This window comes from Telopea speciosissima, chromosome 11, assembly GCF_018873765.1.
Source record: "Telopea speciosissima isolate NSW1024214 ecotype Mountain lineage chromosome 11, Tspe_v1, whole genome shotgun sequence".
NCBI classification, from domain to species: Eukaryota; Viridiplantae; Streptophyta; class Magnoliopsida; order Proteales; family Proteaceae; genus Telopea; species Telopea speciosissima.
The window spans coordinates 17068402-17356759 of NC_057926.1; the positions used below are offsets into that span (position 1 = coordinate 17068402).

The 288358-nt window shown below is 41.1% G+C and overlaps 4 protein-coding genes and 3 long non-coding RNA genes across 11 annotated transcripts; 4 read left to right on the forward strand and 3 right to left on the reverse strand.

Moving 5' to 3' along the window:
* The first annotated feature begins 13660 nt into the window (after positions 1 to 13660).
* LOC122646545 lies at positions 13661 to 32741 on the forward strand. The gene is made up of 3 exons (XR_006330644.1): positions 13661 to 13672; positions 14407 to 14409; positions 32402 to 32741. It is a non-coding gene; the product is annotated as an uncharacterized LOC122646545 (long non-coding RNA).
* Positions 32742 to 44519: 11778 nt separating this feature from the next.
* LOC122646173 lies at positions 44520 to 63185 on the forward strand. Its single transcript, XR_006330569.1, has 3 exons — positions 44520 to 44838; positions 47383 to 47391; positions 63174 to 63185. It is a non-coding gene; the product is annotated as an uncharacterized LOC122646173 (long non-coding RNA).
* On the reverse strand, positions 55228 to 64415 carry LOC122646171. 5 transcript variants are annotated; one of them, XM_043839665.1, is made up of 10 exons: positions 64167 to 64415; positions 63495 to 63653; positions 62950 to 63105; positions 62341 to 62499; positions 57660 to 58000; positions 57362 to 57579; positions 56880 to 57249; positions 56571 to 56780; positions 56074 to 56415; positions 55228 to 55992 (listed from the first exon to the last, which is right to left on the reverse strand). In XM_043839665.1, exons 1-10 carry the CDS (start codon positions 64381 to 64383, stop codon positions 55411 to 55413), a joined length of 2754 nt encoding a protein of 917 aa, XP_043695600.1. In that variant the 5' UTR covers positions 64384 to 64415; the 3' UTR covers positions 55228 to 55410. The 5 variants fall into 5 exon arrangements, with proteins under 5 accessions (XP_043695600.1, XP_043695597.1, XP_043695598.1 ...); XM_043839662.1 differs by having other exon boundaries at positions 56074 to 56425; positions 56566 to 56780; XM_043839663.1 differs by having other exon boundaries at positions 56074 to 56425; positions 56566 to 56780; positions 56880 to 57234; positions 64167 to 64414.
* LOC122646172 lies at positions 64289 to 99797 on the forward strand. Its single transcript, XR_006330568.1, has 3 exons — positions 64289 to 64399; positions 81587 to 81589; positions 99731 to 99797. It is a non-coding gene; the product is annotated as an uncharacterized LOC122646172 (long non-coding RNA).
* A 5335-nt stretch (positions 99798 to 105132) lies between these two features.
* Positions 105133 to 182242, forward strand: LOC122646885. The gene is made up of 9 exons (XM_043840518.1): positions 105133 to 105224; positions 120119 to 120266; positions 139635 to 139703; positions 141539 to 141568; positions 155326 to 155358; positions 166670 to 166740; positions 181415 to 181496; positions 181783 to 181875; positions 181989 to 182242. The coding sequence occupies exons 2-9, from the start codon at positions 120159 to 120161 to the stop codon at positions 182025 to 182027; spliced, it is 525 nt and encodes a 174-aa protein (XP_043696453.1). The 5' UTR covers positions 105133 to 105224; positions 120119 to 120158; the 3' UTR covers positions 182028 to 182242.
* Positions 182243 to 196098: 13856 nt separating this feature from the next.
* Positions 196099 to 197893, reverse strand: LOC122644832 (protein FAR-RED ELONGATED HYPOCOTYL 3-like). The gene is made up of 4 exons (XM_043838212.1): positions 197608 to 197893; positions 196695 to 197411; positions 196286 to 196389; positions 196099 to 196197 (listed from the first exon to the last, which is right to left on the reverse strand). The coding sequence occupies exons 1-4, from the start codon at positions 197891 to 197893 to the stop codon at positions 196099 to 196101; spliced, it is 1206 nt and encodes a 401-aa protein (XP_043694147.1).
* Positions 197894 to 202264: 4371 nt separating this feature from the next.
* On the reverse strand, positions 202265 to 226400 carry LOC122645978 (uncharacterized protein At1g51745-like). The gene is made up of 4 exons (XM_043839420.1): positions 226267 to 226400; positions 225892 to 226123; positions 205495 to 206474; positions 202265 to 204093 (listed from the first exon to the last, which is right to left on the reverse strand). The coding sequence occupies exons 2-4, from the start codon at positions 226104 to 226106 to the stop codon at positions 202790 to 202792; spliced, it is 2499 nt and encodes an 832-aa protein (XP_043695355.1). The 5' UTR covers positions 226107 to 226123; positions 226267 to 226400; the 3' UTR covers positions 202265 to 202789.
* Positions 226401 to 288358: the final 61958 nt, after the last annotated feature.

Consider the following 288358-nt stretch of genomic DNA (forward strand, 5'->3'; position numbering starts at 1 on the left):
AAAATACAGAAGGAAAATTCTTAACCTTTTTTGTACTTTCCTTATTCGTTGAAGCTTTTGGCGGGAGATTGGTTATCTAAATTGACTATCTCAATTTAGCAAATAGAAACTGTTATCTGTCTGGCAACATTTAAAGAATGTTTTTTTAATATATAAATTTGGAACAGAACATGTATGTGACGTCCAATCTATTTTATATTTATTTTTTTAATAAGTGAAAAACAGACATCTGTTAGAAATTTTATGAGAAACTGTTTTGGGAAAGCGTTTGGTAAATGGTGTTTCATAAAACATGTTTTTGGGAACATAAATAAAATTTATATGCTATAAAAGACTTTTGCCAGCACAAATTGGACATGTTCTGTTGTTTCTGCTCACAATGACAAACTTGTGTCTGATAAAAACTCCAAAATCACTTCACCATACTCACACCTCTCACCTCTCAATTCTCACCTGACAGTTTGGGAGAAGCTGCAACGGTCCTACGATCTGCAACGCTCCTTCAACCTACAACTCTATCTTGGAGGTAAGGTCAAACTCGTTCTCTGTGTGTGTGTGTGTGTGTGTGTGTGTGCGATATGGTTCACAGAAACTCTAAGAACCACAGCGTCTATGTTTATCCATTGGAGTGAACTGAAAGCCGTGGTTCTTAGGGTTTCCCACCTAAATGTTGTTTCCTCCATCGTTCCCCTCTATTTGAGAACTCGATTACCGATGCTTGATCCCTTCTTCATCCTCCCTATCCCAAGAATCAAACCTCATAAATTGATTCCCACCAACACGACCACCCTCTCCTCTGTTTTCTTTTTTTCTTTTTTTCTTTTTTTCTTTTTTTCTTTTTGATACATCCAATATTCACCGGGCCAATCAGCGGCCACCACGTGTTACAGGGCGACCCGCTCCAAAACCAAGGGGAACGAACCAGGGTCCCAGCACCCAGGAGCGGCCTCACCCAGGCGCAGCCTCCACTCGGGAGCGGCCTCACCTAGGCGCAGCCACACCCAGGAGGCCTCTCACCCAGGCGCGGCCACACCCAGGCGCGGCCACACCTAGGCGCGGCCTCACCCAGGCGCGGCCTCACCTAGGCGCGGCCACATCCAGGCGCGGCCTCTCACCCAAGCGCGGCCACACCTAGGCGCGGCCACCACTCAGGCGCGACCTCACCTAGGCGTGGCTGACCCAGGCACGGCCTCTCACCCAGGCACGGCCTCTCACCCAGGCGCGGCCTCTCACCCAGGCACGGCCACCACTCAAGCGCGACCTCACCTAGGCGCGACCACACATCCGGGCACGGCCTCACCCAGGCGCTGCCACCACTCAGGCGCGGCCTCACCTAGGCTCGGCCACACATCCAGGCGCGGCCTCACCCAGGCGCGGCCTCACCAAGGGGTGGCCACACCCAGGCGCGGCCTGCACCCAGGCACAGCATCGTGGGCACAAACGTGAGGTGGGGGCCACTCATCTATGACCCGATCGTATCGCTACAGACTCATGTCACCACCATGACTCTAGGCCACCGCTTAGAAGTCACGTCATCCAGACGGATTCAAGCACCAAGGACGTTATCACCACACGCGGGTATCTATCCACCAAGGATCTTGATACCACTAGGACACTCCCTCCAGCGGGGAGATGATCAATCAGGATAGAGCCCCGTCACCTAGGGCCTCTATCCACTCAACGGCACAATCGCCATCAAACTGGGACTCTCCATACCGCCATACGCTACTATAAAAGGCAAGGTACACAACCCCATCAGGGGACATCTAAACTCATACTGAATAATCACTATTCATCTATTTGCGCCAGGAGATCTAACTTTGGCATCGGAGAGCCTAGGCCCGAACCACACCGGTTCTCTCTGTTGACCCCTTGGTCCACTTGCAGGTGACGGCACTCGCAGGACCGCTCGACGATTTCTTGATGCAACAGATTGGCGCCGTCTGTGGGAACGACGCTAGCCATTATAGCTACTAGCTCGCTTCCATACTCATTCAATGGCACGAAGGAAGACTACCGCCACCAACAACGGAGCAATGAATGGATCACCACCCCCAGAGTGCTCTCATCACAGAGCCAACGACCAGGACCATGTCCCTCTGGAGGAAATGATCCGCCTTAATGACCAGTTTGTGGTCGCCGAGCCCAACCATGATGAGGCAGACGATGTGGTGGCGGAGGTGATACCTGACCCCAATGCTCCAGCCACTGTGGGTCAGATTAACGACCTGCAACGACAGATCCTCGATGAGCAACGACTCTTTTGAGAATACTTGACGCAGCGTGGGACGTCTCACTGTCGAATGACTTCACCATCAGCAAGGGTGGAGTCCGTACCTCGACAAGAGCCGAACCCTAGGAGATCATCTCCCAGGGGCGTGAGATCAGAGAGACTTGTGCAACGAGCAACCCCCACTCCGCAGCGGGGGGAGCCTTCCCAGTAACCCAGGAGAACAAGAGACCTCTCGCCACGGTCAGAACGTGGGAGGACGCCAACACCCAGGGCCAGGGCGTCTAGCCCGCAGAGATCGGTCCGGAGGTCTGTGTTTGATGGACGACTTGAAGAAGGTCACATACCACGATGAAGCCGGACCTACAGAGAAGAAAGCCCCTCACCTTCACGACAGGGTTCATCACGGCGTGACCATTCACCATCCCGCCAACACTCAAGGCGGGAGGGGACAGACACGGGACGAGGAGCTCGATCAAAGACTCCATGACCTAGATGAGAAGCTAGAAGGGTTGAAGAAGCAGACCAAAGGCGAGACACATTCCATACCTGGACAACACCCATTCTCGGCAGAGATCATGTCAGCCACACTACCTTCCAGGTTTTGACTACCCACATTTGAACTCTACAGTGGTACCACTGACCCTAATGACCGCATCAACTACTTTAATGGCATGATGATGCTGTATGGTGGGTCGGACGTGGTCTCCTGTCGGGCATTCCCTGCATCCCTCAAGGGAGCAGCCACATCATGGTTCTCTAGGCTACAACCGAGATCTATATGCTCGTTCGCAGAGCTATGCGAGCAGTTCGTCACCCGTTTCCAAAGCAGCGTCAAGCAGAAGAAGACCACCGTCAATCTACTGAACGTGGTACAGAACCCTGGGGAATCTCTCAGGGAATACATTAGCAGGTTCACCAAGGAGTCCCTGGAGGTTCGAGACTTGGATGACCAGACACAGCATGCAGCCCTAGCAGGAGGTATTAGGGACTTGGACTTGATCAAGGACTTGGCACGTCATGAGACCAGGACTATGAAAGAGCTCCTGGAGCGATGCAACGAGTTTGTAAATATGGCCGAGGTATTACAAGCTAGAACGAAAATAATAGAGGCCAAGCCACAGGACAACAAAAGGTCAGCACCTGATGATCGCAAAGAGGGTAAGAGGTCGAGGACAGAGCGTCGACAAGAGAAGAGCGATTGCCCATCTAGGAGGACAGACCGCCGCCCAGAGAGAAGTGAGAGGGCAAGCACCCCTGACTTCACACCACTGAACACCACCAGGTCCCAGATACTCATGCAGATCCAGGATCGTGACCTACTCCATTGGCCACGACCCATGCTAGCAGGACCAGAGAAGCGAAACCCTAACAAATATTGTCTCTTCCACAAAGAGAATGGGCACGACATAGAGGAGTGCTATCAATTGAAGAGAGAGATAGAGCAACTGGTAAGAGCAGGAAACTTGAACAAGTATGTGAAGGGGAGACGTGACAACCGCTCAGGCCAAGGAGATAGAGGTCGCGACGGAGACAGAGTGGAACCGAGATGAGAAGAAAGAAGAACAGATTGAGAGAGAGACCGCCCAGAAGAGCGGAGAGATGCAATAGAACCTAGTGGCACCAAGGGACCTCCTACCCTCACCATACTTGGAGGACCAGGGCAAGAGTCCACCAGAAAAGCTAAAGCTCATGCCAGGTTCATGGGAGTGGCAGAGAAGCCAAGCAAGATAGCCAGGACCGAGGCGGTGATCTCCTTCTCGGATGAAGACCTGGAAGGACTAAACTTCCTGCATGAAGATGCCCTGGTAGTACAGGTGGAGGTAGCCAACCGGCCTGTACACAGGGTACTGATAGACACAGGGGCATCTGTTGATGTACTCTCCTTGGACGCCTATCGACAGTTCGGGTTCGGGGACGACTAGCTCAAACCAGAGCCCACTTATCTCCATGGATTCTCAGGTGCCACTGCCTCCATCAGAGGTACCATAGAGATACCCGACACCTTCGGGGTACACCCTTAACAAGTAACCATCATGGTGAATTTCATGGTAGTCAAGTCCGTGGTGTCCTTCAACGGCCTCTTAGGGCGACCATCACTGACAGCCCTTAGAGGAGTCATATCGCCACTTCAACTGAAGATGAAGTTCTCCACCGAGAATGGGGTAGGCGAAGTCCGACGAGATCAGAAGAAAGCAAGGGAGTGCTACGCCACCTTCATGAAAAAGAACAATGGTAACAACCGTGGAATAGCACTCTGTCTAGAGAGCATGGTCAGTGACCAGAGAGATGAACCGACAGAGAGAAGGGGAAGGCCAGTAGAAGACCTCATCCCATGGCCCCTCAGTCGGGACGACCCCTCCAAGGTTGTTCAGGTCGGGTCGCTGCTAAGCAAGGAACAGAAAGAAGGGCTTGGACACCTCCTCCGAGCGAACATGGATGTCTTTGCATGGTCGACCTCCGACAGCGGGGAATACCACGTTCTATAGTGGAACACCAACTACATGTCGACTCAACCAGGAAGCCAGTTCAACAGAAGTGGCGTAACTTCGCCCTCGATCGACAGGCAGCAATCAAGGAGGAGGTCGAGAAGTTAAACCGATCAGGGTTCATCAGAAAGGAGAAGTTCCCAACCTGGCTCGCCAACGTGGTCATGGTAACCCCTCCAAGGTTGTTCAGGTCGGCTCGCTGCTAAGCAAGGAACAGAAAGAAGGGCTTGGACACCTCCTCCAAGTGAATATGGATGTCTTCGCATGGTCGACCTCTGACAGCAGGGAATACCATGTTCCATAGCGGAACACCGACTACATGTTGACCCAACCAGGAAGCCGGTTCAACAAAAGTGGCGTAACTTCGCCCTCGATCGACAGGCAGCAATCAAGGAGGAGGTCGAGAAGTTAAGCCGATCAGGGTTCATCAGAAAGGAGAAGTTCCCAACCTGGCTCGCCAACCTTTCTGTACTTTTCTTTTCTGTTCTTTGTTGAGACTTATGAGCACACAACCGAAGACTATCTGCGAAGTGATAGATCGCTGAGGGTTACCCCCTTTGAGTTTTGCGAAGGTCGTTTTATCGATCTAGAGTTCCGGTTAGCACACACAAGCTGGTTTATTTGTGTTTATTTCTTTGCTTTTATCTTGTGATTTCCACGGCCATATATTTGCATAGGAGATTGATGTCCTGAGGAACACCAGGTTGGAAGAACCGTACGTGTTTAGGACCCTTGTCTCTCCCAGTATTGCAAACGGGTTTAGCCCCCAGGAAATTATCTTTTTAATTGCTTAGGTAATTCATGGCTTCTTTTCCTCCTTGTTTCTGTGATGACCCACTCATCCCTTATGACCACAGTATTCACGCACAGCACGATCGCACTAGCACTAGTGGTGCACTTAATTTTTTGATAGATCTCACTTTAGAACATAATGAAAAAATATCAAAAAAATTAGATACTACTCTCACTCTCTTGTCAGATCTGGTTGGTACCCAACCAGAAACACCCCCTGAGTGCCCTCCCCGGGCTACTTTTCTTGTTATAAGCACTCTCCATGAGGATTCTTCTTCTGAACCTCCTCCTCCTGATGATAATTATATTTATCATAAGGAAATTATGGATCATTGGAAAGATCGGTATAAAGACTCCACCGATGAGTCTGAAAAAACCCGTCTTCTCTCCATGATGCAACAATTCTATGTTGAGAACCAACAGAGTTTTGTCGCACATAATTTCGTGCTTTTCTCTGACGATGATGACGACGACGAAATTCTCAACGAATCGTCCTCTGACTCATCCTCCTCTGACTCTGACTCTGACTTTGAGTCACCCTCCGAGTCTATCCTTGACTCACCTCCTGTTCCCCACCGTACTCCTACTGTCGGTGAACCTTCCTCTAAATGCACGGTAGGTCCAACAGACCATCTTGATACTGATGCGGACTTTCAACCCCACACCGGGGCCCGCACTTCTTTCGGTACTGACGAAGTCTTTACTACCAACCCTGAGGTTCCCATCCTTACCCGAAAGGACGACCTCCATAAATATGGGTTAGCTTCCTATGGCACATATTTGGATCTTACCAATATAGCCATTAAGGATTATGATAAGGCAATCACAGAATGGGCTCAAACCTTTTCTTTGTTGATTACCAATAATAAGACCACATGGAAAGTAGAACAATTCCTAGAATACTTTTGTGGTTCCCTGCAAGGTGATGTCTTGCAATTTATTAAAAAGTTTGACCAAACTGAAGATGGGAAAGTTGCCAAAACAACCCTTCTGACCTATGTCTCAAACCCTGAGAAGGTCTTGGTCGAATTCACGAAGCTCTTAAAATCTGAGTTTTGTGGTTACCATCACCCTGACAAGCTTGCAGAAGATGTCAGTTTCAACCTCACCAAGATTAAGCTCAATAATTTAAATGAATTTGAGGCTTTTTCTAAAAAATATATGTATCTTTTTCAATTATTAGATCCCACAAAATCTGATTATTGGAAGGAACAATTCTTTCCTAAACTCCCTCCTCCTTGGGATGAATTATGTCATTCGACATACCCTGGTTTCATCAACGATTCCAAATCCGTTGATACCCTTGGCAACCGAATTAATTTCGTGTTTCGCCACATCTTAGATCACTGTTTAAAGGCACGTGCGGCCAAACAGTTAAAACAGAAGGTCTCCCCCGGCCTCTGTAAAGATCTTCTTCAAAACGAATTTGAGTTTGGTACCAAGCCATCTCATTTCTCAAAATCCAAGTCTTTCAAATCCTTTCCTTTTCGTTCCAAGAAAAAAAGGTATCATTGGAAGAAATTCCATAAAAAAGACTTTCCATCTAAGGACTATTCTTCGTCCAAGAACAAATGTTTCACCAACAAACGTTTTGTTTCCAAACGTACCCCTTACACTGGTAAAAAGGACAAATCTCAATGTACCTGCTACCTCTGTAATGAAAAGGGCCATTTTGCAAATGAATGCCCTAACAAATCCAAGAATGCCCGTAAAATGATTCGTTACCTCGACGAATGTAATTACGAGATTCTTTTCTTCTCCGAAGTTTCTGACCCCACAGAACTTCTCTATGAAGTCTTCTCTGAAACAGATTACTCTGGTTCTGATGACGACTCCTCTGATTTCATCTTTATGGAAGACGAGTCTACTACCGATTCGACTCCTATTGAAATCCAACCGATTCCTTCTTCTGAAAATGACTCGGTTTCTCTTAATCATCTTATTCGTGAAGATGTCTCTTTTGACCCTAATCTCTTCACTAAGCTTAAATCCATTAAGCATGACGAGGTTTACAAGCTTTCCAAGCTTAACCTCTGGTCTCGACGTTTCTTTGACCAAGCCAGTGGCAATTCCACTGCTCAGTCTATAGATGACGCGTCTCTTGAAATCTCCCTGTTCAATCCGGCTCAAATCCAACGATTAGTAGCCAAACATCCTCGTTTGAGATACATTCATATTGGTCTCATTCAGATTGAACTCACTGCTCTCTTTCGTCAAGGCATAGATACTCCTGTTATCATTGCTGTCTTTGACAAAAGATTCCTTTCTGACCCAATCAATGCCTTAATTGGTGGAATTGAGTCCAACCTTATTCACGGTTCGGTCTGGTTCAAACTTCGACCCAACTTCTTCCTCTCTGTCCAGGATCCCAACCTTTGTGATTCAGTGGTTCTTAAAATTAAGACCCAATGGACTGGCATGAAGGCCGACAGCCATAACATCGCTGTTAGCTGGAAATGTTTGCACGAATTAACAAACGTTACTTCAACCAAACTATTGCCCCTTCCGGATAAACGGTTCGTCGAACTCTTCGAACCAAAACCTTTCGAACACGAGATTCAACCTCGTTTACTCGATTGGCATGATATCCAACTACCCCAGGAATGGATGCTCTCCGATATTCTTGATACCCCTCAAAATATCACTGCTCCTTCTCCTCCTACCTTTGAACTACAGGCTTCTGGAAATAACATATATTTCCGCCGACGTTCTACTGGTTCTCCTTCTCCTGCTCGAACTTCGAGTACTCCTTCTCTTAGATCCGCCATACCTGGCTCATCTAATACCTCGATTGGCTCTTCTTCTCGCCATTCAGTTTCTTCTTATGTTCCACGCAATATGCCTGGAATTAACCCGCAGAACTGGATACCCCCTTCTGCTCGAGCATTCAAAGCTCCCCTTCGTAAAGATTTTTCTGACACCGATTCTACTGCTGTCATTAATATCTTTCATCGGTATGTCACAGCCGACACCGATATTTTCTTTCAATCTAATCAAAACCCCAAAAACTATACCTATGTTAAGGGCCATTTTGATTTCTCTGGTTTTAAACCATATACTCTCGATGTCCTCATGGATACCGGTGCTACCGGATGCATTTGTAAATCAACTGCACTTCCTGGCCATCTTTGGGAAAAATTGGAACAACCCACGTATATTAGTGGTGTTTCGGGTCCCACAACGACCCTTGAGTATAGAGCTCACAATATCCCAATCTTCTTCCAAAACAAGCGATTTATAATTCCAAAAATTACTTGTTTTCCTACGATGCATGGTGATTTCATCCTTGGTACGAACTTTATGCATAAGTATCTACCATTCATCCTGCATTCTGATTCTGTTCAAATACACCATCCTACTGGTGCTATTTCTCTTCCCTTATCTCACAAATCTGTTTGTGATGATTTTAGTTTTATCCCCCAACGGATTTCTTCTTCCGTTCTTCAACAGACTCTCTGTTGATTGGTCACAGTCTGTCAACTCCGCCATTTCTCATTGGCTCCTTGACAAACTCTCTGCTCACTTTACTAACCAACCCCTTCTTCATTGGGAAAAAAGCCCACGTTGGTGTTCTATCCAACTGACTAATCTTAACACGATTATTCGGGTAAAACCCATCCTCTACATCAAAGCCGATATCGAAGAATTCGATAAACAGATCTCCGAATTATTGGCTCTCCGACTTATTGAACCTTCAACAAGTCCTCACTCTTGCCCAGCTTTTATGGTACGCAATCATGCGGAAATAAAACGTGGCAAAGCCCGTATGGTTATAAACTATAAACGTTTAAACCAACACATTGTCTTCGACGGATATTTCATTCCGCGAAAAGACGTTCTTATCCACCGTGCCAAACAGGCTAAGATTTACAGTAAGTTTGACTTAAAATCTGGCTTCTGGCAAATTAAGCTCACTGAGGAATCCAAACCTCTCACAGCTTTCTCCACTCCTTTTAATCGCCATTACCAATGGACGGTTATGCCCTTCGGATTATGTACTGCCCCTCAGGTTTTCCAACGTTGGATTGACTCCATCTTTGGTTCCCTCTCTTTTTGTGTGGCGTATATAGACGACATCCTCGTCTTCTCCGATTCCCCTACTGAACATACGAAACACCTTCGTATCATCAGTGATTTATTCCTCCAACATGGAATAATCCTTTCTCCCACGAAAATCGAACTCGAAAAAACTCGAATCGAATTTCTTGGTCTTATTCTCAGTGATCAAGGCCTCCAACTCCAAGATCACATCCTGATTAAAATTAAGGATTTTCCCTCTGTCCTCCGTGACAAACAGCATCTCCAACAGTTCCTAGGTATCTTGAACTATGGACGCAATTACATAAAAGACCTCTCAACTAAAGAAAAAAGTCTTTTATTAAAATTGAAAAAAGATGTTGACTTTTCTTGGACCCCATCTGACACACAGATCGTCCTTGACATACAGACCGAGATTACCCAATCTTGCCCGTCTGTTTATTTCCCTCTTGCTGGTGATCTCTTGATCTTAGAAACAGATGCTAGCAATGACCATTGGAGATGTGTCCTGAAAGCACGACCCCTCAAAAACCCTTCTGATGAGCAAATTTGCGGATACAACTCTGGCAAGTTTACCCCGGCTCAACAGAATTATAATATTGATGAAAAAGAAATTCTTGCCATTGTAAATGCTATTCAACGATTTAGAATTTATCTTTTACCTGAGAAGTTTCTTATTAGAACTGATAATCAAGCGGTTCGTGATTTTCTTAAAACCAAAATCAAAGAAACTAATTCTCGCCGTATTAATTGGGCCAATCTGATTAATCAATATCAGTATGAAATTGTACATGTTAAAGGCACTGACAATTTTTTGGCTGATTACCTTAGCAGGCCGCCGACATCATGAATCCTCGGCAACCCCCTGATAAGGGTAAAGGTAAAGCTCACGCGACACCACATCGCAAGAGCAAAAAGAAAGCCTCTTCTCTTGGCTTACTCCCTACCCCCGTGGTGGTATTCTCATTAGAGAACCCCAAGTAACAATGCAGTACCTACCCAATGGACTCCCCGGTTACACTCAAGTTCCCGCCACAACAATGAATTCTCTCCTTCCCCTTCTCACCATTTAGTCCCTATTTCTTCCCGGAAATAGTCAAGAACAGATACCAGATCCCTTTTATTTGTGGAATATACCCCACCACCTACTCCCATTGTACAACAACAATCAGCGGCTAATATTCCGCCTTCAATATTTGGTCACGGTCTCCAACACCACGATTTCTTTCATCACGATGGCATACCTACCAAGTGGTACCATCATTGAATACTTTGTGGAAGACGAGGTTGCCGGCCGAAAAGCCGTTTCAGATCGCTCTTACCGCCTTCTCCAAGGCTCTTGGATCTTTCTATGCCAAGCAGCTTAGCCTTCACCTATTGTACTCGACTCAATTAGACACACCGATTGGGACGATGTTACTTCCCCGAGAAAGTACACATGCCTTTCTTCGATTGCAGATTGTATCAAGATCATTTAAAAGATGCTCTCTTCCATAAAGCATACAAAATCGCTTATATTTAAAAGCTAAAGAAATCCTTCCCGAAATATTTCCAATGATTCAACGTCATTGTGATCATGCCCAATACCAAGCTTATCAAGATTTTATGCCGAATTTCCCAAAAATATAATACGGATCTGAACAACATAATCAAGCACCGCTCATCTTCTACCCTGGCTCGAACCATGGAGTATTGTCGCTGTTGAATGGGGACTAGTAGGCCAACTGGTCTTCTCTAGTGATAATATCGCTGCCCCTCGACCAATTGCCCATGATGATCCGAACTATGGTCTCCCATGCCGTCGCCAATTGGAGATTCTCTGGTGGACTTGACTTCACCATCTACAGCACCCTCGGCTGGTGTGAACGCGAACGCTTCTTCCAGCCCTATCAGCTCTGGCATCTCCGCCCAGCCTCTTGCTACGCCTTCACCAACCCCACCTTGGTTACAGATGAAGCAGAAGCCCTGCATATTGCTAATTTGCAGATTCATGCGGAAAGCTCGTACAAACAGTCCTTGATCGCCTTACACAAAGAAGCTCTTGGACTCACTCATCCCAACGGTTGTCCACGATACGCTACCTTGTCTCGCACGGAAGACGACTCTTCGTCACCAGTTCATGATGGATTACGAAATCCCCGATGAAGTTGTCGCGATACATTCCAACCGATCGACCACCTCCGACACTCTCTCCGATCCTCGACATCCCGGCACTCTCCTTGCCGATGTTGCCGAAGCCGTTGAAACCATGGCCGCCGCCGATGCCGCAGAACTTGTCGCTCAAGAAGCGCCGCCGCTCTCCTCAACGAGCCCAATCCTCTCTTTGCGGCCACGACGAAGATGACATCAACCTCGGATCGACTAACGTCATCCCCGACGTCATCACCATGGTCCTACATGAACAAAGGCCGCCGCCCTACGCCACCCAACGCCTTACAAACAAAGGACGCCCCACGTCACCCATGACGTCATCTGGACCCATGAACAAGGTTGAATAGTACCACCGCCCTACGTCAAGACACGCGGTAGTTATGTTCCGAATTGAAATAAAATTTTGGAATGTGAATCGACCTTTTCTTCTATAAAAGGCAGCTCATTTCTTCGTAGAAAGCAGACCTAGCTCCGCCAGCTCTTGAGTTCCGCCTCTCGCCTCTCTCTAACCTCTCCATCTCTTATGTAATCCCCCGTGTTTGTAAATTGGTATCAGAGCTTTAGTACGCTCTTTTTCTTTTCTCTTTGTAACTGCACCTGACCAAACAGGTATACAATTTGTTAATGATCTCTAGATAGTATCGAGGATCTACAAAGGATCGTCAATCCTATCTTCAGATCTGCAACAGAGTGAAAGAGGCAGACTTATTGCCGACCTAAACAAGGCATGCCCAAAAGATGAGTACCCACTGCCTAGGATCGACCTACTGATCGACGCCACCGCCGGCCATGAGATGCTGAGTTTCATGGACGCCTACTCCGGATACAACCAGATCCTCATGTATGTGGATGATGAGTCTTACACCGCATTCCGGACGAACAAAGAGAACTACTGCTACAACGTCATGCCGTTCGGGTTAAAGAATGCAGGGGCCACCTATCAGAGGATGGTCAACAAGATGTTCGAGGAGCAGATCGGGCGCAACATGGAGGTATATGTGGATGACATGCTCGTGAAAAGCATCCACGTCAACCAACACCTGACCGACCTAGAGGAGGCATTCGCAGTACTGAGGAGGAACCAGATGAAGCTAAACCCTGCAAAGTGTGCCTTCGGCGTAACGTCAGGAAAATTCCTGGGGTTCATGGTCTCAGTCCGTGAAATAGAAGCCAACCCATCCAAGATCAAGGCCATCCAAGAGATGGCACCTCCTTGAACGATCAGGGAAGTGCAGAGGTTGAATGGAAGGGTAGCCGCCCTTTCCAGGTTCGTGTCACGATCAGGTGATAAGTACTTACCATTCTTTAAAACGTTGAAGAACCTCCAAAGCCCTAAAGATTTCACATGGACGGAAGAGTGCCAGAAGGCGTTCGGAGAATTGAAGGAGTACCTAGAGAGCCCACCACCGCTTGGGCGACCAGAACCTAACGAAGAGTTGTAGCTCTACCTGGCCGCCACCCCTGTCGCGGTCAAGACAAGATCGCTAAAGGAAGAAGATAAAGTCCGAGGCCCATCTACTACGTCACCATGTTCGATCGATGCAGAGACCAGGTACGCTAGGATCGAGAAGGTAGCCTATGCATTGGTAATTGCAGCCAGGAAGCTACGACCATACTTCCAAGCCCATACCATCATAGTCCTCACAGACCTACCCCTGAAGAAGATACTGCACAAGCCGGACGTCTCCAGGCGATTGATAGCATGGGCGGTGGAGTTAAGTGAGCATGACATCAGGTTCCAACCCAGGACTGCCATCAAAGGCCAAGCCTTGGCAGACTTCGTCGTTGAATGCACCTTACCAGAGATAGAGCCAGAAAAAAAACAAAAAAGAGAGAGAGGCTAAGTGGCCACGGCCAAAGGGCCATGGTCGTCATAAATGGACGTCACCTATCAAGAAAAAAAAAATTCATGAATGGGTGCCATCCATCAAGGGCCACCGTCCAAAAGCAAAAAAAAAGAGAGAGAGGCCAAGTGGCTACAGCCAAGAGGTCATGGCCAAAAGACCACGACCAAGGGGCCACGGCCAAAGGGCTATGGTTGTCATCAATGGACTTCACCTATCAAAAGAGAGAGGCCAAGTGGCTACGGCCAAGAGGCCATGGCCAAAAGACCATGACCAAGAGGCCAGGGCCAAAGGGCTATGGTCGTCATCAAGGGATGTCACCTATCAAGAGAAAAAATAAAAAAATTTTATGAATGGGTGCCATCCGTCAAAGGCCGCTGCCCAAAAGCAAAGAAGAAGAGAGAGAAGAAAGAAAAATAAAAAGGGGGTCTTTAGCCATGGCCAAGGACTATGATCGACAAACCATGGTAGAAGTTCGAGGTTCGAGGTTCGAGGTCCGAGGTCAGGAAGTTCGAGATGGTTCGAGTTCTAAGGATCGAGAATGCAACTGTTGATGCACTGTCCAGGCTAGCCAATGATGAACTCAGAAACCTGGCCAATGCAGTGTACGTGGAAATATTACATGAGCTAATATTTCGGGAAAAGCAAGTTAATGAGATTGAGGAGGGGCCTAGCTAGATGGACCCTATACTCAACTACCTACAGGACGACGTCTTACCAGAAGACAAGGCCGAGGCAAGGAAGATCAGGATGAGAGCTACAAAGTACACCGTCCTAGACGGGGTACTATACAAGCGGGGGGCAACAGCACCACTACTCCGGTGCCTAAGACCCAAGGGGGCAGAGTACGCCCTAGCAGAAGTCTGTGAGGGGATATGTGGAAGCCACATGGGAGGACGAGCCCTAGCCTACAAAATCCTCCTCCAGGGACTAGACTGACCACGAATGCAAGAGGAGGCCATCCAATATGCCAAGAAGTGTGAGCAATGTCACTTGTTCGCCCCAGTACCCCATCTATCCACCACCAAGCTAACATCAATCCTCAACCCCATACCTTTTGCCATGTGGGGACTGGACATCTTAGGCAACTTCACCGGAGCACCGGGAAATAGAAAGTACCTGGTCATCGCGATTGACTACTTCACCAAGCGGGTCGAAGCTAAACCCTTGGCCAAGATAACAGAGACAGAGATGGAGAAGTTCGTCTGCGACGACGTCATCTATAGGTTCGAGGTACCACAGATCCTCGTCTCAGAAAACGGCAAACAATTTAACAACCCCAAATTCCAAGCATTCTGTCACAGCTACAACATCGACTATCGGCCTGCGTCGATAGCATACCCACAGGCCAATGGTCAGGTGGAGGTCACCAATAGAACACTACTGGAAGGAGTCAAGAAAAGGCTAGAGGGAGCCAAAGCAAAGTGGGTCGAAGAGCTACCAAGCGTCCTGTGGGCATACCGAACTACAGTACGGACACCCACAGGAGAGAGCCCCTTCCGCCTAGCATATGGCACTGACGCATTGGCGCCAGTAGAGGTCTGTGCCATGTCCCATAGGGTTCTGCACTTCAATGAACGTACCTATCTCGACGGACTACGGGCGAACCTAGACTTTATAGATGAGGTCCGTGAGAGAGCACTATTAAGGAACGTCTCCTACTAGCAACGTACTGCCAGGTACTATAATGCCAGGGTCAAGGAAAGGCGATTCCACCAGGGAGATCTAGTCCTACGGAGGGCAAGTGCATCACAGCCACTGAAGGCAGAGAAGCTGTCAGCCAACTGGGAAGGACCCTACATAGTCTCCAAGTAGATACGTCCAAGGACCTACCGCTTGAAGACTCCAGGGGGCAAGAAGGTAGACCGTACCTGGAACTCACTATACTTGAAGAAGTACTATCAGCAGAAGTAACAACAGCAGAGTTTGGCACCACCAACAGTAGTAGTAGATGGCATTACAGTTTCAAGGATGAATTGAAAAAAAATTCGGGAATACTCGGCTTCTTCTACTACTCAACTGAGGCTTTATGCCTAAGGCAACATGCCAACACTGAGGCTTCATGCCTAAAGCAACATGCCACCACTGAGGCTTCAGGCCTAAGGCGTCATGCCACCACTGAGGCTTTATGCCTAAGGCAACATGCCAACACTGAGGCTTTATGCCTAAGGCAACATGCCACCACTGAGGCTTTATGCCTAAGGCAACATGCCAACACCGAGGCTTCATGCCTAAGGCGTCATGCCACCACTGAGGCTTTATGCCTAATGCAACATGCCAACACTGAGGCTCCATGCCTAAGGCGTCATGCCACCACTGAGGCTTCATGCCTAAGGCGTTATGCCACCACTGAGGCTTCAGGCCTAAGGCGTCATGCCACCACTGAGGCTTCATGCCTAAGGTGTCATGCCACCACTGAGGCTTCATGCCTAAGGCAACATGCCACCACTGAGGCTTCATGCCTAAGGCGACATGCCACCATTGAGGCTTCATGCCTAAGGTGTCATGCCACCACTGAGGCTTCATGCCTAAGGCGTCATGCCACCACTGAGGCTTCAGGCCTAAGGTGTCATGCCACTACTGAGGCTTCATGCCTAAGGCGCCATGCCATCGTTGAGGCTTCATGCCCAAGGCGACATGCCACCCCTGAGGCTTCATGCCTAAGGCTTCATGCCACCACTGAGGCTTCATGCCTAAAGCTTTATGTCACCACTGAAGTTCTGTGCTTAAGGCGTTATGCCACCATTGAGGCTTCATGCCTAAGGCATTATGCCACCATTGAGGCTTCATGCCTAAGGCTTTATGCCACCATTGAGGCTTCATGCCTAAGGCTTTATGCCACCATTGAGGCTTTATGCCTAAGGCGTTATGCCACCACCGAGGCTTTATGCCCAAAGCGTTATGCCACCACTGAGGCGTCATGCCACTAAGGTCCAGGGACCACCGAGACAAGGCATCCCTATGGACCGCCAACTACATGAGATTGCATAGATCAATATCAAAGCGACAAGGATCAAATCATATCAACATCTAAAGAAAGAGTCAAGTACATACAAAAGCAAGCATCACAATCCGAAAGTTATCATCCAAAAAGTCAACATCTAGAAAGAACATCTATAAAATCAGGGGGCATCTAGTGGAGGAGCAGCCTCTGATCCAGAAGGAGACATCATATCAGCTTCAGCCGGACGAGCAACACTCTCCTCTGGTAAGACCGCACCCTCCTCTGTCACCACAACATCATCCTCAGGAGAGACACGAGCCACTATAGCAGTCTCAGGTAGCAGCATAGTAACCTCAGGGAACCTTGAGAAGTCATAATCACGGGTCTTCTCCAGAATGCGAACCGCCAAGTCCGAAGAAGTCAAGACGCTAGGAATGAAAGCCAACTTACTCCTAAGGTCACCAACAGAAATAGACGCTCTGGAGACTCTACGACCCCTACTAGGGGTGGAATCTCCAAAAACCTCCTCCTCCCCTTCACTAGCAACAGGGGAAGGCAAAGAAGAAAAAGTATCCGCGGGGGAAGAAGACTCCTCAAGGGATCCAACCACGATCGCAGTCGGATCAGAGTCATTAGGTGATGACATGGATAAATAATGAAGCAGACTAGCTACTTGCTCAGAGCAACGATCTCCCAGACAAGAAGCTAGCAAGAAAAATGAAATGAAGACCACCTGCAAAGTATAAACAACTGATCCATCACAAACAAGAAGAAGGAGAGTGGACAAGCATGAGGGTCCATCACACCCACGCCATAGCCACCATAGGCGCGGCCTCACACCCACAGGCACAGCCATCTCAGGCGCAGCCTCACACCCACAGGCGGCGGCCACCTAGGCGCGGCCTCACGCAGGCTCGGCGACCCAGCGGCCTCACGCCCACAGGTGCGGCCACCCCAGGCGCGGCCTCAAGCCCCATAAGCCTGGTGACCCAGGCGTGGCCTCACGCCCCACAGGTGCGGCCTCGCTCCCACAGGCTCGGCCACCCTAGGCGCGGCCTCACCTAGGCGTAGCCCTGCATAAAAAAAAAAAAAAAGGAAAAAGAAAGAGAAGGGGTCGAACTTACCTCAAGGGGAAGGCGATCACACGGGGAGGCAGGCACACGACGACGCTGCCACACCACTGGCATGATCAAGTGACAGAGACCACCAGAGGCAAGGCACTCAAGCCAAGCACCACTAAAGCCCTCCCAGCAAACAAGACACCAAGTGAGCACAAAGCAAACACAAGGACCCGAAATCAAGCAAAAATGGATGCTAGGCTAGGTGACCCAAAGACAAACACATGGTGGGCACCAAAAAGAGGACAAAAAATAAGAAAGAGGAATAAGAAGTGAAAGAAGAGAAAGTGAAGGAGAAGGACATATGTGTACAAAAAACAAAAGATGAAAAAGTGCAGGAGGAAAGGTTTGAACCCCCAACCTCTCCTACCTCATTACTAGATTTACAGGTAAGCCCCGCAAGGAAAGTCTATCCGCAGCGGACCCCTCAATATATAAAGGCATCTACTCTCTTGGACATCCTATCCCAAGAGAGTGGGGGGCAAATGATACATCCAATATTCATCGGGCCAATCAGCGGCCGCCACATGTCACAGGGCGACCCGCTCCAGAACCAAGGGGAACGAACCAGGGTCCCAGCACCCGGGCGCGCCCAGCACCCAAGCGCAGCCAGCACCCAGGCGCGGCCTCACCCAGGCCCGGCCTCCACTCGGGCGCTGCCTCACCTAGGCGCGGCCACACCCAGGAGGCCTCTCACCCAGGCGCGGCCCCACCCAGGCGCGGCCACACCCAGGCGTGGCCTGCACCAGGCGCGGCCACACCCAGGCGCGGCCTCACCCAGGTGCGGCCTCACCCAGGCGCAGCCTCACCTAGGCGCGGCCACATCCAGGCGCGGCCTCTCACCCAGGCGCGGCCACACCCAGGTGCGGCCTCACCCAGGGGTGGCCTCACCCAGGCGCGGCCACCACTCAGGCGCGACCTCACCTAGGCGTGGCTACACCCAGGTGCAGCCTCTCACCCAGGCGTGGCCTCACCCAGGCGCAGCCACTACTCAGGCGCGGCCACATCCAGGAGCGGCCTCTCACCCAGGCGCGGCCTCACCCAGGCACGGCCACCACTCACGCGTGACCTCACCTAGGCGCGACCACACATCCGCGCGGCCACACATCCAGGCGCGACCTCACCAAGGGGTGGCCACACCCAGGCGCGGCCTGCACCCAAGCATAGCATCGTGGGCACAAACGTGAGGTGGGGGCCACTCACTTATGACCCGATCGTATCGCTACAGACTCATGTCACCACCAGGACTCTAGCCACCGCTTAGAAGTCACGTCATCCAGACGGATTCAAGCACCAAGGACGTTATCACCACACGCGGGTATCTATCCACCAAGGATCTTGATACCACTAGGACACTCCCCCCCACGGGGAGATGATCAATCAGGATAGAGCCCCGTCACTCAGGGCCTCTATCTACTCAATGGTACAATCGCCATCAAACTGGGACTCTCCACACCGCCATACGCTACTATAAAAGGCAAGGTACACAACCCCATCAGGGGACATCTAAACTCATACTGAATAATCACTATTCATCTATTTGCAGTGGATTGATGTTTCTTTTGATCTTCAATCAATGTAATTGAGATATTATGATGTGTTTATATAGAGATAGAACAAACAAAGTTTGTTATTTCTCTACTGCAGACCCAAATGCATCGGCTTTGGCCTTGTTTACCTTATGCCACACAAATATTATTAAGCTTCTAACACACATGTTAATTGTGAAGTAAGACCCAATGTAGAATGGTACTACCATGGCCATTGGGTAAGGGATATACTGAGCACACTTCTTTCCTACTGAATCTCTGATTGAATTTATGAAAATTGATATAAAAAATAACCCATAACAAAGTTGAAGGCAATGGGTTGGTAGAGCTGAGAACCCTTCAACCCCAAGCATAGCCATGCTTTGGAATACAGTTGCATAACCACAAGGGTATTGTGAACCAGATATAGAACCATGGGCTGCCCCTTATTGGTCCAGTTTTAGAACCATGGGCTGCCCCTTATTGGTCCAGATTTAGAACCGGGGGCTGTCCTTTATACCAATATTTTTTTTTTAAAGAAGGAAAATGCCCCCTATATGATTGATGAATAAACTATGGACTAACAATAAGACCTTGTTTTGTGCAATTGTGGTTGGCTTCTTATCCTTGTTGTGTGTTATTTATAAAGGATGCAACTTGCATATGGTGATAACCATCTATTCTAATTGCTTTCAATTAGGTTTTCAAATGGCATCTAGTTCAAACCCTACTCCAATGATTATCAACTAGAGTGCAGTTAAGATCGATAAATTCATTAACCTAATGGTTGATAATGTGAGGAATGGTCAAAAGACTACCACAACCTTTACTAAGGTTGGTTGGATTAACATCAAAACTGGACTAGAAAATGCTTTTCAACATTCTTTTACTAAGGAACAACTCCACAATAAGCTGTACAAATTACTGGGTGATTATGATAGCTTTAAGAAACTGCTAGAGACAATTCGATTTGGTTGGGAGTCACAGACTAGGAGTGCTACTGCAGAGGATTCTATTTGGGATCAAACTATACAGGTAATAATCAAAGTTTCAACTATTATATGATATCTATATTATTAAAGTTTATAAAGAATGTGTACTAAATCCATGGTTTTTTACCAACAGCCAAATCCTACTTGATCCAAATTTCGAAGGAGTGGTCTTCCATGGTGGCTTGAGTTGGAAGAGATTTATTCGGAACATCGTGCTCGGGGAGATAGAGGAGTGAGTCAAATTATAGTCGACATTCCTCCTAAGGTCATCAATAAGCCTGAAGATGAATTACCTCATACCCAAGGATCCCCCCGCTATGTAGGTTTGGATGATATATAAAAAACTGATTGAGATGAAGAAGTGACTCGAACTGCAGACAAACGGAGGAGGCTAGATAGAACACCTCAAGATCATAGGAAGAAGGGTACTGGAAAAACATTGGCTGTTCCTGCGTCAGAATTAAGCAGTTATCTTAATTGAAAAATGGACTGAGCAGGCAGTATCACTCCCACTTTGTCCAACCAACTAGTAGCATGTATTAGTACTGTCATTCCTACTGGCCCTCTAATAGATGGACCCTACAGTATGAAGAATTATCAAGCTATGTTGGACTCAATACCAGACATTACAGAAGAGATGTATGTGAAGACTCAGAAGAAAATTCACACTCACCCTGGTTGGTAACTGTCATTTGTAAAAGTGATTCTTGAACGAAGGACATGAATGTTGCGGGCGTTGCTTAGGGAGTAACAAAACTTGTAGTCTTTTCAACTGTTTGTGTGTGTTTTTATAAACTATTTTTGATGTTTGAATGAATCATTATAATATATGGGATACTTTTGAAAATGTGTGATTTTATGAACTATTTTAATTAGTGTAACATTTGGTTGAAATTGTTTTTTTAACCTTATATTATGTTTGTGACAACTTTTATTTTGATTAAATAGTTTTTTGCTAAATGGATTTTTATGAATATTGATATCTATATGTATATACAGATATGTCAATGAACAATGATGACCATGATGATTCATCAACTGATGAGAATATAATGATGATACTAGAACTTCAAAGTCAAATAAATCATTATCGGAATAGAGAACCATTAATAGATAGTAGTTACACAGGAGCTGCTAGGGTAGTAGAGAAATCGAATGGTCATTCAAATCACTGCTACACTCATTTCAGGATGGAAAGATATATTTTTCTCAACCTACGTGATAAGATGGTACGTAATGATTGGTTGACAGATAATTGGTATATTCGAGTTGATGAACAGTTTACAATATTTATCACTACAGTAGCGCATGGTAAGGCTAGTAGACAGGTATGTACAAAATTTCAGCGCTCCGTCCAAACGATTAGTTCTGTCTTCCATACAGTGCTGAAGGCTATGCTCAAATTAGCGAAGGAAACAATCACGCCGCCTTCTTTTGATGAGATCCCTAATGAGATTCGTTACAACAAAAAGTTCTACCCATATTTTAAGGTAGTCTCAAAATTTTAATCTTGAACTACATAATATTGTTTAGTTATTCATACATATGATTACCTAATTTTATAGTAACTTTGCTTGGTTGTATGTTCCATATAAGATTGCATTGGTGCAATAGACGGTATTCATATTAGTGCCGTTGTCAAACCTTCAGAGCGAACCCGATATACGAATAAAAAATGATTAATCACACAGAATGTCATGTGTGTATGTTCCTTCAATATGCGTTTCACATTTGTGTATGTGGGTTGGGAAGGAAATGCACATGATGCTCGGGTATTTGAAGCAGCAAAATTAGATCCCAACATAGGTTTCTCTCATCCACTTCTAGGTAAAAACTATTCCTCTAATTTTAAGCTTATACAAATTATAATTGAATGTTAACACTAACATATTAATTTACAATGTCCATAATACTTCAAAACAAGTATTATGTTGTTGACTCAGGTTATGCAAATCAACTAAGATACATAACACCTTATCGAGGTGAAAGATATCACTTGTCAGATTTTCAAGGGGATAGAGGGCATGCAACAACAACGAAAGAGTTGTTCAACCACAAGCATTCTTCTCAGCAGAATGTTATTGAAAGGTCCTTCGGCCTATTGAAAAATAGGTTTCAAATTTTGAGGTCAATGAAATCTTATAAAAGTTAGGATCAAGCCAAAATTATAGTAGCATGTTGTGGACTGCACAACTACATCGATGTTCAAAGACGAGATGAGTTATTTGAAGAGTATGGTTGTGAACAAACAGTAGAAGATGAATTAAATCCAAGTCATCAATCTTTTGAGCATACTGCTGCAACTACTAGTCAAAGGATAGGGGCAAGACTTATGAATGAAATTCGGATAATTATTGCAAATCGTTTGGCTAGAAAAAGGAGGACCTCAGATTCTAATGCAACAGTGATAGTATTTTGTTATGTTTGAACTATTTTCAGTTGTTCTACTGTTTAATGTTTGAATTAATACTTTTGTTAACTTTAATTTGACTCTAATTTTAGTGTATTTGATTATGCTACATCTTGCAAAGTCCACATTATGTTACTGTTTCAAGCTCTTATCTTCCATAACCGTTATTATATATATTTTTTTCAGTATTAAATAGATGACTTGCAATGAGATTTTGGTTACCGTTGCAAGATGCAAAATCTGTCAAACATTGTGTAAAGTTTATACAACAAAAAATGGTCCAAATAGTGGTAGAGACTACTTCAAATGTCCAAATCATAATACATTTTTTATGTGGGTGGATGAATTTCGATTATGTGAATGTAGGGTAGGACAATGTAAAGTTCGAGTAGCAAAATCACAAGCAAACCTAGGCCGACAATTTTGGTGTTGCCCGCAATCTACAGGGGTATGACTACCGACTTCTACATTTAATTGAAATGTTGTCATTGTTTCTTTTTTAACCCAATAATGGTCTCTTAATATGGAACAATGTATTTGGAATACAGGTTGAAAACTGTGGTTATAGATTTTTCAAATGGGTTGATGATGAAATCAATTGCTCTACTACTAAAGATAATCCACTCACAAGTGATTTTGTGGGACCGCCCACGTTTGCTCCTTCGCCTGACACTCCCCCTTCATCTGATTATGTCAAGGGATATATACAAAGAGCAATCCATGGCGAGGGGGAAAAAAAAGAATGTTAACTGGAGCATTGCAAGACGCAGAGGAAAGGTCAAGGATATTTAAAGATATCCTTGATGTTGTTCAGAAGCTTGATTTAAACAAAGGAGGAACCCCATTTGAGCATATTTGGCATCTATATTTGTTGTATACTTTTATTGGACTATAAAACTAGTACTTACGATGTTTATTTTAACTTTTATTAGCTAAAGTACATTAAATTTTCTAAATATTGGTAACAGTACATGTTCCAAAAACAGATTTTATCAAGCACCAGTGGTGTTCCAATTGTCTTCTGAAAACGTTTCCAAAATAGGTTTACCAAGCAGGTCAAAAGCAGTTTCTCAGCACAGTACCGGAAAAAACTATTCTACTATTTTTCAGCATAGTTTCAGCACAAAAATAGCAGTAAGGTTATCAAGCGGGCCCTTTCAGTACCTGTTTCAAGCATCTCTAATAGACATCGGTTATGATTATGCCTCAAGATTGGAGCTATTAGTACTTTAGTAGGGAAATTTTTCGTATACAAAGAAGGAAGAAAAAACAACTAGTTGTACCCATGATGTATTCCATGTGTTCATGCTTAGGAAATATATGACCGATATATCGCAAGTACTGGACTACGAATCACTCCATTTAAAGAAGGACCTATCATATGAAGAGGGGCCCATTCGGATAGTAGACTATAAGACACATAAACTTTAGAACCAGACAATTTCATTTATAAAAGTACAAAGGAGGAATCACCCTAGCAAATAAGCAACTTGGGAGCGATAGTTGGAAATGCGTTGTAAATTATAACCATCCATAGTTGTTTGACAACTGGGTAAGTAGTTCTATTTTAAATTTCGGAGCCAAAATTTTTTATAAGGGAGAAGGAATGTAATATCCCTAAATTTTTGTTATAAAATTTTGATTTTTATAGGAAATGAAAAATTTTAAAGATTATTCATTTGTGATAGCCATACGAGGTTTGATGTCAAACCCTACTCCTGACTGGCTGAAATTTTGACTAAAGAATAGGAACCCCTGACCAGGCAACCAAGAACACTATGGAGTATCACTCTAGTGATTTGGATTGATGAAGAAACCCTGTGTGGATCATCCTACATGCCTATCAGTATATGGATCACTGACCCTTGCTGCTGTACAGCTCACAGCATTATGTATGGCCTGGACTACAGGTAATCTGTCTCCTCTCCATAATTGTGGTACCCACCCCTAGAAAAGTGTGTAAAAACCTCTAAATGACATGTGGGGACAATGCCCTAACCATGGGTCAAACCCCTGTGCAAGCCCCACTGAGATTCAGCCTTGCTGAAATCTCTGGGCGATGCAGACAAGGCCCAGAGACATCGCCCAGTGTGCAAAACAGCTGATTAAATTGATTTTAAATTATGGGGACCACTCATAATGGATATGGGCGCCCTCCATAGATAGAGGGGAGTCTGAGGGACCACCTCATACCTCTGGTTCACTGTGGACCACACCAGTGTGCCCAAAATCACTAAGAATCAGTTTAAAAACTCATTTTCAAAAGGGGCCTTAGCAGCCAAACATACCCTAGTAGGGGTTGGGCCTATAAATAGATGAAGCATGGGCTCATTTTAAGCCTTTGCTACTGCTCATTTCATGGGGGAGAAAAGAAGAGAGAAAAGAGAGAAAGAAGAAGGAAGGGAAGGAGGGGCTGCCACCCATCCAAGGCTGAAACCGAGCATCCAAACACCTGTACAGGTATATAATCCCTGCTCACACCTGTTGGTTTTTTTGTTGATGCTTGTGTTGATGTGTTCTTGCCCTTTGGCAGCCCAGAATAGCTGGGAAATGCTATGGATGGCCTCAGATCTGCCATGCAAACCTGATGCATGGAAGATCTGAGTGTTTTATGATGTATTATACATCTGTACACATATCTAGAACCGATACTAGTTGTGCATGGCTGCACTGCCCTGATTCACTGTTTGCTAGTTGTTTAGAACCCTGGATGCAAGCCCTAGCCGCATGGGACCTAACCTTAGGTTGTAGCAGCCTTGAATCACCAATTTACATTTGTTTCCAGCTTAACATATAGCTAAAACTGAGATTCATACCTGAAGAAAACCCTATGATACTATTCACTGGGCTGTCTGGGCAGCCTCTGGCAGCCAAGTGGTGGGCCCAGTGGAAAATTCACTTGGACCAAAAGGAAGATCACCCCAGGGGTCACCCGGCACCCTAACATGCATGGGGAGATGATTTGGGCACTGCCCATAATCAACAACCTAGGAATCTCAGCCAGATGTCGATTTGAAGACTTTGGGCGATGCACCCAACGCCCAGAGCCATCACCCAGTGAGTGAAACACTATTGTTTTGGCATTCTGACTTGGGGGACCTCACCCGTTGGTCATGGTACTATGTGGGAGGGTGGAAAATGATCTAAAAGCCCCTCTCCACATCTGTCCATAGGAAGGGAATGCTTGGGAACCCAAGTGGGCCTCGCAGGACTTGGAAACCCTGCCTGTGCTTAGTCCTGCATCACTGTAAGCTTATTATGACCTAGGGTCAGGTACTAACACTAAGAATGACCATTTTACACCTAGACCGCCATCTCTGGATGATACACCGGGACATAGACCTAAGGCCCAGTGCAAGGCCCAGAGAATTCCAAGTGAAGACTAACTAAACACCGAGTCAACCTAGTGAGCTTAGGTTAACCCTAGGATCACCAGAGATAGGTTATAAAATTTAAAATGACAATTTCTGATTTATATCTAGGAGTTGATCCCGCGCTCGAGGCCTACAACCAGACTGCGGTTTGAACTGAATTTGAGACCGAATTCCTAGAACCAAACCCAGGTGAGTGAAGTCTTATCATATATGCATGTGTAACTGTATGCCGACAAATAAATTCATAAATTTTAAATGTTGTGTTATTTAATTCTGTTCAATTACTCAAATTACTACACAATGATTGTCTGTCGATCAACACTGTGAATATTATCTAATGATTGTGAATGTTAGACTAGATGCCGTAGTCGGCTTGGAAATGAGGCCTGTGGTAGCCCGTAGAATGGGATGCAGTTGACACCACCTGACTCATACGATGCCATATAAACATGGGGTTAGAGTTTCATCACCCGTGCTACGCACCCTTGCCAACAGGGGTTAAGGTGTTGGATGCCTATGAGGGTGACCATATGTGTATATGAGAAAAGAAATGAAATGAAAAAGAAATGTGTTTGCACCGGAATGGTGATTATGGGCTATAAGCCAGAAATGAAAGGAAAAGAGAAATGTGATGAATTGCCCTACAGGTTAATCACGAAGGGCTGGTCGGGCTGACCTTGGTGAACTAATGCGGGAGCTAGCTGGTCCTCTCCGACAACTCAATGGGTGTATCACAGGAAGGGGTAACCAAGCCCGCACCAGGGATACATGTATTGGGGATTGTAGTAGCACTGACCTGACTTAGTTGTATTGCTAGGTGGCTAATAAATAATCTAGACTTGCGTATCATGTAGGATCATGTGGATTGTGGTTGCATGTGCATGCATGATGATATGTTTTGCTCACGAGCTCAGTGGGGTTCACACTCTGTTGTACATTGGTTTTCTTTAGATGATTTTGCAGATCGATGCCACTGTGGCATCGAGGCTCATTACGAGAAGGAGAGCTCTGGTTATTATGATGATATTGGTGTGGACCCCGACAGAGGTCGTGCCGATGATGCGTACATTCTCGGTGGTCATTGATGAAGACCGTTGAGGAGGGCACTTGATGCTTTTTGTCTTGGGGACTCGTTTTTGCTTTTGTTAGGAGTTTATCCCCGTTCTGTTTGTGGTTCTACAGTAGTTTCTCTTACTTTCTTTTTGGGGTTGAGTCAGCTCACCCTGTATATATATATATATATATATATGTATGTATTCCCTTTGGTTTTGTTTCTTTTCAGCTTTACATTCCAGTTTGTGGGTAGTTAGGGAATGTGTCAGAACAATCATATGTATGTAAATATTATCATCATTTCCCGTATCGCTACGCTTTCTTTTGTTATATTAATTGTAGTTTATCTGCAGCACTCTGATCTTACCTGTAGTAATGTGATGAATGTGGAACCGTGAATGTTTTAACTGCTTTTAGATCCGTGGGATTTGGCGGATTGCCATTACGCAATTCGGGTCACCTACCTAATCCTCTCAGGGGGTGGTTTGGGGTGTGACACTTGAGGGGCCTCAAAGTCAAGGTAAGTTGTAACCTAAATTATAGTTGAGGTTCAAGTGTATGCTAATGTTTGTGTTAATATTTTAATCATAATTGTTTCATGTTCTGTTATGTAGGCTAAATTATACATGATTATAGTGTTATGATCCATGATATAAATGAGTTTGATAATGTATGAGATATTATTTATTAATTATGGTATAGGCCTTACTAATAATAGTTTTAATAATAAATAATATATACTATAGTCACATGGGTAGATTTAGAATACATGCACGCACAATGAGAGTAGTGACATTAAGTTAGGATCATAAGGTTGATTTTTTTTTTTTTTTTTTTTTTGGTTGAAATAAGGTTGAATTAATGTGTTAGTGAGGTGAACCATAGGACTGGGTCACTTGGGGTGGACTATGTGTTCAATCAATTAGGTCCAACATGGGTTAAATAAGAAGTGTATGGAAGGGAACATATTGGGTTCATGGTGAACCATGGGTTGAACCATATGCTACAACCACATCCTAACTTGTGCTACTCTAAACCTTGCATGTAGGACCGACAGCAGAGTGATTGGACCTCATGCCAAAGCTGCTTCTGAAAGTTTAGAGGTAAATGTCTGACCATGACCAAATTGGATGAATTATACTTTGCAACATATGCATTTAGGTCATCTAAGGCATCTAGACAAAGTCCCCTTACATGTACGAAGACCCCGGAGAAAACCCTGAGTCAATCAAAGTCAAATTCAGCAAGTTATGGTTTGTGCGGACCATTACTAAGGACCCTGCGGACTGTGCAGACACAGACCGCACAAACTTATTTTTCCCAAAAATGGAATCCTTATGTGTGGACCCCACATGGTTGCTCCTGGGACTTAACACCTGATGTTCCTAGGGGCCTTGGGGCCTAATTGAATTATCCAAGTCATTGGGACACCAAACCTATTGTCCACCTAAGCCCAGTTATTGTTTAAACACTTCTAAAGGCCAATAAACAGTCCCAGCCAAACAACCCCTATGTACCTTATTCTATAATTGGTAAACCCTAGCCTTCACTCTCATTTCTCACATTTCTAGCAAGGAAGAGAGGAGAGAAAGGAAGAAGAAGAAAGAAGAAGAAGAAAAGAAGAGGAAGAAGAAGGAAAAAAAACCCCATTTGTTGTCCCATTGTGAGGACAATGACATGGCAAGGGATCGCCATGTGTCCTCCACCTCATCCCTCTTTGGGGAGAAGAGAGAGGGGTGAAATGAAGACATAATATATTGGGAGTAGCCACCTAGAGGAGGGTCTAGGACCTATAATGTAAATGTAATGACTCTCATGTAATGCTCTTCTGGGGACAAATAATCCGTTGGTCTAGGTACGGGTCAAGTTATGGTCCGGAGAAGGTATTAGGCACCGCAGTCCGTTCGGACTTGCCGGTTTTTCTATTGCTAGACATTATGGAATAAAAAACATACTTTGACAGTATATAAAACGTAAATAAAATGCAGGAAAATAAAATACAAGGAGAGTGAAGGGAATACATACCCGAAGGTTCGGCTGCAAGACAAGGGTTAGTACACTGAAATATATAATAAAGGACTCATAAACCTAAATAACCTAAACATGGCTGACTCTAGGCTAAGTATAATGGCATGATACATGCATGTAACAAAGATGTCAATTTAATAAATATGCATGAAAAAGCATGAGAATGAAGCAAGAAGAAAGAGAAGTATGCCAATAGTGCATGAGGGAATCTTAAATTACGGGGGATTGGGATCATGGAAATGCATGTATGAGAGAGATATAATGTCTATGAAAATGAAAAAGAGAAGAAATAATAGGGTGCGATCACCGTCTAGGAAGACGGGATCACACTCCTTCTGGAGATGTAAAATGTAATAATATATGAAAACAATGAAAATTGAATGAGATGAAAGATTGAAGGCCTACCTACTGAAAGGAGATCAAAATATGAGTATGGAGGTTTCTCTTATATTACTCAGAGGATTCGTATCTCGAGCAAGTATCGCCGCTTGTTGTAGCTTCTCTTGTCTCTTGTATTTGAATGCTTTGTTGTTGATCGGGGCTTAATTATGCGTCATAAGTGTTACATAATTTGAGTTTTTAATTGACTATGTATGAATAAATTAATACACTTTATTTATTTTGATCACAGGATTCCAGGATTAAAGCCAGCTATTTGAGAAGGATTAGAGTCAATTGTGCATAGTACAGTATCGTGGGACTCAGAGGAATTTTGGTTCTCTATAGCCAGCACATAGAGGAGAGTGTTTAGAGGGCAATAATGAAAATTCATCTAGAAGGATGGAAGATGGGTAGAGTTGGAATTTCACAAAGAGAAGGATTGATTCCCAAGCTAATCATTTTCAAGCCAAAGAATCGTATTTAATTCCAATTGGAGGTTGATCCCATCCCATAATCTCTCTCTTTTCCCTTCTTCATGTGGAGAGCTCTCTTGCTTTATTTCTCACTTATCTCTTTCTCCTAAATTCTCTCCATTTAGAACCCCTCACCAATCACATCTCTCCCATCTCCTAAACTCTCTCTTTTCTCTCTCATCTCTCCACGGCTTTCCCAACTCCCATTTAATTCTCCCACATGCTACCCACGATTCCTAAATCCTCTCCTCTCTATCCCCATCTCTCTCACGGTTCTAAGTCTTACCTCTCCCCAAAAATCTCTATCCCATCTCACCATGATTTTCACTCTCCCATCGATTATTCTATTTTTCACCCATGATCTCCTATCTCTAAGGGAATCCCTCATTTTTCATTTATTTTTGAGGATCTGGAACCAGCAGCCATCCACGATCCAACATAGCCCCCTTCCATCATCCCACCAATATTCTTCTCTCTCGGTCTCTCCTTCTCTCACATTTTATCTTGGGGAGCAGCCTTGCTCTTACGTGGTAGTAGTCTCGTCTTCACTGCATAGCAGCCCTATCACGAACCAGTAGCTTCATCCACCATTGAAGTCGCTCTAGCTCTCTACCTGCATATCACATTCCATGGAAGATCACTGTAGTTGGCCCCTATCAATTAGCACCATGAGTGGCTAAGTATCTTCTATCTTTAGGTGCAGATGAACCTTTAACAATTGTTATTAAATTTCTGGTTTAAGCATACTTGATTGTTTGATGTTGAGACTCTATCCCTTTGGGGATGATTTTAATTGAATTATTTAGTTTAGAGAATGTGCTTCTGTGATTTATATTTTCTATTCAAACAATAGTTTTTATTGAAATTTTGGTTGCACCAATGATAGCTTATAACTGACCGAACTAAGCGTGCTAAGCATATCTGAAAGATGATAGTGATCGACAAAATAGGTTATAACTAGGATGAACTAAAATTATCATTGTGTGGTTGCATTAGGTTTGTAGCTATAATGGACCGAGGTATGTGCCAGAGTTAAATAATCATGTCAATGGGGATTTGAAACGTAAAGGCTATTTTTCTCATTAATTCTCATTTTTGTTAATTAATCGTTAATTTAATTTTAAATTTTGCAAATTGCTTTTCAAAATCACTTTCACATCATCTTAGTAGATTTAACCTTCCAGTTCCTCGTGGATTCGATCCCTTCTTACCACTATCCTAGCAGTAATTTAGGATTTATTTTCTATCTCTTAACGACACAATCAAATTTTGATGCCGCTGCCGGGGAACCGAAGCACGGTTGCTAAGATTGATTTAATTGTTTCATTCTAATTTGTTTTAGTTTTAATTTTAGAAATTTTCTTTTTATTTATTTATTTATTTATTTATAGTTTAATTTTAGTTCAGCCTAAGTTGATTTTATTTTGTTTTGCAGGTAGCCCAATTTGCAGAGCAAGGACGAGTGCACCATTTTCAGCCCCACTTGTTGAACTTGCATTCACCCCCCTTGCACATTTTTTTTCAATTCTTTATTTTGTTCTCATCATTGTTAAAACATAATTTTATTCCCCCTTCCCGTTAAGATCATATGTGTAATTTTATTTTTTTGTAATTGGTTCTTCGTTCTTGGATGCGGCAAAGTTCAAGTGAGGATCTATCTTCATTAGAGCTAGGCGTTTCAGGTATATACCCTATCTCTTCTATTTGATTTGCTTAGTTTAATTTTATGATGTCTTCCCATCTTGGTTGTGAGTCTTCTTGTCATTAGTTTTCTTTCTTTTTGTAGTTTTTAGTGTAGTTGATGCATGGTCGTCGTTCTTGTCAACCTAAATTGATTGATCTTAACCCGGAAATTGAAAGAACTTTAATTCTAATTCAAAAAAATAAAAGGATGGTAGAAGAACATCCAGTGAGCATTTTATCCCCTCAACCAACATGTCAGCCTCATGTATTAGGGTTCCTGCTGTTCAGGCAACCCAATATGAGATTAAGTCTTGTGTTATTCAGAAGCTCCCATCTTTTTATGGACTTAACAATGAGGAACCGTATAAGCATCTGGATGAATTTTTAGAAGTATGCTCAACTGTTAAAATCCAGAATTTTTCTGAAGATGCTCTTAGATTGACCTTGTTCCCTTTTTCCCTCAAGGATAAAGCCAAACAATGGCTCAATTCTTTGGATACTGTAGTGATTACTACTTGGGAACAACAAGAGTTTCTGAAAAAGTATTTCTCCATAGATGAGATCAATCAAATTCGGCGGGCCATCACTAGTTTTTCGCAAGTTGATAGTGAGCAATTCCATGAGACTTGGGAAAGACTTGAGGATCTACTTAGAAAGTGTCCCCATCATGCTGTACCCAAGTGGCAGTTGGTCCAATGCTTCTACGATGGACTAATAGATAAGGCAGATGGTTGATGCTTCCTGTGTAGGCACTTTTATGCAAAAAAGTGAGAATGATGTATGAAAACTATTTGAGACTTTGAGTGAGAATTCCTTACATCATGTGTCAGCCTCTAAGACTGAAGCCCCCACCAAAGGATCCCAAAAGAGAGGTGGCCTCTATGAGGTAGTCCAATCTGTGGCCATAAACACCAGAGTGGACATGCTTTCTGAAAAGCTTGACCGCTTATTGCCCACGAGACAGAACTTTAGGCAATCTACCCTAACTCCCACTTATTAGGATGTGTACGCTCTAGGTGCCTGTCCTGCACATTATGTGGGTGATTGCCCTTAAGCGGTGTAATTCCCTGAATATGTTCAAGAACATGCATAGGCTGCCCAGAGTTTCTCCAAATCGGGTAATGACCCATACTCCCAGACCTATAATCCTGGTTGGAGGAACCACCCCAATTTTGGATGGAAACAACCCAATAGTTTCCAAAATCTGGCATATAGGCAGGATTTTTCCAATCAGCAAAATGCCTATAAAGACCCGCAACAACCACTTCCTCAACCTCAATTTAATTCCACATTAGAGGAGAAAGTGTTGCGAGCTCTAAATGGGTTGGACCAAAACACTAAACTTTTACACTCCCATACTCAATCTGTCACACCCCAAACCACCCCTAGGAGGTTTGAGCATGTGACCCAGATATTTCACGATATCCACTAATTCACCAGGATCTAGAAGCAGTACTTACATGTCGCAAAACCACAAGGATAGATATATAACAAAAGTATATCAGATGCAACAGAAGATAAAAATTACCCAAAGATAGGTTATATTAATTATAGTAAAATCCCAAGTACCTATGTTATACCAAATACATATCCATTTATGTTCAAAAGTACAATACACAAGAAGATTACGCTTCCGAAAGGATGGAAGCAATAAAAATACAAGATCTTCACAGGGCAGCAAAGTATGGAAGTTCTACAGCTTCATCACACATTAGTAAGTGAATTGATACCTGCAAAATCATCTAAAAGAAACAATCCATGAGGGATGAGCTCCACCGAGCCCAACAAATGAATAATAACTCATACAAGCAGGTACAACCATCATCATCAATCTACATGCTGGGTTCAATTTTATTACTCTAGTCCACCTAATAACACAACTAAGTCACTAGGTATATGCTACTTGCAATGACTCGGGCGACAACCTCAGTCACTTCTCGTCTGTTCTTCGGTTGCTACCTCAATCACTGCGGGTGGAACCCGTGCTGGGATCAGGAGCACCGACTCCCTCCCTTGGCAGACCCCAAGATAACCATGACAACCTATCCCAGATTCTACAACTCCTCGGCTTTCAGGAGGCCATGATCACCCAACAGATGCACCCCTGTTGGTAAGGGATGTAGCATAATGGCATGTTCACCTAGCACAATGATCTACATGATAAGTATGAGTTGAGTGGTGTCAATCATATGTCATTCTACGGGTTACCACAAACTTCATTTCCATGTATGAAATGTACGGTGCTCCCACAACCCATACTACGGCTCACCATACCTTTCATCTCCAAGCCGTCTATTACGGCATCTAATCTAACAGTTCACATAGCATGCATTTTAGTCATCAATCATTTTATCACATCTTTAATTTTAATATAAGTAATTTGTTATCTTTAAAGTGTTCACATGGTCACACCTATAAGGATGATCCATATCCACTCACCTTGACTATACTCCGCTTGTTCCGAAGACTGCCGGTCCACAAAAGTGCTCGGATACTCGTCACTAGGCAAATAGTCAAAGCTTAGGTAAATAAATTAGAAAATTATATTAAAACACACCAAATTACCCTAGGAGACTAGGGATAACTTTGGTCTAGCTTCTAAACCAAAGCAGGACTCAAAACTGCCATAACAGCAGCAGTGGTCGATTGGCACTGGTCTATCCAATGGACCAATAGCAATGGACCAGTAGAGCTGTTGTGGCCAAACTCAAAAAGGGTTTATGGATTTAGACCAAAAAGGTGCCTAGGTATTATTCTGAATAGATCTCAGATGCTAGAATCATGTTCTTCATTCATGGTTTGCATTGGTTGATTGGACTAGTCTATCCAATGGACCAATAGAAATCAACACATTGCTCAAAGTGTAAGAACAGGGTTGAATTAATGGGTTTTATGTTAGAGTTTATACCAAAGGCTCTAAAAAGGGTGTTTTGGACCTTGGGGTAGGTCTGAGATAGCACAGGGTTAGGTTTCCTACAGTGATTGATTGGTACTGGTCCACCAGTAGCAATGGACCAGTAGGGCCACAATTGCTTAAAGTGCAGGGGCGTCCAGGGTGATGGTTATGGCTTCATATAAGAGGCACCTAGATGTTATTTCAGTGGTACCAATATAGGTTCTTGGCCTTGGTCCCATTTAAACAAGGTTTTGGTTGCCAAAACATGTCTCGGGATGTTAGACTGACTCCAAATAGAAGGTATAGAGTTGGGATGACTGGGGTTCCATCACAAAAGGCCTTTCTTAGTGTTACATAGGCCATGGGCTGATCAGGCTTGAAATTGGACAAGGTCTCTGGTAGTGGTCAATTGGTACTAGTCCATCCAATGGACCAGTAGCAATGGACCAGTGCAAGTACAACTCAAAATTCTAAGAGCCAATACTGTTTTGGCTTAGATCATTGGATCAGTAGCATGCATAGATGATCAGGGGTTACAGTAGGGTTCCATGCATGACATCCAACATATACATGGTGATAAATCTAACATGCATGGGGTTCTTGGGAGTTTGGGTATCTATGCTAGCATGCAAGGCTTGTACACCAGATCAACAGATTTTTAAACATATAGAGTGGTCTTTCTCAGTTCTGTATCAACTCTGTTTCAGGAAATAAGGCATGGATTCATCATGCATTTAGGTATTGAGGCTCCTACACCTATATGGACCATTCAAGGCTAGTAATCGGCATGAGAATCAATTATTCAAGCTGGTAATGCCAGTTACAACATGTAAAAATCATGAGAAAAGTAGATAACAGGTCAACCTTAGTAGATTGATGCATGCATGTACGAATCCTAGTATCTAAGGCTAGTAAGACATGATTCCTACCACAGAAATTATGGAAGAATGGTTGTATAGCAAGATCTAAAAACTACAGCATGGTTGCAGCCATGAAAAAGGTAGATAAGCAGCATGGAGTTGTTGGGTTTGGGTTTACCTTGAAGGATCCAAGCACAAGGGGGGGCTTCCAAATATTTCTCCTTCCCTTCCTCTTCTTCTTTCTCTTTCTCCTCTTTCTCCCTTCCAACGAACTGAATAGGGGAGGTTTTTGGGTTGGAGATCTGTTTATATAGGCCCAACCACTAAGGCTTGTTTGCCTAATGTTGTTTTATGAAAAATGCATTCTTGAAATTCATTCTTCAATGCAATTGGCTTCAAATTGGGCCCCACATGATCACATTGTTAGGGTAACATCCCCACAAGTCATCCTAGGTATGGGGAGGTGATCCGGGGTACGAGACACTGGGTCCCACACATCTGAGATGAATTCTGTGCAGTACAGCAGCACTGGTTGATCCAACTAGTTGATGCAATTGACCAGTAGAGATGGACCATGAGGTAAATCCCTGCTGTTTTTGCATTTGGGTCCCACAAAGCCCTGTGCCATGCCTGAGGCATTATTCTTGTATAATTTGTGCCCATCAAACAATGTTTAATCATTTAAAAATAATTTAAAACCCAATTTAGTTAAGTAGGAGCTCTATCTTAGGTTGTACATCATCTGATGCACAGAACAGCTATATAGGTCTGGTGGTTGCCTCTGGACTGGTAGGCATGACATTATCGGAGTTTCCCCTTCAAAAATGATCACCAGGTCAATGCACCACAGGTTGCTAGTGGGTAAGGCCTTGGATCCATCGGGTTCCGAACCTACATTCGAAGCTTGGGTCAAAGTTCGGGTACAGATGTAACACAATCTTTCACTAAGCTAGAAACACAGTTAGGTCAGTTAGCTGATGACATAAGTAGGAGAGAAGAAGGTCAACTACCAAGTCAAGTGGTAGGAAATCCTAACAGTCAACCAAGTAACCGAGTTTTCCATGAACAAGCTAAGACAGTCATGACTTTAAGGAGTGGCCGAGTATTGGGAACCCTTGAACAAAGTTCCCCTACAAAGAATTCTGAGAAAGAGGTGAGTCCAGAACCTAGTTCTAAAGCTTCCCAAGCTTCCCAAGGACCATGAGATTGAACAAGTTGGGGAGGGTAACAACCCTGATGTTTACATGCCTAGAGCCCCTTTCGTTTAGAATCTCCATCTTCTTCTGCATTTGGCAAGAAGGGTGCAAGAATGGAAGAGATGATGGAATTGTTCAAACAAGTCCAGATCAACCTCCCCCTCCTAGATCCCATCAAGCAAGTTCCAGCTTATGTTAAGTTCTTGAAAGACTTATGCACCCAAAAGCGTAAGCTGAAGACCCACATTCCTAAGACTATCCATCTTACTGAGCAGGTTAGTACAATCCTGTCTAATCAACTCCCCCCTAAGCTTAAAGATCCAGGAACCCCTCTTATATCTTGCACCATTGGCAACCTTTTTTTTTTTTATAAGTAATTTGTGAATGTATAGAAGAAGAAAAGAAAGATACAAGAGAAGGGAACCTACTGACACCCCTTAGACAGACCTAAGGAGGAAAGAGGCCACACCTCGAGGACAAACCCTGGATATTCAAGGAGAACCACCCAAACCCAATTATGGAGGCCTAAAGGCCTTACCAACGAATCATCATGAATCAGCCGCATTAGGTCCTCATGAAACCATTGGCAACCTTGCCATTGAGCGAGCACTTCTTGATCTATGGGTAAGTGTTAATATTTTACCTAGCTCAATTTATGATCATTTTAGGTTTGGAGAATTAAAGCCTACACAGATTATTCTCCAACTTGCTGACCGTTCCATTAAAGTGCCTAGAGGTTTTATTGAGGATGCGTTGGTTAAAGTAGATGAGCTCTATTTTCCTGTGGAATTCCTAGTCCTTGACATGAAAACACAAACTAATAGGAAACCATAGTCGATTATCTTAGGACGTCCATTCTTGGTTACTGCCAATGCTTGCATCAACTGTAGATCAGATGTAATGGATATTTCCTTTGGTAATAAGAAGTTCTGATTACACATCTTTAATGCTTCTTTAGGGCCCCAACATGAGGAAGCGTGCTTCTCCATTAATGTTTTATAAGATACTAGCAGAGTGCACACCGGTAATGTTAGCAGATGTTACACCCGTGCCTAGATTTATTATTTAATAATGTTTTCTCTCGTGTAACGTGTAGATTCTGCTGCCGTGTATGGTGGCGAGTTATTTTCACTTGTGGTCAAATCTAGTCACAAGATCGTTGACCACATCACAGGTCTGCCTGTGGAAAAGAGGTTCCTAAATCGGCAATGGGGAAGATTTATCGATGGTGATTTCATCGATCATCCTCCCAGCACGAGCCTACAAAGTGAGGAGTATCGAAAGGCTTACCCTGTGTCCCCGCAATTAGATACCTTCTTTGGAGATGAGCTTAGTATTGCGATCAGGAAGTTCTTCGGGATCACGAAGGGCATGTCGTGACGGTCCAGGGGTAAGATTTAATCTTGTGCATGATACTGAGTCTCTAGTTGACCCCGAAGCATGGGTCAAAGCCCGACCCTTTTTCCCTTGTGTTTCTGCCCTTACAGCAGCAGCGAACGCACGAGCGGACTCATCAGCACTACATCCGTCCGTTAGTCCGCCCGTGCTGTCTTTGGGTTTTATGTAATTTCCTTGTGTGGGACCTACACCTCATGCTTCAGACACTATAGTTCTGTCTCTTAAACGAGGATGGCTTCATCCTTGTCTTTCCTTGGGTTATGGGTTGCCTTTGGGTGGACCCATTGGCTAAGTAAGCCTTTTTAATGAGTTTTAGGTCAATAAGTTCCAGGCCAAACAGACCCTAGGAGGGAGACTTGTTTTAATACCTAAGACTTAACTCTCAAAACCCATTCACTTCTCTACCTACCCAAATCGTGGAGCTGTGGGAGCATTGAAGGCTTAAAGAAGAAGGGGCTTGAGAGGCTGTGGAGGTGGAGGACATTGATTGACTCAACCTTGAGGTAATGACCTCACCTACCTCTTCCTCTCTTCCATCTCTGGGTTTGGAAATCTTATGAAGATCGATTCCAAGCATGAGGGTTCTCTTGAGAGCTTTTGGAACCTCATTGAATTCTTCCTTTTGAACTTCTACTCCTCCTCTTTAGTGCATTTATGACTTTTGAATGACCCTTTGCTGTTCAAGCATTCTAAACCTAGCTTGGGTTTGAAAGAAACCTTGGGAATGGATCTAAATCCATAAAACCCTAGGTGATTCTTGTTGGGCTTCGTGCGGTAGACCTCCAACAAAGGTCTGAGCTCACCTTCTCTACCCCAAAACCCTATTGGATCCATAAATGAAGGGCTAGAGGTGATGCTCTTCTCTGCTGTTCAAAAGAGGAGCAGCGGATGAACGACCAGACTCATTGTCGTATATCCGTTCGTCAGTCTGCTCTGCCTTTTATGGCTTTCCTCCGGAGCGGAGTTACGAGCGGACCTACTTAAGATGAATCTGCTCGAAACCCAGAATCCTAAATTGTTCTTGGGCGTGTCGCAGGGTTGGGACGGATCTACGAGCGGACTCATGTTTCGCATCCGCCCGTGAGTCCGTTTCGTATATTTTCTAGACATGACCTGGGCGGATCCACGACCGGATTCACCCGTCTGGCTCCGTTCCTTCATCCATTCCTGCTGTCTCGGCCCAAATCACATTCTTTTGTTGGGATCTTTTGTGGAACCCATCTATACACTCCTAACACTATTTTCACACATTCTCAGACATTGGATTATATACGGGGTTACGTGCACTTGACCAAACTTCACCAAACAACAATCAAACAATCGGTGAGTAGGCTTTAGGTGATGATTGGGTTTGATGAATATAGTAATAGGGGTACATTAGTTAGAAATATATATTGATTTTCGTGTTTACATTCTTTCTTGCCATGTTACATGTTGCATTTGAAACTTGTGGATATGATTTGATGGGATGTGAGCATGATGCTATGTATTTCAATATTGGGTTACGGTGTCGGTTACACTGGTACTGGAACCCCATGATTCTTATAAATATGATAATTACTTGCTTGTCATTCTGGTCTGTATGCGCCGTGTCGTGCTGGTACCCGGGTACTAGATGGAATGGGACATTGATGCACCCGAAATACCTCTCGAGATGATAGAAATGCATGTAGTATATCTGTGGTTAGGATCTACTGTACCCTATGCTACGACTCTTGCCAACAGGGGTTTAGGTGTTGGATAGTCTGAGCACCTGTGGTCTGTGGAGTTGGGAGAGGCCAGGATAGAGATAGTGAGGGCTATCGGGGTTTGCCACTGGGTGGTCATGATGGCTTCTACTGGCGCAGGTCCCTTGTGATAATTGAGGTTTCACTGGGGCGATAGGATAAGTGACCCTCAGTGTATCCCGAGTTATCACAGTAGCATAAGCCATGACTTAAATTGCTTGCTTGGTGGAAAAATATGAATTTAACATTTCATGCATCATGGACTATTTGTGATTGTATGTATGTGCACTCCCCTTTCCCCTCACTGGCTCAGTGGAGCTAACCCCCTTTGTACACAACTTTGTAGACTTTGATGCAGGTAGTGGTTATTTAGCTGGCCTGGATATACAGCCTACAGACTATGATGGCATTGGTACAGAGGAACCTGGTTATGTGTCAGAGGAACACGGCGATGGTTGCCCCTACGATGATTGTGCCTATGGGTACTGATACTTTCAGGGATAACTCCCTAACTTTTGATTCTTTTGGGGCATCAAGCCCGTTATGAACTTTTGTAATAACTTATTATATTTTTGAGTAGTTATGTCATGGTCAGCCGGCGTCAGTACTATTATTATATTACCACTTAGATGGCTAAACATATTGTAATTACTTATGTAATTAATGCTTCCGCTCATTATGACTCTGAAAGATATTTAAATTATATTTTTCTTTTATCTAATGAAATTATTGGGTAGGGCCTTGGGTGTTTATCAGGCGCCAGGACACTTTGTCATTGATCTTGGTAGGTTTGAGGTGACGTGTGCATCCCAACCACCCTCTTGACTGTGCTTGTGGCATAAGCTTGGGATAGGGGCGTGACAGCAGATGACCTATTGTAGTAGTGTCTAGCCTTCTCTGGAGGTGATGATTTTGATATTGATGTGTATACTGCTGAGGTCAATGCATTATTAGATGCCCCTACTCCTCCAGACCGTCCTTCGTGGACTGTCAAGTATAAGTTACTTCCTCCCCTGGCTGAGAAGCCACTATTGAGTTCTATTGAGTCCCCACCAGTGTTAGAGCTTAAACCATTGCCAGCCTCTTTGAAGTATTCTTTCTTGGGATCAAATGAGAAATTACCTGTCATCATTGGCTCTAGCTTGACATCTGATCAAGAAAGCAAACTATTAGGTGTTCTCAAAGAACATAAGGCTACCATCGAGTGGTCCGTGGCTGATCTGAAGGGTATTAGCTAATTGATTTGTATGCATCGTATCTACTGTGATGATGGGGCTAAACCTTTCTGGGATGCGCAAAGGAGATTGAATCCTAACATGTACGAAGTTGTCAAGAAAGAGGTGGTGAAATGATTAGATGCAGACATTATTTACCCCATCTCTGATAGCAAGTTGGTGGGTTCCACTCAAGTTGTGCCTAAAAAATTGGGCATCACTGTCGTTGAGAACGACCAGGGTGACAAGGTCCCTACTCATACAACCACAGGTTGGCGGGTATGTATTGATTATAGGAAATTGAATGCTGTCCCCTACAAGGACCACTTCACTGTCCCTTTCATAGACCAAATACTTGAGCAATTAGCAGGCCAAAGCCATTACTATTTCCTAGATGGCTATTCAGGTTATAATCAGGTGTTTGTGTGCCCAGAGGACCAAGAAAAAACCACTTTCACATGCCACTATTGTACATTCGCTTTTAGGCGAATGCCCTTTGGTTTGTTTAATGCACCCGTTACTTTCCAGAGATGCATGGTATCTATCTTTTCTGACATGGTAGTGGAGTTTCTCGAAGTCTTCATGGATGATTTCTTTGTATTTGGCTCCTCCTTTGATGACTGTCTCCCCAAGTTGACTAGAGTTTTGAAACGTTGCATGGAGACAAATCTGGTTTTAAGTTGGGAAAAGAGCCACTTCATGGTTCAACAATGGATTGTGTTTGGTCACATTGTGTCTCAACGTGGGATAGAGGTTGATAGGGCTAAAGTTGATTTGATTGCCAACCTCCCACCCCCCACTTCTGTTCGGCAGGTCCGTTTCTTTCTAGGCCATGCAGGCTTTTTTAGGCGGTTCATTAAGGACTTCAACCATATATTGAGACTCTTGTGCAATCTGCTTGCCAAGGATGCACAGTTTTTCTTTGATGATGCCTGCCTCCAAGCCTTCAATACCCTTAGAGCTTCATTGTCTACAGTGCTCATAATCCAGCCCCCGGATTGGTCGCTACCATTTGATATTATGTGTGATGCATCTGACTATGCGGTTGGAGCTGCGTTAGGACAAATAGTCGACAAGAAACCCATTGTCATTTATTATGCTAGCAAGACATTCTTAGAAGCCTAATTGAATTCTACTACCACGGAGAAAGAGCTATTAGTTGTAGTGTTTGCTCTCGATAAATTTCGGTCTTATCTCTTAGGATCCAAGGTTGTGGTGTATTCTGATCATGCTGCTCTTAGGCATTTACTTGCCAAGAAAGACACCGAACCTAGATTGATTAGATGGATTCTTTTGCTGCAAGAGTTTGATTTAGAAATTCAGGACCAAAAAGGTTCCAAAAATGTGGTAGCAGATCATCTATCTAGGATCTTAGTTGAGTCTCCCTCCACCACTGAGTTGGTTAGAGAATCCTTCCCTGATGAGCAATTGTTTGCGATTTCTCATACTCCTCCTTAGTTTGCACATATTGTGAACTACTTAGCTGTTGGAAAGATTCCTACTGGTTGGTCTAAGCAAGAGAAAGACCGCTTCATCTCACAACTTAAAGTTCCTATTATTGGGAGGATCCAGAGTTGTTCAGATATTGTCCTAACCAGGTTGTCTTTCGTTGTGTCCCAGACAGTGAGTTTACTAGTATCCTTACCTTTTGTCACACTCTTACATGTGGAGGGCATTTTAGTGGCAAGAAAACTGCTGCCAAGGTTTTACAGAGTGGTTTCTTTTGGCCTACTATCATTAGAGATGCCCATGAGTTTTGCTGCGATTGTGTCCAATGTCAGAAAGTCGAAAATATGTCTCGTAGAGACATGATGCCCCTTAATCCTATTCTGGTTGTTGAGATCTTTGATGTGTGGGGTATAGATTTCATAGGACCTTTTCCTTCGTCTTTCGGCTTTGAGTATATTTTGGTTACGGTAGACTATGTGTCTAAGTGGGTTGAGGCAATGGCCACTCGAACCAATGATCACAAGGTGGTGGTTAAGTTTGTACAAAGCCATATTTTCAATCGCTTTGGATTTCCACGTGCCATCATTAGTGATGGTGGCTCCCATTTTAAGCATTGGATTTTGGGCTTTACTGCGGAAGTATTCTATTACTCTTAAGGTTTTCATGCCTTATCATCCGCAGACCAGTGGTCAAGTAGAGGTGTCCAATAGGGAGATCAAGCGCATTCTTGAGAAAACGGTTAGGCCGGATAGGAAAGAGTGGTCGTTGAGACTCGATGACACATTGTGGGCCTACTGTACTACTTACAAGACTCCCATTGGCATGTCCCCATACCGATTGGTATTTGGGAAAGCTTGTCACGTACCTATTGAGTTGGATCACCGTGCTTTGTGGGCCATTAAGCAGTTTAATTTTGATATGGTCAAAGTTGGTTCCACCCGTCGTTTTCAACTCTTAGAGTTGGAAGAGATTAGCAATGATGCATATGAGAGCGCACATATTTATAAGTCTTGGACAAAGGCTTTTCATGATAAATATATATTTTTTTTGTGAATACATGATAAACATATTATCCGTAAGTCTTTTGAGGTTAACCAAAAAGTTTGGCTTTTCAATTCCAAATTACGCCTCTTTCCTGGTAAGCTTTGTTCTCGATGGGATGGTCCCTTTGTTGTCACCCAAGTGTCACCCCATGGTGCTATTACCATTCAAAATCCGCAAACGGGGCATACTTTCGAGGTTAATGGGCAGCGTCTGAAGCCCTATATGGATGGTATTACAGATGGGCAGGTCATTGAGTCTATTGATTTGATTGACCCGATTTATGAGTTTTCTTGAGCCCACACTCTTTGTCTGGCTGAAGACAGTGAAGTTAGCGCTTGTTGGAGGCAACCCGCCATTTTACTTCGGTTTTTGTTTTTCTTAGTTTTTCAGGTAGACAGTAGACAGCCATGGCAGGTGTAGGTTGATTGTCATAGCGCTCCACTTCACAAGGTTGTATTGCTCCTTCCCTTTGTTTTTATTTGTTTCCCATTGTTTTATATCTTCATATTCTTTTGCATGCCATTGGGGACACTGTCATTTAAGTTGGGGAGGGAGAACAATGAGAACAACTCTGAATTTTGCGAATTCATGCTGAAAATTTTCCTATCTAGAGCATTCAATGTCGTTATCAGGAGTTATAGCAGCAGATTCTAGAGTTTGTTGATGTTTTTACCAGTTATTTAAACTTAGAACATTATTTCTCTTCTGTTTTTGGTTAAATTTTTGCTTTAGATATGGATTTTCATCTTTAGTGAATGTTTATGATGATTCACGTGTAACTATGCAAGCCTTTGTGGTGGAGAATTTTCCAAAATCATGCATTTATGACTTCCTCCTTAGTAATCGGGCCTCTTTGTCACAAGCATTGAGCTTTGCGTCAAACAGTTGGAATGTCTATAAAAAATATATATAAAAAAAAAAAACCAAACTTCCTACTCAGTAACCGGGCTTCTTTGTCATAAGCATTGAGCTTCATGTAAAACGGTTGGAAAGTTGAAAAAAAAAAGTTTGACTCTTTAATCTAGTCTTGACTTGTAGCCTATTTGGGTTGAGTAAGTAAGTCTGAGGGGTGTTTTTACACCTAATTCCTTAAAGCCCTCTAGCTTGAGAGTAATTGACCCAAAGCTCGCTACATGATCCATCTAGAAGGCTTAAGGGGTCAAGACATTACACGGATTGAAGAAGTTATAAAAAATATATATATAATAAAAAACATAAAGCATGATAATGAATAGTGGGCTTGTGTAACACTTGGACATTATGACATAGCTTCAGATGAGTGATTTTGAATGCATGAGTAGGAGTTGGCTAACTTTGAAGAGTTTCTTGTTCTTTGTTTAGATTTCTGTTGGATTTTATTGACATGCTTAAGGGTCCTTGTTATTGATTCATTGATGAGGATTTTACTTGCTTCTGAGTGGTTAAATTAAGCAGATGGAGTGATAAGCAGAGTAGTTTTTGTTCTCTTTCACTCGAGGACGAGCAAAAGTGTAAGTTGGGGAGTGTGATCGGGGCTTAATTATGTGTCATAAGTGTTACATAATTTGAGTTTTTAATTGACTTTGTATGAATAAATTAATACACTTTTGTTATTTATTTTGATCACAGGATTCTAGGATTAAAGCCAGCGATTTGAGAAGAATTAGAGTCAATTGCGCATAGCACAGTACCATGGGACCTAGAGGAATTTTGGTTCTCCATAGCCAGCAAACAGAGGAGAGCGTTTAGAGGGCAATAATAAAAATTCATCTAGAAGGATGGAAGAGGGGTAGAGTTGGAATTTCACAAAGAGAAGGAGACTCCCAAGCTAATCGTTTTCTAGCTAAAGAATCTTATTTAATTCCTAATTGGAGGTTGACCCCATCCCATAATCTCTCTCTTTTCCCTTCTTCACGTGGAGAGCTCTTTTTCTCTTTTTCTCTTTTTCTCACTTATCTCTCTCTCCTAAATTCACTCCTTTTAGAATCCCTCACCAATCATTATCTCTCCCATCTCCTAAACTCTCTCTTTTCTCTCTCATCTCCCCACGGCTTTTCCAACTCCCATCTTATTCTCCCACATGCTACCCACGGTTCCTAAATCCTCTCCTTTCTATCCCCATCTCCCTCATGGTTCTAAGTCTTATCTCTCCCCAAAAATATCTATCCCATCTCTCCACGATTTCTCTCTCCCATCAATTTTTCTATTTTTCACCCTCGATCTCCTATCTCTAAGGGAATCCTTCGTTTTCCTTTTATTTTTGGGGATCTGGAACCAGCAGCCATCCACGATCCAACATAGCCCTCGTCCGTCATCCCACCATTATTCTTCTCTCTCGGTCTCTCCTTCTCTCATGTTTTATCTTGGGGAGCATCCTTGCTCTTATGTGGTAGCAGCCTCGTCTTCACCACACAGCAGCCCTATCACGAACCAGCAACTTCATCCACCATTGAAGTTGCATGGAAGGTCACGGTTGCTGCCCCTGTCAATTAGCACCATGAGTGGCTAAGTATCTTCTATCTTTAGGTGTAGATGAACCTTTGACAATTATTATTTACTTTTTGGTTTAAGTATACTTGATTTTTTATGTTGAGACTCCATCCCTTTGTGGATGATTTTAATTGAATTATTTAGTTTAGGTAATGTACTTCTGTGATTCATATTTTCTGTTCAAATAATAGTTTTTATCAAAATTTTGGTTGCACCAATGATAGCCTATAACTGATCGAACTAAGCGTACTAAACATAGCGAAAGACGATAGTGATCAACAAGATAGGTTATAACTAGGATGAACTAAAATTATCATTGTGTGGTTGCATTAGGCTTGTAGCTATAATGAACTGAAGTATGTGCCAGAGTTAAATAATCATGTCAATGGGGATTTGAACCTAAAGGTTGTTTTTCTCTCAATTCTCACTTTTGTTAATTAGTCATTAATTTAGTTTTAAATTTTGCATATTACTTTTCATAATCACTTTCACATCATCTAAGTAGATTTAGCCTTCCAGTTCCCCGTGGAATCAATCCCTTCTTACCACTGTCCTAGCAGTAATTTAGGATTTATTTTTTATCTCTTAATGACACGATCAGTTGTCAAGCCGAGATTTTTGGATTGGTGTCTTGAAGTCTTGATGTTGGGGGCCTTGGATTAAGGGGTTGTGTTGAAGGTAATGGTAGAATGTAGGCTAAGTATGGGTGGAAGGATTGCTGTCTTTGAACTAGGGGTTAAGCAAAGCTCATAGGGGGAGGTTGTGTAGCTAAGAGAAGGCAAGTCTAAGACCATGTAAAGTGCATGTAACCCACCTCAACGTGAGAGGAGGTGTATTTATAGATGTAGAGGGGTGTGTACACTCCCAAATTCGTGTAGGGTTGGTGGAGTTAATCTGGATCGTCCAAGGTGACTGTCTTTGCATCGATGGTGGGTGTAAAGTCAAGGTAAGGACCAATGGATGAGAGGAAAGTATTTAGTTGCCTTAGCGAAGGGTTTCTTGGGGCCTAAAGGAGCCAAGATTGAGATCCAAAATACCAAAAATAGGCTGGGACGTGAAAAAAATCGCAATTGGAACAAAATATGGAAGGTTTGGGCTTCTCGGATTAGCAATTATTCGACAGTGAAAGTGCCAGATTTGACATCGAAGTAGGCTACAGTCGACATCGAGTGGCTATCGATGAACAGGACTCAACATCGAAGGTTGGCATTTGAGTGTTGATTTCCATTAGCTGAATGTCGAAGTGAGATAGATAGTCAAAAGGTACTATTCCACAGTGAGAGGGTGTGGCTCGATGTCGATGGTGGGTATGCTCGGTGTCGACTCGGGGCCTTTGGGTGTCGATCTAGGTTCCAGTATCGATCGGTGGATTGGGCCAAGTTTTGGGCTAGGCCAGGCTGGTTCCAAGGGGTTTGGGTCAGGGCTAGCCTTTCCAGGGGTTCTTGGAGGGCTTGGAGGCTTTGGTTCGGGCTTCGGCAAAGGGAAAGGATGATCAGTGAACGAATTCGGTCAGTGCACACTGACGCTTCATCCACAGATACACCGGCTCTAGGCCTTGGAGGGTACTTATCATCGTTATGGGAAACCTCCGGGGGGAAAGACGAAATGAGTTGTCTACAAAATGCCTCTCTTTGATTGAGACTGTGCACAATTGTATGTCAAAGGAGTGATCTTGAGGATACTTCGTCTCGTTGGATTGAGCGAAAATCGCCAGTGCCTTGCTCATGGACACTAGAGTGTGGGGGATAGAGGCATACTTGTGCAGGTGGGTCCATCAGTTGAACTGTAATAATGCTCGGGCTGCCAATAGTTTCGGCTGCGCTGGCTAGGGTGACGAGACTAGCCGATTGTACGGGCTCTTTCGTCATGATTGTAAACAATATTTGCTATGGTACGGGCATTCTGAGAATATTGACGTTGATAGGGCAAGGGTGCTTGTAAGGATCGCCAATAGTTCGGGTGCTCTGGTGAGTAATTCACCGTTGATAGGGCGTGGTGTACTTATAAAGGGGTGCCGATAGTTCAGGCACTCTTGGGGATTAATCGTCGTTGATAGGGCAAGATGCATGGGTAATTCCATGATCATCGCAGATGGCTGTGTAGTTCTGCCATTGCAGGGCATTGGTAATTTTGCCAATGTAGGGGCGTGCATGATACGTTGATCAAGATCCCAAGTTGGTAATCGCCGATTGTGTGGGCTTGATTGGAGATTGGGAATCTTGCTTGATTGCGTACGCGGGCTATGTGTAAGGTGAGCATTGGTGTGCTAGGGGTGCCAAGTCACCGTGGGGTTGGCCCACTTGCTCAAATTCAAAATTTGGCGGCAAATTGTGTAATTCGACATTGAAAAAGGGTTCTTCGACAGGCTACCCTATTCGATGTCGATTCTGTGCGAAAAATCCTGTTTTATAAAGATGAAGAATCACTTTCCAATTTAATTTCTAACTCTTCCCATTCCTGATTTTTAGGGCTTGCTAAAAGATTTTCCACCAATTTAGGCCGTGTGACCTTATTTGTGGATCTAATCCTTCGATTTCAAGTTCAAAACGATTGGTTCTATCTTGTCTCTGCTTCTATCCGAGTGAAATTTTGAGAAAGCCCAAGCTTCTTGTGGATTTTTTTTTCGTGTTCTCCTTATGTTCTTTGCCATGTCCTGTTCTCCTTGTGTTCTTTGCCATGTCCGAGAGAGACAAAGGTAAGAGATTGATGGGGGTCTGACGGCACACCTCCTCCCCCTAAGGGGCCGAGGAGTTTGGGTGTCGTGATTCGGGAGCGGGCTGATTCAGCTCACCATTTGGAGTACAATCCTGATGAAGACTGTTAGAAATCAGAACTAGCTAACCAGCAAAAGAAAAAGAAGAAGAGAACAGAAAAAGGAGCACACTGCCGTGAGAAGGAAGCAGCAGCCTGCGATAGAAGATTGATTCTATCGCAAGCCTTAGGTTCTATTTATAATTAAGTCAGACTAAAATAGGTAAGTTGGTTAGGGGTTTATTAGGAAATTACCCCTAAGCCCTTACCTATTACAATTTAACAAATAAAGACTCAAAACATAGAAAATTACATAGAATCCCAAAAACCCAAAATAGTAATGATAAAACTACCCCTAATTCTCAATACTCCCCCTCAAGCTGGAGCATAGGTCTCCCATCAGCTTGTTACAACAGGTGTGAAAATGAGAGCAAACAAGGATTTGGTGAAGACATCAGCTAGCTTATTCGTAGACGAAACAAACGGAGTCTCAACAAGCTTTTTCAAAACGGCATCGCGAACAAAGTGACAATCTACTTGAATATGTTTAGTCCGCTCATTATAAACAGGGTTACTAGCAATGTATATAGCTGTCTGGTTGTCACAATACATCTTCATCGGTGTAGGCACAGGAAACCCCATCTCAAGTGGAAGAGACCTGAGCCACATCAACTCAGCTGTAGTGTGGGCCATAGCCCAATACTTTGCCTCTACACTCGATCGTGCAATAGTAGTTTACTTCTTACTACGCCACGAGACAAGATTACCCCCAACAAAAGTACAATAACCTGTAGTGTAACGACGATCACTTGCCTATCCTGCCCAGTCTGCATCAGAATACGCAACCAAATCCATATGCCGATTAGGACGATAAATTAGCCCTCTACAAGGAGCACCTTTCAAATAACGAAGAATACGAATGGAAGCATCCTAATGAGCTTTCTGAGGAGTTTGCATAAACTGGCTTAGAACACCAACAACAAAAGAGATGTCAGGTCTCGTGACAGTAAGATAAATCAACTTTTCAACTAAACTCTTGTATTGATGTACATCCTTGAGAGGATCGCCATCATCTACCCCAAACTTCTAATGAGGATCCATGGGAACATCCACTGGCTTGGATGCAAGCATTCCAATATCAGACAAAAGATCTAACACATATTTCCTCTGGGAAAGACTAATACCCTTCTTACTTCTTACAACCTCAATGTCAAGAAATAGTGAAGATCCCCTTAATCCTTGGTTTGAAAATTCTGTTGCAAGTAAGCTTTTACCTCAGCAATGCCTGACACATCATCACCAGAAACAATAATATCATCAACGTACACAACCAAAACCACCAACTTGCCACTACAACGACGAACAAACACAGAATGATCAGAATACCATTGTGAAAAATCACACGATACAACTATGGCACTAAACTTCTCAAATCATACTCTGGGTGATTGTTTGAGGCCATAGATTGCTTTCTGCAATTTGCATACCCGCGTACTAGTCTCCCCCTGAGCAACATACCCAGGAGGTTGCTCCATATACACCTCCTCATGAAGATCACCCTACAAGAAGGCATTTTTAATATCCAACTGAAACAAGGGTCAATCAAAATTAACTGCCATAGAAATAACTAGGCGAGCAAAATTCAGCCTAGCAACAGGAGAGAATGTCTCAAAGTAGTCCACACCATAAATCTGTGTATACCTCTTGGCAACCAGACGGGCTTTAAGCCGCTCAACAGAACCATCCGGAAGGTATTTGATTGTGTAAACCCAGTGATACTTAACAAGTTCCTTTCTAAGAGGTAGATCTACCAAACTCCAAGTGTGCCGAGATAAGAGAGCATCCATGGCCTTCTTCCAACCAGGAAGATGAAGAGCCTTAGTATGATTTTTGGGAATACGGTTGGAAGACAAGGACAAGGCAAAAGTATGAATAGAAGAGGGTAAGTGAGAAAGGGACACATACTTATCAATAGAATATAAAGTAGTAGACTTTTGAGTGCAAGAGCGAGTACCTTTACGCAAGGCAATAGGTAAGTCATCAGTTGAAGAAAAAGGTGGAGCTTCACTCGACGAAGAAGCTGGCAGAGATGGTGAAATAACTGGAGCCGTTGGAACCTCTTCCTGTGGTACTATCCTGTCATGTCGCTGATAAACCTGCAATGGTGGTGTAGGCAATGGGACAAGAGCAAGGATAGGAGGAGGAGTATCAACATGCCACTCATCCTCAGAGATAAAAGAGGAGGAAGAAAAATAAGAACGATCCTCAAAGAAAATAACATCAGCACTAACAAAATACCTATGGGTGATAGGGTCATAACACTTGTACCCTTTCTGGGTACAAGAATATCCAAGAAAAATACACTTAGTGGACCAGGGAGATAGTTTGTCAGAATGAGCATGTAGATTATGAACAAAAACAAATACACCCAAAAACACGAGGAGGTAAATGAAAAATGGACTGACCAGGAAAAACAATGGAAAAGAGGGACTTGTCGACAAAAATAGAAGAAGGCATTTGATTAATCAGGTAACAGGCAGTAAGCACCCCTTCACACTAAAATTGCTTTGGAACATGCATATGGAACATGATAGTGCGGGCAACCTCAAGTAAATGTTTATTTTTACATTTTGCCACCCCATTTTGTTGTGGAGTGTAGGAATAACTAGTTTAGTGAATCATTCCATGAGAAACACAAAAAGCAGAAGTATCACGCGGAACATACTCCAAAGCATTATCAGAACAAAAAAATTTAATAGGTAAACCAAACTGAGTTGTGATTTCGTTATAAAAATTTTGGAATACAGATATAAATTTGGAACGATCCTTCAAGAGATATAACCAAGTGAGACGAGAATGGTCGTCCACAAAAGTAACAAAATAAATGAAACCACTCCAATTCTTAACACGACAAGGACCCCAAATATCCGAATGGACTAAAGAAAATAAAGACGAACTACGAGCCATAGTACGAGAAGGGAAGGAGGCACAGTGTTGTTTTTCCAACTCACAGGCTTCACACTCTAACCGAGATATAAACTTAAAAGAAGGAAATAAAAACTTTAACCTAACTAAAAACAAATGACCTAAACGACAATGCCACTGGAACGGAGACAACCCACCAACAGAAGCAGCAGTGGTAGACGAGGCAGGAGCACCATGGTCAAGTTAGTAGAGACCATCTTTTTCACACCCTCTACCAATCTTCTTCCTCGTGTGAAGATCCTAAAAAACACAATAAGAAGAAAAGAAAGTCACAAAACAATGTAAAGCTTTAGTTATTTGACTAACAGAAAGAAGATTCAACGATAACTGAGGGACATGTAACACAGATGAGAGACTCATGGAAGGAATGGGTGAGATGGTACCATGCCCAAAAACTGGAGTAGAAGAACCATTTGCAAGAATAACAGGTGAAGATGAATGTGTATGTGAATAAGTGGTAAATAACAATGAGTCACCAGTCATATGAGCAGAAGCCCCAAAGTCAATAATCCAGGATGGAGTAGTAGTGGTAAGAAGAGCAGGTGTACCTGCATGAGCTAGAGTTGCAAAAGAAGATGAGGGCCCAGTGGATGTAAGACTGGATACCTCCAAGTGTTGTAAACGCCGCAATATCTGGGAGAGATCATCAAGGTGAGGAGTTGTGGTAGAACCACTACCTGGTAGGGAAACCTGTGGAGGATCACTATGGGCAGCACCATCACTACCTCCGTCAAATACTACTTGATTGGCAAATTGAGGTGCCCAATCGGTTTTGCCATGCTTGTCCCAACAAAAATCAACCGTGTGACCAGTTTTGCCACAATGAGTACACTTCCGAAAAGGCTTATCACCTGACTAACCACTAGTGCCACAACCACCACCACCACATCCTCCCCCTGAGTAACATCCATGACCAACCACAAAGGCAGAATTCTCCTTGGGAGTAGAGTTAGTTTTTCCAAGAAAATAGATACGGTGTAGGCGGGAGAACATATCAGCAAGAGTAGGAATAGTTTCTCCAGCAAGAATATCTCCCTTCACAGATTTCAAATCAAAATCTAGTCCAGCCAAAAATTTAGACACAAAAAATTCATTCCACTGTGCTTTTAATTTGTCAATATCGGTGGTGAGGGGCTGAAAAACATTTAATTCCTCAACAAGACCTTTAAAAGTGTTGTAGTAGTCTTAGAGAGGCTTGTTGGATTGTCGGAGCTGAAAAAGTTTCTCATATAAGTTATAGACTCGATTCATATTTTTCTCCTATGAATAGTTATCCTTCAAATCATCCCACACACCCTTAGCCATGGCGTGTTGTTTTAGACACCCTTCCTCACCAACCAACTTGAAGAACAATCTAGGAATACTTGAATCCGATCAGAAACTATGGGATTACATTTCCATGATAATTTTTGGGGAAACTATCATCTCCCTCCCCTCTAAGTTTTCATAATATCAAGTTAATCCCTAAGTTTTAAAAAATGACAATACCCTCTCCTACTTTTTAAAGATTCTATCAACCGTATCCTAAGTGACTAACAATGTTAAAATAGCAATTCAAAAGACGATATTACCTTCATCTCTAACCTCACTTCTTTCTTCTTTTTTCCTCTTCATTATTCTTCCGTAACCATCCACCGCCTCCACCATGGCTGTATCCACCACCACTGCCTCCATGAATTTTTATCTCCTACAATTCTGACACCCTCCAATTCCCTTACAATCCCTCACATGGGAGTTGAAATGACCATTTACCCATTGCCTGGACACACTTCCCAAGGCAGTAGCTAAGTGGTCATTTCACTCCCATGTGAGGGATTGTAGGGAATTGAAGGGTGTCAGAATTGTAGGTGATAATGATCCTCCCTGCCTCCACCGCCATAGCTACGTTTGGGGTGTCTTTTTCCATTTTTCCAATTTTACCCATACCATCAGGTCCAAAGACACCACACTGTTGTTGCCTCTTACTACTCCCAGCCTGCCGCTGCCCCTGCACTTGCACACCCACTCCTGCCCTTACGCCTTTCAAGAGCCAACATCAGACCATTGCATTTGTTTCAGAAGCGTATCTCAAGCTCTTACTCATTTCAAGAGCCTCAACAAACGGCGTACATGCCACCAATATCTTTGCGATTCAAATCATAAAGGGGAAACAAAGGAACAAAATAACAGGACACAGAGACCATCGGCAATTTTGCTCATTCAAAGAGAGGAAGGGGAAACAAAGAAATGAAAGGAGATTCCTATGGCGATTGAAGTGGTCCAACCCCTTTCAAAAGCTGAGAAGGCAGGAGTGGCATAAATCTAGGGTTCATGATTGGTTTTTGGACTTCTATGCAACTCAAAGGAAAGGATTACCTCTTACAGATGGTTCCCGTCTCTCAGGGGTCAGATTTCTCGACGATTTGAACTAAAAGCAGTACCCTTTTTCGTCATCTGGTTCATGTTCTTTGATCTGCGTGTTTTCGATGCAGAAACGGGAAAGCGGTACCCTTTCTCGCACTGGTTCTGTATTCGTAGCAGAGGGGTTTCGCAAAAGAGAAGAAGAAGATCAGCGGTGGCAGTGGTGGCTATGATGGTGGTGCTGGCGGAAGAAGAAGAAGAAGAAATGCGGAGAGGAAGAATAGGAAAGAAGAAGATGTTGCAGGGGCGTGGTGTTCGTCGCTTTTGAAAAAAGAGAAAAACTCAAGATCCAGGAAATTCCCATTTAGAGTAGGAAAACCCTGAAACCATATTAAAGACTTGATTTTAAAGTTCAAATAACTGAACAGGAAAGAAGTACTGAGCAGGACCTTGATTCAGAATTCAATTCAACCATATAAAGTAGGTGCACGAAATAAAAGTTGCAGAAACTGATGGTGTGAGGCGTGCGAGGAAGAAGATGCAGAAACGAAAAAAAGGGGTTTTTGGTATTGAAGAGGGTAAAATTGAAATCAAATTATATTAAGAATAATCTGGGGTCTTCGAAAAATTGGACATGCCCACGTCGTCACTTAACAGTATTTTTTAACGTTTAGGGTATGGTTGGTGGAATCTTTCAAAAGTAAAGGAGGGTATTATCATTTTTTAAAGCTTGGGAATTGAATTGATATTAAGAAAACTTAAAGAGGGGAGGGGGATGATATTTCCCATAATTTTTGTCCAACATTTCTCAAACAGGGTCCATAAGAAGCTCTGCTTGGGTTGAGATTCAATGTGAAGTTCAGGAGATCAATGGTGCAGGTGACTAACATCAGAGTGAAGACCGATACACAGGAGAGATTCCTCAAGTGCCAACTTGTTGCTTATAGTAAGCTAAGAACCTTCTGTTGTGTAAGTCCATATTGTAAAGCTCCAAAGGTGCACTATTGTTTCAAATACTTAGAATTGAAATCATAAGATCCCTTTTTTATTACATTGACTGGGCCATTTTCCTGTAACATATGCACCTACCTTAACATGGTAAGGTGACTTAAACTGGTTTTACTTTTTATGGTCATGACTCATGAGTTTTGGATCAGCTCATCCGAAGTTACCAATCGGATCTATAATTTGAATTCGAAGTTGGTGTCGGACATTCTTGTGATCCACTGGCGAAAAACACGAAAATAAGTGAATAAAGCCTCTTTGTCAACCCAATGAAAAAGAAGCAGCTGCAAACCCATACCTGCTGCTTTGGATAGTTTAGGTTCTAACAAAGGCAGTTATAACCAATGAAAAAGAAGCAGCCTGCAAATCCAGATTCTCCCTGTTATCATAACAGGCTCAATGGATCATAATAGATCATCAATAAATGTTTCCTGGCCAAATGGTTCAACATTAAGCAGTGCATGTAATTAGAAAATCAGAGAATTACACTATCGGCAAAAATTATAGGTACCCACAGTTAAAAATATCAAACACCTAGAGCAATCAACTATGGACGAAGCTTCCTCATCAACCACTTCTTCCTGATTGTCACATCCAAAGCAAGGAACATCTTTGCTTTTTGTTCATCTTCCAGAAGATCACAAGCATCAAGAAAAAAATCTTCATCTATATCTGGAATAGCCTTAAGAGCATTAACCACATTTTCTAGAGTATTGGGGGAATCATTCTCTTTCTTATTTGTCAGTGAAGTAACAGCAATTGCCATTTCACGAAGAGCATCCGCCATCCTCTGATCACTGCACCTCTGCATTTTTCTAGGATGTCCGAAGGTTGATGGCAGAGAAAATGGGCGTTTGTTCTGCTGATTTGAGATATCCACAGCCTCATCAGATTGTGATGACGACTCCTGCGTGTCAATAAGTGGATCTCCGTGGCCCGCAGAAATTGGAGAAATTGGTTCTTCCCACACTTCAATCTCCATTCCTGGCATGTATTCGAGATCTACCTCATGTCCAGAAGGACCAGAACAGCTCTGTCTTCCATCAGTAATAGGATGTCCATATATCACGCACAAATCATTATAGTTTGGTACTGTTTTAGTTCTATATGATCGTGCTTCAGGGTGTGCCTGCATGCAAAATTGTTCAAACACTGCATACTAGCTAATGATAATGTCATGACATAAAAGCTATATGAAAATAAAATGCACCTTTAGATAATCATCCCAAACATTATCATCAGCTGTCACCATTTGTCGTGTTTCATCCCAGCGAAAGCCACCATGATCCAAAAGAGTTTTCAAAGCATTGTATTGCATCCTCAATTTCCGGTACCGGTTCCTTAGAGCCTCCTTGTCCAATTCCAACCCAAATTTTACATTGAACAATGCAAGCATTTGTGCCCATGCTTCTTTCCTAAATGCATTTCCTACCTTATACCCTCTATTAACTTGATTCATCATTAATTCAATGAAATAACGGTCCATTGGTGGTGTCCAATTAGTCTTTGAACGATCATTAGAAGGAGGATCTTGGTCATCTATTCCTTCAAACTGAGAAGACCTATATCAATACAAAGACACATAACATAATTGGAACACATATTTACAAACTAAAGCATGCAAACACCAAACTAGCAGATATATGCTAAGTAAAGAAAAAGGAGACCAAGACAGCCTGGTATCTTTTCAATTTGGCATCACCTTACCACACCTGGATCTCCATGGGCAGCAGACACAGCTGGAGATTGTGACCCTCCCGGTGCCCCAGCAATCTTCACTGCCGGACTGCTGTCAAGGTTCACATCATGCGTTAAGCGGTTGACTGTTCCATTAGCAGTTTCATTTCCATAGATGATGCAGAGGTCTTTATAGTTTAGGAGAGTCTTTGTTCTGTATGATCGTGCTTCAGGATGAATCTACACAAATCATAAGTCAACGGAAAATGAAAATACACGGCACGTAAATCACAATACATAGCATGCATGTCACAGAAAATGCATAAATAAGAAGCACACCTTCAGATAATCATCCCAAACTTTATCTTCAGCTGTCACCATTTGTCTCGTTTCGTCCCATCGGAACCCATCATGGTCAAGAAGGGTTTTGATAGCATTGTATTGCAGCCTCAACTTTTTGTGGCGATTCCTCAATACCTCCTTGTCCAACTGGAATCCAAATTTTGTATTGAATAATGCAACCATGTCTTCCCATGCTTTTTTGCGAAATATATTACCATTCTTGTAGCCTTTATGCACTTGCTCTATCATTATGTCAATAAAATAACGATCCATTGTTGGTGTCCAATTGGTCCGCGAACGTTCACTACTAGTGGGGAATTGAGTATCCATTCCATCAACAAATTGAGACGACCTAACAATAATGCAACTATTACCATGTAATGGATGCATATATACAAAAGCCACACTAGCTGATTCAATTAAATTACAATGTTTAAGTGAAAGAGCAAGAAAACATTGTAACTTCAGTTTGCCTATACCTCACCACGCATTGATCTTTATGGCCAGATGAGACAGGCACCAAATGTAGACTTTTGGTTGCCACACCTGTCTTCATAACAGGGGTGTTGTAAGTATTCTTTACATCCTGCCCTGAACCCTCGTATCTTCCATCAGTAGTTTCGCTTCCAAAGATTGCACACAAATCACTGTAGTTCGGGAATGATTTTCTCCTGTATGGTAGCACTTCAGGGTGTACCTACACATATCATTTCTTAGCCACTGGATCTAACAAAAACAGTGTAATAACTATCAAGACTGAATGAACAAGGAAGGCACCTTGAGATACTCATTCCAGACACGATCATCTGCAGTGACCATTTTCCGTGTCTCATCCCAGTGGAAGCCATTCTGGTCGAGAAGAGTTTTCAGAGCATTATGTTGTAGCCTCAACTTTTTCGATCGATTTCGTAGAATCTCCTTATCCACTTGTAACCCAACAAATTTTTTATTGAATGAAGCAACCATATCTTCCCATGCTTTTCTGTGAAATGTATTGCGAATCTTATAACCCTTACGCACTTGTTCTAGCATGATGTCAATAAAATAGCGGTTCATTGCCGGTGTCCATATAGTTCTAAGGCGATCACTACTGGGTGGGGCTTGGTTATCCTTTCCTTCTACAAACAGAAAAGGGCAACAAGAGCAACAAATAAAAGTAATCAGTAAACAAAAAAAGCTATCCTTCAGACATAAATGATATTCGTAATTACTAGCAGTAGAGATAAACATATTCCTCATTCAAAATTTCACAGAAAGGACAAGTTTCTAATAAGGGACAAAAAACTAGGGCAAGAAACAAGTTAAACTGGATCAGAGACATGTAGAACTAAATCAGTATCCCCAACAACAACAACTCAGACTTATCCCAACTAAATAGGGTTGGCTACATGGATCCTTGCCCTCCAATCAGCTCTATTTGAGGTAATACTTGATACAAGGCCTAGACTATGCATGTCTTTCCTCACCACTTCACCTAAGGTCCTTTAGGTCTGTCCCTGGCTCTTCAGTTCTATCAATCTGAATCAAATCATTCCTACGTACTGAAGCAACCAAAGGCCCCCATTGAACATGGCCATGCACCTCAAACGACTTTCTCCCATCTTATCATGTATCGGAGCTACTCCAAATCAGCTCTAATATGATCATTCCTTACTTTATCCTTCCTAGTTTTGCCACCCAACTATCTCAACATCCTCATATCCGCTACACTAAGTTTATCTATACAGTGCTTCTTAACTGCCCAACATTCTGCACCATACATCATAGCCAGTTGTATAACTGTCTTATAAAATTTTCCTTCAAGTTTTAAAGGAATACATTGAACACACAACACTTCAGATGCACCTCTCTAATTCATCCATCATATTTTAATTCTTTGTAAAACATCACCCTATATATCACCTTTGTTTATGATTGAGACCAAATACCTAAAATAAACACTTTATAGAATCACCCTCTCATCAATTTTCATCACCTCATTATCCATCTTAGTGTAACTAAAATTACACACCACATTCTCTGTCTTTGTTCTACTTATCTTAAAACCTTTTGATTCCAAGGTTGATCTCCATAACTCCAACTTCGTGTTAATCCCTGCTTTTGTCTCATCTACGGAACAATATTATTAGCAAAAAGCATACACACCAAAGAACATCATCTTGAATGTCTCTGGTTAAATCATCCATGATAAGTGCAAACAAATAAGGGCTTAAAGCTGAACCTTGATGTAACCCAATTGAGATTGGGAAATCACTAGCTTGATCCCCCACAATTCTTACACTAGTCACTGCACCATCATACAACAACAACAAACACAGCCTTATCCCAACTTAATGGGGTTTGGTACATAGATCCAAAGAAAATAAAGTAGGGAAAACTGAGATAGAAACAAAAAAGGGGGATGAAGAGATGGGGAAAAAAGGTATGGAGAGTGAGATGAGAAATGCAAAAATGGAAAATGACTAATGAAAGATGTAACTAAGAGGAACGAGGCACAGCCCAGTAAGTCACAAGAATCTCAGCTAAATGGGGTTTGCTACATGGATCCTTGCCTTCCAATAGGCTTCATCCGAGGTCATATTTGGTACAAGACCTAGACTATGCATGTCCTTCCTCACAACTTCTTCTATGGTAATTTTAGGTTTGCCCCTAGCTCTTTTAACTCCATCAATCGGGATCATATCACTCCTCCTTATTGGGGTGTCCGTAGGCCTCGGTTGAACTTGACTATACCACCTCAAACAACTCTCTTGGAGCTTGTCATTGATCGGGGCAACTCCCAAGTCAGCTCTAATCTGCTCATCTCTTACTCTATCCTTCCTAGTTTTTCCACACATCCATCTTAACATCTTCATCTCTGCTACACATAGCTTCTCAATATGATACTTCTTAATTGCTCAACATTCTGCCACATACCACATAGCCGGAAGGTTCAAAAACTCGTCTCGATTTGGTGTCTCGACTAGGTCGCGGTGAGTTAGTGTATTTTTTTTTTTTTATGTTTCAATGGGTAAATGGCCATGGTTGGCTCCAAAACTCTAAAAGAAGCTTGTTTTAGGCTTATTAAACATTTAAATCTTCAAATTGTAAAATAAAAGCACTCAATTTGGTGTTTTGGATTTGCATGCTGGCAAATGGCCATAGTGGGAAGCTTATTTTAGGCTTATTAAACATTTAAATCTTCAAATTGTAAAATAAAAGCACTCAATTTGGTGTTTTGGATTTGCACCCTTGCTTGGCAATAATCATTGAACCCTTAATGGAATATTGCCTATTCTACACCTTGTTTGAGTGCTATAAGACATAATTGGCAAATAAAACAAGTAAATTATGCAATAATGGATGAAGACATAACATTGAATAACTATTTAAGAAATTGTTAAAGAGTTAAAGTTTCCACTACAAACCACAAGATACAGTAAAGTGTTCCCAATGCATATTACATAGACACCCAACCGAAGTACAATGAATAATTAAGTCATAGACACCTTACTACCCTAGTCTTCCTCGTCTCAACTCCTAAGTCCCAACAATACAATACTATGACTGAGTACACAGGATTAGAGATTTCTTTGAGATTCACGAAATATTAGAGATCTCAAAGATTCTCGAAATATTTGAAATTTCGGTCGAGTTATTCGAAATTGTACATGTTTTGTGTCTCGTATGTCATCTCGTCTCGAGGAGCTCAAGATTCTCGAGATATTTGAGATCTCGTCGAGATTTCAGCGACTTTTTGAACTATGATAGCCGATCAGTCAGCACACCATCATGCATATCCTAATTATGTACACACATTTACTCGAAACACTTCTCTTCTCTAATACTTGCAAGATTAACTCTCTAGGGACTTTGTCATAAGCTTCTTCTAGGTAAATAAAGATTAAAGACCATATGGACATCCTTTTTGGATTCTCTAAATCTTACCATCAGTATCCTAAGTAAATCAATTCTGTCATGGATCTTCCTGGCATAAAACCAAATTGGTTCTCCATAATAGTAGTTCTTGTCTCAGGTGGGTTTCAATAACCCTCTCCCATAAGTTCATAGTATGACTCAATAGTTTCATGCCCCTATAGTTATTGCAACTCTGAATATCAGCTTTATTTTTGTAAATCAGAACCACAATGCTTCTCCCCCATTCATCTACCATTATCCTTGTGCTCATTATCTTATTAAACAGCTTGGTTGGCCAAGATAAACCACAAATTCCTAAGCTTTTCCACACTTCTATTAGGACCTCATTTGGGCCTTGTGCCTAGCCTACTTTCATACTCCTTAAAGCTTCTTTTACTTCAGACACCCTAATTTTTTCGTATATATATCTATGACATGTAGTGTTTTGATGGATAATGCAATCTTCTGGGACACTATTACTTGAAGTGTTTTCATTTAGTAGGCTGCAAAAATACTCTTTCCACCTCTCCTTGATGTCCTCATCCCTTATTAGTAGTTTACCATCTTCACTTTTAATACATCTAACATGTGACAGCTATATTGGTATGACTTGATTCGTGTAACCAGACAAACCCATGGAAGCACTATTGAAGGGAGTATGCAGAAGGGAACCCTAGTTTATTTCCATATTATCAAACTAGGGTTCTAAAAATGTATGGCAGCATAGATTGCTGCAAACCACAAAGGAAGGAGCCTTGGTAGATAATCAAAATAGTAACTAAAGAGGATTCATTAGACTCTGATACCGTGTAATAGTATCAAATCCTAAACAAATCAGCAAACCAGAAAGAGAGAGTCTCGGTTAGACTACGTGTCAAACCGATAACCCCACAATGCCTATATAGTTGACTGAATATAAAATTAAAAGGAGATGATTTAAGTAAACAAATTACAGCTGTACCCTAACTTATTACATACTACCAATTATACCCTTAAAATAATGGTAACACCTAATAACACTAATAACACTTGACAGAAAGAATAATGACAAATAAAGTTCTTGATTGAGATTAGATGACGCAACAACAAGCATAAAGGTTCAGGCATGTGAGGAAGTCCAATGAAAAAATTATTACTTTGAAATGCTGGCTAGGCTTTGGGAGCCCAACAAAAGGTCCAAAAGTCAAGCAGTAGCTCTAGCCGGCTAGCCTCTTAAGACACCTGTAGCCCCAATCTTAGAAGACTAATTGCTTCCTATCCGGACCCCAGGATGAGTAAAAAGCAGTCACCAAATCTACAAACAGAGACTTTAAGGGGCAAGTTCCAAACCAATGTCATCAGATGTAGTCCAAATTCCAATATTCTTAACAAAGGACAATTGTGGAGAAGAACTCAGCATCCTCTATTAAAGGCGTTGTAAAATACATACTACCATCAGGTTAATTAAATCCATTAGAGGATGATGCAGTATTTTCTAATAAAAAATTACATATATTATCATTATGTCTGGTTTCAGAAATAGCTTCAGTAATTATTGGAGATGAAGGGTCCTTTTCTATACCTGTCCTGCTTTCAAGAGTGTGATTATTTGACCAGCTTCCTTCGTCTGTTATCACAATATTTTCAGCAATACCAACCAGTTCATCTTTATCATTCTGGTCATCAGTCTGCAATAATACTTCCTGTTGTGCTGCGAAGAACTCTACCTGGTGCTCCATTCCTGTCATGGTAAGTAACCATCATTAGGGAGAATGGAAATTCACATGCACTCTTTTAATCTTCCACCTTAAATAATAAAATATCAAGTAACGAAGACGAGAAAAAGTTCACAGGTCAAAGAAAACTGAAACCATGTAATCACACACAGCAAACCTCAAAGACGTTCACAAACATGACTAAATGAGAGATGCTTCTTAAACCCATAAATTATCTCTGAACCTATCCCTTTAAAGATAAGTTAGTTCAGAGCACTTTCAGAACCTAAACTAGAGCCAAAGGATAGAGAATTTCATGAAAACTTGCTAAATATGAAGTTATATTGAAAAGAAGAATTTTGGAAGAAATTCAGCATGCATGATTGATGAGATCCTCAAATTATATTGTCATTGCATCGGTTTCCCAGATGTATCTTCAGAAATTTCAGGACATCAATAAGAAACTGTGCCTGTACCTGTCTTGATTTCTGGAACGCAACCATCCTGGAGGCCTCCATCTGTCATTAATGTATCAATCTCATTCCCAAACTTCTCAACTTTATCATTCTGGTTATCACAGGCCAAGAACACTTCATGCTGTGTTGTAGAGGGTTCAATTTCTGGTTTAATTCCTTGACACATCAAAATATTTGTAATATAAGTGAACAATGTCTAGTAAGAACATGGGACATACCCACAGTTATTTAATTCTCTGAAAATAATTAACAAATATTATAAATAAATTATTGAAAGCAATTCTGGCAAACAACAAAACCAAAAGAGGCTCTTTAAAAGCCTACAAATTTGCACCTAGCAGTTCTGCGATAATTCAGCAGGCAGCATTGTGGGTAAGCTATAACCTGGTTTAAATTGCATATCTTCAAGAGTAAAGGCATTTTACAGGCACAAATTCACTCAAAGGTGGGTTCAGTATTGAGATTCCCACACTAATAAATTCATCAAGGGTGACACCACAAAGATCTCAGTAACTGCTCAAGTTCAAGAAGAAATCTTTTTATACCTCTCCCGTTTTCTGGAATACAATCATTTTGAAGGCTTCCTTGATCTGGCAGCAAAGTGTTAGCCTCACTTCTGGCTTGCTCAATGTTATCATTCTTTTCATCAGAGGTTAACAATGCTTCCTGCTGCACTGTAAAAGGTCCCATCTCTTGTTCTATTCCTGTGTACAACAACATATGCCACCCTATGATTAAAAACCATCGATGACAGTATAACAACCAGTTGTTTAAATGTGTCACATCTAATGATTAAGGTCCACACAAAACCACGAAGGGGGGGGAGGTGAATGCTTTGTGGGTAACCTTAAATGGAGAAACATGCAGTTATGAGGAGCATATCACACATTCAAAAACAAAAGCAGTAAAAGACGTTCCAAATCCGTGCATTCTCTCTCCAACTATCTGTTTTGAGATAATGCAATAGAAACATATTTTGAACTTTCAAGTAAACTTGGAATGGTGAAGTTACTGAAATTTCATTAAAACCTAAGCAATTTTTTGTGAGATAAACACCACTGTAAAACATTAAGCATTTATTTCATATAGTATGGACCTCAAATCAATATTAGATTAGAGGTCCAGTTTAACAATTCAGAATTAAAACAACAACAAAAAAAAACAATTCAGAATTAGATTAATTATTGCTTGGTATGGCAAAGAACCATGGCTAATACCTGTTGAAAATGTTTCCAAAGTACAGCCATTTAGCAATCTTCCTTCATCTGGCAGCACACTCTTGTTGTCACTCTTGTCCTGTTCAACTTTATGACTCTGCACATTAGAGGCTAGCAACACTTCTTGCAGATCAGTAGAGGGTTCCTTTTTCTCAACTTCATCATTCTGGTCATTAGAGGCTAACATCACCGTTGGCTGCATAGTAGAGGGTTCCATCTATTGTTCCTTTCCTGTGTACATCAAACATCTCCATATATTACTCAGATTTGTTGACTGAGAAGTTAGAAGAAAATATTCCAAGCCAATTGCATTCAGTGAGCTTGTTTGTTCCACACTGAAATAGAGGAATCACACACCTGGAACAAAAATAGGAACAGAATCGATTATTGATAACTGAAATAGTAACGGAATCTTCTTAGAGAGTTCATTCTAGCACTTCTATAATTCCAGGATTAGGAGGTGATTGGAATCACGGTGATATTATTTTGCCATTTTCTGGTCCCATAATAGGCATGACTCAATTGAAGCCGAATTGGAGGTGTTTTTGAGGGATTAGAGCTAATGAGTTGTTGTATTTGACAGTTGAGGGTGATACAGTATTGGTCACCAAGTGGTAGAGTGGGGGGTTTTTGCACATGGGTGGGGGGATTGCCTGTATATGCATTGTACAAGGAGAGCCAGATCCCTTGTGTCAAGTAGGAATATTTCCTTTAGGCCAGATTTGGTATGATTTCTATTTCAATTTCGGATTGATTTCATGAAACAGTCAGCAAATAGATTTTTGGTTAATAAATTGAAATTTTTTTGGTTGTATCAACATGAAATATTTCAACAATAAAAAAATCCATTTGATAGTTCAATTTCTACGAATGGATTCTATATACTTCTTTGGGAAGGGTTGTGGTGGTGGTGGTGGTGGTGGTGGTGGGAGGGGCGTGGTGGTAGTGGCATGGTAGTGGTCAATGGAGGTGGCAGTGGGGTTGTGGTGTTGGTGGCGATGGAGGTGGTTGCGAGGAGGTGGGGGCTAGGGGTGTCAATGGGTCGGGTTGGGCCGGGCCTGCCCTAAACCCTAACCCAACCCAACCCTGGTAGGGCCTAAGAATCCCTCAACCCAGTCTGACCTTGCCAGGGTTTTCCCTAACCCGACCCGGCCCTGATTGACCCTGATGGGGTCGAGTTGGCCCTGATTGACCCTGTCCCTGACCCTGACTTTAATTTTTATTTATTTTTTTTGGAAATGGTTTTTCTTATGCCTGTAATTTTTACTATGTCAAAGTTGATCAGATTGTAAGTTTCTAGGATTGTCAGCATTGTGATTGTCATATTCCGCCTCTTGCAAGTAAAATATTTTAACTGAATTTGAAGCAGTAAAAATGAACAGCTTATAAACAGTACACTCAATGAATCTCATTAGCTTGAGATCTGAAATTTCACCCCATTCTGCTCTCCTTTCTAAGCTTAATTATGTATGAATATCAATAGGGAAAGAAAAAACTTGAAAGTCAAAAGATAGAAGATAGATCGTAAGAAGAAAAATAACTGCAGTAGTACAAGTCCTCAGTAATGAAATCAAACATGTACATACCATCACACTAACCCAAAGGCCGGGTTACTAAAAGCCACAAAAAAATATTCAATAATCCAAGATAAATTTAAGAGAAAAAAAATTATCTAAGAAAAGACATGGATTTGGGTATCTATCCGTTTCCATCTATTAATTCAAAAGTTCAAGAGATCTCTGTTTTACATTCTACACCCAGTTTTGTCGTCCATGCCTTTGCCCTCTGCAACCGAGAGCTGTAAAAAAAATCATCTACAGCAGCCCATCTCCCCAACCCCCCCTCTCGACTCCAACAGTAACAACCTATTCTTCTTTCATTACCTCCTGCTGTAAGCCTGTAACAGCGAACAAACAAACAAACATACAAAAACCCTCGACGTTCACAGCAAAACACTCATCCCTCCGACTCTCATTCCCACCCAATTCCTTGACCCCAAACCAGATAACTTCTTCAATTTTCACTGAAAATCACCCCACCCATTTGACTTAAAAAAAAAAACCTCTGTCGATTCCAGCGAAAACGCCCACCACCCCTTTTTTTTCCCTCTGAAACTTCGATCAACCCCTTCTAGGGTTCGACCCAGTGAAAAGAAACAAAAGGAGAACCAGCAAAGAGAAGAGAGCGAGAGACAGAACCAAGAGAGAGATACGGAAGAAGAAGAACAATCGGACATACCTAATTTGTCCAAACTCGCCTTGCAGTTCTCCTCGTCAGCCTTCTCCTCCAAAATCCAAACGACTTCTCCTCCAAACTCCAAACCAGAACGATAGATGAGGCTAATCCAGACACTTGGGTGTGAGAGGAAACGAAATGTTAGGACTTAATCCATCTTTGGTAGAGTTTTTTTTTATTTATTTTTGCCTATTTATCAAAAATCATTTGTGAAAATCATTTTTGGTCAAAATATAAAAATTGTTTGGTAACCAATAGACATAAGAGATTGTGTACTCAGAAGTAGGTTTTGTATACCTATATGCAAATTGATTTTTATAACTTCTAAACTTGTATGGAAAAAAGGATGTATCTAGATCCTCCTCAACCGATTGGACGCCCAGTGAGGCATCCGACGGCTCGGAGGACCCAGAAACGCACCCCAACACATGGATGGGTTGTCCCAGGAACACGAAGCAGGTTCAACCGATAGTTAAAGTGATCAAAAATATATAAACGTCATTTCAGTCATACAAATGAGTGCATGAAAAAAACAACAACAAAATATTTCAAAGTCTACAAATACATAATAAGTCTTGCAAGAAAAAAACTACAAAAGGTCCTTACAGGCTTCCTTAACCTGCTGATCATCAATCCTTAAAGAAAAAATTAATAAATAACATAGTAAAAACATCTGTTGATCATCAATCCTGATAGGCTTCCTTAATCTGAATTGCAATTTGTTTTCGATATGCTTCCCATTTTTGTTGTTGTGTACCACTTACCACATTCGCAATATTCACAACCTCATCATCATCACTATCAGTATCACTGTCTTCATCATCAAACTCTCCCCTCTCTACTTTTTCAAAAAGCCAATCCGATGCTATTTGCTTTCTGATAAAGTTGTGTATGGTCACACAAGCAATCACAATCAATACTTGTGTCTTGATACTATATTTGGGCATCATCTTAAAAATAGGAAAACTGTTCTTCAAGACTCCAAATGATCTCTCAATAACGGTTCTTAATGATGAATGTGTAAAATTAAATAGCTCCTCTACTCCTTGTGGTTGTCTATGTTTAAAATGTTGTTGATGATATCGAACATTCTTGAAATGAGCCATATAGCCAGGATTATGGGTGTATCCAGAATCAACAAGATAGTATTTTCCCACAAAATTAAGATTAACAATTAGAATTCAAAGCGGCCACCCAGATAAAAATAAATTTAATAATGCTACAAAATTAAAAATATGAACTATTACCTGGTGGTGAATGGGGAAATTTCAAACGAGGAATGTTGATGGCTTCCCATAATATTCGATTGTCATGTGTTGTTCCCTCCCAACCAGCCCAAACCCAAGTGAAGCACATATCAAACGAACATACAGCACATACGTTTTGGGTAACTTCATTTTTTCTACCAGACCTATATGGAACTTATTTTACAATTGGAATTGATGCACTATGTGTGTTCCATCTATTGCTCCAATGCAATTGGCAAAAAATGGATAATACTTTCGATTGGATTTGATGTGAGGTGGTGTTTCCTCAAATGAGGGTGGTAGTACCATCTCCCTAGCAAATGTTTATAGTGCTTCCAATACATTATGGGAGTGATGACTCATTGTTTCACCTGAATGTTAAAAGCATTCCTGGATGACATCATTTCTAACATTGTGAGCCATCACGAATATTGCCATTGACAATTGTTCCTCAACCATGGTGTTCTTTGTTTTTGCCATTAAACTTCTCTCTTTTAATGCACGTACCAACCTAGTGAAATGCTCCCTTGACATACGAAATAGTCTTCGAAACCTTATTGGATGTGTACTGGGGTTTAGCATTTCAAATATCCAGGCATGACCTGTGAGTTGGCGTGTGTGCATTGGTTGTTTTGTAATTTGGGAAGTGATCTCATCATCATCACTGTCGTCATCAATTCTCTTCTTTTGCTCCTATTGATGATGTATACAGCTCAAAATAATTGGCACCAATAAGCCCTCCTCATTGAGAAATATTTCATCGTCACTATCCATAACAACTGATCATACATAATAACTCATATTAACACATATGAATTCAACTTAGAAGATTCACAATGAAAAAAAAAAACATCACACACACAATTCAACTTAGAAGATTCAAGCTACACACACATATAGGTCCAACTTTCAAAATATTAAATGGTCATAACATGGCATGCATAGTTTTAACGTAGTCTAAAAAAAGCAACTACAAAAGGTTTAACACACATTATCAGTCTTGCAAGAAACAAACTAAAAAATATTTGGAAGTCCACAAACATATAAGCTGAATTATCTATCATGCATCAAATAGAGGATCCAGACTCCTCCCTTGCTTTCCTCTCAATTGCTCTACGAAGCCATGGTAAGCTAGAAGATTCATTCATCAAAATGAAGGATTGTCTTTTGGTTGGGTCCTCAAGCACCTCCATTGCCATAACATGGTTGATAGTACCTGGCTCAATCTCATTCATAGAGTTTAGAATCTCATAAGCCATCTCAATTGTGTTGGTAGTTGTTCCTTAGATAGAAGTTTTTTTCATCTCTAACAAAGCTGCCATATCTGCTCTTCTTTGCTCTTCCAGAGAAATTATTCTAGTAATAGTTTCTCCCATAATGGGATTGTCACTACTTTTTGATCTCTTAGATGATCCCATAGCACTCTTCTTTTTCAACTTCTTCTTCTTTATATTTGCCAACCTAATTGGGTCATCGTCATCATTTGAGTCATCGAGATCCAAGTCTACAACATTATGGGAAGCAAATACCCCCTTTGGTGTTGTTGGTGACCGTTCATCAGTAGTGCAAACCGTACCAACCCCATCAGCAACAACTCTGTGAAATAATTCACATAATTCTTCTTCATTTTGCAAGGGGGCATTCTTAAAGTGCTTTTCGTGGGGATGTTTTTGCAATTTTATTTTGACATGAAATAAGTATCCAATATTATATAGGATTATAAACAGGAAATTAAAATTTGATTTGTTATGTGAGCGATTTACCTTTACAAAAGCCTTCCAATGCTCATCACTAGGTGGATCAACGGTTCCTAGATCAGTGTTCCACCCCCAACCGCTTGTATTATTTTTTAAATACAACCATGCTTGCCACATAGATTTCAAAATATTCAATTTATTCTTAAGTTGCATCATGGTTACTTTCTTCTCGAATCTTTGGTTGAATTCTTTCAAGATGCGGGCCCAACCATCCTTCGTGAAAGATGTATTCAGCTTGTACCCGATGCGTGAACAATCAAGTCCAATATTGATTAGTATTTTTATCTTCTCATCAGTCCAAAAATAGGATGACTCTCTTATACCCTTTTTGTCCTCCTTCATACCTACTTCAACCTCCTTTCCATGATCCATCTGAAATAATTTATGTTTCTAAGAAATTATGTTTAAAGATAATACAACAACCAATAATTCATTTTCATAATAAACTAAAATAATTTCATGAATAGAGGGCATGAAAAGAATGGAAACTAAAGTAATTTCATGAGCCTGGTCTTCTTATGGTCATGAGCCTAGATCAATACTTGCTTTTGTTCTCCATACAGATTACTATCATTAGAGTCTAGATCAATACTAGCTTTTTGGTTCTCCATATAGGTTACTATCATTAGGGTCTAGATATCAATACTTGCTTTTTTGTTCTCCATACAAGGTTATATAATGAAAACATGTTCAAAGGCACTTACATAGAAAGAACAAAAAAAAGGAAGAAAAATCATGTTCAGAATTTTAGTAAAAGGTTTATTCAGAGAAGTTTTTACTCTTGAGATGGTACCTGTTGCGTCAAGAAATCGTCGAGCGGTCCTCCGAGTGCCGTCACCTGCAAGTGGACCAAGGGGTCAACAGAGAGAACCGGTGTGGTTCCGGCCTGGGGCTCTCCGATGCCAAAGTTAGATCTCCTGAGCAAACAGATGAATAGTAATTATTCAATATGAGTTTAGATGTCCCTCTAGGGGGTTTTGTACCTTGCCTTTTATAGTAGTGTATGGCGGTGTGGGGAGTCCCAGTTTGATGGCGATTGTGCCGTTGAGTGGATAGAGGCCCTGGGTAACGGGGCTCTATCCTGATTGGCCATTTCCCCGCGGGAGGGAGTGTCCTGGTGGTATCAAGATCCTTGCTGGATAGATACCCGCGTGTGGTGATAACGTTATTGGTGCTTGAATCTGTCTGGGTGACGTGACTTCTAAGCGGTGGCCTAGAGTCCTGGTGGTGACATGAGTCTGCAGTGACACGATTGGGTCATAGACGAGTGGCCCCAGTGTCCGTGTACATCACGTCCACGTCCACGATGCCGCGCCTGGGTGAGAGGCCACGCCTGGGTGAGGCCGCTCCTGGGTGTAGGCCGCGCCTGGGTGTAGGCAGCGCCTAGGTGAGGCCGCACCTGGGTGAGGCCGTGCCTGGGTGAGACCGCGCCTAGGTGAGGCCGCGCCTGGTGCAGGCCGCGCCCAGGTGGGACCCCCAGTTCATTCTCCTTAGTTCTGGAGTGGGTCGCCCTGTGACACGTGGCAGCCGTTGATTGGTCCGGTGAATCTTGGATGTATCATTTGCCCCCCACTCTCTTGAGATAGGATGTCCAAGAGAGTAGATGCCTTTACATAGTGAGGGGTCCGCTGCAAATAAACTTTCTTTACGGGGCTTGCCTATAAATCTATTAGTGAGGTAGGAGAGGTTGGGGGTTCAAACCTTTCCTCCTACACTTTTTCTTCTTTTGTTTTTTCATTTCTCTTTCTTACTTTTTGTCTCCCATTTTTCTCTTCTTTAATTTCCCCTTTGCATTCCACTTTTTGTCTTTTGTCCTCTTTTTGGTGCCCACCATGTGCTTGTCTTTGCGTCACCTAGACTAGTATCCATTTTGCTTGATTTTGGGTCCTTGTGTTTGCTTTGTGCTCACTTGGTGCCTTGTTTGCTTGGAGGGCTTGAGTGGTGCTTGGCTTAAGTGCCTTGCCTCTGGTGGTCTCTGTCACTTGATCGTGCCAGTGGTGTGGCTGCGTCGTCGTGTGCCTGCCTCCTCATGCGATCGCCTTCCCCCTGAGGTAAGTTCGACCCCTTCCTCTTTCTTTTTCTTTTTCTTTTTTTTTTTTATGCAGGGCTGCGGCTAGGTGAGGCCGCGCCTGCGGGTGTGGCCGCGCCTGTGGGGCGTGAGGTCGTGCCTGCGGGCACCGAGGCCTCACCTGTGGGGCGTGAGGCCGCGCCTGGGTCGCCGCTCTTATGGGGAGTCAGGCCGCGCTGGGGAGGCCACGCCTATGGGGTGTGCAGGCTGCGCCTGGGTCGCCACGCCTGTGGGGCGTGAGGCCGCACCTGGGTGGCCGCGCCTGTGTGCATGGGGCTGGGCTTGGGGTGGCCGCACCTGCAGGTGTGAGGCCACTTGGTCATCGCGCCTGCGTGAGGCTGCGCCCGGGTGGCCGCCGCCTGAGGGTGTGAGGCTGCGCTCATGGTTCTTCACTTTTCTTCTTCTTGTCTGTGATGGATCTGCTGTTTATACTTTGCAGGTGGCCTTCATTTCATTTTTCTTGCTAGCTTCTCGTCTGGGAGATCGCTTTCTCGAATAAGTAGTCCATTCCTCTTTTATCGTTCATGTCATTTTCGGGTGACCTTGGCCCTGCTTCAGTCGGAGTTGGATCTTCAGAGGAGCGTTCCCTAGGATCGCCTTCTTCTGTGGGTACTCCATTCTCTATACCCTCCCCCAGTGCTATTGATGGAGGTGTGGGACCTTCTAGTGTCTCTGGTCCCAGTAGGGATCATAGGCCCTCTGGGGCAACATCCTCAGTCGCCGGTCCTGCTGATAGGTTGGGCCATGTTGCTAGTATCTTGTCACCTTCTAACTTGGTCTCCCTCCGTGAGGAGTTCCATATTCCCGCTGAGGTCATGTTGCGTACTCCTGGACCTGGCGAGTATGCCTTCTCTCACCATGCGGATGAGATCTGTCTCTACCGTTCCTTTTTTCTCCAGGGCCTTCGCCTTCCTATCCCTTGCTTTGTCGAGTTGGTGTTAGAGCATTGGCACCTCACCCCTGGGCAGGTGTTGCCCAATTCTTGGAGGGTGATCTTGGATTTCTATGTCTTTTTTGCCCACCTGGGGCGTGCTGCTACTATTCCCCTATTCTCCCACTTTTATCTGTTGAAGAAAGGGAATCATGGATGTTATCACTTTGCTCACCGCATGCTCAAGGGGCCCTATGCCTCTGTGGAGCTTCTCACGGGGATCACTAGCAATGTGAAGTATTGGAGGGGTCGCTTCTTTTTTGCCACGGTCCTTCGATTCCCACTACGGACTGTTAGGGAAGTCCTTGACCTTAAGAGGGTCAATTAGGGGCTTGAGCTGAGTGATTTTGAGGGTGACTCCCTCAAGCTGTGCCTGGGTCACGATCCGTTCCACATCCAGGAGTTGGACTCGGAGGCCTTCCTGTCCCTTGGGAAGTTGAGTCCTGGTAAGAGCACTGTCTTTTGTACTTGATTGGCATGTTTGTATTTGAATATATATGTCATCTGATTGGTTGAGCGGTCTATGCAGTGGATGTGCGTCTGGACTTCAGTTTGCTCTGTGGCAATCTACGGAGGAAGGCCGCTTCTTAGGGTGGTCCATCTGCTGGAGTGGCCGATGTTGGTGGTCCTTCTGCGCCTGTGGCTGTTGGAGCGAAGCGGAAGGGTGGTCTAGGACATGCCCACGTGATGAGCTCTGGTGTGCATGTCCTCTTTCCCTGTACTTCTCCTGATGATGATGGCGTTTTAGGCTTTGTGCCTCTGCCTCCCTCTGTCGCCCCTTTCGGGTCTTCTGCATTGCCCCTCTCCAAGGGGAAAGGGGTGAGTTCCTCTAGTGGTACTGCCACTGATCTTCTCGCGCTGGATGAGTCCTTGGTGATCACCTTGGGCGTGGGTGGACAGGGGTAGGCTCCCTACCGCGAGGGTGGCCTTGCAGAGGCTTAGTAATGCGTGTCTGGCCTAGACTCTCTACCATGATATGGCTTCGGTGAGTTATCCCTTTTTTGCCTCGTCATGTTCGCTGCTCCACTTATGCTTAGATTGTTTTATCGCTTGCCATGTTGATTGTAGGTCCATCACCGTGTTGCTGAGGCGGTGCTTCGATTGGAGAGTCATGCTTCTCACGAGGTGCAGATACAGCGTACCCTGCGTGATGTAGAGAGGGAGCTCCAGGGACAGATCGATGCCAAAGAGAGGGTCGAGGCCGACGTGCAGAGGGCATCAGGGGAGCTCGCGGTGGCATCCGAGAAGCTCCTAGAGGTGTCGGAGGAGCTTCGTGTGACCTCTGCTGGTGCGGCCGAGAGCTCGGCTAGGGTTCTTGCCTTGGAGGAGGAGCTTCATTCGTTGAGGGGGAGACATGAGGCGAAGCTGGCATCTGCAGGCGAGCGAACTGTGGCTGAGTTTCAGGCGTTCTCGGTACTGTATCAGGCGCAGCTTCAGCCTGCCTATGAGGGAGGGGTCCGGGACTTAGCCGCTTGTGTCCTGGAAGTGACCCCCGATTATGACTTCTCTGTCTTGGGGTTCTCTGAGTTTACTGCGGTGCTTCCAGGCATAGCGGTGGTGGAGAGCGTTCCAGTGTCAGAGGTGGAGGCTGCCCTGCCTGAGGGGGTGCTGCTACGCATCTTTTTGAGGTGGACATGATGTCTCCTGCTGGGTCGATGGTGACCCACCCCTCTGTGGTCCCTTGACCCTACGGTCGTACCAATCTTGTAGACGTCTTGACCTTTTTCCTTTTTGAACTTGAGTTATAACTATTATGACTTCTTTATGTGATCGTTGTTGCTTTTCTTTGATTGCATTGTCTCTTGGTGGTTGTTTGCGAGTTGATGCCCTATGACCCTTGATAATCATGGGATTTTGGTAGTGGCGTTGCGCCTTGGTGGTCATCGGACCTTGGTGGCATAACGCCTTAGGCGTAGAGCCTCAATGGTGGCATGACGCCTTAGGCATAAAGCCTCGGTGGTGGCATGACGCCTTAGGCATAAAGCTTCGATGGTGGCATGACGCCTTAGGCATGAAGCCTCAGTGGTGGCATGACGCCTTAGGCATGGAGCCTCAGTGGTGGCATGACGCCTTAGGCATGAAGCCTCAGTGGTGGCATGACGCCTTAGGCATGAAGCCTCAGTGGTGGTATGACGCCTTAGGCATGAGGCCTCAGTGGTGGCATGACGCTATAGGCATAAAACCTCAGTGGTGGCGTGACGCCTTAGGCATGAAGCCTCAGTGGTGGTATGTTGCCTTAGACATAAAGCCTCGATGGTGGCATGACGCCTTAGGCATAAAGCCTCAGTGGTGGCATGACGCCTTAGGCATGAAGCCTCAGTGGTGGCATGACGCCTTAGGCATGAAGCCTCAGTGGTGGCATGACGCCTTAGGCATAAAGCCTCAGTGGTGGCATGTTGCCTTAGGCATAAAGCCTCCGTGATGGCGTAACGCCTTGGTGTCGTGGCAGTGATTCGATTGAGTGGTAGAAGAAGACAAGTATTCCTGAAACACCTCTTTATTTTGAATGAAAATTTTCAAATTGCCCTTGAAACAGTGATATTGTCTACTGCTACTACTGCTACTACTTAACTGCTACTATTGATGGAGCTATTTGCTTCTACTGGTAATACTTCTTCAGGTGTTCTGAGTTCCAGGTACGGTCTACCTTCTTGCCCCCCGGAGTCTTCAAGCGGTAGGTCCTAGACGTATCTGCTTGGAGACTATGTAGGGTCCTTCCCAGTTGGCTGACAGCTTCCCTGTCTTTTGTGGCTGTGATGCACTTGCCCTCCGTAGGACTAGATCTCCCTGGTGGAATAGCCTTTCCTTGACCCTGGCATTACAGTATCTGGCAGTACGTTGTTGGTAGGCGACGTTCCTTAGTAGTGCTCTCTCACGAACCTCATCTATAAAGTCTAGGTTCGCCCGTAGTCCGTCGATATAGGTACATTCGTTGAAGTGCAAAACCCTATGGGACATGGCGCAGACCTCTACTGGCACCAATGCTTCAGTGCCATATGCTAGGCGGAATGGGCTCTCTCCTGTGGGTGTCCGTACTGTAGTTCGGTACGCCCACAGGATACTTGGTAGCTCTTCGACCCATTTTCCTTTGGCTCCCTCTAGCCTTTTCTTGACTCCTTCCAGTAGTGTTCTATTGGTGACCTCCACCTGACCATTGGCCTGTGGGTATGCTACCGATACAGGCCGATAGTCGATGTTGTAGCTGTGACAGAATGCTTAAAATTTGGGGTTGTTGAATTGTTTGCCATTGTCTAAGATGAGGATCTGTGGTACCCCAAACCTGTAGATGACGTCGTCGCGGACAAACTTCTCCATCTCTGTCTCTGTTATCTTGGCCAAGGGTTTAGCTTCGACCCACTTGGTGAAGTAGTCAATCGTGACGACCAGGTACTTTCTGTTTCTCGGTGCTGCGATGAAGTTGCCTAAAATGTCCAGTCCCCATATGGCAAAAGGTATGGGGTTGAGGATTGATGTCAGCTTGGTGGCGGGTAGATGGGGTACTGGGGCGAACAACTGACATTGCTCGTACTTCTTGGCACATTGATGGCCTCCTCTTGCATTCGTGGCCAGTATAGTCCCTAGCGGAGGATTTTGTAGGCTAGGGCTCGTCCCCCCATGTGGCTTCCACATATCCCCTCATGGACTTCTGCAAGAGCGTACTCTGCCCCCTTGGGTCCTAGGCACCGGGATAGTGGTGATGTTGCCCCCCGCTTGTACAGTACCCCGTCTAGGACGGTGTACTTTGTAGCTCTCATCCTGATCTTCCTTACCTCGGCCTTGTCTTCTGGTAAGACGTCGTTCTGGAGGTAGTTGAGTAGAGGGTCCATCCAGCTAGGTCCCTCCTCGATTTCGTTAACCTGCTTTTCCTTATACGTTGGCTCATGCAGGATCTCAACATAGACTGCGCTAGCCAAATTTCAGAGTTCCTTATTGGCTAGCCTGGATAGGGCGTCGTTGGCCGCGTTCTCATCCCTAGGAACTCGAACCATCTCAAACTTCACGAAACCCTCGATCAATGCTTGAGCACGTGCTAGGTATGATGCCATCCTATCATCTTTCGCCTCATACTCTCCATTCACCTAATTCACCACAAGCTGGGAGTCGCTCCGGGCGGATAGGTGTGTGACTTGGATGGCTCTGGCCACCCGGAGTCCAGCTAGTAGTGCTTCGTATTCTGCTTCATTATTGGATGCTTGGAAGGTGAATCAGAGAGCATATTGGATACGGAATCCTTCGGGGCTGGTTAATATGAGGCCAGCGCCGCTTCCCGCCGCGTTACTCGACCCATCCACAAACATGTCCCACGATCCACGATCATTATCCTCGGGCTCCCCTATCTCTGGTTCAATCTCAGACAGGGTACACTCTATAATAAAATCTGCAAGAGCTTGGCCTTTGATGGCTGTCCTTGGTTGGAACCTGATGTCATGCTCACTTAACTCCACCGCCCCTGCTATTAATCGTCCGGAGACATTTGGCTTGTGGAGTATCTTCTTCAGAGGTAGGTCTATGAGGATCGTGATGGTATGGGCTTGGAAGTATGGTCGTAGCTTCCTGGCAGCGATTACCAATGCATAGGCTACCTTCTTTATCCTAGTGTACCTGGTCTCTGCATCGATCAAAACATGACTGACGTAGTAAATAGGCCTTTGGACTTTGTCTTCTTCCTTCAGGAGTACTGCGCTGACCGCGACAAGGGTGGCGGCCAGGTGGAGCTGCAACTCTTAGTTAGGTTCTGGTCGCCCAAGCAGTGGTGGGCTCTCTAGGTACTCCTTCAATTATTTGAACGCCTTCTGGCACTCTTCCGTCCATGTGAAATCTTTAGGGCTTCGGAGGTTCTTCAAAGTTTTGAAGAATGGTAAGCACTTATCACCTGATCGTGACACAAACCTGGAAAGGGCGGCGACCCTTCCATTTAACCTCTACACTTCCCTGATCGTCCGAGGAGGTGGCATCTCTTAGATGGCCTTGATCTTGGATGGGTTGGCTTCTATTCCACGTACTGAGACCATGAACCCCAGGAATTTTCCTGACGTTACACCGAAGGTGCACTTTGCCGGGTTTAGCTTCATCTGGTTCCTCCTCAGTACTGTGATTGCTTCCTCTAAGTCGGTCAGGTATTGGTTAGCGTGGATGCTTTTCATGAGCATGTCATCCACATATACCTCCATGTTGCACCCGATCTGCTCCTCGAACATCTTGTTGACCATCCTCTGATAGGTGGCCCCTGCATTCTTCAACCCAAACGGCATGACGTTGTAGCAGTAGTTCTCTTTGTCCGTCCGGAATACGGTGTAGGACTCATCACCCTCATGCATGAGGATCTGGTTGTACCCGGAGTAGGCATCCATAAAACTCAACATCTCATGGCCAGCGGTGGCGTCGATCAGTAGGTTGATCCTGGGCAGTGGGTACTCATCTTTTGGGCATGCCTTGTTCAGGTCGGTGTGAGCTTTGGTACCATGACCATGTTTGTGAGCCAGGTTGGGAACTTCTCCTTTCTAATGAATCCTGATTGGCTTAACTTCTCGACCTCTTCCTTGATTGCTGCTTATCGATCGAGGGCGAAGTTACGCCGCTTCTGTTGAATGGGCTTCCTGGTTGGGTCGACATGTAGTCGGTGCTCCGCTATGGAATGTGGTATTCCCGACATGTCGGAGGTCGACCATGCAAAGACATTCATGTTCGTTTGGAGGAGGTGTCCAAGCCCTTCTTTCTGTTCCTTGCTTAGTAGCTAGCCGACCTGAACGACCTTGGAGGGGTTGTCCCGGCTGAGGGGCCATGGGATGAGGTCTTCCACTGGTCTTCCCCTTCTCTCTGTCAGTTCATCTCTTTGGTCACTGACCATGTTCTCTAGGCAGAGTGTCATTCCACGGGTGTTACCATTGTTCTTTTTCATGAAGGTGGCGTAGCACTCCCTTGCTTTCTTCTGATCTGCTCGGACTTCGCCTACCCCATTCTTGGTGGGGAACTTCATCTTCAGGTGAAGTGGCGATATGACTCCTCTAAGGGCTGTCAGAGATGGTCACCCTAGGAGGCCGTTGAAGGACACCACAGACTTGACTACCATAAAATTCACCATGATGGTCACTTATCGAGGGTGTACCCCGAAGGTGACGGGTAGTTTTATGGTACCTCTGATGGAGACTGTGACACCTAAGAATCCATGGAGGTAAGTGGGCTCTGGTTTGAGCTAATCATCCCCGAACCCAAACTGTCGATAGGCGTCCAAGGAGAGTACGTCAACAGACGCCCCTATGTCTATCAGTACCCTGTGTACAGGTCGGTTAGCTACCTCCACCTGTACTACCAGGGCATCTTCATGTGGGAAGTTTAGTCCTTCTAGGTCTTCATCCGAGAAGGAGATTACCGCCTCAGTCTTGGCTATCTTGCTTGGCTTCTCTGCCACTCCCACGAACCTGGCATGAGCTTTAGCTTTTCTGGTGGACTCTTGCCCCGGTCCTCCAAGTATGGTGAGGATAGGAGGTCCCTTAGTGCCACTAGGTTCTGTTGCATCTCTCCGCTCTTCTGGGCGGTCTTTCTCTCGATCTATTCTTCTTTCTTCTCGTCTCGATTCTACTCTGTCTCCGTCGCGACCTCTGTCTCCTTGGCCTGAGCGGTTGTCATGTCTCCCCTTCACATACTTGTTCAAGCTTCCTACTCTTACAAGTTGTTCTATCTCTCTCTTCAATTGATAGCACTCCTCTGTGTTGTGCCCATTCTCTTTGTGGAAGAGACAATACTTGTTAGGGTTTCGCTTCTCTGGTCCTGCTAGCATGGGTCATGGCCAATGGAGTAGGTCACCGTCTTGGATCTGCATGAGTATCTGGGACCTGGTGGTGTTTAGTGGTGTAATCTCAGGGGTGCTTGCTCTCTCACTTCTCTCTGGGCGACGGTCTGTCCTCCCAGATGGGCGGTCGCCCTTCTCTTGTTGACGCTCTGTCCTCGACCTCTTACCCTCTTTGCGGTCATCAGGTGCTGACCTCTTGTTGTCCTGCGGCTTGGCCTCGATTATTTTTGTTCTAGCTTATAGTACCTCGACCATATTTGCAAACTTGTTCCACCGCTCCAGCAGCTCTTTTATAGTCCTAGTCTCATGACGTGCTAGGTCCTTGATCAGGTCCAGATCCCTGATGCCTCCTGCTAGGGCTGCATGCTGTGTCTGGTCATCCAAGTCTCGAACCTCTAGGGACTCCTTGGTGAACCTTCTAACGTACTCCCTGAGAGATTCCCTAGGGTTCTGTACCACGTTCAGTAGATTGATGATGGTCTTCTTCTGCTTGACACTGCTTTGGAAGTGGCTGACGAACTGTTCGTATAGCTCTGCGAACGAGCATATAGATCTCGGTCGTAGCCTGGAGAACCATGATGTGGCTGCTCCCTTGAGGGATGCAGGGAATGCCCGACAGGAGACCACGTCCGACCCACCATACTGCGTCATCATGCCATTAAAGTAGTTGATGTGGTCATTAGGGTCAGTGGCACCGCTGTAAAGTTCAAAGGTGGGTAGTCGAAACCTAGAAGGTAGCGTGGCTGACATGATCTCTGCCGAGAATGGGTGTTGTCCAAGTATGGAATGTGTCTCGCCTTTGGTTTGCTTCTTCAACCCTTCCAGCTTCTCATCCAGGTCGCGGAGTCTTCAATTGAGCTCCTTGTCCCGTGTCTGTCCCTCATGCCTGGCCGGGTGTTCGCTGCGACCCCGTTCACGCTCTCTCCTGGATGTCCCCTCCCGCCTTGAGTGTTGGTGGGATGGTGAATGGTTACGCCATGACGAACCCTGTCGTGAAGGTGAGGGGCTTTCCTCTCTGTAGGTCCGGCTTCATTATGGTATGTGACCTTCTTCAAGTCGTCCGTCGAACACAGACCTCCGGACCGATCTCTGCTGGCTAGACACCCTCGCCCTTGGTGTTGGCGTCATCCCATGTTCTGACTGTGGCGAGAGGTCTCTTGTTCTCCTGGGATGCTGGGAACGCTCCCCCCGCTGCGGAGTGGGGGTTGCCCGTTGCGCAAGTCTCTCTGATCTCACGCCCTTGGGAGATGATCTCCTAGGGTTCGGCTCTTGTCGAGGTACGGACCCCACCCTTGCTGATGGCAAAGTCCTTCGACGGTGAGACGTTGCACGCTGTGTCAAGTATTCTCGAAAGAGTCGTTGTTCATCGAGGATCTGTCATTGCAGATTGTTGATCTGACCCACAGTGGCTGGAGCATTGGGGTCAGGTATCACCTCCACCACCACATCGTCTGCCTCGTCATTGTTGGGCTTGTCGACCACAAACTGGTCATTAAAGGGGATCTCTTCCTCCGGAGGGACATGGTCCTGGTCATTGGCTCTAAGGCGAGAGCACTTTGGGGGTGGTGATCCATTCCTTGCTCCGTTGTTGGTGGTAGTAGTCTTCCTTCGTGCCATTGAATGAATATGGAAGTGAACTAGTAGCTGTAATGGCTAGCGTCGTTCCCACAGACGGCACCAATCTGTTGCGTCAAGAAATCATCAAGCGGTCCTGCGAGTGCCGTCACCTGCAAGTGGACCAAGGGGTCAACAGAGAGAACCGGTGTGGTTCCGACCTGGGGCTCTCCGATGCCAAAGTTAGATCTCCTAAGCAAATAGATGAATAGTGATTATTCAATATGAGTTTAGATGTCCCTCTAGGGGGTTGTGTACCTTGCCTTTTATAGTAGTGTAGGGCGGTGTGGAGAGTCCCAGTTTAATGGCGATTGTGCCATTGAGTGGATAGAGGCCCTGGGTAACGGGGCTCTATCCTGATTGGCCATCTCCCCGCGGGAGGGAGTGTCCTGGTGGTATCAAGATCCTTGTTGGATAGATACCCGCGTGTGGTGATAACGTTATTGGTGCTTGAATCCGTCTGGGTGACGTGACTTCTAAGCGGTGGCCTAGGGTCCTGGTGGTGACCTGAGTCTGCAGTGACACGATTGGGTCATAGACGAGTGGCCTTGGTGTCCGTGTACATCACGTCCGCATCCACGATGCCGCGCCTGGGTGAGAGGCCGTGCCTGGGTGAGGCCACGCCTGGGTGCAGGCCACACCTGGGTGAGGCCGCTCTTGGGTGCAGGCCGCGCCTGGATGCAGGTCGTGCCTGGGTGAGGCCGCGCCTGGGTGAGGCCTTGCCTAGGTGAGGCCGCGCCCGGGTGGGACCCCCGGTTCGTTCTCCTTGGTTCTGGAGCGGGTCGCCCTGTGACACATGGAGGCCGCTGATTGGTCCGGTGAATCTTGGATGTATCAGTACCAAGGGTTTATTCACCCATGAATCTCTTTTCCCACAACTTTTATTGCTGTTAAGTGGGACTCTTTTTGAATTGTTAATATGTTGTTTTAAGAGAAGATTTGTTTTAAAAAGTCTTAATCTTTTGTTTGGTTGATGTTGATGTAGCATCCATATGTATATGGAGTGCTAGTGTTTGAAGCAATGGCTACCTTCGTTGGTCAAGTCTCAGTATTATCTCTCATTGCCATTTTTGGTGCTACTACCATAGCAATGGTATAGTTGCATTCTCCTGCTCTTATACCCTAATCTGATTTTTGGGTTTTGCCATTAAAATGTTTCTAAGTTGTTTGCTTCTGTCTCTTTCTTAAACGCAGGTGACAACTGCTAGAAAGGCTGTGACTCTACTATTATCATACTTGATATTCACAAAGCCTTTAACTGAACAACATAGAACATGGTTGTTGCTCATAGCTATGGGCATCATAATGAAGCTTTTGCCTGAGAACAACACCAAAACTACTGCTTCCCCTGCCATTGCCAAGATGGGGAAGTATTCCTTCAAAGAAGTGAACCCTTCAAATGGCAATCAAGAGGATGAAGAAAAGAGGTCTTTAGTATGAGAATCAGAAATAGGCAATTTTCTCTTCTTTTGTTGTAATTTCTTAATTCTCCTGCATTTTTTTCTAATCTGAAAAATAATACAGAAAAAAAAAAAAGAGGGTAAAAATTTGGCAAGATTTGTGTCACCTTTTCTTGTTGCTTGTAATTGTAAATACCAGCATAGGTCCTATCTGTTTGTTGGAAGAGGGGTGGGGGATTTTTAATTATACCCTAATTTTATACCAAGAAGGAATTTTTCTAAGTGGTTTAAATATTTTTCATGTGGCAAAATGGGAGTATATATGATTGAATTGCAAACCTTATCTAGAGCCTTTAGACTCCTCTTCCATAGGGGAATTGCAAGCTTCTTAACAATTACTCAAATATGAGAAGAGAAGGTTTTCTACTCCAACAGTTAGAGAGGGTATCTCTACACTGATCTAAGTTTTGCTATGTGGTCGATTGTATTATTTAGACATGTACAAAATCATGTTAGGGGTAGAGCCATCCATTAGTCTCTCGACAAGATGTACATCTTAAAATTAGGTAAATGCCCATACCAGGTTCTTTTCACTCTAACAGCAAATCATACTTTTTTGTACAGAGTTCATAGTCCTTATCCTTTGTGGGGATTAAATGCTTCACTGTATTATTAAGAGCACACCCTTGTTTACTCTGTTTTTTTTTTTTTTTTTAATATAAAGTAAGGTTAAGAGAATGGCAAAGAAACATAAAATGGCAAAGAACAGAAAATGGGAATAAAGTCATAAACACAATTACCACATTAAAGAGAAAACAACACGTTAAGCTGCTGACTTCATCTTGTTTTCTCGGAGATTAAGTCAGCATAACAAAGGAAGGGTTTCTTGAAAAAGACCCTTTCAAGAATCTCATGACCCTATGGGTTGGCCGGTTGGGGTTGGATTAGAAATTGGAATACAGAGAGAAAACTCCCAAATTGTCCAAACAGAGAGAGAGAGTGGTAGGCTTGCCTCAGAACAAATATGAACTCAATACAAGGCTTGTGGCTGACCAAATATTCGAACCAAACTCAAGAGTGGTGAGAATTTGCATAACCAAAGTCAGAAATCAAAACTCTATATATATACAGAGGGAGAGGGAGAGAGAGAGAGAGAGAGAGAGAGACCCAAATGATGTTGTAATAGAGGGAAGGAGGCCGCAGAGAGTTGAGTTTTAGGGTTGGAGGCGGCAGAGAGTTCAGTTTAGGGTTCGAAGAGGTAGAGAAGAGAATAGAGATAGAGACTGAGAGAGGAGGGTTTTGTTTTCTTATTTTTAGTGGATAATTTACAATTTTAACCTCACAATAGAGCTGTTGTTAAAGACCAATTTACACGTGCTTTTTAATGTTCTTAACTTCAGCGCACAAATAGCGAAAAACACTTTTCAGCCAAAAATCATAAATGGCTTTCAACCTCTTTTTGTTTTTTGGTTTTTTTCAATCCTTTTTAAATAGAAACAGGTTCCATAAATGATACCAAATGCAACCAAAAACGTTTTTTAAGTCAAAAATAAAAAATAAAAACTATACCAAAGATGCCCTTATAGGAGATTAGGGTTTTTCGTTTTCTAAACCAATTTAAATCCTACGGTTCTAACAAAAACAAAAAACTTAAATCCTACGGTACAAAATATAGACCCCCAAAAGCCCAACCTATAGCACAGGGTCGGGTTGGGTCGGGCTGGGCTGGGCTAAGCATGGGGCCTAAACCTGAACCCGACCCGGCCCTGCCAGGGCCAGGGTAATGCTAAACCCAATCCAACCCTTCGGGTTGAAAAATCAGGGTCGGATGCGAGCTAGGCTCAGGGCAGGTTCGGGTTGGCCGGGCTTTTTTGATAGGCCTAGTGGGGGCGGGGTGGGGCTAGGAAGGGGGGTGGTGGTAGTGGTGGTGAGACCATTAGGAGAAGAAGAAGGATGGTGTTTTATTTTTAACATGAAATTACTACATTGCCCATCAAATTACCCATCTGCACATTAAAGAGCAAGAATGAAATCAAATGAAAAAGAAATTGTGAAATAGCTAGTCAGCTATTTCAGAATTGCTATTTCAGTGAAATAAGGTGCAAAATCAAACCAAACAATTCCGAATAGAATCACTCCATGAAACTGAAATAGAAATCATACCAAATTAGGCCATAGATGATCTACAAAAGCTTGGGTGCATAAAATTTTTTCCTATTTAGGAGTTTCCCAATGAAACTAGTCGTTTTGGTTGTTTCTTTGGCCTGGTTTCTCGGTTTCTAATGTTGTCATACATTGTATCCATATAGCCATTTCTCCTTTGTAATAATTTTTTTATTTATTCCCACCCCCCCCCCCAAAAAAAAAAAAAAACAAAAGGTGATGCAATCATAGTATTTGAACCAGACTAAGCAGTGGTTGAACCGGATTAAACAAGAACCATCTGCTTTTCCGGTTTAGTTTAGGCATAAAATCACCAAGATTGGAACCGAAATCAACCAGCTTGTTTTCAATGAATCATTCGGTTTCAAACGTCCCTTTTACAAACCCGTCTACTTCTGTTTGACAATTCCCAAAGGCAGCATTTGGTTGCAATGGATGATTCCAAACTTACTTGTAGTTGTAAACAACTATTGGCAATAGCTTGTTGATGGAGAACTTGAATAAAAATTGAATCTTTGACTCAAACTAGAAAGTAGAATTTGACGAGAACCACCTAGGCTTCACACCGTAAGGTGTCGATTGGATCAGACACCAATCCCACCAACCTTGATCAACACAAGACAAATCTCCAATGGAAGAAAGCAGCAAAAAGCTTTTTCATTATCAAAATTCGTATCCAATACTTGCCCCCTTTACAGCCTTATATACAAGACTCAAAATAGACTCCTACACTAAAAAAAAAGGCCTAACCCAATCCTTAACTTGTTAGGTAACCTAAACTGACTAGGAAAGTAAAATAACAAAAAAAATAGACTCGAAACATGGCTGGACTTATAGAGTCCTAAACCAGTCCTACTTAAATAGTCACATGACCACTAATTACATAAAAATAAAACTAAGTAAGGAATCCCGCATGTAACCTAATTACCCATATTTTAGGCCCTCAAAAGTGGCCTACTATATAGAAACCCATGGGATCAAAGGCCCAACATGTATAGAACCCAACCCTATACTTATTCCTAATAAAACAAGCCTATTTCGGTGATGAATCAGCATCGTTATTATTCTTCAAGAACTTGGTTAAATTTCTTGCAGCTTTCTTTATTGTTAAAGTGTGTATCATGGGGGTGTGTTCCGTGGAACAATGTAACATGGGATCATGTCTGAGTTATACTTAGTTGTTATGTCTATTTAGTTATTTCCTATTGTGATTAAACTTAGGAGGTTATTTACTTTTATTGTAATTAGGCACTGTACTTAGTCTTTAGCTCTTAGTTGACTTTCTACTAAGAGTTGGTTACTATTTTATACAAAGCTAATAGCCAGTCCATGACAGAAAAATTCTATTGTTTTCTGGCTCTTATGTCTTCTTTTTCATAGGTTCTGGTTGTTGAGATCAAGATTTGTCACATTTATCATTTAGCCTACTTTCAAAATGTCGTGCAACCCTAATTCTTAATAGTCTCTATGTTGGAGGCTCTGATTCTGGGTCTGCCCTAATTTCCGAAGTCACAACATCACCCCCCACTTGGTACTCCATCAAACTCATACTTACCTATAGGATATTTCTGGCCCATCTAAGATAGTTGGTGGTGATAAGGCATAAAACCACCTCACCAATCGAAAGCTGCAACGTGGCCGAGCCGAGGACAGTCCGATAATCGAACCGAGCCGGGCAGAGTCAGCCCGACCCGACCACCGACAGATCTGACATTCCGTCTCCTGTGTGCCGAGCACCCACGCCATGGAGCGCCACCCAGGTCGGCCAAGGGCCCCAGGGCTGACCTCACATTAGTAGGCCAAGGCCGAGGCCGAGCATTGAGGCCACGGCCACCCCAGGACCGAGCTCTGAGGCCGACCACCAGGCCGACCACCGAGGCTGAGCCCTCCACCGAAGCTATCTTAACGGCCTATCGGAAATCACGGTGCCACGTCAGTACCACCCGAATATCCCAGGATATGGATCGAGCCACGATCTCATCACGATACCGAATCACACTCTCACTAGGACTCTTACCTTAACGAGAGTCCGACTCCAAAAATGACTCTCCACTTCGCTCTACGTGAGAGACCCTTCCAAAAGAGGAACTCCTACCATACTAGGACTCTCCCAACCACCTCACCTCATCCTATAAATACTCAGGTATGGAGCTCAAATGCTCATCTCACTTTTTACTAGCTGTTACACTGTTGCACTGGAGACCTGACTTGAGCGTCGAAGATTCCTAGGCCGAAGCCACACCGGCTCTATTGCGCTTACTCGGTTTTTGGTAGGCTCATTCATGGGTGAACCGGGCAGCGGAGGTTTTCACACGCAATAGATTTGGTGCTATCTGTGGGAACGACGTCAACCAGTCGTCGTCGTTTCTGCCAATCCAAGGAGCGAAGATAATGGTGGTGCAAACGAGATCAGGGCAACATGGCTCAGCCTCCTATGGGGATGAGCCACAACCTGACCAACAGGCGAGACGTTTGCCACCTCCTGAAAAGTTGCAACAAGGCACGACCGAAAGACCCCCGCGATGGGGAGGAGCGCAGCCCAGCGTGGGTGCCACAGCCAATTTGATTCCACTGTCGGACGGTGGAAATGGAGGAAGTGTACTGGACACAACGGCCATGGAAGGTCAACCTCGAGGTAAGCCTATCCCGAATGGGCTGACCTTGTCGCCGTTGCCGCCTTTGCAGGACAATTTGGACCCCGAAGCACCGATGAACAATTGGCAACTCATGGACCTTCAGCTCCAATTGCTGCACACCAACGAGATGTTGCGAACCTTTATGGGACAAATGGCTCAGGGTGGGTTGTTGGGTCAGCCGCCAGTGGCACCTCCCTTGGCCCCCGCACTCATCAAGGGAAATGCGTAGCAAAATAGAGGCCGGCATCGGGCAGACTCGAGCTGAGCAGCTTTGTCTCATCCGTCGCGACAGAGGACCCCTCCTCGACGTCCAAATAGGAGCGCTTGATGGGACGAGCAAGAGCATCCTCAGAACCCAAGAGCTAGGTGAGAGATCGAAGCAACGACGTCGGCCGCTAGAAGGTTAGTATTTTCTGCTTGACTAGGAGAAAATGGCAGCCTGAAGGACACCGAGGGCGGGGGGATGAACTGAATACCGAGAAGAGCAACAGAGGAGCCCCCGCGGGTCCAATCGCCAGGGGGAAAGAAGGAGGGGTGAGGCCGACAGAGCTGACCACAATGGCCGACCTTGGAGAGATGACCGCTCAAGCCAATCCTGAGCCGAAGAGAACGATGGCCAACCTCGTTCGGTCGAGCAAGGTAATTTTTACCTAGATGAAGGTCACCATGGCCAACCTCGATTGGAGGAAGTGGAAGACCGACACCAAGCCGGGGATCAGAATGTTTGAGCCCCTGAGTCAGAAATGGAGAGAAGGCAACGTGAGCTGGCCGAGCAGGTCGAAGGATTGAAGAAACAGGCGACACCGGACGCTTACTCACTGGTCAGACGACATCCTCACCAACTCGAGATCATGAGTGCGCCTCTTTCGACCGAGTTCAAGCCACCCCCCTTTGATCGGTATGATGGGACGACTGACCCGATGGACCACATCAACTACTTCAACGCGATGATGACCATGTATGGAGGAACAAGGATTGTCTCTTGTCGGGCTTTCCCGTCATCCCTTAAAGGCGCGACAACCTCTTGGTTCTCGTGGCTGCCGCCGAACTCCATTACGAGCTATGCTCAGCTTTACAGGGCCTTCGTGCCACACTTCTAGAGTAGCATGAAGCATAAGAAGATGATGGTCAACCTTCTCAGTGTGAAGCAAAGGTCTGACGAGTCGATCCAAGCCTTCGTCTCCCGCTTCAACAAGGAATCCTTAGACATTAAGGATTTGGATGAGGCCATGACTCATAGGGCCATGAGCAACGGACTTACCGACATGGACCTGATCAAGGACCTGGCCCGAAAGCCACCCAAAAACATGGCCAAGCTCTTGGAAAGGTGCAATGAGTTCGCGAATATGGCGAAGGTGCTCTAAGCATGAAAAATGACTGAAAGCAAGGGAGAGAAGAAGAGGTCGGCCACCGATGACAGAAAGGATGAGAAGAGGACCAGGACAGACTGCCAAGTAGAAAGGTCAGACCGAGCTCGGAGTCCTGATTACACCCCTTTGAACACGTCATGGAAGGAGATCTTAATGAAAATCTAAGATAACGGATACATTCGCCAACCTCGGCTAATGCAAGTCGGGTCATCCCAGAACCCCAACAAGTATTGTCTATTCCACAAAGACAACGGTCACGACACCGAAGATTGTTATCAGCTAAAGCAAGAAATCGAAGAGCTAATCAAGGTAGGTCACTTAAAGTAGTACATCAAGGGAGGCCAAGAAGACCGCGGAAGGCCGCGACCAGAAGAGAGCTGAGCCAAGGTCTGAGAATAGATGAGCCGAGCTTGACGAGGATAAAGCCCGAGCCGAGAAGAAAGACGATGGATCCAACCTGGGCAATGACAAAGGAGCTCCCATATATACTATCTTGTGAGGGCCCGGGCAAGAGTCCACTCGAAAAGCCAAGGCAAATGCACGATTTGTCGGGGTCGCCGAGATGCCGAACAAGAAGTCGAAGTCCAAGACGACAATCTCCTTCACTGAGGCCGACCTCGAAGGTATAAGTTTTCCTCACGATGATGCTTTGGTGGTATAGATAGGAATTGCAAAGAGACCCATCCACCGGGTATTGGTTGACACAGGCGCATCCGTGGACCTTATGTCGCTAGATGCGTATCGACAAATCGGCTTCGGCGATGACGCGCTCAAACCAGAAGGCACCTCATTCCAAGGGTTCTCAGGGGACGCCGCCACCATCAAGGGCTCAATCGACTTGCTAGTCACATTCGGACAAGCTCCATGTTAAGCGATGATCCAAGTCAAATTCATGGTAGTACGGTCGATGGTGGCTTTCAGTGCCATACTCGGCCGACCATCACTAACCACCCTCCACACCATCATCTCATCGATCCACATGAAGATGAAATTCCCCAAGGAGAACGGCATTGGAAAGATCCGAGCTTACCAAAAAAAAGCTCGAGAATGTTACGCCACATTCGTCAAGCAAAACAAAAGCAACATCTGAGGAATGGCGATGTACGTCAAATACCTCCCTGAAGACCAGCAGGATGAGCTCACAGAAAGGTGCGAAAGGCCTGTAGAAGACCTCAACCCATTCTCCCTCAGCGATGAAGATCCGACGAAGACAGTGTAACTCGGGTCATTGTTGAGTGAAGAAAAAAGGAGTCAGCTGGGAAAATTCTTAAGGGCGAATGCCGATGTCTTCACCTGGTCAACCACCAACATGTCGGGCATACCGAGGCACATAGTCGAGCACCGACTCCATATCGATCCAAGCCGAAAGCCGATCCAGCAGAAGAGAAGGAACTACACCCTTGATTTGCAAGCCGCGATCAAAGAGGAGGTGGAGAAGCTCCGCCGATCAGAATTCATCGGAGAAGAAAAATTCTCGACTTGGTTGGCGAACGTCGTTATGGTTCCCAAGCCGAATGGGAAATAGAGGATGTGTGTCGACTACACCGACCTTAATAAGGCTTGCCCAAAGGACGAGTACCCGCTACCTCTGATTGATCTCTTGATTGACGCCATGGTGGGGCACGAAATGTTGAGCTTCATGGACGCGTACTCTGGCTACAACCAAATCATGATGCATGAGGAGGATGAGTCGTACACGGCATTCCGAACTGACCAAGAAAATTTCTATTACAAGGTCATGTCGTTCGGGTTAAAGAACGTCGGAGCAACATATCAATGGCTAATGAACTATATATTCTGCGAGCAGATCGAAAGAAATATTGAAGTCTACGTGGACGACATGTTAGTGAAGAGCTTGAAGGCTGAGCACCACTTGGCCGACCTGGAAGAAGCCTTCGGCGTGCTAAGGAAGAACCAAAAGAAACTGAACCCCGCCAAGTGTGCATTCAGCATAACCTCGGGAAAGTTCCTCGGCTTCATGGTCTTCGTCAGAGGCATCGAGGCCAATCTGGCGAAAATCAAAGCTATCCAAGAGATGAGCCCTCCAAGGACGATCTGAGAAGTACAAAGGCTAAACGGGAGAGTGGCGGTGTTGTCAAGATTCATGCCGAGGTCGGGCGACAAGTGCCTGCCGTTCTTCAAGGCCCTCAAGAACATTCGAAAGTCGAAGGACTTCATTTGGTCGGACGAATGTCAACAAGCTTTTGAAGAGCTGAAGAAATATTTGGAGAGCCCACCTCTTCTCAGCCGACCCAAGCCGAAAGAAGACCTTCAAGTTTATTTAGCCGCTACCTCGGTAGCGGTCAGCGCGGTGTTGATTAGGGAAGAAGGCCGAGCTCAGAAGCCCATATACTACATCAGCCATGTTCTTATCGACGCCGAGATGAGATACTCCAAGTTCGAGAAGGTAGCATTCGCTCTTGTCATGGCCGCGAGAAAGCTAGGGCCATACTTCCAAGCTCATCCGACCGCGATGCTAACTGACCAGCCTCTCGAGAAGATATTACACAAGCCCAACATGTTCGGTAGGCTGATCACCTAGGCGGTCGAGCTGAGTGAGTAGAATATAAGCTATCGCCCGAGGACTGTGATAAAAGGGCAAGCCTTTGCCAACTTCATCGTCGAGTGCACAATACTCGACCTCGAGGTCAAGGAAGAGGAGACAACAGAAGAAGCCAATGCAGAAGCTAAGGCCGACCCGACCTAGACCACGAACGTTGACGGCTCGAGCAACCCTGGAGCAAGCGGGGCTGGGCTGATCCTAGTGAGCCCCGAGGGGTTTCGCATCCAATATGACCTAAGGTTCAAGTTCTCAGCCTCGAACAATGAGGCCGAGTATGAGGCCCTCCTGGCCGGACTCCGAGTCAGCAAAGCCATAGGGGTCAAGCAATTGAGGGTACGGGGAGACTTATAACTTGTGGTTAACCAGGTCAACAGAGACTATGAGGCGAAAGACGAAAGAATGTAGCCTACTTGAGTTGAGCACGGGAGTTGATTTTTGAGCTCAAGCACTTTAAGATGACCCGAATACCGAGGAAAGAGAACATCATGGCCGATACCCTGTCTAGGTTGGCTGAGGCCGACGTCCCAAATCTGAGCCAATCAGTGTACATTAAGATTCTAAAAAAGCCATCCTTGCAAGAAGAAAGCGTCAGACACATTAAGGAGGACGGGCCGACCTGGATGGATCCCATTGTCAACTACTTGGAGAATGACCAGCTCCCGAAGAATCGGGAAGAAGCAAGAAAAGTCAAAATCCGAGCTGCCAAGTACACCATGATCTACGGAGTGCTCTATAAGAAAGCAATCTCAGCGCCCCTTCTTCGATGCCTCAGACCGAAGGGAGCGGAGTACTCCTTGGCCGGGGTACACGAAGGAATATGCGGAAGCCACATGGGCAATCGAGCTTTAGCATACAAGATAATGCGACAGGGATTTTATTTGCCGAGAATGCAAGAAGAGGTCATGAGATACGTCAAGACATGCGAGAAGTGTCAGTTGTTTGCGCCTGTTCCGAGCCAACCAACAACAAAGCTAACCCCAATGCTGAGCCCGATCCCTTTTGCTATATGGGGGATGGACATTCTCGGAGATTTCACCCAGGCATCGGGGAACCGAAAGTATGCGGTCGTGGCGATCGACTACTTCACCAAGTGGGTCGAGGCTGAGCCCCTGGCAACCATCACCGAGAGGAACATGGATAAGTTCTTCCGGGATAAGGTCATCTACCTGTTCGGACTACCAAAAGTGCTCATCACGGACAATGGCGCACAATTCAATAACCCGGCCTTCCGAGAGTTCTGTAAGCACTTCTATATTGACTTTCGACCGGTCTCAGTAGCTCATCCACAAGCCAATGGACAAGTAGAAGTATCCAATCGAACACTACTCGCCGTAATCAAGAGAAGATTGGACGAGGAGAAGGGAAGATGGGTGGAAGAGCTCCCTAGTGTCCTATGGGCATATAGGACGACGGTAATAACACCCACCGGGGAGAGCCCTTTTCGGCTCGCATATGGGACCGAGGCCCTCACCCCGATCGAGGTCAAGGCATCTTCCTATCGAGTGCTCAACTTTAATGAGAAGACCTATGAAGATGGGCTGAGAGCCAACCTTTACTTCCTTCATGAAGTTCAAGAAAATGCCCTACTCCGAAACACGTCATACCAGTAGAGGACAGAAAAATACTACGACTCAAGGGTGAAAGAGCGGCACTTCCGCCAAGGGGACCTCATCCTCAAAAAGCTCAGCGCATCCCAGCTAAGGCAGCAAGGAAAGTTGGCATCAAATTGGGAAGGCCCGTACATAGTCTCCAAGCAAATTCACCCAGGGACGTATCGCTTGCAGACTCCGGGGGGCAAGAAGATACCGAGGCCTTAGAACTCGAAAAATTTGAAGAAATATTTTTTGTAGTCTTTTTAAGTATTATGCTCGGCATGACTTATGACCAACATATTTGTACTTGGCTTTGGCCTCGACGTTCATGATGCAATAAAATAAAGTCTTTCTCCACTACTTAGTGCACTCATAGACTTGGCCTACGTTAAAGATCAACCCTCATATGTCGGCAACCAAGTCGTAAGACCAATCCTCATAGACCTAGTTGACGTTAAATACCGACCCTTATAGGTCGACAACCAAGTCATAAGACCAATCTTCATAGACCTGGCCGACATCAAAGACCGACCCTCATAGGTCGACAACCAAGTCATAAGATCGATCCTCATAGACTTGACTGACGTTAAAGATCGACCCTCATAGGTCGGCAATCACGTTACAAGATCGACCCTCATAGGTCAACTACTAAGTCGGAAGACCGGCCCTCATAGGCCGATGGACCCACAAGCACAAACTCTCACCACGGTCGACCTGAACGAAAGCCAAAATCAAGAAAAAATATCTAAGGCACTGGGCTCGGCCACAGAGCCAGCTCGGCTGAGCAACCCCAGTGGCCGTCGATCCGAGCTTATCGATGAAAACTTTAAATTGATAAACACTCTAAAAATAGCCAAGTCCTTGAGCTCAATCAAGGGACCGGATCGGCAGCTCGGCCACGGCACTCAGACAATCAACAACAACATATACATGGAAACAAAGGCAAACGGTTCTCGAGCTCAAATACTTAGACAAATTGGAAGAATAAATTTTCATTGATTAAAGCCGACGGCTCTGCACATTACAAAATTATGGGCGGCTCGGCCTGGTACCAAAAAAAAAAAAAAAAAAAACAACAACAAAGAAAGTTATCAAAACCCTAAACATGGGGATCTGTACAGCAAAAGAGAAAAAGGGGGGCCTATAGCTCAGCGGTATTAAGGGGGTCCTCGGCAGCAGGGTCCTTGGCGGTAACCTCCTTAACAGCGACGTCCTCGGCAGCATCCTCAGAGAAAGGGGTGACCTCATCCTACGAAGTGGTCTCGATCAGGCCGGCCTGGTCAACCTCCACCCCAACATTGTCGCCCAACTCCTCGACCACGATGGTCGCATCGTCGTCGAATCGAGAAAGATTCAGGAGGTCGGCTCGGCAGCGTCATAACCCTTAGCACAGGAAGGTTTGCTCAGCTGTGGCACACCTCCGCATACTCCGCGGACTTAAGGTAATCTGTCACCGCCTTGGCCCAGGCGTTCCTCAGATCAGCCTTGGACTTCCTTCGGGCCTGGTCGAGCTAACCCCTAAAAAACTCGACCTCAACCTTGGCGAGTTTGAGCTTCTCACCAGTCTCACGACTTGCCAGGATGGCCTCACGAGCGTCTTTATTGGCCTTCTCGATCTGAACCACGAGAGAATCATTCGCGGTCAGAAGCCACTAAAACCGGAGCTTGGTCTCCACCGCCTTGGCGAAGCCCTACAAAAAGACATCCGAGCAAGAATCACGCCGAGCCCATAGGGTCAGACCAATTGGTAAGAGCCGAGCAGAAGCTTACCATGTTGAAGTCTTAGAACAGGGAGGAGAGGAGCTCGGGATCGGACAACTTCTCAAGCATTTCCTTATCCTTAGGGAGCCGACTTAGGTCAAGCCACTCCTTGGCATGCGCAGCTGAAGTCAGGGCAGAGTCCTCGGGAAAAAGATGCTAGCTCGGCCAAACTGGGATGTTGTTGGCCGAGGCCCTCCCCAAGATAAATCGAGCGACATCTAGAGGCGAGGGGACCCCAAGGAAGTTTCAAGTCATGAGGCTGATGGATATTTTTGGCCGTTTCCCATCCCTCGATGGGCTCTTCTCACCCCTCCGACCTTTCCCCTTCCTCAGCAACCCCGTCGGGTCCTTGCGCTTCTTGGCCTCAAGGTCGACCACAGTGTCCGCTGGGTTCGGTAGCACAGCTTTGCCCTTTAGTGCCTTGGAAGCCTCGCCCCGAGACTTCTTCTCGATGTTTTTTTTCCTCCTCTCCGCGATGGTCTAGGCCCTGAGCTGAGCAGTGTCCATTGGGGGAATGTGGCCAACCACTGCAAGAAAAATGATGCGTTAGAAGCAGGATCTAAAAAATCAAGTAAGCGGGTCAGCTCGGATACCCGAGCCAATTCTAGCAAGTTAAACAGGTCAGCTCGGATATCCTACCAAGCGTCATATGCCACCTTTGAAGGAACCCCTCATCCTAGAGTTGGAGGACGTCGAAAGGCCAATGCTGGAGGATTAGGTTGAGCGAGGTTAGCTCGTTCTCAGTCAGGGGCAAGGCCCTATTGACATAACCCAAGTGGATCTCCTTCCACTCGGCCCTGGAAGGGCAGTTTGGGATGCAAACAAAGAAGAACCGAGGCTTCTAGTGCTTATTTGAGGTCGGCGTCCCGACCAGGAACTTGTGGCCTCTCAAGGCCGCGTTCTTCCCAGTGTGGTGGGTGAATTAGTACCACCCCTTCTCCGACGACTTCTTCAGGAAATAGAGCCAAGGAAAAAGAGCCATGCTCGTAGCTTGGCCCATCTCGCAGAAAATGACGTGGAAGCCTTACACAAACATCCATGAGTTCGACACCAGCTGACCTGGAGATAGGTGGAAATGGTCTAAGATCTGATCCACCAGGTCAAGCACGGGAACCCTAAAGGCATACCTGAAGGGCATCTCGTACAAGGCCACCTCGCCAGGCCGGATGAAGCAAGCCATCTCCCCAGGGTTAGGAGCTCGGAGCTTGACGTCCTCGGAGATGGCATAAGTCACCCTGAGGCGGTGGAGGTCGGCGTCAGTGACTGTGCTCTGGACGGTACCGATATTCCCCTCTTCAGGCTAGGGAGCGTCAGCGGACGAGCTGACCGAGTCGACCCCATCTCGGGAAGAACTCTCCTCGCCTGACTCCTCATCATCTGTCGAAGATGATCCCGAGCCCTCGGCTACTTCTTTAGGGATTGGCTGGGCCTCAAGGCCGGATTCCATAGATAGGGGAAGTTGGGTCACGTCGGCCTGACGCGGCTCCGCTACGATGGGCTCGTCCGAGGTCGAGCCTAACAGGTCTATTGTGGGGGAGCAAGCAGGGAGCTCTCAACTCAGACTCTCACCCTCAGCCGCCCCAGCGAACACCTCACCCGCGTGACTACTACCAACTGACATAATGGGCAGAGGGGACTTACTGGTTAAAGAAGCTACGGAGACGAGCTGAGCATGAACTAGAAAGCTGAGAGCGCCGAGCACTGAATGAGCTGAAGAATCTGAGCTAGCCGAGCAGTTAAAAACTTGAAATAATGAAGAATGAATGAGGAAGAGATGCCTATTTATAACCTTTGGGCTGAAGTGATCTGAAGGCCGTGGAGAGTTCAGCGTGATTCAACGATCCGGATCAAAGGACTATTCAAATTCTAGAGCACCATTATGGTGCCGAGTGACGTGGCACTGACGCCCCAACTGTTAGGCCATATAACATCAAAGAGCCGATAAAATGAGCTCGGCTCAGATGCAAGGAGAGACAGCCAAGCAGACCAAGAAATTTTACTCATCAGTGCTGAGCCGACCCCTGATGAGTAGGGGGCCTGTGATAAGGCATAAAACCACCTCACCAATTGAAAGCTGCCACGTGGCTGAGCCAAGGATAGTTCGATAACCCAACCGAGCCGGGCGGAGTTGGGCCTACCCAATCATTGACAGATCTGACATTCCGTCTCATGTGTACCGAGCATCCGCGTCATGGAGCGCTACCCAGGTTGGCCAAGGGCCCCAGGGCTGACCGCACATCAGTAGGCCGAGGCCGAGCATCGAGGCCACGGCCACCCCAGGACCGAGCTCTAAGGCCGACCACCGGGGCAGACCATAGAGGTCGAACCCTCCACTGAAGCTATTCTAACGGCCCGCCAAAAATTACGGTGCCATGTCAGCACCACCCGAGTATCGCGGGATAAGGATCGAGCCACGATACCGAATCACACTCTCACTAGGACTCTTACCTTAACAAGAGTCCGATTCCAAAAATGACTCTCCACTTCGCTCTACACAAGAGAGCCTTCCAAAAGAAGAACTCCTACCATACTGGGACTCTCCCAACCGCCTCACCTCATCCTATAAATACTCAGGTATGGAGCTCAAACTCTCATCTCACTTTTTACTAGCTGTTACGCTATTGCACTGGAGACCTGAGTTGGGCGTCGAAGATTCCTAGGCTGGAGCCACATCGGCTCTCTTACGCTTACTCAGTTTTTTATAGGTTCATCGGTGGGAGAATCGGGCAACGGAGGTTTTCACACGCAACAGGTTGTATATAATACTCAGAAGCAGTGTAGGTACCATTACCGATTTATCGGACACATTTGCAGCCTATCAGGGAGGAGAATTTATTAGGCAGATATAGAACTTGTCTTGTTTAGTCTGAGAAAATCATTAAAAGAAAAGAAAAAAAAGTGACACACATGCACTTTTAAAAAGCAAAGAAGAGAGAGAATCGACTATAACTATTGGATAGCTTGTATTCAACATTTCTTACGCTTAGATATAGAAGAATGATAAAACAGGATTCAGCAGCCTACCCAAATGGTTGGGATAAGGTGCAGTGGGATGTGATTTGTTGTTGGAATTGATGTTAGTGTTGTTTGGGATTAGGCCAAGTTCATTGGCTTGTCAGAGAATAGCTAGCTTCAGTTAATGCCAATCTTGGCTAATGTTATTGCCAACAACCTAGCCGAACTAAAAATATGCATAAGGACTTTGTGTTATTGGTATAGAACTACTAATACCGCCAAAGATTCCTAACCATAAATATGAGAGGCTCGTATTAATTGATTCAGAGTAGAGAAAAATTGAATAACATAAGAGAAACTGATACACCAGAAAAAAATAGATCAGCCTTGATCAGATGAATCTACTATGCAAATTTCAAGTAGATGCCACCTGATTCTAGACAGATTATATAAATGTGAAACCAGTTGATGCTTTATATTATTAAGAAGCTTAGTCAAAGGAATCCCCCATTCTGCTTGTCTATCCTTGGTAAGGACTCATGTTTGACTATTCTTCAAAGCTACTATTATAAATCTCATGGGTACAACAAAGATATAATAAAAATAACCTTATTGGTTTTAAATTAGAAGCAGAAATACTCAATAACCGTTGATTGCAATGAATTGATAGAATAAATATGTTAAGTATATTCCACCGATATGAAGACAGAAAATAAGGTTCGATAACAGTCGCCACATGAAGAGGCTTTCAACCCAGTAATTCAATAATCTTTGGATTCCGACTAAATTTAGGTAAAGAAAAGAGAGGAAAATTAAACGGCTTCCAATAATAATTCTCTCTCTCTCTCTCTCTCTCTCTCTCTCTCTCTATATATATATATATATATATATATATATATATATATATATATATATATATATATATATATATATATATGTGTGTGTGTGTGTGTGTGTGTGTTGGGGGTGAAATATATCCAAAATATCCTACCCAGATCCCGGCTCGGGTGGAGTGATGCGCACTGGCTGGTGTGCAATAAGGAATTAACATTGCACCTTCTCTCACAATGCGTCTTTTAGGGGATTGACAAACGCTTGGTCCTATAATTGGTATCAGAGCAGGTGATCGCGAGTTCGAGTCTCCCAAGTGCCATGAGTGCTCTGTTATTGGGCGTGCATTTGAGGGGAGATTGTTGGGGGTAAAATATTCTCAAAATGCCCAGCCCAGATCCCGGCTTGGGTGGAGCGATGCGCGCTGGCTGGTGTGCAATAAGGAATTAAAGTTGCACCTTCCCTCACAAAGCGTCATTTAGGGGATTAGTAAGCGCTTGATCCTACAAATGGTATCAGAGCAGGTAGTCGCGAGTTCGAGTCTCTCCCATTCCATGGGTACTCTGTTATTAGGCATGCATTTGGGGGAGATTGTTGGGGGTGGAATGTACCCAAAATGCCCTCCTCAAATCCCGACTCAGGTGAAACGATGTGCGCTGACTGGTGTGCAATAAGGAATTAAAGTTACACCTTCCCTTACAAGGTGTCTTTGGGGGAATTGGCAAGAGATTGGTCCTATAATATGCTCCAATTCATGTCCACAAACACGATAATGGTATATGCCAATGCATGTCCATAGACATAATAATGGGAAAAAGAATGCTAACCGGTCTTGTAGTTAGCATGATCCTTACGCCTAGACATAAACCAATGCCTTTGTGCCTGAAAAGACCGTCCAACCCCCAATGAAATAAAAAAATTACATCTAAATCAATGCCTCTGTGTGGACTTTCATTGGCTACCGCCCTGGTGCAAGGCCTACATGACCGGTTAGCATTATTTTGGCATAATAACAACAGCAAAAATGATGCGGCAACATCTAAAAATTACCAAAAAAAAAAATCTAACAATACAACCTGATAGATGCATTTTTTTTTTGTTATCCCTTCTCTCAAAGGCATACATAATCAAATTCTTTGCCACTTTCAACCTAAATCTTGATACGATAAGGTGATAGGCCCTCTTTAATGTGCCCTATCAGGAGTTATCCTTTCTGCCTTTCTTTTAACACAATATCACTCCTCTCAAAATTCCATCATCCCTTATTAATCAAGTTCTCATTTTTTTTTGACAAAAACTATAACAAATCCCCCCTCTTCCCAAAACCAAGTACGAAACTCCAACAACTTTCGCATTCAGAGAATGCATGCCAAAGCATCAAATTTCACCAGATGCAATTAAAAAAAAGATAATCCCACAAATCCTAGAGAATGAAAATTTAACAAAATGCAACCCAACTCATCACAAGCATATCCCATTTTAAGTCTCATTATATCCATCAAATATCAAAACCAAATTTCCAGATTCGCAGGAACAACTCGATCTTTCATTTGCAAAAGAAAATAAAAAATAAGATGAGAAGATTGAATCTTTTTTTTTTTTTATAAAAAAAAATCCAAAAAATAATTGCGAGATCACAAACGTGCCGTAGTTGTTGAGACATGAGAGGAGAGATGAAACCTAGCTCCTTGAGGCTCGAGTCCAGGATTACTTTTTTTGGGTAGAATGTCTGGGACTGTTAAGGGTCGATAAGAGAATGTGGGCGGTTATTATATAATGGCCACTATAGTTGCTTAACATATCGATATTGTCCCTTTCTGTGGATAAGATATCAACCGGGCTTCTCTCCTCGACATGTGGTCATATGAGAGAGGTCCAGCGCTAAGAGAAAGAGAGAGGGAGGGAGAGGGAGATAAAGAGACCGAGAGACAGTGAGAGTGGGAGAGTGAGGGAGAGGGAGCCGGGAGCCACCGTTGCTAATTGTTGCCGTCCATGGTCCATCATCGCCACTCACGGAGTCGCAGGTAACGTACATCCTCCCATCTATGCAATTTCTTTGCCTAGGGTTTAACCTTTGGTTGCAACTAGTATGAGCTATTAAGATTCAAGAGGCAACCCACAAATTGAGCAGGGGTTGAGATGACGGTCTAAGATGATTGTAATTCATCTCGCTATCAATCCTTGAATTCACGCACTATGCTTTTGGTTTTGGTTAAATGAACTCAAGAATCAAGAGTACACATGCATGCAAGTGAAAGGGTACTATGCTTTGTTTTAGCTGGACATATCACATATCTAACCTCAAAATCCATATTTTGGCAAAATTTTGGAAGTGCTTCCCTTGGTTTTCTGTTATCAAATCTATAGTAAAAAATATGTATTCCCTCAATTTCCAAGCTTATGACGACATATTTTTGAATTGATTTGTCTCCAACTTAATTTCCCTCGATTTCCAAACTTATGAATTCCATACTTGTCTTCAGTCTAAATTCTCTCTCACTCCCTTTTTGTTGGCATTGAACTGAACTCCAAGATTGCGGTTTTGGTTGATGTGAAAGCTGAAGAAAAACCTTAGGATTTGGTTGGATTTTGGTTGAATGACTTGCATCTCTGAAAAGCGTCTTCCCCCTTTTGGAAATTATATAATGATTTAGTAGCTAGTCATCATGCTGAGGGCAGGCATTGGTGCAACAGTAACGTTGCTCCATTGTGCCCTAATGGTCACAGGTTCGAGTCTGGAAACAGCCTCCCTGTGAAAGCAGGGGTCGTCCTCCCTTTACACTCTTTGTTTTTTTTTTTTGTAGATGTTGTCTCTTACTGGGATTTTGTAGATAATGCGTTACTGTGTTGGTTTCTATTTCAACTTTCCAAACAATATCATCTTTAGATATCTGTTTATTTTTTTAGCTTTAGCCACCTTAAACATTTTGTTTTTATTTTTCGGTTAAATCTTGGTTGATACTGAATGATTTTTTTAGTGCATTTTCTGTAATTTAAGCTTAAAATAATCTCTGAAAATCAGAAGGCAAAGGATGAACTTATCAAACCCAAATAATCTCTGAAAATCAGAGGCTTGTATTGCAACCAGCTATGCAGAGGACAGAGGACCTTAATATGAGAGACATTTTATCTCAATGTGATTGCTCCTTTGATAAACTCAGTATAGTGGAGATGAGGATGTTGAGATGAATGAGTGGCAAAACTAGGAAGGATAAAGTAAGGAGGGATCATATTAGAGCTAGTATGGGAGTAGCTCTGATACATGATAAGCTATGAGGAAGTTGTTTGGGGTGGCATGGCCATGTTCAACGGAGGCCTTTGGATGCTCTAGTATGGAGGAGTGATCTAATTCAAATTGAAGGAACTAAAAGAGCCAGGGGCAGACCTAAAATGACCTTTGGAGAAGTGGTGAGAAAAGACATGCATAGCTTAGGCCTTATATCAAGTATGACCTCAAATAGAGCTGATGGAGGGCAAGGATTCATGTAGCCGACCCCATTTAGTTGGGATAAGGCTGAGTTGTTGTTGGTATTGATTGCTTCTCTGATAATTTTTTTCTGGTCTTGCTTTTTTACTGTTTTAGGATTTTAGTAGAAAACCAAATAAACAAGCCACCTTTTGATTATTGGAAAATTAAGTGCGGGTGCTTTAGCTAAAAAATACATTTATCATGTGCTACAGTTGTAAGCAATGGTTCGGAATTTCGGATTTCGCCCCGATTTGATCTGTGACGAAACTGAAACATTTTGGTGAATTTCAATATATTTCGATAAAGTTTGCTTATAAATTTTGGGTCATTTCGTTTTGATTTCTTGCAAAACCAAAATATTTTGGCAACATTTCGAACCGTGGTTGGATGGGATAGTCAATGTTTAAATGTGGTTCTTGGCACTATGAAGGAAATGATCTGGTCATCATCAACTGAAATAGAAGCTCGAGCTGGCCTAATTGGCTTCAACTAGCCCAACAACTTGAACTTGAACACTTCATTATGGAAGCTGACTCTCAAGTGCAGGTACCATATGGATGGAAGTGGGACCAAGGATTATTTTTGTACCATATTAAGTATTAAATGAATCTATCACTCTAGTTTTCTCATAGTCATAGGCTCATAGCACAACACTTGAACATGTTACGTATGTTTTATTGGGTGGTTGTATGAATATGATTGAATACATAACATTACATGTATATTTTGATTGAATACATTACATGACATATATAGTTTCGTTACTATAAATGCAATTATATATGGGAAAGCATGAGAAAAGATCTCTCTACGGCCTAACGGTCCATGGACAAAACTCAAAAGCCTATGCATATGACCTCCATCCACGGGTGAAGGTTCTTTTCCACATTAACAGCTGATTGGTCATTGTCTTCTGACCATTCAATAGACAAGATATGGTCTAGTTAGCAACACGTCAATTTCCTTTGCCATTCAACAGGACTTTTAAACTCCAACATTGAAAAAATAGGGTAGAAAAGGATTTCTTGTGTTGAACTAATTGACCAAATAGTTCAGTCCAGCTTGGAACCAGAACCAAACATATAACCAAAGCCAATAAATCGAGTAATCGGCACCGATTAGTAACTGGTGTTGGTTTCAAAACTCGGTGTCGATTATTAGTTGTTTTTGTTTGGTTCCATTACAGCAGGAACTGATTAGGAACCATACTGATAAACAAAACCTATTAGCACCCTTAGCCCATGTAAGGGGGTCCCTGGTCGGAACTAATTCCCCATTGGGAAGGCTCTAATGGAAAATCTGACTATAGGATACCTAGGAGATGGTGTAGATAGACCACATGTCAAATTTCAAGCCCAGATTTTCAATCATTTACCCCTTTGCAATGCCATCCCTCTTTATATCCATGCACCCCCTCGGTAATTCCTTGCACATGTGTTGAATTCCAAGAGTTTTTAATGATCTGTTTTGCCAAATGGCCCACACCATTTGGGCTAAAACTTGACATGTGAGAAAGGGACCTTAGGGGTCTACCTATCCAAAAAATTCCAGCCCAATCCAATCTACTACATGGCAGACCAAGGGTTTTGTGAACTGCAAACTAGAAAACCTTCTCCCATTAATAATACAGATGAGGTTTTTTTAGTCCAGCAAGTCTAGAAAGTTTCTCTAGACTGGCACAAATATCTACCATGTGGTAGATTGGATAGAGCTGAAATTTTGTGGACAAATGGACCCAAAGGTCCCTTACTAATATGTCAATTGTCATCCCAAAACAGAGTTGGCCAAGTGGCAAAATATGGTTGTGAAAATCCAGTGGAAAAATGAAGCTTTTCTATAAAGAAATGGACGGCTGAAAATACAAGGGAATATGTCAGTATATAGGAGGGTATATGGTTAAATCTAAATCTGAAATTTGACATGTGGCCAATCTAGACCATTTTCTACATATCCACATGGTTAAGATTGCAATATCACCCTTTGATATGGCAAAGCATGGTGTCACTCACTCTCTACTCTTGTCGAAGAAACGTTTGGCTATTTATATTAATATTATTTTTCCTTCCTCTTAAAAGAAAGTCAATAGGTTACCATGGGAATTGGTCGAGCAACTTGGATCGACCACTCACTTGGTTGGCTTGTTCCTGATGCAGTGGCATTGACGTGGATGGTCCATCATGACTGCTATGGAAGCCTATGCCTAGACGAAATCGGCTCGACCTGGCTTTTTGGTCCAAGAATGGTTGGTAGGATTTATTTCTATGTTGGGGATAGACAATGTATTCTTTTATTTGGTTTTATTTTGGTAGGAGTTAGCTACATAGGAGTTGCTAAGAAGGTTGACATAGAACATGACATTGAGGTGGCATGGCCATGTTCAATGGAGGCCTTCGGATGCCCCAGTATAGAGGAATGATTTGATTCAGATTGAGGGAACCAAAAGAGCCAGAGGGACAGACCTAAAATAACCATTGGAGAAGTGGTGAGGAAGACATGCTTAGTGTAAGCCTTGTACCATGTATAACTTCAAATAGAGTTGATTGTAGAGCAAGGATCCATACGGTTGACCCTATTTAGTTGGCTATGATGTTGTGTTGTTGTGATGCACCCAAAACATGATGTATGGTGCAAAATGTTGGCCAGTAGATACCAAGACTAAAATGGATAATGTAAGGATTGAGCAGACTAGAGTTGAGTACTTGAGTTGAGGGTAGTCCTATATATGAGAAGCTTCGAGAGTGTCGTTTGAGGGAGCATGGTCTTGTCCAATGGAGGCCTTGTGATGCACCTATACATGGGAGTAATTTGTTTCAGATTGAAGGACCTATTGAGCTAGGGTCAGGCGTACAATGACCCTTGGAGAGGTAGTGAGGAAAGACATGCATAGGTTGGGCCTGGCATGTATGGACTCGTATAGAGCCTGTTTGGAGGGCAACGATTAAGTGGGTCATGCTGAGTCTTGTCAATGTTGTTCTTTTTCTTTTATTGCTAATTTATGTCTTTGTCTTTGCATGGATCCATGTAGCCGACCCCATTTAGTTAGCTACATAGGAGTTGCTACTTTCCTTGTTTGAGTTTATTTTAGTTTTCTAATTGTTTTGATTTCCTAGATTGAGTTTGTTTACAAATAGAGTAGATTTCTATTTTGAGTTGGAATGTATTCTTTTTCTTACAATTTAACCTACTACGATGCAGGGAGACTAAATGAAAGAAATTGAGTCAGTGTTTACATGCATGTTGTGGTTGTAGCAATGTGCCTCCCTCATCTCTCTCTCTTCCTCTCCCAATCAAACCAAAGTCTTTCTTCTCTCGATGAGTCCCTGCTATTCCTTTTCCTCTTTTTCCTTGCTTTTCCATTCTTATGTTCCCTTAGTCCTCTTACCCTTTATGTTGTCCCTTTATGTCCGGGACTGTTAAGGGTCGATAAGAGAATGTCAGCGGTTATTATATAATGGTCATTGTAGTTGCTTAAAATATCGATATTGCCCCTTTCTGTGGATAAGATATCGAACCGGGCTTCTCTCCTCGACATGTGGTCATAGGAGAGAGGTCCGGAGGGAGAGGGAGATAGAGAGACCGAGAGACAGTGAGAGTGGGAGAGGGAGCTGGGAGCCGGGAGCTGCCGTCGCTAATCGTTGCCGTCCACGGTCCACCATCGCCACTCACGGAGTCGCAGGTAATGTACATCCTCCCATCTATGCAATTTCTTTGCCTAGGGTTTAACCATTGGTTGCTACCCGTATGAGCTATTAAGATTCAAGAGGCAACCCAAGAATTGAGCAGGGGTTGAGATGACGGTCTAAGATGATTGTATTTCATATCGCTATCAATCCTTGAATTCACTCACTATGCTTTTGGTTTTGGTTAAATGAACTCAAGAATCAAGAGTACGCATGCATGCAAGTGAAAGGGTACTATGCTTTGTTTTAGCTGGACATATCACATATCTAACCTCAAAATCCATATTTTGGCAAAATTTTGGAAGTGCTTCCCTTGGTTTTCTGTTATCAAAATCTATAGTGAAAATACTTATTTCCCTCGGTTTCCAAGCTTATGACTCCATATTTTTGAATTGATTTGTCTCCAACTTAATTTCCCTCGGTTTCCAAGCTTATGAATTGCATATCTGTCTTTAGTCTACATTCTCTCTCACTCCCTTTTTGTTGGCATTGAAATGAACTCCAAGATTGCGGTTCTGGTTGGTGTGAACGCTGAAGAAAAACCTTAGGATCTGGTTGGATTTTGGTTGAACAACTTGCATCTCTGAAAAGCATCTTCCCCTTTTTGGAAATTATATAATGCTTTAGTAGCTAGTCATCATGTTGAAGGCGGGTATTGGTGCAACAGTAATGTGGCTCCATTGTGACCAAGTGGTCACAGGTTCAAGTCTGGAAAACAGCCTCTCCGTGAAAGCAGGGGTCATCCTCCCTTTACTCTCTCTGTCTTTTTTTTTTGGTTGTAGATGCTGTCTCTTACTGGGATTTTGTAGATAATGTGGTACTGTGTTGGTCTCTATTTCAACTTTCCAAACAGTATCATCTTTAAATATCTGTTTATTTTTTTAGCTTTAGCCACCTGAAACTTTTTGCTTTTTTTCGGTTAAGTCTTGGTTGATACTGAGTGATTTTTTTAGTGCATTTTCTGTAATTTAAGCTTAAAATAATCTCTAAAAATCAGAAGGCAAAGGATGAACTTAACAAACCCAAATAATTTCTGAAAATCAAAGGCTTGTATTGCAACCGGTTGTGCAGCGAACAGAGGACCTTAATATGAGAAACATTTTATCTCAATGTAATTGCTTCTTTAATAAACTCAGTGTAGTGGAGATGAGGATGTTGAGATGAATGAGTGGCAAAACTATGAAGGATAAAGTAAGGAGGGATCATATTAGAGCTGGTTTGGGAGTAGCTCTGATACATGATAAGCTACAAGGAAGTTGCTTGGGGTGGCATGGCCATGTTCAACGGAGGCCTTTGGATGCTCCAGTACGGAGGAGTAATTTAATTCAGATTGAAGGAATTAAAAGAGCCGGGGGCAGACCTAAAATGACCTTTGGAGAAGTGGTGAGAAAAGACATGCATAGCTTAGGCCTTAAAATCAAGTATGACCTCAAATAGAGCTGATGGAGGGCAAGGATTCATGTAGCCGACCCCATTTAGTTGGGATAAGGCTGAGTTATTGTTGTTGTTGATTGCTTCTCTAATAATTTTTTTCTGGTCTTGCTTTTTTACGGCTTTAGGATTTTAGTAGAAAACCAAATAAATGAGCCACCTTTTGATTATTGGAAAATTAAGTGCGGGTGCTTTAGCTAAAAAATTCATTTATCATGTGCTGCAGTTGTAAGCAATGGTTTGAAATTTCAGATTTCGCCCCCATTTGATCTGTGCCGAAACTGAAACATTTTGGTTAATTTCAGTATATTTCGATAAAGTTTGCTTATAAATTTTGGGTCATTTTATTTTGATTTCTTGCAAAACCAAAATATTTTGGCAACATTTCGAACCGTGGTTGGAAGGGATAGCCAATATTTTAATGTGGTTCTTGGCAACCATGAAGGAAATGATCTGGTCATCATCAGCTGAAACAGAAGCTCAAGCTGGCCTAATTGGCTTCAACTAGCCCAACAAATTGAACTTGAACTTGAACACTTCATTATGGAAGCTGACTCTCAAGTGCAGGTACCATATGGACGGAAATGGGACCAGGGATTATTTTTGTACCATATTAAGTATTAAATGAATCTATTACTCTAGTTTTCTCATAGCCATAGGCTCATAGCACAACACTTGAACATGCTACATATGTTTTATTGGGTGGTTGTATGAATATGATTGAATACATAACATTACATGTATATTTTGATTGAATACATTACATGACATATATAGTTTCGTTACTATAAATGCAATTATATATGGGAAAACTTGAGAAAAAATCTCTCCACGGTCTAACAATCCATGGACAAAATTCAAAAGCCTATGCATATGACCTCCATCCACGGGTGAAGGTTCTTTCCCACATTAATAGTTGATTTGTTATTGTCTTCTGGCCATTCAATAGACAAGATTTGGTCTAGTTCGCAATACGCCATTTTCCTTTGCCATTCAGCAGGACTTTTAAGGTCCAACATTGAAAAAATAGGGTAGAAAAGGATTTCTTGTGTTGAACTAATTGACCAAATAGTTCAGTTCAGCTTGGAACCAGAACCAAACATATAACCGAAACCAGTCAACCGAGTAATTGGCACCGATTAGTAACTGGTGTTGGTTTCAGAACTCGATGCCGATCATTAGTTGTTTTTGTTTGGTTCCATTACAGCAGGAACTGATTAGGAACCATACTGATAAACCAAACCTATTAACACCCCTAACCATACTCTACCCTTATTTCATTATTTCCTGAATTACCCATCCCCTTTATTTCTAATTCACTCATGTCGTTAATTATATTTAAATCCTAATTTAACCCTTTTCATTAATTCCTAATTCTGCTCTTGTCCCCTCCTCTAACTAATTACCAATTTTCCCTTTAAAATTCTGCCTATTTATGATCCTGCCACCCCCCGTTGCAAATTAGTCCCCTCTCTATTAAACCAATTATTTCAACTTTTTCTCTCTTACTGAGTTCTCAGGAACTCTCTTCTGGTCATAAACGTAACTGAACACAATGAAAGGGTGATTTTGAGAGTGAAAAAGCAATAAAATTTCTTTATTTTCTGTACATCTCATTTTCATCTTTCCTTTTGACATCTGTGTTGTGATTGCCATCTTTGCAATCAAATTACCCTAAAAATCTTGGAAGCCAGGAGTTTGAAATTCATTGCTTTCAGATCAATCATAAACATCTGGGTTATTGTGTTGGGCGTAAATTAAGTCGTGGAAACACATTTGATTGAAGTTTATGTTGTTGCTGGGCTCATTTAAAGTAAGGTTTGGTGGGAATAAGCAATTTGGGCCTTGGCTGTAGCTCAACACCCACAAAACTAAATGGCTTATCCATTGCTTCGGACGAAGTGTTTCAAGAATCTTGCTTCATGATGCTTGATTCGGTATGATTTTGAAAGTTAAGCGAGGACTTTAAAGAGGAAATATATTTCACGAGTTATCTCTCTCTATATATAACGGTAAGATCTGCTTGGAAAAACCCCAGGCAAGTCTTGGGATTCCGGTGAGCTTCTCACTCACTACAAAGGCCCCCAAAGCTTTAGCGGGCCCTTCTTCTAGTCTGAGAAGCCTAGTCTCTCGGTGGAGAAGAAATTTCCTGCTCAGGTAAGTAACCCCCCCCACCCACGACTATCTCTCCACCTTCGCGTAGCAGTATCCCTATCACTCTTGATTACCTCAACTTCCAACCTATGGTTCTCTCTCCTTCAAACCCACGAATCTACCACCCCGACCACCTCTAGCGCTGCAGGTAAAGAGCATCCCACCACACCCCCGATAATCTCTATCCCTATCTCTCTCACCTCTGATTTTTCTCTACCGCCAATATCGTACCCAACCCCCATCCCTAAACCCAACTAACTCTATCCCATGATTATATCTATCCCTATTTCTCTCACTTCCAATCTTTATCTATCTCTCACCCCAAATTTTCTCTACCTTCAAGCTTTGATTCCCATTGTTCCAAACCCACGAATACCGCTCCGATTTCCACTCTCACACCTCTGATTTACTCTACCTATCTCTCTCTCCTCCCAGATTCCCCCCAGCCATACACATCCTTATTTTTTTTCACAATCACCCCCTACTCTGAAGATCTCTCTATCCCCTCAATTATCTCTCCCCAACCCGACAGCCACGTACACCCCTGTTTTCCTCCAATCACCCACATAACCTTTTATTTCGCCCCAGTTCCGATTCCCTCTCATAGCCACTCGCATCAACCTAGCCCAGATAACTCCCCCTAAATCTACGACTCTCCCGCCCTCAATTCTCTCACAGAATAGCCCCACTCCCCTACCACACCCTATTCCTCTCACCCCCAACTTACCACACACTTGACCCTAAGCTGCACCCAAGTCCCGTTGTCCCCAAGTTCCACTTCAATACTTCACTGCGGTAAGAATTTTGGGACCTTCCAGTGAATTGCTGTTTGGATACTATTTGGGTTCGTGCTCTACTGTGGTAATAACCAACTAATTAGCTGCTATTGCGGTAATAACCATCTTTTTCCTCTTCTTCTTTTTCGTGCTTTATATTGTGTGCAGTGAAACTGTATCTTTGTGGTTGTTGTTCATACTTAGTTCGATTTTATAACTGTACTTGTTTATGCTACGATTACCACTATTCCTGCCGTTGTGCACTTGAAGTACGTTACTTGTATTTTGTGCAACTACTTCTATGTACATTTTGTAATTGTCTGTTTGTTAATCTCATTTCAAGTAGTTATAATTGTGATTTTTTTTGTTTTGTTTTGCTATGTGTTGTTGAAGCTTTAGTGTTGCCTTTATCTTTGTTTTCACTTATTAGTTCTCTCCCCACCCTATATATACATTTTTTCCTTACCTTATTGGTGCGCCAAGTAGGCAGCCGACACCGTTACTATTAGGGCTGTAAATGGATAACCGAAAATCCGAATTCGATCCGCATCCATATCAGTTTAGGGGCATCCGTATTCGATTAGAGATATCCTGAAAAAATTCCGAATACTCCGATAAAAATCCAAATCCGAATACTTAATTATAAAAAATTAAGTAAATACTGATCTTGAGGGTTTTTGAAGATTCAACTGGTTCTAGAATATGAGGAGAAGAGAATCATGATCTAAAACTTTGGATTGAGAGTGAATTGTATCCACTAGGGGGAGGAAGGTTCGGATTACACAAGGCAGAGGTGTAAACGGATGGTCGAAAATCCGAATTCGATCTGCATCCGAATCCATCCGTATCCGTTTAGAGGTATCCGTATTCGACCAGAAAATATCCGAATCCGATTACATCCGATCCGTATCCGAGCCGAATCCGATCCATTTACAGGCCTAGTTACTATATCCAGCCAATCTCTTTATTGCATGAATCCTATCTCTTTAGTTTCATTTATGTCCCTTACAGAATCATATACTACATAAACCCTTATTTTCTGTTATCCTTTTTCTCAAGTTCTTAGGGTCTTTGTTTCATGGATTTTCATTCTTCTTTTAGGGCATTCCCTACTTGAAATGTGCCGCTTCGTTGCTCGTTTACGTTGTCTTATAGACGAAGGCTTACACACAATGGCCATGGGTGTGATCTAGCCCTTAAGCAAACGTGGAAGAGTATGGAATTGATTGATGTTATGAGGAGAAGAAGGATCAACATTTCCTGTATCCAAGAGACAAGGTGGAAAGGTAACAAAGCTAAGGTTTTTGGATGACTTTAAGTTATGGTATTCAGGAGACCAAAGTAATAGAGGTGGAGTGGGTATAGTGGTAGACAAAGAGTTAAAAGATGATGTGGTGGAGGTTAAAAGAGTTGGAGATAGGATTATTGCCTTCAAACTTGTGTTGGAGAAAGAAGTTATCAATTTTATAAGCGGCAACGCACCCCAAGTAGGATTGGATGGAAGTAGTAAGTTACTTTTCTGGGGACACTTGGATGGTTTAGTGCAAGGCATTGGATAGGGAGAAAATATTATTTTAGGAGGTGATGTAATGGGCATGTTGGGAAAGATCGTAGAGGATATGAAGGTGTTCATGGAAGCTACGGGTTTGGGGAAAGGAATGAAGAGGGTATTTCAGTTCTAGACTTCGTAGTAGCTTATAACCTTTCCATTATGGACACTTTTTTCAAAAAGAGAGAGGAACACCTTGTTACCTACAAAAGCAGGCATCATGCTAGCCAAATAGATTTCCCCTTAACTAGAAAGGCCGACAGACTGCACTGTAAAGACTGTAAGGTTATCCCTGGGGAGAGCTTAGCCTCTCAACATAGAATGGTTGTCCTAGACTTGTGCCTTCTTCACAAAAGCATAGGATATGTAAGCCTTCTTGTCCTATGATTAAGTGGTGGAAATTAAATGGAGAGTTCTTGATTCCATTTTCAGATAAAGTGATCAAAAAAGGAAAATGAGATCTTGACAGAGACCCCAACACGATGTGGGATGAGGTGGCAGGCTGTATAGAAAAGGTTGCTAAAGAGGTGGTAGGGGAAACGAAAGGTATTCGGCATGCCCCTAGAGAGACCTGGTCGTGGGATGATGAAGTCCAAGCAGCCATCAAGACCAAGAAAGCTTGTTTTAAGTTATGGCAAAGGTCTAAAAAGGAAGAGGATTTAACAAGATACAAGTTTGCCAAAAATGAAGCCAAGAAGATCATAGGGAAAGCAAGAGCAAAGAAATATGCTGACCTCTACAATAATCTAAATTTGAAGGATGGGGAAGAAGCTATTTTAAAATAGCAAAAGTGAGAGAACGCATGTCAAGAGGTTTAGATTATGTTCGATGTATTAAAAACGATGATGGCAGAATCTTTATTAAGGACGAGGACATTGAAAAGATATGGAAAGAGTACTTCCATGGACTCCTCATTGTAGACCCCACGAGTGACAGGGCCGTGGAAAGCGTTATTCATAGGGATTCCTCTTCGCATAGATATGTATGCAAAATTAGGATGCTTGAAGTAAAAGAGCAATTAGAAGGATGAAAGTAGGCAAAGCCCCAGGTCCAAACACGATCCCAATTGAGGTGTGGAAGAACGTAGGACTTTGTGGTCTATCCTGGTTAACCAGGTTGTTTAACAAGATTATGACCACTAAGAGAATGCCAGATGAATGGAGGAGAAGCTTTGTGGTTTATCATATTTCTTCGCTCTTGCTTTTCCAGGTCTTTATAGATCTGGAAAAAGCCTATGACAAAGTTACTAGAGAGCTAATCTGGAAAATTTTAGAAAAGAGAAGGGTGTTATGTACTTACATAGACATAATTAAAGATATGTATGCTGATGTGGTGACTAGTGTTAGAACAGCGTGGGGCCAAGGTAGTGAATTCCCAATCTCAATTGGGCTACACCAAGGATTAGCCTTAAGTCCTTATTTGTTTGTGCTTATCATGGATGACTTAACCAGAAGCATACAAAGGGAGGTCCCATGGTGTATGATCTTTGCTGATGATATTGTTTTGGTAGATGGGACAAAAGCAGGAGCAGGCCAAAGATAACCTTAGGTGAAGTGGTGAAGAAAGACATGCTTAGCTTAGGCCTTACTCCTAGTATGACCTCAAATAGAGCTGATTGGAGATCAAAGATCCATGCGGTCGCTCCCATTTAGCTGGACTTTGTTGTTGTGGTGCTGTTGTGTATTCACACCTCTTCGAGACCTAGAGCAGAATGTTGGACAGTTAAGAAGCGATACGTAGCTAAGAAGGGTCGATGCCCTAGAGTTTGAGTCAATGTGGTTTGCCCCTCCCCCCTTTTTACTTCTTTAATTTTGTCTATCGACACCCATGTAGTTGTATCCATGTTGTTCCTCCCTCCCTTTTTACTACTTTAGTTTTAATCGTTTGTCTTTTATTGGATCCATGTAGCCAACCCCATTAAATTGGGATAAGGCTTGGATGTTGTTGTTGTTGGAGTGGTGAAATCATGTGGATCACCTTGTTTAGTTGGGATAAGTAATGAGGGACAGAATAGGAGGGGGGGAATCTGAGAAGAAATAAGAGGGGGGGGGGGGAGAAGAAGCCGTGAGAAGAAGACGAAGGGAGAAAGGGGGGGTTGTGTGCACACACACAAATTCGCTTTTCTTGATTCATTCTTGCATATTTTCTAATGATGGGGAATTACATCATATATAGAGAGAAATAAAAGGCACACAAAAATAAAGACTCCTAATTACTTACTAAAACTAGGCTAACTAAAATAGAAACCTAATAAAACTCAAATTGAAAATTTTCCTACATGTCTAATAACTACCTTAAAATAAAAAAGTACATAATAATTTCCCAAATAAAATAAACTTCCTAAAATCCTACTAGATCCAAACACTCAAATTGGACCCGGTTCAACTGGGTTTGGGTCGGTCTAATGTGGTACACCAGTTGGGTTGGTCCGGTCCAAAATTGTGCTGCATCAACTCTCCCGATGTTGAGAAAAACTCGTCCACGAGTTTTAAAAAATGAGAGGATCAACCCCACTTGATCAACATCCACGATCAACAACTTGGATGGGGTGAACGTATGGATGTAAGCGTAAAGACGAGGACGACACTCTTCAAAGTACTTCAAGGGGATGATGAATTCTATGTGCCCAACCTTAATGTCGTCGGACGTATTCATAGGGCCATATGTGGCGCCTTCCATTGTGTTTTTGACCTCAATAGTTTCAATCTCAAGCTCCTTAGGATCCTCTTGGCAAGTCACGATAATCACAGTTGTTAAAGGGCTAAGTTCCTTGGTCTCGACCTCATTGTCCACTAATGCGACCATATTGCTTTCGATGTCTTCCACATGAGTCTCAGTAGCAGGAACTTCACAGGGCTGGATCTTCCTTGAAGATAGAAATTACTGAAACTTCTTCATTCTCAATTAGTGTTGCTTCAACGTCAGGCTCTTCAAGGACTGTCCTATTAGCAGTTGGGGTAGCCATTTGCATTTCATGGATAACTGGAAGGTTTTTTAGGACCTCTCCAATCAAACGATCCAACTGTTCAAGTCTCGAGAGCTTTTCATCCTGTGTTGATTTGTTCGTGAAATCCCATGAGCATTCAGTATTGTAGTTCCATTGTAACTCACTTAGGCATGAAAATTGAATATTCAGCGGACTGATGAAAGATCTTGATCTTTTCAACAAATCCATGAGGAGAAAAAACTTGATACAACGCTTTTACAGTTATAGGATAGAGCAGCTGGTGGATTGTAACTAAAAGAATTAAGTTGGGTGGTGGTTTGGAGAACATTGATAGCACAATTGTAAATACAATGATGTTTATAAGGACGGTGGTAGAATTGTAATTTATTGGATTGCAAACCAGAGAAGAAAAAAAAAATGTGGTACACTTGGTGGGGCTGGGGAGGGGTGAACTTGGAAACTATAAAAAAGAAAGACAATGTAGAATAAGAATAGAGGGAGGGGCAATTTTGGAAAGAAAGGATGAGAAACGACTGAAATAAACTAAAAGACTGAAGTGGGGGTAACAGGGAAAAATTTGGTCTTAAATGAAGGGAAAATAATATAATAAAGATACCTAGAGGGGGTAATTTAGGAAATCAAAAAGAGAAAGACACAAAAGGGGGGAGTTGGATCTTATGTAGCCGTGGCGGAAGCTGCACCTGTGCAGCACCGCTAAACGACAACAAAAACAGGGGTAAGGTAGTCATTTCACAGGTGAGTCCCACCTGGGTCCCACATGTGAAATGACCACCTCCCCCCTGTATTTGGGGTGGTTTTTCGAACTGCACAATGCAGCTCCCGCGACAGCTGCGAATTTATATCTCCTACAATTTTGACACCCTCCAATTCCCCTACAATGCCTCACATGGGAGCTGAAATGACCACTTACCCACTTCTTGGACACACTTCCCAAGGCAATGGGTAAGTGGTCATTTCACTCCCAATGTGAGGGATTGTGGGGAATTGGAGGGTGTCAGAATTGTAGGTGATAATGATCCCACAGCTGCACAAGATCCAACTCCCCAAAGGGAACTCTTAAATTTTTACCGTGTTCGACTGGATTTTTTTCTGACACCCTCCAATTCCTCTTCCGATGTTCACTACGTGTTCAAAATTAATCCTACGGCCCATTTTAAAATTTACTTTTTACTTTTCCCAAAAACAACTTTTCATTGATCTTACTCTTTGCTTTCCCGCTATTCTGGCATTCCTATCGATTCTCTCTCTTCTCTACCTCTGCAACCTGCGTGCGAGAGAGACGAGAGCCTGCCGGAGTTCAAAATCGGACCATTCCTCACTCCTCTCTAGATCTGCAACCTGTTTGTGCATTCCTCGCGGAGTTCTTCTCGGATCGTAGTTTCTCTGCGAAAACCTCGGAGATCAAAATCGAACCGCTCTCTCTCCTCTCTGGATCTGCAACCTCGCGAGGCCTCTCCAGGTTTGAGACTCTTACCTTGCCTTGAAGAACCTCTGCAACATCTTGGTTTCATTTTTCGCTTTGCCGGAGGACCCAGCGGAAGTCAGGTTCGACCGCTCTCTCACTCCTCTTGCTCTCTCTCTCTCTCTCTGGCCGTTGCTTCACGATGCTTATGTTGTTTTTTCTTCAAGGGTTTAGCAGCTTTCTTGAACTTTATCGAGTCTATTGAGAGATTAATCTCTCATTGAGGTAGCAAGAAGTGGTCATTCTGTTCTTAAAACGTAATGGTGGAACACTGTTTTGGAATTTTCTCTATCATGAGTCCACTTTTATATGCCCTTTATCTTAATAGTCTGTTTTACCGTTGATTAGTTATTGTTTAGAGGGTTATCTCCTTTGTTATTATGTATACAGTAGTTGCAGCAGCAGATCATTGCCCTTATATTTTCTTGTTTTCCTTTGCTGTGTTACCCATCTGCTCTGTGATCTATCTTCTATGTTTGAATCCTTCAAACATTACTCGTAGAGTAAATTTTTTGTGATGTATTCTGGAATTGAAATGGGCTGAAATTAGTATCAAAAGGCCATGATTTTTGTGATTGTATTCTGGAATTGAAATGGGCTGAAATTAGTATCACAAGGCCATGATGAACATACCCAACCCATCTAACTTACAGTCAAAAGAAAGAAAAAAAGAAGTTCCAGCAAATCCATATTAGGTGTGAGGGAAGGAAAACAAGAAAGCAAAGTGGCAGGATGAATTCAGGCAGGATGAATTCAAGCAATATACAAGCACTACCCTTATCTGATTCAAATTTGGGCTGATCCAAAACAATTGTTTATTAGCGTTTTAAAGACAAATTAAAGACTTATAGTGATGCCACACCATAAATTGAGATTTGGGTTTTTAAAAACTATTAGTATATATGTGTCTATACCTGAACTTCTGAATTAATGCAACCATTAAGAGCTTCTATGCAGCAGGCAGAGTTGTGCATTGATGCTCCAATTTTGAGGTATTGTTTCCATGGATGAGAAAAGTTGAAGTTACCATGAGCAGGTTCCCATCTAGCAAAATTGAGTTCTACAACTTCCAATGGAGGTATCATGCAAACTAGTTCTGAAAATTATAAATTGCCTTTCCACAATATTTCTTAAAGCACGTACCCTCCCTGATAAGAGAATCCTTTTCTACTGATTGGTAATTGGAAACAGCTGCTTGATTGCTTCCCTGAAGGTTTACATTTAAATTATGTAAACTTTCAATCATACCCACCATCAACATGAGAAGACTTTAGTTTTTTGGATTTAAATGCACTACTTATCCATGCCATTTCAATCCATTTTAGAGTTGGAAAATGAGTTAATATATTCAGCATCTGCCATCTTAAGGCTTTGATAATATGCCAGTTATTGATTTGCAGCATTTGAAGAGTGTCTCAAAAATTCCAGGTTACTAGAAGAAAAGAAGTTTTGAGGGAAGTGCTGATCTCAGATTGGATGTAACCTTAAGAAATATAAATGGAAAGTTAATAGTGTAACAAGAGAATATTGGATCTACAACACCACCAACAACTAAACTAATCTGTAATTCCACATCCTAATGCAGGTAAAAATAAAAATTGGGTAATTATTATGGATTGGAACATTTAATTATCAACTGTTCAATTGGTACCTGGATTCGGGTGGTATTGATTCAATTGGAAAGAAGGAAGTAATAAAAGTGGAACAGTAAGTAGTGAATCACCCTAAAGCCATCCCATCATCAGTGAATGAGGTAGTGCTTGATTGGCATAAGTTAAAGGAGGAGGATTCATCATCAGTTAAATCTGTGATTCAGGATGGAAGAGAGCTGGCAAAATCTTTGATGAGTGGAAACCTTGAAAAAAGATGGGAGATCATAATAGGTATGTGGTTGGAAATGCTGGCAGTTTTTTTCACCCAAAAACTATGAAGAAGAGAAGAAGAGATGAAAGAAGACGAAATCAGTATTTGCAAAAACATGCAATAGATGGATCCCACACTCCATGAAAACCCAAAATCCAAATCCAAATTAGAACACACTTTCAAGTCCTGTTGAGAAAAATATACAACAACAATACTAGTGAACAGATTACATAACCATTAACCAATATTTCCATTCATCCACCCAAAGCAACACCAACTTGTTCCCCATCAGGAAAAAAAAAAAACCAAGCTTATTCATATCACCATTAAGCTTTCTTAGTAGAGACATATTGTTTACTAAATTTGATTGTTTTCTAAATTTTGTACCATTTTTAATGGAAATTCTTAACACCAAGCTGGGTTGGGGTCATTTCCCTGTTTTGGGATTTTCAGGTTAGCCATGAGGATAACGTCTGGTCTCTGCTGGATTAGAGATTTTAGATTCTGCAGAGTAATTCCAGTTTGGTAGTAAATTGGAAGGAAGATGAGAAAAAGGAGAAGATGAAAATGCAGAGAATTTAAGAAAACAACAGTTTCCAAAATCTCAATCCAAACCGTGCAGGTTTAAGTGTTTAACTGAGATCTAAGATTTTGTTTTCAATCCAACAGTAATGTCAACAACAGAAAAGAATAACAAATAAGGAAGAAAGAAAGAAGAATGAGGATGCGAACATGGACAGAAGAAGGGGGTGCGGGAGCCGAGGTACCAATATGATCTTCAGTGGAAGGAGAGATGCCAGAGATGCCTGAGACGGTGACACCATGAACTGGAGAAGATGGAACAACTTCAGGAGCTGCATCGGCAACAGTAGCTTTGCCGGAGCAGTCACGGGAATGATGCCCAAAGACTTTGCAGTAAATGCAGTGAGGTGGAATCCAATCAAACTTGATAGGTTGTTCAAAACTAAACCCATCTTCTTCGACGATGGTGATGGAGGAAGGCGGAGGCTTATCAGCAGGGACATTGATGCACATTCTTGCGAAAGATAATCGGTCCATTTTGAGAGTACGGGCATCACAGTAGAGAGGGTATCCCAAGACCGAACCGATCCTGCTTAAGCATTCTTTACTCCAGTAATGGAATGGAAGACCAGGCAGTGCAATCCACAAGGGAATGGAGCTGAAGTCGACCTTGTGGAGCAGGATGTAGGGATTCCATTGCCGAAGAAAGATTGGTAAGGGACCAACAAGCCAAGGAGCACCATCTAAAGCTCTAGCCTTGGTATCCTCCGAGAAGAACTTGAAGACAAAGACACCGCTGTCGAGCAGGAAGATATCGACAGAATCTTGAGCTCTCCATTGCTTAGTTAGGGAGGCTTTGACAGTGTTGAACGGTGGTCTCTTTCCGAGGAAGTGACCCACAAGGCATGACTGCCATTTGGAAGTTTCAGGAGAGAGCAGATTGCTGGGACAAAGGGCGTAAGAAGCACCATCATGACAGGGAGGTTTAACAAAGTGGAGGGAGAGGTCGGGACTGTTGGAAGAAGAAGGGTGAGAAGAAGGGTGAGAAAGCAGGGAAGACCAAGAAATTGGTCCAGGGGGGGTGGAGTTGGTGGTGGTGGAGGTGGAAAGGGGAGGTGGAGGAGGTGGAGGAGAAGGGAGTGGTGGCGGTGGTATGGAGGAGGTTTGGGTGTTGGCGGTGGAGGTGGAGGAGGTGTTGGCTGTTGGGGTGGAAGGAAGACTGGGGATGGTGGTGCTGGTGGAGGTGGTGGGGGAGATGATGGAGGAGATGGGAGTGGTGGTGGGGGAGGTGGAGGTGCCTGGCAGAGGAAGGAGGGAGGAGCTCATCTTTCAGTTTGTAAAGCTTTTTGTGTGTGTGTTTTGTGTGTGTGTGTGCGAAAGACAACGAGGATCAGGGGGAGGGACAGAATAGGAGGGGGGAATCTGAGAAGAAATCAGAGGGGAGGGGGGAGAAGAAGCCGTGAGAAGAAGAAGAAGGGAGAAAAGGGGGGGGGGGGTTGTGTGCACATGCACAAATTCGCTTTTCTTGATTCATTCTTGCATATTTTCTAATGATGGGGAATTACATCATATATAAAGAGAAATAAAAGGCACCCAAAAATAAAGACTCCTAATTACTTACTAAAACTAGGCTAACTAAAATAGAAACCTAATAAAACTCAAATTGAAAATTTCCTTACGTGTCTAATAACTACCTTAAAATAAAAGATTACATAATAATTTCCCAAATAAAATAAACTTCCTAAAATCCTACTAGATCCAAACACTCAAGCTGGACCCGGTTCAACTGGGTTTGGGTCGGTCCAATGTGGTACACCAGTTGGGTTGGCCTGGTCCAAGATTTTCCTGCATCAGTAAGACTTGGTAGGGTTGAATTGAGTTAGTTAAAGTTAAAGGAGCGCTTGCATTGTCAAATTTGAATGTGAATGTAATCACATTAAAATGGTCCCGAAGTGAGAAGTATTGGTTAGTTGGTAGTTTTGACACTTTTTGGGTATCAATTTACTTGGATATTTTCTTTTCCTCTTTCTTCAATCTCTCTCTCTCTCTCTCTTTCTCTCTTTATCTATATATATATATATATATATATATATATATATATATATATATATATATATATATATATATAATGCATTTCCTGATTCTCACATTCTTAAATATGTTAGGTGCCAGGTGGCCTGGACTGATATTTTATTGCATCATCAAATGGATCAAGTGGGTCAATCTCATCCTCCACTTGGATTGAGGCAAATGAATCTAAAGAAATCATTTAAGCTGGGCATACGCTCTCTGCTGACGACTTGTTCTAAGGAGGTTATCATTCTTACTTGGTGGTTTCTTTTTCAATAATTTCATATTTTCTGTTTTGTATTTTAAGTTTAAACTTTAAATACCCATCCCATTTAACAAGCACATTAGTACCACCCCCTGGAAATCATCAATCACATGCACAACCATTTCTTTAGTTTTCTCCTTTGGTTGGGATGGTAGTCGTTTTGCATATTTTGCTCATTATATGAACCTTTTGGTTCCTCGAACAAAAATTTTTTACAATCATTAAAGTCTTCTCCATTTGTTGATCGTGGGCTGAAATCAAAGAAAAGTGCTTTAGTAGGTTCAAAATCTTTTCTAACCAAAAGAGAGAGTAATATAGTCCTAGATTGGAAGGAATCCAACTAGAAGCCAATAACCAGGATATGTTCTTGGATTGGTCGCTCGGCTAGTCAAAACAGGTGAAAAGTGTGAAATTAGGGTTAGGGTTTGGTGGGGTCAAGGATTTGTTGATAGGGTTAGGGTTTGGTGGGGTCAAGGGTTTGTTGATAGGGTTAGGGTTTGGTGGGGTCAAGGGTTTGTTGATAGGGTTAGGTTAAATTGATGTTGGGGAGTCTTCCAATGAAGGTTATGTTAAGAAATAATGGATGGAAGGGTGCTGGAATGAATTGGCAGCAAGGGAATATGGTTGGGGTTAAGGTTTTGCAAAGAGGGGAAATTGTGATTTCTAGGGTTTGAGTGGAAGACTCGGACCAGCCTTGGATTGAGTCCTCTATGGGGGGCAGAGGAGCACTCGGTTCAAGTTTGGTAGGGTTCCTATGGTGGGAAAGGATTGTGATGATTTTAGGGTTTGGGAAAAACAAGAAAACAAAGGGGAAAATCTAGGGTTTGGATGTTTAGAGGATTAGAAGAAGAAAAGCTAGGGTTTGAAATAAGTCAAACTTACTAGTTGCTGAAGCAGTACTTGGACAACAGCTTATTTGAATGAAATATTCTTGAAAAATCAGAACTTGAATCAGAACTTCAGTGTAACAGCAATGGAGAACAATGAGGGCTTGGACGAACCACCCGGGCTTCACACCGCAAGGTGGCGATTGGATTAAACACCAATCGCACCAGCCTTGATCAAACACAAGACAAATCTTCAATGTAGAAGAAGAGCAGGAAAAAGCTTTTCATTAATAAAAAATCATCCCAATGCTTACCCCCCTTGCAGCCTGATATTAAAGGCTCAAAAATAGACTCCTACACTAAAAAGGAAAAGCCTAACCCAATCCTTAACCTATTAGGTAACCTAAACTGACTTAGAAACTTTAATACTGAAGGAAATAGACTGAATAATGGCTGGACTGATAAAGTCCTAATCCAGCCCAACTTACATAGCAATCAAATAGTCACGTGACCACTTAACCAAGTCACATGATCACTTAAGTGATCACATGACCGCTAATTACATAAAAATAAAATCAAGGAATTAAAACAGCTAATCCCGTAAGCAACCCTATTACTCATACTTTAGGTCCATTGAAGTGACCTATTACATTGGAAATCCATGGGATCAAGGCCCAACATGTATATAACCCAACCCTAGACTTATTCCTAAGCAAAGAAACCCAGTTTGGTGATAAATCTGCATCAGGGAGCGTTGGGGGGGGGGACATATTTCAAGATTTCTAGTTGTGGTCTGATTTTTACAGAAACCTGTACCATTTTGACAGCATGTTTCGTCTGACCATTTTGGAGGTCAAATAGCTATATTTTGGCCCAAAATTTCAAGGAACCCTAATTAACCATTTTTAAACATATTGGAAGTTTTAGTTTGTAAAAATACACAACCATTTTGACAGCAAGTTTCGTATGACCATTTCAGAGGTCAAATAGCTATATTTTGGCCTGAAATTTCAAGGAACCCTAATTAACCATTTTTAAACATATTGGAACTTTTAGTTTGTAAAAATACACATCTAAAATGGTAGTTTGGTTTTGGATCCTAGGTTGCTACTTGCTAGTGTATGTAGTACACTATTGTGCACTTTCTCTAGTACTGCCTATTCTACTCATACTCAGAGTTTGAAAACTCGTTTCATTTCGGTGTTTCGGGCTATTTTGGTCAAAATATTGCATTTTTTCTGTTATGTTTCAGTAGGTCATTTCGGTGGGTTTTAGGCCAATTTAAGGCCTGAAACTTCATGGAAACCCTATTTTAGGCTTTATAAACATATGTAAATGTTCAAATTACAAAAATAGTCACCCAAAGTGGTGTTTTGGATTTGCACCATTGATTGGCAATATACGGTCAAATCCTAATGTATAACTTAGTTAATTACACATAAATATTGCTTAAGACTTTAACTCTTTAAGTACTGGAGGACATAATAATTAATAAGCAATTTAAACAAGTAAATTCACTTGGAAGTTGGAAACATAAAGTAAATGACTCATAACTTAAGTCATAATATTAAGTACAATAAGTCAATAACAAATTAAGAAGATGATATCACTATGACAATATCCCCAATAGTCCAATACAAGTCAAGTAGTCATCAAGTGACTCAAATATTCTAATAATAATTACTCCGCCGTCCAGGATAGACTCCACTCATAGTCCGATGGAGCCGACATGCATTGTTCTCCGACTGTAGGACAAATGAATGCCACGTCATAGTCATGGAGACAAAACGAGTGTAGTCATCCATAGTGGCCATATAAATTGCATCATCAACATGCTGAAGGTAACCTATCCTAGGATATGGGTCACCAAACTGTGAAGAAGTATACTACCCACTGATCCACTATGATATGACGCCTCTGGGAGCATGTACGGGTATGGCTGGTGGGTTGGGTAGGAAAAGATGTCATCCACAGAAGATGATCTGCTATGTCCCTGTGACTGGGAGTCCAACATATATTAATTTCATCACAAACAAATAAGTATTGATCATGATTCTTTCAAAATTTTTTTTTGGAGAAATTGGTTTTACCTGAAATAGTGGAAAAGCTTCACAAATGTGCTATTGGTGTGTTCTCTGGCTTAGATGCGGCAAAGATTCGAAGGCCGGTGAAAGAATTAGCAAAGAGAAGTGAAAGGATGAAGAACAAGGAGAAAAAAACTCAAAAAACCAGAGCTTGTTAAGTCTCAGTCGAAATTTCGACCGAGACTAACGAGTTTTGGTATTTGTAAAGACACTTTTGAAAAAGAATCTCGATATCTCGTGAGATTTTGATTTTGTCTCGAGATATCGTGAGATGGTCGAAATTTCGACTGAGTTTTTGCATTTTTTTGATTCGAACTACTGTTTCGTTTCGGTCAGGTCGAGATACTCGAAATATTTGAGATCTCGACCGAGATTTCGCGAGATTTTGTACAGTGCTCATACATTAGGAATGAAGAAAAACCATGTATTAGTGCATTTATAACTAATCAAGTACAACTATTCCTCCGACGCTATGTCAATAGCAGAGTTCCGAGGAGCCAACAAAACTGTTCTTCTGACTATCACGAAAGACAGTCATGTCATGGTATTCTTAAAGACACGCTTGAAGTCCATCACAGCAGCTTAATAGGTGTTATCATCAACATACTCTAGGTAGCCCAACTTAGGATATAACTCATTGGGGGCTGGAAGATGATGCAAATGTGGACCCACTGTACCTGTTTTGTGGACTGGGCTGATATGGTTGCTAAGGTCTGGGTATGAGAAGATGCTGTCCACAAAAGATGACCACCCTGTGACTGATACCTATTTGCAGCAGGGAATGAGGAAAAAAAGAGAAACAGTTTTTTTCCACCTCTTACTGTCGGAACAACTGAAACTAATGAAATGTGTCAAAATTTCGAACCATTTGGATCGAAACAGTGCCTTTATAAGCACTTGTTTGTATGAAACAATATCGAAATCCAAAACGGCTCCGAAATCTTGTGGAAACCACCAAAATTTCAATTTAAACTTTGCGCGTTTGGTGAGTCGCACTGAATTTCGTTTCAAACTTTGCCAAAACTGAAATATTTCGCAAGGTTTCAACCGAAATCTCTAACCATAGGGGAGAGAGGTTCAAAAGCTTTGGTTTTTGATGAAAAAGGAACTTTCTTAATAACCTCAATAACCCTAAAGTAATGATTTATGTATGCAATGCTTTTGTGCCGTACCGATGGCTGCAGGCTAATTCCATATGGTTCCCTGATAAGCCATAGAAACAATGCACATACAGTATAAGTATCAAATTTTCCTTTAATCGAATGATCCAAAATGGATTTAACACTCAAGTATTAGTGTATATATATGATAAATGCCATAAAACTCTCCTCAACTTGTGTAGCATATAATTGACCTGTCGAAGCGCACAGCCCTTGAATGACCGATTCATAGTAATAGTAGCCATTAACTGTCCTATTTAGTTAGACTCGACAGATATACAGGGTTTGTTAAGGCCTTTTGTTGCAGGTCTTAATGTTAGAGTTATTAGAAGTTATGTTCTAAGGGTTGTTTGGGAACTAGCCTGTTGACTAGTTGCCCTAATATGTAATTTCTATCTTTCTATATGTTCTAAGGGTAGTTTAGGAACTAGCCTGTTGACTAGTTGCTTTTTACTCTTTACCTCCTTAGGGAGGTGTATGTAATTCTGTTATTTCTATTAGTGAAGCAATATAGGTGTGGAGAGATCTCTCTCACACACAACACATTACAACTCAAACATTCTCCTTCTCTTCCTCTTGCCTCCAAACTTCTCCTTCTCTCTTCTTCTTCCTTCTCCATCTTCTTCCTCTTCTATTACTTGTTTACCTAATCTAAAACTCAACTTGGTATCAGAGCAGGTTTGAGTGTCGTGTTGTAGCTCCTTTCTCCTATTCTTTTTCTTCTCTTTGAAACCCTAGGATACAAAGGGGTTCAAGGAGAAGATCCCTATGTGAAAAGATTGCTGAAAGAGCATGGAATAGGTTCGATTTGACCTATTTGTATGGTTGAAGCTGCTGTTTGAACTCTGTTGCAGCTCCCTTATGGTTTTGTAGCTCTTACAGCTACTACAGAAATTTCCGCCAGCCAGAAGTCGCAGCCCTTGTGTCTCTCTCATTTCAGATGTTTTTCAGCCTTGGAATAGTTCTTTGGAATCGCCCAAGAGTGCTTATCAGGCCCCTTCAGTCCCTCCTTGCAGCTTGAAGTATCTATTGGAACTCTCTTAGTTTCTTTATGGAATCTCTGTTCTGCCCAGGTAAACTGAGACTGCACTTCCTCTGTGTTTTTTGTATTTGGGCTACCCTATGCTGCGTTCTTGGTTGAAGAATGATAATGGCCATCATCTTGTTTGAGATCTTGGAGCTTTTTTAAGCTTGTATTACTTCTTGGAAAGTGTTAAAGACCAGCCTATATCTGTGTTTTTCCTTACTGGATTTTCTGTTTGGTATTGGACTCTTCTATTTGGGTTGAGTGTGCACTCCCCAACTGCTGTTTGTTATATGTTTTATGGTCAAGTGCTCTTTCCCATATAATATGACTGATACACCCACATCTGAGATTGGTTCGGCTGCTTCACAGCCCCTTCCCACAGCTCCTCCAGTTGTTTATGAGAGCATACCTACACAGATCTCCTTTGTGAAGCTTGATGGTACCAACTACTTGGACTGGTCACACTCTGTGAGGTTGTCACTCAAGAGTAAAAGAAAACTGGGATACATTACAGGCACCATTACAGGTTCAGAGCCTGGTTCACCTACCTATGATCAATGGGAGACAATTCTACAGTCATGACATGGTTAATCTTCTCCATGACTCCTGAGATTGGACCAAGGTTTATCAGAAAGGAAACTGCCAAGGCAATCTGGGACAGTGTCTCCCAGACGTTTGATAGAGTGGGTGACTCTGCCAAGGTCTATCAGCTTCACCAGAAGATTAACTCCATGAGGCAGGGTGACAGGACTATTTCTGAATACTACAATGCCTTTCTTACCCTGTTGAAAGAATATGACCACTACAGGGATCTCCACGTGAAGGATCCAGAGGATGAAGCTAAGGTATACCAGACTCTTGAAAAGGAGCGTGTCTTCACTCTGCTTGGTGGTCTGAACCCTGACTATGAGCCCATCAGGCTTCAGATCTTAGGCCGATCTCCCTTTTCATCTCTTAGTGAGGTGTGTAGTTACTTACAGAGTGAGGAGACTCGGCGTGTTGCTATGGAACCAGCTCCAGTATCCTCTCTTGAGAGATCAGCGTTCCACTCTAGTTCTTCCAGAGACACCCGTGGAGGTGGTAGAGGCCCAGGGCCTAACCGCGAGGTAGCCAACACAGTGGAGACAGTTGGTGCCAGCGGAGTTGGTAGGGATAGGTTTAAATGTGATCATTGTGGGAGAACTGGACATACCAAGGATAGGTGTTGGTCTCTTAATGGCCGTCCTCCTGGCACATGTGGTCATGGTGGCCGTAGAGGGGGAGCTCGAGCTCATTCAGTGATGACCAAGGCAGATACTACACAGGATGACTCCGTCTTTATGGATACAGTGGTCCGTAGGGTCATGTCACAGCTTAGCACATCTCCTACATCTACTGCAGCCAACTCCTCATCATCCCCAGTCTTACAGGTCTCTAACTCAGCCCCTACTGCAGCCCAATCTTGGGTCATTGACTCTGGTGCCACTGACCACATGACTGGTACGTCCCATAATTATGATACCTATTCCATTTGCTCTGGTAAGGATAAGGTTAGGGTAGCTGATGGCTCCCTATCCTCCATATCTGGTAAGGGTAGCATTCCTGTCACCTCTTCTATTTCTCTTACTTCAGTTCTTCATGTCCCTAATCGAAGGCTTTATGGATGTTAGTCTTCATAAGAGCCGCTGGGGAGTGATTCTTCCTTTCAAAGCCTCTAACAATCTCATGGCATAGAAGAATATTGTCCGAGATGTTCCTACCAGGTATGAAAGCGGACTGATTTTCACTAACAAGGAGATCCACCACAGTCTTGAGCCTGAAAGCCTAGATTTTGGCAATGAACTTGTAAATCTGGTTGCAAAGGGCAATGGGCCTGAAGTCCAACATAGTTGAAGCTCCCTCCTTTTTTGGAATGAGACAGAGAAAAGTGTGGTTCACCCCTTTGATTTGGCTTGGATTGAAGAAGAAGCTTCTAACAGCTTTGATGAGGTCATCTTTAATAATATTCCAAGAGGCTAAGAAGAATCCCATGCTGAAACCATCCGGACCGGGAGCACGGTTTAGCTTGAAAGAATGGATAGCAGTAATGATTTCCTCCTCCAAAGCCCCAAGGGACTGAATTAGCTCGGTAGGAACAAATTTGTTAAGAAGATTATTGGGGATAGGATCTGCAGCACTCTGGGGGCCATTAAAGAGATCCTCAAAGTAGGAGGCAGCCATATCTTTGATGTCTTTCACATTGGTAATAGGAGAACCATCAGGGCCAGCCAGCTGTAACATGGCATTGAAGTTTGTTCTAGACTTCAAGGACCTGTGGAAGTAGGCTGAGTTGGAGTCCCCTAGGTCCAGCCATTTAATTCTTGCCTTTTGTCCAAGAGAAGGTAGGACCAGTCCAACGAAGATCATCCATGCCCAAGTCATCAATGCAGTCATTGAAAGCTGTCATAGAGTCGAGGTCTAAAGAGTCACCTCCCTGTTTTTCATTTCCAAATCTGATCACATTGAAACCTCCACCAATACCCCAAGGGGAAGGACCAATAATACTAGCAATACTGCGGAGATCATCCCATAATGATTACCTCTGGAAAGGGCAGTTAGAAGCATAAACAGCAGTGAAAAAGAAAGAGAAGTGGTTGAGACAGTCTGAGAAACTTAAATGGAGCAACTGAGCCGAGGAGGAGATCAAGGAAACTTTAATTTTTGAAGAATCCCATAAAAACCAGATGCGGCCATTAGTGTGGTGACTGTAGTTGGAAAGGAAGGACCAACCCGGAGCAATCGAGCTCAAAATTTTTGCAGCATTTGGCTCTTTAACATGGGTTTCTAGCAAGCAACAGAAGGTAGAGTGGTGAAGCCGGATACGAGCTCTAACTGGGGCTTGTTTGCTCAGGGAATTGAGACCCCGAGTGTTCCACAGAACACCGTGATTCATTTGGGCAAGGGGGGAGGTTGCACCTAGCATCCCAGAAATCGGGACAAAACACTACGAGAAGAGGAGGAGCTCCGGTGGCGACGGTTGTAACCAGCAGCAGGGGAGATGTAGGGGATATTGGGTAAGGGGGGGGGATCGGGTAAAGGGGATGAATGGGACTTATTGAATGACCCATTATCCACAGCCAAAAGACTCGACCCGAGAGAGGAGGGACTTAAAGGGTCGAGCACTGGGGCTACAGGAGAAGACTTCGTCTTCGATTTCCTTTTCTTTTGGTTTTTTGTTTTTTGTTTTTTTTGTGGAGGGGTTTTTAGATATTTGGGTCACAGGGGAAAGAGAAGAGGGAGAAAGCAAAGCAGTAGTAGGCCCTGCAGAAGAGACAACCACTGGGTAAAAAACAGGAGAAGGAGAGAGGGAGAGAGTCTCAGGGTCTTTCAAAAAAGAGGGAGAGACGAGATCTGTCTCAGGAGTTGTCGCCGAGGCTTTCACAGAAGAAGAAGTTGCACGAGCTGACGACGAGACTGACGCAGGTCCCCGATGGAGAGCAGGGGACAGAGAGGGAGGAGTCGTCGCCAACGTCTGAGCGATAGAGGTAAGGACAGCAGAGGTGTCAGGCTGGTCTTCAGCCAACGGCGATGCCATTCGCGATCTGGTACGAGGAACAGCAGAGTCAAGGCACTTCTTGATGCAGGCACCAAGATCAGACTCCAAGATGCCATCGTCAGACAAAGGGGCAAACGGATTTTGTCCAATGGGTAAAGGAGGGATGCCTAGGATACTATCTTGAGGAATAGCCGGATCACGGCTAAGATGTCGGCGGCGATGTCTGGACCTGGTTCTGCCTCTGGAACGAGAAGCAACCCGAGATGGAGCTTCTGAGTTTGGGATGTGATTTTTCGATAGAGGAATGGATGCCGGAGGAGAGCAGAGGGCAGTATCATGCCCAAACTTCTTGCATATCAGGCATTGAGGGGGCTTCCACTTATAGTGAACTTCTTCCTCAAAGGAGAAGTCGTCTCCTTCATTCACAATGATGAAAGAAGGCAGAGATTCATCGGCAGACACTTCCACGTAGATGCCAGCAAAAGCCAGTCGTAGTTTCCGCGTAGTACGCATGTCTGAGAACAAAGGCTTTCCCAACACAGAGCCCATAGAACTAAGGCCATCAGCATACTAATAGTGGAGAGGAAGTCAAGGAAGAGAGACCCAGAGAGGAATGGTCGAGAGATCGACCCTGCGGAGCTACAGGTGGCGGTGCCATTATCTGAAAAAAATGGGTTTCTTCCCAACTTGCCAAGGGCCACCCTCAAGCACACGGTTCCTGTCAAGATCCTCCGAGAAATTGAAGATAAAGAAGCCATTGTTGAGAAGATGAATATCAAGGGTGCCATTGATTCTCCATTGTTTGGAGAGGGAAGATTTTACAATGTGAAAAGGAGGTCTAGAACCCAGAAAGTGGCCAACTAGACAGGATTCCCAGAGCTGAGCTTCAATATCGAGGGTATCAGAGGAATAGGTGGCTACCTTAGTAGACCCAACAACGGAAGGAGCAACAAAGTGGAGGGGGAGGCCTGCGGATGAGAGGGAAGGATGGTGGGAGGAGTTGAAAAGACAGTTCCATTTGGGTTGGCCGGGAGAGGGAGGGGTGGAAGGGATGACAGGGCCGGAAGGGGAATCAGGAGGAGGAGGGGGTGGAGGAGAGGAGGAAGACATCCTGTCGGGGCATACGGGATGTCTAGGGTTTGTTAATTACTGTGGTATGTTCTCATGTTTTTCAATGTGAACCGTGTATGTTTGCCAAACATTGTCGTTCTTCTTATCCATATCATGGTAATAGAACTGCTGCTCCTGTCCATATTGTGCATACTGATGTTTGGGGACCTTCCCCTACTACCTCTTTATTTGGTTATCGTTACTTTGTGTCCTTTGTTGATGATTGTTCTCGTGCTACTTGGACTGTTCTTATGAAACATAAAAGTGATGTTTGCGATGCATTTAAAACCTTTTATCAGATGATTCTTACTCCGTTTGACACTCGGATCAAAGTTGTTCGATTTGATAATGGGGGGGGAATACATGTTTGGTGGCCTCCAAATCTTCTTTACTGATAATGACATTCTCCATCAGCTAGCGTGTGTTGACACACCCCAACAAAATGGGGTTGCTGAGAGGAAGAATCGCCATTTATTGGAGGTCACTTGTAGTCTCTTGTTTGGTATGCATGTCCCCAGGACCTTTTGGTCTGCTGCTCTTCTTACTGCCTCTTTTCTTGTCAATCGCATGCCTACTAAACTTCTTGATTTCAACTCTCCCTTGGACATCTTATCTCCCAATGTTTCTGCTTTCTCTCTTCCTCCTAAAGTCTTTGGTTGCGTTTGTTATGTGCATGTAAACAAATCTACACGCACTAAACTTGATCCCAAAGCCCTCAAGTGTCTCTTCCTTGGGTACTCTTCTACTACCAAGGGTTACAAGTGCTACCACCCTTTTTGTCGGTGTCTTATCTCCAAGGATGTCACCTTCCTTGAATTTGTTCCTTTCTTTGCCCCTCCTCAACATCCTTTGCAGGGGGAGAGGTGTGGAAGTGAATAGGTTGTTGAATTCCTTCATTTTCTACTCCCTATCTCTCCTTTTATGTTTGACATTGGTACACACAAGACTGTGGATGTGGTTAATAATGGTGATCAATCAAGTGTGAATACTGAATTGGTGGTTGAAAGTGGTCCTAGTAAGGAAAAGGATTACCACATTACATACAAAAAGGGTGAAGGCATACATAACCAAGGAAAGCAGACCTACCAAGGGTCCTCTTTGGATCTAGATCCACATCTTGAGATTCATCCTTCTCAATCAGGTGATATCCCTTCTCCTCCATCTGACTTAGATCTTCCTATTGCTGTTAGAAAGGGGAAAGAGCTTGTATTAATCCCATAGCCCAGTTTGTCTCCTATGGTGCTCTTTCTCCCACAAGTATTGCCTTTATTACTGCTCTCTCTACAGCTTCTATTCCCGGGAATGTTACTGATGCTATGTCTGACCCAAAGTGGAGGCAAACTATGTCTGAGGAGATGATGGCCCTTGAGAAGAATGGTACGTGGCAATTGGTGGACCTTCCCAAGGGACGTTTCCCAGTTGGATGCAGATGGGTCTATACAATCAACTATAAATCTGATGGCAGTATTGAAAGATACAAAGCAAGGTGGATTGCCAAGGGGTACAGTCAAGTCTATGGGATCGAATATCAGGAGACGTTTGCTCCTGTGGCCAAGCACAATTCTATAAAAGTCCTCTTATCTTTGGCTGCCAATAATGATTGGCCATTATATCAGTTAGATGTGAATAATGCTTTTCTTCACGGTGACTTGGAAGAAGAAGTGTACATGTAAAGCCCTCCAGGCTTCAAAATGCCTTCAGCTAAAGGGAAAGTGTGCCTCCTCAAGAAGGCACTATATGGTCTCAAACAGTCACCAAAGGCATGGTTTGAACGCTTCTGACAGGCTATTCTAAAGAATGGGTATTCCCAGAGTAAAGCTAATCACACTCTCTTTACCAAGCGGGGCAATGGTACCATCACAACCCTCATTGTCTATGTTGATGATATTGTGGTCACAGGGGATGATATAACTAAGATAGGTAAACTGAAAAGCTACCTGGCACAGCAGTTTGAGATCAAAGATCTGGGCCCCTTGAAGTACTTCTTAGGAATTGAAGTATCAAGGACCAAGAAAGGAATCAACATATGTCAATGGAAGTTTGTTCTTGATTTGTTGACAGAGACAGGGATGTTAGGCTGCAAACCAGCAAATTCTCCCATTGAGCAGAATCATAAACTAGGAGAAGATTGCGGTTCTCCTCTGGTTGATGCGGGAAAGTACCAAAGACTAGTGGGGAAGCTTATCTATCTGGCTTTGACACTCCTAGATATCTCCTATGCAGTGGGAGTTATGAGCCAATTCATGCATGCTCCCAAGAGTGGCCACTTGGATGCTGTGTATCGCATTCTTCGGTATTTGAAGTCTTCTCTAGGGAAATGACTGTTGTATGCTAGACACAATCACTTAAGAGTGGAGGGCTTCACTGATGCTAATTGGGCTGGCTCTATTACAGACAGGAGATCTACCTCAGGCTATTGTACTTTTGTGGGAGGTAACTTGGTTATATGGAGAAGCAAAAAACAACATGTTGTAGCCAGATCCAGTGCAGAGGCAGAATTTTGAGCTATGACTCATGGTGTTTGTGAACTCATATAGCTGAAAAGACTTGTTCATGAACTGGGATTTGATACTGAAGGCCCTATGAGACTCTACTGTGACAACAAGGCTGCCATCAGTATTGCCCACAATCCAGTCCAACATGACCGAACTAAGCACATTGAGGTTGATAGGCATTTCATCAAGGAGAAGATAGACTCTGGCTACATTTGTACTCCTTTTGTGCAGACCGGTGATCAGTTGGCAGACATCTTCACCAAGGCTCTTGCTTTTCGTCAGTTTAGTACTCTCTTAAGCAAGCTAGGAATGCATGATATATATTCTCCAGCTTGAGGGGGAGTGTTAGAGTTATTAGAAGTTATGTTCTAAGGGTAGTTTGGGAACTAGCCTGTTGACTAGTTCCTCTAATATGTAATTTCTATTTTTTTTATATGTTCTAAGGGTAGTTTGGGAACTAGCCTGTTGACTAGTTGCCCTAATATGTAATTTCTATCTTTTTACCTTTTTACTCTTTGCCTCCTTAGGGAGGTGTATGTAATTCTGTTATTTCTATTAGTGAAGCAGTATAGGTGTGGAGAGATCTCTCTCACACACAACACATTACAACTCAAACATTCTCCTTCTCTTCCTCTTGCCTCCAAACTTCTCCTTCTCTCTTCTTCTTCCTTCCCCATCTTCTTCCTCTTCTATTACTTGTTTACCTAATCTAAAACTCAACTCTTAAGCGGTATGTGCAGAGGAATAAGGGCAAAGTGTCACGAATCTAGTTGTAGTTCAAACCAGTGCTTCCTGGCTGCATGGGCAGCCTTGCACAAGTTTTGGTTGTTACTTGGTAGTGCCAGTTTGCTAGAAAATCTTCTAGAAGATGTTGATTTTGTTTATCTTCTATTTTGTGGCCAGTTTCTATTTGTATATTAGCTACTTAGTGGTCAGTCAATAGAGGGTGGACATTGGTGCAACGGTAAGGTTGCTCGATGGTCACGGGTTCAAGTCTCTGGAAACAGCCTCTCCACAAAGTGGGTGTAAGGTTGCATACACTATGACTCTCCCCAGACCCCACAGTGGCGGGAGCCTCATGCACTGGGTACGCCCTACTTAGTAGTTAGTCGATACTCAGTAGCTTCTTGTTGTTACTATTTTTTGTTCTGTTTTTAACTTTTTATGTAGTAGTTAGTAGGTTTTTTTTCCCTAGAAGAGTTACTAATTTTTGAATTGTTTGTTAGCATGGTATGAAACTTCAGTTTCAAAAAAGGTTGAAATGAAATGCAGGTCGACCCACCAAGCGTGTAGAATTTTGGCCAAAGTTTTGGTTTCAGCTCGGTTTTAGTATCGATACAAAACAGTGCATATAAAAGCACTGTTCTGATTGAAATGGATTTGAAATTTTTGATCCATTTCTTGAGTTTCAAGTGTTTTCGCCTATTAGAGGGGGAAAACTCCAAAAAACCTCACACGGTATTTTTGGTCAAATCACCCACATTTATTGGTGGAACGAAATATTGGGGTCTATTACAATGCACATGTATAGTGACGATTTGCCGTATTTGAGCAAGATTTATGCAAGATTCAAACTTAGAGATACACTTTTTTCCCCTAAAGGTTTCGAGCCTTCTTGGAACTCTATGTGGTACTGCCATAGAGTTGGAGGAACGGTTTCATAGGGGGTATTTTAACCTTTGTTGTACACTTGTGATAGTACTACTTCTACATTGTGTTATATTAGTGGTTTTTCTTTATTCCTAATGCATATTTTAGTTGTTTTCATTGAATTTTGTGTCTTCTAATACTTAATTATGTGTAAGATAATCTATATTTGAGAAAGTATACAGAAAGATACGTCGTATACTACCATCCTAGGTTACAAAACCAAACTATCATTTACAATCTAAAGGTTCCAATATGCTTAGATGCTTAACTAGGGTTTTCTTGAAGTTTCAGACCAAAATATGGCCATTTGACTACCGAAATGGACAGCTGAAACATGCGAAGTTTCAGTCAAATTTCAATCGAAAACCGAGATATTTCATGTCGAAACCGAAATCCCAAACCTTGCTTGTTAGTCAAGTCTCTCCTATACATGAAGAGTTATTAAATATGTTTCCAAAATTTATAAATACAAGTAGGGGGAACCCTGACCTCCCTGACACGCATTTGATGGTTGAGACTTAATGTGACTTTGATCATTCCGATCGGACGATTTCTGTACAAGCCTCGTTCCAATGTTTTCAGGATACACCACAGAGCCCTTAAAGATCCCATTGAGGTCTATTTCATTGTCCGAATTAAAAAAGCTATTACTTCTTTAATATAGCTTGGTTTTGGGTGATTCAAGTTGCAAATTGTCAAGGAGAGAGAGGAGAACAATCCTAAAGAGGAAAAAAAACAACTTTGGAGCTCCCAAGTGATGGTTTTTGAAGAAGCTCTTATTGAAGGCTTGTATGGACTTGTGAGTTGCATTGAACATCTTCCAACCACCAACTTCACTTCATTGAAGCTACATTGAAGATGGAAGACTGGTTGTTGAGCACCATTGAAGGGTAAGGCATCCTTGCAAGCAAAGGGAGACAGAGAAAGGTAGTGGAGGGTCCCATTCTTGGTTCACTTGAAGATTCAAGTTTCCCATTTTAAGAGAGTCAATTGAAGATCTCAGTGTACATCTGGAGACCACAGTAAAGCTCCTCAGTGTGTGATTGTCAAGGGGGAGGTAATCTCTCATTAGCAAGTCCGTTTGTATGACCTAGGTTGCATATTTGTTGATAAACGTAAGGCATTAAATTGTAAAGGGAGGGACTTGTATTAATTTTGATATACATTGTAACTTGTCAAGTTGGGGCTTGACAAGATAGGGGTTGTAGCCCTTGTTTGGGTTATGACTTGGATTGAAGTAGGTGTTGTAGCATGCAGATTGTATCTACAATCAAATTTGAGTAGTGTATTGGGCAATACATGAGCAAGGATTGAGAACTTAATGGCGAAACTGGTTTCGACCAGCCAAAAACCGAGATTGTCTCGGTTTTGACCATATCTCGGTCGAAACCTGGTACTTTCTCCAGGCTAACTCGAACATTGGTTTCGAGCCCCAGTAGTTGTTTTCTTGCCTTGATTCTTGTTGTGCTGCCTATTTTTGACATTTTGAACCCAATCCATACATAGTTTCACATGGAGAACACTCAAAATAAATTTGTGGTTTTGACCCAAGTTTGATATAGTATATATTGTTCTTGAACATGGTATCGAATAAGGTTTCACCGGAACATAACTCCTTCAATATAAATCAGATTTAAGCAATCTTGGATTTATTCGAAAGCTTTGTCTCTTTCAATATAAATCGGATTTAAGCAATTTTGGATTTGTTGGAAAGCTTTGCACCAAAGCTTTCAAACTGTTAGCTAAACAGAGAATGAGAAAATGAGAGAATAACTTGAGTCAGCTGAGACTCTCCTCAGTCCCTCTATATTGATTTCATTAATTAGGACAGAATTACAAGTATATCCTCCATAGCCGTCTATGATAGCTGAGAGAAATAAAGAATCAAAGTAATAGAGGAAATGCCTAAAGTACCCTTATCGGGTTACATAACTTAACATCAATCAGATTTGGGATTCCATCTCTTTTGAAATTAAAACCAAACTTAGTTCGGTTGCTCCCTCTACTTGTAATGACTCCCCAAGGAACAGGCTCATTGTTGATTTCTGGGGCATTCCCTCTATTTCTCTTTGAGTTGTGGGCCCCTCTGTTTGAGGCTTAGGCTGTTGTTTGTTTTTTCCCTCCTATTTGAGGGTTGTAGCTCTTTTTTCCTTTCCTCTTTGGTAATGAATTTTCTATTCACCCAAAAAAAAAAAAACTTAACATCAAATCCAAGATTGCTTAAATCTGATTTATATTGAAGGAGTTATGTTCTAGTCAAACTTAATTTGGTGTGCGCGAATGCTGTTTAAATCTCTCTGAATGGAAATAAATTAATAGACATAAAAAAAAATGAATATTTTACCGCTCTTTTGGTTTTTAGCAATGTTTTATCATATTAGGATTTATGGAATTTTTAGATTTGAGAAAAACCCCAGCAGTTATAAGTTGAAATACCTTCGAAAATCCAGTTTTTGTCCTTGAACTGTGGGGTTGATTTTTTATCCTTTTAAAATAAGGTGTATTTGCTTATTTATGAATAATATCTTAAGTAAATGATCACATTTACTAAAATAATATTTGACAAATATAAAAACATTTACTTAAATGACATTTGACATAAATAAGTGCCTGTCCTGGTTTCGAGCCAGGTTTCCTCAAGGTTCGATGGGGATAATTGAATTTATATAGGTGTTTAGGTCGAAACTTGCAAAATTATCTAAATATGGCTGAAACAGGGTCGAAACTAGTCAAAACTTGTTAATTTTTAAAATCCCCTAAGGTTTCGTATCGGTTAGCTGGGATACCGATATTTAGTTCCATGTATATGAGACCATTGTTTTGTGGAAGTAGGCAATCTGCCAAACCACGTAAAATTTGTACTATGTGATTGTGGATATAGAAGTGCTATGGAGGTGTGCAACATGGGTATACATTGTCTGGTAAACCTGGCCACATTGTGGTAGCGGAGTGGACATGCATACGATTGTTTGTGGATACTGGTAAACTTGGGATTTCCCCAGCCAGTCCGAGTGTGACAGTCGAGAGTGCAAAGCAGTGTGTTGACAGTCAAGGTCAATATTTTGGGGAGAAATTTTGGAGATATTGTCCCCCCTCCCCCACCCCTCCCCACCCAAAGTGTCTACTTGGGAACTTCAGGTTGGGTTATATATGTGTTGGGCCTTTAGTCTAATGTGTTTTCATTGTAATGGACCACTTTAATGGGCTATAATATGGGTATAGGCTAGGCATACAAGATTAGTTAGCTAAGTGTCTTTATTTATTTTAATGATTATTAAGTGTCTTAGTTAGGCTGGATTAGGATTCTATAAGTCCAGCCTTGTTTTGAGTTAGTTTAAGTTACCTTATTAGTTAAGAATTGGATTAGGCCTTTCTTTTTTAGTGTTAGAGTGTGTTTTTTAGTTTTCTATATAAGTTTGTAAGCATAGTTCAAAATCTCGCCGAGATCTCGGAAAATTTGAGCTTCTCGAGACGAGTTATTATACGAAACAACAAAATGTAAAAACTCGAAAACTCGACTGAGATTTCGAATATTTCGAGAATCTTGGAGCAATCTCGAATATTTCGAGAATCTCGACCTCCTCAGTACTCATAGAGTCGTAGTATTGTATTGTTGGGACTTGGGAGTTAAGATGTGGAAGACTAGGGTAGTAAAGGTGTCTATGACTTATGTATTTTTCGTTGTACTTAGGTTGGGTGTGTATGTAATATGCATTGTGAACATTTCATTGTATTTTGTGGTTTGTAGTAGAAGCTTTAACTCTTCAACTATTTCTTAAATAATTATTCAATATTATGTGCATAATTTACTTATTTTACTTGCCAATTATGTCTCATATCATTCAAACAATGTGTAGAATAGGCAATATTACGTTAAGGGTTCAGCCTTTACTGCCAACCAAGGGTGCAAATCTAAAACACAAAATTGGGTGATTTTTTTTTTCTTTTTTCAATTTGAACCTTTAAATATGTTTATAAAGCCTAAAACAGCCTTACCTTAAAGTTTCGGAGCCAACTATGACCATATGCCCACCGAAACATAACAAAAAATTACAGTCTCACCGAGATCTCGGAAAACTCGACCTGGTCGAGACCGAGTTTTAGAACCTTGTTTGTAAGGGGGCCTAGCATTGTACACGAATTTAGTAAAGGAAATTGTAGCTTTTGCTTGCCTGTTCATGTTTGAAGATCTCATGTTTGATCAAGGAACCCCTTTTGTGTGATCAAGGTAGGTTGGTGTTTGATCCAATCGGAACCACCTTGCGGTGTGAAGCCCGGGTGTTATTTTCTATTGTTCTTATTGTTCCATCATCTTCTTTATCCATACCAAGCCAAACCCGACCACAGCCAAGCTTTTTGGTCAAATAAAGGTTGGTAGGGATTTATTTGTTTCTCAGGATTATAACTGTAATTTGCATCTTATTATGTTTGATTTTGGGTTCGCTATGTTGGGGATTAGATTGAGTTGTTAGTTTCCTAGTTTGAGAAGAGTCTGTTTTAGTAGTTCCTATTTTACAAGGAGTCTTTATTTGCCTTATATATGATTGTAAACCCAAGGTTAGACAGAGTGAAATAAGAAATTTGTGTCTTCATTCACTGTTGCTGGTGTGGTGCGACTACTGGCCGTGTGGCCTTCTTCCTCCTTCCATGCAATTCTAAGCCTTTGCCTCTCAGGTTCTCCCTCTTATTTCTTCAGTTCCCTTTCTTAGTTCTCCTATTCTTCATATAATCTTCTTCTTCTATTCTCTGTCACCTTTGAGTTTCTTAACCCCATACCCATGGTACCCTATTCTGGCGGTACCAACAGTTTCCCTTTTTTCAGGTTCAATCTCCATTCTCCCCTTCTCTTTCACATATTTGGGATGGGAGTTCCTATGTCCTATGAGACATCAACCCTCGATGCTCCCCTGCTACAAGTTTCTCTGTTGAGAGAAAATCAACTGAAACAAAACCTGCCCTGTTTTTTCCTCCTCTCCTGGTTTCAGAAGCCTTTGTCTGACTTTTGGTACTTCATTTTGGACGGTTCATGAATGATTTTAAGAGAGTTCGGTGTTAGGATTATTCTCCCGAAGTTTCAGCTCGAACTGTTGTGTTTGCTTGAGTGAGATCTCTCATCTCCAACCTGTCTCTGTTTGGCCTGTTCTGCATTTCATCCATGAGGTTGAATACAACCTTTAAGTTGTTATTTGCAAATAAGGATAACTTTGTTTGTTTACACAACACCATCTGTTTTCTGATTTTAGTCCACTTTAATATTCCAATTCCAGAATAATACATTCTCTTTAAATTTAATTCCTGATTTGTCCCTGCTCCTGTTAACATACCCAAAAAGGATCCAAAACTTCCATTTGATTACAGAATTTCTGTTAAATTCTTATATGTGGAGTCTTATCATTTGGGTGGGCCTATAGGGACCCAAAACTATGGTTTTGGAACCCGGAAATTGTGTCTAAGTAATTAACTTTATGTTAACTCACAGGAATTTTTCAAAGCATTTTCAACATTCAACAAGGTGGAGCAGGAAGGTCTTCATCGCTTATTTATTCAGGCACCTCTTTTTCTCTACATAATGTACTTGTGCATTATATGTTTCATATTTTCTATTTGATGCTTTCAATTTGTCATGACTCAGCATACCTGCTTGGTAATATGAGATGAGGTAAAGATATTATTAAATTTTCAAATCAACATTGTTAGGATCAAATAATTCTGATGTATATATGGGCATTTTTAGCTTATTGTCTTCAATTGGAGTATAAAGTTAGACATTGGCAAGAAAAAATAAGGGGTTTTAATCATGGTTTAATTTATCCTTCCGTATCCCCCGATACTAATCGATACCTATCGTATCTTTAAGGTACCGATATGATACCAAAAAAAAATTGATATTAACAAATGAAGAAACCTCATGCCTTATGTATAATCAATTGAATGCACTTGTCTCGTCGTACTTTGTTCTCCTTCTTATACATGATATATTTTACATATTACTTATTTATAGTGTTGTATGCTTCAGAACTATATTTTGCATATCTCCTAAGCATTTCCATATATTTCTTGACCATTTCCATATGTGTATTTTTAGCGTATCCTGCATCTCTCTGATACAATACGATACGTCTCTTAAAATCACCCTTTCAATGCGATACCCGATACTGATACATTAAACCGTGGTTTTAATTCGTGAAAAACAAAATTATTGGTAATAACCCTTGTGCCGCAACATTGACCTTCCGGCCCATCCCGCTAAACTCTACCAGGAAAATATCATAGATGCATTGATATGACTAAATTCCTGTTCTTCCTTGTATTTCCATAATTATAAAACGCTTCTCTTGAAGCTAAGGCATAACCCTCTCTTCCCCATTTCCATTTTCCTCAAATCATACTTGGTTTTGCAGATTTCCCTCACTGTAGCAAAATGATATTACCCATAAATTTCTGTTCTACCTTTTAAGGGCTTGTATTTTAATGAATTATTCATTCACTCGAAAAAAATGGTCATAGACATGTTGGATCATTGAAATTTCATTTGCAGTTCTTAGAAACAGAGTAGAAAGTTGGCAAGAAGCGAAAAATCACAAATCTGCTGATTCAAACATTAAATCTGCCACAAAATCAACTTCGGCGGGCTGAGATAAAAGTTTGAGAGGGTTATCTAAAAGAGGATTTCACTGGGTTGAACCATTGAAGCAGCTGCCACAAAATAGGGAAAACCTTAATTTTGGACCCTGTTAATTCTTTATTCAGTACTACAAAGTTTCATCTATTTGGCTTTGATAGCATATGGATGCTGCTTATAACCATTGATATTGGTATATATGAAACCAAGAGTCAGTATGCTGAAAATCATAGTTCTATCCTCAGCTTTGCTCAATTCTTGTCAAATCTTGAGCCAAACAGGGCTGTGTTGCTGCATAGTTCCTTACTCGTTATGTCTGTTATATACCAAAATCCATGTTACTGTAGTCCACCTCAACCATTTATTTTCAAGAATCTGTTACTGTAGAATCCGTTTTCCACTTGCTGCCCTGATTTTGGCTGTAAGCTGTCATCTATTTGTCCATACTGCTGCAAGCCTGTAGTGCAAGAGTACAGCAAATTAATAGTTTATTACGCTTCCTGCTTGGTATTTCCTTCATAGTTCACATGTCTTTTTGTTTAAATTTGATATCACTAGTTTTATGGAAAGGGGGGGGGGGGGACTCTTTAGTGGATCATGAAGTTTGTTTCATTTCCTAGGTAATAGATATGTTTTTCTTCCTTTACCATAGGTCTTACTTTCAATTTGTTGTTAACCCTATATCTCATTCCTTATCCTTACACTGTTTGCAAGTTTTTTCTAATTTGAACCAATGTGGCATGCTTTGCAATCTGTTTCAGGTCATCACTTCTCTGCATGAAAACATAGAGGTAAACTTTCTTTGTATCATATGTTTCTTTCTGTCTTCTTTCTCCTTTTTTTTTGGTGATACAAAACAAATTTATTAGAAGCGAGGAAGGACTAACAGGAATAGAAGCAAGACCCAGGATCAGGCGATCAACCCCAACTGAAACATAACAACAATTAAGAAAGCAACAAAGACACTGAAGACACAAGTAGATTTCTTATAAGGGAAAACTGTTCCCATAAAAAGGGTGCATCACACCCTGCTTTGCCAGATCATCTACCACATCATTCACTGATATTGGCATCGAGTAGAATGATAGTTTAACATTGAAGCCATATGTTGAATATGGCAGATGCTGTGTGATATTCTCCTCGTCCTGCCTTATCTATTTGTTTTTTTTTTTTTTTTGTAACGTGTTATCTCATAGTAAAAACATTAACGGTTTGCTAGTTATTCTCTTTAGTATGATGCATATAATCAGCATATTGATATTAGTGCTTGATTTGGAGTACTCAAGCATTTCTTAGATTATACTTTTTTGTACTCTGTAGTTCTAATGTAGTTAGGAGATCTCTTGAAAATATCATCCTTGTTCTCGAGTCTCGAATAGCAGAATCATGTTAGAGATATTAGGCTTTGTTTTGTTGTAGTTAACTAGAGAAGAGATGGTTTCATATTTAATGCAAATATATGTGAACTGTTGCTTCTGATTTTTGAGCTACAAAATAATTACTCGAAGCAGAAAATAATTATATATTAACAATTTATATTGCCAAAATGTAACAATGTAACAGCCATGGAATGTGATATGGATGTGGAACTTGTTTAAATCTCTTTAGTACACCAATGGATCTTGACGTACACATTGATACTCTAGTTTAAAAGTATAATATCTCATTTTTTTATTTATTGTAGCAAAAGATTGGTAGTTCAACTTAGAATTTATAAAGCCAAAACAAGTCTCCTAGGTTCCTGATTAACAGAAGAATGATGAGGTTTGTTTATTATTTTTATTTTCATTTTTTTTCCAGTGCAAGTTTATGGTATGGTGAGATAAAAAAAAATGGTATACAAACAAAGAGGAGTCACAATCTTTTATATTTACATACTCTATTTTGGAGGTAGAGTTTGAATCAATCTCAACTCCTTGACTCAACCTAACAAGTGCTAACAGAAAAATAGCAATGAATAGAAAATGACATAAAATAACCGCTAAACAAGTAAACCAATCCCTATAAACCCTTATTAAGGTCGGTAATTGCATCAGCTTTTCCGCTCTTTAGAGAACTTGACTCTGTTGAGTTAAGTCGTGGACCCAAGATGCCTCTGTAGGGAGCTCGACACTGATGTGGCATGTATCTTGGAAAGGACGGTCGATTTGCAACTCCATGAGTGGAAAGGGAGACTGACTCATAATTGGAAGGAAAATTGTTGCCATGGAGGCATATCCGCCAATGCCAATGCGTGAGACAACATGAAAACCATTTGCCTTCCTTGTTTCACCTTGATGGTGTTCCGTTCACCGTCATAGGGTATAGTATACCTGCCCTTGCAGCCATGGTGGCCCTAAGAGAATGTCACAATGTGCCAAGGGGTTACTGTTGGATTGTATGGGCCAGAATACCGTGGGGGTATTCTGGACATTTTCTTCTATTATGTTTCTTTTATATGTGGGTTTTAGTCCCACATTGGCTATTTGTAATTCTGTCCTATGTTTTCAATATTATAAATAGAAGAGCTTGGGGTGATAATTAATCATCCAAGCATTCAGTCCTTAATTCTGATCCTCTCTACATGGTATCAGAGCAGGTTGTGAATTAGGACTCCACCTCTCCCATTCTCGATATCCTCTTCCTCTTCTCTTCTCTCCTTTCTCAACCACACTCCTCGTTTTTGTTTTGTTCTTTCTTCTTCCATAGGGCAGCACTGATGAGGTGATCCATAGATCCAGTTGCTGCCCTCTATCACCTCATTACATGATATCAGATTCTGATCGATAGGTGCTTGTTCATTGCTGCGAAATTTGAAGACTTCAAGTTTTTTATTGGACTGATTCCATCTACACTACAAGGGATCTGTTCACCTTATTGAAGCTAAAGAACTGCAGCAGAATTGGTCTACAAGCATCTACCTCCAGTTGAAGACCCCTCAAAATCGATATTTCTTCTCAATTTCAGGGTTTTTCAAAACCCTGACAATAGTCGATCTTGAGGTTCCACCTGTCAGTTGCTGCTGATTTTTTGAGGAGTGATTCTCCCCTACTCCAGCCACACTCGACTGCAATTTCAGCTTCATCCAATCAATTTTTGGGCCCATTCTCCCCTTTTCGATTTCAGCACTAATAGGGTTTTTAAAAAAAACCCTGACCATATCGATTTGGGGGATTTACTGGTCTGCTGCTACTGTTTTTTGGAGGGTTATTTCTTCATCTTCAAAGGCTTCTTTTCTCTGATTTCTAGGGTGTATATTGGCCTCGGTATTGGGTTTCTTACTACAACAGCCTTTCTCTGAGCTTTGGGTTCTTCTCTTTGCAATTATGGGGGACTCTGCCAATTCGAGTGCTACCTCTGTTGGTAATGACCAAAGCAAATCTGATTATCATACCTTTCCCCCTAATCCAATAAAATTGGATGGTTCCAATAACCTGCTTTGGTCTAGGTCTGCTTGCTTTGCCATTGTTGGATCATAGATTATTAATGGCAACAGTGTTATGCCAACTGCAACTGGTCTTGCTCAAGACAGATGGCCGGCCAACAATGGGGTGCTCATGTCATACCTCATTGGTTCTATGACTTCAGATTTGCAACATAATTTTCTTCTCCTTGATACACCCTTTCAGATTTGGGCTGCTTGCAAGGAAACTTATGGACAACTTGGCAATGATGCCCAGGTATATGAACTCAGGAAGAAGGTCCTCCACACTACTCAGGGAGAACTTTCGGTTTCCAAATACTATGCTACTCTGCGTAGTTTGTAGCAACAATTGGACCACTTCTCTGATTTTCACCCTACTACAGTTGCTGGCATTGCTTCATTTAAAAAGCATGTGGATAAGATCAAGGTGTATGATTTTTTTGGCTGGTTTGAATGAGGAATATGATCAGATTCGTGTTCAAGTGTTGGGCCATATGCCTTTTCCCACACTTGAACAATCATATGCCTTCGTGTCCTCTAAGGAAAACCGTAGGGTTGCCATGCTACACCCACCTATTACTAACAGATCAGCCCTCAAGGGTGCTGCCCCGGCTACTCTTGCACTTGTTGGTACTGCTTCTCTTGGTGATTCTGCTACAGGGACTGTTGTTTGTGAGCACTGTCACAAACCCTACCACACCAAAGAGAAGTGCTGGAAACTTCATGGGAAACCAGCTGACTTTGAAGTTGAAAGGGCTGCCAAGATAAAGACAAAGACAAAAGCTCATTAGACTAAGACTGTTACTACAGCCCCTGCTATTGACACTAGTCTATCCCAGGATGATCTACAGGCATTCCTACGTGTGCTACGGTCTATGGCTGCTGCTGCCTCTACTACATCCGCTACTGCCAATTCTTCTACTCCTTCAGGTTCATACTTTGCCCGGTCAGGTATTCCATTTGGAGGTCACTGTGCTTTTGTAGCTTCCCATCCTTGGATCATAGATTCTAGAGCTATAGATCACATGACCGGTTCCTCTAGTCTGTTCCACAAATATTGAAAGACAAGGTCAAAGTGGCTGATGGTTCCCTTTCTTCCATATCTGGAAAGGGAATCATCAATTGCACTTCCTCCCTTCCTTTGTCTTCTGTTTTAATTAGTAGTATTACTCTTGATCTTAACTGCAAAATCACTTTTTTTCCTTCTCATTGTGTTTTTCAGGATCTGGAATATGGAAAGACAATTGGATTGGGTAAAGTGCACGGTGGATTGTCCCTTCTTGATGATGGTTGTTTCTCTCCACCACCATTACCTTCTCCGCTACACCAGAACTCCTTTGTCTCTTCTGAACTTTACCACTGACACTCTAGATTAAGTCACCCCCCATGTGGAATTTTAGCACATTTATTTCCTAGTTTGGTCACCCAATGTACTAAGGATGACTTTTTTTGTGAGGCTTGTGTTCTTGCCAAACAGACACGTTCCAATTATCCCCTATCAAATAAAAGTTCTTGTTTTCAATTGGTGTATTCTGATGTTTGGGGCCGTAGTCATTAAACATCTATTTTTGGTCATCGTTGGTTTGTTTCTTTCATTGATTGTCACGCTAGGAACCCATGGGTGTATCTTTTGCACACAAAAATCAGGTTTTTTCATGTTTTCAACATTTTCATAAAATGGTCCAAACTCAGTTTCAGGCTACTCTCAAAATGTTGAGAAGTGATAATGGAACCGAGTATACAGAATCTCAATTTCAAAAATATTTGGCTGATCATGGCATTATTCACCAGACTAGTTGTGTTGGTACCCCTGCCCAGAATGGTGTGGTAGAATGGAAAAACCACCACTTGTTAGAGATGGCCAGGGCTTTGATGTTTGCTAAGCATGTCCCATCTCAATATTGGGGTGATGCTGTTTTAACTGCAGCCTATCTCATCAATAGATTACCTTCTCGGGTTCTAGACTCCTGTAGCCCATTTGATGTTTTACTGGGGAATTCCTCCTTTATTGTGCTTCCCAAAGTGTTTGGTTGTGTGTGTTATGCTAGAGATACACGATCTCCAGGCAAACTTGAACCTAGGGGGTTACGTTGCATTTTCTTAGTTTATTCTCCAACCCAGAAACGTTATAAGTGCTACCATCCCCCTTCCCATCGTACTTTGGTTAGTATGGATGTTGTCTTTTTTGAGACCCTTTCCTACTATTTTTCACCACCTCTTTAGGGGGAGAGTTCTAGTGAAGATGTGCTGTCTTTTGAGATTCCTCCGCTTTTGACCCTTCCGGCTGCTGCCCAGCTACCGTGCTGTCCAGCCCCCCATGGCTGCTGCCTGGCCTCCTTTAAATGCTGCCCAACCTCCTTTAATTGCTGCCTAGCCTCCTCTGGCTGTTCCCGCCTCATCCGAAGGGAGTTCTTTACAGGGGGATACCATGGAAAAATGTGTTAACGTTCCTATTCGGGGGCAGCTGACTCTTGTCCAGGGAAATATTGGTGAGTTTCAGAAGAGGATTGACAACTCCAATATACTCACCTATAGAAAGGGTGGGACGGGGGACCAAAAGAGGGCAGCTTCTATCCACTGTAGCACCAATACCCATCCAGTTGCCGGCTCAAGATCCAGATCCTTCCTCTTCTGGTAAGCCCTCCTCTTCTTCCGACCTACCAATTGCTCATCGCAAAGGTACTAGGACTTGCACTCTACATCCCATATCTCGTTTTGTTTCTTATAGTTCTCTTTCTCCTTCTTTTCGTGCATTTGTATCTTCTCTTTCTTCTGTTTCGATTCCTAAAAATTGGCAGGAAGCATCTACAAATGGAAAGTGGAAGGCAGCAATGTTGGAAGAAATGAGAGCACTACACAAAAATCATACGTGGGATCTTGTGGCTCTTCCTCCAGGGAAAAAACCAGTTGGATGTAAATGGGTCCTTGTGGTCAAACAGAGGGCTGATGGTACAGTGGGTCGATATAAGGCACGTTTGGTTGCAGAGAGGTTCGCTCAAACTTATGGAGTTGACTATCAGGAGACCTTTGCACTAGTGGCGAAACTCAACACTGTAAGGCTGTTATTATCTTGTGCTGCAAATCTTGGGTGGGATCTTCAGCAGTTGGATGTCAAGAATGCCTTCCTCCATGGGGAGCTTGAGGAAGAGGAATACATGGATATTCCACCAGGCTTCTCTGACGACAGGACCAAGGGCAAGGTCTGTAAATTGAAGCATGCCGTTTACGGGTTGAAGCAGTCACTTAGAGCCTGGTTTGGCAGATTTCACAAGGTTATGATTTCAGCAGGCTGTAAGCAAAGCAATGCTGATCACACTTTGTTTATAAGACAAGTTGGTGACAAAGTAACTCTTCTCATAGCCTATGTGGATGATATTGTGGTCACTGGTAATGATGGTGATACTATCAAGAATTTAAAGCTCTTCCTTGGCCGTGAGTTTGAAGTAAAGGATCTAGGACCTCTAAAATATTTTCTAGGGATAGAAGTTGCTCGGTCTTCAAAGGGCATCTTTCTTTGTCAAAGAAAATATCCTTGATCTGTTGTCTGAGATTGGGTTGCTAGGTTGTCATCCTTCAAATACTCCTATGGAAGCTACTACACGACTTAAGGAGAAAGAGGGTGACCCTGTTGACAAGGGTCGTTATCAGTGACTAGTGGGCAAACTAATCTATCTCTCTCACACACGACCTGACATAGCTATTGCTGTAAGTTTGGTGAACCAGTTTATGCATGATCCCTATTCCTCTCACATGGAGGCAGTCCTTATTTTGTGGTATTTGAAGTTTGCTCCAGGAAAAGGAATCCTTCTCTCTCTCAATGGTCATCTGAAGATTAAAGCTTATACTGATGCCGATTGAGCTGGCTCCACTGATAGAAAATCAATTTCTGGCTATTGTTCCTTTGTGGGTGGGAACCTTGCCACATGACGTAGCAAGAAGCAGAATGTTGTGGCAAGGTTGAGTGCTGAAGCAGAGTTCCGTGCGATGGCACAAGGAATTTGTGAACTTGTATGGCTTAGAGGATTGTTGTAGGATATTGGTGTTGCTGTCCATCTTCCCATGATGCTTTATTGTGACAATAAAGCAGCCATTAGCATTGCTCATAACCCTGTTCAGCATGATCGTACTAAGCATGTGGAGGTTGACCGACATTTCATCATGGAGAAGCTTGAAGCCGGACTCATCTGTGTTCCCTTTGTGAAGTCTGCTGATCAGTTAGCCGATGTGTTCACTAAGGGACTAAGTGGCAAAGTGTTTCTTCCTATCTTAGTCAAGTTGGGCATGCATGACATATATGCTCCAACTTGAGGGGGAGTGTTGGATTGTATGGGCCAGAATACTGTGGGGGTATTCTGAACATTTTCTTCTTCTATAAAAGAGTCCCACATCGGCTATTTGTAATTCTGTCCTATGTTTTCAATATTATAAATAGAAGAGCTTTGGGTGATAAATTGATAATTAACCATCCAAGCATTCAGTCATAATTCTGATCCTCTCTACAGTTACACTAGGCAAGGCACCTGGTAATGAAGTGGCCTAAATTGTAGATTAACTCGTACAACTGCGATTATCTCTTCTCTAGCATTAGGTCCAAAACCTTGCACATAAATTTTCTTGACGGAAGGTTAAGTGCTCTAATTAAGTTTGCAGAGATGAGGTTGGCTTCCACTCCTATGTCGAGAACTGTATACATTGTCGTAGAATTCTCACCATGCAGTAAAGTACCTTTCTGTTGGGAAAGAGGACCTTTCTCTAATCTCTACTAGTCCGTTGGAAAATGGAGTAAGACTAGTTGAGTTAGTTGCTACCTCGTCATCAAAACCATAATTGGTGTCATCGCTTGGATCAGGACGATAAGGATAATATTGGTTCTCGTCATTATTGCGACCCTTCTCTGTCAACTATGTGTTAGGCTGTCAGCTTTGCTCATAGAGCGAGTCTTGTGGGTACATGCGTACAGCTCCTACCGAAGTGACCTTTCTCACTACAATTGTGAAAACAATGTTTTGCATCCACTCGTTATCCTTGGAGACCTCTGGTATCTTGGCTTTAACTTTATGTGGCTGAATCTTCCTTTCTTTATTCTTGAGTGTAAACCTGTAGGATGAAAAAGTCTTGATCATTTTCTTCAGCGGAAAGAGAAAGGAAGGGCCCTTACCTATGAACTTGTCGACTTTGCAGTAAAATGACAGAATAGCTTTAGTATGGGATTTCAAAGGTTTGGGAAAGGGTGGGATGGGATGACTATTTAGCCCTTTTGGGCTTCAAGCTAACCATACACCACCTACTCTTGAAAGAAAGAAATTATACTTGGGAGTTGGTTTGGTTCCTTTACTTAAAGGGTAAGCAATCAATTTGAAACAAGTAGGTGTACAAGGTAAAGCGTAAAGCAGATGGCTCCTTTTTTTTTTTCTAGAGGTACAAACGACTGTAGTTAATTGCATTATAGCCAGCCAAGCCGTGAGCTACTCCCTACCTATAGAAAGAGGTTTTTGAATTAGTGATAGAGGTGCCTTTACCTATGTGCATATGGATAGCACCCTTTTAGGTTAGCTAGGGAATTTTGAATGCAATAATAGACTTGACTTGTTGATGGAGATGTACCTTGTGGGGCAGCCGATAACAATGTAGATAGTTCAATGCCCGGGTTGCCAACATTCTTGGAAAGAGTTGGTTCAGCTATGCCCATTTCTACCTCTCGCCCAGATGAAGATCCTTGGATAGAAGATATCAATGCGAGGGCCCTTCGACGTTACTAGCACTAAAAAGGCTACTCCTAGTAGAAGTGCTAGAACACATGTAAAGGCATCTCTATCACTAATTCGAAAACCTCTTTCTATGGGTAGGGAGTAGCTCACGGCTTGGGCCTTTGGTTGCATGTTCAACCTAGGCAAGACCCTACTTGCTGGTTTATCCATCATCCATCCAATCTACAACAAATTGGATGAAAGGCTGATGCTTCTCATCTACTCAAACAAGATTGAAAACTACCATTCTGTCAAATCAGAAAAGGTTTCGAAGAGCGTAGAAGGTCAGTTCAGTCACAATATTAAGAAGCGAGGTCCAAGAATTCAGAAGGGGTAGGGTTACTGAATGAATATGAGCTATGGCTAATACCCGAGGCATAAAAGAAGCATTTTCTACGGGATCCCGAAACCACCAGACACCCGGACCTAATTCATGTTGAGCCCATCAACTTCCTGGTGAGATGCCTACAGTTAAAAACCACCGAAATGTCAAGGTTCAAATTCGAATTGGTTCCTGGTCCTGGTCAGAGACTGCTGTGTTTGCGCCGGCTGTCCAACAAAGAGGCGAAGTAGTGGTATCTTTCTTTCTATTACGAACGACACGCTTTGCTTGCTCCCTCCCCGTTTCCATTAGTGCTCCTGTCTAGAGTGAAGAGAAGGTGAAAAAGCGCTGCTAAAGCAGCATGAGCAGACTTCTATTGCTACGCAACAATAGAGCAGGATAGCATTTTGCGCCCACATGTTTGAATTTGAGGGTAAAGAGCTCGCTTGTTATACGAAATCCGACGCATCTAGCAGAGCGAAGCAGTATTCCATTCTTTTCGGCGGCTTCCTTCCTCATTGGTGGCGAGTGGAGTGCCACAATCCCATTCATCATTTTTTGATCTACATAAGCCAAAGCCCATAGCACTGGCGACGTCTCCGACATTAAGGAACTAAAATTCGGAACTCGGCAAGGTTTTGACCTTGGGAAAAATCGAGTTGACTCGAGTTATCTTGAGATCTCGGTCAAGTTGGTGCATTTTTTTTTTCAACTCAAAGCCTGGTTTCGGTACTCGACCAAGTTTCGACCCTGGGAAAAACCGAGTTGACTTGAGTTATCTTGAGATCTCGGTTAGGTTGGTGCATTTTTTTTTTTTCAACTCGAAACCTGGTTTCGGTGGGTTTTAGACCTATTTTGGGTTTGAAACTTGGTACTCAGCCTATTTTAGGCCATTTAAACACAATGCCACTATCAGATTTTGCAAAAACAAAGTCCAAATAGGAGTTTCACTTTGGACCCTAGGTTGGTAGGCGACGACGTACTAAAATACCCTACTCGACACATAATTTAGTAATAGAAAGCAATCAAAACATTCAATTAATGTAAAATAACGTAAATAATCATTAGAAATGTTAAAAGTGTACAATACATCAATTTGGTTAACAATGTTACAACTATCATCACATAAAATGTGATTGAATCACATATTCAGTCCCAACTTGTCCCACATAGTCTTCCCATGTCATAGTGTTGTTATAGTGTTGCACATAGTTTGCCACAATAGTCGTATAAGAGTTGTCATCAGAATATGCCAAGTCCCCTATCCTAGGGTATAGAAGAGGCAGTTGCCATGAGGCGTGAGATCCGTTGTTACTGTCATATTGAGGCATGTATGGGTGTGGTTGGTTTGGGACTGGGAATATGGGCCCAAAACCTGATCTAGTGCTTTGATTGTCGAACTCAAGTGCTGACTGCCCAATTTGACCATAGCCACTATATTCGGAACCGGTGCTCTCCTGGCCATAATCATAGCCACTATATTCGGAACCGGTGTTCTCCTGGGGAAAAAATGGTTACCTTTCAAAAGTTCTTCACAATTGATGTAAAGAACCACAAATCATGTACTAATCTTGCTTTGGTGTAGCTGAATGATGCCTGTAGCAGCTTCTCCGACGAAATCCAGCTCAAAAGTGGTGAAAAACCAATGGCATCAGCAGTGGAGCAGCCTTTTGGTCGAGATAGCTCAAGTTATCTTGAGATTTGGCACTTTTATAACGTAAGTTGGGTCGAGATCTGGGTCGACTCGAGATCTCGGCAAGATATTATAGTTTTTTAACTTGCATGATATCTTGTCTCGACCTCCAGAAAAACCGAGATCTCATGAATTTTATTTCCTTGTCCGGCATAAATGCAAGGAGGATGTATAGCTGATATAGGATCTTGTGGAACAGGATTTGATTCGGTAAATGGTTCGGTACGAACGAAGAAATTTCGAACAAAAGGATCGGAACTCGCGAATAGGAAAGGAGAGAAAAACAAAGCAATGCCGTAAAAGTAGACTCGACTTTTTGATGGAGATGTACCTTTTGGGGAGGGGGGGCAGCCGAGAACAATTCAGATAGTCCAATGCCTGAGTTGCCAGCAGTCTCGGAAAGAGTTGGTTCAGCTATGCACCTATGCCCATCTCTACCTCTTCCCCAGATGAAGATCCTTGGACAGAAGATATCAATGTGCCATTCTCGAAACTTTCTTCGTTATCATAATAAAAGCAGCAGCTTTCAACTCTTTTCCCGGGTAGATTGATAGGGCTTATACCGCTCCGTGGGCCTCTTAGCAAACTCAAATGCCCCGTGAATGAGCCAGTGAATGAACCGACGATGAAAGGGGCAGTTGATCCAACGTTTTCAACTCACCCGTCGGTAAGGGCCTGCCACAAGCAAGCACGACCTCTGGTGTCTTGACTTTAACCTTATGTGGCTGAATCTTCCTTTCTTCAGTCTTGAGTGTAGACCTGTAGGCTGAAAAAGGTTTCATCATTTCCTTCAGAGAATTCTACTTTTATTCAGTCATCTTGGCATATACAGTTGCCACATTATTGATCTGAGATTCCCATTAGCAAGCTCTAACTGGATCTCTGTATTCAGGCCACTGATGTATGTTAATACCCGTTGCTGATCCGTCTCTTGAAGTCTGAATCTTTAGGATAATTTGTAGAACTCCATAGTGTAGGTATTCACATTTTTACTGCCTTGCTGTAAATTAGCCATCTTGTAGATGACCATCTTTTCAAAAGTAGGATGAACGAATTTCTCATTTTATATATGCTTCATAGCCTCCCAATTTGTGACGGGTCTAAGTTGCCTGATAACTCTTGACTGTAAGACATTATTATCCCACCACAAACATGCATACCCGCTTACCCTGTGAATTTGGTGAGGATATCTCACACTTCTTGTCATTTGGGGAGGACTTTAGGCAAAAATCCTCTCGATTTTAATCAACCAGTCAAGAAAATCCTTGGATCCTTTCTCACCATTGAACTCTAGAACTTTAGTGCTGATGGCTAGTCCCTGTCTGAGAACTGTCGGGTGACATCCTGGGGAATAACTGGCTTGGGTTGCTGTTTCAGGCGTAGTTGTCACGATGTCTAGGCGACCCAAGGCATTGGAGGGGGTCTTGACGCCTTGGTGTATCTGTAATCCGTAAAGTTCCAAACTAAGGAACAAAGTTGTAGACAGCCCTGCCTCATTTCGCTTGTCAAATCTCCTCAGAAAGGCAAGAGTCAAAGTTAAAGTCTTGTCAGTTTGTTCTAGCTCAGCCAAAGTTTCTACCATGAACTAATCGAATTTAGCTTTACCCCTTTGCTGGTTTTCTTGTAATTCCTTGTACAACTTGTGAAGCTCAGGAATAATAATATGTGAAGGTCCTGTCATGGTTAGATTCGCTCTGATACCAATTGATTTGACCCCAGATTCCAAAACCCTTAAATTTGAATTGCTATGGGCCCACAAGTCATAAATAATTCAAATTGAATGAGTATTGACAGTTTCATAAATATCCAGAACAGTTGATGACCCCCTTTGGAAAGGGAAAATAGGAATTGGGATAATTCATCAAATAACAATTAGGGGAAAGGATCAAAGGACAAATATGAAATTTGAACAAGCATGGAACAAAAACAACTTAAAGAGGAAGGGCTTTAGTGTAATTAACAAGAGTTCTGGCCTTGCAATAAAGAAGGCGATCATCTTCCTTGCGTGAAAACAGGAACCAGCAGCAATCCTTCCCGACTCAAATTTATAGAACTCAGTCGGTTGAACCACAATTGAATTGAAGTTTCAGGAAGAGGTTGTTAATTCCCAACCCTCTAAACCCTAAGCAACAGACATTTGAGAAAACAATTCGACAGTTTATGTATTAAAAAAACAAAACCCTGAAACAGGGCAAGGCGGTAAAGCTAGGGAAAGTTCTGGTTACAGGTTTGCAACTCATGAAAGGGGTTAATTTGGGGGGATAATATTCTAGGTATTAGGTCACTCTAGGGTTGTGATATTAACCCTAAAGTCTTGGGAAGAAAGGAGTCGGGAGGAGAGAGATCGATCCAATACAATAGGACTGCAACTACCGCCAATCCAGAAAAGGGATGCCAGAAAAATTCAATATCGAAAGGAAGAAGTACTGAAGGAGAACAGTAATGGAGGAAGAAGAAAAGTAATGGTGGCGTAGAACCGGGAAGTTATACCTATTAGGAAGGAGCAGCCTCGAAGGAGAGAGAGGGGAGGAGGAACCAACAATGCAATCACTACTCACTTCAACACAGGTAAATCAAATTATTCATTCAAAAACTTGATTTAATGGACTAGATACATGTTTTAAAGAGACTAAACCATTCCTAATCATACTCTATTTTGGAGGTAGAGTTTGAATCAAACTCAACTTCTTGACTCAACTCAAGAGTCCTAATAGAAATAATAATAATAATGAATAGAAAATGACAAAAATAACCTCTAAACAAGTAAACGGATCCCTATAAACACCTATTGAGGTCGGTAACTGCATCAGGTATCATGTTGGATTACGTTGGTAGCAGCATTTTCATCAGCTTGACTAGATGGCTAGTTGTGCCTGTGCTAGAACTCTGTGGCTATAACAATCTTAGGTAAGTAGGTAAGGCTTATTGTTTTAGAAGTTGGCTGTGCTTTATATGCAAAATGTTAGTTTAGATGACTACAGTTACATTTAGAATGCACTGGCGTAGCACTGCAAACATTTGAGCTGACTCTTTAGAGTCTGATTGACAGCCTTGTATCAGTACTACTGTCTAAGTCTAGCTTATAGCAGTCCTGCTGCCTATCGAATTCTATATTCCCCAAAAGCATGACATGTTATTTTTCATTTTCTTAAGAATTTACCTTAAATAGGGTTTGACCAAGCCAGTAAAACAGCTACCAGTTTCCAAAAACATAGCTTTTATATTAATTACACAGAGGATCAGATCTCATCCTCCTCTGAGCTGCAATATAAATTTTCATTGTTGATGTTCTGACTTATTTCCTTCTCCTGAAAGCTTTTATTATAATATTATGATTGTAGGTCCAGTCTTCTAACTGAAATCTTTGCCTTTGAATTTCACAGGAAGAATTCGAGTCTATATGTGGTGAAACACAGGTGCCCTTTTTAGTTTTTTCTCCCCCTCCCCCTCTCATCTGTTTCCTTTCATTTTTCCATTTTTGGTCTACATATCATTTATGTTACTTTTACATTATGATCCTCTCCAGACCCCGCAGTGGCGGGAACCTCATGCACTGGGTACGCCCTATATCATTTATGTTACTTGTAATCATAGTTGTCACAGTGTGTAGATAACCCAAGGTATTGGAGGGGGTCTGGACGCATGGCGACACCAACAAGGCGACCAAGGTGCCTGGACGCCTTGGCGTTGCTTGACAACTATGCCTGTAATGCGCAATAAGCTGATCAATTTGTCTTGAATGGCACATTCTACCTCTTGCTTGATTTGTTTTGAAAACCCTAGCCATATTTGATCCAACATTGCAAGGACAACGAGAACTAGTCCATAAAAGTTTGTAGTAGAAACTGTAGAATGGAATAAAGCTCTGGAATTGAAGAATAAGAAGCTTAATATAGAATTCCTTGAATACTGGCTTGAGTCAGAGAGACTACAGCCAACAACAACAACAACAACCATAACCTTATCCCAACTAAATGGGGTCGGCTACATGGATCCGATAGAGGCTATGACAGTAATAGAAATAAGAAAAGTAAACGGGAAGTAAGAGGGGTAAAAGGAAGTAAAAAAGACTATGTAGAAGAAGAAATCCAAGCAATAGTCAAAGTAGCATCCCAGGAACATTCCCCTACAGGGGATCGGCTACACGGGTCTTTGTCCTCCACATCACTCTATCTGCTGTCATACTAGGATCGAGCCCTACCACATGCATATCCTTTCTTGCCACTTCGCCAATAGTCAATTTAGGCCTGCCCCTACCTCTCTTAGCTCCGTCAAACTGAATTTGGTCACTCTTCCTTATCGGTGCATCCATAGGTCTCCGTTTTACGTGACCATACCACCTCAAGCGGCTCTCACAGAGCTTCTCTTGGATTGGTGCAACTCCTAATTCGGTTCTGATACAATCATTCCTTACTCTATCTCTCCTGGTCTTGCCACACATCCTTCTCAACATCCTCATCTCTACTACGCTCATCTTATCTATATTATTCTTCTTAACTGCCCAACATTCCACCCCATAAATCATGGCCGGTCTTATTACTGTCTTGTAGAATTTCCCCTTAAGCTTAATAGGCATGCATTTGTCACATAACACTCCTGAAGCACCTCTCCACTTCAGCCATCCTATTTTAATTATGTGGGAAACATCATCCTCTATATCACCTTCTTTGTTAATGGTTGATCTCAGGTATTTAAAGCAATCACTTTGTGGTAACTCTCTCTCCTCAAGTTTCACCACTTCATCACCTCTTCTAGTTTGACTGAAGTCCTTTCCTGGAATGAGTACAAGAACAAAAATACCCTTATGACTATTCTACCCGTAAACCCATATTATAGCACTCCCCCTCAAGGTGGTGCATACATATCAAACATGCCCAACTTGCTAACAATAGGAAAAAATAACTTATTGCTGATCCCTTTGGTAAGGATATCAGCCAGCTGTTCGCTAGACTGGATAAATGGAATACAAACTATTCCCTGTTCCAATTTCTCTTTGATGAAGTGTCAGTCAATCTCAACATGTTTGGTACGATCATGTTGGACTGGGTTGTGATCAATGCTGATTGCTGACTTGCTGTCACAGTAGAGTCGCATTGGAAGATCAGCATTCATCCCTAAGTCTTGAGGAAGCCCCTTGAGCCAGAGAAGTTCACAAATACCCTGTCCCATAGCTCAAAATTCAGCTTCAGTACTAGATCGAGCTACAACAACTTGTTTTTTGCTTCTCCAAGTAGTTAGGTTCCCTCCAACAAATGTGCAATATCCGGATGTAGACTTCCTATCATCAAGACTGCCAGCCCAATCTGCATCAGTGTATGCTTTTATCCGGAGATGGTTATGTGAAGAATATAAGACTCCCTTTCCAGGAGAGGACTTTAGGTAACGGAGTATATGTATGCTACTTCCAAATGAGAAGAGTGAGGATCATGCATGTATTGACTGACAACACTTATAGCAAATGTGATGTCTGGTCGAGTATGTGAGAGGTATATCAATCGGCCAACTAACCTCTGATAGCTACCCTTGTCCACTGGGTCATCTTCCTTACTCTTCAAATGTGTGTTGGGCTCAAGAGGGGTGTCTGTTGGTTTATACCCAAGCATCCCTGTTTCACTCAATAGATCTAGGGTATATTTTCTTTGGGAAAGAGATGCCCTTAGCTGAATAGGCAACCTCAATCCCTAGAAAATATCTTAATTTTCCCAAATCTTTGACTTCAAATTCAATGCCCAAATATGTCTTCAGCTTCTGGATTTCATGTGCATCACTACCCGAGATCACTATGTCATCAACATAGATAATCAAAATGGTCACTTGCTGTCCCATCCTTTTAACAAATAATGTATGGTCAACATTGCTCTGCTTATACCCATAAGCAACCATAGCCTTATGGAACCGGCCAAACCAAGCCCTTGGTGACTGCTTCAGACCGTAAAGAGCCTTCTTTAACTTACACACCTTTCCCTGAGTCTCAAAGGAGGTAAAGCCGGGAGGTATCTCCATGTAAACATCTTCTTCCAAATCTCCATGTAGGAATGCATTCTTCACATCAAGTTATTGGAGTTCCCATCCTTGATTTACAGCATATGAGATGATAACCCACACAGTATTCATCTTTGCTACAGGAGCAAAGGTCTTTTGATAGTCAACCCTTTGGCTACGAGTCTTGCTTTGTGTCTTTCCACTGAGCTATCAGCCTTATGCTTCGCAACAAAGACCCATTTACAATCAACCAGTTTCTTTCCTGGTGGAGGACTTACCAAATCCCAGGTCTGATTCTTCTCAAGGGCAAGCATTTCTTCATTCATTGCATCCTTCTATTTCTGTTCGACTATTGCTTCCTGCCAATTGTTAGGGATGGAAACAGAGCATAAAGAAGATACGAAAGCATGGAAAGCAGGAGTTAGAGAGTTGTATGACACAAAGTTGAAAATAGGATGCTAAGTACAACTCCTTTTTGGTTTCTGAATAGCAATAGGTAAATCAAGACTGGGATCAGGAGGTGGCTTACCAGAAATATGACTCGGAGCAAGACTTGGAGTAGGAACAGATGCTGATTGTGAGGGGTTGGTGGTGTTGGTCTCTTTGTGCCAAGGGCCGTCCAAAGGAAAATTAGTTCCCTGAGTGTAAGTATGCACATTAGTAGTCCTTACATATTCTCCCCTTGCACCTGTTGCTGTTGCTCAATGTGCCCCACTTCTTGTTCCTGACTTGTAACTCCATCTTCTAGTTCAATAGAGACATCCTCTATGAGTCTATGGTAGGTATCTCAATGTCGAGAGGAGCAATCTGTCACACCCCAGCCCGGTTATTAAGGGCTAAGTGTGGCGGGATGTCTCTGACATCCAACCAATCCCCAAGGATCACAAGTGCAGTACCCTATTCACAATCATTGCTCACAGATACAGTAATCAGAGGCAGCGGAAACAATTTAATTAATAGAGATAACATCATTAGTAAGAGATGTCTAAATGATAAGGCTTGTGATACAACTATACAGTTCTCAAAGGTAGCACAGAGTAAAAGTATACAAGAAACTATTCTATAACTATATAAAGCATTAAAGAGTGGGGAGGTAGCCTGGACTATCAGGCCAAGATCAGGAGGTTGCCCAATCATCACGTGCGCACAAAGTATCGTGCACTTCAAACTCCAGTACCGCAAATCCAACATTAGAAGTAACTAAATCACCTGAAAAATAAGGATATCCACAGGGGTGAGCTCTCAACTGAGCCCAATAAGGGGGGTATAAGCATATAAACACAATAAATCTATGATACATGTGCTAAACTAACATGTTCCTAGCACAGATACTAAGTCTCATGGGGTATAAGTACTACTACTAGTGGTAGATGCTAAGCTCGGTCCCGGAACTAACCCTTCGGTCACTCGAGCGAAACCATTTTACCACGGTGAGGACCCTCCAGTTTCGGAACTAACACATCGGACCTCGACAGACCCCCAAATGACCAACCCTGCCTGTTCATTCCCACAGCGGAATTAGGGACCCGCTAACATGGGACAGAAGATGGCATCCCGGAACTAACACATCGGTCTCTGCCACGGGTTGTCCAACACCTTTCCCCCTGTTGGTAAGGGGCGCAGTACTGGGTAATGAATATCAACCTAGCCCAGTGCAGTCTAAACATGATGTGGCAAGCATGATCTGAGTTATAAATTACCGAATTCCATCATCATAAATTCACATCATATAAATAATCAATGCAAATGCAATGCAGTATGTCTTTGTGCAACCTATTTTACATGCAGTCTAATGCATTAAATAAAAGCTAGAAAACTACAAGCTCCAGGTATAGAGGTAATGATGTATGAGCATGGCATTCAGCATAAAGTTGAAATTAATGTGATAAACACGCAGGAAATTAAGGTCGAATCCCCTTACCTGTAGTTGTAGTTAGCCTAGGTGAATAAACTCCAATAGGCAGGCAAGAACAGACCAAGACAGTCCCAAATATGAGACAAGAATATTATAGATTAGTTATAGAAGGAACTAGGTCAGTTACCCACCAACAATCCGACAAACCGACTAGAAAACAGTAGAAACAACCCTAAACAACATACCAAACACCATGCAATAGGTTCTGGGATGGTCCAAGGTTAAGTCCCAAGGGGTCTAGGTCATAAGGGCACAAAAATGGGGGAGCCGGATGCAGACTTCCAGGGAGCCAGTCAACCGCCCCTGGGCCTGCAACTCCATCCGGGAGTGTGTCCGAATTTGGGGTTTTTCCTATTTTTGGGTAGATCTTCACATGCAAGGAAGAAACTAAGTGTTTTAACATTATATAAAGGTGGGTCTACCTATATGGGAGTTCAATTTCATAAATAACTTCATAATTTTGGTAATTATTCAATTAAACCTAATTAATTAGTTTAGGGTTTATAAATTGCCATCAAGAACAGCAATACAACTTTCAGACTTGGTAATTTCCCAAATTTCAGGTCTTAGAGAGTCAAAAACTGTTTCAAATCAGTCTGATTATGCTCAACACAAACCCAAGCTTGGTCTCCAAGCTTTAATGGCAGAAATTCTTAATAGGTGAACTAGAGATGGAGAAGAAGGGAAATAAAGAGGAAGACAGCAAGTATCCAAGGCTTACCTCAGTTATAGGAACAGATTTAGAGTGCAGGCAGCTTTCTAATGGAGATTCTTGGTTCAGCTCCAAGTGTTGAAGACAAGCCCTAAGGTAAGCTTCCCTTTTTTCCCTCTCTTCTCTTTTCCTCTTTCTTTCCTTCTCTCCCAAGCTGGAACGAATTTTTTTAGCTCCCTTAGACTTGTGAATAGTGATCAATTGGAAAGGCTTTTGATATTTATCTAACTACTTAAGCACTAAGGGGTAAATCTGTCTTTTGGGCATAAATTAGATTTAAACTAATTTCTAAAATAGTTTATAAACCTGAATTCGTATTTATTGGTCTATTCTATCCATAACATGATGCCGGGCGACATTAAAGGTCATCCGAATACGGGTAATTGTCTGGAACAGCATTCCCCACTGGGGAACTGGGTTCCACAGTGGCAATTTTACTAAAATACCCTTCTAACCCTATTTGGTCGTACAAAACGTTATATAAATATATTTTAAATTATACTTACATTGAGTTTAATTAAGGGGGAGGTCCTGCAGCTTGTCCGGCCAGCAGACCCGACACAGGTAGCTCTGGTGCGGGGTCCCATAAGGTGAAAATTACTATTCTGCCCCTAATACACTAATTAATTAAAAATACAACATACATACATATAAAATGGGATTCTTACCTGGGATTCGGCCCAAGACAAAGAGAGGCTTCGCAGGCCATCAATCCAGCATGCCAAGCTTATGTATTGTCTTCCGCTAGACACCTCAGACTCATTTAAGGCCACGGTAGTTGGCTGATCGGAATGCCTTTACAGACGAGTCATGAGATAGGTCTGAATTTCTTAATCAAGACAGCCCACAACTTAGAGGCTAGTATGGGCAAAGTTGAACCAGAACTTGAAATCACACAGATTCCAAAAGTTCAAATTTATTCGGAAATTTGATCGGGTTTCACACAATCAGCGGGACATCTTCACCACTTAGAATCTCTCCCTGCAGAGGTACCGGCTGTTTAAAGTAAGCCTCAGACTCCCGGAAGACGACTTCCATAGTGACAAACACCTTTCGTGTAGGAGGATGATAGCATCTATACCCTTTCTTGGTAGCTGAGTAACCCAGAAAAACACACCGCAGTCCTTTGGGATCAACTTGTCGTGTACATGGTAAACCGTGGCAAACACGACACAGCCAAAGACCTTTGGAGGCACAACAAAAGTGGATTTTCCAACCAATATGTCTAAGGGACTGCAACCACCTAAGACTCGTGAGGGAAGCCGATTGAGAAGATAGTTTGTTTTAAGGACAGCATCACCCCAGAAACGTGGAGGAACAGCCATAGTAAACATAAGAGAACAAGCAACCTCCAAGAGATGTCTATTCTTGCGTTCAGCCACTCCATTTTGAGCAGGAGTGCCAACACAAAAAGTCTAGTGTATGATTCCATGGCTGTCCAAATAGGAGCGAAAAGCACCATCCATATACTCTTTTCCATTATCTGAGCGGAGAATCTTCACCTTGGCATTGAACTGGGTCTGGACCATTTTATGGAATAGAGTGAAACACGTGAAGACATCACTTTTACTATGCATCAAATACACCCAAGTTGTCCGGCTAAAATAGTCAATGAAAGTGACAAACCATCTAAATCCAGAAGTAGAAATACATTGGGCAGGGCCCCACACATCAGAATGTATCAAACCAAACGGCACATTGCTTCTATTATCGGAAATAGGAAAAATACTTCTAGTTTGTTTTGCCAAAGTGCAATCATCACAAGAAAAATTATGTCTATTACACCGTTTCACTAGACTAGGAAATAGAGCAGATAAAACTCCTATAGGAACTGTCAAGCACGTACAGACCACCAACCACCTTACCACATGCAATCGTATTGTCCGTTGCCAAGTCCTGAAACAAACAATAGGTTGGGAAAAAGGTTACTTTGCAATTTAAGGAAAGCAAATTAGTAGTAAACTTTGGAACATATAAGACAGAGGAAAGGCTAAGAGAGGAAGTGCACTTGACAGATCCCTTCCCCGAGATAGGAGAAAGTGACCCACCAGCAACACGAACCTTGTTATGACTAGAAAGAGAAAAATATTTGGAAAAAACAGATGAACCTGTCATATGGTCAGTTGCCCCTGAGTCAATCACCCAAGAATCGGGCATGACCGAGGTGCAGTTCCCACCAAATGAAATACTTGTGGATGAAGAGGAATTTGGGTTGGTAGGCAGAGACAAAGCCGAGGCAGCCATGGAAGGAGATACTGATGCTGAAGAAGATGTGTCCAATTGATTCACCATATCGTGAAGATTTTGCAATTCAGCCACAACTTGGGAAAGAGATTGATCAGGCTGTGCGTCAGAAGTTGCCTGATGAGCACGGGTGTTACTAGGCCAATTGGAGCCACCCTTCCTATGCTCGCGAGTCTCTGCAAGGCGACCATGAAGCTTCCAACAACGGTCTTTGGTATGCCACTCCTTCCCATAGTGGTCGCATTTAATGGCAGGACGATCACCAGATGGCCTATCAGTACCAGCAGACCGGGAAGAATTTCCTCGGGAAGCCTGTGAACCAGAGATAAGAGCCGATCGTTCTTGAGTAATAGGATGAACCATGGCTGTACGCCTACTGTCCTCAGCCGAGAGAATCGCATAGGCCTGCTCCAGAGATGGAAGTGGGTCACGATTCAACATAGTGGCACAGATCTGATTAAACTCAATATTGAGGCCGGCCAAAAAATCAAAAACACGTAAGTCATCCTCCCACTTACGAAAGGTCGTGGCATCAACATCGCAGGTGGCGGTAAATGTGCCCAGAAAGTCCATCTGCTGCCACATAGTACACATGGTATTGTAATACTAAGACAGAGACAACTGCAACTGCTTGGTAGAGTGAGTTTTCTGACGAAGCTCATAACGTTAGGCAGCATTCCCAACTTGAGAATAGGTGTCTTTGGCTGTTTTCCAAATCTTTGCAGCCGAATCAAGAAGGAGATAGCGTTCGGCAATATCTTGGTCCATGGAATTAACTAGACACGACATAACCAAGAAATTGAAGTTCATCCATCGATCTTGTGCAAAACTAGTCTCTTCAAGCCTGACCTGAGTGCCCGTGATGTAGCCAGAGAGACCACGGGAACCAATTGCAAATAAATAGGAGCGAGACCATAACAAATAATTACTGCCATTCAACTTGATGGGATTCACCGGGAACGGAATGAAGTCACGTTGCGACGAACCATTAGAACCAGATGAGGCAGAAGTGATCTCAGAGATGTCAGGCATGATGACTAGTAAAAAAAAAAGAAATAAATCCCCCTAAAAAATTTAGAACATAAGGAGGGAAGATGGAAAACCCTTGGTGGGAGTCAACTCACCACCAAGGGGGGGGGGAATAATTCGTGGCAAGGGGGAAAAAGCCTCTCGCGAGAGGAAAAAGAGAAGGCGAGAGGCCTGTAGGCTGGAGGGGGGTGGCGTAAGGTGGTGGAAACGCCTGCGACGCGACATAGGAAAAGGCTGGTGGAGCTTGGCGGTAGTGGTGGAGGGGCTGTCGTGGCCTGGCGGAGGTTGCGGAGTATGGTGGAGGGGGTGGCGGGAGGTGTTGGAGGGGCTGGCAGAAGGTAGAAGAGGGTTTGCTGCTTGCGGTGGTGGCTATCCTTAGGGCAGAATCACGATGGAGAAGAGAGAGAGAGAGAAGAGAAAAAGGAAAAAAAAATCAATTCCCATATTCCCGGAATATTTTTGGCTCTGATGCCATGTAGAATTCCGTGAATACTCGCTTGAGTCAGAGAGACTACAGCCATCTTTATTTATAATAAAGAGAAGAACATTCTGGAATGAGTCCAAGGACAGAAATACCCTTATGAATATTCTATTCCTGAACCCATATTACAACACTTAAGATAATTCATGTTTATGATTAATGCCCAAGGATTTTTGTTTCTGACTTTCTGTCCACCCACTGTCGGAAAATGGAATGTGAATAAATCTGAAATTCTGGCAGAAACAGAGATAAAGAAATTGTACTATTCCTATGGATGTCCTCAACCTCACCTTCCTCCATACAACATTTCCATTTATCAAAGGAGGGCTGAGGGACTGAAGGTAACTTTAATGCATGCTTCTAATATTTTTGTCTTTGAGGTGGGGTGGGGTGGGGTGGGGTGGGGTGGGGAGGGAGGGGGGAAGTGCTTGTCCTTCCTTTAGTGCATTTAACTTGTTTTCTAGAACTGTTCGTTTCTCTGGAATGGGTGCATATTTTGTGTTTCAATATGTGAGTTTGTTCCATTTTGTTTAAGTGTTGATGATGCAGATTCATCTCCGAAATGGGCTTATTTTATTAGGAATAAGTCTAGGGTTGAGTTATATACATGTTGGGTCTTTGATCCCTTGGGTTTTCTATGTAATAGACCACTTTTATGGGCCTAAAATATGGGTAATTAGGTTGCATACGGGATTAGATGTTTTAGTCCTATACTTAGTTTTATTGTCATGTTTTTAATGTTTTAAATTGAACCGATCCAAAGCTGGTTTGAACCAGCGGTTCAATTTAAGTGATTTTGGTAGTTTGTCTTTTAATTGTTTAGTTGGGTTGGATTAGGACTCAATTTTGAGTCTATTTCAGTTTCCTAGTCAGTTTAAGTTACCTAATATGTTAAGGATTGGGTTAGGCCTTTTCTTTTCAGTGTAGGAGTCTAATTTTGAGTCTTTTATATAAGGTTGTAAGGGGGGCCAACATTGAACACGAACTTGATTAATAAAAAAGACTTTTGCTTGCTACCATTGCTGCTGCTCTACTCTATTGAGTGTTGCCTTGTGAGTCATATCAAGGTGAAGGGACTGGTGGATCTCTAGTTGACTCCTTACGTCTTGTAGACCGGGAGGATCTGTTATAAGGGATTGGTGGACCTCCAATCGACTCCTTGCATCTTATAAATTGGGAGGACCTGTTTCTAGTCTTTAAGCTGCTGCCATTGAAAACCTGCAACTCAAAGTAAGTATTTGACATTATTAACCATTACCCTTCTTCTCCTAATCCTCTAACCTAACCCCCATCGATCCCCATTGCCAATACTCAATCCTTAGTACCTTCCTCATCCACCATTAATACCATAGAACCATTAGAACCTCAAACTTGCAACTATTCTTCTTCCCTTCTAGAAGGTCGCATGCAAGGTGATTTCCGCAAGAATTCTTCCCAGCCAAATCTAACCGTTAGAATTATCTCAAGTTTTGACCTAATGTTCTTGAACCTAATTCATGAACTCGATTTCAGTTTGGTGCAATTGGGACATGCAGATCTGTTCTTGCTGTGAATTTCCAATTCTTCCCTTATTGTTATATTGTTCTTCTGAGGTCACAATTAATATACCTATTCTGCTGATCTGTTATTGCTGATTCTTATAGACTAAATTTATATTCGATTACTTAACATAACCCTGATTTCTGATCTCTAAATTTAATGGTTGAATTACTGTTTTGCCCTTTTCCAAATGGTACTAGGATTCCCTCATAGTTGATCTAACCATTGGATCAATTTCAGCTTTTCAGCAATTGTTCCAGTCCCTATTTGGTAAACATATGAAATTTGGGATCATTCTAACCATCTGATTTTCTGTTATCAAGATTTTTTCTAATCTGAACTATCCTTGATGAAAAGATCCTGGTTTGGTTCCTAGTTTGATTATTCGAATCTAGGACTACATTAGTTGATCTAAATAGACATGTTAGAGCAGCTGATTCTTGACCTTCGTTTGGATTTAGCTTAAATGGTTTACTTCTGCATGCTGATTTAATGTTTCTTGTTCAATGGCGGCCCGTTTTCACATACTGTATTTGGAGCATCTTTATATTTAACAAATTAAGCTTGTTTGGTGTGCTTCTGTAACACATACATGGACTAGGGCAACCAAAGCTTTCATGCTTTTCGGTTCAGAATGAAGAATTGAAATATGGATATGAAATCATAATTTATACTTGCATCCTCCCGTTGTTCTCTCATAATTATTTTCCTCCCATTAATGGAATTGTTTTGTCTTACTCGCGATAATGATTGTTTCAATCATTTTGTATTTTATTATAACATTCTTGCATTCCTTGGAATATGTTTAATTTCTGTTCAACTCAGGCGGGCAGCACTCTTGATTCTGTGGAGCAACTAGTGGAAGAGCAGTCTCTAGACAGTTTGTTTGCAGATAAGTAGGTATCTTCTAATTTCTTGAAGGGGTAAAAGGGGACAAAATGATTTACTTGTTGATCAACAAAATCATTGAGTTCCTATATTATTAATCTGGAAAAACTTTCTATTTTATCCTGAGAGTAGTTACAATGACAATGTCTCTATTGGAAACACTGTTTGCTTGGATCATATTAGAGATTGTTAAAATGCCTTAAAGTTATGGGAAATTCATTGAAGGGGTTTTCCCAACAGTAGTTCATGATATAGATGGATTTTTTGGGATGACATATGTTGTCAAAATAAATCATTTGCAGTTACTTGTTCTAGACCTAGAGGATAAATAGTTTTCTGCGTAAGGAAATTTGGGCTGGATTGTTAATGTGGTCCCCAACATTTGAAAGAATTTGCTTTGATCAGATAGGATCATGGTTTAAAGTATCGACCGATACGATACGATACAGACCGATACGTATCGGTATCGGTTGCTACCAATACGATACATACCGATACGTCTCTTTTTTTTTTTTTTTTTTTTTTTTTTTAATGAATAGTCTTGAATTGTATCGAAATGTATCGACCGATACGGGCCGATATGATACGATACTACCGATACGTATCGATACCATCGATACGACCAGTAAAGGGTTCAGTGGATGGTTTAATACGTATCAATATGTATCGGCACGTATCGGCCGATACGGCTCGATGTTAGAGTTGTTAGTAGATATGTAACAGGGGTAGTTTGGGAACTAGACTTTGGACTAGTTGCCTTATTATGTATTTTATCTTGTTTGTCCTTTTTACCTTGTACCTCCCTAGGGAGGTGGATGTAATAACTCAAATTAGTTCTATTCAAGTAATATAGAGTGTGGAGAAGTCTCTCCAACACACAAGATTCACAACCGAAATATCTCTCTCTATTCTCTTCTTGCTCTCCTTCTCATCTCCTTCTTCTTCAACCTCTCCTCCTTCTCTCACTTCCATCTCTAACCAAAAATCCAACTTGGTATCAGAGCTTTAGGTTTGAGAGTCGTATCAGTCCTCTCTCTCTATTCTTTTCCTCTCCTTGAAATCCTAAGACACAAGGAACTTCAAGGAAGAGGCATCTATGTGAACAACCTGCTATAGATAGATGAAATAGGTTCTTTGCAACCTGTTTAAGTGTTTGAAGATGATCCTTGAGCTGTATTGAAGCCCCATTGAAGTGTTTGCAGCCAACCAAGCTTCACCTAGGTTTTCCGCCATCTCAAAGTTGCTGCTCTTGTCTTTTCTCCTCTCGGCATGGGTTTGGAGCTTGGAATAGCTCATTAGGATCGTACAAGGATGCTCTTTATGCCCCATGTGTGTCTCCTTGCTGAAGGGTTCTCTTGCTAGAGCATAGCTCATTTTCGTGGGGTTCCTTTTTCTGCCCAGGTATAAACTGTGACTGCTGCTTCCTCTTTTTCTTGCATTTGGGGTACCATGGACTCCTCCATTGGTTGAGAAGTGTTTATGGATACCTTGTTTATGGTCTTAGTACTTGTTTGAGTGGGTGTTTCTCCTTGGAAGGTGTTGGGTGAAGTTCTGTCCAAATTTTACCTGTTTTTTTTTTCTGCTGGAATTTATGTCTTGAGATTGGAATCTTTATTTGGGTTGAGTGTGTACTCCCCACTTTGTTTGGAGTTATTTGTGCATGGTTAAGTGCCTCTTTTATCCCCATCATATGGCTGAATCAGATGCCTCTGGGCTTGGCACGGCTGAATCACAACCTACTCCGGCAGCCTCATAGTTTGTCTTTGAGAACTCACACCCACAGATCTCCATTGTGAAATTAGACAACACCAATTATTTGGATTGGTCCCACTCAGTGAAGCTTTCCCTTAGGAGCAAAGGGAAACTTGGGTATATTATAGGTACCATTACTGCTCCAGCTCTTAGTTCCCCTACTTATGAGAAATGGGAGACCAAAAATTCCACAGTCATGACATGGCTCATCTTCTCCATGAAGCCCGAGATTGGGAGAAGATTTATGAGAAAGGAAACTGCCAAGGCTATTTGGGATAGTGTCTCTCAAGCATTTGACAGGGTGGGTGACTCCGCCAATGTTTATCAACTTCACCAAAAAATTAATGCAATGAAGCAGGGTGACAAGACTATTTCTGAGTACTACAATGCCTATATTAGTCTTTTGGAGGAGTATGATCATTACAGGGATCTCCAATTGACTAACCCAACGGATGAGCCAAAGGTGTATCGTGCTTTTGAAAAGGAGCGTGTCTTCACTCTTCTTGATGGGCTGAACCCTGAGTATGAACCCATCAGGCTCCAGATTTTGGGCGGGTCTCCTCTTACATCTCTTGATGAGGTTTGCAGCTATTTACAGAGTGAGGAGACTCGGCGTGTTGCTATGGCACCTACTCCAGCATCATCCCTTGAGAGATCAGCTCTCAATTCTTCCTCTTTCTGGGACACCTGTGGTGGTGGTAGAGGCTAGGGGCCTACTTATGGGGAGGACAGAGCAGTGGAGACAGGTGGTGCTAGTGGAGGTGGCAGAGACAAATTTAAATGTGATCATTGTGGGAGAGCTGGGCACACCAAGGATAGATGTTGGACTCTTTATGGCCGTCCTCCTGGTACACGCGGTGGGGCTCGTGGTGGCCGTCAAGGGGGAGCTCGAGGTGCCCACTCTTTTATGACTGAGATAGATACTACACAGGATGACTCTACTTTGGCCGATGCAGTGTTCCGCAGGGTCATGTTACAGTTGAGCACATCTCCTACACCCACAGTGGCTAGCTCTCCTTCATCCTCCGCTTTGCAGGTTTCCACCTCCGCTTCTCCGCAGCCCGGTCTTGGGTCGTTGACTCTGGTGCTCGATCCACATGACTGTACGTCCCATTATTATGATTCCTATACCATTTGCTCCGGTAAGGATAAGGTTCGGGTGGCCGATGGCCCCCTTTCCTCCATCTTTAGTGAAGGCAGTATCCCTGTTACCTCATCTATTTCTCTTACATCTGTCCTTCATGTTCCTAACCTTACCCTTAATCTTCTCTCTGTGAGTCATTTGACAAAATCTTTAAACTGTTGTCACTTTTTTTCATTCTCATTGTCTTTTTCAGGGTTTGGTGACGAAGAGGATTATTGGTAGTGGACGTAAGGAGCAAGGCCTTTACCTTTTTGAGCCTTTTTTGCCCACAGCTCAGTCCTATGTGTGTGGACGTAATGATAGTAGTTCTGTGGGGTCTGTTATGTTATGGCATCGTCGTCTTGGCCATCCATCTTTTGTTGTAATGAGGAAACAATTGCCTCACTTATTTTCTTCTGTTGCTTCTTCTCATGTTTTTCACTGTGAATCATGTATGTTTGCCAAACATTGTCGTTCCTCTTATCAATATCATGGTAATAGAACTGCTACTCCTTTTCATATTGTGCACACTAATGTTTGGGGACCTTCCCCTACTACTTTATTTGGCTATCGTTACTTTGTGTCCTTTGTTGATGATTTTTCTCGTGCTACTTAGACTGTTCTTATGAAGCATAAAAGTGATGTTTGTGATGCATTTACAACCTTTTATCAGATGATTCTTACTCAGTTTGACATTCGGATCAAAATTGTTTGATCTGATAAAGGGGGGGAATACATGTTTGGTGGCCTCCAAACTTTCTTTACTGATAATGGCATTCTCCATCAGCTAGCGTGTGTTGATACCCCCCCCAACAAAATGGGGTTACTGAGAGGAAGAATCGTCATTTATTGGAGGTCACCCGTAGTCTCTTGTTTGGGATGCATGTTCCCAAGACCTTTTGGTCTGCTGCTCTCCTCACTGCCTCTTTTCTCATCAATCGTATGCCTACCAAACTTCTTGCTTTCAAATCTCCCTTGGACATCTTATCTCCCAAGGCTTCTGCTTTCTCTCTTCCTCCTAAAGTCTTTGGGTGTGTTTGTTATGTGCACATAAACAAATCTGCAAGTACTAAACTTGATCCCAAAGCCCTCAAGTGTCTCTTCCTTGGGTACTCTTCTACTACCAAGGGTTACAAGTGTTATCATCCTTCTTCTCATCGGTGTCTTATTTCCAAGGATGTCACCTTCCTTGAATCTGTTCCTTTCTTTGCCCCTTCTCAGCATCCTCTTCAGGGGGAGAATTGTGGAAGTGAACAGGCTACTGATTTCCTTCATCCTCTACCCATCTCTCCCTTTATACTTGACATTGGAAAGCACAGGGCTGTGGATGTGAATGTGAATACAGATTTAGTTGTTGATAGTGGTATTGATAAGGAGAAGGATTACCATATTACCTACAAGAGAGGTGTAGGCTTGCATAATGAAGGAAAGAAGACCTACCAAGCGTCCTCTTTGGATCCAGATCCACATCCTAAGATCCATCCTTCTCAGTCAGGTGACATCCCTTCTCCTCTATGTGATTTGGACCTTCCTATTGCTGTTAGAAAGGGGAAAAGAGCTTGTACTAATCCTATAGCCCAGTTTGTTTCCTATGATACTCTTTCTCCTACAAGTATTGCCTTTATTACTGCTCTCTCTACAGCTTCTATTCCCAGGAATGTCAATGATGCTATGCTTGACCCAAAGTGGAGACAAACTATGTCTGAGGAGATGATGGCTCTTGAGAAGAATGATACTTGTCAATTGGTGGATCTTCCTAAGGGACGTGTCCCAGTTGGATGCAGGTGGGTCTATACAATCAAGAACAAATCTGATGGTACTGTGGAGAGATACAAGGCAAGGTTGGTTGCCAAGGGGTACAGTCAAGTCTATGGGATTGACAATCAGGAGACATTCGCTCCTGTGGCTAGGCACAACTCTATTAGAGTTCTTTTATCACTGGCTGCCAATAAAGATTTGCCATTATATCAGTTAGATGTAAAGAATGCCTTTCTCCATGGTGACTTGGAAGAGGAAGTGTACATGCAACCCCCACCAGGCTTCAAAATGGCTTCAGCTGAAGGGAAAGTGTGTCTCCTTAAGAAGGCACTATATGGTCTCAAACAGTCACCAAAGGCATGGTTTGAACGCTTCCGACAGGCTATTCTGAAGAATGGATATTCCCAAAGCCAAGCTGATCACACACTCTTTACCAAGCAGGGTAATGGTACCATCACTGCTCTCATTGTCTATGTGGATGATATTGTGGTCACAGGAAATGATATAGCTGAGATTGGTACACTGAAAAGCTACTTGGCACAACAGTTTGAGATCAAAGACCTGGGCCCCTTGAAGTACTTCTTAGGAATTAAAGTATAAAGGACTAAGAAAGGAGTCAACATATGTCAACGGAAGTTTGTTCTTGATTTGTTGACAGAGACAGGGATGTTGGGTTGCAAACCAACAAATTCTCCTATTGAGCAAAATCACAAACTAGGGGAAGATTGTGGTCCTTCTCTGGTTGATGCGGGAAAGTACCAAAGGCTTGTTGGGAAGCTTATCTATCTCGCTATGACACGCCCAGATATCTCATATGCAGTGGGAGTGGTGAGCCAATTTATTCATGCTCCTAAAAGTGGCCACTTGGATGCCGTGTATCGCATTCTTAGGTATTTGAAGTCTTCCCCAGGGAAAGGACTATTGTATGCCAGACACAATCATTTGAGAGTGGAAGGTTTCACTGATGCAGATTGGGCTGGCTCTATTACAGACAGGAGTTCTACCTCTGGCTATTGTACCTTTGTGGGAGGTAATTTGGTTACATGGAGGAGCAAAAAACAGCACGTTGTAGCCAGATCCAGTGCAGAAGCAGAATTTAGAGCTATGGCTCATGGAGTGTGTGAACTCATATGGTTGAAAAGACTTGTTCAGGAACTGGGATTTGACACTGAAGGCCCTATGAGACTCTATTGTGACAACAAGGCTGCCATCAGTATTGTTACCCTGTTCAGCATGACAGAACTAAGCATATTGAGGTTGATAGACACTTCATCAAAGAGAAGATAGACTCTGGCTGCATTTGAACTCCTTTTGTGAAGACTGGTGATCAGCTGGCAGACATCCTCACCAAGGCCCTTGCCTCTCCTTAGTTTAGTTCTCTTCTAAGCAAGCTGGGAATGCATGATATATATTCTCCAGCTTGAGGGGGAGTGTTAGAGTTGTTAGTAGATATGTAACAGGGGTAATTTGGGAACTAGACTTTGGACTAGTTGCCTTATTATGTATTTTATCTTGTTTGTCCTTTTTACCTTGTACCTCCCTAGGGAGGTGGATGTAATAACTCCAATTAGTTCTATCCAAGTAATATAGAGTGTGGAGAAGTCTCTCCAACACATAAGATTCACAACCGAAATATCTCTCTATTCTCTTCTTGGTCTCCTTCTCATCTCCTTCTTCTTCAACCTCTCCTCTCACTTACATCTCTAACCTAAATCCAACCCTCGATACATACCGATACATCACCGATACGTAGCGATACATACCGATACGCACTGATACATACCGATACGTACCGATACCATCGATACATTCCATAAAAAAACCATTTTCACTCACAGACTCGATACAATTCCTAATCTAACGAAAAAATGAAGGAAAACTCCTAACCAAATTCTAAAATCTTGCGTTTAATCTTGTTTTTTCACACTTTTAAACTAAAAAACGAATCAAGGAGTGCTACAACATCATCCTTTGCATCATCCAATACTCTTCAGGACTATAGACAATCACAACATGTGAGAAACTTCATCTTTTATATCAATTTCAATTTAATGCACTTGTTTGATTATACATTATTCACTATTTTAGGTTTTATGCATGACACTTATTATATATTGCTTATTTATATTGTTTTTTGTTCCAAAAGTGTATTTCCATGTGTATCTTGACCTAGTTGTCACGGCCCGGCGATCTTCGATATATCGACATGTCGCCCCTGCGGCATGTCGACCATGTTTTATTTTTTATTTTCTCTATTTTTAATGTGTTAATAGATGTATACTCAAGCCATGTTTTATTTTTTCTCTATTGTTTCTCAAGTTTTAAGAAGAAAATTCAGAAATCGAAGAAGAAATCGAAGAGGGAAAGAAGAAATCGAAAGAAATCGAAGAGGGAAAGAAGACGAAGAAGAAATCAAGAAGAAATCGAAAGAAATTGAAGAGGGAAAGAAGAAATCGAAGAGGGAAGAAGAAATCGAAGACAGAAGAAGAAATCGAAGAGGAAAGAGAGTCGGAAGAAGAAATCAAGAGGGTCGCCATGGCGTAGGTGCCAGCAGCCCTCTCCGCCAGACGCCATGGCGACGCCATGACAACTATGATCTGACCATTTCTATGCTTGTATTGTTGAAAATCAACCGATCGATACGATACGACGTCTCTTAAAATCACCCGACCGATATTATACCGATCGATACTTTAAACCTTGGATAGGATAATTGGACATTTCTCCAGATTAAATAAGCATGTGGCCTGCACCAAATTGAGATAAGAAAATACGAAAATACTATTTCTAATGAGGATTCTCAGTTCCCGTTCTTCTTGTTGTAATCTGTTAGGAAGTGCTTTATCCCCTGGAAAAACTTATTTGGAGTATTCATGGGAAAAATTAGTGCCTATCAAGGTGAAGCTAGGACTCTAGATAGGGTGTTGACCACCAAGGTTTGAGATTTTGGTTTCGACCCTGGTAGAAACAAAAATATTTCGGGTTTCGAATGAAATTCGACTGTTACTATATGTTTCAACTGGCCATTTCGGTGGCCAAATGGCCATAGTTTAGCCTGAAACTTCACGTAAACGCTGATTAAGCATTTCTAAGCATTTTGGAACCTTCAGATTGTAAAAAAGAAAAAAAGAAAAAAAAAAAAGAACACCCAAAATGGTAGTTTGGTTTCGTACCCTAGGTTGGTAGTGTATATTGTACCGTGCTATATACTTAATCAAATATACCCTATTCTACACATACTTTAGTATTCGAATACACAAAATTCAATGAAAACAACTAAAATATGCATTACAAATGAAGAAAACATTTAATATTACACAATGTCCAATTGTTACAAATACAAATTGTCCAAGTGCACAACCAAGGTCAAAATACCCCTATGAATCCGTTCCTCCAACTCTATGCCAGTACCACAGAGAATTCCAGGAAGGCTCGAAACATTTTGGGGAAAAATGGTATACCTCTAAATTTGAATTGTATATAAATCTTGCTCAAATGCGGCTAATCGTTGTTATAGATGCATTGTTGTAGTCCCCAATACTTTGTTCCACTAAGAAATGTAGGTGATTTGGCAAAAAATATCGTTGTTTTTTTATTTTTTGGGGGGGGGGGGGGGGGAAGGGGGTTTCTTCCCCTCTAACAGGCGAAACTACTCAAAACTCACAAAATTGATAGAAAGTTCGACTCATTGTGATCGAATCAATGTTTATATGCAGTTTTTTGTGCTGAAACCAAGTCGAAATCGAAATTTTGATCGAAACCCTGCATTTCTACCGAGTCACACCCAATTTCATTTCGAGCTTTGTCAAAACCAAAATATTTGGGAAAATCTTGGTAGTTTCGACCAAGATATCGAACTATGTTTGACCACTTAAAGTAGCATGGTTCTGGATAGTCTAAAAAATGAGTCGTGAGAAAACAGTGATGAAATGGTTAGTCATATCTTCATAGGATATAATTGTAAACTAATCCCGAACCAGAAAATCCAGCAGGAGACTAGCATGGAACTTAATCTTAGTTGAAACTTGCACAGTTTCAACTGAGATATCTCGGTTTCGATATTTTCCAAAACGAAGCCTAAGGTTGATACATGATCGTACCAGGTTTCGACCATATTTCACATATTTCGGTAGTTTCGACCAAAAAAAAAGAGAGTTTCCACCAGTTTTAACCCGTCCAGTTTCAACCAGCCCATGACCTTTTAAGTTTGACCCAGAAAAATACCAAGCTTTGACCAGGTTTCGGTCGAAACTTGGGAAATCTTAGATTCGGCTAGGATTGAAACCGGCCTCGAAATTGAGATTTAGAACATTGGAGACTCGTACTTAATAGGATCGCAGAACAGGGGACAAACCAAAATTGAGAAGAAAATTTGTAAGTTATGATAGACATATCAGAAACTCGTTAAAGTTTATTCAAACAGATTTCAGAATTTCAGATTAGAAAATTAGAAGCAAAAACGAACAGAGTTATGAGTCTGATGTGCACAGTAGAAGAGAGGAGAGAGGAAACAAGAGAATCAGGAAGAAAAAGATGAAAAATATGATGAACAGAAGTAGAGAGATATCACCTGGTTGTAGAAAGACCAGAACAAGAGGGAAATCAGATCTGGAATACCAATCCTGTATGCACAGCTCAACCAGCTCCAAAACCCTATAGAAAATTCAAAATTCTTTACTCAATCATGCTTGATTGATTAGCATATTTGGGTACGTATGCCTAGACCTTAAATTATGGGTTTGAAAGACCTACTCCGGAAAGGGAAGAATTCATTTTCACAGGATTCGATTAGCAGCTGAAACCTAAATTTGGTCTTAGCACGCCCACCTACCCCTTTAGTGAGGGGCCACTATGCCACAATGTTCTAAGCCTGGTCTATCATTTTTGCCAGGAATTCTTTTCCTTTGCAGGAACAGATGGAACTGACCCTAGTGGGGGCCCTCATGAGACTGCACGAATAACGTCATTCCTGACCCAGGAGAAGTTCTCGAGGGTGTTCATTCTATTCTTCTACCGTTGTCCTCCACAGTTTCCTTGTCGACACGAAGGGATGAGCAGCCTGCAAAGTCTGACGTGAACTTTGATTCTACTTCGAACTGTAGCAAAAGATTGTACTCTGAATTTACAAATTATCAAAAAAGAAGGGCATTCCTAGACTTGACTAGCGAATAGCTCGAAGGAGATGTGTTGGTAGCAGCCGGAGCTGGGCTGCTTAGATAGTCGATTTTTCCTTAAAAAGTAGGTGCAGATACAGAAGCAAGAGCTTCAAAGGGTAACAGATCCCAATCCATAAACATCTGAGTCAAAGTAGGTGTACTAATCTGTATTATCATTTCAAAGCTATTACTATATAGAGGGAAGGCAGGGCCCAAGTCAAGCAGCCCTGAAAAAGCTTTCTTAATTAGACTCATATAATGAACCCTAATCAGTGACTAGACTTAATAGACTCATAATAGAAATCTTAAAATGCTATTAAGTATCCTAAAGCAGGGCCTTGGTGCAACGGTAAAGGTTGCTCCATTGTGAACAAGTGATTATGGGTTCGAGTCTGGAAAAAGCCTCTCTGCAAAAGCAGGGGTAAGGCAGCATACATTATGACCTTCCCCAGACCCCTCAGTGGCTGGAGCCTTGTGCACTGGGTATGTCCTTTTAATCTAACTCAAACACTTAGCTACCAATCCTGTGTACTAACTTCACCCCCACTTTATAGGTTTATAATTAAGGCCCAATATAACAAATAACTCATAACCAAGTGTACCAAGGCCCATAGAACCTATCCATGGCCCAAAATCTACCAATCCTAGGCCCAATCAAGCAGCTTTGACTGCATCAATTCCCCTGGTGTTGAGAAAAAGTCGACCTCAAGTTTAAGAATGCCTTTCTCCACGGAGATCTGTGAGAAGAAGTTTCTATTCAGCCTCCTTCAGGCTTCTCTTTGGGTTAAAGCAGAAATGCCTCAGCCAATCATCTTTCCATCAGCTAGGTTATGGAAAGACAGGAGTACTCCTGGGATCGAGGTCTCTTTGCCGGAAGAAGTATAGAAGTATCCTCATGAAATGATCAGCAGCAATCTTCTCATTTGACTCGAGTGAGAGTATGTTGCACACGTATAAAATCATCTATATGTGGTCCTTTCTGACGCAGTAGGACAAATTTAATAGGAGCTTTTTCCTCAAAATCAACCTCAAATTGGAATTCTTTCTCAAGAAGGTTATTGAACTTTGTTGTTCGTTCCTTGATTTCATCTTGTTGCTCAACAATGGGCATTGGATTCTCATTATGACCAACAAGTGCTGCTTGTTTAGTTTCTTTGGTACAAGCCACCACTTGTATCCTTATGATCCTTTCCTTGTTGTAGCTATTTCCTTGGTTTCCTCAGTTATATCCGCACTTTTAGGCACAAATTCAGCAACTTTACTGTCCTTTTCTTAGAAAGCTTATGATTTTCTTCATGAACAACTTATTCTTCTGTAGGTTCTACCTTAGGCTTTATTTCTTTTTTAGGCCACCCAGGATGACCAATTTGACGTGCTGTGTAAAGAGACATAAGAAAGCATAAGTTCTTTTCACGATCAAGTCTACCTTCATGTTCTTCTAACCATCATATACCCACTTTAATGATGCTTCATCATACTAACGAGACGGAAGACAAAAAGTAATGAAGAAAACACCATCAATTTCTTCGAGAAACTCATCAATTTCAGCACATATATCCACCATAGCTTGTAACACGTTACTTTCCTCACATTCCTCATCCATATATAACATTGCCAAGCTCCAATTAGGTAGTTCAAGATGGATACGGAAGACCTATTTGGCTGAAGTTTAAGACCTATGGCTTTGGTTTGGCTGTGATACCAAATAATGCAGACTAATCTCGAACAGAGAATCCAGCAAGAGGGTAATACTTAACAGGATCGCAAAATAGGGAACAAAACCAGAATTAGGAAAAAAGGTATATAACTTAAGATCGGCAAATCAGAGGTAAAAGGTCACGAGATCAACCCTCCTTGGGGCTTAACTATAAAAAATAAAAAAAAGAAGAAACTATTAAAATGAAAAATATTTTTAGGTGTAGGAGGGGGTGGAGGGGTCATAGAGATAAGGAGGGTGTTGTTTTGGCGGCCTTCTCAAGCTACTATGGTGAATGCACAAATTTGGTTGCAGAGTGAAGAGCTTTGGGAGATGGCTTGAAGCTGTGCCATGATTTAGGCCTCACAGATTTTGTGGTAAATTCTGACTCTGCTACTACAGTAAGAATGATTTACCTCAAGAGGTGTAACTTGTGGAGGGGATGGTACTGGTTCCAGGAGTCCATGGCATTAACTTGTTCTACACGGCCTTTTGTATCCTTTACTTATAGGGAAAGTAACAGGACAGCTGATTGGCTTGCCAATCTAGCTTGTGATACAGGTTCCTCCATCATTTTCCACTATGGCAGCCAGCCACCGGGGGATCTGCAGCGTATTCTTCGGGAAGACAGTGCTGGTTTGCCTGTCCTCAGAAAATAGGGTTTTGTTTTTCCTTGTCATGTTTGTATGGGTTTGGGCCCAGTTTTTAGTTGAGAGTTTTGCTCCTTTGGGTTGGGGTAAGGCGGTATGTCTCTCCCCCCCCCCCCCCCTTGTATTCTTTTGCAAAGTTTTGACCTTAATAAAGTTCTAGGGGCTGGCCCGGGTCCTAGGTAATATTGGGGGAAAAAAAAAGGATCGGCAACTCAGATTAACCCAATATTTCAGTTAAGTGGTCTATTCTGTTGGTGGAATGGACTTGCAGAATCGGAACTAGTTATGATACAGAATAGATAGTTTTTGAAGAGTCTTAGTGCTACTTGAAAAACTAATGGCAGGACTAGAACAACATATCAATCAGAAATCTTAAGCAGTAGCAACAGAAATTTTAGAGATCTCAGAGTTTCATATAAGAAAATTAGAAGCAATAAACAAAGGATTATGAATATGATCTGCAGAGTAGAAGAGAGGAAGAGAGGAGAGAGGAAACAAGAGAACGAGGAAGAAAAAGAAGAATCAGAATAATATGATGAACAGCAATGGAGAGATATAACCTGTTTGTAGAAAGACCAAAACAAGGAATTGGAGGGAGATTAGCTCTAGAATACCAATCCCGTGTGGCGTAGAGTACGCTGTAGGCTCAGAGATGCTTCCCCCCTCGTATATATATATATATATATATAACATAGTTGTCAAGGCGGTAAGGCGACCCAAGGTGGTAGAGGCGTGCCTAAGCGCTTAGGCGACCAAGTGTTATTTTTTATTTCCCCTCTTTTCTAACATCATTTAATATGCTACAATATATACCTTATATCGTCAAAAATCAACATTAAACCACATTAAGTCATAAAAAATCAACAATAAGTCACATCAAGTAATAAAAAATCGATATTAAGCCACATCAAGACATCTAAAATCAATATTAAGCCACATCAAGTCATAAAAAATCGACATAGAACTGGAAGACATCAGAACTGAAGAAGCAAGCTATTGGAAGTTTAAAACAATAAAAACATATATTGGATTATATTGTTCTTGGAATTGGTCATTGTCCTGGTATACCTAGTCTCACACTTGGTTTATACTATTCTTAGAAAATATGATCTTATCTATAAATAATTAAACTGCTCTCGATTTAGAGAAATGTTTTTGTTTTCTGAGAAGTTTGACTATTCAAATGGTTTTATTTTTACGTGAGACTTTTTGTATTAGGTAGAATACAAAACCAGCTTTCCAACAAATCCAAGATTGCTTAAATTTGATTTATATTGAAGGAGTTATGTTCCGGTCAAACTTTATTTGATGTGTGCGAATGTTGTCAAGATTGTTCTGAATGAAAATATTTTTTTATATATCAAAACAAATAAATATTTTACCGCACTTTTGTTTTTAGCAATGTTTTATGAGAAAAACTTCAGCATTAGAAAGTTAAAAATTTTATCTACTGCCAAAAATCCAGTTTTTGTTCTTGAACTGGGAGGTTGACTTTTTATCCTTTTGGAATTTTATTTTTTAACTATTTTTTATTGGATTCAAATAGGAGGTTATTTGCTTATTTATGAATAATATCTTAAGTAAATGAAATATCAAATGGACATTTACTTAAATGATGTTTGGCATAAATAAGGGTCTAAGGGCCTAAGGCATTCAATGCCACTAAGGCAGTAGTCGCCTAGGCCCCCAAAAATCCGCCTGGAAACCTAGGTGGCGCCTAGTCGACCCCTTGGCAACTATGATATATAGTCTTTTAAATTTCTTAATTAGACTCATAGAAGGACTCCTAATCACTCTCACAAGCTGACTAGACATAATAGAATCGAAGCAGAATTCTTATAAAACTATTAGGTAACCTAATCTAACTCAAACACTTAACTACTATTAACTTTACCCCCAGTGTATAGGCTTATAATTAAGGCCCAATATAACAAATAACCCAAAAAAAAATGTCCCAAACCTATCCTTGGCCTAAATTCTGGCAATCCTGAGCCTAATCAGGCAGTCTTAACTGCATCAGGGTACTTTTTCAATCCTCTAATAGTTAATGAGCAAGAGAGACAATTTATAGTTACTGGAACTATAGAGAGTAGTGTTTTTATGAAATGTAATATAATATCGTCTTAGTCTTTATATTACATTTATTACACTACTTTTTATTATATTAAGATATATCCAAGTAATTGAGTTACTTTGGGATATTGGCTGCATATCTGTAATGAAAGTTTGCTAGGAATGCATCTGCTGGCTGTTTCTTCTAGCTGTAGCAGTCATCATCAATCTCCTGTTTATTTTGTACCATATATTTTCAAATGTTGGGTCTTTGAAGCTACTGTTACTATATTATCAGTTGCCACTCTTTGAAGGTTACTCTTTCTGGGTTTACCCCTCTGTAGTATATAAATTCTTTCGTGCATCCGAATAAATGCCAAGTTGCCAACTATTCTCCAACATGTTTCTTTCTTTATTTACTTATTGTATATATATAAGTGACTGGTATTGGTGACTTCACCTGTATATTTGAACAAGTTGATGACTCAAATGCAGGACAAATTTTGGTGAAATCAAGCAGGAGTTGTCAAAAGCAAAGAAGGATGAGATCCAGTACCTGACGAAGATGCTTGACAGGGTGAGTGAAATTACATGGGAAATCATTAAATTTACCTGATAATAGTTGCAGCAATTAATCAATCACAGAAAGCATTGTAGTCTCATTTGGTTCAATAAAAGGTTGATATAATTGGGAATTTGTTGGTGCGAAGAAGTTCCAAACCAATTGTTTTCCATATTGATCCTGTTCTTGACAAAGATTTGGGGCACAATTCTGATGCTCTATACAGTAGTAGCATTTTACTTCAGTTTGGAACATGATTCTTCCATCAGCCGACTAATGTTTGCCCCCAATTTGAATGCAGGTTATAGAGCAGAACCATCTCATGAGAGCTCGTGTGGAATCTCTCAAGAAGGTAAGACAGGACTTCTCAGTCGCTCCTGGTGCTGCTGACAAGGTACTTTCTCTTTCAATATTTTTCCCCAGTAATACAAGTTGGACTAAGGCCTCATTTATTTTATGCTTTATGGGGGTGGTGATGAGCTTGTTCCATTTTGACAAACCTTGCAGTTGAGAAGCTGGAATTTGAATTATGGGCACATACAATAGCAATGGTGTGTATGACACAGCAGCAATATATATGTATTGAATGAATGGATGTACTCCTCGTCTTGTACATTCTCGTGCAGTTGGGGAATTAGTGTATTTAATGAAGTTGATTATCGTAGTATAATCATTTTATTCAATTTTCTGTATGTTTCTCCGTCCATAATACAAATTACCTGGTTAATATATGTAAGGGAAATTTTCAGGTCTTTGATACTTGAATACCAGATTAAATTGTACAAAGTTGGAGGTTTTTTTTTTTTTGGGTAACTGTGAAAAAAGAAATCCTCACCATTTGGCTCCTTTAATTTTTATCAGGTGAACAGCAATGAAAGGACTGACGTTGTGACCCATCCCATGATCCTCTTCTCCATTCAGCTTGGTTTGAATTTTTATCAGATGTACAGTGATGAAGTGCCTCAAGATTTGACTGTATTCGGGTGAAAATTCAAATGACAGTTGCTTTTCTATCGATACCACCTTTCCAATTCAGTATTGCTCATGGCTGATGCATGAGCTAGCTGAACAAGAGATCTACTAATGTAACAAACCTTACAAGGCTGAGTCTGAACCCAAGGATAATAACCTCCTCCCCCCTCATATTCATGTTTCTCACCTTTGGTCAGAAGGGTGGAAGAGGAAGGCAGGACATTATTCTAATGAGGGCACTTCCCGCAGAACAAGCAATATGCCCAGTTTTTTTACTTATAAGCCCTAGGCTAGAGGCTAACCATACAGGCTTGGGGATGTGACCTGTGAATCCAGAGGTTTTGTCTTGTGGGCAGAGCATCATGGATGCATATCCATAGGAATTACTTTGAATTTAAGACGAATGGGTAGCTTCCAAATCTTTGTCCAAGGGAAATGAACCTGATTAGACCTTGTAACTAGAAAGAAAACGAACCACCAGCCACCAAAGCTTGAAGAAGAAGAGAAACAAAGAGAAGTCTGATCGAACAATAGATTCACTGTGTCTGTCGTTGGACCTTCTGTCTTGTACCTATAATAAAAGTAGATTTGTACTTTTAAGTAGGAATCCTACCTAGAATACAAGACTAATTATAAACAAATAGAGAATAACAAGGAACCTAGACTAAACAACTAATGAAACATATCATGACTGATAACAAATAACCAAAACATAGAATGGGTCTAATAGGGGTGTATGATATGTGTACATAATATCCCCCCTTCAAGTTGGAGCATATAAATCTCTCATGTCCACCTTGGAATAACCTTTTTCGGAAAGTGGGACCAAAAAGAGACTTGGTAAATACGTCAGTCAGCTGATATGTAGATGAAACGGAAAGAGTAATAATCAGTTTCTTTATAACAGTATTCATCCCAAAGTGATAACCAACCTCAATATGTGTGGTCCTTTTTGAATCACCGTGTTATTGTCAATATATAAAATAGTTTGATTGTCTCAAAACATTGTCGTCGGCTTAGTAATTGGGAAACGTAACTCTTAAAGCATATTGACTTCAACTACAATATGAGCTATTGTCTTCTATTCAACTTCAGCACTGGATCTAGCAACAGTTGCAATAGTTGTTTACTTCTTGCTTCTCCACAAGACATGATTGCCACCAATAAATGTGCAATAACATGTGATAGATCTCCTATCATTGTCAGAATCAACCCAATAGCATCAATATATCCAACTAGATCAATATATTTATGAGGTCTACAAAAGAGCCACCTTCTTGGAGCCCCCTTTAGATGTCGAAAGATACGACATGTTGCCTCCCAATGATAGGAGATCTCTCATGTTCACCTTGGAATAACCTTTTTCGGAAAGCGGGACCAAAAAGAGACTTGGTAAATATGTTAGTCGGCAGATATGCAGATGAAACGGATAGAGGATAGAGTAATTATCAGTTTCTTTATAACAGTATTCATTATAAAGTGATAATCAACCTCAATATGTGTGGTCCTTTTTGAAACACCGTGTTATTGTCAATATATAAAATAGTTTGATTGTCTCAGAACATCGTCGTCGGCTTAGTAACTGGGAAACGTAACTCTTGAAGCATATTGACTTAAACTACAATATGAGCTATAGTTCTCTATTCAACTTCAGCACTGGATCTAGCAATAGTTGCAATAGTTGTTTACTTCTTTCTTCTCTACATGACGAGGTTGCCACCAATAAATGTGCAATAACATGTGATAGATCTCCTATCATTGTTAGAATCAACCTAATCTGCATCAAGATCTCCTACTAGATCAATGTATTTATGAGGTCTACAAAAGAGCCACCATCTTGGAGCCCCCTTTAGATTTCGTAAGATACGACATGTTGCCTCCCAATGAACCTGTGTAGGTGATTGCATAAATTGGCTAATAACATCAATAGTAGAAGATATGTAAGGCCGAATAACAATTGGTTTAAAGGCAAGCATTTTAGCTTTAAACAAAAGATTAACATATATTTTCCCTATGATAACTAATCCCTTTCTTATTGCATATCACCTCAATGCCAAGAAAATAAGAGGGCACCCAAGTCTTTCATCTAAAAATGTTGATGTAAATAAGATTTCACTTCTTTGCAACTTCAAATGCATCCTCTCAATATGTGATAATGTCATCTACATAAACAACTGATACAACCACTCTTAATTCATATCAAGTAACAATCGAGCTAAACTTGTCAAACCAGGCTCTGGGTGTTGTTTTAAACCATATGTCTTGTGTAGCTTATATACTCTGTCAGAATTCTCCCCCTGAGCAACATACCCTAGAGGTTTCTCCATATACACCTCCTCATGTAGATCAGCATATAAGAATACATTCTTAATATCCAACTGAAATTTCACGCCCCTATCCCGATGTAATATATTTTGTCACATAGGGATATGACTGGGACAATCACACATCATCCCAACACCTATCAGGATCGCGGATGCAGTGGTCCCGAGTTACAGTCCACCCTGTCATCACTTCTTGATAACAGAAAAGAACGTACAAAAGGAAATAAACCATTTCAGATACAGAGTTAGCAGAAGGGAAATTAAATTAAATCATGTGAAATTATAGAGCATTGGTTCTCTAATGATAACACATATTACAATTCTAACATAAGTAACCATTCATTACTCTCCATATAAATAAACACACAGTTTATATATAAATGTGGAGATGAAGATAGAAATAATAAAATACAATTAATTGCCCCAAGGGCACCAATCTTGGGTATACATCTACATCCAAGTCACAGCCACCGGCTCCACTTGATTCGCATGCAACGGTGCTCATCCAAGTAGTACCTCCTGCATAATCAATTAAAAAGGGGTTGCGCAACGGGGTTAGCTACAATAGCTAGTAAGGGAGCAAAGGGGAATGCACATACACCATACAATCAATATCAATCAGAATGATGCATGCTAATGTTAGATTCATTTTTCATCTGACACACAATTCTATCGGTCAAGTATATGCTACTGTGATAACTCGGGAAACACTGAGGGTCACTTATCCTATCGCCCCAGTTAGACCTCAATTATCACGAAGGGACCTGCGCCAGTAGAAGCCATCATGACCACCCAGTGGCAAACCCTGATAGCCATCACTATCCCTGCCCTGGCCTCTCCCACCTCCACAGACTACATGTGCTCAGACTATCCAACACATAAACCCCTGTTGGCAAGGGTCGTAGAATAAGGGAACAAGCATCCTAGCCGCAGATATACTATATGCAGGGTCCTATCGTCCTGAAAGGTATTCCAGGTGCATCAACGTCCTATTCCATCTAGTACCCGGGTACCAGCACGACACGACACATACAGATCAGGATGACATACAACTGTTTTCATAATTAAATAAATTGGGGTTCCGATACCGGCACACCTGACACTGTAGCCCGATACATTGGTGAGCATGTTATCACATTCATATCAGATCACAATTGGATAATAATGCAATGTGCACAATGCTTATAAATATATACTAGCATGCTTAAGATCAACAATTATATAATAATTAAACCCAACAAATCACCCAGTACCCACTCACCTAACACAGACGGCTCCATGTGTGGTTGACATGAATCTCACCTGGGCTCCCCGCCAACCATCAAGTTGGGTAGCCTAGGAATACAAAAATAATCATTAAATCATGCATAGAAGGGTCCCACACTGGGCCCATAAGGTTAAAATCAGATTTCAACCAAGACAGCATGAGCGGACTCACGGGCGGTCTCAGCAGAGGTGAATCCGCCCTGACTCTGTTCAGGCCAAAGGATAAAATCAGAGCGAGCGGAGCCACGAGCGTAACATCTCAATTGGATCCGATCGTTGATCCGTTCGGCACCTGAGGCAATCATAAAAGGGAGCGGATCTAGGGGCGGATGTGCATCTTGGGTCCGCCCCTGCATCAAATTCGATTCCTGAGACAGGATCCGAGAGCAACAGGTCCTGGGCGGAGGCAAACAGAGTGAATCCGTGCTTTCGTCCACTCAGGCTAACACACAGGGTTTATACTGGGCGGACTGACGGGCGGTACCACGATAGATGGATCCGATAGTTTGTCCGCTGGCAGTCTCTTTCGAGATTGCAAAGGGATTTTGCTCCAGCTTGAAGCTTGGAGCTCCTTATCACCTCAGGGTCATGGAGAGGGTGTCTAAGCCTTCCTAGGGTCACTAGATCCTAGGCTCACCTTATGGATCCAAGATCCTACAAGGTTTGGGTCTCACATTGGTCCAAGGGTTGGGATTCAAGGTTCAAACCAAGGGTTCATTGGCCGTGGCTGCAATTGCAGCACTTAGAGGCCTAGAACAACATCCATTAGAGCTCCCAACTAGGGCCGAGCTTCACCTTGAGCCCTATATGGAACCCTAGGTTAGCCCTTGCTCAAGAAACCAACAAAATAAAAAGGGAATGAGGGAGAGATGGGTTGAGGGAGCTTACCTTGGTGAGCTTCCTTCTTCCAGCCACTCTCTCCATCTCTTCTCCTCCTTTTTCTCTTCTCCCTTGGGTCCGGTCAGCTGGGGAGGAGGTGTGGGGATGCCAGCCATCTTTGCATGGCTTCCACCTTCTTCCCTTCCCCTCCTATTCCTCTTCTACTTCTCCTTCTTCTTCCTTCCTCTTCCTCCTCCTTTCTCTTGTCTTCTCTTCTCCTCCACGATTTATGGGGGAGGGGGAGAGATAAGTGAATGAGAGGGGTTTAGGTATCCTTTAAGGGGTTAGATGGGCCTTACGATGTGTTTGGTTTAGGCACGCCAAATTACTTAATGGCCCTTGGTCTTTAAATGGGTTTTGGTTTAGGTCTTAGGGCTTGTTTGGCTTTGGCCATACCCATTAGGTCCATTAGGTCACGTTTGGGGTGCACCCTAAGTCCATTGAACTTAATTATCCACTAGGGTCTGTTTGGTTTGGGCTAGGGTGTATAAAACCTATTATTCACCCAAGTTAGGCCTTGTGGGCTCACTTTCATGGCCCACTCAACCAAGCAATGGTGAGGGCAAGGGTCCATAAGGTCCAAAGGTTCACTTAGGGTGTCTAGGACACGGGGTGTGGGGCCCATAGAAAAATAATCCAAAAAGACTGATGACAGCACGAGCGGATCCTCGAGGGGAGGTAGCAAGAGTGAGTCCGTTCGTAACTCCGGTACTGCTATCATGACCCAAACTTCAAGGAAAGTTGCGGGACTTTGACCCACACTTCCAAAACTTCGAGGGGATTCTTTCTAGGGTATTTCCAATTCAAGGTCATCAGGGTTGACTATGGTCATAAGGCATCACCCATTGGGTAAACGTCCAAACTGCCCTGGGTATAAGGGGATATCTGGGGTATAGGTGTAACAGAAATGGAGGTCAATCTAGATTTACAACTAAAGAGAATTACATGACAGAATTAAGACGAGCCATCGGCAGGAAGGTCTCAAAAAAATCTACACCATTAGTTTGAGTGTAACCCTTTTCAACCAAACAGGTCTTAAGCCGTTCAACTAGCCATCTGGATTGTAATTAATACCTAGGAACACCTAATAAGATCCTTACCTTAAGGCAAATCTATCAGGGCCTATGTCTATCAAATAAGTTATCCACTTATGTTTCCATAACCACTTTCCACCTAGGATGAGATCAAACCTCATGATGATTCTTAGGAAAGGAGTTAGTAGATAATGACAAGCCAAAGTTATGTAAAGGAGATGAAATGTGAGATATAGAAACAAATTTTCAATAGGATAAGTAGACATAGATTTTAGAGTGCAAGAACTAGTACCTTTGTGAAGTGCCACTGGGAAGTCAATAGGAGCTTCAGTTGGAGGAGCAGATTGAGTATTGGGTTGTGAAGTAGTAGTAGACGACACTATTATCTTACATTGTTGGTACACTTGCGGTGGTGCATGAGATGAAGCAACTAGAGCATCATCAAAGATCATAAGAATTGGAAAAGGTAGTGTACAAGTACTATCTACATCAAGAGTAGAGCTAGGCACAAAAGGAGAAACAAATGGAATATTTCAAAAAAACAAACAAACAAAACAAAAGAAAACAAGACACTATTGGCACTGAAAAATTGTCGATGAGTAATCAGGTCATAACATTTATACTCTTTTGAATTCTAGAATTATAAAGGAAAACATATTTTAGAGTCTCAAGAGACAATTTATTTATTTGAGGTAGTAAAAAATAAGCAAAGCAAACACACCCAAACAACTCGAGGTGGCGAGAAAACAAAGAAGTTTTGGAAACAAAATAAATAAAGGGGAATAGTTATTTAAAACATAAGTGGGCGTTCGGTTGGTCATATAACATGTGGTGAGAACTTCATCACCCCAAAAATGTTGGGGACCATCCATATGGCTCATGAGAGACCAAGAATCACTAATAAGTGTTTATTTCTCTGTTCATTAAGCATGTTTTATTGTAAGGTATAAGAACACTTGTTTGATGAATTATACCATGAGCTGAACAAAAACCAGAAATTTCACATTGAATGTACTCAAGTACATTATCGGAATGAAGTACTTTAATGGGATCATCAAATTGGGTCTTTATTTCATTATTAAAATATCTAAAAAATAAAAACTTTGAACGATCATACAATAAATACACCTAATTTAAATGGAATGATCGTCATAAATGTGTCAAAGTAAAAGAAACCTAACCTATTTTTGGCACCACAAGAACCCCAATATTAGAATGAACTAAAAAAAATAAAGGCTAACTTCTAAACAAACTACGAGCAAGAAAGGTTGACTGATGATGCATCCTGAGTTCACATACTTCACACTCAAGGCAAGACACAAATTTGCAACTAGGTACTATATACTGAAGCTTGGATAAAGATAGATGACGTAATAAAAAATGCCATTGGAGAGGAGTTATTGTAGCAGTAGAGGGACCAATGCAATTCAAATAGTAGCGTACAACCTGCTCAAGCCCACCACCAATCGTCCTCCTTAATTGAAGGTCCTAAAAACAATAATATGAATGATAAAATATGATAGAGTTGTCAAGAGATTTAGTAAGTTGACTAACTAATAGCATACTTAATGATAACTGAGGTACATAAAGAATAGATGACAAAGTCATGGATGTAGTAAGAGAAATCGTACCATGACCAATCATATGGGTAGATGACCCATTAACAAGAATTATAAAAGAAGAATTAGGAAATTTTGAGAATGAAGAAAATAATTCTCCCTTACAAGTCATATGGGTAGAGGCACCAAAATCAATATTCCATAGAGTCGAAGATGTGGATGTAAGAAAAGCTGATGCACCTATGTGCGCCGAAGTGGTTATGGATGAAGAAGCATCAATAGATGGCTGAAGATTCTGGATAAATTTTAAAAGTGTTTGTAGTCATCTCGAGACACAAAACTTGATGAAGATGCAAAATTGGTTTCGCCATAAGACACCTTAAATAATATTACCTTCGGGCACAATAGTATTAGCTAGTGATGGAGTCCACTCTGGTCAGCCATGTTTAGCCCAACATGTATCAATTGTATGATTGGGTTTGCCACAAAAAATACATTGTCTGAATGATCGATCACTCTGCTAGCCACCTGTACCTCTGCCCCCATAGCCACGACCTCTCCATGAGCCACGCCTTCTCCCAGAGAAGCTAGAATATCGGCTACAACCAGTAACAAATGCAGAACTATCTTTAGGAGAAGGTGAGGTATCAGCCTGGGAAGGAGTAATAATACATTGAAGATGTGCAGAAGAATTAAAGGAAGACATCTTTTACCTGGGAAGCAAATAACTCTTAATAGACTAATAATTAGGATTTAGTCTAACTATAAATTTGGTGACATAAAATTCTTTCCATTAAAGTTGTAACTGTTTCAAATTAATAGTTAGTGGCTGATGAATATTGAGCTCCTCTCTTATACCCATAAAATCATTGAGAATGTACTTTTTATCCGACATGCAACTAATTCTTAATAGACTAATAATCAAGATTTAGTTCGACCATAAAGTTTGCAACGTAAAATTCTTTCCATTATATTACCGAAAAAAAAATCTTTCTATTAAAGTTCTAATTGTTCCAGATTAATAGTAAGTGGTTGATGAATATTGAGCTCCTCTCTTATACCCGTAAAGTCATTGAAGTATACATTCAATGACTTATCCCCCTACTTGAACTTAAAAAATTTATCACATAAATAATAAATGCATGATATATTCTTCTCTTGGGAGAAAGTTCGCTTCAAGTTATCTCACATTCCTACATTTGATGCAATAGTTTGATCCATGTTGTTCCACAACCATATAAGGAGGGTGTCTTTCTCACGTATCCACTCCTTATAGGCTTTCATATCATGAATCAATAGGAGGGTCACATTGGAGGTACTTCAACTTTTCCTTTGCACTAATGTAATAAACATTGTCTACTTGATCCCATAATAGATAATTACCAACTTCATTGAGTTTGATAATGGTGATTTGGACATTGACATTGTCTGAGGGAGACTTAGGATTAACCATCATGCACAATAGAAATTAATAATAGAATAATAAGAGCAAAGTACAACACCTTTGGCCAGCAAACAATCATATATAAAAAACTCAACAAAACATTGATGTATAGGTCTGTAAATCTGAAAATATATGCCAGATTAATAAGGGATAGAAACCCCATAATATCATAGGTAATTGATGAAGATCCAAAAACCAGTAGATAACTTATACAAATCTGAAGAAGGGTCATGGGACAAGAGGGCAAGGTGATGACCCATTCCCCCATATACTTTTGGTTTACATTACAAGTCCTATGACAAGAGGGTCGGGTGATGACCTTTGTCATTTTTATTCTACTAAAAAACACATTGTAATTTACATAAGGATAAGTGCACCTTCCCTGTTAGCCAGTATTTGCATCCAATATGATGGATTCGCTGTGGATTTTTATCCTCTCAGGTTCTGACACCCACAGGTTTGTCCGATTCCCTTACCCGATGAACGACACGTGGAATGTTCTCATCCAACGATTGAATTTAAAAAAATAAATTCCTCTTTCCCAAAAATGCATTAACTCTCTCTCTCCTCTCTCCATTCTCCACTCTTCACTTCTCTAGAAATCTGAGGTTTCCTTCGTCAGTCACAGCAACCACCGGCGAGTCTCATTGCTCTGCATCTTCTGGCAAAGGCGTTTTACCTTCGTTTGCAACCTCCGGCGAAGGCGGTGAAGGTGAACCACAATCTACAACCTCAGGCGATGGCAAACTACAGTCTGTTGTTCCTCACGCGTGTGAAACTAGGATCCAACCACCAACGACGACTAAGGCGAACCATGCTCTGTCGTTTCTCTCGCATTCAAAACTAGGATCCAACCACCGGCGACGACAAAGGCCAACCACGCTCTATTGTTTCTCTCATTTGAAACCACGATCTACAACCTCTTAGGTTCAGTTTTTTTTTCTCTCAACTCTATCTCTCTCTCTCTCTCTCTCTATAACCTTAGATGTTTGAGGAGTCAAAATAGGTCTTAAGCTTCTAAATGAAAAAAAAAAATGTTCATCAACAGTATCTCTTGGTTTGAAATAGACATCCAGATCTGCGATTTATATTTTCTTTGTCGATAGAAATTGATATTTCTTTGTCAATGTAGATGATTCTCTGTTTATGCCTCCCTAGTTGAGCTATGAGTGATTTGAAGTTTCTAATTTCGTAAGCTATTTTATCATCTTTGTAGTTATTTGGAGCAAAATTACTTTTTATGCATCACCCAATCATTTTAGCCATTTTTGTTATTATTCTAGTGTCCCCCCCTTCTCTGCTTGTAAATGAAGCTGAAACACACTAGACAGATTTTATTCCATAGCTTCGGATTTGGTCTTAAACTCGTTGCTTACTTTTGCTTAGATCCATAGAATCTCAGCAATAAATTGAAAACTGATTTTTAAATTTTTGATAAGAGTTACTTGTATGTTATCTGAAACTCTTAAGTCAAGATTTATGCTTTCTTTGTCAATGAGAAAGCTCTAACTCCTCTCTCTCTCTCTCTCTCTCTCTCTCTGTGTAACCCTAGCTATTTGATCTTCCTAATAAGCTCAAAGTTGGAAAAAAAAAAAGGGTTTGAATCTTCCTAATAAGCCCAATTTGAGGGTCATGTATCATAACCAAGAGAATTCGGTGCAGATTCCTTCCTGACCTTTTACAAATCTCAACTTGACCCTGCCCAGACATAAAGCAAGCTTGGTTCGTTGCTTACTATATAGAAGGTAGGGAATCAGTTTGCTTATTTTTGGTAGAGGAGGGCATTGAAGTCTACTTGAGTAGAATTTATAATTCGCTTTCTGTAAAAGGATTTGTGTCAATTCACTCATTCAAGATCTTTCTCTCTTATAAAGGAGGATTAATTTTCACCTGTTGTAGCTCTATAGGAGTTTGGACTCGACACTAACTAGGATTTTAAGGTCTTAAAGCTAAAAGTAAAGATGAGATTTTGGGGTGCAGTCAAAATACTTGGTAAAAGAATAGTTCAAACATACTTGTATTACCAACTAAAGGTGCTTTTGGTTGACTTTGAGTGTTGTTACTGATGCAGTTAATGGTCTTTGTGCTTTAAATACATTTTTATCTTGTATTATTGCAAAGCTTAGTAACTCGCATACTTCTTATACTTTTTTTTTTGGTCTACTTATGTTTCTTGTATGGTAACTAGATACCACAGTTTCTGAATGACAAAATGCTTTTTTATTTCCTCTGTCAATGATGTTGTCTGTTTCATTTCAAATCCAAAGTTTGTATCATTTCAATTATACACTTTAGGTTTCAAATCTCTATGGTTATAAGTACCTATACTTTAGTGGTTACCCTTCTAACTGATAATTTCTTTCTGTTTTCTGGGATTGTGCTTGAGTAAGAAAAAAATTTATGAATTATTTTCACCTTTCTAGCCACAAGAAGTGAAAGTTAGTATTGGAAGTTCTTATGATTGGTGTAATGCTTGGCTGTTTTCTTGATTATAACTTGTAATAGGAGAAGAATTATCAATCTGTACAATATCCAAGTGAGTGAAAGGGTGTTGGAAATATAATGTAATAAGTAGTGAAATAAGACTCATCTTTAATGTGTAGATGAACTCAAAACTTCATAAAATTGTGAGCAACTCAAAACTTCAGCTTAATTGATATTTGATTCAAGATCCATGAACTATTATAAATTTTCTTATTTTTTTTTTGGCCTTTATTAATTTAATGTCCAATTGCAGAGATATGGTTGACATAATACCACCGATGGTTAACACAACAGTATCAGCGTTGGTTGACACAACACCACTGTTATGTGACTGTGTAAGTGGAAATATGCTTTATCTGATATCCCAAATAAAAAAGAATCTTGACTGTCCATTTTATAAATGTCCTCGAGGTGATTGGTATCCAGAAGACTTCATTTGGGTGAATGAATTTTGGGCAAACTTGGAGTAAGATGTGGATACTTATCCATTTGTACTAAACTATCTCATCCAAAGGCCAACCATATGTGGACATATATATGCACCTCCAAAGAAAAATGTGATAACAAGGCAAAGATATATCCACATTCAAAGTAAGTTAATGTTCAAGTTGGGGCAAGAGAAACTATGATTTTCTGTGGTGTGACTGGTTAATCTTGGGACTTTTCTACAAGTTTAGTTTATGAATATTTGATATATGAATATGTCATCTATTTTAGTACTTGAAAAACTATGATTTTCTGTGGTGTGACTGGTTAATCCTGGTATATCCTTGTGAAGCTTGTTTAGGACACTGTCAATGGAATCTGAAAATTCTTGTAATAAACGTAGTAGCATCTCTCTTTAACAAAAGAATTCATAGATAATAGGCAACCAGTAGTCTAGGGAACTTGAAACAATTGAGAATATGACGGATGTCAATATTTTCCCATGATTTGCCATGACCATCCAATCTATAATTAAAGCCAATGACTCATATTCTCTCAAGAATTAACTAGAAGCAAAAATTGCAACTAACTAGTGATATGAAAATCTATCTCACAAGAAAAAAGAATTATATATTGGAACATCAACAGTAATGAAATTCTTAATTTTTATTAAATAGAAAAATTAATCGGCCCCCTTACTATCAACACAACTGATCTACATGATTCACGATTCAGTTAAGCTTTCACTCGGAGGACCTCCTATGGAGATATTGTTTTTATCATTTTTCTCCAACAAGAATGTGATCTAACTCAATAAAGCATTTATCATGAATTCAAAATCATTAATATTGTGATACCTGAATAAAGAACCATATGCTCCAAATCAAAAGGTATCTGTGTTGAAGTAGATAATTTATTAAGAAGAATTGTTATTCTTTTAAAACAATCTCATTGCTCTTATTTTTTTCAACTTTAAATTGCTTACACTCTCAACAGCATGGAATGCATTTGCGATTAAAAGATATGACTTATGTTGCTATTCCAAAAAAATACTATTGAACCAATGTCATCTATTTTTATCAACATAAAAAATGCTAGACATTGCCAACATGTTAAGACCTCAATGTTTGAATATTAAAATAACAAGTATATCCAAATGTCAACATATCATCCCATACTTTCCCACATTATCAAATTCAAAGTAATGATTGTGACTAGTTGGAATCATTGTCACAACTTTAAACTGTTTTGACCGCTTCTCAAACAAAGGATTAACAATATTTTCCTGCAAAACATTAAGCACGGTACTCTCATTATAAATCTAATTGGAAGCAGCAAAAAATTCATTTTTCACAGAATGGACCACATACCACTTATTGTAAACTTGATTAACTGATACAAATTAATTCAATAAAAAACACAAATACATAATTAAGGAACAATTTATATTTCACGTGGAAGGCAAGATACTCATCCATAGGTTGATTTATAACTCAGATAATTGAATCAACTTCATCGATGTCCATGGTTTCAAAAAATTAAAATACCAAGCTTATTGTTCAATCAGTAGTAAAATTGGCATGGAAAATATACAACATAATACTTTTCATACAGTTAGATACTTTTTCACATTGACTTCTTGTGCAGTTTGCACAGGGTTCAATTCACCAAATTCAATAAACACATTCAACAAATTCAATAAACATTTGAGTCAACATCAATTGTTCCTAACTTCTAAATACTAATTTCAGAAGGATAGGATATTTTGTTAATTCAAAAAGAAAAATTATATTTTGTGGATTTGATGCCTAAGTTCAATCATAGGAATAAATATAAACTCATGAAACCCTTATGCTTCCAAATCTAAACAAAATGTGACAATCATGGACTTTTACAATCAACATTTTTCTTAGAAAATGTCTTCTACCATGCCACAATTACAAGTCTGCCACAAAAACATCTACTAAGAGTACAAAAAAACTCAACCATGCCATTCTGGAATTGGTTACTCTATTCAGGTCATGCTTTCCTTCCTCCCTAAGACAGATAAAAATAAAACAACTGTTTACAATCAACATTTTTCTTAGATATCTAAACAGCCCTAAGAAAGAGAGAGGCTTTATAGATGAAAAGAGAATTACTCAAAGTTTTCAACAATTTCTTTCTGCTATCAAAGCAAATCAATTATTGTATTGCGATAAACTATTGTGGACAGAAAATCTACCTATCTTATGTCAGATAAACATTCAGATCATGAAATAAGTTCACCGATGAAGCACCCATTGCAGAAGGTATGGAATACTGGGAGACAAATAGATCAATATTCGCCTACACAAATGAAGCAATTAAATATAAATAAATAATTGACAATGACTTATCCTAAAATGAGTATATACTTAAATTACCAAAGCAATACCTGAGAAATAGAGACTTGAGAGGAATATATACAATCCATAGAATAATCAAATGACCTTTGTGCATATGCATAAAATGTCAAACAATTAATCACAAAGCTGAAGCCTAGAATTTAACATTATTAAAGCAAAAAATGATTAGAAAGTACTTGAGATCCAACCGAATGTTTCAAATGGCATAGTGTAGGTGGGACTTGAGAGGTATTAGTTGCCGTTGGTTTCGATTTCTTTCTTTTTTTTGTTTTTTGATACAACTTTTAATTCGTTTATTTAGGTTGGAGCCCGACTTCTTCTTCTTCTCTTTCTTCTTAAGCCCTTTCGCAATAGTTAGATCTACCTCTTCAGTTGATTCTTCTTGATTTAAGTTTGATGTTTGCAGAGAAAGAATGTCTAATTATTTACACAAATCACTTGCAACATTGTTAACCAATGCATATCCCTCAACTGAATTGGATGCTTGTGAAACAATCTTTACTAGTTTAGAACAAAGAATCTTATAACGCTGTGTAGAATCCAAATTTATATCTTCCTCAACTTCTTTTTGACTGATATCTTCCACTACTATTCTTCTTGCCTTACGTGTCCATCTATTCAAAATGTATGCTTCTGGAATATACTTGATATCTAGTCTTTCCATAATCTTCAAAGCATGACAACATAGGATGCCAAATGACTTAAATTTTCTGCAGCTACATTCAACTATAGACTCAGATGAATTATACTTAACTATATATTCCACCTCAGTTGAATTAAGAACATCAACAACATACTTATGTAAGGTATTACTTTCATCATTCTCTTTTATGTGGCACCAACCAACCAATGCATATTCATTATGAAATAAGCCAAATATTAAAAGAGTATAGACTTCTATTGCCTGTACCATAATGGGTGAGTATGTAAACGTGTTCCTTGGGAGCTTATTTATTGAATCAAACTCAACCTTCAATTTACTAGCACGCTTATCATTCACTACCCGCTCAAAATGCTTAAAAAAGTATACAATATCTAAAGTACATTTTGTATAATCCTTCAAGTCTGCATTTATGCTTTCACTTAGCTGTGTACTCCGCATACCTCTTGTAAATGCATTCTTCATATAACATATGGCCCATTTCTGTTTAAGTCCTTAAATATGATCCAACCATGAATCATTTTCAACTTGATACTCAAACCTTAATTGTTCTCATGTAGTCTCAAATTGTTCTTCCTCATCATATTGATATATGCATTTTTTTCAGATCTGATAGGAAACTTGACCCATCCTTCATTAAGTTACCTAGATGTTTAATCTCATTCTATATCAAATGTCAAGTACACAAACCATGACATGTTTCAGGAAACACCTCTGAAATTGTCTTTGTCATTGCAACATCTTGATCTGTAAAAAATGTTATAGGCTTCTTTTGTCTGTAACTTTCCAAGAAAGTCTCAAACAACCATTTGAATGATTTAGCTTTCTTATCGTATAAAAGTGATGCCCCAAATCGAATAACTCTGCTATGATGATTAAATCCAGAAAAAACGCCAAAAGGCCTATTCTTCTTGTTCGTACAAAATATTGTATCAAATGTCACAACATCACCAAAAAGCGCATAATATATTACCATTTTCATATCGGCCCAAAAATTATTAATTATCTGCTCTTCTGTATCCAACTGCAAGCTATATATAAAAGAGGGATTGAGCGGTGGTTTGTTTCCCAAAATACCGTAACAAACTTTCTGCTTCACTATAACATAAGTCATGCTGACGTTTAGTACGGAGGTAATTGTAATGATCGACTCGAGTATAACCAAGGCTTTGTCTCCTACCTGCCTGTCTACCCATATACTTAAATACGATCTTAGGTCTAATTCCAGAATCATCGGCCAAATCAATTTGAAAGGTCTGTATGTCTGAAATGATCTGTTGTGACCACATCATGTGAGTGGTAGATTCTATTTAAAGATCATGATTATGCTCTTCAATAAAATAATGGCAATTGTATTTCCCATTTTTCATAATCTTTATTCCATGTGAGCAGGACAAATCAGTTCTCGTCTCCGCTCGAGGGTTCATATTTGCATCATCAACACACTTGTCTTTTTGCCAAATACCTTATTTACTACAAACTAATCTCCTTGAAATTACCATTATATAATCTTTCTTGCTTTTATTTACATATTCTCTTCTGACACTAAAACCCAATCTTCCTCTGTAACTGTTATAGAACTAAAATGCATCATTTCATAATTAAATTGCATGCCGATGAAAGGCATATCCAATCTTTCTATTGGATTATCCATAACCCACCTGAAGAGTAGCAAAGTATATAAAGATAGTAATGTTGATTCTCAAATTTTTTTCTTTTGTAACAATGTTGATTCTCAAAGTTAGAGATTCATAAACACATAGAAAACCTAAGAAATAGACAAGAAAACTAACAGAGTAGGAATAAAACCTGTCGGATTTCATGTTATTAATGAGACTAAAAGTTATCCAACAGAGTTAATACATAGTAGAGTACTAATAAACTCATCCACAAGAAAAGGCCAACCTAAACTGTTTTTACAATATTTTATAGAAAGCATCCAAATCCCCTTCTTGGAGAGCAAATGATGTAGATGCACTAGTCTGGCTGGACAAACAAGACCCAATTTGGAAGCCCAGCCCAAGAAGATTTAATTTTTATTGGGGGTATTTTTAAGGAATTCTAGTTGTGTCGGTCTTTGAGTTAGTTTAAGATTGTGAAAGGAATCCAGGTCTGAGTTTTTTTTTTTTTAGCAAATAGATATAAGACAATCATTTACAATACAAAGAATAGAAATTTTTTGAGTTTCACATGGTGCTGAGGTACTGGTCGTGTGACTGATTCTTTCTCTTTCCCCTTGGCTAATCTGAGTCTTTCTATCAAGTGTGCTCTCTCCAAGCTCCTAATCTAATAATCTTCTTCTCTCAATTCTTTTATTTCTTCCCTAATTCGTCTATATTCTTCTCCATCACCTGGGCGAATACCTTGTTTTTTATGTCATTTATATCAAAACCTATCTTCTTTCATTTTGCTTAGTTTCCATTTAAACTTGGTAGTTAAAGGTTCTGTTGATAAATCTGATATTATCTATTAATTTCTTGATTTTTGGTCTTAATCTAAGGTTAATCTTCCATACATTACACATTCAAACCACCGTTCTGTTTTTCAGACTATTCAGTTGGAGAACTATCACAGCAACTGGAGTTCATATAAACTAATAATTTCTGATTTGAAAATAGTCACCAGGGTTTGGCGACACTGATGTTAAAGCCTCTGTCTAGCTGAGTTAATCATTGGGAAGTCTTCTAGTTTTTTTTTGATGAAAAACCAGATTTATTTAAAGAGAACAAAAAGTTTGTACATCATAAAGAAAAGGTGGGATAGTCATTCTATTAGTAAGTGAGTACATAGCTAAAGACTTTAAGATTCGGGTCCAGATATTGTTTTTGTATTTAAACTGTACATTTGAGAAGTTAAAAGTGAATTCTGCTAGTTCAAAAAAGGGGGGAATGATATTAACAGGATACTGTTAGCAGGTCTAGATATCAAAAGCTTGTGAAGACGCTGGTTATTGATCCACACTTCATTGGGTTGGATTTTGTCAGTCACAGCGTGTTTCCACCCCTGCAAGATTTCAAGTAGCTCAGCCTCCATGTCATCAGTTGAAGCAGCAAATCCTGCAGTAGTTAAAACACTCTGGCCATCAAGTAAAAAACAATAAGCCCATCCTATTAGGCCTATGGCTGGTTTAGAAAGACCTGCGCAACATAAAACAGGTAATTTTACTTCATAGTTAGTTTTAGAATTTAGCTTACTTAGACTGTGCGGACAATTAAAGGAATCTATCATATGATCATTTAAGTGCGGTGGCGATAGATTAAGGTCTCTGAGCCATCTAGAAACATTTAAAAGAACAGGGGTAAGGTCTTTCGTGGATTGACCACGAATAACTTTGTTCCTTACAACCCAAATAAAATAACAAATTATAATGACAACAGAAAAAAACCAAGATGCAGTTTGTTTGTCCATGGCCTCGGAAAGAAACAGGGAAGCACAAAGCTGTGCCAAGCTAGAGCTATTCAGCTTGGTAGTGGTTGGTAAATACTGAGATATTTCTATAGAACTACATTAAAACCTGGATTTTTGCGTATTCTACAAATCCTTCAATCTGATCCTGGTTCGGAGCATGGTCCCTACCTCTGTGATCTTCTAGATTCTATTTTAGACCATGGACCGCAACAGCAAATGTAAGAACAATGGTTTGGTATGATTAGGAGAGTTGGAAGTTAAGTTATTTTCAATCTTAACCCCTGAGATGGAATCTAAACATTCAAAACTCTCACATAAAAAATAGAGAATAGAAATTACGCACAGTAGGCAGTGGCCCCAGTGCCTGTAATATATGGGGTAGACCCCACTCAAGTAGAGTGTTCGGGCAGGAGTAGGGTGGTCATTGCGCCCCTCCTATTACAGGTACTAGGGAACGGACATTTATCTACTTCATTTCCTGGGCAAGTCCATTTCTTCAAGTTCCTCTAATAGAGGGGGCGGAAATGACCACCCTACCCCTGCCCAAACACACTGCTCGGGTGGGGTCCACCCCCGTCTATTAGAGGAACTTGGGGAAATGGGGAGCGGGCAAAAAATGGAGCAGATAAAAGTACCTGGGGGAACTGGAGGAGATAAGGATACCCAGTCCCTCTACATGTACATGCAGGTGCACATTCATGTGAGAGGTAACCACCTATCCCAGTTTAAGAGCACCCTTTTTTATAGGACCAAGGAGGGTCTACAATATGATGCAGTAGCTAGGAGTTTACTACAAGCTGTCAAGGTATAAAAATGTCCCTTTTGGGAAAAGGATGACCTGCTCTCTCAACCTTCTTCTCCTTCGTCATTCGTAGAGAGGAGAGCTGATTGAGTCGGAACCTGAATTTAAAGATAGAAGACCCAGATGAACTTAATTAGGAGCATGGGCAACCCTTCATGCACGAGATAGCAATGAAAGGAGATTGACCGGTCAAGGTCGAGTGATCAACAACTCAGGGGTTAGGTACCGTTAAGGTCCAACCTCACTTTAAAATCCTTTTGGGTAAGTACTAATTGAAGGTGTTGTCAGCAAAGATAAACTTGGAATTTTTATCACCTCCAATTCGCTGTCTGCTCCAATTCCCTCCAATTCTTCACATAGGAGCTGAAATGACCACCCTACGTCACATAGGGTAGTGTGTTCGGGCAGGAGATAGGGTGGTCATTTCTGCTCCTATGTGAAGAATTGGAGGGAATTGGAGCAGGTAGGAATTGGAGGTGATAACGATTCGATAAACTTGTTAATGTTGTTCCTGTTAAACCCAATCTGCCCCTTGTGTAAAGTTGAAAAGGAATCGATATGACACCCTATAACCCTATTCTTTGGAACCTTTTGTCCTTGGGGTTCATTCCAAACTTTATTTACAATATCTCTACGTACACTATCTTTGCCTATGGATGATCCATCTCAAGTATCCTTATTTTGTCTCTAGCCAATATGGCTTCTCACAAGGCTATGGAACTGCTAGGTTAACCTCTTTAAATAGTTGATGATGTATCTAAGCTTTTTATTTTGCTAATATTTTCACATTAAAAATGTTAAACTAGATCATCACTCCATATCAGAGATAATCTCAACAAATGTTCTTCATTTTTCCAACATTATAAGCCACATCTATAAGCATACATTTTACCAACTTTGAAAGTGGATTATTCTCCTAACATTTGAATGGTTTATTATTTCAGCCTTAGAACTTAGACTGGCTCAGATTCAATTGGGCATCAGCAAGTAAAATTTAGACACAACAATGGCTGCCCAAAGCCTGTGAACTGGCCTGGCTGGCAACAAGTAACACATCCACTGTATAAGATCCAAGTTCCGGGTGAACACTATAAGACTGATTATTTGAGCCAAGCAAGTATATGATAATCCAATGTTACAACATAAGACAGCAATATAGATTCTACACTTTTAAGCAGGTTACAGGCTCAGGCGTTTCTATACTCGGGTGTTTGATTAAATAACTAAACCAATCTTAAGCTACTGCATTAACTACTTTACAATTCTAAACTATCGCCGACCGATCCAGAAGAAAAGCTAAATCTCTGGCCCATCCGTCTTGAGATAGCCCCAAGGACTTGCTTCAAGAGACTACAAATCACAGAAGTAGCATCTACAAGACAATCCAACAAGGTTCCTCAATATGTAAGTTAGGTCATCACAGCTTATGCTGGAATAACATCCATGTTGTCTAATGGTGCATGGACAGGCATGACGACATCCATCGGATGCCTACTCCCAAGTTCTTGGCATTATCAAAAATTGCCAATTGCGAGTCCTTCAGCATCTCAATTGCAAATAAACACTGAAAATATGATTTTTGAGGTGAACAGGCAGTGGATGAGCTCTGATGATTCGGTGGTTCAAGATTATTGATCCCAAGTAACAATTTACATTGCCTTTCTATGATGGTTTCCTTTCCGTATCTCCCTTCAGGACCCCATGATAAGCAGGTCTTGGAGGCCTTCCAACTGCTTCCAGTAACCTACTGAACACTAGTTTCACAGGGATGCAGGTAACTGTAGTCAGTCCAGTTTCTACTGGTTTGATCAGCCCCTCCATGTTACTCTTATTTGCCAGCTTCGGGTTGCCAGTCTTGCCATTCGATTTCTGATCAATGGCAATTGAAGACAATGTCCTAGTTTTCTGGCTAGAAATACTTACTTTCTTCAAGAGCTTCTTTGGGAACTTCTTCTCTGTTATTGAAGGTCGGCGAATTTGAGACAAGCTCTTTTTCATCAGCCTTGCCTTATGACTTAAATTCCCTGGATATGGCTTCCTGTACAGAGGCTTACTATCAAGATCTGCATAAGGATGAAGGTCAGCAGTTTCATCACCCTCCAGTGCAGAAGAAAGTTGAGGACGAGGGACCCGGTGCATGGCTGTCCTCCTGGCAGTTCTCCAGACAGGTGGGAGTCCTGTACTTCCATCATTGAACCTGTTTTCCACATCAAAACCACCATGTGTAGAAAAAAGTTTATCGGTCGCACCATCTTCTAATGCTTCAATTTGGATTGGATGCCCAACTATTGCTTTCCCATTCAATCGACTCATTAGAGAAACCAAAGGGACATGCTCTCCTTGATAGCTTGCTTGGACCTTTATGTCCACATCTACCAATGTGGATTCCATCCCATTACCAAGACGATGACCACCATATATTGGATCAAAGTACTCACTTCGGTTCTCCCAGTATCCTCTTAGAATTGATTGAGATAATCCATCTGTCCCCCAAACTGGGTCTTCCTCTGAATTGACAGCATCAGTGATTCTGTTCCAATCTTTGGAAGCAGATTTCACGAAAGGGTATCTTCTATTTCCAAATCCAGATACTTGGTCCCGCATTGCATCCTTCTCAATCAAATCACCCTCATCATAGACATAGTTCAGATCCTCCCCTCCAGGATAAAAACCTGGTCCAGATGCCCTTTGGTTCAAGTCGTTTTCCCTTCCTTCAAGATATGGTTCACAAATGGATCCATTGGAGAATTTTCCATCTACTGCCTCCACGGGCCTCTTGGTTAAATTCCGAATGTTCCTTTTCCCTTTCTGTTGCCATTTTGATACCCCTCCATCAGCAGCAACAGTAGCAGTTTGGTCAAGCTCCTCAGTGCTCATGCTTTCTGATTGCCCTTGAACTCGAAAACCATCAGTGCTCACATATCTGCCAGAACTTGGTTCTATGGGCTGCATTTCAGTAGTAGCACCTGAAAAACAAAAGGAACATTAATTGACAAATTAAGAAAAAATACAAAGGCCCAGCCGTAAAAATAAACAGGAACAACATAAATGGGACTATATAAGAGAAAATAATCAAATGTACCAACCAAAACATTTCAGGGAGAGGAACAATGAAATTGCAGGATATCAACCCAGAAAAAGTCAACTCAAAAAAGGGTATGTTGGGGTCTGAATGTGCACTAGATCATTTCTTTTCATTCCTTTTTCTTATTCTATATTTTTGTTTTTCATCTATAAGGGTATGTTTGGTTGACAAGAAAAGAAAAAAAAAATTAAATTTTTTGGAAAAAGAATGGAGAAGGACATAAACTCATCACTACTGTCGTCAATCGTCAATTGTCAAAGCAGAATAGCTGTGAATAGCTTCCATATCAGGTAAAGCAATCGAATGATGTTATGTATTTCTTAATCTGGCCTCATATGATAAAAATGCACAAGAGCAAACCGTGGCCACAAAAACCAACCATTATTCTCTTAGGATTTATTAAAAAGTAAAGAGTTAAAGTTATTAGGTTTTTATATTTTTCCCCAAGGCAAGGTTTGATGCCTAAATGAATTCCAGATCATATGGTGTTTCACATGGGAAAAAAAATGTCCTTGCTTCTTTTGATTGATTTTATCGAGGCCTCGAGGGAAATGAAATAGAGGCAAAAAAAGTATATTCAAGTCAAACAAAGGATAGTTATCCATGTAACAATGGAAGGTGATGTTTCCAAAAATCACGACAAATGTCACAAATCTGAGCCATCTATTTTAATGTTTTTTTTTATCTAAACCATCTGTTCCCACACAGAGTTGGGAGAATGTGCAGTGTGTGTCTAGAGTACTGGTACACATGCATGGTCATACACGAGATGTGTGCCAATACAAAAAGGGGTATTTGATTGAATTAGACTCTGAAATTTGATGTGTGGCTAATCTAGACCATGTACTATCCAATGGTCGGAATAGACATATCATCTGTCGACATGGCAGAATAGATGCTTTGTGACATTTGGAAAAATAGATCTTTGGGGCAATAATAATTCGCCTAAAAAGGTCATGTTATATGTATATATATATAGACACACACACACACAATTCCATATTTTAAGTAATGATAGAACATTTGTCAAAAAAAAAAATCCAATTATGAGCAGAAAATCAATTGTCTTCAGAAACAGAGCAAGTCGAAAAGACAGATAATGCAGTCATAGTTGTCAAGGCGTCGCCTACGTGACCTCCTTGACAACTAGTGTTGCCTTGGTCGCCTTGTGTCCAGGCCCCTTTAATGCCTTGGTTTGCCTAGACCCCGTGACAACTATGAATGCAGTCTAATTATATCAAAAAGAATATTTAAATATGTAACTGAATCACGAGTGAATAACCTGAAAATACAGTTGTCTCTTCTTCTATGACAGGTTCCAGGTTATCCCTCCCAGAATAGTCAGATTCCACATCTTCCATCGATTCATCAGAAGCACTTCCTTTTGTCAAAGAACCAGGGGGAAGGTGACAATTATCTATTCCAAACTGTGTCTGTGATATCTGCATCTGGTCTGGAGGAGGTTCTGTATGATCCATACCATTTGAGTCTGTAGGAAAATATACACATTTGCTCCTCTTGGCACGGCAGATCACCCCTGTATGTTCTTTTTCACCATGCATAAGGGTAGAGACAGCATTGTCGTTAGACTGGAAAGAGTGTGATACTGGCAATTTTGCACTACTCTGTAATACTTGAACAAGAGGACGGCGTCTATCACGTCTCTTGACAATTGATTCCTCAGGCATCCCACCCTGAGATCGTTTTCTTTTGGTGGCCAAAGAATTCTTACTGCTGCTGATATGATTTGCATTCCCCACACTTCGGCCACCGTTTGGAAGAATATCCATATGATCAACCACCAAAAACTTACGAGAACCCTCTGGAGCAGTGGAGGCAGAAAGCTTTCTTTTTGAAGAAGCAATCCTCAGCCCAAAATCCTGCAAGCCTCTCATCCGAGGTATAGCTTCTGAATTATCTTCCAAGCTCTTCTGCTTCCCCTGTTTGACTTTTTGTACATGTATAGGATCTCCCACATTCTCATCCTGTAATTTGAGATTTCCACATTTGCTATGATCATTTCCCATTTGAGATGTATTCTTCCCAGGCATTTGACTGCTTGTAGAATTTGAAACAACACCTAGTTTTTGCTGCTCCTTCTCAAGCTCTAGAGCATGAAGAATAGCATCTTCTCGACGTGCATATTTTTCTCTTTTCTTTATAGGAATGCCCTGGGAAGACTCAGCCCTTTCGATACAATCATCAAATTCCCCACATCGAAATGCCTTAACACGCTTGGATTTCTCTAAATTGTACCAGTCCCTGAAAAGATGATAGCAAAGAATGAGTTTTTAATGAAGTGAAGAGAAACCAAAATGCCAAAACACCCAAAAATGGGGGGTTCAGAAACTCATGTCACTGAGTAACTTCATTCAAGAAAAAATATCAAGATGTGATCAACCAGACATGGGATACTTGAAGAAGAGTGCATGGTAAAGAGCACAAAAAGCGCTCTAAACATTAACCTATCTACTAGTTGAGAATTAGGAACTGGAGTTTCTCTGAGCACTATTATCAAGTCGTATTATCAAGGCATCTTCATCAAGGGGAAATTAAAACATTGCAGTATAATGTTTCCAGCCTGCCAGGACTCATCTGTAACATTTTAATGAAGTATGCCCTGGTTGGTCAAATCCAAAAATAAAGTCAAAGGAATACTAGGACTCCACCATTGGGATCTTACATTCTCATCAGTCATAAATTTTTTAGTTAGACTAACAAAACTTTATTTTAATTTCAGGATGTGTAAGTTAATTGCTACTATGTAATATAAATCCAATTTGTCCAGCATCTGGACAAAAAATCTTTCATAGATTTAGGAAGAGATATCATCAAACTCAAACGCATGGTGTAATTCAACTGGAAGTCCATAAATATATGTTATGGGAGATTCAGTAGGAAATCTTGGATATATTAATGTAGTACTGCAATTGAATGATCAAAACAGTAGCCAAACAAGATCTTTTCACAGAAATAATTCAACATTTAAAGAGACAATCCTAGCAGATCTAGGAGAAGGGTATTAAGGAAATAAACCAGTTAAAAAAAGGAACAGAAAGTAGGGTAACCGATCTATACTGAATTCTGTTATGAAATAGAAATTAAACAGAACATGAGATCAGTATTTCGAGCAAGAAATTTAATATTAGTTAAACCAGGGGTAAAACAGTAGTTAACCAAGGAAGTCACAGATCAGAAGATTAGGATTATGATTATGTACACAATTCTGAAATTAGAAACTAAATATCAGATTCAGTAACTCACTAACTAGTAGCAGATCCAGCCATTCACTGAGGCTGAGATTAAGGTCGAAGAAAGGTCTGAGACTCTCAAATGGAGGATGAAGCCTTCAAAACACTACTTGATTCTGATGGACAGAATCGTAGTTATAGGGGAATGAAATCTTCTGCAATGAACATCAACAGAAGGGTGCTGCAGGATGTGGAAGATGTAGCAGGATCATCACTTAATATTATCTCACTGACAACAGCATTTCAAAACCATGTAACAGCAAGCAATATCTCCGCTTCAATAGCTCACGGACAGAACTTGTAGGGGTCAAGATTGTAGGGAAATAAATTAGAAACAAAGGGAAGAAGAAGGAAGAGAGTAGAGCGCAGAATAGGGAGGTATAACCAAGGCTTCGCACCTATGGCCTTGGTCAGTATCTCACTAACCACAATGGCATCTCATCATTCACTGTTTCTCACAGTAACTCACAGTAACAAAGGTGCAAAAGCCAAATTTTCTTCATCAATAAATCATATGGAGTATAGGCATTAAGGCCCTTACAAATTACAATACGTACAACTTCTAGAAAGGAAACAGAAAAATAGAAAGTGATATAAAGAGGCCCACACACATAAGTGTTGCCTAGTACGGCAAGAAACTGAAGAAAATCAAAAGATTCAACTAATAGCTAAGTAGCAACTACCAAATACCCAAATTAGTAACTAGGTTTAACAAATAGAAACTACTAATCCAACCCCTCATAATTCTGGTATTTAGTGAACCAGTAACACCCAGACCATAGGCTTAATCTGGTCTGAAGCAAAAGGACCAATTGAAGAAACATGGGCCTAAGTACAGGCCTGGTTGCCTACGACTATAACGCTTGTTGTAGTCTTTATCTACATCACCTCATCAATCGACACTGGTGGTTTGAATGTACAATCTAACAGTCTAAACTTTCTAATTGATTTACATAAGATAAACAGCAGCCATACCACCACCCCCACCCCCACCCCCTCTCTCCCCCCCCCCCCCAAAAAAAAAAAAAGAAAGAAAAAAACATATGCAGATGCTTCAAAGTTATAAGTAATATAGAACCTGTTGTTTCCAAGCAACGGGAATCATTAGTTTGGTGGTTAAAGTTGCACAATATGGTTAAGGAGGTTGTCGATTTAGACCTACTCACTACCAATTCCTAAAATAATTTGATAAATTAGGCATAGTTAACCACCCTGCATCCCAGTGGTCCATCCATCTGGCTACAGTACCGAGCCTCAAGTTGAAAGGCAGTTTTCTATATTGTAATTAATAGTCCACCTTAGATACTCTTTCTACAGTACAACCATCAATACCTTTAAACAAGTTTACACTAACCAACAAAAAAATCTCAGTAGTGGGTATAGTCAAAATTAACATGTACTAAGATTCATGTTGCTTATTTATGGTGTCATAAATTTTGTTCTTTCTAATAAGTGACAAATCATCTCTAGATTAAAAATCCAATAGAAAAATTCACTTTTTTTTCCTCTCTACATCTCAACCCCAGTTAAATCCTCTCTTTTATCTTTTTTTTTTTTTTAAATTAAAACTTTTGCACCTTAACAATAAGCAGTAGATTCATGAGCAAATTTAATTGTGCCATAGTCTGCAGTTTAAGCTCTGTATATAAGACCAGAGGCATTGGGCATTTATCAGGCTTGTAAGTTCTTGGTGAAATCACAAGGCCAGCATTTTTCAGGACATGTCTTTCTTCCCTCCCTACGTGGTTAGGGTAAGCGGTCCATTTCATGCATGCAGCAGTACTCGATAGCAGTTAACAGTTTATGATCAGTAAGAGTCTGGTGCTTCCAAATGTAGGCATAATGTGCCTCAGGAGGGATTGAGGGAAGAAACAGTACATTATACTTCGTTTATTTTTGTTTTGTCCAAGAAGTTCAGACTCCATGCTTTTGGAAATTAGTGTAAGGGGGGATAAAAAGGGGATCTGAAAGACTGAAACAAGGGCCAATGGACTGGTTTGCCAAGAATTGGTAGCTTAAAGGCAAGGAGAATCAGTGTCTTGTTTCCTAAAGCCATTGCTTGGTTGATTTGAAAAGAAAGCAGTGGCAGGTTTTTCTGAAACACCGTTCTAAATTTCCATAGGATCGAGGAAAGGGTGAATGATATGGTCTGTTTCAGAGTAAATCAAGATAAAGAATAACGTCTGAAAGTATAAGCTAATTTTCATAGTTAACTGAGAGATCTCTTGGTGGATTCCATGATCCTTTTGTTGGTGTATTTTTTTTCCCCTTCTATAGAATTTTTTTTTCTCACCAGGAGAAAAAATTATAAAAAAGTATTGAAATTCCAACTTACCGCCCAAAAAAAAACCCTATCTAGGTAACAACAACATGGACATTGATCAAGTAAAACTCCATGGAGATGGAAGACTTTCTCCAATATTTTGTATATTCTTTCCAAGAAACAACAGCGGTTGAGAATTTGATAGTCTCTCCATACTCTTAATTCATGGACACAGCTTGGTAAAGGGCACTTATCCTCTAATATTGATTCTCCCACATCATTGATTTAATATTAACATAGTTCATGAGTTATGCATACTCAAATGAAATGCTTTATGAGGTAAAAAACATTAACTGTCAATTTCCTTGTCACTCAACTCTATCTTCCGGTATTTCAACCCAACACCACCCCCCCCCCCCAAAAAAAAAAAATCTAATCATTAACTGCATCAGGTTTAATCACACAACGATCCCTCATTACAACTACCATAAGATTCAATAAGTCACAATATATGAACTTCAAAATAAGGTCTTTCTTTCGATTAAGTATGATCTCCACAATCATGCAACTGGAAAATCAAAAAATAATAATAATAATAATAACACAACTTCCAGTTCCTGACTTTTTTTCTCCTATTAGATTATAAGAAAAGTGTGATACATGTTGCTACCCTTATTACAAGAGTTGATTCAACATCATGCATCCTTGTCAGATTGTAACAATAGTATCCTATTACAATGCAGACTGGAACTGTCTTCGTTAGGAAAAAAAATAACGCAGGCTGGGACAGTTAATATTAAGATGGGGCAGGTGGTGAAGGAAGAATATATACATCAGCTAAAGCGAAAAAGATGAAACAACTGAGGCCACCCACTCCATGACAAACAGAACCCCTTGTTGAGCCATTATATTGACAATATTTTTGGTGATTACTAACTTGTGTTTGCTGATAAAAAGTCCAAGTATGAAAGGTTAATTGGTATCCTCAAGCATCAAGAAATTGCATGGAAAGCAAACCCAAGCAAGCTTCACAAATTGGAAGAACAAAACCAAGACTGGACGACATTGGTGGCATGTCGTTGAGAACCCTACTTGAAGATCAAGCTTCACTTCTGTGCGACCAAGTTGAAAGCGCCTCAAAGTTTAAGTGGCCAAGACATCTCCAAGGATGTTCATCATTAATGTTGAAGACTTGGGAATTAGTTTCAATTTGTAGCGCATTTTATTTTCCCAAGTTGTAACTTGTAAAGTGATTCCCATTGCTCTTAAACCTATAGGATTAGCCTGATAAGTCCCCAAACATGACTTAATGGTTTAATCTTAGTTGGATGACTTTGCCTATGACCATAGGGAAACATTTTGAATTAATGTCAGTATATTTGACTAGGCAATTTGACCACACACCTATGGGAAGTCAAATGCAAGAGAGTCAGGCTTTTCAGGCCTAAAAAGTCAATCTGGTCGACCGGCCTAAAGCCGGTTTGTGTTATTCTAGGAAGTGCTGTCCAGAACCCTGTTCCTGCACAACCCCACATCTTCAAGGAAAATTTAGGACATCTTGCAGTCATAATTTACCAAAGCTCAAACATAAAATTTGTAGCCCTCTGAATTAGCTTTCATATGGTTCAAGAATCAAGTAAATCCAAGCTCGGAAAGAAAAGAAAAAACCCTTTCTACTGACCAGAGGTTCAGGCGGACTGAGGGGCAGTTAGACTGTTCACAGACCCCATTCTGTCCCCAGTCAATATGACTGGCTGGCCTTAACAGCTATAAAACAGTCATTGTTTTAACAGCTATTTCCAAAGGGGTTGACCAGCCTTCAACGTGGTGGAACAGCTTTACCAAAATAGAGCCGTTTGAGACTCTTTTGGCCATTCCTTCTCTATTTAAGAAAATTTTAGGAGAGTTTCAACTAAGACTCATGCACAAATTTTGCATATCTTTTAGTCTTGGTTTAAAGGGTTTGTGAGAATTATAGTCTTGCATACGGGATTAGCCCAATACTTAGTTTATTTTTATGTTTTTTAATTGAACCGGTTCAAATTGGTTGCATCCAATTGGTTCAATTTAAGAGATCATGTGACTTGATTAAGTGGTCATGTGATGTAAGTTGGGCTGGATTAGGACTCTATATGTCTAGCCATGTTTTGAGTCTATTTCCTTTAGTATTCTAGTTTCCTAGTCAGTTTAAGTTACCTAATAAGTTAGGGATAGGGTTAGGCCATTCCTTTTTAGTGTCTAAGTCTATTTTTGAGTCTTCTATATAAGTTTGTAAGGGAGGCCAGCGTTGAATACGAATTTGATTAATAAAAACTCTGCTTTATGCTTGCTGCCTTTGTTGCTGCCTTTGCTCCATTGTAAGTGTGCCTTGTGAGTAATATCAAGGTGAAGGGATTGGTGGATCTCCAATTGACTCCTTGCATCGTGAAGATCGGGAGGGCTGCTACTTATCTCCTTGCATCTAGTAGATCAGGAGATTCCATTGTTCATCTTCAAAGCTGCTGCCATTGAAGATCAGTGTTCAAGTACTTTACAGTTTCAACAATCACCCTTCTTCTCCTGATCCTCTAAACCCAGCCCCATCAATCCCCATTGCCAATACTCAATCATTACTACTTTCCTCATCCATCCATCAATCCCTAACCTCCATTAAAACCCAAAGCCTGCAAAACAATTCTGCCCAGAATTGCAGAATTTTAAAACCTTTCCAAACCTTAACTTCTTTATACCAAAATAACCCCCTAGACCTGCCCATTAATACCCTATAAACCCCTTTCCCAATATCCAACACAAACCCTAGGAATTGACCTAAATCCTAGTGCTGTCCATTCGAACCAGCAGCCAGTTTTGTTATTTGATCATGCTGTTTGGCTCCTAGTAGGTCTCCTACCTATCTAGGACTACATTACTGAGCCATTTCTAGTAATTGAGTGCAAACACACAATGTCTCTTTAAAGAGAGTTGTGGTATGAGATTGGGGAATCTCCGGTATTGTAAGGGTTACAAATAGTAGCTTAGAAAACTACTTGGGTTTGAATGTGAGCCCGGAGAAAAACTTAGGTTAAGTGTGAGCCAGGAGAAACACTTAAACACTTAGGTTGAGTATGAGTCCGGAGAAACACTTAGGGTTGTGAACCCAGGAAAACAATTGTGAGAAGGCTTGATCAATGCCATTTGGAAATTGATACTGGAAATTCCAAGTGTGGGTGTATTACTTGGTAGTGGATTGTATTTGTCTCTTTCTCCCCTTCTCTCAATTGTGACTTTCATTGCCTTAAACATTGCATTCATCTTTTGATTTGGGTGGATAACTTTTAATTGTCAATTTTATTCTCCATACCCAATTCAGCTCCTCTTGGGTTGCCTACCGGTCCAAACAATGTTCAAGGTTTTGCCAAAAATTTCAATATTTCATTTTCGGAAGATGTCAAAATAGAACTCCATAGGATGTGTAAAAAATGAAGGGTTTCAGTCGAAATTTCATTGTTTTGGCGAAATTTTGACGATATGCATGGTTTTGGCGTCGTTTAGACTGAAATGATACAAACCTTTAATATAATATGTATAGTATCAAACAAAATGGGTCAAAATTTTGACCCATTTTCGTTAGTTTCGATGGGTTTAGACTCTAAGGTGTGTGGAACCTTGGTTTTTTGTTATGAATTTTGGCCAAATCACTCCCATACAAGCGTGGAACAAGTTGTTGGGCAGTAGTGAAATGCATTGAAAGCGACGATTTCCCACATTTGTGGAAGTTTCATGCAATTTTCAAAGTTGAAGGTACATCATTTTCCCCAAAAAAATAATTTTTTTTGCAAACTAGGGTCCAAAGTAAAACAATCAGTTTGGGTGTGTTTTTTTACAATCTAAAAGTTCCACTAATTTGACCATTTGTGCCTCTAAACCATCCACTAAGGCTCTGTATGGTAACGCTCTTTTTTAGTGTTTTTAGTGTTTTTTTGCTTTTTTGGAACAGAAACACGCTAAAATCTGAATGGTATGTCCGGTTCGATTTTTTGTTTTTTTGAAACGAACCGGGCATTTGGCACACTTTTAGCACACATTTGCAAAACACCAAATTGGTGTTTCTCACCTGAGAGAAACACTTTTACAATTTTTCGGAGAAACATGAGCTGCACTTAAGTTTACGAGGACAAAAGTGGAAATTGGCATCAAAACATAACAATAGGGGTTTTTTACCCTAAAACCTCAACACATTCTCATTCTCACCTCTTCTGCGCAAGAACGACGACCATCGCCCTCGCCCTCTCCATCTTCTCTCTCGCCCTCGCCCTCACAGACTTTGGGCTTCTGACCTCTTGCCCACGCCCTCTTTCTTTGCTATCGTGTTCGAGTTTCTTCTGGTATTGTTCATACTATAAGAACTCAAGAAGTCTACGGAGTGGTAAAACAGCAAATTCTTCTCATATTCCTTTTCTGCAATTATCTCAGCGGTAGCAATAGTTCTGCAAAATGGGGCTTTTCTGGTTGGAAGCCGTTCTTCCGCTAGGAATCATTGCTGGAATGTTCTGTGTGGCTGGAGATTTTCAGTATTACATCCACAAAGCTGCTCATGGCAGATTTTCGTTAATAATCAGATTCTAGTTATAATCGGACAAGAAGCTCATGGAGATGTTCTCTTCAGACCAAAATTAGGTCTGATTTTGTTTATGGTTTCTTCTAAAGTTTCATTTTGATCGATTATTTCTGTTGGTTTTTCCTCTTCCCAGCCCCGCAGTTATCTTCTGCTATGTTTAGGATAGGGTTTTCGATGGTCCATTGTAATACTAATTGGATTTTCGATGATCCATTGTATCTGTAGTGGTGAAGTAGAATTCAATCTTGTGGAGTGCAGATTTTAGGTTCCGATCAATTTCCATTTGGGTGAAGTAGAATTCAATCTTGTGGAGTGCAGATTTTAGGTTCCTATCAAATTCCATTTGGGTGGAGTATAATTCAATCTTGTGGAGTGCTGATTCTCTGTACTCAGTTAGTGCAAGTATCTGTACTTTGCAAATGCCTAAGGACCTGAACCTGAGTAGCAGTCCTGCACTGTTACCTGCTTCTCATTCTTCAAAATCTTCGCTTTAACCGTCGATGTATAATAATGTTTTTATAAGTACTCTTTCTGGATTTTCCGTTATTTCATTTAACAGAAGCCCTCATATTCTTCTGCATTAGCAGTTCCTTTACTTGTTAATGCATCTAATTGTTGGGTTATAATCTCTGTTGGTTCCCTTTCTCGTGTTGTTTCTTCCTAGTTAAGTTATTCCATACTCATCATCAATGATTCTAAGGTTCATTCTTTATTTTGCTTCCTTTTTTCTCCTCAAGTTTAAGACTATGTTCCAGATCATCATTATGAACTAGTTCTATTCCTTGCTTTTTAATCCGTTGTAAATTTTGAAATATAAAGAACCCTGAACCATGAACTTAAAAAACCATAAGTATAAAAGCCACGGTGTAAGTGGCAATTACGTAATTTTTGGTAAATAACAGAAACAATTTTGTTAAGTGCGACTCATACAGATTTCTGTTTCTTCTAAATTTTAGAAATGTTTTTTTTAAGGTTACCATACAGCATTTCAGGACCCAGAAACACATAAAAGTGTGCCGGACCCAAAAACACTAAAAAAACAACAGAAGCGTTACCATACAGAGCCTAAGGTTTTGACCGAAATTTTGCAGTTTCGCGAAACCAGACTCAAAACCGAAACGTGGAACATTGGGTCCAACACCCCCAAATTAATGCAGCAACATTAGGAAAAATCAAAACAAATGACAAAAATTATGAATTATTTGCCTTTTACTATGAATAGTCCCTTCTCAGAATGAGCCTACTTTCTGCAAAGTCCAGAGTGGAAAAGGTGATTCAACATATTTTTGACATGCCAGATTTTTCACTTATTGATGCAGATTTATCGCCAAACTAGGTTTCTTTGCTTAGGAATAAGTATAGGGTTAGGTTATATACATGTAGGGCCTTTGATCCCATGGGTTTTCTATGTAATATGCCACTTTTATGAGACTAAAATATGGGTAATTAGGTTGCATACGGGATTAGTTGTTTTAGTTCCACACTAGTTTTATTTTGGCGTTTTTGTTCATAAATTGAATCAGTTCAACCAATGGTTCAATTTAAGTGATTTTAGAAGTTTCCTTTTATGTATTTAACTAGGGCTGGATTAGGACTCTATAAGTCCAGCCATGTTTTGAATCTATTTCCTTCAGTATTTCAGTTCCCTAGTCGGTTTAGGTTACCTAATAGGTTAAGGATTGGGTTAGGTTTTTCCTTTTTAGTGTAGAAGTCTATTTTTAAGTCTTTTATATAAGGCTGTAAGGGGGGCAAGTATTGAACACGAATTTTGATATTAATGAAGAGCTTTGCTGCTCTTCTTCTCCATTGAAGATTTTTGCCATGTGTTTGATCAAGGCTAGTGGGATCGGTGTTTGATCTGATTGAAACCTTGCAGTAGGAAGCCTGGGTGGTTCGTTGGTAGGATTGGTGTTTGATCCAATCAACACCTTGCGGTGTGAAGCCCGGGTGGTTCTTTTAAAGCTCTCCTTCAAGTTCTTTGAAGATCTCCTTCAAGTTCTAGTTAAAAATTCAATTTTTATTCAAGTTTCTCAATCAAACAAGCTGCTGCCAAGGAAATTCTGCAACAACAGCGAATTTGATTCATCCCAACCCTAACATTTCTTCTTCTAATCCTTTAACCACCAAACCGGGTGGAGAGCCGGGGGGAAAAAAATTACAAGGGTGAGGGGAAATCGCATAAGAAGAAGAAAGAGGGGGGGGGGGGGAGAAGAGTACACACGCACAGACACACAGGCTACTCAAATCATAACTATTTTATTGTATTCAATCTGTGTTCTAATTGAACGATTACATGGTATAAATAAAAGAAATCAAAGCACTCCTATTCTAACTCTAAAACTGAAACATAATGAAACTCTACCACTGCCTATAGCGTATATAAAATAAAACAAGAGACTAAAAGATAAATCCAAATAAATAAACAGACTACTAATATCCTACTAGACCCAAGAATCAAACTGGACCTGGTTCATCTCTATCTGGAAACCATCTCAACTAGGTTTGGGTCAATCCAAGGTAGTGTACCAGTATCAAAACCCTATCCTTTTTGTTTTCACTTTTCCCAATACCTAAATTCTGCCCAGACCAAACCAACCAGAAAAATCCCTCCTTTTTTGGATTGAACTCTCCTCTTACCATAAGCAAAACTCGATCCAAAGAAGGATGGATCTTGGCGTATGTGTGTTGACAGCAGAGCTATTAAAAAGATTACAATCAAGTACAGGTTTCCCATTCAACGGCTTGATGACATGTTAGACATGCTGTCCGGTTCTATGATCTTCTCCAAGATAGATTTGTGAAGTGGTTACCATCAGATTCGTATCCGACCTGGAGATGGATGGAAGACTACCTTCAAAACCAAAGATGATCTGTTTGAGTGGAAGGTTATGCCCTTTGGTTTGATGAATGCCACAAGCACTTTCATGAGAGTCATGACACAAGTACTTCGTCCTTTCATCGGTAAATTTCTGGTTGTTTACTTTGATAATATTTTGGTTTATAGTAAGCACCCAGATGAGCACATTGACCACTTGAAGCAAGTTTTGAGAGTACTCTGTCAAGGGAAACTATACATCAATCTCAAAAACTGCTCTTTCATATTGCCCAAGGTTATATTCCTTGGTTTTATTGTTTCTTCATGAGGAGTTGAAGCTGATCCAGAGAAGATCAGATGTATTGTTGAATGGCCTACACCGAAGACATTTATTTAAGTTCGTAGCTTCAATGGCCTAGCTTCTATCTACAGAAGATTTATTTGGAATTTCAGTGCGATCATGGCACTCATTACTGAATGTGCCAAACAGAGCAAGGGGAAGTTTGAATGGGCAGTTGCAGCAAACAAGGCTTTTCAGCTGATTAAAAGGAAAATGACAAAGGCTCCAATGTTACGCTTACCAAACTTTGACCGTATATTTGACGTAGCGACTGATGCATCACGTGTTGGTCTGGGAGGTGTACTAATGCAAGGTGGCCACCCTATTACTTTTTATAGTGAGAAACTCAATGAAGCTAAGAAATGGTATTCCACATATGATCTAGAACTCTATGTTGTTGTCTAAGTGCTACGCCATTGGAGACGCTATCTTGTTGGCAAAGAATTCATTCTATACACTGATCATGAAGCACTCAAGCACCTTCACTCACAGAAGTCAATAAGCAATCGACATGCCAAATGGGTTGCTTGTCTATAGGAGTTTGTGTTTGCTTTAAAATACAAGTCAAGAAAGGAGAACACAGTGGCTGATGTATTGAGCAGAAAAGTACTTACTTTGAATACATTTTCAGCAAATGCACTTAGCATCGAGCAGATCCGTGATGAGTATGCTAGTAATAAGGACTTTAGTGTCCTATATGCTGAATTGCAGCAGGTTGGGCAGCACCCTAAGTACGCTATTTACAATGGTTATTTGTTCTTAGGAACAAGGTTGTGCATACCAGATTCTTCCCTACGCCATCACATTATTAGGGAGTTACATGGAGAAGGCCTGGGAGGACATTTTGGGAAGGACAAGACCATCTTACAGGTGACCGATCATTAATATTGGCCCCACATTGCCAAGGATGTGGAACATGTGATTAAGAGATGCCTAGTGTCTCAGCTAACAAAGGGAGACAAATAAAATACTGGTCTCTTTTCACCCTTGTCGGTTCCTCATGCACCATGGGTTGATCTTAGCATGGATTTTGTTCTTGGACTGCCACCTACATGGGAACGGTATGATTGTATTATGGTTGTGGTAGACTGATTCATGAAGATGGCTCACTTCATTCAATGTAGGAGGACACTTTATGCTTCCCATATGGCGAAGCTATTTTTCAAGGAAATAGTGCGTATCCATGGACTGCCAAGCACTATTGTTTCAGACAGGGATGTGAACTTTATAAGTTACTTTTGGAAGACCTTATGGTTGAAGACTAATACCAAGCTTATCTTCTCTACTGCTTTCCACCCACAAACTGAAGGGCAAACAGAAGTGGTGAACAGAAGCTTGGGAAATTTATTGAGGTGTTTGGTTAGAGATTATGAGAAGACTTGGCCCTCCATTCTTGATATTGTTGAGTTCACCTACAACAATTCAGTAAATAGGACAAGAAGACATACTCCTTTTGCAATTTTACTTGGAGTTCAGCCAAGGCGTCCCATTAATCTTGTTCCTTTATCCCCTCAAGCAAGGGTAAGTGTTGAAGCTGATGAGTTTTTGCGCCACATCACAGAGGTATATGTTGATGTTCGAAGAAGAATTGCTCTTAGCAATGATATTTACAAGGCTAATGCAGATAGACATCGGCCATATGTGGAGTTCAAGCCAGGAGACAAGGTCATGGTTAGAGTTAAACCTAAGAGGCACCAGCCAGGTGTCAACAGCAAACTCCATCCTAAGAAGATGAGTCCATACAAGGTGCTGGAACATATCGGACCTAATGCTTATGTGCTAGCGCTGCCTACTGATATGGGCCTTAGCAACGTCTTCAATCTGGCTGATTTACATTTGTATATGGGACATCACTTAGATTATGGTGACTCTGAACATATGCTGAGGCTGCCCCAACTCAAACCATCCACCGAAGACCTTATTGAAGAAGTTTTGGACGACATGCACAAGACCACTTGACATGGCAGCGGTTACCATGCTTTCCTTTTCAAGTGGAAAGGTCGCCCATGCCAGGACAGCACATGGATTCATGCGAACGACTTCAAGAAACTCGACCCTGAGCTACATGATCGCTACATGTCCTTCATCCATTTGTCAGAGACGAATGCTTTCAAGCCGGGGAGAGCTGATGCAGAACTGAAGCACTACATCCGCAAGAAGAAGAAGAAGAAGAAGTTGTTGTCCAAGCAGTTAGAGTAGTAGGGATGCCTAGGTAGTACACTCTCATACTTAATTTCTTTTCCATACTTGGTTTTTATTTTATGTTTTAAATTGAACTGGTTGAACCACTGGTCCAATTTAAGTGATTTTGGAATATTCTTAGAATAGAATCTTTTTGTTTAAGTTGTCATGTGACTATTTAACAAGTCACATGGCTATTATTACTTGTAATAGAGCTAGGCTAGGGGAGGGGAGTCATTCCTTTTCCTAGGCTGACTACGTGTAAGGCCTTTAGGCCATTATTTAAACAATGAAAATTCGTGGAGAGGGACTTACCTCCAAAAAATTCTATTTTCTCCGGGAAAGCTGCTGCTGCTTCTTCTCTTCCACTGTGAAGGTTTACTTTATGTGTGATCAAAGCTGGTGGGATTGGTGTTTGATCTAATTGACACCTTGCGGGGTGAAGCTCGGGTGGTTCTTCTACAAATTTTCTTTCAAGTTTCAGTCCAAGATCTAATTTTTGTTCAAGCTACTGCCTCTTACTTTCAGCAACTACAAGTAAGTTTGGAAGCATCCCCATCCACCACTTCTTCTCTTAACCCTTTTCAGTTCTGAACCCTAACTCCCCCATCTCAACTTCAAATTCCAAAGCCCTACAACTGCACAAACTAATTTAACCATCAGTTCGGCCCCAAAATTGGATCGAACTTCCCCACCCCAATTGGGAAACTTGATCTGAGTTTGGTCCCCAAACTCCCATTCAAACCCCAGATTCCATCATCCCCCACAAAACCCCAAAACTGTAAGTTTCTGCCCAGCCAATTCCAGCCATCAGAACCCTTCCATAATCTGACCGAACCTCACTCACACCCCCATTAGCATTCAATCCTAACCCTAGGTCCACCCCCTCACTCTTATCCCTAAATTCTCTCAAGTTACACTTTTCAAAAACCCAAAACTCTAAACCTAATTTTCTGTCCTATTTAATTACACTCACATACTTATCAAACCGTCTCAGGACCTTCACTGATAGACTCCCCTACCTCAACTTGACATAATCCATACATCAAACCCAAACCCTAATTTCACCAAAAACCCTATTTTGACCTAGCCAATTCACCTGTTCATAACAGATCCTGGTTTACTAGTTCCTAGTTGGTTTCCTACCAGTCTAGGACTACATTACTTATGCTGTTATACAGTTCCTTTTTTCTGTCTTTTAGACCCTATGATTTTTTTTAATATAAATGAAAATCTAGTATACATAATGAATTCCATTATTTCCCATAAAAATACAATTTTTTAACATTTATGCCCTTTTGTGTAGGTATGTGATTAAGATACATCTCAAGACATTGCTTTGCAAGTTCACAATAGAAATTTTGGAAGTTCTATACTTTCATATGTACAAATACTGATGGATGAATGTATAGATTAGTCGCAAGTAATCTCTATAATTAAAATGTCAAACAACGGTTATATTTAGCCTGCATGTGATGCAGGAGCAATCCTTTGGACGGGCCCAAACCCGTTGGGAGACCCATATGAAGAGGAACTGGATCCAATTGGGCTTTTGGATTTAGTAGGATATCTTAGTTTATTTATTTAAATTTTATTATTTGGGTTTATCTGTAATTGGGTCAGTTAAGAGTTCGAGTTATTTTGTTATCTCCTTTTATTGCTATTGATGGAGTCTTAGATACCTTACCAAAAAAAGATGGAGTCTTAGATAGGGTTGAATTAGTGATAACGTGTAGCTGATTTAAAAGTCTGTTTAGTGTTTTATTTAGGATTTTATTTCAGATATGAGTCCTAGTTAGAGTTAAGGTTAATATCAGTTTTAGATTACTATTAGGAGTCTTTATTTGCTTCTTTAAATACAAGATTGTAACTACGAAACATTTTGTATTGAATTGAATTTGAACAATAGGTTACCTGTGGGTTGACATTGTGAGTGTGTGCTCCCTCTCCAACTCTCTCGTTTCTTCTCTCATCCCTCTCTTTACTTCTCCTTCTTCATTATTATTCTATTCTCTTTCTTCCTTTAAAGTTACTTGTATTTCTGTCACAGTTTGCAATTTCCTATATCTACCGCCAGGTTCAGTATCAGATATTAAATATTATTTTCCTGCTTGATATCTTGGGTGCTTGCTGAATCAATTCATAGGCAAACTGAAGTGGTGAATCTCTCCCTAAAATCTCGTTTGGTTTGAAGTCCTATTTGGGAAGGTATCTCATTTGAACTGATTCTGGTTACAGCTGGAGAAGAAGTCTCAAGGAAGAAGACAACTCTTCCTTCCTCACGATTCCTTCTCCCTTTAACTTATTTGGTATGTGTTGCTTTATTACCAAATATGCCCCTTTTACCTTTTATTTCCCTCATGTCCCATACTTTTATTTTGCTTCCAAGTTTACCCTTTTTCCATCATAAGCACTATTCCACTTTAGTTTGTTTTCCTTGTTAGCTTGAGTCCCATCATTTACAATTCTGCCATCCACTTTGATTATTTGAGTTTGTGTATTATTCGGGTGGGCCCATAAGCAATCCAAGTCAGGTTTCGGAACCCCAGATCCGCATCAGCATAGATCTCAAATCACACGTGGAATTGTAAAAGCATTTATATAAATCAACAATTTATCTTATGCTTGTCTAGGTTGACTATATGCTTAGACAGAACAAAAGCAATACCAGTAATCGTTGTCTTTGTTAATAGTTTTTCCATTTCAATAAAATTTCAGTTACTTCATTCATAAATGTGAAGATCCACAAACATGAACAAATGCATGAATCCGAAGTATTTAGGCTCTTGACACTCCAATATGTCTAGGATTTTGACTACTACCTCCTCACAGTAAGCTCCCAACATTAGGGACAGGGAAACTAATGCAATCCGGGGTTCCAAAAAAAGGGGCTCAGATTGCTATGGGCTCACAAGTGTACAATAGCCAAAAGAATAAGTTTGATGGCAATTTCTATAAATATCTCCATGTTTATAAGGGGAGTGACAATTCTGTGATTAACCAGAAATTGAAAGGGTTACTAACAGAGATAAAGAGGGAAGGAATGCAAAAGGGATTAGTAACTAAAGACTAGGGATAAACTTGACAATAACATTAGATATGGATAGGGACTGAAATAAGATAAAAGAGGAAGGATATTTACAGAAGAGAGGAACTAAGGTGACATTTAAAATTGCTTCACCACTTCATCTTCTTCCTTCGATACAAACCAGAAAACCAGCAGTAAGGGGGTCTTTGAATCAGATGTTAGACCTCCCCAATGGAAGCTCCAATCGAACCAGAATTTTGGGAGGAGTTTGCAAAACTCTTAACCATACTGATTCCAACACCAGCCCAACAACCAATCGTTATTAAGAAAACAAGCTGCTGAAATCAGATCTGGCGACAGAAAGGAATCAGATCTAACCTTGACTTTAGCTTTCCAATCCTGCAGGTTCTCAAATCGAATTTCAGCAGAAAAGGGTCACAAAAGGGTTTCAATTGACACTCCCAAGTTTGTTATTGGAAGACCAAAGCACGAGAGAGATCGACCAGGTTATCGTGAATATAGTTTAGCGCATGAATAGAACAGAGAACGAATAGAAGAAGAAGGAGAAGCAGGTAAGAGGAAAGAGCTAGAAGACTTAGCAGAGGGCAGAGTAATCGAACTAGAACAGAGGAGAAGAAAGGAGAGGAAACATACGGCCAGCAGGCCCATGCCTTAGCATACCACAGCAAAACTCAAAACAGAACTCTTCAATTCATTTTTTAATCCACTAAATTGATGGTTACATGCTGATATATATAAAGAATAAGAAAGCAAGGAAATCGGAAGTATCCTAATCGTAGTCTAAAACTAAAATAGTATCTCCCATGTATCCTACTTTCCATAAAAAAATAAAGATTACAAAATAACCCAAAATAAATAAGGGGAAATTGCCGAGATCTACTAGTTAATAAAAAGATTTACAAAAGTGGTAGGAACAAATTATGGTTTACAAACACACGTTACAATGTAGAAAAGATTTACCAAATCTGCATTTAGAAAAAAAAATTAAAGGGATAACCTAAAATACCCCCAACATTTTTCTTTATCCCTCCCTCGTTTTTTAATCAACCAAAACACTTTTTTATTTTTTTGTTCCCCACTCTTCATCTTCTTCGTCCTTCTGCTTCTTTTACAGAGGAGGCGGAGTTGCAGGGGAGGGCAGGCAAGCAAGGAGTGGGGTGGGTACATCGGACTGCACATGTATGGACGGGCGAGTCTAACGGAGAAGAGTAAAGGCAAGCTTTGAGTTGCAAGGATTGAGGTGGGTCGGGCAGAACAGGGGATGGTGTGGGCAAAGGAACAACAGTGGGGCGGGGTGGAAAGGGTATACAAAATGAGATTTTTCCATCTCATCAAATCTCATGAACAAATTATTGAACAAATTCTCCTCTTTGTTTCCTTGAACCTGAAGGAGAGAGAGGTTTCATCATTCACGCCTGCATTCCTCCCTCCCCCCCTCCCTCGCACAGTGAATTTGTGAAGTCCAACCGGTTATCAAGGATTTTATACACAAACAAGAAACTGCAATGATGGAGAAGATCCAGCAACTGCCATCATTAAAACCAAAAAAATATGCAGGATTGGAACAGAAAGATGTTATCTCCATTATCGAAAACTTGAAGAGGCTATTGTTGTTGAAATCAAAGAAGAATAGAAAGGGAAAGGGTGACTGGATGACCGTATCTAATTCATTACAAATGGATATAAATGTTCAAATTCAAAGTAATATACATGGATATGAATCAGCACCACCTAAACGGCATACCATAGAGCTATGTTTCATCCAGCAAAGGATAAGCTTCCACAAATTCAGTTGAGGACGGCTATCAGAATTTTGAATATCATAGTATACCTACTTTGACTCAGATGTTTATGGATTGGGACCTGTTTCCCTTTGAAGCTCTTGCTTCCGTTTTTGTGACCACCATTTATGGAAAAATTGACTATCTATGCCAGCAGCCCAGCTCCGGCCTCCATTACCAGTACCTATTAATCATTAATCCACATTAAATACGCACACAACCTCCTTTATCACCTTATCTGCTAGACTCGGCCCCACCCCACCCATGTTCGCCCGATCCACCCCAATCCCTGCAACTCAAAGCTTGCCTCCACCTTTCTCCGCTAGACTCACCCAGCCAACCCCATCGCCCCCACCCCACCCCACCCCTTGCTAGTCCGCCCTCCCCTACAACCCCGCCTCCTTTGTTGAAGAAGAACGAAGAAGACAAAGAGTATGGTGAATAAAAAACGAGGGGAGACACAGAAAGATGCTGGGGTATTTTTGGTTATTCCTTTAACTTTTTCACTCATATGGGGATTTGGTAAATCGATTGCATATTATAACTTTTTATGTAAAATATCATTTATTCCTACCAATTTTGTAAATCTTATTTCAATCTAATAGATCTAGAAAATTTTCCCAATAAATAAATAACCCCTAAATATGATACTGGAAAAAGAACCTACCTTGGACCGGGTTCTTCTAGGGTTGGACTTTTGGTTCAGTCTATGGAAGCACTGCTGCATCAGTCATATTTTAAAATTCATAAGGTGGCATTTACAGCAAGTGAAAGCACAGCCAATTGAAAGTACACGACACCTGAGTGGGGAAGGGAACAGCACTAGGCCAAAGAAGACCGGCAAGGATGCAACAGTGAGCGCAGGCTTAAGTGTACCATTTTTTAATTTCATCTGAGTTGGGTCAAAACATGTTTCCCATTTTGATCTTCTACTTGGCCTAATTGTGTTCAAATCTTGTAAACTGTCAGTAGAAATTCAGCCAATAATTCAGGAAAATTAACAAGATAAAAAGGATGATCCCAAAGATATCTTTTTAATCCTTGAATTAACTCATGCTAATCCAACATTCAAGAGATAACATGAAGGCCAAAAATCGTAACTTGCAATCGTAAACCAATACAAATGAACAAAACCACTTTAGCTCTGCCATCAAAAAAAGAAACCCCAAAAATAAACAAAACAACACATCACAAAATTAAGCATGACGCAGAAAAGGATTAAAAAACAAGTAAACTAATCAAAGCAAAGCAATATAACCAAAACACAGCTAATCAGCAATATAGCATAGTTGGGCAATCAACATGCAGAAAATCAGCATGCAACTGAAGTCTAACAATAAGGAAAGAGAACCCCAGAAAACAAGAACAACAACCAAAAAACACACATGTCAAACGAACTTACACACTGGCATCTTCCCTTCCAAGAAGCTTGACCGGAGTTCCCGATCTGGGTGACATCAGATGAGAAGCAGAGAGCTCATTTGGTCCGAGTATCCTTCCTGGCCACCAAGACCCATTCCTCCGGCGAACCCAGACGATACTTCCAACGCTGCAATCAACCCCGTCTGATCCCTCCAAACCGTCCGAAATCCCCATCTCTATCTCTACGTCACGCATAGAAGATGCCACTCTCTCTACCTAACTTCGCCCAACCCCCCCCCCCTCCCCCCCAAAAAAAAATGAAAATAAAAGAAAATTTCCAACAAAAAAAAAATAGAACCCTTTAATGGAAACGAAGGAGATGATGATGGAGGCGACTCAGAGGCTCAAATCACGGACCTACTCAACCTCCGGCAAAGGAGACAGCGAAATTGCAATGTCGGCAGGGAATCGGAGAATCGCCATTTCTGGTAAATCCACTTAAGTTCGTGAAGGTTAGGGTTTCCATTAAAATAAAAACCCAAGAAAATCACATTCTTAGGGTTTTGCATGTATACCATTTACGGCCCTTCTCTGCTCTACTCCGATTTGCAGACATATGGATCAAAAGAAGACTTTTTCGCTCTCTTCTCACCTTGATTTGAACAGTTGAATGTTCGTTCCTCTCTCTCTCTCTCTCTCTCTCTCTCTTCTCTTTTTTCCGTCCTTTTTTTTTTTTTTTTTAACGCGGATTTGTAAGCAGAGCCCCTCTCTCTCTCTCTCTCTCTCTCTCTCGGGTTCGATTTGGAATCGAAATGGATATAAACCGGTATATATGGTGTACAGAGTAAGCTACGGAGCATAGGATCCTCGGGTTAAAATAAAGTTTAAATTTCCAGTTTACGGATCCATGCCTCACCATACCGACCTTAATCCGCTGCTGTGCGCATCGTGCGGCGCAGCAGCGGGCCAGCAGCCATGTGTGCTGAGTGGGGCCCGCTGTACACACATGGCAGCTGTTGCGCCACACGATGCGCACAGCAACTCTCTAGTTATAGCAGCAGATAAAAATTCTCACCATACCGAAGAAAAGAGGGCATTATATTAGTAAACAAATGATCCACAAGGTTTATTAGCACATAATCAACTAATCAGTCTAGGATTGCCTCTGATTAATTTCATGATTCAAGTTCAATTCGATTTTTTTTTCTACCCAGAAAGAAATGAAAAAGTTACATTAACAAAGAGAAGAAATAGTATCTACAATATTGTCAAATCCAAAATATTAGAATTCTTGGTGTTGCAAAATGATATGTCTGACAGTAACTCTGAAATTTTCAGCAGAAGAGGGATCAAACTCCATGGCCACATAGATGAAGTAGGAGATGGTAGTATATCAAACAGATCCGGGTTGCAACACCAGAATTTCTTAATTTTTTAACCTAACTAAGCAGAGTGTTCTAGTCCCTATGATAACCAGAATAACTCTGGCTCCAAAAAACCTACAGCTAGCATGGTTAGATGTCCTTCTAAAAAAATAGTAAACATCCATCCTGATCTCTTTAAGGAAGAGTTAACTGATCTTGGGCAAATCAGAATAGCATGGTGTGATATAGGCAATAAATCCAAGCATGGTAGTAATGAAAAGCTGATTTTCTAGTCAATCAATTTGAATCTCAATCAAAAATAATAAAAATATGGGCATGAGATCACTGTTTGGTCGCATGGTCTCTACACCAGTGTCTGGGCCAATGGGGGAGTGCGCCTGGGTATCCACTCAGGGGGCAGAGGTGTCATTTTAAAGTACCTTGTGAGAGGGCATAGGGAGGACCACCAAGCAGGGATCTTTTTCCCTAAGAATATAATAAAATTTGGGATAAAGAACACTAACCGGTTGTGTCCAAAGCGTGAACACTGCGCTTAGACACAGTTGGGCGTAGAATGACCGTCCATCACCCATTCCAAGGCAAAAATTCCAGGCGCCATGGCAGGGGCTGGGCAGTCATTTCACCCCCAGTTGTGTCTAGGCGCAGTGTCCACGCCTTGGACAAGACCAGGTTGCATTCTTTAACCCATAAAATTATAATGTTTTATGTAAATTATAAAGGGAAGTGCTCTCTCCTGCGAAACCCAATCCGTGCATCATTTTGGTTCAATCTATGGGCATAGGGAGGTCATTTTATAGGGAAGAGGAGAGAGACAGACACAAGGGCGCAAGTGTGGGAGCCAAGCTCCTAGAATGGAAACTTTCTTCTAAATTATAATTAGGGGGAGCATTCTCTGTGGGGGAGCGTAGTGGCCACGCATGTATAGCTGCCAATGAGAGCACACGTGCTGGCATCTCGGGGGCAAGATTTTCGCCTTTCATGGGGGGCGAGGTAGTCATTTCACCCCCCCCCATTATGTCTGGGTGTGGCCTACTCCCCCCCCCCTCCCACACAAAGAAAGTTTTCCCTTATAATTATTAAAAGGGAAGGTGTTTTCTACCCGGTAGTGGAGGCTACGTAGGCAAGCAAGAGTCAATGAGGACCCCTATCGGTTCAATCAAATAGGGGGCAAAGAAGTTATTTCATGAGGATGGAGAGAGAAAGAGAAACGGGGTGCTAGCAAAGGCTATAGCCCTAGGCAAGAAACATTCTCTCTTGTTAAAAACATGGGAGCGGGTTCTCTGAGCAAGAGGCATAGAGGAGCATACCAATGATGTGCATCAAAATGGAATATCGAGGCCATTTCATGTGAAGAGGAGAGAGATAAACTCAACGGTGCTAGTGTACCCTACCCAGCAGTTCAAAGAACCTTTTCCCTAAAAATTTATAGGGTAAGAGATCGTTGCTTGGACATGTGGCACATGCATCATAGCGGGGCCAATGACAATGCACGTTGGGAAATCAACACAGATAGGATTTCCAAAAGGGTTGGGTGATAATTTTGAGCGTTCCTATGTCTGGGTGCAGGAGCCATGCGACCAAACAACGTTCTTTTTCCCAAATTTATGAAAAAAAACCCCTCTAAATATGTGGGGTGATGTAAAATTATCCGAAGCAAAGATTACCTTTCAATCTATAAAAATATTAAAAATTTACATGATGTGTCTTCAAAAGTACCTTTTGTTGTCTAATAACCCTCAATTTAAAATAAATTATAATAAATTCATTAAAAAAACCTGAAAATGAAAATTTTGTAATAAATTTATCTAAGTTCCATAGCCATCAATCATTTGTAGTAAATTACTAGTTACATTGGTGTGAGAACCGTAAGCTCTAGAATTCGATGATGGGGTCATTGAACGTATTCCGAGATTCTCAGGGACTATATTATATAATATTGAGTTGCCACTGTGAAATTAAAAAAGGTTATCACTCCTTTCAAAATAAAAGGGGCTTCCAAAAGCCAGAAGTGTCATGAAGTGGAAGGGAGATAAAAGGTGGTAGCAATAGAACCAAAAAAAGGTGGGCTTTAGATATTTTTGATCTTTTATTATCTATAGTGTCTCTACTTTGCAAAATGTATGTTCAACTAACTCTAGTGGACTCTAGTTCTATTTCAATAGTTTCTAGGCTAGTGTAGAAAGCTAGGATTAGTAAGTAGAATTTCTCTGCAAATAAGGATGTATCTTGACTCAATTTCTTTTTTCTAACCGAGCGCCAAGGAGAGCACGAGCACAATGAGGAAGAGAATGAACCAAAGCTCTGATGAGCAAATATGTGATGAAAAGAATTAGACCCCCAGATGTTCCTCTTCACCGCCACAACAATCTGATTCTCTAACCTTCCTTTCTTGTCCCTTCCCATGCCTTATTTTTTTATTTTCTTCCTTCTCTTGATCTAGTGGTCCTACCCCATCATATCAACTTACCACATCGTGTTTTTTAGCCTCCTTTTAGTTGTTTAGTTTCCTACTCTTTTTGCGGATGTACTTTTGCACTACCAGTTTCCACTCTATAGTCATCTCACTCCCCTCCTTTTTCGAGTACAATACTTCTTCCTTTACTACTAACATCTTTTACACCCTCCATTTTATATCTATCACTCCATTTTGTGCCTTTTCATCTTTTCCACTTCCATCATTTTCCACTTGTTTCATCAGCTGCCCCTTTCGCTTTCCTCAGTTTTCACCCTATCTTCTTTTTCAAGCAAGTACCCATGGATAGTTCTAAAATAAAATGGTGAGGGAAACATCATTCTCGCCACAGTACGGTGTACCATCAGAGCCGATTTTTACCGATTTCCTCAGCATACCCTTCATTCTCCTCGGTCTCTTTGGCGTCCACCAAAAAAGACAAACCACCGCTCTCAAAAGTAAGCCCTGACGTCATCTACTAATCGCTCCTCCAAAGGTATTTTCTCATCATCTCATCACCCCTTTCCACTCTCCCACAAGGGCTTTTTTGCTTTGCCTCCTGCTACTTTGCAATCTTTTTTAGGCTGATGAGGACCTTCTTCCCTCTAGCCCTTGTGTCCTTTTTTGGCTTAGTTCTTGGATGGTTTTCTCCACCAATTTTTACTCTTAAAGAATATCTCACCTCCAGTTTGCAAATTAAGGGGGCAAAGAGAGTGTTTATTTGCGCTGGTGGGTTTTTCTCTATGGAATTTTTCTCTGAGAGTGATAGGGATTTTATTTTACATGTTGCACCTTGGTGGTTTGGTGAACACCCACTTCATCTTTTTTCTTCTTCACCATTTCAACCCCACTCGGAATCCCTTGAATTTGCTAAGATGCCAATTTGGGTCCAACTACTTAGCTTGCCTAAGATGAGGATATCATTTTGAGGATTGCAGCCTCATGTGGCTAACCTATTTCTCTTTTCACGAACTCGGATGTTTGGGGTCTCTCTTCTTGGTCGGCCAGAGTCAAGATTTCCTTTCTGTTGCAGCGACCCCTTTGTTCCACCATTAAACTTCCAGTTGAATTTGGGGCTGGCATTTTAATTTCCTTTTAGTGTGAATGTTATTTCGCCTGTATGGCCTATGGACTTATCACTCATAAGACTTGTGAATGTCCCCGCCTTGTGAGATTCTCTTCGCAAAGGTGTGGAGTTTTTAATCACCAATCCATCGATGGAAGATTCTTTGACCCCTGCTGGTTTTATCCATCTCCCCAATGATGGGGATGATCGATAACGACCATAGTCTTCCTAAAGAATTTGTTGATGAAAACACCTTGTTGGAAGAAACTGTTAATCTCAATATGCAATCACATGAACCTTCAAAGGAGCACCAAGCCTTCGGCATTACCACTTATGATACTACCATGGAGGACCTATCTGGACCGATTGTTGATTTAGATCAGCATGGGAATACAAAAAATATGGTTCAGGGTTATGAGATATGTGAAGTTGGTTTTGCTTCTCCACAAGATCCCTTTCAGTCTCAAGTCAAAGATTTAAAAGTTCTGATAAGTCGCACTAAAGTTAAGATATCGTCTGAAGATGTTTTCTCCCACCCCCTTAAGGAAGATTTTCTACACCAACCTACTACAGCCAAGGGTACAGGGAATCCTCTACAATGTCAGAGTGATTCCCAGGCCCCATCCATGATCGATGGTTCCTCTTGCTCAGATCCGGGTTGGTTAATTATACCCCACCAACCCCCAAACCATTGGCCTATTTCTTTCCCTAGAGGATTTGGTTTCCATATTTACTCCCCCAAGTCAGTTACCCTTCTGACCCTACACCCTCATCTCTAAATCTCCTTAATAACACTTCCATCGCCCTCACCCTAGTTATTATTGTAACCGATCCTATTTCTACCAAGCCTCCACCCTCTCCTTCCCCCCAAACCACTCAGCTACCTGGTTCATGGTTGGCACTGCGTCAGACCCTTCTTCAAGATCCTCCTCTCCTCCCCCTTCCATTTTTGATGATCAAAGAGACCGTAAGAGAAAGAATCCCTGCTCAAGCTCTGACACCTCTTCTAGTTCCACCGAATCTGAAATCTTTAGGAAATTCTCTCTGGCTCTCCTCTCTCGTTCGAAATCCCCTGCTTCCCTCACCAACCGCATGAAAGCTATGGTTTGCGAGATCATTACTGAGGAGGAAAAACACTCCTCTTCCTTCAAGAAAAGATCCATCAAGGTTGGAGAGGAAGATGCTCAATATGCAGTGCAAAAGGAAACCTGTACCTCATCCCCTTTTCAGGTACTTATTTCCATTTTAAATTTCCTTTATTTCCTACAATTTGAAGTGTTTTTCATTATTCTGTGGAGTGTATGCATTGACATTTACCGTTTAACCTTACAAGCTATTGTTAAATCTATAAGGTTACTATCTTTCCACCTCTCCTTTTGGTCTTCTGATCTTCCTAATTTTTTTTTGTTGTTGTTCTACTTTTACTACCACTCGTTATATGATCTCTTTAGCATTTCTTTTCACTTTATGCATTTTATTTCTCTAAATTTCTGTCTGCTTGTTAATGTTGTTCGTGTTAGTATTATTAAATTACTTCTTCCATTATTCCCTGGTGTTAACTCTATGAGAATCTTTACCCCCCAAAAAAAACTCTATGAGAATCCTAAGCTAGAATGTCTGGGGGTTTCAGTCTAACCAAACCCGAAAGGAGGGAGGGGAAGACCTTAGATTGTTGTACTTACGTACATGTACTTATTTGTGGATGTGTTCCACTATTATGAAAAAAATCCTTAAACCTAGGTAGAGGCTTGAGGTCGAAAGCCTTGAATGGAGGGAAGTGTTTCGGGTCCTCAATTCGAGGGACTGTGATTGAGAAGTGTAAGACTTGATTCCTGCCATTTGGAAAGGGATCATTGATCCTTGTTTGTGTGATCCGGATAGTGGATGTGGGATCAATTGGATTCGAACCATTCTAAATTTCTTGTGTCTCTTATTGTCTATCTTAATCTGTTCCTCTTTTACTCATTCATGCACTATTAGTTTACTTGAAGTTATATTTTGCAAGAAAGTGTTATCATCCAATTCACCCCCTCTTGGGTGTGTTATCCGATCCTACACAACATCTTTTATTTATTATGTTTATCACAATGCACTATGCATACTTCTATTTAGCATCTATTTACATCGAATTATTGATCGTTCAAGAAGGTCAAATATTAAATCGAACGGACTGGGTTGCCTAATACTTTTCTCGGACTGTACCCAAACATGTGCCCAATCTATGATTTTGACCAATCCCTATTGAAGTCATAGTGACGGGTCCTAGAACTTAATCTAGGTGGTGACTCAATCTACAAGAAACATAACGTCTCTTGCCCCTATAAGGATTTGAAGATGGAAAGTTTAAGGCGGAGGGTGGATTGGGGGTGAAGCAAATTAATGATATGAATTCGGCAAGTACTATGAAGAAAATATGGAAGGTGACCTCCCATAGAAAGTCCTTATGGGTGAATCATAGATATTTGAAAGGAAAATCCATTTGACAGTGAAGCCCACCCCAGAACTACTCTTGGGTGTGGAAGAAGATTCTTAAGTACCGTGACCGAACAAGGTTGTATATTCATCATATCAGTGGTAAGAGTCTAGCTACTAAGCTATGATTGGATCCTTGGCACCTTGATTGGATTTTGATGCTTAGATATGGAGATAATATCTGTTATGATGTTGGGTTAGTTGATGGGATTCTGATACTTAGATATGGGGATAATATCCGTTATGATGCAAGTTAGACAAGTTTGCTTTGGTGCAATCTGTACTCAGAGATGGTCGTTGGAGTCTGGTCCTGCTTCTTTAGTGGACCTCCTTCGCATTTGGGACCACTTGAGCAGTATTAGCAGACTAAGTAAGACGGTTTCAGACTCAATTATCTAAAAAGGAAACTCTATTGGTCTCTTTTCCACAAAATTGGTTTGTGATATTCTCAGAAACCAACTTCTGTTGGGCTTCTTGTTTATGATTTCATTCTTGTATTTCTCGTTAGTCTTTCATGGCTTGGAGTTATATGGTGGATTCTCTTCCAACCATGGACCAATCAGAGGAGATCTATTTAGGTAGCCTCCTATTTGTTGCCTCTGTTGGGCGTGGCTAGAGAGTAGCAACCGTATATTCTTTGAATGCCCCTTTACTTCCCAAATTTGGAGGGTTATTTTGAGATTGTGCTCCCTATCTAGGAGCTATGGGAGGAGCATAGTGCCGGAGGCAAAGTGGGTGGGGAACTCATTCAAGGGAGACTTTATAGGTTGCATTGTCAAATTAGCATTCTACTGCATTATTACCCATATTTAAAAGGAAATGAACTTTTGTATCTTTCGGAACAAGACCGTCCTAGATCGTTCATCATTAGGAATATTCGTTCTGATGTGGATAACAGATGTCAAGCTCTTATTCCCAAGGGGCCAAAATCTCCATGGAATCTATACTTTGTGAAGAGATGGGTTGTACACCCCATTTGGATTACTAGATAATTGATTCGGGCTAAACATTCTTGGGAACCCCCCCTTGGTTTCTTTAAGGTTGGTCTTCGAGTGGCTTAGAGGGCTGCCTACTCTACGTTTGTACATTGTTTTCCCTTTCCTTTTGCAATAAATTTGATATTATCTATAAAAAACAAAAGTTTACTATGTTCTTCACTGATTTTAAATGTGTTTTTTTTTTGTGGAGATTAGGGTTTTAGTAATCGGTATTGATATTGGTATTGCTCCTGTTTTCTTCAAAAAATTAGATTTTTTTTATATTTTTACCCTTGTCCGTACCGATCCACCGATTCGGATTCCATTGATTTGATACCGATTCCTCAAACCATGATTAAGATAATACCGCCGCTGAAGCCTTGATTTCTTTTAGTGTCGAAGCCCATCCCCAGCTTGTCATTTGTCTAAGAAATAGAAAGGCCCTACATCTAAGTGGGTCAGGCTACAAGATAAGCTTTCTATACAGAGTGAGATTTAAAGCCCAACCCAAGTCCAATGGACCGAACCAATTATTCTGCTCTTCAGGCCTTGGGCCTATTATTCATCCAGGTTTGTGATATAAATGACTCATCGATCTTTGTGGACATACTTGGACCTCACAATAGACCGACCCATGTCAACCCCACCAACAATCCAATGGCCCTCCCTGTACATGAACCACTACATGTAGAGCTCAAACCACAATAGACCTATCCATGCTCCTACCATGCCATTTGTGGCACTGGGGAACTAGGCCGGGCAGGGAACTGGAGGGAATAATTTTCCCATATATTACCAGAGAAAGGGTGACAAATTAAAGACTGAAAAGGGAAAGAAAATTAAAAGAAAAGAATGCAAACACATCTATGACTATTGGTTTCCACAAAACAAAACAAGAGAAAAGGAACTTAAACAGGTGAAGTGGCATTGTCATCTTCAGTGTCTTTGGACATTTCCTCTAGTGATTTAGATTCAGGCACCAATTAAGAAAGTAAAGAAGAATCCCAATATGTTGACAATGCCAAGCACAATGAGTGAATATCTTATTCCAATACCAGCAGGGTAACCAACATCAGCCTTAGACTTGTCTTGATTCTGAGCAGCATATAAAAATCCAAACGTCCCTATAATTGCACCAGCCTTGCCTAATGCAGTTGAGATGCCATGGCATGTTGATCTTAGTCTTGCTGGGAAAATCTCTGCTGGAACAATGAATGTGGTGCTATTGGGTCCAAAATTGGCAAAAAAGAAGGTAAGTCCATATAGCACAACAAACCATATATGGTTAGTTGGGAGAGTCCAGTGATGGTAAGGGATAGCAAGAGCAAACATGAACACTGTCATAAAGAAGAAACCAATCAACTGAATAGCAAATCTTCCAATGTCATCAATTGTCAAGACTGTGAACCAATAGCCAGGCACAGTGCCACATAGTGCAATCAAGGTCTTTGCTCTAGCAATCTTGGAAACCTCTTTGTGAATCCTAGGTGCCACTGAGAGGGGGGTGAATCAGTGGACCTCAATAATTTTTCTTCCAATCTCAAGCAAACAATTTACTGGCGATACTTCACCTATTGCAATTCAAGATTGGCCGGGGTAGTCCTGTAATTATCAATCACACACAGACACGTCTACCACACACCATAATGTGGTTGGGTCTACCAGACAGTGTCCCACCACTCTGCACAACAATCACTTCAAGTATATGTTGAAAATAGAAGCAATGCAATGACACTAGATATACGTGGTTCGGCCAAAGTGCCTACGTCCATGGAGGAATACCCGTAAAGGGTTTCGTATTTTTCAAATACACTACTCAAATTATGATCGCTACAACGATCCAGGTGCAACAACACCTGCTTCTGACTATGATCCTACACAGTCTAGGGCTACAACCCCAAATCCAATCAAGCCCCAACTTGATTGGTATTACAATGTCAAATTGAAAATCAATTACAAGCCCTTCCCCAAAAGATGAACAAAACTAGGAGTGTTTTCAACACATAAGCAAATCCCAAAAAATTAATAGGACTTGTAAAATAAAGAATACCTCTCTCCTGTGTATTCCAGAGATCAATCTACTGCAGTACCCCTTCGAGAGTCGATGCACACATTAAATGTTCATTGTAGCTTCATAGATCGATCTATTAAAGTATTCCGTGCATAAAACTTTTTTTCTCTACGTTTTCTGCTTCTAAAAGTGGCTCCAAAGGATTCCTCTCGAAAAAATATCCAATTTCGAAAAAAAATTTACCCTATTTGGACACCGAATGAGAGAGATATTGCCTTCCAAAGTTGAATGACACAAAAATGGCAAGTGGAGGGTGAAATTGTAATATTAAAAAATATTAGTGACAATCGGCAAGGCACGACCTGCATAGCAAGATTGACCGAGAGATCACATTCCAAAATATGGTGACATCTTGTTTCAATGAGATCTTGATTCAATGTAGTGCAGCTGTACCTAATACCAAAGAACTAGCCAATGGATATGTGCCCGTTCGGAAAAAAAAAATGATGTGATGAACAACATCCAACGGCCACCATGATTTTGTAACCTTATAAAACAATGGGAATTGTCTGTCTCCAGTAGCACCTAAAAAAAAAACGACCAAAAAATTTGGCTAAGTATAAAACTTTTTGCCTATTCCAGATTTGCTCCGTTTTTGTGCATCAACATGGAAACAACTGTAACTTTCTCCTCCAACACTTAAATGATGCGAGACCAGTTGCATTGGAACCGTGACTTGACGAACTTCATTTCCCATGAAGACCACTTTACCCAGAAATTCCATTAAACCTTTTAAAAATGACCTTAAAGTCACTGCCATTGCATAAACCTGTGAAATCACAACTTTAACAAAATGAAACCTTCACCTGCTACTTCACCCCTTCTCCAAACACTATATAAGGACTCAATATGCTGTTAAATGGTGTTCTTCAAGTGCGGGTACCCTTGTAACCCTGCCAAATGACCAAAATACGCTTAGAGCTGTGTAAGTGACTGTTTAACCATTTCAGCTCTTCCAACTCACCAAATACCACTGTCGCATCACCAATATGGCTAATAAGGTTGCCAAAAATGACAACACCACTCCAGCAAATCTCAGTTGACCCAGTTGACCAACAATCTCCCCCTTTGAAATTGTTGGCAACCCTTTACACACACACCAACTTCTCCCCCTTTGACAACAAGTACAAAGGGTCATGGAAACTCCCCCTATCCAGAAGCTCCCTTTAAAAATGTGCTATCTACTGTGCAATTGGAGTCACAACTCCAAGTTTGTCTCGAAGCCGCTCAAAACGCTCCTTGGGAAGAGGTTTTGTGAAAATATCTGCCACTTGTTCTGATGTAGGGACAAAGTCTAATCTCACCTCATTATCTGTCACCTTCTCCTTCAAAAAGTGATATCGAATGTCGATATGCTTTGTCCTTGAGTGTTGCACCGGATTCTTGGAAATGTTGATGGCGCTCATATTATCACACATAATAAGAATTGGTTCAGTACTAATGATGCCATAGTCTGCAACTTGCCTCTTCATCCATATCAACTGAGTGCAACAAGCTGCCGCTGCAATATATTCGGCCTCTGCTGTCGATAATGAAATAGACTCTTATTTCTTACTATGCCATGCCACCAAACTCTGCCCTAGATAGAAAGCACTGCCACTAGTACTTTTCCTATCATCAATGCTGCCTGCCCAATCCGCATCTGAAAATGCCGTGAGAGTGAATTTATCAGTTTTGGAGTACCATAATCCATAATCAACTGTACCCCTAAGATATCTAAAAATTCGTTTGACTGCTAAAAGATGTGTCTCCTTCGGGCTTGTTTGAAATCTAGCCACCAAACATACTGATTGTAGAATATCAGGTCGTGACAATGTCAAGTATAACAAACTGCCAATCATTGATCTGTAACGTGTCTGGTCAATGGAGGGGGATTCATCATCAGTACTCAATTTGCATCCCACTACCATGGGTGTACCCACTGGTTTACTATCTTCCATTTGGAACTTCTTTAACATTTTTTTTGTGTATTTCATCTGAGAGATGAAAATACTTTTCTGTCTTTGACTCACTTATAAACCAAGAAAATATGAGAGTTCACCAAGCATTGACATCTCAAACTCAGATTTCATCTTCTCCGTAAACTGTTTGCATAGATCATCGCAATATCCTCCAAAGATGATATCATCAACGTACACAACAACAACTAGTTTACTGCTATCTTCTGTCATAACATACAGGTTGTTGTCCACCATACCTTTGCGAAGCCCCAACTGATGTAAGTATGTATCTAACCTTGAGTACCATGCCCGTGGTGCTTGCTTTAAGCCATATAAAGCTTTCTTCAGTCTACATACCATATTGGGGTCATCACCAAGCTGAAACCCATCAGGTTGTTCAATGTATACCTCTTCTTCAAGATTACCATTCAAAAAGGTTGATTTCATGTCCATCTGATATACCTTGAACCCCTTGTACACTGCTAATGCCAAAAAGATCTGAATAGATTCAAGCTTTGCAACTAGTGCAAAAGTCTCATCAGAATCGATTTCTTCAATCTGTGCATATCCTTTGCAAACCAATCTGGCCTTGTTTCTGACAACTTTACCATCTTCATTTAGCTTGTTCCTGTAGACCCACTTGGTGCCAATTACATTTTTGTTTGCAGGCCTGGGAACTAACTCCCATATTTTGTTCTTCTCTATCTAATCCAACTCTTCATTCATTGCCTTTACCCAATTTTCATCTTTACTTGCCTCATCAACTGTTTTGGGCTTAACTTGTGACAATAAAGAAAACATCTGCTTGGGGCTTCTTTATTTTTCTTGTTTGAATTCCAGCACTTGGGTCACCAATGATCTGTTGAGGAGGATGGTTTTTCTGTATTTGGGGGTCCTTAGGTCTGCCATCTCTCTCAGTCTCTGTGTCAATTTCCGGACCATCTGAGCCATAATCATTATGCCTCTGAACTTCTGATTGACTGTCTAACTGCTTCTCAACATCAACTGCAGCATCATCAGAATCATCATCTTCAAACATTATACCATGTGGCTGTACTTGTTTAGAAGATCCTATCTATTCATCAATCTTAACATCAGAACTTTCCACAAATTTAACAGGCCTTTTGTTATAGCATCGATAAGCTTTGCTTTTGGAAGAGTAGCCTAGGAAGATCCCTTCATCTGCTCTGTCATCGAATTTTCCAAGGTTATCTTCCTTTCTTTTAATGAAGCATTTGCTACCAAACACTCTAAAGTGTGTCATTGTGGCTCTTCTCTTAAACCATAATTCATATGGAGTTTTGGATTCTTTTGGTCTCAATAGGCATCTATTACATGTGTAGATAGCTGTGTAGATGGCTTCTCTCCAAAAATGTTTTGCAACATTATTTTCTATTAACATAGCCCTTGCCATTTCTTGAACTGTTCTATTTTTCCTCTCAACTACCCCATTTTGTTGTGGGGTTCTTGCTGCTGAGTGTTGAATCCTGATGCCATGATCATTACAAAAACTTGAGAAAGCACTCCATGTGAACTCCTTTCCTTGGTCAGACCTGATGCACTTGATTGACCTGCCAATCTCATTCTCAACCCTTTTCTTGAATACCTTGAAACAGTCCAAGGCCTCAGTTTTGTCCTTGAGAAATGAAACCCATGTCATCCTAGAGAACTCATCCACAAAAAGCATAAAGTACCTCTCACCTCCTATTGCTTGAGTCCTCATCGGTCCACACAAATCGGTATGAATTAAGTCCAATGACTTACTTGAGTCATACTCCTTTGACTTATAGATAGCTCTTGTTTGCTTACCCTTTTGACATGGTCCACAAACATGATTTGTTGGATTCTTTATACTTGGAAGATCTCTCACTGCCTTATTCTTACTTAACTTGGCTAAATTTTTTAAGTTGATATGTCCAAATCTTCTGTGCCATAGATTATTTTCATCTTCCTGACTAATCATGCATTTATCTTCCATACTCTCTGAGAGGACATACAAATTTTCAGGTGTCCTGGAACCATGAACCACAATTCTTCCATTTTTGGTCCTCTTAATTACACAACCTTCTTTTGTAAATACAACCTCATTTCCTTGGTCACATATCTGGCTAACACTAAGAAGGTTATGTTTCAATCTACTCACATACAATACATTGTTAGATTTGATTTTTCCTTGGTCCAAGTTAACTATTTCCCTGCCTTCAATCTTGGCACCATCATTGTTCCCAAACCTAACAGAGCCACCTTCAATCTTGTCAAGATTAGAGAATCTACCCTTGTCACCAGTCATATGTGTAGAACACCCGCTGTCAAGAATCCAAGGAGATGGTTTGTTATTTGCCTTGAAAGCTGTTTGAACAATTAATGAGCTATTGTTGTCATTTCTCTTTTTCTTCTCAACCCAAACTGCTTTTTCAATAACAGTGATGGGTTTTCTTGCCTTCTTTTCAATAACCATCTTCTTTTTCTTATGCTGCCTATTTGGGAGGGTTTGTTTTTTACTTCTCATGGTTTGTCTTTGAGATGGAAGTAAGGTCTTGCAGTTCCTTGCTAGATGACCAATCTTTCCACACCTATAGCACTCAATGCTATCATCTGCAAGAGCTACAAATTTATTCTTGCTTAAAAAATTTGTGGGTTTTTCATTCCTTCTACACTCTGCCACATGATGCCCAAACATGTTGCAACCATAGCAATACCCATTGAACCTCTGAATCTGCCATAAGTTCCTATTGTAGCCATTTGATCTATGATGATTGATTGCAGTGAACCCATCCTTATCAACCTTCCTTTTATCTAAATTTTCAGAATTAGAGCCATTTTTCTTTCTTTTCTCCCCAACAAACCGAACTGGATTTTGTGCCATGCCTTGTCCTTTAGTTTTCACACCACTAGAAACTCCTCCTTTCTCATACCCAAGACCAGATTTGTCATTACTGGGTCTTTGGACACTAAGTATCTCATCCAAGATAGTACTCTCATGAACTTTATGATGATCTTCCTCAGGTACTTGTACACTCACATCTTTGCCTTTTGAACTTGATACTGTAATTGTTGGAGTTGAGGTAACAGCTGCCCGATAGTCAGTCTTTTTCAATAATTCACATTCAGCTCTCAAAGTGACAATTTCTTCTTCAAGTTGAGTGCATTCGTCAATCTTTGAGGATAAGTTAAAGCTTATATCTTCATTGATCTTCTTAGTTTCTTCAATGATAAGTAACATGACTGATCTTCTCACTTTCTTCTGCAAGTTGAGTCTCAAGAGTTTTTATCTTCTTTCTTTCTACCTTGAGTTTCTTTAAGGCGGTGTATAGTTTTGCTTGAAGATCATACTCATCTTCTGATTGCTCTTCTTCCTTGTTTGATTTTTCTCCTTCTTCATTTATATCATTGGGGGAGGTAGCCATGAACAAAGTCTCATAGTTTTCATCATCAGACTCCTCATCCTCAGATGACTCATCTGTGGTAGTGCTATCCTTGTGTGTAATCAAACTCTTCTTCTTGTAGTTGTTTTTCTTCTTAGGAAATGATTTCTTTTTCTTGAAACTTGATTTCTTCACTTATGGGTCTTCATCATCTGATTCATCAGTTTTTTCCTTCTTTGGACACTTAGAGGCAAAGTGCCCTATGCCACCACAGTTGAAGCACTTCAAGGAAAGTTTTCCCTTGCATTTTCCTTTTTCACTCTTAAGCTTCCTTGCTAGGTATGCAATTAATTCATTTTTAGAGTCTTCATCTCCACTTTCCTGCTTTATCTTGAGTTTCTTCATAGCTTTAAAGGCGGCCTCTTTCTCTGTGGGCTTGGTTTTCACCATTCTCATCTCATAGGCAATTAAAGAACCGTGTAACTCATCCAGACTCAACTCATTCAAGTTCTTGACTCTTCTATGACTGACACCTTTGGATTGTACATATTAGGTAAGGATCGGAAGATCTTCTTAATTACCACTGCATCTTTGAGAGTTTCACTAAGTCCTCTGATTGCATTTATAACCTTATCGCCTTGCTCATGTAATGATCAATTGAATCTCCATTTGACATCTTCAAGCTTTCGAACTGTGCCCTAAAATGTTGCAGCTTGGCTTCTTTGATTTTCTCATCACCTTCATGAATGCTTTGCAGCTTGTCCCAAACTTTCTTTGCAGTCTCATAACCCATAACTCTAGCAAACTCTATATTGATTAACGCACTTAGTAGAGCGTTCTTGGCCTTTGAATCATTGTCATATTTCCTCAGTTCAGTTGTATCTGTGATATCTGTTATGGGGATTGTGTAATCATTCTTCATTGACATCCAAACTCCATAACCAAGGGATTTCAAATATGTTTCCATCCTGATGAGCCAGAAGGAGTAGTTTGACCAGTCAAACTATGGAACCTTGTTGTTGTTGTGACCACTGTTGCTTTCGCCTGAAGCCATTGCACTGTCCCTCAGTAATTATCCCGAAGTTGTTAAACTCTATAACCGGGTAACCTGGTGTGCTCTGATACCACTTGTGAATCCCAGGTGCCACCGAGAGGGGGGGGGTGAAGCAGTAGACCTCAATAATTTTTCTTCCAATCTCAAGCAAACAACTTACTGGCGACACTTCACCTATTGCAATTCAAGATTGGCTGGGGCAGTCCCGTAATTATCAATCACACACAGACATGTCCACCACATACCACAATATGGTTGGGTCTACCAGACAGTGTCCCACCACTCTGCACAACAATCCCTTCAAGTATATGTTGAAAATAAAAGCAATGCAATGACACCAAATATACGTGGTTCGGCCAAAGTGCCTACATCCACAGAGGAATATCCGTAAAGGGTTTCGTATTTCTCCAATACACTACTCAAATTATGATCGCTACAATGATCCAGGTGCAACAACACCTACTTCTGACTATGATCCTACACAGTCTAGGGCTACAACCCCAAAGCCAATCAAACCTCAACTTGATTGGTATTACAATGTTAAATTGAAAATCAATTTCAAGCCCTTCCCCTAAAGATGAACAAAACCAGGGATGTTTTCAACACATAAGCAAACCCCAAAAAATTAATAGGACTTGTAAAATAAAAGAATACCTCTCTCCTGTGTATTCCAGAGATCAATCTACTGCAGTATCCCTTCGAGAGTCGATGCACACATCTGAATGTTCATTGTAGCTTCATAGATCGATCCATTAAAGTATTCCGTGCATAAAACTTTTTTTCTCTATGTTTTCTGCTTCTAAAAATGGCTCCAATAGATTCCTCTCGAAAAAATACCCAATTTCAAAAAAAAATTCGTCCTATTTGGACACCGAATGAGAGAGATATTGCCTTTCAAAGTTGAATGATACAAAAATGGCAAGTGGAGGGCAAAATTGTAATATTCAAAAATATTAGTGACAATCGGCAAGGCATGACCTGCATAGCAAGATTGACCGAGAGATCGCATTCCAAAATATGGTGACAACTTGTTTCAATGAGATCTTGATTCGATGTAGTGCAGCCGTACCCAATACCAAAGAACTAGCCAATGGAGATGCGCCCGTTCGGATAAAAAAAATGACGTGATGAACAACATCCAACGGCCACCATGATTCTGTAACTTTATAAAACAATGGGAAATGTCTGTCTCCAGTAGCACCTGAAAAAAAAACGACCAAAAAATTTGGCTAAGTATAAAACTTTTTGCCTATTCCAGATTTGCTCTGTTTTCGCGCATCGACACGGAAACAACTGTAACTTTCTTCTCCAACACTTAAATGATGCAAGACCAGTTGCATTGGAACCGTGACTTGACGAAATTCATTTCTCATACAGACCACTTCACCCAAAAATTCCATTAAACCTTCCAAAAATGACCTTAAAGTCACTGTCGTTACATGAACTTGTGAAATCACAACTTTAACAGAATGAAACCTTCACCTGCTGCTTCGCCCCTTTGCCAAACACTATATAAGGACTCAATATGCTGTTAAATGGTGTTCTTCAAGTGCGGGTACCCTTGTAACCCTGCCAAATGACCAAAATACCCTTATAGCTGTGTAGGTGACTGTTTGACCATTTCAGCTCTTCCAACTCACCAAATACCACTGTCGCATCACCAATATGGCTAATAAGGTTGCCAACAAAGACAACACCACTCCAGCAAACCTCAGTTGACCTAGTTGACCAACACTCTTCAATTGCATTAATGGTTTTCGCAGGCGGAATCCAACCAACTGCACTAAGTACGTCCTTTTGGAATAGATTTTGGCTATAGTATGAAGGCATCGCGAGTGTGATCGCAACGGAAGCGTAAACAAGATCACAGTATCGATGGAAAAATCATTCAAAAACAGAACGAATCAGGGATCGATTATTACCTAAGCATCACAAGTGCAAGACCTCCAATCGATGATAGCCCTTTCACGATCGTTCCACACACCACGCAAGCTTTGAGTTCCCACACGGTTAAGCTGTCTCCTCCACACTTCCAAGAGCACAAAGTATGGACTATCTCTAAGATCAAACACTAAGAGAGGGGAAGGAGAAAACGGTTTAGGAGGGAGAGGGAGAGCTCCACGTTTGGGTGCCTTGTGCATTCCTTGTGAGTGATTTTGCAATCCCACAAATAAATATAGATTGCACCTCACACAATCCCAATATGGTAGCTCACATAGGCTAGGCATATTGAGTTTCCTATTGGAACTCAATTGCTAGCCCATGTAATATTTTCCCACAAGGAAGATATGCATTGCTAGGGGAATCCAATCTTGGGTGGAATATCCAATATTCCCCCATTGGCTTTCCTTTTCTAACAATCTCCTCCATCCTACTGTAAGATCCCATCTTCCAAGAGGATCATGAAAAGGTAACCATGATCAACCGTTACAGCGTAGATGAATGGAACCGAAAGGAAAGGGGTAGGATCGCAATGGGATTCCACTTAGCTTCTAAGAAATGTAACATCACAGATGCTTAGCAGATGTAGTAACCTATGCCCAAGGTAAGTAGTTAACACACATCAGTCCCCCCCAAAATAATGTTGCATGGTTCAATATAATGCATGTGTACGAGACTGTCAATCCTCAATGAATCGATACACCGATCGAGAGATTCAATTACCTTGATTGGACCGAGAGAAAACATTTCAAACCAAATGTTTAAGAAAATAGATAATGTTTTATATGTATAACTAAAATATTTCAAAAACATTTTGAAGATGCTACCGGATCCGGATTTGGGTCCAATCCTGTATAGAATACTCTCCTCACCATACTCCCAACGTATGGGTTGTGGGTTCCATGTTGGGCATCTCTTTCGAATACAGTCAGACATTGAGAATCCAACGCACCGATATATAGTCAGAGAAAGACATCAACCGTTGGTACCCCAAGACTCTCAACATATGAATGCGTCGATAAGGACCCCTCAGGTCAAGGGACCAATCGTGAACTACTTAAGACAATCTCATTTTCTTTATAAACTGACAGTACACCACATGTGAAATTCTCAAGTGATCCAGTCCAATGTACACACCAAATGTACACTCACATTTGTGTCTTGAAAAAATAACCATCCTAAGCACACACAATGTGACCACCATACCGGATGGGATGTCTAATCCCATCCCCAGTGGTGAGCAATTTTAGGTATGAATACCTAAGGACAATAACTAAGCTCAACAATTGATCATGCTAATCAAAAACAAAATTCATTAATTCAATAGAAGGAGTTTTGTATATCAGTGCCAGTCACTCATGGACTTCACTCCCATATTTCCAACATGTTTTTCAAAAACACTAGGAGGCAATGCCTTAGTCATGGGGTCAGATAGGTTATCTGCAGTGTCAACCTTAGCTATGGCTACATCGCCACGCTGAATAATCTCACGAATCAAGTGATATTTTCGCTCCACATGCTTGTTCCTTTGATGAGCTCTTGGTTCCTTCGCTTGTGATATAGCTCCCCTGTTGTCACATAACAATTGTATGGGTCGCTCCACTAGCTCAGGGACCACTCCTAGGTCTGTCAAGAATTTTTTGAGCCAGACACCTTCCTTAGCTGCTTCACTAGCTGCCAAGTACTCAGCTTCTATGGTGGAATCACTGTTGACTTTTGTTTGGCACTTCTCCAGATCACTGCACCCCCACCAATCACAAAAACCATCCCAGAGGTAGACTTTCTATCATCCTTATCAGTTTGGAAATCCGAATCCGTATATCCAACCACTGACAACTTGATCACAACCATATACAAGGAAGTAATCTTTGGTCCTCCTTAGATACTTGAGAATCCCCTTGATAGCTGTCCAGTGTTCTTGTCTTGGATTGGATTGATATCGACTCACAATCCCTACAGTATAACAAATATCTGGCCTGGTACACAACATGGCGCACATCGGACTTCCTACTGCCGAAGCATAAGGAACTCTCTTCATAGTCTCAATTTCCTCAGGAGTTTAAGGACATTGTGACTTGGATAAACCGATTCCATGTCTGAGAGGCACATTACCTCTCTTCGAATCCTGCATGTTGAACCTCTCAAGCACTTTGTCAATGTAGGTGGATTGTGACAATCCCAACATCCTCTTCTTGCGATTTCTCACGAGCTTAATTCCTAGGATGTAGCTGGCTTCATCTAGATCTTTCATTGAGAATGTTTTGGATAACCACATCTTTACAGATGAAAGTAACTCCACATCATTCCCAATGAGCAGTATATCATCCACATAAAGGACAAGGAAATAGACGGCACCCCCACAGACTTTCTTATTCACACATGGTTCATCAATGTTTTGCTCACACTCAAAATCCTTGATAGTTTGATCAAAATAGATGTTCTATGATCTGGAATCTTGTTTTAGTCCATAAATGGACCTTAATAACCTGCATACTTTGTTTTCCTCTCCTAGGGAGACAAAACCCTCTTGCTGATTCATGTATATGACCTCATCAAGATAACCATTAAGGAAAGCGGTCTGTACATCCATCTGCCAGATCTCATAATCATGGTATGCAGCAATTGACAATAGAATCCGAATGGATTTAATCATCGCTACAAATGAGAAGGTTTCATCATAGTCCATACCCTCTTTCTGAGTATATCCCTTCGCCATCAGTCTTGTCTTGAAATGTTCCACCTTTCCATCCACACCTCTCTTCCTCTTATAGATCCATTTACAGTCAATGGGTTTTACCCCTTCTGGCAGATCTTCAAGAGCCCAGACATGGTTAGAATCCATGGAATCTATTTCACTACACATAACTTCCTACCATTTCACCGAGTCAACGTCCTTAAGAGCCTCAGCGTAAGTATGAGGATCTGTGTCTAAACAATCAAAAACCATGTGGAATTCTTCCACCTTTTGATCTTCCTCTGCGAGAAGGTTCAAACGAGTTGGTGGCCTGATAGACCTCCCACTCCTCCTAGGCTCTTAAGGCTGTTGCTCAACTGTGGGTACATCAACTAGAACCTCTGTCGATGCAGAAGGTATTTGGTCATCAGTTATTTCTTTAATGATCACTAGATCTGATCTTGGTGAGATCATGTCATCCTCAAGAAATGTCGCATGCTTACTAACTATGATTTTCTGATTAACAGGGTCGTAGAAGTAGTAGCCTATTGTAGTCTTAGGGTATCCCAAGAAATAACATCTATCTGTTCGGGATTCCAACTTATCTGTCTGTTGTTTCCTTACATGTGCTATGCAACCCCACATCTTAAGATGTTGAAGACTTAGCTTATGCCGATACCACAACTCAAAAGATGTTTTGGTCACAGACTTTGTTGGTACCCTGTTTAGTATATAGATGGTAGTTTCTAGTGCGAAACCCCAAAAACTCAATGGCAGTTCTGAATAACTCAACATGGACCGAACCATGTCCAACAAGGTTCGGTTCCTCCTTTCTGAAACTCCGTTCTGTTGAGGTGTTCCCGGGGCAGTCAACTAGGTTATGATCCCAGCTTCTTTCAGATAGTCCCTGAACTCATCTGATAAGTACTCTCCTCCTCAATCAGATCGAAGGCACTTGATGCAATTACCCAACTGTTTTTCAACCTCCGCTCGGAATTCCTTGAACTTGTCAAAGGTTTTCGACTTGCGGTGCATCAAGTAAATATAACCATAATGAGAGAAGTCATCAGTGAAGGTCATGAAGTATTCGTAACCATACCTCGCCTAAACATTAATGGGTCCACATACATCTGAGTGTATCAATTCTAACACAGCTTCGGCTCTTCTTCCCTTGTTAGAGAAGGGTTTCTTGGTCATTTTTCCTTGTAGACACGACTCACAGGTTGGGTAAGGTTCTACCTTCAATGATTCCAAAGGCCCATCCTTCACCAACCTGTTTATCCTTTCTACTCCAATATGACCTAACCTCAAGTGCCAAAGATATGTTGAATTATCTTGGGCTGATTTTCTTTTTAAAGAACTATGGGAGATCTCATTAACCTCTAGTACCGGTTTTAAGAGATATAATCCATTATCTAGTAGGCCAGAAGTAATAAATGAATTATTAAGCCGAATAGTTAACTTATTACCAAAGAGGAAAGTATAACCATCCAAAACAAGCCTACTAACAGAAACAATGTTCCTCCTGAAATGAGGAACATAAAAACAATCTCTTAAAATTAAAGTACTATTATCAAAAACTAAAGTAAAATCTCCAACGGCCTCAGCAACAGCCTCAACACCAGTACCCATTCGCAAACGAACTTCATCCTTACTTAGTCTTCTTGTCAGCTTGAACCCCTGCAACAAGTTGCAAATATGGGCGGTAGACCCCGAGTCCACCAACCATGTGTTAGTAGGTTCCTCTGACAAATTCGACTCATAAAGGACCAAGGTTTTAGAAATACCTTCTTCCTGTTTCTCCTGCTTCTTTTTCTGAGCAGCCAGGAAAGCACGACATTCCTTCTTCCAATGTCCGTCCTTCTTACAATAGAAACAAGTCCCCTTGCCCTTGCTCTTCTGAATTCCCTTATTGCCAACCTTAGGGTTTTTGCCCTTGTCAGCCTTCTTCTTCTTCTTCTTGCCCTTGGGCTTGGAGGAAGAAGACTTGTCCTCTGTAGTCAAGACCTCAACTTTCTGTTTCTTGGATGCAGCTTCCACTTCTTGCAACATGTTGCCTAGCTCAGGGAGTTCCACAGAAAGTTTATTCATGTTATAATTAACAATAAACAATCCGTAGATCTCCTGAGGCAGAGAGTAGAAGATGACATCCGTCTTATAATTCTGCTTGAAGGATGTCCCAAGGTTCTCCAAGTCTAGGAACAAGTTCCGCATTTTCATGACATGGTCAATAACCGGAGTACCTTGAGCCATCTTCATGCCATGGAGGAGTGTCACCAGTTGATGATGGGCATGTTTTTCTTCTCTCTCATACGTCTCCTTCAGCTCCTCCATCATGTCCTTGGTCAAGTAGAGATCCTTGACCGAATCAGCAATGGTCTTTTCCAGAGAACTCAACATGAGGAGTTTTTCCTTAGAGTTCTTCTGTCGAAACAACTCATAGGTAGGCTTAGAATTGGGGTTCTCCTCATTAGGGAATTCAGGCTCATCTTCGTCTAGGACAGACGTTAGACCTTCTGCAGACAGGAGTAACTTGATGTTCCTCCTCCAGTCAACATAGTTTGAGCCGGTCAAAATATGGTCTTTGATAAGGGCGGCATAGTTCATTTAGGTTGACATTTTTAAAATCTACATGATGTATAAAAATAATAATTAGCATGATCGACAACCATTGAAATAACCGGGGTACGAACAATCAATGGTCAATCACACCCCAAGCTTCCCTCTAGCTTGTAGGGCATGAATTAGAAACCATCAACCCTCATGCTCCTGACTTAGCCTATCGGAGTTCATCATTCGCATCTTGGTTGGGTAGACTATTCTATCTGTCACTTAGACTTCCAATATGATTTGGCCACTTGAGTGTCGTGCCCATTCCTATCAGCTGACACACACTCAAGTCAAGTGTTTACCCTTAATTTCAGAGGAAACTATGGTGTTTGTGGGTTAATGCCTATTATCATAGTGCACATACCACTGACCGTATTCTCTACCTATCACATGTGAGATGAGTGCAGACAATTTTACCAATTCACCCAAATATTATCCTATCGGCATCTACAAGGGTGGATCAATGATATTTCTACACTCACGAACTAAGGGAGGCCATGAGAATCCCACTAACCAGGGTTTTCCATATCACACTTGTATTAAAAAGAGGGAAAACTGGAACGCATATAAACCACAAACATATATCCAATGTATAAACACAATAGCACATCCATCCAAGGAAAACTATAAACATATAAACACCAATGGTTATGGGATATCATCTTTAATCAACATGAGTTCATAACCAAGACAAACTCACTTTGATTAAAAGATGGATGTGAGCAATCATATCCTCATATGTTACACCCACACATAGAAAAATTAATGTGATAATGCATATGCAACAAACTATTACAGGAAAATTCCAAAACTGTAATAAATTTGGATACTCCAAGTGAGCAAGCCCATCCTTCAATCTTCTCTCCAATCGAACCGACAAGATCCTTGATCCACGATCCACGATCCATGATCCATGATCCACGATCCACAATGGTCTCCAAGTGGTTACAATGAATAAATTTAAACCAATTCCAAAAAATATTATAATTTTTTACAAATAATTAAAATTACATAACAGAAAACCAGTCCACCAAAATTGGACTGCCTGAAGAAAAGAAGGAAATTACATATAAAATCACATCCATGCCATGCCTAGCACACACATACATCTAATGCATGTAATTTTTAAATCCCATAACCATGGTCCTCATTACATATATGATGCTCAAAAATAATATTCCCATATTTTATGTGAAAATTATCGAAAAACACATAAAATCATCATTACCATGACAATCCAAGTCATTATGATCATGTGCATCCAATGCATCCATCATGCAACCATTACCATGACAACTTATGTCATAATGGTTATGTGCATTACATGATCATTACCATGACAATCCAATGTCACTATGATTATGTACATCACATAGCCATTACCATGACAACTTATGCCATAATGGTCATGACACATGCCCCCCACAAAGCCGTCACATACATGCTTAGAATAAAATTAATAACCATAAAATTATAATAAGCCATTATGCCTATTGGGAAAAGTGGGTGAAGGGAGGAATCTCTCCACCCATATTCTCCAATGAAATTCCCTTCAACAAGTAAAACAGGAAATTTTTTTTTTTTTTTTTTTAACAATGAAAAAACTGCTACACAAAATATAGCAAAAGAAAGGGAATGTCATGAAACCAAGTGCACACAGGCACAAGGCATCACCGCACGCAGCAAGGCTGCCCATGCACGCACGCTGCTGGCAGCCATGCGCGCATGCCGCAGGCAGCCAGGAGCACACAGACAGGGGGGCATGGGGCGACAAGGGGCTGGGTTGCATGCGCCAGATGGGGCGCACGCAGGCAGCCAGCTCGTGGCCCCCTTGGTCACATGCATCTCATCCCAAATTTTTTTTTTTAATAAACAAAAAACAGAATAAAATTTTAATGAGCATCACATAAATAATGAAAGAAAAATAAATTGAAAACAACCCCATCGATAAAGAGGCTCTGATGCCACTGAAGGCATCGCAAGTGTGATCGCAACGAAAGCGTAAACAAGATCACAGTATCGATGGAAAAATCATTCAAAAATAGAACGAATCAGGGATCGATTATTACCTAAGCATCACAAGTGCAAGACCTCCAATCGATGATAGCCCTTTCACGATCGTTCCACGCACCACGCAAGCTTTGAGTTCCCACACGGTTAAGCTGTCTCCTCCACACTTCCAAGAGCACAAAGTATGGACTATCTCTAAGATCAAACACTAAGAGAGGGGAAGGAGAAAACGGTTTAGGAGGGAGAGGGAGAGGTCCACGTTTGGGTGCCTTGTGCATTCCTTGTGAGTGATTTTGCAATCCCACAAATTAATATAGATTGCACCTCACACAATCCCAATATGGTAGCTCACATAGGCAAGGCATATTGAGTTTCCTATTGGAACTCAATTGCTAGCCCATGTAATCTTTTCCCACAAGAAAAGATATGCATTGCTAGGGGAATCCAATCTTGGGTGGAATATCCAATATTTCCCCATTGGCTTTCCTTTTCTAACATAGTATGCAATGTCTATCAAGAACCATGTGATTGTGGTTCCTAACAAGTGAAGCCCATGTCGATATAAGAACTGTTTGGAGAAAAGCCCAAATGAATTGGCTTGGTTCTCTACTATGCTCTCCACCTTCTTATGCCCTGCTTCAATCTCAACTTGAAGGACCTTAGCCATGTCACTTGCAGCTTTCTTAGTGTTTTTGGAAACTAATGTAGTGTAACAAGCAGTCTCTGGCATCTTCATCCTCCAATAGTATGTCAATGCTGCCGGAATAGCCCCAAACATGAGAATAATCCGCCATACATAATCAACTTTAGGGGAAGTTGAGCCAAGGGGATCAATAGAGTAAATTGGTGCTGGGAATTTATGCTTGAAAATAGCTGAGACAATGATAGCCACAGTGCCACCGGCGAGAATTCCGAATCCTTGCATTGCAAAGACAGCAGCAATGAAAGCCCCTCGAGTTTTCTTATTGGAATACTCAGACATGATAGTTGCAGACACAGGATAATCCCCACCAACTCCAAATCCAAGCCAAAACCTACAGAAACATAGGGTTGCCATTACAGCCTTTGGGTTGCTTCCAAAGGAAAGGCCAGAGGCAATGGAAGAGGTGCTCATGATACCATTTTGTTTTTGCTGAATCTAAAACATTCAGAACCTTAAGCTGTTCTTTGCCCATGGCCTGATTTAAATCTTCTCAAACGTAAAAAACAAGTAAAAACTTCAACAATGAATCATATGGGTTATTATTTAAAAAGAAAAAGAAAAAAACAAACAAACAAAAAGGTAAAACTAGCAAATGCTGGCTGAGAAAAGAAAAACAAATATGAGAGACACAGAGAATCAAAGGTTCTCTAAACTCATACATGATCAGAACTAAGACCAACAGAAGAAATATGAATACGAGGAATGATTAAAGTAGATAAAAGAAAAAGTACGTTTAGGAAGTTTATTCGAGGAACTCAGTGAAAAGGGAGAATAGAGAAGAGACACGGAGGAGAGGTGGAGGCGAAGAGAGGAGAGTTTATAAAGGATAAAGGAAGAGAGAGAGAGAGAGAGAGAGAGATTCTCAGTAAGAGTAGGAGGAAGGGTTTGGGTTTTGGGTTTCGAATATGAATTTGAGTTCAGGTTAGAGATATAGAAGGAGAGAGATTACGTGGAGAAGTAGAGTAGGAATGAGAAGAAGAAGAAGTTAATAGTTCGAGTGGGAGAGAGAGAGAGAAGAATATACAATGTATCAAATATTATATAAAACGAAATTTGGGCTTTTTCAGATAAAGAAAATTGACGGACACAAAAAATCACAAGGGTATTTTGATCTATTCATATCTTAAATATGTTTTCTTTTTCCCATGAAGATGGCCCGAGCCACGAGGTGCAATGCTAATACCTCATCAGAATCAGCGGAATCCATTAATAATAAAGGGTTAAATACATTCACCCAAAAAAAAAAAAAAAAAAGTGTTAAATACGCCTACACTCCCTAAGTCGACCAAAAATACCACCTGCACCCCTGCTCTTCTGACAATTCCCCATACATTCCCTGATTTTCAAATTAATCCATGTTTTAATCTCTGTCGTTAATATTAGATGGTAGACGTAAAAATTTTTGTTTATTGGCCAAACTACTGTGTCTACTAACCACCCTATAAATTGAAATGACATTTTTGCCTTTCCCTATTTGTTATTAAGAAACCCACATTTAGGGTTTGAAACTCATCTTTCCCAAAGCTATAAATCCATAGTTGATCAAATTGCACTCATCTTTCCCAAATCATCTAAGATTTACGGAAAAAAAAAAAAAAAAAAATTCAAATGGATCCCACAAACCCTTCTCATCTCCTTCCTCCCTGACATCATGTTTAAATGCTAAAGAAAATCAAAACAAAATCCCTCACATCTTAAATTCCCAAACCTTGCAGTTGCCATTTGGGGGAACCCCATTGAGCCCATCCCATGCTGTGGGAAATGGTTATTAACTGGTGGAGGAGTAGTTTTTGGCCTCTGCGCTGCCTGACGATTGGGAATATTAGCTCCATGAATTGATTTTGATCTCGGATCAATAGGGTGTCGTTCCCCTGCCATAAAGAGGAACCAATTTCTTCTGCTGAATTAGAGCCATACAAACTGGGCACTCTTGAGAATGCGAGTGAATGTGGAGCCACTTGTAGAGGCAAGACCAACAGAAGAGGTGACCGCACAAAGTCACAATTGGATCCTACGCCAATTCCAAACAGATATTGCACTCAAAGTTACCAGCATCGGTGCTACCACTGCCTAAGCAAGAAGGGCTTTGGGGCGGCTTGCTTGTTGATCCTTCAAACCCACTGTTTGATTGGAAAAGGAGACGAAGAAGAGGAAGGGAGGAGGGTTTACTGAAATAAGCCTGAGAAGATAAATCACCGGCGCCGCTGAGCTCCAAGTCTCCAACTAGGGTTGAGGAGGGAAGGTTCGATCGAGAAAGGGAAAAGGCCAATGTTATTTTGGGTTTTTTATTTTTCCAACTTTTGTCATTTTTTTACTTAAGGACATTGTGGTAATTATGCCCTAACGATGGTATAATTGTATATTGCATTCTTCAATTTCAGATCCTTTAGCATTTAACACCTGATATTAACGGCATGGACTTAAATATGGATTAATTTGAAAAGCAGGGGGTGCACGTGGAATTATCAAGGGGTGCGTGTGGAATTGTCAGAAGAGCAGGGGGTGCACGTGGAATTTTTGGACGACCTAGGGGGTGCATGCGTATTTAACCCCTAATAATACACCAAATTTTGTGTTGGGCATCGATTAGGGCTGCAAGTTTGGCCCTGTCGGCCCTGGCCTGCCCTGAGCCCGAACAGGGCCTGGGCTAAGATTTTTGGCCCCGAGGGCGGGTTAGGGCCAGAAATTCTTGACCCTGAGTTAGGGTCGGGTCGGGTCAGGGTTGAGACCTCGGGCTCAGCTCGACCCTGATTTTGACCCTGATGGCCTTGAAGAAAATTCGTTATTTATTAATTAATAGAAGGTATTATAAATATAAACAAGTGTGTGGCGCACTTGGTAGTTTGTGGTGCATAAAAACTAATTGCTATAAGGAGGTCTTGGGTTCAAGCCTCCTCTTTCACATCTTCCCTATACTTGTTATTTTAATTTACTTATTGCAGGGCCAATCAGGGAGGGCTTGGGCTGGGCTTGGCCCGTCAGGATTAGGGTTAGGGTCAGGGTATTTAGGCCCTGAGTCAGGGTCAGGGCGGGCCTGGGCCCAGCTAAGGGGACTCAGGGTTGGGCTAGGGTTTTAAAAAGCCCGGCCCAACCCGACCCTGTTGCAGCCCTAGCACCGATTCTAACAATGTCCAACCGATTCAAATCGATTCTTGCTAAATCAGCTCGTGTTAATAATATGCCATATTTTATGATTTTTCAAATTTTTTTGGTAGAAAAGTTAATTTATTTAAATAACATGCATTATCTCATGGAGTGGAGAGTGAACATAACTCTTGCAGCCATGGAATGGAGTTAGGCCATACCGTCATTCATGTAATCAACAGTGCCTTTCGAACCAGAGAGTCAGCCACACTGTTAATCTCCCTTGGAACAAAGGTACAAGTACATGAAGTAAACAAATTACGAAGATAAATAGAGATTATCTTTAACAACTAGACTTATCAGCAATGGTGATGAACCACCTCCATCATTAAGATAAGAGATGACATTGATGTTGTCAGATTTCACTATAACATTCATATGGCCATGGAAATACAGATCCAGTAAGCTTTGTTGCACCACTAGTGTTTCTCCCTCCATAATTTCATGAAATTGTAGCGGGATGGAAACTGCAAGTAAAAAATCACCACGACTATCACGACAAATATATCCAACATCTCCATTCAGTGAGTCTGGCAGAAGACTCACATTTCAATTACATTTAATAAGTCCAATTGGTGGAGCCTGTTAGAATGAATCGATCCGAATAGGGACAAAATCCCAAAAGCCAGGATCTCCATAGGACGTTCAAAAACACAATCAAATAAATAATAGAAAATAGGGATAGAACCACCAACCTTGTTTCGCATCCATAGTGATGATGATTGAAGCGGAAAATAAAGAACAAAGATCTAGGTGCTTCCCCTCTATTCCCAAAGTAACTGGCCTGATGAGAATACCGAATGCGCAGGGACGACAAACACTGAATATCTCCCTCTCTTTCAAGAATGCACTCCTCAATAGCAATTGAGAATAATAAGTTGTGTTGGGTAGAGGGAGGACCTAGCTCTCCTTATATAGTAATCCTTATAGGGTCTGACTCATCACAGTCCCAATAGGAATCTATCTGGCCCACACTAAGCCAGTCCACATTAGACTTCTAATATAACTTAATGACCCCACTTTATTAGACCAAAACCCTAATTAGCCTGGTTTAGGGATTTAATTATGTCCATATGGAATTTTATTAGAACTAAAATTCTAACATTCTCCTATTTGGACTTACATTAAATTCCTTATTTTTAAAAGGATTTAAAAACAGTTTTAACCAAAACAAATCACAGGCTAACAACTCTTTAAGAAAACTTTATGTGCACAATTTTTAAAATAAATTGGTCTAGAGGTCATATTAGAAAGTCAATCCTATCCCATAGAGTTTTAGACACCGAATCATGGCGATAACTGCATCTATGATCAAGCGACACAGAGCCTTCCATGGTCACGAGAGCCCTCAACTCTACTAACATGGATGCACTGTGGTAGTGTGGCAATGAGATAATACTCATGTAGTGATTCCTTCTGTATTATCCATTTATCAGTCCAAAATTTCTCTTCTTTAAGTGGCACAGGCCCACTAGAGAAATAAACTTTGTGATTCTAACGAATCTGTATGTTTCATCAGAAATAACTCGAGTTATACTTTATGTGTTATAAGACATACCTTTAGGTTAATAACTTAATGCCCCAACCTTGCTTAAGATTAACACATTCCTTAAGACTTTAAAATCATAAATATATTCATCATGTCAATAAATAAAACACTCATGTGTTTAAAAGAAACTGCATGCAATGACACCTGATATATATATAAATCAAGGTTTACCATAAGGTAAAAATACATATGAAAAGAAGCTTTAAATTACAATGAAGCAAAATAAAATAAACTCCCACTAACTAACCACATCCCATGATGCAACTAAGCCCATGCTCATGACATGTCTCTCAAAAACACAAGGGCGAAAATCTTTGGTTAGGAGATCTGCAACCATATCATCTGTACCAATATGCTCCACTGCAATGTCACATTCCTTTACTCTCTCTTTTATGGTCAAATACTTGACCTCCATGTGTTTAGACCCTCTAAGTCCTTTATTGTTGTTTATAACCAACACAGCAGAGCTGTTATCATAGTATATCTGGATGGGTCTATCCACAAAATCTATAATAGTCAACTCCTTTATGAGATTTCTGAGCCAAATAGCCTAAATAGCATCCCCATAGCATGCTACAAACTCTGCCTGCATAGTCAAAGTGGTCACCAATGTCTGCTTTTTACTCTTCCATGATACTGCCCCTCCTGCCATCAAGAAAATATAACCTGGTGTGGATTTCTGTCATCCTCACACCAACAAAGTCGAGTCAGATACCCCACTAGCTTGAGTTCAGAACGTGTCTCGTAAGTCAAGATATAATCTCTTGTCCCTTCAAGTACCTCAATACTTTCTTGGCAAAGAACCCAGTGTCTAAGATCAGGATCGATCGATACCGCCAAGAAGTCCCGTCCACAAAAACAATATCCGATCAGTGCATGACACGAGCATACATGATATTACCAAGTGCGCTAGCATAAGGAATCTTCTTCATTTCATCCCTCTCAGCTTCATTTTTCGGACACTGTGTCGAACTCAGTTTGTCACCCTTGAGAACAGGAACATTCCCAGGTTTGCAATCCAGCACACTGAACTTCTCCAGAACACGATCAACATAAGCCCTCTGAGAAAGACTTAATAAACGGCGAGAACGATCCCTATGGATCTCAATCCCAAGAACAAAAGAGGCCTCACCAAGGTCCTTCATGTCAAACTCCCTAGATAAAAGTTGCTTTGTATTATGCAATATCCCTAGGTCACTGCTTGCAAGCAGGATGTCATCCACATACAGAATGAGAAAACAAAATTTGCTCCCACTGATCTTGTGATATATACACTGATCCACTTTATTTTCCATAAAATCAAATGAAATCACAACACTATCAAACTTCAGATATCACTGCCTAGAAGCTTGTTTGAGACCGTAAATAGACTTCTTGAGTCTACACATAAGATGATCTGAATCATCCACTGCAAAACCCTCAGGCTGAACCATATAGACTTCCTCATCAAGATTGCCATTGAGAAAGGTGGTTTTGACATCCATCTGATGTAGCTCTATATCAAAATAAGCTACTAATGCCATGATCACCCTGAAAGAATCCTTCGAGGAGACTAGAGAAAAAGTCCCACTGTAGTCTACTCCCTCTCTTTGAGTGAATCCCTTGGCTACCAATCTGGCTTTAAATCTTTCAACTTTTCCTTTGGAATCTCTTTTAGTTTTATACACCCATTTGCAACCAATGGGCTTACAACCTTTAGGTAAATCAACAAGCTCCCAAACATCATTATGTTTCATCGATTACATTTCATCTCTCATCGCATCTATCCATAAATCTGACTGAGGACTAGAAACAGCGTCTGAATAAGTAACTGGATCAACCACACAACCAATGTCATAGTCATATTCTCCCAGATAGACCTCATAGATAGGTGATATAGCTGACCTTCTCTCCCTGGTGGATCTCCGTAATGGTGCCACTACTGCCTCAACCTGAATCTGAGGAATCTCAGCTGGAACTGCATCAATGATAGGATCCTCAACCGCATCTTGAATAAGAGGAATCTCATCAGGTGCTACATGAATGTCGGGGACGGTATTAATATCAGGCTCCTGAACTCCAGCAGGTGTAACCAATGGCATAGTATGCCCCACATCCGTCTGAATAGGTACTGATGTACCAACCATGTGACTATCTTGAACAGTCTGAGAACAATCATTCTTTTCGGTCACATCAAATTCCAGAAACTTCGCTGTCTGTGACTCCACAATCCTAATGCCTCCGCAGGGATTATAAAATTTATATCCCTTCAAATGATTTGGTAGCTGACAAAGTAGCAACGAGTAGTCTTGGGATCCAACTTGTTTAAAGTTGAATTATACAACTTCACTTCTGCAGGGCACCCCCAAACTCTAAGATGGTTTAAACTGGATTTACGGCCGGTCCACAACTCAAAAGGTATAGGGGGAGCGGCTTTAGTAGGTACACGGTTAAGGATATAAAGAGTAGTTTTCAAGGCTTCACCCCATAAGAACTTAGGTAAATTAGTCCTACTAACCATACTCCTCATCATGTCCATAAGGGTGCGATTACGCCTTTTGACGACCCCATTTTGTTCAGGACTTCCTGGCATAGTGAATTGACTAACTATTCCAGAATCCTCAAGGTATTTGGCAAACGAACCCTTAAGCTGTCCAGCATCGCCATGTCTGCCATAATACTCGCCCCCACGATCAGATCTAACAATTTTAATAACTTTCCCTAATTATTTCTTAACTTCAGTCCTAAAAATCTTGAACTTGTCAAGAGATTCAGACTTTTCTTTAATTAAGTACAGGTATCCAGATCGGGAATAGTCGTCTGTAAAAGTGATGAAATAAATTTTTTTACACAATGTGGCTGAATAGGGACCACTGATGTCAGTGTGAATGACCTCTGACAGGTCAGAACTACGGACTACAGTTTTCTTCTTTATTTTGGTCATCTTTCCCTTACAACAGTCTACACAAGTTTCTAGATCACTTTCGAGAGTAGACAGGATGTCAAGCTTTATCAGCCTTTCCACTATTGCCTTAGAAATATGACCTAGCCTTTTATGCCACAATGTGAAAGACCGTTCTTTAGGTAAGGGTCTTTTAGAAACAAATCTGTCAACATTACAGGAGACGTAGATATCAATGGGAGACAAACACAATCTGTACAATCCGTTGGACATAAAACAGGAGCCAACTTTAGTTGAATTAAAAAATAAATTAACCATAATATTCTTTATTTCAAAATAAAAACCACTAATGCCCAAAACTGAAACCGAAATTAAATTCCGCCTAAAGGATGGTACATAAAAAGTGTTCTTTAAAGTCAATTTAAAACCAAAATCTAATAATAAAATGACATCTCCCATGAACTCTACGTCAGAATATCCATCATTTCCTACGACCAGCCTTGATTCATCCTTGTTTGGCATCCTCCGGTTTATGAACCCCTGTATGGTAAAAGCAACATGGTTAGTTGCACCGCTATCTAGCCACCAAGAACTGGATGGGGCTTCTGATAGATTGGATCCACAAACAAAAGCTAAAGAATCATTACCTGATGGCTGCTTGAGCTTGAGTAACCAAGCCTTGTATTTGTCGCAGTCCTTCTTCATGTGACCCTTCTTCTTGCAAAAGAAGCAGCGATCACTCTCTTTCTTCAAAGAGTCTTTCTTGGGTCCCAAATTGTTAGTCCGATCGATCGTTTATTTGACTTTGAGTATGGTTTTTGACTTTTTACTCTTACGGTCTTTGGAAGTAAACAGGCGTAGGCTTTTTCTCTTTCTTCAGTTTCTCTTCCTCAGACACAACCCTAGAAATTAGGTCATTAATGCTCTAGACTCCATCTTGGGAAATGTAGTTGATTTTTATGATGTCAAATTCAGAAGGTAGGATATTTAAGGCTTGATGGACAATTAGGGCATCTGGAAGAGGAATGTCTAAGGCCTTGAGTTTAGTTTGGTAATCAACCATTCTAATAATGTAATCCCTAACACCCCCAGAACCATCATATTCCATATTAAATAACCCTTGCAGAAGTGTCCCAATCTCAACATTCGATGAAACTTTGTATCTCTTGGAGATTGCATCTAGCAATTTCCTGGCAGTACATTTCTCAGGCAGACCACTTTTTAGGTGTTCCGATATCGACCTCTTTATGCACAGTATACTGAGTCGATTACTCTTTTGCCATGCAGCATGCACAGACTTTTCATCCTCAATACTATCAGCAGTTAGTTCCATTGGTGTATCCATAACAAGGGACGTATGCACATCTGCCATTTTCATGGCAAACATAATGTCCTCTTTCCACTTCTTAAAGTTTGATCCAGTGAGGAGCTCAATAGTAACCATGTTATTATTGGCAGAGAAGGTGACTGAAAATTTAAACAATGAACAGTACAATAATTAAAATGATGCAAGTACAGCTTGAAAACTTTATAAGCTAATGAGAATTTTACACATCATTGTGAAAACACCTTTGGGCTGAATTCTCAATATGCAATTGTAAAAATCCCTACATACCAGTGGCTATGGGAATACAGTTCAACTTTCAAAATCCACCACCTTTGGGTGTGCAGAATTCTAAGGTCAACCTATTCACATGCATACTGTATATGTATCCCTTCAAGTACCAATACATGATCACCACCTTTGAGTGTATGACCACACATTAGAGTTGAAGGATATCCCACAACTGTATAAGACCGGTGTTTCACAAATCCAACAAGGAAGGTCACTTTGACGGCTGCATCCTGTCGAAAACATGAAACCCTCTTTCGGGATTTACCAAAATTACTTATATCCTTAAACAATGTGTTATTTTATAATTTATGACAAGGGGCTTTAAATGTCTTAAAATTAATACAAAAATAATAATAATTCTGTTCATCAAGGTAGGTATTCCAGCTAGGGATGTAAACGGATCGGATTCGGATCGGATACGGATCGGATGTGATCGGAGCGATATTCCCTGGCCGAATACGGATACCTCTAAACGGATTCGGATGCGGATCGGATTCGGATTTTCACCATCCGCTTACATATCGCCTTGTGTAACCCGGACCTTCCCCTAGCGGATACAATTCTCTCTCAATCCATATCTCTTAGATCATGATTCTCTTTTCATCATATTCTAGAACTTGTTTAATCTTCAAAACCCTAAAAATCATTATTTACTTAATTTTTTATTATTAAGTATTCGGATTTTTTTTCAGACGGATTTTAATCGGAGTATTCGGATTATTTTCCGGATATCTCTAAACGAATACGGATGCCCCTAAACAAATACGAATGCGAATTCGGATTCGGATTTCGGTTATCCATTTACATCCCTAATTCCAGCAAGTCAGAAATTGGTTCGATTCCCAATAGAACGAATAAAAAAATTACATATAAAGGGCATGCATCAAAAGAATACCAAAAATATTTAAAATATGCGTATTTGATCAAAACAGAGGGCACTACTGTGTAGAGCACAAAAAAACAGAGCCAACGTAAAAAACGGGACCCCAAACGAAGTCTCGTAGCCCCCAGAAAGCTCGATCAAAGTTCAAGTCCAAATTCGATTGACTGTACTAGTCAAACTGGTCCGAAAAGTCAAACCAAATCAATTTGGTTCAACCCCGATTCGAGTAAACCGGTTCAGACCCGGTCCAACCGTGTTCGGGTCAAGTCTGCCCGGGTCATAGTTCGGGTCAACAGGTCGGGTCTTCGGGTCAAAAAACGGGTTGACCCGACCCGACGACGCATGTTAGCAGTTTTATGTATCTGGCAGGGGTGTACGATAGCAAAACCCCAGATTCTCTTTTTTTTTTAATAAACCTGACGACAAGTGAGATCACCTGCCACTGTCGACGGCACGTGAAGCGACGGACGACGACGATCCACCCGCCAAAATTCCTGAAATTTTGTGCTCTACGCACCCATGTGGTCAGATTCTGTTTTTGCCAGCTAAAAAAATCAGCAGTGTGCCATGTTCGTACAGGTTTTTTGAAAACTGAAAAAAAAAACTCTAAAAACCTTGATTCGAATCGAAAAATTTTCGATTCCCTTATTATGTTCTATTATTTTGAATCCATATAGGTTCAAGAACGGATCTATGGAGTCTCTGATATCACATGTTAGAATGAATCGATCCGAATAGGGACAAAATCCCAAAAGCCAGGATCTCCATAGGACGTTCAAGAACACAATCAAATAAATAATAGAAAATAGGGATAAAACCACCAACCTTGTTTCGCATCCATAGTGATGATGATTGCAGCGAAAAATAAAGAACAAAGATCTAGGTGCTTCCCCTCTATTCCCAAGGTAACTGGCCTGATGAGAATATCGAATGCGCAGGGATGACGAGCACTGAATATCTCCCTCTCTTTCAAGAATGCACTCCTCAATAGCAATTGATAATAATAAATTGTATTGGGTAGAGGGGGGACCTAGCTCTCCTTATATAGTAATCCTTATAGGGTCTGACTCATCACAGTCCCAATAGGAATCTATCTGGCCCACACTAAGCCAGTCCACATTAAACTTCTAATATAACTTAATGACCCTACTTTATTAGACCAAAACCCTAATTAGCCTGGTTTAGGGATTTAATTATATCCATATGAAATTTTATTAGATGATCCAACAATACCAGTTTGTGCAGCCTGGAACTCCATCGAAGCAATGGAAGCAGCCTTAATTATTTCCTCCAGCCTCCATTGTCGACGCCCAAAAACTCTATCATTGCAAGATAACCACAAATACTAGCAAATGAAAGTGCAATGGGTTATCAAAGAATGACTAACCATCTTCCCCATTAGCGAGAAACTCTTCCATCCCAAAATCCAGTTTGCAATACTTGAGTTATTACCATGCAGAGGAGTACAACCAAAAACACTGCCAAACCAAACTACTCTTGCAAATGAACAACCCAACAATATTTGTGATGGGTTTCAATGTCTCCACAATGAATACATACCTGATCAACATTAATGTTCCTCCTTCGAAACGCATCACCTGTAACAAGACCGGATGCACAAGCACGCCACAAGAAGCGTTGGATCTTTGGGATGGTTCGGCAACTCCAAATAGCCTTCTATACAGGAGATAGGACAAAATCCCAGGAATGTACCCTTGAAGAAGATGCTACAGTTACTCTTGGCAAAGTCATAGTTAACATATGATACGCACTCCAAGACCCAGTATTGCTCACAGTCCATTCAAGCCTATCTGGCTTTTGGAAATAGAGGCTCATTAATCTTTAAAATCTCCCAAATATCACTGGGATTAAAATTATTCCTAAGTACATCATAACGTAAACACTGATTATTCAGGTCAATTAAATTCGAAACAAAGGTCAATGAATTATTGGGCGGTTGGATAGAAAATAATTTAAATCCCTTGATAGTAGGGACTCAAGGATCATCCCAAACATTTATAGCATCACCACTCCCTATCCTCCAGCATAGACCAATGGACAAATCTCGTTTACCTTTCAAAATACTTCTCCATCCCCAACTTGATTGATGGCCAAGTTTTGCCTTAAAAAAAACAGTAGTGTTTGGAAAGTATATAGCCTTTAAGAATCAACTATTCTATCCACAACCTCCAAGCAATCTTTGACAACAAAGCATTGTTATGCCTCTTAGGATCACGGAAGCCCAATCCACTACTTTCTTTAGATTAACATAACTTGTCTGAGAAATCCAATGCATTTTCGGACTTCCTTGATGATCACCCTAGAAAAAATTTGAAGCACTTTGACGCCCATGGTTATGATGTGAAGTTGGTAACTTAAAATGCATACAAGCTTAGATAGACATAGAAGAAACAACCAACTTTCAAAGAACTTCCTTGCCAGTATGAGATAAAAATCTAGATTTCCATCCTTGAACTTTGTTATCCACCCTTGTAGATATGTCCTTAAATAAAGAAGCTTTGGATACACCAAACTTCGTAGGTAGACCCAAATATTTTTTTGGTCCAGAAACATACGAAATTTTTAGAACACTTGAGAACCATATTTTAATTCTTGCATAAGTATTCGTGAGAAACTCAAACAAGACTTCTTCAAGTTTATCTCCTACCCAGAAGCTTTACAATAAATAGAGAGAATATCTATTAATGAGCATAATTCCTCCAACTTACCTTTTGCAAGTAAGAGGCTATCTTCTGCAAAACGTCGGTGTGCCATCAAATTCAGCCTTGAGAAATAAACAACTAAGAGCATGTGAACATAAAATTAATGAAGTTGGAGATAGTGGATCTCGTTGACGAATACCACGAGATGGAACTATTGTACCACGTGGTGCAACATTAATGAAAATCTAATAAGAGACTGAAGATAAACATGTCATAACTAGCTGTATCCAATGAGAATTGAAGCCCATTTTAAGAAGCATATATTCAATAAATTCCCATTCCAACCTATCATATGCTTTCTTCATATCAAACTTTAAGACAAAGAACTCTTTCTTCTCCTTCCTTCTTTTATTGATATAATGTAAAAGGTCATGTGCAATAAAGATATTATCAGAAATTCTTCTATTAGAGATAAAAGCAAACTAACAAAGAGACACCACATCATCTAAAATAGTCATTAAACGCGAAGCAATAATTTTTATACCACTTTACATAAAGCAATTGGCTTGTACTAATCTATACTTTCTGGTTGAGAAACCTTTGGTATTAGACAAACCAAAGTTTCATTCAACTGTGAAGACATATACTAGTCTAAAAAAAGGTAGTGACAAAAATATAAATATTCTCCTTGATTATATCCCAATATTTTTTCAAAAAAAGTAGGTGCAAAAACCATCAATACCTTGAGATTTCAAGGGACTCAGAAAATAAAGTCCCACGCATCTCATCCATAGAATGAATATAACATAACATCCCATTCATATAATCTGATATAATAGGCTACAGAGTCAAGGCAAGTAACCAAGGATGATTGATCAACACCTTTTGATTGAAGGGCAGAATTGAAATGAGAAAGCACCTAATTATAAATTTCATTATCAGATTGAGTCCAACCCCCATTAGATAACTGAAGATGGAGAATCTGATTATGATTCCTTCATTGCAAAGTAGATGCATAAAAAAAATGAGTACTCTTGTCCCCTTCTGTGAGCCAAGAAATACGAGATTTTTGTCTTCATAATTCTTCTTCATTTGCAAACTCATCATCAAGAAACTTTTTAAGAGTAAGAATTTGAAAATTCACGTCGCCATTAAGAGGAAGTCGTTGCAATTGATCAATAGATCGGATAATAGATTTAATTTTTTCTTAAACACTTCCAAAAGCCTCCTTATTCCACCATATATAATCATTCCTACATAACTGTAGCTTTTGATGTAATATACAAGAGGGGTCACCCACAAATGAAGAAGTCCAAGCATTAGATGCAACAAGTTTATAACTAGGGTGTTTGTTGGAATATGTAATCCAGGATACTATGGGGGTATTCTGGTCCTTTTGGGGTAATTTTATTTCTATGTTATTAGATTTAAGTGGTTTCTCTTATAGAACCAGCTAGTTAGGGGTAATTGTGTCTATAGTTGGCTATATAGGTTTAGTCCCACATCGCCTAGTTCAGTCTTTTGTAACTTTCCCCTATTATAAATAGAGGGGCTTACCTATCAATGAAATATAACATTATTATTCCATTATCTCATTCTCTCTTTCTAACCCACGATTCTTCTAACATGGTATCAGTGCAGGTCTGATCTAGGTTAGAAATAAAGGAAAAACCCACCTTCTTCTCTCTTTCTCGGCTTCTCCTTCTTCTGGTTTTCTTCTTCTCATCCTTGTAAGGGGGCAGCACTAATGAGGTAAAAACCTTAACCAATGATTTAGTTGTTGCCCTCCTCCATTCAATCTCTTTTTTCAATTAAGATTCTGCTGGAACCATCTTTGCGAATTGGAGCTTTCCAGAATTTTTTGGAGATCAACTTCCTATCACTATTGAAGGCTGACCTTCCACCATTTGAGCTTCCTTTGCTCTCTTTTCTAGCACCTTCCTACCCTATTTAAATGACCTCCTTCCTTTTTTTTCTATTTCTCCATCATTTATTAACCTTTCCAGCCCCTACCCTAATCGATCTCAACTTGTCAGGATTTTTCAAGACCTTGACTCCAATCGATTTTACAGTTTCACTTTTCAGATGCAACTGATTTTTTAGGGGTGATTCCCTACTACTACAAACCCTACTTGACCTAAGTTTGGACCCTTTCTGATGGCTGGGTTTGTTTCTACAACAAAAACTTTCATAACCTGCTAATTTGGTTACTTGCTAAACACCCTGACAATACCCTGACTCCAATCGAAATTAGGGTTACAGGTTTCAGCTTTTGCTGATTTTTTTAGGGTTGATTACTTCCATTACTAGGACTACTCGACCTCAATCTTGCACCTATCCAAGTTTTCTAGAAGACCCCTCCCCAATCGATCTCTTTTTTTTCAGGGTTTTCCAGAACCCTGACATTAATCGATTTTTTGGGTTAGGGTTACCTGCTGCTTCTAGAGTTTTTGGAGGTGTTTCTATCATCAAGAGAGGCAATCTACTTCAATTATTCATGGCTTAAAGAAGTATTTTACCTAAGATAGCTGCTACCCTATTTTTTCTGCACTTTTTGGTGTTTCTCCCACTTGAAGATCAAGTCTCAAATCCTACAAGAGATTAGGTGTTTGTATTGGAGATCCATTCCAGTAGTTGTGGACAGCATCTATGCCAAGAAATCATCACACTTTGACAAGCATCAACAGATTTTTGAAGTCCCCTTCCCTTAATCGATCTCAATTTCAGTGTTTTTCAAAAACCTGACAAAAATCGATTTTAGGGTTAGGGCTGTCCTATCAAGCTAATTTTGAGGGGAGTCTTATACATACCAAAGGAGTTCTCAACCCAAGTTTCAGCATCATTCATGGATTTATTTTGAAAAAAATTCAAGTTCACTCTTATGGCTTGATTTCATCAACTATCAACCTATTTTTTTCTAGTTTCTATGTGGTTGACTACTTCAAATACCTATGGATCTGTTGGGTTATTTGGTTCTATTGAGTTTTACTACATACCTTGCTGGTTTTATTGATTGCCTTCTATAAGCATGACTGGTTGACATGTTACTGCTACCTTTATGAGGACTACTGTTGCCCTATTATTGAGACTGAGTATCCTACTATTGGAGATCGAATTTCTTTCAGTATTGAAGACTCGAATTTACTACCCTGGAGATCAGTTTATTTGAGATTACAACAGTGTGTTCCATGGTTATTGGTTGCAACTACGAACCTATTCAGTTATGTGAAGCTTTTCTGGTTCATATCCGGCTTACTTTGGAGCTTGATCCTAGCATTGTTCACTAATTCAGATCTGATCCAAGTTTTTTTGTTGAAGCTTCTTACATCAATTGCTATCTAGATATCTTCATCATCCTATTTCGCATGTGGGAGTTTATAAATTGGAGTTTGCACACTTGTTCTTTCTTGTTTGAAGATTGATCAAGCCTTGAAGATTGGAGCTTTTTCTTACTTCAAATCAGATCTATATACTTATCAGATTTGAATATTGGAGTTAGGAGTTTCTCCCCTGCAGGAGTTTCCATCAAAGGTATTTGTTTGATCATTTGAAGATGGTTGAAAATTTATATGTTCAATTGTCTTACTCCGTAATTCATTATCCCATTGCTCTTTTTCACTTCACCACCTCCTAAAACATACCTTTGGCATATACTCATAACCAGTTTGGACGATAATGGTATTCTCTAATCTGCCATTTCTTCATTTTCCATTACCCTTAGCACCTCTTGGAATATTATCCTTTTACACCATCTCATTCATCATCTCTGTTATGTCCACGTGTACTACTACACGTGAGGGGGAGATTATGTATAGTACACCTGTAGACATTGTAGAAGCAAAACTTGCAGGAACACTTGGTGCAAAACATAGAAGATCAGAGTTTCCACCATTGCCATTGGGTATCTCCTTTGTTATTGGGTTGAGTTTGCCGTAAGGGGGAGATTGAAGTATTAAAGTATTGAAGATGTTTGGTTATTGTCTGTCTATATGAGATTCTACAGTTGGGCTGATCATTTCTACTACCTAATTTATTTATTTCTGTTGCTTGCTGCCCTAGTTGCTTATCTTCAAGATTATCAGTCAGAGATCCATCACTGGACAGCTGTTGAAGATTGGTGAAAGTTTACTGATCAAGGTTGCCCAGGTTTTGGAGATCAATTATTTCAAATTCTTTAAGATTTATTTGGGAACTGCATTCATATGTCAAACTGGATTTTGCTGCAACTTAGTTTCTTCCCATTTTGTTCATGTTGGACATTAGTACCTTGTATGTGCCAACTTGAGGGGGAGTATTAGCATTAATATGGAGTTCTTTTTTTATTTAGTTCAAGCTGGATTTTCTTTCTTCTCTTATTTGTATAATCTAGCTTGAGGGGGAGTGTTGGAATATGTAATCTAGAATACCGTGGGGGTATTCTGGTCCTTTTGGGGTAGTTTTGTTCCTATGTTATTAGGTTTAAGTGGCTCCTCTTATAGAGTCAGCTAGTTAGGGGTAATTATGTCTATATTTGACTATGCGGGTTTAGTCCCACATCGCCTAGTTCAGTCCTTTGTAACTTTCCCCTCTACTATAAATAGAGGGGCTTACCTATCAATGAAATATAACGCTATTATTCCATTCTCTCATTCTCTCTTTCTAACCCTGGATTCTTCTAACAGTGTTTAAACCACATGGATTCAAAGCGGAAGGGCCTAACACCTTGAAAACATCCGCCTTCCATGTTAATACAAAGTTGTGAGTAATTCGATCCAATGGTTGTTTTGGAGAAAATAGATGCATCAACATAACAATATCTCCATGCTTGGTTACATATAGCTCTATCCAGTCTAATTTTGATATTAGCATCACCCATGCATTTATTACTCCAGGTATAAGCAAGATGTTTGCAAGAAGTAATAACCGCAAGCATACGGATCAATCGTAACTACGGGTCGAACACGAGGAGGTCAACCTTGAATAAATTTCCACTTTTAATTAACGCGAAGTGTACAACTTACTAAATATGGAAACAATCTATATATGGAAACTACCAATTATGAAAACTAGCAAATATAGAAGCAACTAAATTACCAAAGATAACAAATTAGAAATAGAAACTAGGGCAACCGCTAAGGAAATGGATGAATTAAAAGTAAGAAAGTCACTTGAGAATGGGTTTCATCATAAGAATTAGGGGAAATCAATGACTAACATATTAGGGCAAAGCATGCGCACGGCCTTGGTCTATAAGATATGCGGCACGACTCATATACGGTTAACATATCCTATGAAAATAATGCTCATAGAACATACAATGTAAACAAAAAAAATATATGAACATAATGGTGTCACAATGGATAAGGCCAACGAACATGTATATAGTTCCCCTTGGAATGACATACAAGCTGTGGGCGGTCATCCATTGTAAGTCCAATATTGATCATGTTCATTAATCACATAGACAATGCTAGCCATCAATTCTTCCTTCTCTCATGTTTTCACCCACTCCCAAGAGGAGAGGTTTAGCCAGTCATGAAAGCAATGAAGAGGGAAGGAAGGATTGTTGGAGAAAAAGACAGAAATTACTAAAACTAAAAGCTATAAGAAAAAGAACTTAGCTAATTAAGGAGGTTGCACAATCCAATGAAGATGACTCTGTCACTCTAGCCCATCACTTGAATTCGCCACACCCCAATAGCGAAGAACAAATTACAAAAGTGTTTAAATAAAATTACACATGATCTTTGGGGAAGGGAGATAAAATTCTGTTTTAACAATAAGAAGAACAAAATAATAGAATGGGAAAAAAAATTGCAGAACTTGAAGAAAGTAGCATAGTTTTGAATTGAATCTTCTAATCTTTAATAACTCCACAAACTTGAATGTTGATTACAGCCCCACTCAGAAATCAGAATTGCTTAATAGACAAAGAGACTAGAACATAAAAGAATAAAACCAAAAATACTAAAGAAGTAGAAAAACTAGATGGGAGAGAAAAGCTTGAGTCCGTTTCCCCTCTCTCCCCTTTTATATCTTTTTCCTAAGATAAAAGGGAAAGAAGAAAAAAACTAAAGAAGAACCACCCAAATCATGGTTGAATCCCACCCTAAATACACTCCCCTTTGTTCTAAAATAGAAAGATAAACTAAAATTCCTAGAACTTAGAAACCTAACCAATTTAGAAGACTAAAGATAAAGCAATAGGAGTCTTCAATCTTGAAAAACCATTCTGATTAGGAGTCTTGCACAAAATCATCGTCCATAGCCATAGCCGAGTGTTATCACATGAGAGAGAGAGTGAGAGTTTTTTTCATTTTTTTTTTCTATTCCTTCAACTTCATCGAAAATCATTATTGAGTTATATCTTTCTCTCCTGAGCCCAGATGGAACTAGCCCGAGAATTAAAGTTGCACCATTTTAAATTCCAGGCTATATGAGCCCAATATCCAATATTTTTTGAAAGATCTCTAATTTGCCAAAATTATCCTTATGCCCCTATGCTTGATTTTTCTTTCTTCTTCTTTTAAACGTGAATCAGCTCTAATTAAGCTTGTCAATCGGTATGGTTTTGGTAATATGGTACGGTATCAAAAATAGGTATCCAATATCGATACCGTACCGTATCGTTTAAGAATACCATTTTCAATACCGATACTGTACCGTTTCGATACGGTATAAAAATGGTATGGAAAACGGTATGGAAACGGTATAAAATCTGATTAATAAAAAAAGGATATTAAAACTGTATAAATTTGATATCCATTTGGAGAATCACTGGTTCATTGACCAGATTACCAGAAAATATATACATTAGATCAAAAGAGGAAATGAAAATTCTTTATTAGGTTAATTAAAAAGAAAAAAGTTAAAAACTTAAAGAAGTTAAATCCATGGGATTATACACAATTCTAATCTGAAAGTTTCTTCTTAGAATTTTAAAGAAAAACAAAACTCAGATCCAAGAAGAAGTCTAAAACAAGAAACCGGAAAGAACAAGCAGATGCAAACGACATGAATGACGGAGAAGAAGAAGAAAACCGTACCAGTAAACTCAAGTTCAACCTTCTTCATAAATTGAGAGAGGAGACGTTTATGAACTTGAAGAGTCAACAGAGCTACGCTCCCTGAGACTGTGAAAACTGCCATGAATCCGACTCCCGTGGAGCTTCCCATCTCTGTCTCTGTTTTCTTCTTTTGTTATCTCTGTGAGGAATGAGATTTCTTTCTCCTCTTCTTCGTCTTCTTCTTCTTCTTTTTCTTCTTCAAGTCGAAACTGATCAGGCCTCAGACATCGGAAAATCCCTCTTTTAAAGAAAAGATTATGAAAGTAGAAGCGCAGCAAAACATCTTAGAGACAAATCAGGTAGGAGAAGGAGAAGGAGAAGAAACACAACAAATGAAAAAGGGTAAGGTGCACTCAATCGAGGAGGCTCTGCAACCTCTGCCGGAGTGCTGCTCTGGGCGCCGAGAGGAAGCCAGGAACGGCGAAGGGGAAAGGGCCGAAAGGAATTAGGGTTGGTTTTAGCCTTTTACTTTTAGGATTTAATCTTAGCCGTTTAGATTTTAGGTGTTTGTTTTTGTTTTTTTTAATTTTACTAGTATACCCCGTAAACAGTACGGTTTCGGTACCATTTCGGTATAACGGTACGATTTTGGTATGTACCAACGGTATTGTACCCAATACCGATACCGTGTCGTACCATAGTCAATACCGTCTGACCATACCGTACCGTACCATTTTTGCAACGGTGCGGTTTGATACGGTTTTACACGGGCTGTTTCGGTTTCGGTATACAGTTTCGGTTCCAAATTGACACCCTTGGCTCTAACCAAGTGACTTCCAATATTACGCATTGGAAAGCTAACTCGATTGAATTCTTCAACCTTGTAACTTGGCGTTTGGCGGTCCAATTAGACATGTATTCACCACTTTGACCAAAATGCCCCTAAACCTGAAAAATGACAAAAAAATATTTGAGTAGCACTGTTCACTGTGGTAAAATGAACGCTTTATACCCTACGATTTCACACATAAATGTGTTCATCAGATTCCCCCACACTTGAACATTACTTGTCCTCAAGTAAACAAAGCAAAAACTAATCTAGAATGCAAAAATCCTAACTCACTTTCGTAGGAATCACGATTGCACTTAGCATGTGCAACAAGCCTTTGAACCCCTAGGTTACCCCTAGTGGACGAGTTGTGTCTCGTGAGTGTTTGCAGTGAATATACACACAAAATTCAATTTGTAAATCCATACCATGGCCAAGATAAAGAATGCAGCCCCAAGATAATTTACTTTTAGATTTTCTAGATATTCCCGCACACTTGAACTTTATTATCCCACTCTGAGTTGGAAAATTGTCATACATCTAATTAAGGGAGGTTTGGGATAAGGTGAGTCACACTGTTTTTCCTTGAGCTTAGATCGAGTAGGTTATCTAAGCTACAAAAGATTTCAGCTCGGAACCTTGGTAGAACCTTTAAACATATGCACAATTTCAATTTCACTTTGATTTTACTTGCCATATTTTTCCAAATATTGAACTCAAATGTCCCTCCACTACAATTGGCTTGAATGACATGCAGGGCTTGCACCAGACACCCAAGTTACTAAGTAGTGTTGGAATAGATTCTCAGTGCATATATCATTTGATTGCCACATTGTGGCTTTAGACATTGATGCAGTATGAGTTCAAACTTCTTTTTTTTTTTTTTTTTTTTCCAGCACACATTACTCCAATCTATGCAATGTCTTGACTTCTTAAGCTTTCTAGGTGGCTCTTGTAGCGAGCTTTAGGCCAATTACTCTCAAACCAGACGGTTTTAAGGAATTAGGTGTAAAATATCCCTCGGGCTTACTTACTCAAACCAAATAGGCTACAAGCCAAGACTAGATCAAAGAGCAAATAAATTTTTTTTTTTTTGGCAATCAACTATATCATGCAAGTGTATCATGGTTCAACCTTAGCACCTAACCAAAACTCGTGTAAATAGGATCACTACCAAAATCGGCTCTCTCAATAGATAGTGTACTTTCAAAGAATTTAAAATCCCTTTGATCGGTATATTTCAATTCCCTCCTCAGTGCGGAATTTTTTATTACTTAAAAGTGTAGGGTATTTTGGATGCTCTAAAGTCTTTCAAAAAAGTAAACTAAAGAGGCTACACACTCGTTCTCGAACCGCAGTACATACTACAAACCGATGAAATCCCCCCCATACTTAAATGATGCAGTGTCCTCAATGCGTGAAAAAAATAAAAATAAAAACAAGGACAAAGAAGAGGGGGCGTACCAGATATGACCATGGTGGCTCAAAATAAGGTGTATGGAAATCCATGACCTCGTAAGAATGTGGCGAAGAAAGTGGCATGAGAGAGGAATTAAGAGATGTGCTAGAGATTGTAGAGTTTGTACCCTTATCTAGATCAAATAGTACAGTGCCTCCATTGGGTTGTTGAGACGCACCTCTTGTTCCTTTTCAGGCGGTTCCACTGGTGGTGATTTGCGAAGAGAAGTAGACAGATTACCATCTGGCTCAACAAGTGGTGGCTTGGTCCACAATTTAGAAGGCTCTCCCCCATACTTGGATTGAGGCAAGTCCTCTAGACATTGATTGATACCTGTGTTAGGAGCAGTTGCAACCAAATCAGGTGGTTCAAAAATTAAATGCACATCTTCATCTAAGCATGGTTACTTTCCCAGTCTAAAGACATTAAAATCACGAGATGCATTCCCAAAAGATAGCCTCATCAGACCATTCTTACAATTGATCATAGCATTGCTAGTAGCTAAGAAAGGTCTACCAAGGGTAATTGGGATTTGGCCTTTGATATTGGTCACAGGTTGGGTATCTAGGACTATGAAATCCACGGGAAAAAGAAATTCTACAACTTTTAATAACACATCCTCAATTGCTCCCTTGGGAGTCTTGACTGATCTATCTGCCAATTGTAATGTGACAGATGTTGGCTTAAGGTCTCCTAACCCTAATTGTTGGTACACTGAATATGGCAATAAATTGACACTAGCTCCTAGATTAAGAAGGGCATGGTCAATTTTAGTGTTACCAATCATACATGAGATAGTTGGGCAACCAGGATCCTTATACTTAGCCACTATCTATTGCGACAGAATTGAGCTCATGTTGGCAATCAGAAAGGCTTTCTTAGGTACATTGGTTTTCCTTTTCTGAGTACACAAGTCTTTGAGGACCTTTGCATAGGTAGGTACCTGGGAAATAACATCTAAAAGAGGGATGTTAACTTGCACATTTTTTAAGACATTTAAAACTTTTTCAGTTATTGCATCATTGTTGTTGCTTTTAAGCCTATTGGGAAATGGAGCCTAGGGACATAAGTCTTCTCATGTGGCTCTTCATGTTTCTCTTCATTAACCACTATAGGTTCATCAGACAAACCTTGGACAGGGGGCTGGTCATTCACAACTATGGGATGGTCATGTGGGGCACTTACAATGGGTGGTGGATGGGAAACATTCACAACATCAATCGAAGGCTCAGAAGTTATAGGAGTTGGTTGAATTGGAACCTCTTATTGGTATTCACGTCCACTCCTCAGAGCATATATGGCATTACATTGACTAGAGGGCTCTGAGTGGTGTGAACTTTGATGGATATAGTTCAACTGAGTGTGAGGTGAATAGGGCACAGAGGTCCTAGGGTTCGGATCTGGTTGACTCGGCATCTTACCCTTTTCCCTTTCATAGAGAGTATTAGCCAGTTGAGAGATTTGCCTCTCCATGTTATGTTGGCTGGTCATGAATGTGCTCATGAGAAGCTCCATACTCTTCTCAATGGAATTTATCCTGGTAGACTCATCACTATTTTTTAGAAATTCAGGTGGTTGCTGATTCATCATTGGGGCTGGTGGTGTGGGTCGGAGATTATTGGGAGGAGGGACAAATCTAGGGTTAGTCTGCTGGGGAGCAAATTGACCTTGGATTGGAGGCTGGGATGTAGATGGACCAATGTGATTGGGGCCTTGGTTCCATGAGAAGTTAGGGTGATTTCTCCACCCAGGGTTATAGGTTTCACTATAAGGATTGTTCATTATATGCACACTCTCATAGCTTCCATACCCACTAGACCTATTAGGGCACTCATCCATCATATATGATGAGGATTGGTATCCACTACACAAAGGGACGGTTTGACAAACCTGATTTATCAAGGAAGGTCCCTTGGTCACTATGGCTTCCAGTCTTCTAATAAGACTGTCCAACTGAGCCTCTTTGGCTACAGTTCCCTCTACCAAAAATCCCTTACCAGAGTTTTCATTTTTTTGAGTGGATTTCCACTCTCTGGTCTTGTCTGCTAAGTCAACTAAAAACTCCCAAGCTTGATTTTCATCGGTGAATGATGTGAATCCAGTTGGGCACATGGATTCCACCAACTGCTTGGTTTGGTAATCTATACCCTCATAGATGATTTGACACAGATGCCAAGTATCTAGGCCATGATGAGGACACTCTTGAAGAAGGCTGTTGAATCTCTCCATGAATTTGGAGAAAGATTCATTTGGTCTGTGTCTGAATTGCAGAATGTCATTCTTAATCCTATTGGTCTTATGCAAGGAAAAGAACTTCTTTAGGAAGACAACTATAAATTGATCCCATGTAGTTATTGTGTCTCTAGGCAAACTATAGAGCCACTTTTTAGTTTGATCCTTAAGTGCAAAGGTGATGAATCTCAACTTAACCGCATCATCAGTCAATTGTTGCATCTTAATGAGCACACATACCTCTTCAAACTCCCTAAGAAACAAATATGCATCTTCATTAGCTACCCCATGAAAGTGGGGCAACATATTAATGAAATTAGATTTAAGCTCATAATTGTTTCCTTGGGCGGCGGGTAAGCGAATGCATGAGGGTTGTACAGCCTGTACGGGATAAAAGCGGTCCCTAAGGGTCATAGGTTGCCTCTCTCTTTCCTCAACCATGGTTGGAATCTCAACTCGTTCTATCCGATTCTTAGAATTCCTCACCCAAACAAGCATACAAAAGCTATAATCCGAAATTAGTGCACTCCTCAAAGCTCTGTTTTTTTATTTTTTTTAAATTTTAAAAAAAAAAATTTTTAATTAAAAATACTACGAATCAATTGAAATTGGAAACTAAACAAGCGTCACCTCCCCGGCAACGGCGTCAAAAACTTGTTTGCAAAAAATAATAACCGCAAGCATACGGATCAATCGTAGCTACGGGTCGAACATGAGGAGGTCAACCTTAAATAAATTTTCACTTTTAATTAACGCAAAGTGCATAACTTACTAAATATGAAAACAACCTATATATGGAAACTACCAATTATGGAAACTAGCAAATATAGAAGCAACTAAATTACCAAAGATAACAAATTAGAAATAGAAACTAGGGCAACCGCTAAGAAAATGGATGAATTAAAAGTAAGGAAGTCACTTGGGAATGGGTTCCACCATGAGAATTAGGGGAAATGAATGACTAGCATATTAGGGCAAAGCATGCACACGGCTTAGATTTATAAGATATATGGCACGGCTCATATACGGCTAACATATCCTATGAAAATAGTGCTCATAGAATATACAATGTAAACAAAAAAAATATATGAACATAATGGTGTCACAATGGATACGGCCAACGAACATGTATATAGTTCCCCTTGGAATGGCATACAAGTTGTGGGTGGTCATCCATTGTAAATCCAATATTGATCATGTTCATTAATCACATAAACAATGCTAGCCAATTAATTCTTCCTTCTCTCATGTTTTCACCCACTCCCAAGAGGAGAGGTTTAGCTAGCCATGAAAGCAATGAAGAGGGAAGGAAGGATTGATGGAGAAAAAGACATAGAAATTACTAAAACTAAAATTTATAAGAAGAAGAACTTAGCTGATTAAGGAGGTTGCACAATCCAATGAAGATGACTCTGTTACTCTAGCCCATCACTTGAATTCACTGCACCCCGATAGCGAAGAACAAATTACAAAAGTGCTTAAATAAAATTACACATATGATCTTAAGGGAAGGGAGATAAAATTCTGTTTTAACAATAAGAAGAAGAAAATAATAGAATGGAAAAAAAAATTGCAGAACTTGCAGAAAGTAGAATAGTCACTACAAGAAAAAGCCTTTTTGGCTACGGTTAAAAATTTTACCATAGCCGAATATATATTTATAGCAACGGTAATATACCATTCGTCGCCTTATTTAATTTATAGCCATGGTAATATATAATCCGTCGCCTTATTTAATTTATAGCAACTGTAATATATAATCCGTCGCCCAATATGATTTATAGCAACGTCCACCAATATAGAGTCGCCAAATTTCATTTAAGGCGACGAAAAATATATTAGCGTCATAAAAAAATATTTAATACGACGGTTATAAAATAACCGTTGCAGAAAATACGATTTGTTGCAACGACATACTACAAAATGTTGCCAAATATAAAGTGCAAATATACACGAGCGTTTTTGGGAGAGAATATCAAATTTGTCCCACTATTTATAGCAACGGTAGTATATCATTTGTCGCCTTATTTAATTTATAGCAAATGGTAATATATAATCCGTCGGCCTAAAATATTTAATACATCGCTTATAAAATAACCGTTGCGGAAAATACGATTTGTAGCAACGACATAATACAAATCGTCGCTAAATATGAAGTGTAAATATACATGAGCGTTTCTATGGCAACGGTAAAAGTATTACCGTAGCCAAATATTATTTTATAGCAACACTAAAACACTAACTGTCATGGATTGTTATTTAGGGTAACTAGATATTATTAACCGTAGCAGCAATTTTTGTTTTTGGCGCCATTTCCCTTTCCCGCTTTGTCTTCCCCATCCCCGCACGAAACCCATTTTCTCTCAAAATTTCTCTCACAATATCTCAATCCACGCATTCTTCTCTCGCTCTCCTAGCTCTTGGAAACCTATTGTGTTCAACCCCAAACTTAACCCCTCCTCTACAGCTCGCCTCCACCCTCTGAGCTATGCACACGACGCAGCGTCTGTGGAAGGTGGACAGTCGAGCCCCTTTTCTCTACAGCCCCTCTACACGCACGACGCAGCGTCTGTGGAAGGTGGACAGTCGAGTCCCTTTTCTCTACAACCCCTCTCCCACCCTTGTGCGTAAACAGCTGCGATTTGAAAAAATTAGGAGCAGACAATGATTCTAGATCAGGAGAGGTGTTTTAGACTTGAGAAAATCAGAGGTAGGTTTGGTTCTCTCTCGCTCAATATTTCTCTCTCTCGCTAAGGCTGACTGCAAGTTTTCGATTTCAGGGTTTATCTAGTTTCTTCCACTGGGTTTTTGTATTGATTGAGATTTTTGCTAGGTATCTATCTCTCTCTCTCTCTCTCTCTCTCTCTCTCTCACACACACACACACACACACACACACAGTCTGAATCTTTAATTCCGGACAAGCATCGTTTGGGATTTTGTCTATCTTTACAAGCTATGACTCTGTTGTTGCATTGCTCTGTGAATGGTGTGGGATAATAAGGATGCTTTCACTTTATTTATTTTTTTCCTGTTTTATAATGATAAATCTGAGATGCTCTGAGGCACCATACATCTTGTTAATTTGATTTTTAATATTTGTATATGAGATGGGGACTGAGGCACTATATATCTCCTTTAGGTTATTAAAATCCAATAAGGTGTTAGACTAAGTTGAAGTGATTAAGAAGTATGTTATTATGATAGTATATATAGATTAATTGAGGTGAGAATATGTGTTAATTACTCAACACATCAGAACCAATTCTACACTTGGAAAGGAAGAAGAAAAGAAGAGGTAAAGGAATTGATTGGGAGTGAAGAGGAGCTGCTGTATTGGTGAGGAAATTGTGTGACATTGGGTATTTTGGATGCCAAACTAGAAGAATTGAAGACAAATTGAAAGTTAAAAAGGAGCATTGCTGAGTTGTTGGACAAAGAATAGAATAGGGAAGAGGATAGAGAACTGAAATCAAGTTTTGAGCTGGGATTCTAAGGTAAGTAGAGAATCAGACTTATGTTTTGAATTTGGTAGGAAGTTGTAAAAAGATTTGTTTGTAATTAGAGAAACTAGGGTGCATGGTTGAAGGTCTATGCGCATTAAGAGAGGAATTGGGATTTGGGACTACTAAAGAACAAAGAACTTATAATATGAAGAATACTAAAATTTTCATCTACATAAGAAGAAATTTATGCAGAATATATTAGATATTTCATACATGGATGGAAATAATATGCAGAATAGAGTAAAATTACTTAAGAATATTGTATATCTAGTTTCACATACTTGAATTTGAATACACATTTTTGTTTCTTCAATGGCTTTGTTTTGGGCAACCCCTAAATCTCTTCTATTGCAATATGTGTATGTGTGTGTGTGGGGGGGGGGGGAGGATTGATAGGAAACCTGCTACAGAATTGAAGCAAGCCTATGAAACTGTAGCTGTTAATATATAGGAGAAGCCCTCTCCATTAAATTGCTTATCAAGCCATCCCTAGGTTTTGATGAATGAGTAGGAGAATAAAGTATTCCATTGCACTTGCTACTATCTTTTCATGAAGTGATTATTTGAATGGCACTTCTATAGGTGTATTTAGGATATCAAACTTCTTTCAAAATCCCATTGTCTTATTCCCAAAAGTTCATTAAGTTGGGGTAAAAGAGAGTTTTCAAAGTTATTAAAAGTGACTTATCATTATATCGTTTTCAAGAGTTGTCATTTTCTTGTCTGTGCTAAATTGTTGTAGTTGGGTAATATAATATGCCTTTCAGTGTTTAGGGGAAGAACTTTGGTCTGCTATATGGGGTTTTTTTAGCTGGTCTGGTGAAATAAATTATACTATTTTGTTTTGATTTTGTAAGTTTTTGTTTAAATTTGAAATGAAGCTGGATTCCATTTTCAGTCTTATATAGAGGGATATTTTGGGTACTATTGTATGTACTTTGTTAGGTTTTGAAAGAGAAGGATGGGGGTGGGGGATTGCATACAGCTGTGCCAATTTTTGGGGAATGGGAAGAGGAGTAGAAAAGCTCTTTATGTAATTGGGGCTCAGCTTGACTTGGAAATGGGACCCTAATAAAATCTGTAGGAACTGCAAGGCATGACTATGACCCACCACTCAGAGTGGTTTTGAGCTTGAAATTCCCCACAACACCCTTCCCTTCTCTTTTGTCTCTTCTCTCTTCCCCATGATAGTAGTGAAAAGCAAAAAATTATTAATCACTTGGCTTCCTCTCTTTACAAGTGCCTTTGTTTGGTTAGTGAGTTCACACAGATATTGATAATAACTCTAAAGTTTGAGTTTGTAAACTTTACTTAAACACTATGAACTTGATTGCTCTAATTAACTATAGCATTCAATTGCAATATTGCATCTTGACCAGATGGTTTATGAAAAAAAGGTTTGCATTATATGTGCTTGTGATTAGGAAGTAAAGGTGAGTGAATAGGGGGTGGGTTTGGGAGCTGGGAAATAAATCATAGATGGGGTCAAAGACTTTAGAAAGGAAATAAAAGCAATTCTGTCCTCCGCTCTTCTTCACAGAGTTTCTAGGTTATTTAACTTGTAACACAGTTACATAATCCAAGAAGCTATATTAGACTGGGAGCGTGGTCCAAGTTAATTGATTTTGCAAGTCAAATCCATTTCATGGGTTGGCATGCTCTATCGCCCACACCCTTGCTGTTGAAGGTGGACACCTCCATACTAATCTCTTGTGTATGATTTTATTTCCGAAGGACCCATCTAGTTCAACTTGTATTCCCCCCTCTCTCTCACTGAGTCACTGCACCTTGCCCTCTTAAATTTTCAAAGAAGAAAACAATGGTCCACATAACCTGCAGCAATGTTTGAACAGTCATCACAAAGGCTACAACTATTTTTGTACCATTTTCATACTATAGCTTTCACAAGAGGACACAAGTCACACAACCAATGCACTTGTCCCATTATTTTAATTAACTCTTCTGCTCTTTCTCCTTCTTCTACAGTAATACTGAGCATGAAAGTCAAAAGTAGGTGAAATTTTGGAAGTGATTGAACACCAATATATGGTGACAAGTTTGTGCCCTTTTCCTTGACAATGATCTACTTTATAAGGACTCTTAAAGAGTCATAACAGTTCTCCAAAACATTTATATGTGACAAAAGACAACCTTTAAGGGAAAGGAATTTTCTGCAATTGAACAACTTGGATGATGACTTGACAAGATGGACCATGATTATTTGTTGAGGTTCCAAAAATGCTAGAGGGTGATAGGGTGGTAATGAAGAAAAGTGGAATTTTATAGTACTACAAAAAAAAAAAAAAATTCAAAACTATAACTTGTAAACATTTTTTTCTTTTTTCTCCCTTTCAGGGCTTGCAGATTACCACAAAGCAAGGGAGAAGAGCTCTAGGGCTGAGTAAGTATAGCTCCTCAATATTTGAATAAAGACCAACTTTTCCAACCAATGAATCAAACCCTGTTTGCCCTGCTAGTCCTTGGATGCTCTCCAAAGGCTTATGTACCCTTCCTGCAATCACTCTACAGACTATTAAAGCCTTCCTCACAGATGGGGTTTCTTCATAGAGTTCAATAGATTCAAAGACTCTTCCACTTGTTGAAGTTGTGAAAACACCAATACCTCCCTTGATCTCTTTCTTTATGGAGAACCCATGTCTTATAATACGACAAACGCTGCACTTATCAGAAATACACATATTGGAGGAACCATTCATTCCAAGGGAACATGTCACAGTAGTGCCATAGAATTTCACCTGTTTTTTGTACTTGTTAAAGCCACTTTCTTATACTTCAACATGTAGTAATCAATATTTGGTAGTAGATCACCCCCATTATATTTTCTTGGCTCTTTTTTTCTTATTGAGCTACCATGCCCAAGAGCTTCCGACATGTTCTGACAGTGATTGTTTATTGTAAAACAGGTTTAAACAATGAGCGATACCGAAGTACATGGCAGTACTAGTGCAAGTGGTTCAGGTTGGTCAATAGACTATGTTATTCTTCAAAATTTATGTCAAATATTGTTGTTCTCAATATATACTAATGGTTTTTTTTATCTTGAACCATTAGTGATTCATGTCACAACAACCCCATTGTTGTACCTTGTTGCATTCATATGGTTTAACCATTGATTTTCGGGTTTAAAGCAAAATATCTTTCTATTTTTTTTTATTTGTGTTGTTTTACCGATTTCCTCTTCATTTGTGGGGTGGTCAATCTAGTCTAGAGTTGGGCAGATCTATTTTCAGTCAAAATTCTTTAATGGCTTCTTTCTCCTTCAAAATGTATTTTTCAATAAAAACAAAAGATTTTCCTTTTTCTTTCCTTTTTCTTTCTTAGCCATGGATCTTAAAGTTGAATCATTTCTTGATTTTCAACACTAGGTCATTTGGCTTACATTAAAGTGGCCCTTAGGTCTGTAAATCGAGTTTGTGGATGGGTACAATGTCAGTCCATTAGCCCGGAGGTCATATCCTCCACACATCGTTTCGAGTCAAGGGTTCGAACACCAACCCTTGGGGCTTATAAGCAAAGCCCATTACTTTCGCTTGGGTCCACACATGAACCTGACTGATTTATTTCAAAACATTGTCTTTCTTTCTTCAAAAAATACAGCATTCCATCATTGGGTTGGGATAACAATGGACTAGGGTTACTCCTTGATAAAGGAACGAGTCTGGCATTAAGCCAAGGGTAGGTAGTCTAAGTCTAGGTTGTTTGGATATTAACTAGTTTGGTATTCCAACAAGACTAAGGGCCTACATTAAAAAAGAAACATATACTCTTCTCTCTTTTTCGTGGGTACTGTCATGTCTTTCTCTACTGGCCTTGCCAACAATATCAACCTAAAGCATAACAGGTAAGATACTGAAGAAACATATACTCTTCTGTTTCCTCTACTGATTTTTTTCTTTTTCTGTTCCTTAATTATTTCTTTCCTACTACTGTGTCTACATGCAGTGTTGGTTTCTACCAGATGGCTAAGATTTCGGTCACTCCAACCATTGTCTTGGCCGAGTTCATTCTCTTCAAGAAAAAGGTTTCCTTCAATAAGGTGGGAGTGAACTTTGTCCATTTAAATGTGTTAAGTGTAAACTAGTATCTAAAAGGGGAGGGAGGGGAAGTAAAAATTTGTTTTTGGTGAAAGAACATAAAGAAAACAATGTTCAAAAGTCCTGCAGATGATGTGCATTTCTTACTTCCATAAATGTCTTAAATCCCCAAAGTTCTTACTTATAGGCTGTTTATTGGACTGCTCTAGCTTAAGTAACCATATTTCTTTTGATAGAAATCAAAGCCATAAAATGTTAAGGGCAGCAAGGGGTGGGGGGTGCGTGCTCAGGTATAGGGCAGGAAGGGGGGGTGTGTGCTCAATTGTAGGACAGCAAGGGGGGTGTGCTTAGGTATTGGGCAGCAAGGGGGGTGTGTCCTCAGGTGTAGGGCAGCAATGGGGGGTGTGTGCTGAGGTATTGGGCAGCAAGAGGGGGGGTGTGCTCAGGTATTGGGCAGCAAGGGGGTGTGTGCTCAGTTGTAGGGCAACAAGGGGGGGTTGTGTACTCAGGTATTGGACAGCAAGGGGGATGTGTGCTTAGGTGTAGGGCAGCAAGGGGGGGGGGGGTGTGTGTGCTCAGGTATTGGGCAGCAAGGGGGGGTGTGTCCTCAGCTATAGGGCAGCAAAGGGGGGGGGGGTGTGCTCAGGTATTGGACAGCAAGGGGGGGGGGTGTGTGCTCAGGTGTAGGGCAGCAAAGGGGGGGTTTGCTCTGCTTTGCTATACTCTCATAAAAAATATTGCTTGTCTGTACCTTTCTCTGTAGAGGGCCAGAGGTCTTGTAGGTCAATAATGATTTTGGAGTGCAACAGAAGTCCTCAATGGGTCAAAAAGGGTAAAGATTTTATCCATCTATTCACAAAATAAAAGTGAAGATGGTGGAGATAGAATGCGAACTGATTTTTATCCATATACAAATTCGTATACTTTTTTTTTTTTTTTGTTTTCCTCTTCTGTTCTTTGGTTTGTGATTTGATGGGAGTGGAGGTAGTTTTAATTTTTAATGGAGTTTCTTTGAAGGGATATTGTTGTTAAGTTCTTGTCATCCTCGTATTGATGAGGGGTGATTGTCCTTCCTTCGGAATGCTATTTTTTTCATGTTCATTGCACCGGACTCCTGGGTTTGTTATCCTTGGCTTGTAACTCCTCTGTACTATTTGCAGGTTTTGTGGGTCAGGGAGCTATTAGGGAATAAGCTTTCACTTCTCTCTTTTACTTTGTTTCCAAAACGAGTGGTAAAATATGCAGATGCCGAAAGGAAGGTAATTCTAGCATTTTCTCTTCTACTGTCCTTTCCTAAGTTGGTTGGATTCTTATTCTTATTCTTCTTGTAGTAGTCAAGAGGTAGGAAATATGATGATATGCTGTGTTCTTTTCATTTCTTGGCATCCAAACATAGCCTTAATGTTGTTGCTTTGCTGCTGATTTATTGTAGCTGGATCTCATTGAATTCTGGATTCTTTTGTTCCTCTTAATGGTTATGAAAATTTCCTGGGCAATGGATGCAGAAGTTCATCTTCAGAAGTGCCTCAAAGGACATCTCCAGGGACACCACGAGCTCCTCATCAGCTCAAAACACCTGCCTATTTTTATGATTGTGAACAATTTTTTTTTCTTGGACACAGGCTGCCTATGTGCCTTGTTATTCAACTTACCAGTCATCCATTTTCAACCTACTGCTCATAACAAATGCTAAGAACATCTGGAATCAAATACACTTTCTTTAGAATTCTTGAAGGCTAAATTTTATGGAATATCTGAATTTTCTTTCGATTTGTAAAATTACATAGTCAGTCAAGGTCTGAAGTAGCTTGGGGAATAATTACTGTTTATGTAGGAAGCACTTCTGCTTTGATCCCTCTAGCTGGAAACTCTTGTTGTAGTTGACGTATGCTGTTGTCTTTCTTTCTTTATTTTAGTTATATGTATACTACCTTGTTAAGGCCTCACTTTGAGAGTTCCATGTCAATACTCTAATTTGTGGTTTCTTTGGAATTCTTGAAGGCTATGTATGGACCAGTATACTAATGTAATTACAGGAAATATACTGATTTTAATTTTATTTTTTTTGTTATTTCAGTTTTGGCGACAGTTATTTTTAAACCGTTGCCAAAAAGACTAACTTTATTGCTCTTAGCGACGGAGTTTTTAATATTTACGACGGTTAATTCCGTTGCTAAAAATATAGCTTTTCTACAACGGTAAACTTTGTTCCGTTGCCATAATATTATCTTCCGCAACGGTTAAGTAGTAACCGTTGCTAAAAACCAAAATTAGGCAACGGTATTATTTTAACCATCGCCAAATATATTTTTCCCAACGGAACCCCTTATTCCATCGCCTAATTTTGGCTGCGCCATTTATGCCAACGGTGATTGCAACGGCTTGGAAAACCGTCGCCAACATATTTAGCAACAGATTTGGATTTTTGGCAACGGTAAAAAACCGTCGCCAAAAATGAGTTTTCTTGTAGTGAGTTTTGAATTGAATCTTCTAATCTTTAATAACTCCACAAACTTGAATGTCGATTACAGCCCCACTAAGCAATCAGAATTGCTTAATAGACAAAGAAACTAGAACATAAAAGAATAAAACCAAAACACTAAAGAAGTAGAAAAACTAGATGGGAGAGAAAAAGCTTGAGTCCGTTTCTCCTCTCTCCCCTTTTATATCTTTTTCCTAAGATAAAAGGGAAAGAAGAAAAAAAAAAAAAAAAAAAACTAAAGAAGAACCACCCAAATCGTGGTTGAATCCCACCCTAAATACAATTCTCCCCTTTGTTCTAAAATAGAAAGATAAACTAAAATTCCTAGAACTTAGAAACCTAAAAGACTAAAGATAAAGGAATAGGAGTCTTCAATCTTGAAAAACCATTCTGATTAGGAGTCTTGCACAAAAACGTCGCCCATAGCCATAGCCGAGTGTTATCACATGAGAGAGAGAGTAAGAGTTTTTTTGTTTTTTTTCTTTTTTATTTTCTATTCCTTTTATCATAAATATCAACTTCACTGAAAATCATTATTGGGCTATATCTTTCTCTACTGAGCCTAGATGGAACCAGCCCGAGAATTGAAGTGGTACCATTTTAAATTCCAGACGATATGAGCCCAATATCCAATATTTTCCAAAAGATCTCCAATTTATCAAAATTACCCTTATGCCCCTATGCTTGATTTTTCTTTCTTCTTCCTCTTCTAAACGTGAATCGGCTCTAATCAAGTGACTTCCAATATTACGCAATGAAAAGCTAACCCGACTGAATTCTTCAACCTTGCAACTTGGCGTTTGGTGGTCCAATTAGACATGTATTCACCACTTTGACCAAAATGCCCCTAAACCTGAAAAATGACAAAAAAGTATCCGAGTAACACTGTTCAATGTGGTAAAATGAATGCTTTATACCCTAAGAGTTCACACATAAATGTGCTCATCACAAGACCATAACAAACCAAAGCCATAAGGCTACAAGCATTCATCATGTAACGAAATTCTGCCATATCTCTACTATTTGTTTTTTTAATATGTAAAATCAATATATTGAAAGGAAAGATAACAAAAATGTATACAATGAAAAGGCAGCCTGAATAACCTTGGGCCTAGGCTCCCCAAGACTCAAGAGGCTCCTGAACTGAGGCCATAACCAAGGCCCACCGCCCACCCAAACAATTCTTTAGGACTCCATAAACACAATGAAACACAAAGACCAAAAGACCCCCCACATCAGTCATCTCCCCAAGACATTACTCCTCTCAACCCACATAGGATGCACACCCCAGTTCTGGATTAAAAACATATTCCTTGAAGATTTCGTTCCCTTGGGGGCGTCTGCTCTACACCTATCCTCGACATCCGCTTTAATGTCTCTGATGAGGTGGTGCATAGTCTTCATTTTATCTCTAAAGATCCGGATGTTTCTCTCCTGCCAAATGTGAGAAATCGTTGCACAGAAGGCCAACTTAGCAATACACCCAATTGAATCTCCCTTGAAG

What these genes read in the sequence shown, in the direction of transcription:
- LOC122646171 (XM_043839662.1), bottom strand. Translation starts at nt 64,383, where the DNA reads ATGGAACCCTCTACTATGCAGCCAACGGTGATGTTAGCCTCTAATGAC. An exon ending in CACTCTTGAAAGCAGGACAG is followed by an intron (nt 58,001 to 62,340) that starts GTATAGAAAAGG and finishes TTCTGTTTGTAG; the next exon opens with AAGGAAAGGATAACCAAGCC. An exon ending in GGAGATCCAGGTGTGGTAAG is followed by an intron (nt 56,426 to 56,565) that starts GTGATGCCAAAT and finishes GTATTGATATAG; the next exon opens with GTCTTCTCAGTTTGAAGGAA.
- LOC122646885 (XM_043840518.1), top strand. Translation starts at nt 120,159, where the DNA reads ATGGATCAAGTGGGTCAATCTCATCCTCCACTTGGATTGAGGCAAATG. An exon ending in TTCATCGCTTATTTATTCAG is followed by an intron (nt 139,704 to 141,538) that starts GCACCTCTTTTT and finishes AATCTGTTTCAG; the next exon opens with GTCATCACTTCTCTGCATGA. An exon ending in GACAGTTTGTTTGCAGATAA is followed by an intron (nt 166,741 to 181,414) that starts GTAGGTATCTTC and finishes ACTCAAATGCAG; the next exon opens with GACAAATTTTGGTGAAATCA.
- LOC122644832 (XM_043838212.1), bottom strand. Translation starts at nt 197,893, where the DNA reads ATGGTAATATATTATGCGCTTTTTGGTGATGTTGTGACATTTGATACA. An exon ending in GTTTCCTGAAACATGTCATG is followed by an intron (nt 197,412 to 197,607) that starts GTTTGTGTACTT and finishes ATCATATTTAAG; the next exon opens with GACTTAAACAGAAATGGGCC. An exon ending in ATTGGTTAACAATGTTGCAA is followed by an intron (nt 196,390 to 196,694) that starts GTGATTTGTGTA and finishes GTTAAATTCTAG; the next exon opens with GCTTCAGCTTTGTGATTAAT.
- LOC122645978 (XM_043839420.1), bottom strand. Translation starts at nt 226,106, where the DNA reads ATGCGTGACGTAGAGATAGAGATGGGGATTTCGGACGGTTTGGAGGGA. An exon ending in GGAAGGGAAGATGCCAGTGT is followed by an intron (nt 206,475 to 225,891) that starts GTAAGTTCGTTT and finishes TCATCTTTTCAG; the next exon opens with GGACTGGTACAATTTAGAGA. An exon ending in AGAGACAACTGTATTTTCAG is followed by an intron (nt 204,094 to 205,494) that starts GTTATTCACTCG and finishes TTTGTTTTTCAG; the next exon opens with GTGCTACTACTGAAATGCAG.